Here is a 258,037-nt window from a genome sequence, read left to right as displayed (position 1 = left end):
GGATCAGCGGTGGGGAGGGTCAGTAACTTTAAATTTCTTGTTATTATTATTAGTGAAGACCTGTCCCATCACGGGTAAAGCCCTCCCCAACAATAAGCACATCTACATGGACCATTGACACAGGAAAACAGCATCCATCATCACGGACCCTTACGAAGCTGCAAATGCTCTCTTCTCGCTGCTGCCATTAGGAAGAAGCAACAGGAGCCTCAGGGCTCACACCACCAGGTTCAAGAACAGTTATTACCCCTCTTGAACCAAAGGGGATAACTTCACTCAGCTTCATTCGCCCCAGCATTGAAATGTTCCCACAACCTTGGACTCACTTTCAGAGCTCTTCATCCCAGGTTCTCAATAGTTATTGCTTATTTATTACTCTTATTATTTCTTTTATTTTTGTATCTGCTCAGTCTGTTTATTTTGCACACTGGTTGAGCGCCCAAGGTGGTGAAGTCTTTCATTGGTTCTATAATGGATTTATTGAGTATGCCCAAAAGAAAAAGTGCCTCGGGGTTGTATATGGTGACATACATGTACTTTGATAATAAATTTACTTTGAACTTTTTGAATTTTGAACCATCACCTTTAAATAGATGTACTTTGGCAATGGCCATTGCTGCCCTGGGAAAAAGGTGTCATCATATTGCCCACTCTATCTGTATCTCTTATAATTGTATACACCTCGAGCAAGTGACCTCTCATCCTCCAGTGCTCCAAAGAGAAAAGCCTTAGTTCACACACTGTAAGACTCACTGGTCTATAATTCCCAGGATTTTCAGTATTATCTTTCTTGAACAATGGAACAGACATCTGCCACCCTGCAATCCTCTGGTACTACTCCCATGGCCAGTGAGGACTCAACATTCATTGACAAAGCCCCAGCAATCTTCCCTCACTTCTCCTAGTAACCTAGGGCATATGGCATCTGGCGCTGGAGACTTAACTATCTAGATGTCTTTCAGATTCCCCAATACTACCTCTTTCTTAATCTTGACATGCTCGAGCATATTAACCTGTTCTGTACTGAATTCACATTCATCTAGATCCCTCTCGCTAATGAATACTGAAGCAAAGTATTCAGTAAAGACTTCCTCTACCTCCTCCAAAAGCAGACTCATGCTTTCTCTTTTATCCCTAATCAGTTCTACCTTCACTCTAGTCATCCTCTTGTTCTTCACATATATGTAGAATACCTTGAGGGTTTCCTTAATCCTGCTTCCAAAGGCCTTGTCATATCCCCTCTCCTAAGTCCTTCCTTTAGTTCATTCTTTGCTACCTTACAACTCTCAAAAGCACTGCCCGATTCCTAAGTATGCTTCCTTCTACCTCTTGACCAAAAGTTCCACCTCTCTTGTCAACTAAGGATCCTTTATCCTCTAATCTTTTCCCAGTCTCAGTGGGATAACCCTATCCATAACCCCATGGAAGAGCTCCCTCAACAAATTCCACATTTCACTGTGAATTTCTCTGAGAACATCTGTTCCCAATTTACACTCTCAAATTCCTTCCCAATGCTATCATAATTAGCCCTCCCCTAATTAAATACATTCCCATATTGTCAGCTCCTGGCTTTCTCTGTGGCTATGCTAAGGATCGGGGGTTGTGACTATTTTCTTCGACATGCTCACTCACTGAGAGGTCTGTCAGTTGACTATATTCATTGTCCAGTAATAGACCCAGTATCTGCTTCCACCCACCTCCCTTGACAGCCTGTTCCAGGCTCCTATCACATTCTGTGTAAAATAAACTTGCTGTGTAAACTTCCTTTAAACTTTCTCCCTCTTACCTGAACCTGTGCTCTCTAGTATCTGACATCTGCACTCTGGGGGAAAATGTGCTGATGATCTACCCTCCCTGTACCTCATATAATTTTATATTCTTCAATCGGGTAATTTCCTCAGCCTCCAAGACTTCAGAGAAAACAATCCAAGCTTTGCCAATCTCTCCTTTAACTAAAGTTCAAAATTCAAAGTTTGAGGTAAATTTAGTTTCAAAGTATATATATGTCACCATTTACACCCCTGATTTCATTTCTTTGCCTGCACACTCAATAAATCCATAATAAAATAATAACCATATCAAAACCAATGAAAGACTGCGCAACTTGGCATTCAACCAGTGTGTAAAAGACAACAAACTGTGCAAACACAAAAAGAAAGAAAGAATAAGAATAAACACACATGCAACAAAATGTTGAGAACATAAGATGAACTGCCCTTCAAATTGAGTGTATTGATTATGAGAACATTTCAGTGAGATGGTAGGTAAAGTTGAGTGAAGTTCAAGAGCCCGATGGTTGAGGGGTAATAACAGTTCCTGAATCTGGTGGTATGAGTCCTAAGGCTCCTGTACCTTCTTCCTGATGGTAGCAGTGAGAAGAGAGCAGGACATGGATGGTGGGAGTCCCTGATGATGGATGGTGCTTTCCTGTGACAATGTTCCATGTAGATGTGCTCAATGGTGGGGAGCGCTTTACCCCCGATGGACTGGGCAGTACCCACCACTTTTTGTGGGATTTTCCATTCAAGGGCATTGGTGTTTCCATTCCAGGCTGTGATGAAGCCAGTCAATATTCTCTCCACTATGCATCTATAGAAGTTTTGTCAAAGTTTTAGATGGCATGCCAAAGTTTTGCAAACTCCTAAGGAAGTACAGGTGCTGCCATGCTTTATTCGTAATTGTACTTACGTGCTGGGCCCAAGACGAGTCCTCTGAAATAATAACATTGAGTATCCTGCGATCCATGCAACCTGCTGGTGAGCCTCATCTAAACCCTCTCCAAAGCCTCCAGATCATTCTATAAACTGTAAACAATACTCCAAATGTGGCCTGACCGAAGTTTTATACAGCTGCAACATGTCTTCTCAACATTTACTATCAACACCCCGGCCAAAGAAAGCAGCATGCCATATACCTTCTTCACCATGTTATTTACTTCAGATTTAGATTATGAGGACACTCAGTCCTCTTTTATTGTTGTTTAGAAATGCATACATGCATTAGAAATGATACAATGTTTCTCCGGAGTGATATCACAGAAAACAGGACAAACCAAAGGCTAACACTGACAGAACCACATAATTATAACATATAGTTACAGCAGTGCAAAGCAATACCATAATTTGATGAAGAAAAAACCATGGGCACGGTAAAAATAGTCTCAAAGTCCCCAAGTTGATCGACTCCCGAGTCCCCGATAGCGGCGGCAAAAGGGTGAAACTCCCTGCCATAAACCTCCGGGCACCGTCAACTTGCCGATGCCTTGGAAGCAGCCGACCACAGCCGACACTGAGTCCGTCCATCCGAAAGCTTCGAGCCTCCTACCAGCCCCTCCAATACAGCCTCTCGAGTGACATCCTCTGCCGAGCACCTTCAAGCTCGCCCCAGCTGCTAAAACAAGCAAAGATGAGGATTCGGGCCTTCTGCTCCTGAGATTCCGGTTACCACACAGTAGCAGCGGCAGCGAAGCGGGCATTTCAGAAGTTTTCCAGATGTTCCTCCGGACTCTCACGTCCGTCTTCATGAAATCGGAATTGTGCACGGTCCCCTACTTGACAGACTACAGATATCATTCACCGGAGAGGCCGCGCGCGCTGCCGTCACGCCGTCATCTTCTCCTCTTCTCAACTTTGGTTGTTGCTTTGAGGAAATTATGGACATGGAGCCCAAGCTCCCTTGTAAAATATGCCAAAGAGTTCTGCCATTTATGGCAAACTTTCCTCTTACATTTAACCTCCCAAATTGCAATAGCTCACACTTGACTGGACTTAACATCCAACCTTCCTCTGCTCACATTTTCAGCTGGTCAATATCCCGCTGTATCCTTTAATAAACTTCCTTACGATTCACAGCTCCACCAACTTTTGTATCATATTATCCAGTCCACCTAGGTTTTTGCCTAAATCATTCAAACATACGACAAGCAGCTGACGACCCAGCACTGATCCCTGTGGAACACCACTGGTCACAGACCTCCAGTCTACACCATTTCACCACCACTCTCCATCTCCTACAGTCAAACCAGCTTTGAATCCAGTCTACCAAAGAGTCCTAGGATCCTATGCTCTTATTCTCCTAGATCAGCCTGCCAATAAAAACTTTGTTGGAAGTTTTACGAAAGTCCACGTATGCAACATCCACTGCCCTGCCTATATCTGTTATCATCATCACATCCGTCATTATATTATGAAAGTTATCCTCAACTCAATAAAAATAAATCAGATTTATTATCACCAACCCGTAAGTCATAAAATTTGTTGTTTTGTACCGACAGTACAGTGCAACACCTAAAAGATACTGTAAGTTAATTACATACTATAAAGATACTATAAGTTAATTACGGGTCCAACATATAATTCTCCGTAACTACCACCACCTCCAACAGGATCCCACCACCAAGCACATCTTTCCCTCCCCCCCCTTTCTGCATTCCGCAGGGATCGCTCTCTACGCAACTCCCTTGTCCATTCATCCCCCCCCATCCATTCCCACCGATCTCCCTCCCGGCACTTATCCTTGTAAGCGGAACAAGTGCTACACATGCCCTTACACTTCCTCCCTCACTACCATTCAGGGCCCCAGACAGTCCTTCCAGGTGAGGCGACACTTCACCTGTGGGTCGGCTGGGGTGATATACTGCGTCCGGTGCTCCCGATGCGGTCTTCTATATATTGGCGAGACCGAACGCAGACTGGGAGATCATTTCCCTGAACACCTACACTCTGTCCGCCAGAGAAAGCGGGATCTCCCAGTGGCCACACATTTTAATTCCACATCCCATTCCCATTCTGACATGTCTATCCACGGCCTCCTCTACTGTAAAGATGAAGCCACACTCAGGTTGGAGGAACAACACCTTATATTCTGTTTGGGTAACCTCCAATTTGATGGCATGAACATTGACTTCTCTTAATGCCCCTCCTCCCGTTCTCACCCCATCCTTTCTTTCTTTCTTTCTTTCTTTATATTTTTATTTTTTATTTTTTCCTTTTTTTTCTGTCTCTCTTTCCCTCTCACAATTATTCCTTACCTGCTCTCCATCTTCCTCTGGTGCTCCCCTCCCCCTTTCTTTCTCCCTCAGCCTCCCGTCCCATGATCCTTTCCCTTCTCCAGCCTTGTATCCCTTTTGCCAATCAACTTTCCAGCTCTTAACTCCATCCCTCCCCCTCCCGTCTTCTCCTATCATTTTGGATCTCCCCCTCCCCCTCCCACTTTCAAATCTCTTACTATCTCTTCTTTCAGTTAGTCCTGACGGAGGGTCTCGGCCCGAATTGTCGACTGTGCTTCTTCCTATGGATGCTGCCTGGCCTGCTGCGTTCCACCCGCATTTTGCGTGTGTTGGTTGTATCAGTTAATTGATTTGTTTCAGTGGACTTTGAGGATCACTCCTGTATGCCTCCTCATTGCCATCTGAAATTCTACCAACAGTTGAGTCATCATTATTCTTTACTCTGCTTTGGTCTATTTAAAATGCTCTACACTACACTCTCTTTCAATAGAAGCAATCCCTCAACACCAATAGCGCCAGTTGATCTCAATATTTTGCATGTCACAAGATATAGGAGTAACCAGGCAGTTCCTCATCAATAAGACCATATGATATAGCAGAATTAGACTATTTGATCCATTGAGTCTGTTCTGTCATTTCATCATGACCGATCTATTTTCCCTCTCAGCCTCAATCTCTCGCCGTCTCCCCGTATCCCTTCATGTCCTGGCTAATAAAGTATCTATCAGCCTGTGCCTTAAATATGCCCCGTGACTTGGCCCCCACAGCAACAAGTTCCACCAACTCACCACTCTCTGGCTAAAGAAATTCCTCTTCATCTTCATTCTAAAACGATGTTCCTCTATTCTGAGACTGTGTTCTCTAGTTTGACGGTCTCCCTCCGTAGGAAACATGCTTATTCCATAAGATCATGCTTATTCTGATTTGACCTGAATGGGATCCAAGACAAAGCAATTGCCCATAGCTTAGGATGCTGGATCACAAGAAGTTATGTGGAGTTTGGACATTCTCCTTCTAACCCCATGGTTTCCTCCACATCTCCAAAGTTGTGTGTTGGTACGTTAACTGGTCAATATAAGCTGTCCCTAGTGGGTAGATGAGTGGTAAAGGAGGAATCGATGCAAACATGGGAATAATAAGGGTGAGAGTAAAATGGGTGTTTGACGTCTGCTTCAAGCTCTTTGGGCTAAAGGGCATGTTTTCTCAATGTATCTCTCTATAACTCAAAGGTCATGAACATAGTTTGCCTTTGTTGCATAGAAATTTAGTGTGGACAGTAAGCAGCCAGCTTAATTTAGACTCTATGCACAATTGTTGTTAATGTTTAATGGAAGATAAGACTTGGGTGAACAATACTGAACAATGAGTATGTGAAAGAAGCAATCAATGATATTATTACAGAAACCACTTCAAACATGAATGGAAATCACCTACACTCTGTAAAATGAGATTACCCAAAGTGGAAAGATAAAATGATCTCAGTCAATATTAATCATGAGCAAAGTTTTCCTCAAGAAACTGGCAATCAAAGGGAAACATGTTAGAAATATGCAGGAGGTCAGGCAGCAGCCGTGGAGAAACCAATTTAACATTTCAGATGAATGACCTTTCAGCAAGAACACTTTTTTATTCATTCATGAGATACGTGTGCTGTGAGTAATGCATCAATTATTTTACTTTGTTCTTAGGCTAGTTCTATAATTATCTGATAGGTATCTGAGTAGCCAGGGCATCAATAGACAATAGGTGCAGGAGTAGGCCATTCGGCCCTTCGAGCCAGCACCGCCATTCACTGTGATCATGGCTGATCATCCACAATCAGTATCCAGTTCCTGCCTTATCCCCGTAACCTTTGATTCCGCTATCTTTAAGAGCTCTATCCATCTCTTTCTTGAAAGCATCCAGAGACTTGGCCTCCACAGCCTTTTGGGGCAGAGCATTCCATATATCCACCACTCTCTGGGTGAAAAAGTTTTTCCTCAACTCCGTTCTAAATGACCTACCCCTTATTCTTAAACTGTGGCCTCTGGTTCTGGACTCACCCGTCAGCGGGAACATGCTTCCTGCCTCCAGCGTGTCCAATCCCTTAATAATCTTATATGTTTCAATAAGATCCCCTCTCAGCCTTCTAAATTCCAGAGTATCCAGGCCCAGTCGCTCCAATCTTTCAACATATGACAGTCCCGCCATCCCAGGAATTAACCTTGTGAACCTACGCTGCACTCCCTCAATAGCAAGAATGTCCTTCCTCAAATTTGGAGACCAAAACTGCACATAGTGCTCCAGACGTGGTCTCACCCAGGGCCCTGTACAACTGCAGAAGGACCAAGGTTATGGTGAGAAGGCGGGGGAATGGGACTAAATGGGAGAATGGATCAGTTCATGATAAAATGGGGGAGCAGACTCAATGGGTCGAATGGCCGACTTCTGCTCCTTTGTCTTATGGTCTTATGGTAATTCTTGCTAAGTGTTTGTGTATTACATTGGATTTAGAGGGCAGAAATAGGCCATTCAGCCCAACTAGTGAATGTTTCCTCCTACTGTTCCTCATACGTCTTTGGGATGTGGGAGGAAACCAGAGCACCTGGAGGAAGCTCACACAGTTACGGGGTGAATACACAAACTCCTACAGACAGCAGCAGAATTGAACTTGGGTCTCTGGCACTGAAATAGCGTTGCATTAACTGCTATGCAACCCTGGATCTGTAGCATCTACACAAATGACAAAAACCGGCAAGATCTTTCAAGTGGGTTTACGGTGATACATACTTTATTTTTCCAGAGCATTACATCACCTAAGTCACAAAGACTTTTCTCAACTGCTTGTCCACTGCCAAACTGTGGCAGATCGAGTCACCTTTGTACGGGGTGGAAAATGCTGCCATCTAGTGGAATAAAGAAGGCCTACCATAATTTTTTATTGCAGCTTTCATTTTATTTCAGAGTTACAGGGCGGATCATAACAGGCCCTTCCAGCTCTTCAAGCCACATCGCCTAGCAATCGACAACCCCCGAATAACCCTAACCTAATCACAATGACCAATTGACCAAACAATTGGTACATCGTTGGACTGTGGGAGAAAACCCACGCATTGCAAGGGGAGGACGTACAGACTCCTTACAGATGATGTCAGAATTGAACTCTGACCCCTGAGCTATTGCCTTTTGATCCAGCTACAGGCCATTGAGTATAGGAGTTGGAGAACTCGAAATATGCTGTAGTAGTTGGGGAATTATGTTGCAGTTCTTTAAAACGTTGGCGAGGCTGCACTTGGAATATTGTGCTCAATTTTGCTCACCAAAGGAATATTAACATTGAACAGTACAACACAGAACAGGGCCATGATGTTGAGCTGACCTTCTAACCTACCTCAAACTCAATCTAACTCTTCCCTCCCACACAGCCCTCCTTTTTTCTATTACCATGTGCTTATGTAAGAGACTCTTAAATGTCTCTAATATATCTGCCTCGACCACCACCCCTGGCAGTGCATTCCATGCATATACCAATCTCTGTGTAAAATACCTACCTCTGACACCCCCCAATCACATTAAAATTATGACCCTCATATTAGCCATTGCCATTCTGAGGTAAAGGCCTGGCTGCCCACTCTATCTATGACTCCTCTCATCTTATATTCCTCTATCGTCATCTCTCATCCTCCTTTGCTCCAAAGAGAAAAGTCCTAGGTCACTTATAAGACACGCTCTCTAATCCAAGCAGCATCCTGGTTAATCTCCTCTGCATTCTCTTTAAAGCTTCCATATGCTTTCTATGATGAGGGACCAGAGACGAACATAATATTCCAAGTGTGGTCTAAGCGGAGTTTTATAGAGCTACAACATTGAACTCAATCCCCCAATAATGAAGGCCAACTCACTATATGCCTTCTTGCACCTGAAGGTTTGCTAATGCTGCATGGTGGGGTTTAAACAAGAGTTGCAGGGGGATGGGAACCAGAGTGCCAAAACAGTTAGTAGAGGGGTTATAGAGGCAAATGTTGGTAAGACCTCAGACAAAGTTGGGAATCAAAATGTTGAGCATGGTGCGACTAGTGTCCTGAGCTGCATATATTTCAATGCAAGAAATATCGTAGGAAAGGCAGATGATTGTGCTGAAGATGTGGTAGCTGGTTTAGAAACAGAGACAACGTGTAGTGAGAAGAGGCTGCTGATAGGGCAAGATTGCAGTCAACAGGATGAGTTGCAACGTAAAAGGTGGACAAAATTGAAAAGGGTGAATACAGGATTGAAGGTGTTAAGTAGATGAACTTGTACTGCAGTTGCAGATTGGCATACATGATGTTGTAGGCATCACTGAATCATGGCTGAAAGAGATTGTAGCTGGAAGCTTAATGACCAAGAATGCACGTTGTATAAAAAGGACATGCAGGAAGGCCGAGGAGGCAGCGTTGCTCTGTTGGTAAAAAAAAATGACATCAAATCATTGGAAAGAAATGACATAGGGTCAGAAGGTGTTGAATCGTTGTGGAAAGAGCTGAGTAATTGCAAGGGTAAAAAGACCCTATGGGAGTTGTAAAGGAGAATCAGTCGATGTTGTGTACTTGAATTTTCAGAAGACCTTGGATAAGGTGCCACACATGAGGCTGCTTAACAAGCTATGGGCCCATGGTGTTAGAGGAAAGATTCTAGCGTGGATAACACTGTGGCTGATTGGCAGGAGGCAACGAGTGAGAATAAAGGGAGCCTTCTCTGCTTGGCTTCCAGTGACTAGTAGTGTTCAACAGGGGTCTGTGTTGGGACTGATTCTTTTTACGTTATATGTCAATGACTTCGTATTGATGGCTTTGTTGTAAAGTTTGCAGACAGTTTGAAGATAGGTGGAGGGGCAGGTAGTTTTGAGGAAATAGAAAGGCTGCAGAAGCACTTAGACTTTAGGGGATTGGGCAAAGAAATGGGTGAACGCCTCTTAAACCCACTTTGATGCGCAGAACAAAGTTCTGGTGAGGAAGGCACCCCTCTCCCCAGGGGAGCAGACACTCTGTCTGAAGTGAGGAGGACCATGACCTGAGTCAACCCACGCAAAGCTGCAGGGCCTAACATTATACAAGGTCGGGTTCTGAAAGACTGCATAGCCCAGCTAACTGAGGTGCTGATGGATATATTCAACATTTCTCTGGAACAATCCATTGTCCCCTCAGTTTTCAACATGGCAATCATCATTCAAGTGCCAAAGAAGATGACAGTAAACTATTTAAATGATTATCATCCAGTGGCATTAACATCAACCATTTTGAAATGCTTTGAGCGGCTGGTTATGGACCTTTCTCTTGGCTACAGTGGGCTTTCCAGTTCGCTTTTCATTCAAATCGATCCACTGACTGTGCTGTAGCCTCTGCCTACACTCTGTCCTGTCCCACCTGGAAAATGGGGTCTCATATGTCAGACTGCCGTTCATAGACTTCAGTTCAGCATTTAACACAACACACACAAAATGCTGGAGGAGCTCAGCAGGCCAGGCAGCATCTATGGAAGAAAGGTCTCAGCCCAAAACATCGACTGTTTACTCTTTTCTATAGATGCTGCCTGTCCTGCTGGGTTCCCCCAGCATTTTGTGTGTGTGGCTTTGGACTTCCAGTATCTGCAGATTTTCTCATGTCAATGTTTAACACCATCATACTGCAGAAACTGGCGGGGAAACTGCCCTTGCTGGGTCAACAACTCCCTCTGTAACTGGATCCTGGACTTCCAAACAGAAAGAACAGAGTCAGTCCGTGAGGATGGCAATGTCTCTAGTCCCATTACGCTGAGCACTGGCGTTCTGCAAGGCTGTTCACACTGCTGACGCATGACTGTGTCGCAGGATTCAGCTCAAACTGTGTCATCAAGTTTGCAGACGACACAATGGTGGTTGGCCTCATCAACAGCAATGATGAGTCAGAGTACAGAGAGGAAGTGGGGTGGATGGTGAAGTGGTGTGAGAAGAACAGTCTAAGTCTGAATGTGCAGAAGACCAAGGAAATCCTGTGGACTTCAGGAAGGTGCAGATGACCCATCCCCCTCTGTGAATCTATGGCTCCTCCATAGAAAGAGTTAAGTGCACCAAATTCCTGGGACTTCACATCACAGATGACCTCACCTGGTCCCTCAATATCACCTCCCTGAATAAGAAGATACAGCAGTACCTCTACTTCCTAAGGAGATTGAGGCAAACAAGGCTCCCCGCTTCTTAACTGAATTTTACAGGAGCACCATTGAGAGCATCCTGACAGGTTGCATCTCCATCTGGTACGGGAGCAGCCAAGCATCGGACCGGAAGTCCCTACAAAGGACTGTGAGAACGGCTGAGAGGAGTCTCCCTACCATCCATCAGCGACATTTATCCGGAGCACTGCATACACAAGGCCCTTAGTATTATTAAGGATCCCAACCATCCATCCAACATCCTCTTTGACTTTCTATCATCAGGCAGGAGACTCTGATGCATAAAGACAAGAAGAGTCAGGATGGGAAACAGTTTCTTCCATTCGAAGTGTCACCGGTTAACTTGAATTGATTTGAATTGACTTTATTACTTACATCCTTCATATACATGAGAAGTAAAAATCTTTACATTATGTCTCCGTCTAAATGTGCAATGTGCAATATATAGTAATTTATAATAAATAGCATGTACAACAGGACATTCACTGTAACATAGAAATACAATTGTACTGGCATGAATTAATCAGTCTGATGGCCTGGTGGAAGAAGCTGTCCCGAAACCTGTTAGGAGACTTTTATGCTGTGGTACCGTTTCCTGGATGGTAGCGGCTGGAACAATTTGTGGTTGGGGCGACTCAGGTCCCCAATGATCCTTCAGGTCCTTTTTACACACCTGTCATCGTAAAAGTCCTGAACAGTGGGAAGATCACATCTGTCTGCAGAGTCCTGCGATTGAGGGAAGTACAGTTCCCATACCAGGCAGTGATGCAGCCAGTCAGGATGTTCTCAATTGTGCCCCTGTAGAAAGTTCTTAGGATTTGGGGACCCATACCAAACTTCCTCAACTGTCTGAGGTGAAAGAGGCGCTGTTGTGCCTCTTTCACCACATAGCTGGTACGTACAGACTACGGAAGAACCTCGGTGATGTTTATGCTGAGGAACTTAAAGCTGTTCACTCTCTCAACCCCAGATCCCTTTGATGTCTGTAGGGGTTAGCCCATCTCCATTCATCCTGTAGTCCACAACCAGCTCCTTTTTTTTTGCAATATACTTGAGATAACTTGTTCCACACCTTACAATATTTAATTTATACAATCTACTTGCTTATTCATGCATACTTCATTTGTAGATTTTTTTAGATTATGAGAACACTCAGTCCTCTTTTATTGTCATTTAGAAATGCATACATGCATTAAGAAATGATACAATGTTTCTCCAGAGTGATATCACAGAAAACAGGACAAACCAAAGACTAATACTGACAGAACCACATAATTATAGCATATAGTTACAGCAGTGCAAAGCAATACCATAATTTGATGACGAACAAACCAGGAGCACGGTAAAAAAAGTCTCAAAGTCCCCGAGTTGATCAACTCCCGAGTCCCCGATAGCAGGCGGCAAAAGAGAGAAACTCCCTGCCATAATCCTCCAGGCACCGTCAACTTGCCAATGCCTTGGAAGCAGCCGACCACAACCGACACTGAGTCCGTCCGTCGGAAAACTTCAAGCCTCCGACTGACCCCTCCAATATAGCCTCCCAAGCACCATCCTGTGCCGAGTGCCTTCGACCTAGCCCCGGCCATTGAAACAAGCAAAGCCGAGGATTCGGGGCCTTCTGCTCCGGAGATTCCGGTTACCACACAGTAGCAGCGGCAGTGAAGCGGGCATTTCAGAAGTTTACCAGATGTTCCTCCGTACTCTCACGTCCATCTCCATCAAAACAGAATTTTATTCTTACTTTCCTAAGTTATTGTGTGTTTCATGTGTGTTTATGTTTATCACTGTGCTTTACACTCTGGTCCAGCGAAACTTTGTCTTGTTCGACAGTATACATGTGCACAGTTAAATGACAACGAACTTGACTTGACTTGAGTTGATCTGACTTGGTTTATAATCCCCAGGATTATCCTTAAACAAAGGAATAACATTTTCCACTGGTACTACTCCTGTGGTCAGTGAGAATGCAAAGGTCATCATCAAAGGTGCAGCAACCTTTTCCCTTGCTTCCTCTAGTAACACGGGGTATATCCCATCTGGTCCCAGGAGTTTACTTATCCTGTTTTCCATAAACTCCAGCATATCCTCTTTAACTTTAACATGTTCTAACATATCAGCCTGTTTTGCACAGTCCTCATGTTCGTCACTGGTGAATGCTGAAGCCAAGTATTCAATAAGCACTTCTCGTACCTCCTCCGACCGCAGGAACATGTTTCCTCTTTTACTGGTTAGTTCTATCATCACTCTAGTCATCCTCCAGTCCTTCACAAACATGCAGATCACTTCGAGGTTTTCCTTAATCCTACTCGCCAGGGCCTTCTCAAAACCCTTCTGGCTCTCATGAGTGCTTACTTAAGCTCCTTCCTGGCTAACTTGTAGTTCTCCAGAGCCCTCGCTAATCCTTGCTTCCTAAACCTTAAGTACGCTTCCTTCTTCCTCTTGACTAGACATTCCACATCCCTTGTCAGCTACGGTTCCTTCACCCTACCATCCTTTCTCGGCCTCATTGGGTCAATCCTATCCAGATCACAATGCAAGTGCTTCCTAAGCAATCTCTAGATTTCTGTTATGCATTCCCCTGAGTATATCTGTTCCCAATTTATACTCCCAAGTTTCTGCCTCATGGTGTTATAACTTACCCTCCCCCAGTTAAGTACTTTCCCATACTGTCTGTTCCTATCCTTGCCCAAAGCTGTTGGAGTAGTGATCACTGTCTAGGACGGATATCATTAACTTAAAAGAGCTCAAAGAAAACTTACAGAATTTCACCAGGACTTGAGGGCCTGAGTCATAGGGAGATGTTGGGTAGGCTACGAGTTTATTGGAGCATAGGAGGCTGAGGGGCGATTTTATAGATGCATATAAGATCATGAGGGGTAAGGAATATGACTCCGAATAGTCTCTTTCCCAGGGAACAGAAATCAAAAGCAGCTGGAGATAGGTTTAAGGGGAGAGGCAGAAAATTTAAAAGAGACCTGAGAAACACAGAGCATGAAGTGCGTGGAGGGAGCTGCCCAATGAATGCTATTGGAGGTGAGTCACTTGGACGGATAAGTGGATAGGAAATATATGAGCCGTATGCAGGCAAATGGAAGAGATTAGATGGACATGTTGGACAGTATGGATGAGTTGGGCTGAAGGGCTTGTTCCCATGCTGTATCACTCAATGGCTCTTCAGTACACCGATGTCCTTCCTCCTGGAGCTCACACATCCTTGCTTATTCTTTGGAGAGCAGCCCAGAAACTCATTCCAGACCTTTGCTGATGTAATGATCTAGTGCTTTGTTCGGTTGTGGTCACCCCATTCATAGGAGAAGAAGAGAGTTGATTCACCATTTGGTCAAGTAGTGACCTCATAATCCATGCCTCCTTTAAATCAATATCCTTGACTAAATTTCAACAGTGCACCTTCCACGGTCATCAGTTTGGTCAGGTAGAAGCAGAGACAAATAAACACAAAGAAACACGAAGTGTTTCTTATTTTTTAGAGGTACAGCACAGTAACTGGCCCTTCCAGCCCAACAAGCCCATGTCACCCAATTACACCCCTTGGCCAACTAATCTACTAACCCTTACTCCTGTTGAATGTGGAGGAACCAGAGCAGCCGGAGGAGACCACGCCGTCACAGGGAGAACGTACAAACTCCTTACAGACTGCAGCGGGAATTGTACCCAGGGCTAGACACGGTGGATGTGTAGAGGACGTTCCCTATGGTGGGGGTATCCAGAACTAGAGGGCACAGCCTCAAAATTGAGGGGCGACCTTCTGGAACAGGGGTAAGGAGGAATTTTTTTAGCCAGAGAGTGGTGGGTCTGTGGAATTCTCTGCCACAGACTGCCGTGGAGGCCAAGTCGGCGGGTATGTTTAAGGTGGAAGTTGAGGGTCAGATTATCAAAGGATATGGTGAGAAGGCAGGTGTATGGGGTTGAGTGGGATCCGGGATCAGCCATGATGGAATGGTGGAGCAGGCTTGGTGGGCTGAATGGCCTGATTCTGCTCCTATGTCTTATGGTCTTATTGCACTAACCGGTATGTTAACATGCTGCCTCCAGAAGACTCCTGCAAAGTGACAAAAATAGGGGTCTGTATGTTGTACTCTTGGAAAGCTAGCGGGTTATTCAGGAGAAAAGTTTTTCTGCAGAGACTTGTGAGAAAGTGGAGCTCACTCCTGCCGGGATTGGTTGAAGTCACTGGGCCAGATATATTTAAGGAACCAGAGGAGACTGCTGGTGCTGGATTCTGGAGCACCAAAAAAACAACCTGCTGTAGAAATTCCCTGGGTCGAGCAGCATCAATGAAAGGAGAAAGAAACGTTAACATTTCAGGTCAAGATCTTACATCAGGACTGAGAGAGGAGAGGAAAGATAGCCAGTGCGAAGAGGAGAACGGAAGTGATATAGCAGTGGCTGGTGGACAAAGGAGGGGTGGGGGAGGACAGGCAGACAGAGCCAGGTGAGCAAAGGGGATGGACCTGTAAGGGAGAGGTAGTTGGGTAAAAGGTGGAAGAGAGCAAGGGAAGGAAGTAGAGATGGAATCAGGAGAGAGTGAAGATAAAGGTCAGAGAGTGATAAGTGTGTACACTAAGGTCATCAGTGACGGAAGCTGGTAAGTAAAGAAGGTGACATTGGGAACCACTGGGGGGAGACGGAATCAGATGATGGAGGGGATCTAGTGAATGAAGTGTGTGGATAGGAGGTAGATGAAACCAGGAAGGAGAGGGAGACAACAATAAGAGATGGGGAGCTGCGACAGTGCATAGGAAAGGGAACAGAAATGGGAGGGCCAGAGACACCAGAGATTCTGCAGATGCCGGAATTACGGAGCAAAGCCAACAAAATCCTGGAGGAACTCAGCAAGTCAGGCAGCATCTATGGAGGGGAATAAACAGGCAATGTTTCAGGCCGAGACCCTTCATCAGGATCGGAGGTGGATTATAAGGAGGGAGGGTAATCACAGGAAAGAAGGGTTTGTATCATAGGGTCGCAAGCCTCCCAGGCACAACATGAGGGGTTGCTCCTCTTGTATGCATTGGCAGGGGGGAAGGCTGACTTGGCCTCCACTGCTGCCCGTGGCAACAAGTTCCATAGATTCACCACCCTCTGGCTAAAAAAATTTCTTCGCATCACTGTTCTGAATGGGCGCCCTTCAATCCTTAAGTCATGCCCTCTCGTACTAGACTCCCCCATCATGGGAAACAACTTTGCCACATCCACTCTTTCCATGCCTTTCAACATTTGAAATGTTTCTATGACGTCTCCCCTCATTCTTCTAAACTCCAAGGAATACAGTCCAAGAGCGGACAAACGTTCCTCATATGTTAACCCTCTCATTCCTGGAATCATTCTAGTGAATCTTCTCTGTACCCTCTCCAACATTAGCACATCCTTTCTTAAATAAGGAGACCACACCTGGAGTATTGTGTGCAGTTTTGGTCCCCTAATCTGAGGAAAGACATCCTTGCCATAGAGGGAGTACAAAGAAGGTTCACCAGATTGATTCCTGGGATGGCAGGACTTTCATATGAAGAAAGACTGGATGAACCAGGCTTGTACTCGTTGGAATTTAGAAGATTGAGGGGCGATCTGATTGAAATGTATAAAATCCTAAAGGGATTGGACAGGCTAGATGCAGGAAGATTGTTCCCGATGTTGGGGAAGTCCAGAACGAGGGGTCACAGTTTGAGGATAAGGGGGAAGCCTTTTAGGACTGAGATTAGGAAAAACTTCTTCACACAGAGAGTGGTGAATCTGTGGAATTCTCTGCCACAGGAAACAGTTGAGGCCAGTTCATTGGCTATATTTAAGAGGGAGTTAGATATGGCCCTTGTGGCTACGGGGATCAGGGGGTATGGAGGGAAGGCTGGGGCGGGGTTCTGAGTTGGATGATCAGCCATGATCATAATAAATGGCCGTGCAGGCTCGAAGGGCTGAATGGCCTACTCCTGCACCTATTTTCTATGTTTCTATGTAAAACTGCCCACAGTACTCCAAGTGAGGTCTCACCAGCGCCTTATAGAGCCTCAACATCACATCCCTGCTCCTATACTCTATTCCTCTAGAAATGAATGCCAACATTGCATTCGCCTTCTTCACCACCGACTCAACCTGAAGGTTAACCTTAAGGGTATCCTGTACGAGGACTCCCAAGTCCCGTTGCATCTCAGAACTTTGAATTCTCTCCCCATTTAAATAATAGTCTGCCCGTTTATTTCTTCTGCCAAAGTGCATAACCATACACTTTCCAACATTGTATTTCATTTGCCACTTCTTTGCCCATTCTTCCAATCTATCCAAGTCTCTCTGCAGACTCTCCGTTTCCTCAGCACTACTGGCCCCTCCACTTATCTTTGTATCATTAGCAAACTTAGCCACAAAGCCATCTATTCCATAATCCAAATCGTTGATGTACAATGTAAAAAGAAGCGGCCCCAACACGAACCCCTGTGGAACACCACTGGTAACCAGCAGTCAACCAGAATAGGATCCTTTTATTCCCACTCTCTGTTCCCTGCCAATCAACCAATTCTCTATCCACGTATGTAACTTTCCTGAAATTCCATGGGCTCTTATCTTGTTAAGTAGCCTCATGTGTGGCACCTTGACAAAGGCCTTCTGAAAATCCAAATATACAACATCCACTGCATCTCCCTTGTCTAGCCTACTGGTAATTTCCTCAAAAAATTGTAATAGGTTTGTCAGGCAGGATTTTCCTTTAAGGAATCCATGCTGAGTTCTGCCTATCTTGTTATATGCCTCCAGGTACTCTGTAACCTCATCCTTGACAATCGACTCCAACAACTTCCCAACCACCGACGTCAAGCTAACAGGTCTATAATTTCTTTTTTGCTTCCTTGCCCCCTTCTTAAATAGCGGAGTGACATTTGCAATCTTCCAGTCCTTCAGAATCATGCCAGAATCTATTGAATTCTGAAAGATCATCGCTAATGCCTCTGCAATCTCCACAGCTACTTCCTTCAGAACACGAGGGTGCATTCCATCTGGTCTGGGAGATTTATCTACCTTTACACTATTCAGCTTCCTGAGTACTTTCTCTGTCGGAATTGTGACTGTGCACACTTCTCTTCCCTGCCACCCTTGAGTGTCCGGTATACTGCTGATGTCTTCCTCAGTTCCTCCGCCATCTCCTTATCTCCCATTACAATTTCTCCAGCATCATTTTCTATCGGTCCTATATCTACTCTCACCTGTCTTTTACTCTTTATATACTTGAAAAAGCTTTTAGTATCCTCTTTGATATTATCTGCTAGCTTCCTTTCATAGTTAACCTTTTTCCTCTTAATGACCTTGTTACTTTCCTTTTGTGAGCTTTTAAAAACTTCCCAATCCTCTGTCTTCCCACTAATTTTTGCTTCCTTGTATGCCCACTCCTTTGCTTTAACTTTGGCTTTGACTTCTCTTGTCAACCACGGTTGCATCCTTTTTCCACTCGAAAATTTCTTCTTTTTTGGAATATACCTGTCTTGCACCTTCCTCACTTCTTGCATAAGCTCCAGCCACTGCTGCACTGCCGTCCTTCCCACCAGTGTCCCTTTCCAGTCAACTTTGGCCAGTTCCTCTCTCATCTCCACTGAAATACCGACACATCAGATTTCAGCTTCTCTTTTTCAAATTTCACAGTGAACTCAGTCATGTTATGATCACTGCCTCCTAAGGGTTCCTTCACCTCAATCTCTCTAATCACCTTCGGTTCATTATACAATACCCAATCCAGTACAGCCGATCCCCTAGTGGGCTCAACAACAAGCTGTTCTAAAAAGCATCTCGCAGACATTCTACAAATTCTCTCTCTTGAGATCCAGTGTTGACCTGAGTTTCCCAATCCACTCGCATGTTAAAATCCTCCACAATTATCATAACACTGCCCTTCTGACAAGCCTTTTCTATTTCCTGTTGTAATTTGTAGTCCACATCACTGCAGCTGTTTGGAGGTCTATAAATAACTGCCATCAGGGTCCTTTTACCCCTGCGATTTCTTAGCTCAACCCATAAAGATTCTGCACCTTCCGATCCTATATCACCTCTTTCTAATGATTTAATATCATTTCTTACCAATAAAGCTACACCTGCCCCTCTGCCTACCTTCCTATCCTTCCCATAAACCGTGTATCTTTGGATGTTCAGCTCTCAGAGACATGCATCCTTTAGCCAGGTCTCAGTGATGGCCACAATATCATACCTGCCAATCTCTAGCTGTACGACAAGATCATCCACCTTATTCCTCATGCTGCATGCATTTAGTATAACACCTTAACACCAGTATCTGGTACTTTTCGCTTTGATTTCACTGCAACTTTATTGCACTGCAACTCATCCCAATGGCTACAAATTTGCCCCATCACCTGCCTGTGTTTTCTGACATCTTCACTGCTCACTATCTTAGATTTATTTCTGTTTTCTCCTTCCTCCGCTCTATCATTCCGGTTCCCATCCCCCTGCCAAATTAGTTTAAGCCCTCACTAACAGCTCTATTAAACCTTCCCGCCAGGATATTGGTCCCCTTCGGGTTCAGGTGTAACCTGTTCATTTTGAACAGGTCATACTTCCCCCAGAAGAGATCCCAATTATCCAAGAATCTGAAGCCCTGCTCCCTGCACCAGTCTCTCAGCCACGCATTCATCCGCCCGATCCTACTATTCCTGCCCTTGTTAGCACGTGGCACAGGTAGCAATCCCAAGATTACTACCCTGGAGGTCCTGCTTCTCAGCTTCCTTCCTAACTCCTGGAAATCTCTCTTCAGGACCTCCTTCCTTGTCCTATCTATGTCATTGGTACCAACATGTACCAAGACAAATGGCTGCTCACCCTCCCCCTTCAGAATATTCAGGACCCGATCGGAGACATCCCGTACCCTGGCACCTGGGAGGCAACACACCATGCGGGAATCTCTGTCAGGCTCACAGAAGCTCCTGTCCGTTCCCCTGACTATGGAATCCCCTATGACTACAGCATTCCTCTTCTCCCTCCTTCTCTCCTGCACAACAGCACCAGGCTCAGTGCCAGAGACCTGGTCACTGTGGGCGTCCCCTGTCAGGTCATCCCCCTCAACAGCATCCAGAACAAGATATTTGTTGCTGAGGGGGACAGCCACAGGTGTGCTCCCCACTATCCGAGCATTCCCTTCCCTCTCTTGACAGTGACCCAGTTTTCTGACCCCTGTAGCCTAGGGATGACTACCTCCCTGTAGCTCCTGTCTATCGCCTCTTCACTTTCCCTGATAAGCAGTAGGTCATCAAGCTGCAGCTCCAGATCCCTAACACGGTCTCTGAGGAGCTGCATCTCAGTGCACCTGGTGCAGATGTGGCCATCAAGGAGGCTGGAGGTCTCCCAGGATTCCCACATCTGACACCCTGAACAAAGCACTAACCCTGCAGGCATGCTACCTAATTCTACAGGAATGAAACAGGAAAAATAAGTCTACCCACCCACTTACCTCACCAAACAGATAAACTTGTGTCCTAACGGCACAAAACACTGACTGTTTATCCCCCTCCATTGACATTGCCTGACCTGCCGAGGTCCTCCAGCATTTTGTTTGTATTATTCTGGATTTCCAACACTTGAGAATTTCTTGTGTTTATGTATGTGACTGAGTAATTGTTTAAATGTGGCCCCTATAGGAAACACACCACTGAAATTCCACAACTAACAATGTGATATTGGTCAGATAAATCTACTTTTTGTGAGGTTGATTGAGAACATAAATGAGGACTCCCCTGCATGCCTGCCCAACTTTCAATGAATGCAATATTAGCATTCATTTCAAGAGGACTAGAATATAAGAGCAAGCATGTAATGTTGAGGTTTTATAAGGCATCTAAGAAAGGATATGTAGGCATTGGAGAAGTTCCAAGGGAGGTTCACAAGAATGATCCCAGGAATGAAAGGGTTAACATATAAGGAGCACTTGATGGCTCTGGGCCTATATTCATTGAAGATTAGAAGAATGAGGAGGGGGATCTCTTTAAAACCTATTAAATATTGAAAGGCCTGGATAGAGTGGATGTGGAGAGGATATTTCCTATAGTGGGGAGTCTAGGACCAAAGGGCCTCAGAATACAAGGATGTCCCTTTAGAACAGAGATGAGAAGGAATTTCTTTAGCCAGAAGGTGGTGAATCTGTGGAATTCATTGCCACAGGTGACTGTGGAGGCCAAGACATTGGGTATATTTAAAGCGGGATTAGTAGGGATCTCAAAGGTATTGCAGAGAAGGCAGGAGAGTGGGATTGAGAGGGATAATAAATGAGCAATGATGGAATGGCAGAGCAGACTCGATGGGCTGAATGGCCTAACTCTGCTCCTACGTTTGTTGGAGATAGTATTATAGGATCCATGGAGGGTAGGTGGGCGATTGAGTTAGAATCTCACATAGCGGATGTCGCTTCCCAACAGTATGACACTCCCTATCTACTGCACTGAAGTATCAGACCAGGACCATGTCTGGCTCTGCTAGAGGGTGTCTTCGGTGCCTGTTTGCCATCACTGAAACTTTACATGGAGCAGGAAACTGCAGCAGATTTATAGATAAATAGATAAATAGTTTGTATGAAAACTAAACTCCAGGCAATTATTGTCAAGTTGTGAGAAATTTAGTCTTCTCTCAGGGAGTGGCAAGTGCACGCTGGAAGCACAAGTAACTTCAGATGCTGGAAAACGACTTCTCTAGCTTCCGATAACCATAGACCATAAACCACAATACACAGGAGCAGAATTAAGCCATTCAGCCCATCAAGTCTGGTTTAGTATCTCCCTCAACCCCATTCCCCTGCCTTCTCTCCATAACCATTTACACCCTTACTAATCAAGAACCAATCAGCTTCCCTTTTAAATATACCCAATGACTTGATCTCTACAGCCGAAGGTGGCAATGAATTCCACAGAGTGACTACTCCATGGCTAAAGAGATTATTCTTCATCACTGTTCTAAAGGGACATCCTTGTATTTTGAGGCTGTATCCTCTGGTCCTAGACTCCCTGTCATAAGGCGGTGGGTGGCTGGGAACGGACCTGAGTGCAAGACACAGACACTGAAGTATTAGGGACAGGTCTAGGATACAGGCTGAGGGCAAGGACACGGACACAAAAACCGGGAACCCGGAACAGGACTGGACAAGAGAGCTAGGAGCCCGGGCTTGGACTCTGAGCCAGAGACTGAACAAGGACCCAGTACCTGGGTCTTGCCTCTGGCTCGGACCTCAGAACTAGGCAAGGATGAGGCTTGGCAGGCAGGCAGGATGAGTCTGGAGTCTTCAGGCTTGAGGCTAGAGGTGAGGCTTGGCAGGAGGCAGGAGGCTGGAGTCTTCAGGCTTGAGGCTAGAGACGAGGCAAAGCTTGACAGGAGGCAGGAGGCTGGAGTCTTCAAGGCTTGAGGCTAGAGACTTGAAGTGAGGCTTGGCAGGAGGCAGGAGGCTGGGGTCTTCAGGCTTGAGGCTAGGCAGGAGGATGGGGTCTTCAGGCTTGAGGCTAGGCAGGAGGCTGGGGTCTTCAGGCTTGAGGCTAGGCAGGAGGCTGGGCTCTTCAGGCTTGAGGCTAGGCAGGAGGCTGGAGTCTTCAGGCTTGAGGCTAGGCAGGAGGCTGGAGTCTTCAGGCTTGAGGCTAGGCAGGAGGCTGGAGTCTTCAGGCTTGAGGCTAGGCAGGAGGCTGGGGTCTTCAGGCTTGAGGCTAGGCAGGAGGCTGGGGTCTTCAAGCTTGAGGCTAGGCAGGAGGCTGGAGTCTTCAGGCTTGAGGCTAGGCAGGAGGCTGGAGTCTTCAGGCTTGAGGCTAGGCAGGAGGTTGGGGTCTTCAGGCTTGAGGCTAGGCAGGAGGCTGGAGTCTTCAGGCTTGAGGCTAGGCAGGAGGCTGGAGTCTTCAGGCTTGAGGCTAGGCAGGAGGTTGGGGTCTTCAGGCTTGAGGCTAGGCAGGAGGCTGGAGTCTTCAGGCTTGAGGCTAGGCAGGCTCCTCCTGGGCAGGGCGCGGATCACCACCCGACGGAGGCATGTGACAGGAAGGGACAGAACCAACCGCAGGTAGTGGCAAGACGGCCTGGCTTACCTGGGCGGAGGCAAGGGACAGGAAGGGAGCTAGGCACAGGGTGGCTCCAGGACAAGACTGCAGGCGAGATGAGGCGAGAGTTACCGGCAAGGCAAGGCAAGGCTTCAGGCAATGCAAGGCGAGACGAGAACTTCAGGCAAGGTGAGAGTTACCAGCAAGACAAGGCAGGGCTTCAGGCGAGGAAACAGAAGGCAGAGGAAGGGATACAAGGAGTAAGGACAAGAACAATCCAGCCACCATGCCCTGGTCTCTGAAGGTATTTATGCAGCCAGCCCCAATGAGCATCAGCTGCCTCAATTATAGCTCAACAAGAACAGAAACAGGGTAGACAGGAAAACCTGGAGCAAGGGTCGATGGACCGGACTGTGAACCGGAATACGGACCACGGACTGGACCATGACACTCCCCCACTATAGGAAACATCCTCTCCATGTCCAATCTACCTAGGCCTTTCAATATTCAATAGGTTTCAAAAAGATCCCCCTTCATTCTTCTAAACTCCAGTGAGTACAGACCCAGAGCCATAACCAGTCCCTTCTACCCCCTGTTCTATTTTACTTATCCCTCCAGTCCCCATTACTCCATCTTTTTCCCCTCCCCTGCCTCTGCTCTACTGTCTTCTCCAATCAGATTCTGCCTTCTTCAGCCCTTTGTACTTCCACTTATCATCACCCAGCTTCTTACATCATTCCCACTCTCCTCATCCCTCACCTGCAAATCACCCTTCCCCACCTGGATCCACCTATCACCTGCCATCACTCGCTCCATCCCCTCCCTCTACCTCTTTATACTGGCTATCTCCCCTCCTTCCTTCCATTCCTGATGAAGGGTCTCAGGCTGAAAGGTCAACTGTTTATTTCCCCCCATAGATGCTACCTGATCCACTGAGTTCCTCCAGCATTTTGTGTCTCGCTAGCAGATGATGGAAGATTAGGTATGAGAGAGGCAGTTTTAAGTAGACAGGCAAGAATTTGGATTGAACAGCTGGACTGCATTTGGCAACAACAGTCAGTTAAAAATAGCAATGCACACATTCCCACACTGTAATCCTTGCCATCTCCAGTAGACACATATGGTAGCTGTTAAAAGTATTTTTAAGTTATTACACCGGTACTAAAAACTTTAAATAACACTTATGACCCATAGGTGCTGGTTATTGTTAAAAAGGATTTAAGTTTAGCTGGCCCTTACTCAAAGCATTATTTTAAACAAATGGCAATCTCAATACTTAGCAAGAATTTATAGAATAATTTTACCAGATCAAGAACAAATGCTAGTATTTAATTCTTTTGTCAAAAATATTCTGAAGTAATTTATCTGGACAGAATCAGACAAGATTTGACTCCAAGCTACAGATGGAGATACTTGTGTATGTGACCAAGCTTTCATTTAAACAGGCAGGGTTTACAAAGAGTGTGTTAATCCTGGCAGGGGTTCTCCTGGAAGTGTGTTAATATTTGCAAGCAAGGCTCTTTGTCAATAGCCTGAATCCCACTGCAAAATGCTCGCAGTTCTCTCAGGACTGCTTATTCCTCTCCTTAGATGCTGCCCGACAGGCTGGATTACGTGCGTCTGCGCACTGCCGGCAACTGTACCATCAATTTATGGGACATATCGCTCAGGATCCTGGGCTACGTATGTGTTTTTTTTTGCATGACTATGTTTTTTGCTCACTATTTTGAATGTGCTGTGTATGTTTTGTACCTTGGCCCCAGAGGAACACTGTTTTATTTGGCTGTATCCATGCATGCTTCAATGATAATTAAACTTGATTAGATTTTGATTTGACTCCCTGAGTTCTTCCAACATTTTATGTGTGTTGCTAATGGATACACTTCCCACTTTGCTAAGAAATTCCAAATGCTGCTGATCAGTGCAATTGATACACAATCTCCAAATTCAATATATGCCCTAGTACCTGTTCTGCTAACTGGCTCTGTGAATTAATAATCTCCATTAATAATTTTCAAGCATTATCCCCAATAATCCTTGCACAATCTTGCTCTAATCTAATTTTAAGTCTGAAAGATGACAATAATGTTTTATCTGTTTATCTTTTTGGTGTCAGCTATTTTATGAATGACCGTGCTGGGCCATTTATTCATAATAAAAACAATTATGATAACTGACAATACTACAAAGTTCTTTGATGTTTATCAAGGTCTAACATCAGGAAGTAGACCAGCCATGTTCAGTGAAGTATAACCTGTACTTGACGTTTCATGTGAGTCTCTTGTAAGTGGCGCCATTGAGTGATCATCAGAAAGGCCTTTGCCAAAATCAGAAAACAAGAAAAACTTGTTTGTCAAGTATGTTGTGTGGTTGTGCTATATTCCTTCAAAGTTTCACCCCTCTCGCAGAGAGGATGAGAAATGTGAGTTTATACTTTATACTTTATACTTTATTGTCGCCAAACAATTGATACTAGAGCGTACAATCATCATAGCGACATTTGATTCTGCTCTTCGTGCTCCCTGGAGTACAAATCAATAGTAAATATTAAAAATTTAAATTATAAATCATAAATAGAAAATAGAAAAGGGAAAGTAAGGTAGTGCAAAAAAAAACCGAGAGTCAGGTCCGGATATTTGGAGGGTACAGCCCAGATCTGGGTCAGGATCCGTTCAGCAGTCTTATCACAGTTGGAAAGAAGCTGTTCCCAAATCTGGCCGTACGAGTCTTCAAGCTCCTGAGCCTTCTTCCGGAGGGAAGAGGGACAAAAAGTGTGTTGACTGGGTGGGTTGCTTCCTTGATTATCCTGGCAGGACTGCTCCAACAGCGTGCGGTATAAAGTGAGTACAAGGACGGAAGATTGATTTGTGTGATGTGCTGCGCCGTGTTCACGATCTTCTGCAGCTTCTTCCGGTCTTGGACAGGACAACTTCCATACCAGGTTGTGATGCACCCCAGAAGAATGCTTTCTACGGTGCATCTATAAAAATTAGTGAGGGTTTTAGGGGACAGGCTAAATTTCCTTAGCTTCCTCAGGAAGTAAAGGCGCTGGTGGGCCTTCTAGGCAGTGGACTCTGCTTGGTTGGACCAAGTCAGGTCATTTGTGATATTGACTCCGAGGAACTTAAAGCTTTTGACCTGTTCCACTTGCGCACCACCAATGTACAAACCCCATTTCCAGAAAAGTTGGGATATTTTCCAAAATGCAATAAAAACAAAAATCTGTGATATGTTAATTCATGTGAACCTTTATTTAACTGACAAAAGTACAAAGAAAAGATTTTCAATAGTTTTACTGACCAACTTAATTGTATTTTGTAAATATACACAAATTTAGAATTTAATGGCTGCAACACACTCAACAGAAGTTGGGACAGAGTTAAAATAAGATTGAAAAGTGCACAGAATATTCAAGTAACACCAGTTTGGAAGACTCCACATTAAGTAGGCTAATTGGTAGCAGGTGAGGTATCATTATTGGGTATAAAAGTGGCGTCCATCAAAGGCTCAGTCTTTGCAAGCAAGGATGGGTCGTGGCTCACCCCTTAGTGCCAAAATTCGTGAGAGAATTGTTAGTCAGTTCAAAAGGAACATTTCTCAACGCAAGATTGCAGAGAATTTAGGTCTTTCAACATCTACAGTACATAATATTGTGAACAGATTCAGAGAATTCAGAGACATCTCAGTGCGTAAAGGGCAAGGTCGGAAACCACTGTTGAATGCGCGTGATCTTCGAGCCCTCAGGTGGCACTGCCTAAGAAACCATCATGCTACTATGACAATTATAGCCACCTGGGCTTGGAAGTACTTCGGAAAACCATTGTCACTCAACACAGTCCGTCGCTGCATCCAGAAATAGAAACATAGAAACATAGAAAATAGGTGCAGGAGTAGGCCATTCGGCCCTTCGAGCCTGCACCGCCATTTATTATGATCATGGCTGATCATCCAATTCGATGCAACTTGAAACTGTATTACGCAAGGAGGAAGCCATACATCAACTCCATGCAGAAATGCCAGCGAGTTCTCTGGGCCCGAGCTCATCTCAGATGGACCGAAAGACTGTGGAACCGTGTGCTGTGGTCAGATAAGTCCACATTTCAGCTAGTTTTCGGAAAAAAAGGGCATTGAGTTCTCCGTGCCAAAGATGAAAACGACCATCCAGATTGTTATCAGCGAAAGGTGCAAAAGCCAGCATCTGTGATGGTATGGGGGTGCATCAGTGCCCACGGCATGGGTGAGTTGCACGTCTGTGAAGGTACCATTGACTGAGGCGCATATCAGGAGTTTTGAGAGACATATGTTGCCATCAAGGCGACGTCTCTTCCCGGGACGTCCATGCTTATTTCAGCAGGACAATGCCAGACCACATTCTGCACAGGCTACAACAGCATGGCTTTGTAGACATAGAGTGCGTGTGCTTGACTGGCCTGCTGCCAGTCCAGATCTATCTCCTATTGAAAATGTATGGCGCATCATGAAGAGGAGAATCAGACAACGGAGACCATGGACTGTTGAGCAGCTGAAGTCTTATATCAAGCAAGAATGGACAAAATTTCCAATTGCAAATCTATTACAATTAGTATCCTCAGTTCCAAAACGATTAAAAAGTGTTATTAAAAGGAAAGGTGATGTAACACAATGGTAAACATGCCTCTGTCCCAACTTTTGTTGAGTGTGTTGCAGCCATCAAATTCTAAATTTGCGTATGTTTACAAAATACAATTAAGTTGGTCAGTAAAACTATTGAAAATCTTTTCTTTGTACTTCTGTCAGTTAAATAAAGGTTCACGTGAATTAACATATCACAGGTTTTTGTTTTTATTGCATTTTGGAAAAAAACCCAACTTTTCTAGAAATGGGGTTTATAAATGGGGTCATGCGGTCCGCTATTCCTTCTGAAGTCAACAACCAATTCCTTCGTCTTGCTGACATTGAGGGATAGGTTATTGTCTTCGCACCATGCCACCAGGTTCTTAATTTCCTCTCTGTACTCAAACTCATCATTACCCGAGATACGGCCTACAATTGTTGTGTCATCATCAAACTTATATATTGAGTTTGATGGGAACTTGGCTACACAATCATGGGTGTACAGTGAGTACAGTAGGGGGCTGAGTACACAGCCTTGTGGGGCACCGGTGCTCAGAGTGATTGTAGGGGAGAGCTTGTCCCCTATTTTTACAGCCTGGGTCCTGTCTGTGAGGAAGTTGAAGATCCAGCTGCAGATCTGAGTGCTAAGGCCCAGGCTCCGGAGCTTAGGATTCAGTTTTATTGGTTTCCAGTGTAGCAGGAAGAATAGACGATAAACCAAAAGATTGCTGAAGTGGACGAGGATGACAGGAAACCACTGTGTCAAGGGATGCTTGACCATGCACCATACCTGGCCTGCTGTTCCTCCAGCATTTTGTGTGTCTTGCTTTGGATTTCCAGCAGCTGCAGATTTTCTTGACTCTCTATGTCATTTTAAGCTTACAATTACAGAAAGAAATTAGAAAGTGAATGGAAGATTGGGCATTTTTTTGCAAAAGGCTAGGGAGCTAGTATGGTTGCACAGTGGTTAGCGTAATGCTATTACAGCACCAGTGACCCAGGTTCAATTCTGCCTCTGTCTGTAAGGAGTTTATACGTTCTCCCTGTAACTGCGTGGATTTTCTCTGCGTGCTCTGCTTTCCTCCCTCATTCCAAAGACACACAGGTCAGGGTTAGTAAGTAGTGGGCAAGCTACGTTGATGCCTGAAGCGAGATGAAGCATGCTGACTGCCCCCACACATCCAGACTGTGCTGGTCATTGACACCAACGATGGATTTTACTGTATGTTTCAATGTTGTGATGTACTGTACATATGACAAATAAAGCTCATCTTTATTTCATTTTATCTGAGGTATTAAAATAGAGAAGAAAACCAGAAGACCATAAGACAAAGGAGCAGAATTAGGCCATTCAGCCCACTAAGTCTGTTCTGGAATTCCATCATGGCTGATTTATTATCCCTCTCAGCCCTATTCTCCTGCCTTCTCCTCCCCATAACCTTTGATGCAATGACTACTCAAGAACCCATCAATCTCTGCTTTAAGTATACCACATGACTTGGCCTCCACAGCCATCCAAGGAAATGAACTTCACAGATTCACCACCCTCTGGCTAAAGATATTCCTCCTCATCTCTGTTATAAACGATCATCCCTCCATTCCGAGGCTTCCAGTTTAAGACGGTGCTGGTGAAGCATAGTGGCAACCTGTGGGTAGCAAGCAAAATGATAAATTACTGTATTAATCGTGCTTTTTCTCGGATACGATCACTACAATCAATAGCCTGTAACTTCCCTTTTAGGGATGAGCTGTTGAACCGCCTGTACAACCTGGCATTTTTGCGGTCTGAAGTCTCGAAGGTGTAGGATGGCTGATGTGTGGCGTGTATGGGCTGAATTGAGGCAGCTTGGCCCGGGTACGAGAGTGTGGCCATTGCCGGAGCGGACTTGGAGGCAATTCCATTCAGCGGAACCAAGGCAGGCTGAGCAGAGGTGGTGCAGAGCTGAGGTGGTGCGGCCTGGGCCCGAGAGTGAGGAAAGATCCGAGGTACGATCAATTTAAGTGCCGGGCCTAATTGGAAAGGTTGGGTACAGGCCAAATTGAGGTGGCGTGGCCTGGGCCCCAGAGCATATCGAAGTGGCAGGGCCCAGGTCTGAGACTGAGGAATGACACAAAGTTTGGACAATTTAAGCACCTTGAAAGTATGAAAAGTTCAGGGTGTTAGGACCACAGGTGAGGGATGGGATGGTTTGGCTCACTGCTCCATGAACTCATCTCTGTGCTGAACTGAGGCTGTGGCCTGCAACTAATGGTCTCCTGAATCGGCTGCAGTCATGACTGGCTTTGCAGCTGTGGACTCACTTTTGTGAACTTCAATTCTAAATGTTATTTGCTTGCTTTTATTGCTTGCATGATTCATAATTTTTCTGCACATTAGACAGTCTTCTTCTTTTAATGAGTTTTATTGGGTTTCTTTGTTTTGTGTTGCCGGTAAGGAGATGAATCTCAAGGTCGTATATAGCTTGCATGCCTTGATAATAAATATACTTTGCTCTCTGGTCCAAGACTCCCCCAGTATTGGAAACATCCTCTTCACATCCACTCTGTCTACACCTTTCAATATTCGATAGATTTCAGTGAGATCCCCTCTCTTTCTTTTAAACTCCAGTGAGTACAGGCCCTGGGCCATCAAGTGCTCTTCATACATTAACCCTTTCAATCCCAGCTTCATTCTCATGAACTTTCTCTGGACCCATCCCAATGTCAGAAGATCTTTTCTTAGATACGACCACACAATACTCCAAGTGTGGTCTGATCAATGTCTTATCGGCATTACATCCATGCTTCTATATTCTAGTCCTCTTGAAGTGAATGCTAACATTGCATTTGCTTTCCATACCATGGACTCAACCTGCATACTAACTGTTAGGGAATCCTGCTGGAGGACTCCCAAGACCCTTTACATCTTGGATTTCTGAATTTTCTCCCCATTTAGAAAATAGTCCATGCCTTTATTCCTTCTACCAAAGTATGTAACTATACAATTCACAACATATATTCCATCTGCCACTTATTTGCCCATTCTCCCAAACTGTCTAAGTTCCTCTACCCTCTTACTGCTTCCTCAACACTACCTCCACAGCCTTGGCCCCTAAGCCATCAATTTCAGCATTCAAATCATTAACATATAACATGAAAAGAAGCCATCTCAACACCAGTCACTGGAGAACACCACTAGTCACCCGCAGCCAATCAGAAAAGGCCCCCTTTATTCCCACTCTTTGCCTTCTGCCAGTCAGCCGATCTTCAACCCATGCTAGTATGTTTCCTATAATACCCTAGGCTCTTACTTTGTTAAGCAGCCTCATGAGCAGCACGCTGTAAAAGGTCTTCTGAAATTCCAAGCATACAACGTCTACTGACTCTCCTTTGTCTATCCTGCTTGTTACTTCCTCAAAGAATTCCAACAAATTTGTCAGTCAAAATTTCTCGTTAAGGAAATCATGCCAACTTTGGCCTACTTTATTATGTGCCTCCAACTACCCCAAAACTTCATTCTTAATATTGTACTCCAACATGTTCCCAACTGCTGAATTCAACCTAACTGGCCTATAATTTCCCTTCTTCTTCCTCCCTCCCTTCTTAAAAGGTGGAGTAAGACTTGCGAGTTTCCATTATGACCTCAATGACTGAAAAAAATGTCAATAGGCTTGAAAGAGTGCCAAGTAAATTTACAAGCTTGTTGCTGGGTCTTGAGGACCAAGTTATAAGCAAAGACTGAATAGGATAGGACTTTATCCCCTGGAACGCAAGAGATTGATGGGAGATCTTATAGTGGTATGCAGAATATTGAAGGGTGAGTGCATGCAAGCTTTTTCCCTTCAGGTTGGATAAGAGTAGATCTAGAGATCATGGGTTTAGGGAGTAAGATGAAATATTTCAGAGGAATCTGAGGGGGAGCTCCTTCACCCAGAGGGCTGTACAAGAGTGGAACATGCTGCCAATGGAAGTGGTGGACGTGGTTTCAATGGCAACATTTAAAAGAAGTTTGTATAGGTACAGTGATGAGAGGGGTTTGGAGGGATACAGTCTGGGTGCAGGTAGGTGAGTCAGGCAGCATGGAATAGAGGGGCTGAAGGGCCTGTATTGTGTTGTAGTGTTATATGGCTCTGTATGGGGAGCTGGTGAGACCATGCCTGGAGTTAGGCACAGAGTTTTGCTCTCCTTATTCACAGACCTTCTATGCATAATTCAGAAGTTTGATTAAGTCAGTCCCCAGAGGGAAGGAGTTGTGGAATGAGGAATGTTTGATCAGATTGGACCCATTCTCATTTGGAATTTGTAAGAGTGTGATATTGATACACAGGACAGTACAATGGTGCAGTAGGTAGTGCTGCTGCCTCACTTTCAGGGACCCAGATTCAATGCTGACCCTGAGTACTGCCTGTGCACGGTTTGCATTTAGTCATAGTCATAGTCATACTTTATAGATCCCGGGGGAAACTGGTTTTCGTTACAGTTGCACCATAAATAATAAATAGTAATAAAGCCATAAATAGTTAAGTAGTAATATGTAAATTATGCCAGGAAATAAGTCCAGGACCAGCCTATTTGCTCAGGGTGTCTGACCCTCCAAGGGAGGAGTTGTAAAGTTTGATGGCCATAGGCAGGAATGACTTCCTATGACGCTCTGTGTTGCATCTCGGTGGAATGAGTCTCTGGCTGAATGTACTCCTGTGCCCAACCAGTACATTATGTAGTGGATGGGAGACATTGACCAAGATGGCATGCAACTTAGACAGCATCCTCTTTTCAGACACCACCGTCAGAGAGTCCAGTTCCATCCCCACAACATCACTGGCCTTATGGATGAGTTTGTTGATTCTGTTGGTGTCTGTTACCCTCAGCCTGCTGCCCCAGCACACAACAGCAAACATGATCGCACTGGCCACCACAGACTCGTAGAACATCCTCAGCATCGTCCGGCAGATGTTAAAAGACCTCAGTCTCCTCAGGAAATAGAGACGGCTCTGACCCTTCTTGTAGACAGCCTCAGTGTTCTTTGACCAGTCCAGTTTATTGTCAATTCGTATCCCCAGGTATTTGTAATCCTCCACCATGTGCACACTGACCCCCTGGATGGAAACAGGGGTCGCCGGTACCTTAGCTCTCCTCAGGTCTACCACCAGCTCCTTAGTCTTTTTCACATTAAGCTGCAGATAATTCTGCTCACACCATGTGACAAAGTTTCCTACCGTAGCCCTGTACTCAGCCTCATCTCCCTTGCTGATGCATCCAACTATGGCAGAGTCATCAGAAAACTTTCCTCACTGTGACTGCTTGGGTGACCTTTGGGTGCTCTGGTATCCTTCCATATCCTAGTGACGTGCTGGCAGGTCAACTGGACACAGTACGTTGTCTCTCGGTGTGGATAAATGGTGGAAAAATCAGAGTGGAGCGAGAGAGAATAAGTTACAGCTCTACAGGGGAATAAGATGAGGGGGAATGGATCGGATGGGATTGCTTTGCTGGAAGACGGCATGGATACTATGGGCACAATAGTGTCCTGTCTCACATTAAGGATATAAAAGCTCTGAGGGATTTTGAAAGTGTTTCCGACAGTGTTTCCCTTCATAGATAAAGTTACAACAAGGAACAATGGATTCAAATCATCAGACAGTGTAAAAAACTTATTGCATCAGAGGGTCATGAATATATGGAATTTTCTATTCCAAGGGGTGGTGGAGACAGGGTCTTTATCTACTGAAGCCGAGAAATCCAAACATTCAGAGATAAAGAAGTTACCCAGTGAAAAAAAGAAGTCAAATCAATCACGACCTTTTTGAACAATGGAGCAGTTTGAGGATATGTGTGTGGTATAACCGTCCCAACTCCAACTTGTTTCCTTCTAAACCTTTGAGAGCAATTTACACCCACTTTCCAAACTGGGTGCAATAAAAAAATCAGGTATTCAAAATCACAAAACACATTCACAAGCTGTCCCCAATACAGTGAGAGTAGATTACATTGGGCACTGCATATAATCTTGGAAGGATAATCAGATGACAAAAATACGACTGCATACCGTGGGTGAAAGGGAACTAGTGGAAATACTCTACGTAAGAGTTTTAATAAAATTGTTACAAAAAAAAAGCTCATGGTGGAGGAGGTAATACTGTGTGGATTAGTGTGGATAGAAGATTGGCTAATGGAAAATTGAGTCGTTTTGTGGGTGAGAAGATGTCCCATTAGGAATTGGTGCTCAAACGTTAACTGTCTACAACATGTGTATAGATGCCAATTTCGTCTACAATATAGTCGGGAGACTGAGTTCACGAGCCACGAAGTACGTTGCAGCTTGGAATATTGTGTCCATTTCTGGTTGCCTCATTATGGGAAGGATGTGGAAGCTTCAGACAGGGTGCAGAGGAGATTTACCAGGATGATGCCTGGATTAGAGAGCACTTATTATGAGGACAGGTTATTTATCTATCTATGTATCTATCTCTTTCCCTTTCTTTCTGTCCTCTCTTTACTCTTCCTCTGTCTTCCTTCTTTTCATTCTTTCTTTCTTATTGTAATCTATAGTAATATTTTTTCATGCAAAACAACATATTTTTCAACATATGTCAATGATAATAAGCCTGATTTGCTGCAGAATGCAGGTGAGCTTTGAATAGTGAAGAGATTGAAGAGCTGAAGGGTTTCCTCCCTCTTGTACTGTATTTATGTTTAGAATTAACATTTACACTCAGTGATCGCTGTATTAGGGACATCTGTACACCTAGTTGTTATTGCAACTATCTAATTATGTGGTAACAACTCAATGCATTAACTATGCAGACATGGTCAAGAGGTTCAGTTGTTGTCAAACATCAGAATGGGGAAGAAATGTAATCTAAGTGACTTTGAATGTGGTGTGATTGTTGCTGCTGACGAGGTCGTCATAAACTGCTAATCTCCTTGCATTTTCATGCACAAGTCTCTAGAATTTGCCGATAATGGTGCGAAGAACCCCAAAACAACATCCAGTGAGTAGCAGTTCTGTGGGAGAAAATGCCTTGTCAATGAGAGAGGTCAGAGGAGAATGGCCAGACTGGTTCAAACCGACAGGAAGGTGACAGTAACTCAGATAACTACATGTTACAACAGTGGTGTGTAGGAGAGCATCTCTGAATGCACAACACGTTGAACCTCGAAGTGGATGGGCTACAGCAGCAGAAGACCATGAACATACACTCAGCGGCCACTTAATTAAGTTCAGGAAGTAGTTAATAAAAGAGGCTATTGAGTGCATACCTGGAGGCTTGAAACAAGGGCACACACCTGAAATACAGAGCAGCTCTAAGCACCACATCTCTGGAGCTGTTTTAAACTGAGTGCCTTCTCTTGTAGAGTATGCTTTACACTTGTGACTGTGAGGCTAAGCACAGTTGACAACATCACTAACATAGGCTGAGTCGAAGGTGCTGACAAATCATATAGAAGGGAGGCTGACAATCTGGCTGAGTGGTGCCATTTCAACCTCTTACTCATTGTCAGCAAGACCAAGGAGCTGATTATTGACTTCAGGAGGAGGAAACCAGAGGTCCAGGAGCCAGTCCTCATAGGGAGATCAGGTGTGGAGAGAGTCAGCAATTTTAAATTCTTCAGTTTTATCATTACAGAGAATCTGTTCTGGGCCCAGCATGTAAGGGCAATTACAAAGAAAGCACAGCAGTACCTCTCCTTCCTTATAAGATTGCGAGGATTCGGCAAGACATCTAAAACTTTAACAACTTCCATAAAAGCAACATACATCAAAGTTGCTGGTGAACGCAGCAGGCCAAGCAGCACCTATAGGAAGAGGCGCAGTCGACGTTTCAGGCCGAGACCCTTCGTCAGGACTAACTGAAGGAAGACTAACTGAAGACTAACTTCCTTCAGTTAGTCCTGACGAAGGGTCTCGGCCTGAAACGTCGACTGCGCCTCTTCCTATAGATGCTGCTTGGCCTGCTGCGTTCACCAGCAACTTTGATGTATGTTGCTTGAATTCCCAGCATCTGCAGAATTCCTGTTGTTTGCGTTTAAAAAAACAACTTCCATAGATGTGTGGTGGAGAGTATATTGACTGGCTGCATCACAAACTGCTCTGGAAGCACCAATGCCCTTGAATGGAAAATCCGGCAAAAAGTAGTGGTTTCTGCCCAGTCCATCAGGGGTAAAGCGCTCCCCACCATTGAGCACATCTACATGGAACATTGTCACAGGAAAGCACCATCCATCATCAGGGACTCCTACCACCAAAGTCAGGCCCTCTTCTTGCTGCTGCCAACAAGAAGGTGGTACAGGAGCCTCAGGACTCACCCTAGCAGGTTCAAGAGCAGTTGTTGTCCCTCAACCATCAGGCTCTTGAACCACAGGGGAGAACTTCACTTGCCTCATTACTGCACTGTTGGACCTGCTTTCAAGGGCTCTTTATCTCATGTTCTTGATGTTTTTTGCTCATTTATTTGTTATTATTACTTTTTTTTCTTTTTGTAGTTGCACGGTTTGTTGTCTTCTGCACACTGGGTGTCCACCTTGTTGGTATGGTCTTTCATTGACTCTTTTATTGAGATACAGCGCGGCGTAGGGGCCTTCCAGCCCTTCGAGCTGCCCCACCCAGCAACCCCCAGTTTAATCACGGGACAACTTACAATGACCAAGTACCCTACCAACCAGTACATATTTGGACTGTGGGAGGAAACAGGAGCGTCCGGAGGAAACCCTCGCGGTCACGGGGTGAATGTAGAAAGTCCTTACAAACGACGGCAGGAATTCAATTATGGTTATTGAATTTACTGAGGATGCCTGCACGAAAATGAATCTCAGGTTTGTATATGTTGACATGTATGTACGATGGTAATAAATTTACTTTGAACATGAGCTTTGAGTGGGTATTGAGCTGATAGGCCGAGGTAAATCCCATGGTAAGATTTGAAGAACAAAGTCTTCATGCATACGTATGGTGAAATGAAAACAAACACTGAGAAGATAAAATCCAATTATATTTATTTTTTTTAAAGCTTGTAGTACAGGACTGCAAGGATTTAAACCAGAACTGAACTGTGTTTACATACAACACATACGTTTACCATGCTACAGCAATGTTCACACATCTCAGTATAAAATAACCCAAGTTCAAAAAATAAGGTCACAAACATGATACACTTCCATACCATATGAATAAATCGAGTGACAAAAATGCTTGCAGTGCAACAGAAGTAATATATCTTAAACTGATAATCTCGATTACTGAAGCAGTTCTCAGAAGCTCGGACAGATGCAAGCAGACTGTCCAATTTGCACTTGTGCTCCTTTTCTAGATTATCAAAGACTGTAATTAAAATATTGGTGTTATCCCGACTTTCTCATCTGTTCCCCACTGCATTTCCATTTTACAAATCCTGTGTTGTACCTTCAGTGCAGTTTCTCAACACTGCCAAGCGGAGAAATTTTTCTTTCGTGGCTGGAGCTAGATGTGAGTATTGGCTACCGGTTGCTGTTCCATTGAAACCGGAAGCATGGAGGTGAATACAATCGGCAGCCAACACTTGTACATCCCAAAGACCAATTTCTGCACCCAATGATTTTTGCCCCTATCCTAACAGCTGAGATAAATATCGCACCCCCCCCCCCGCCAGAAGAAGAGGGGATGACCAGCAATAGTGACTGTACAGACTTCTTCTGGATCAGTTCGAGATCCATCGGCCAAAGTCCACCACAAAGGAGCTCACACCCACTTTTGAAGGGGTGATCTGCCTCAGGTGATAGCACTGCCTTGGCAGCTTAAACTCCGAATGTTTGATTCAAAGATCCTCCTCACTGCCCATATCCAAGTATACAATGCAGAAGCATCAGCGGAGTTCAGTAAGAGATACTAAAAGGTAAGTTGATTAACACAAATTTACAATAATAATTGAGACTAGTTAACTATGAAGTCTAAAAGTGCAATTCACTCAACTCACATTAAGATTCCAAACTTCTTTAAAAAATATCAGACACAGTGCCAATTCTGTAAGGAAAGAGCCTCCCATGTACGAAAGAAGTCAAAAAAATTCAGATTATATTAGAGAGGTGAGGACAGTTTCCTTAATCCCATTTGCTTCTGGCCGCTCAGCATTTTCTGTCCTTTCACCTCTTGGTGCGAGGAACAGAGTCCAGGAAAAGACCCAGGTTTGAAGTCTCCCCCCGACACCCCACACTCCTCAGTTTCTTTCCCAACACTGGCCAGAGTAAACATGAAGTGATTACTTCCCTCGATTGCAAATCCTCACTAACACAAGGTCTGCCCTAACACTCACAACCCCACCCACCCAAAACCCCACACACCTCCAGAAACACATGCAATAAAGGCAAGGGAATGGGAGTGTCGAGCCAAGGTTGGGGTGATGGGATATTGACTCCAAGGCCTCATCTTGCCTTCAAACAACTTTAATCAAAGCCTGACTTCCATTGCATTGCCTGTTCCAGGCATATTTCACTTACAGAGGTCCCAAGAACAAAGCACACAGTTAACTGGGCACAATGCATAAAACAAGCTCATCGACTTTCTCTGTCCAATTCTACATTGTTTTCTGTTCCTCTCTTTTTCATTTAGCGACCTTCCTGTAGCTGCTTCTCAAGGGAGGTGGGGGGGGGGGGAGGGATACAAGGTGGGTAAGTAGATCTTGCAAATCCAGTGCCCAAACTTTGTACTTCTACTAAGTCTGGGTGTTGGACAATTGCATAAACAAAGAAAGAGCAGCTACAATATGGGACGCGGAGCTTTCAGTAAAGCTCCATACATTAGGCCCTGCCTTCAGTGAAGGGTACAAGTTACACTCAGCAGGCCCAACCTCCCTGCTTGTAGTTAAAATGAATGATTACCATTCACTGCTAATTCATTTTATATCAACCGCTTTCTCCCACCCTCCCCTCCACCCCCACTGATTTTTTTGTCCAATTCCCTTAAGAAGGCTATCTTGGTCAAGTCGGATTGGAACGGACTATTTAGAACAGTGTACCATGCTTTATTTTGTATCGAGGGTATCTTCATAAGGACTTTGACTCACAATGCATCACAACAAAGATAGACTCTGACCCATGATGCATCACAACAAAGATAGACTCTGACCCATGATGCATCACAACAAAGGTGCAAATCCAATTACCTTACCACTTCCAAACTGTGTCATCCATCCTGTTCCTCCATGAATTTTCCCAATCTATTGCGGTTTTTCCCTCTCTATCGTTCCAGGTTCTTACTTAAGAGCCGATGAAAATTCCAACTTTTTTTAAAAATAGTATAACAATTCGAGTATTCAATGTGATAAAAATCCAAAATCCAAGTTTCCTTACAATAATAATTAAAAAAAAGTTTTCTTAAAAAATGATTTAAGTTGTCACTTGATAAAAATGTGGTAGCTTTTTTTTTTGCAAAAGTCTTTTTACAGCATATAGCATTATGACAACAAACTATAAGGGTATACCATTACATTTAGCTACATTGTAATATCAAAGCTTTGAAAATTGAGATGCCAAAAGGGTAATGGTGAAATTAAGGGATACAGCATGCTTACATCATGTTGCCCTGTCCACTCTTTTTACAGAGGTGTTAAAGGCTGCTTTACAGTAAATGCTTTTTAACACCCCCACTAAATATAATAGGCAAAGGCAGGATGTGTGATTGTGAGAAACCTATTAACAGTGGTGTCTAGGTCATGAGAAATAAGTAACAGCAGATGACAGAGTAACATATAGCTGCCACATGAACAGCCAAATTTGCAGAGGTGCCTCATGTGCAAATGGCTACTATCGTCATGACGACCAAACCTGGACTCCAAATTTGCCCACCTTTTTGTACATTATTTTATATATTGAACAATACAAACAATTTTAAAGCTCTGTTCGTATTAAATAGATGAGAAGTGTTTGGTATCACTTCGACCTCCTGATAAAAAGGTCACCAAAACAATTTGTGTATGAATGCTCCTTCCCCCCCCCCCTCACCCCACCTTCCCCTTCTCCCACCCGACCTTTCTTTCAGTCTTGAACCAAAAAGACTTCTCCAGTTGCAAAACAAACGGTTAATCTCTTAGGTTCAATTTTTTTTCCTCCTTTAGTTACTAATAATATAATAATGTTATAATAAGGAAAAAAAGAATCATCCATTTGGCCATGCAAGACAGGACAAGCAGTGGAATCTTTGATCTTCTACTAGAGGTTAATCCCATGATTACTTGGAAGCTCAAAGATATTGAGATAGTTCTAGGATATAGTTCATATAAAATACTGCTAGCCGCCTTTAATTAAATGACAAGCATATACCACTTTGGGGTGAAGGAACGAACATAAAAGTTTTCAGGCAAACAAAAAGCACTACTTGAGACACTTTGCCTCTGATCCAAGCAGAAAGGGTAACTCCATCTCACTTCCCATTTTACTTCTCTTCCTTCTTTCCTCTTGCTTCCCGCAGTGATTACAACCAAGTGAGGAAAGTCTCCTTCGGATTGAGGCTGGACTCCACGTCAGGCAAGATATCCGACCCAAAGGGCTCCTGCAGGCTTGGCATCAGGTCCTCACCTTCCAAGGTCCCAAGATCCACGTTACTTGCAGGCAGAGAGTCCAGGAAGTCGGGGAAGCGGCTGGGCTGATTTGTGGTCATGGCAGTCTGCCCCATTTCTCCTGTGAGTAGAGCATATCAGGTTTACATGGAGCTCTGCTGACAGGCACATGCCTCGCACAAGCCCAAAGCCAACAAACCTTAGACTCTTGCTTAAAAAAAGCATTACTGACCTTTTTTATTTATTCTGTAACGTTGACCATGGAGCACTCTTAAACAATTTTATTTATTTCATAATACAAGCAATTCATTTCATATCAGACTCGGCTGGGAGTGGACTGCCCAGTTTGTATCTGAGTTCTATACATCAGAAGATCTCTGATATCTCCCAAAATACTGGAGCATCACTGGTAAGTTCAACTAACTAAATCTTCCACGAACTAATGTTTGATCATAAACGCAACAGAAGCTGAAACTCTTGAGCAACACATACAAAGTGCTGGCAGAATTCAGCAGGTCAGGCAGCATTTACGGAGGGGAGTAAAACAGCAACCGTCCTGAAGGGTCTCGGCCCAAGACTTTATCTGTTTACTACCCTCCGTAGGTGATGCCTGACCTGCTGAGTTCCTCCAGCATTTTGTGCTGATGTTTGATCATTTCCACTGTGTAGAAGGAATCAGGTCCAATGAAGACCAAAAATTTGTCGATGCAGGGAGTCTGAATTAAAACAGAAAACACCAGAGACATTCATCAGATCAGACACACACACACACACACACACACACACACAGTAACAGGTCAATGATCCCTGCTTCTCTCCCAGCAGATGCTGCCTGACCAGTTCAACCTTCTCAGCATGTCTGCTGTTTCGAGAATCTAGCCCTATCTATTTACCGTCCACGTCCAGAGTAGGATTCCAATTTACCCAATCCCTTTGCACCTACAATAAGGTCAGAGCATGCAAGAAAAAAAAACAAAAACAAAAAAAAATCAACTTATGTATGAAAAGAGAAAAAAAATTCTGAATGCTTCAGGGACTGGAATACATCTGAAATGTCAGCATTTTTCTTGGTTGAAGTAATCTTTCACATAACCTCTGCAATGGTTTCTACTTGTTCTTGAGGAAACGTGGACAACATCCCATGCACCATCAGTCTACAGGCCATGACACTCAAGGACTTGGGCTATATATTTATAGTAACTGCATGCTTTCTGCTATCGTAATTTTATGTGCTATACGTGCCTTGCTCTGTGTGTGACTGTTGGGCCTGTGTGGGCACCTTGGCACTGGAGGAACAGTGTTTCATCTGGCTGTATTCAAGTGCATGGCCGAATGACAAACTTAAACTTGAAGCAGGCATCTCAGCGCTACCTTCTCAAGGCCACGTAGGGATGGGCAGTAAACATTGGCCTTGGCAGCAATCCCATAACTGAATAAGTAAACAAAGGCCTTGATGGTCAGTCTCTTTTGTACGTCTGCTTGCGTTTTACAACCTTTCATCCCTCTCTTACTGGATGCAGCCTCAGTACTTTTTGTTTCAGATCCCCAACAGCTGGTGGATTGTACTTTCATTGCTGGCCAATTGAATTGTACGGAAACCCAACAACTACATTGAACTCCAAAGAGCCAAACTATTTTTCCATTTATTTTCGGAAATCTGGAAGGAATCTGGGGCTGTGCCACACAGAGGACATGAAAAGACAGATCAAAATGATACATCACTGAACAATTTTGTTTCCCAAAATTCAGGACTGGATAGAATTCCAATGGACTACACTGCTCGTCTTTACTCACACCGTATGGAATTCCGATGCACCAAACCATTTCCCTTTCAGTCGCATTAAATGGAATTGTAATACATTTCAACACAATGTATAAACTCCAAACCATTTTTGCTCACTAACATTGTAGAGAGGTCCAATAGACCAGCTTATTTGTTCTCATTGGAATGAAAATTCCTGATCCAGAGCACAACAACCTAACACAGTAACCAAGCAGAGTACATGCATTTCAAATGGAGATATCTAAAAATTGTTAGATTTCATTTGGAGTTAAATGTGCATTTTAATTGACTTTTTTGCTTTCATTTATAAATAGTGCAATTTGAAAATGTGTTACTTGTACCAAAAACAAATCTTCCATAAACTAGTTCCATAATTAAGGATAAGTACATTCGCCCAAATGAAATTTTCAAGAAGACTTGTCCCATGAATCTGAACTCACCTGTATCCATCTCCTCCACATGACCCAGGAAGTCTTCAGGTGTTCTTCCCAATCCTAAACCACTGTCTGCACTTGCCTGGCGTGAATGGTATGGTCCACTGTGTATGAAGACCAGAGCGAGTTGCAATACCGGCGATGGAAAAGAAAAGGGATGGTGGAGAGGAGGAGAAATGGAAGTTACTTATTAACAAGTCCAGTTTATTGTCCTTTAACTATATGCACGTGAATGTATAACATTTTCTGAAACCAATAGCAAAGGTCATTAGAGTCCGTCTCTTGCAAATTGAAATACAACTTGCCTGCTGAGGAAGGGGTCAGAGCCATTGTTTGTGATGGCGTGCATCTCCTGTGTCATAGCTGGTGTAGAGACAGCATTCTGGGCTGTAGGGATGTTTTCTGATTCAATGGGAATCTGACTGGGAATCTGATTATACAAGGCCTTCTCCTGAAAGAAACATAGAAGCTGTAACCAAGTGTCAACCCTGAAGAGACAAAATTAACTAGAAACAATTAGCTCCTAAATCTTGAGAATGTCTGACTCAGATAAGGACTGAAATCTCAAAAGGCACAAACAGAAAAGCACCTGCGCACGCGTGCGCGCACACACACGCACACAAACACATGCGCGTGTACACACACACAGCCACTAAGAATGTTGTAACCTTGCTCTTGTGCTGCCCCCGTAACCTTTGACACCCTAATGAAGAGTTTATCAATCTCCACTTTAAATATCCTCAATGACTTGGCCTTCACAGCCATTTGTGGCAATGAATTCTACAGATCCTCCACCCTCAAGCTAAAGACATTCCTCCTCATCTCTGTTCTCAAGGGATGCCCGTCTATTGTGAGACTGTGCCCTCTGGTCTTAGACTCAGCCACTGATGGAAACATCCTCTGCACATCCACGCTATCTAGGCCTTTCAATATTTGATAGGTTTCAATCAGGTCCACCTTATTCTTCTAAACTCCAGCAGGTACAGGCCTGGATGCAGCAGAAAAGCTCAGTTGGGCTGAATGGTTTGATCCTGTGCTCTTTGTTCAATGTGGTATATAATATCCACCACTCCCTGCCTGACATTAACAACAGCATGTTGAGTTAGAGCTTGTAAAGACTCAGAAGGTGGTCAATTCACTCATCGGGTGCATTCTGGTTCTCAGGGGACCTGCTCCCATTGCCCTTCCCCTGTTGTTCCCCTGTACCCTAGCAATGGTAACTGCTTTGCACATGACCACAGGAAACTGCAAAGAATAACGGACACACACAAAATGCTGGAGGAACTCAGTAGGTCAGGCAGCACCTGCGGAAATGAATAAACAGTTGACGTTTCGGGCCAAGACCCTTCTTTAGGACTGGAAAGGAAGGGGGAAGATGACAGAATAAAAAGGTTGGGGGGAAGGGAAGGAGGATAGCTGGAAGGTGATAGGTGAAGCCAAGTGGGTAGGAAAAGTAAAGCGTTCCCTATGACATGGCTCCCTAATACAATACAAGGGACTCTTCCCTCACAATCTACCTCATTCTGAAAAGACAAGCTTCTCAATACGTACATCTTGGAACATGTGCCAATAATAAACCAACTCCAATTCTAACAATTTCCTAATAATTACAGAGGCTAGTTAATTACAGAGGACGTGCCTTGTTTTCATTGCTACCATCAGGAAGGAGGTACAGAAGCCTGAAGACACACACTCAATGATTCAGGAACAAGTTCTTCCCCTCCGTCATCAGATTTCTGAATGGACATTGGACGCATGAACACTACCTCAATACTTGTCTATTTGTACTTTTGCACTAAATATTTAATTTAACTATTTTATACATATATACTTACTGCAAGTCACGTTTTTTCTACTATTATGTATTGCATTGCACTGCTGCCACAGAGAACAAATTTCATGACATATGCCGGTGATATTAAACCTGATTCTGATTCGGAACCACACAATGTGTCTTTGGGAGAAAATCGGATTACCTGTTGTTGTTGGGAACCCGCACTGCCACAGGGAATATGTACAAAGTCCACGTGGGCAGGAGCCAAGGTCCGGTTTGAACCCACCTCCCTGAGCCAGGAGGCTGCGGCATTACCTGCTGAGTCGTGGTGCCACCCTCACTCGCCCACACTTTGTACCAGTGCTCCTGAGGCAGAATCAACTCAGAGTTCTTCCCACAGTACCTCAACAATTCACTCACATCTAGCAAGGAGGCATCCCAGCATCTATACTTCATCAGGGGTTTAGGGAGATCTTGTGTGTCACCAAAGACTCTCGCAAACTTCTGCAGATGTTCCGCGTTGCATCACCATCTGGCGTAGAGGCGTCAATGCACAGGATCGGAAAAATCTGTGGAGGGTTATAAACTCATCCAGTTCCATCATGGACGCAAGCCTCCCCACAATCAAGGTCATCTTCAAAAGGCCATGACTCAAGAAGGCAGCATCCATCACTAAGGACCCTCACTATCTGGGACATGCCCTCTTCTCATTATTACCAACAGGGAGGAAGTGCAGGAGCCACCCACAACATTTTAGGAACAGCTTCCTCCCCTGCATCATCAGATTTCTGAACGGTCCATTACCCCATGAGTATTACCTCAATATTCCTCTTTAGCACATTTTTTCTAACTGGTAGTAATTTTTAAGTCTTGTACTGTACTACTGCTACAAAACAACACGTTTCACAATGTACATCAGTAATAATAAACCTGATTCTGATACAAGCAAGTAAACCAGCTGGCCTTAACAAACAATTCAGTATCTCCAGTTAGAAATTCCAGCCGTGTGACAATTAGCAGTGCGCCTCTGTCACTGTCTTCACTTTCTACACTATTCCGCGTCGGACAACTTCTCAAACATGCCTTCCATTCAATCGCTATTGCTGACTCACAGCTATGAGATACCCACGACTGTTTTGAGTAAGGACATTAATTACCTCACCGAAGGAACAGGCCTAGTGGACACAACTGGCCCTTATGATCCATTGGCAAAGTTTTCAGTTTGTTTTGGATCATATGCTAGTCACGTCCAACAATAATGTGCCGTAAAATTAGTCTCTACATTAATGACCCTTTTATCTTTCTCCAAGCCAGAAGAGCTTACTGAAGAAAATGGGATTTCTGTCAGGCTGCTGTTTATAGACTGTAGCTCAGTGTTCAACACCATCATACCCTCAGTACTAGTCAACAACCTCCAGTACCTGGGTCTCTGTACCTCCTCTGCAACTGGATCCTTGACTTCTTCATCGTGAGAGCACAGTCAGTGTGGATCAGAAATAACATCCCCTCCTCCCTGACAATCAACACTGGCATACACCGAGATGCATTCTTAGCCCACTGCTCTTAGTCTACAATCACGACTGTGTGGCTTAGCACAGCTCAAACATCGTCTATAAATCTATAAACGTCAGTAAGACCAAGGAGTTGAATGTGGACTTCAGGAAGGAGAAGCTGAGGGAACACAAATCAGTCCTTATTGAGGGAAGGCTGGGGCGGGGTTCTGAGTTGGATGATCAGCCATGATCATAATAAATGGCGGTGCAGGCTCGAAGGGCCGAATGGCCTACTCCTGCACCTATTTTCTATGTTTCTATGTTTCTATGAATCAGCAGTGGAAAGGGTAAACAGTTTCAAGTCCCTGGGTGTCAACATCTCTGAGGATCTATCCTGGGCCCAACATATTGATGCAATTACAAAGAAGGCACGACAGCGGCTATATTTCATTAGGAGTTTGAGGAGAATTAGTTTGTCACCAAAGACACTCACAAACTTCTACAGATGTGGAATACATTCTAACTGGTTGCATCGCTGTTTGGTATGGACAGGCTACCACACAGAATCAGAAAAGGCTGCAGAAAGTTGTAAGCTCAGCCAGCTGCATCATGGGCACCAGGTAATGTTGTAGCTCTATAAAACTCTGGTTAGACCACACTTGGAATATTGTGTTCAGTTATGGGTGCCTCATTATAGGAAGGAGGTGGAAGCTTTAGAGAGGATGCAAAGGAGACCTACCAGGATATTGCCTGGATTGGAGAGCATGTCTTATAAAGAGAGGTTGAGTGAGCTAGGGATTTTCTCTTTGGAGTAGAAGATGTGAGGAGACTTGACAAAGGTGTATGAGATAAGAGGTAGAGATGAAGTGGATAGCCAGAGACTTTTCCCAGGAAATGGTTAATATAAGGGTAAGCACATAGAACACGCTGCTGTGGGGGGAGGCAGATACATCAGGGGTATTTAAATAACTTTTAGATAGGCACATTGATGACATAAAAATGGAAAGACTATATAGGAGGAAAGGGTTAGATTAATCTTAGGGTTGGTTGAAAGGTCATCACAACATCATGGGTCAAAAGTCCAGTATGGTGCTATAATGTTTAATGCTCTATGTTCTATGAAATTGAAGCGAAGCCCTGTTTGCCCTCTCAGTTGGTACGAAACATTACTTGGCCCTAATTTGCCGAAGAGGTGAGCACTTCCTTGTACTTCCAATCACTGAAACCTGGTATATTACCTGCACATCAAAACTTGCTTCTTTCAGTGAGAAGTTGCTAAGCACCAAATGGCCACCACAGTACCACATGACTCCACTTCAGATGCACTTCATTGTCTTTCAGGCACCCTGGGAGGTCTTGAAATGAATGTGACAAGGGCTACGTAAATGTAAGTCCTTTTTCTCGTGATCAGAACCGGCTAAGAATGAAATGGATATGTCTGTGGGAGGTGTGATCAGTCCTGTAATCTGAACTGTTCAGAAATGGGATTATGATGTGGGTGGATCTTTGCTTTGTGCACTGTTTTGAAACAGGGATCACACAGTCAGCACTCACACTACACAAGTTGCTTTCCTCTCTTAAAAACACAATACAACAGAAGCTGGTGGCTGAGGTGCTCCATGTTCCACTGGCAGGCAAAATTGAAACCCTTTCCATTGCAATCGGCACATCACCGATTTTAAGTATTTGGACTGGCTGAAATATTGACCATTACGGGTCGTAGAGTCATAGGACAGTAGACTCTAGAAACAGGCCCTTCAGCCCATCTAACATGTGCCGAACCATTTACGCTGCCTACTCCCATTGACCTGCACCAGCACCATAGCCCTCCACATCCAAGTACCCATCCAAACCTCTCTTAATCATTGAAATTTAGCTCGCATGCATCAATTGCACTGCGTGCTCTCACCGCCCTCTGAATGAAGAAGTTTACAAATTTCTTGCTTGGAAAGCAGTTTATACATTACACATGAAATACGCTGCCCGGCTTCTTGAACCTGCTCCTTTACTTCATAAGCATATAAAAGCACTAGAACATAGAACAGTGCAACTCAGGAAGAGGCCCTACGGCCCACAGTGTCTGTGCAGGACATGGTACCAAATTGAACTAAACCTCTTCTGTCTGCATATATGATCCACATCCCTCCATTACCTACACATTCAGTTGCCTATCCAAAAGCCCGGATCCGAAAAGCCGCTGTCGTATCTGTTTCCACCACTACCCCGGCAGCCTGTTTTCTATGTCAAAAAATTGTCCAGCACATCTCTGTTAAACATTCCCCCTCTCACTTTAAATACAAGCTCCCTAGCATTTGATATTACAGAAGAAGGTGGCTGGTCTTGTACCTCAAGCCTGCTTTCCCTCATCCCTGGCATTACAACTCCATCAGTGCCTAAAATATGGCAATCTACAATATACTGTGCCCCCTTGAGAACTTCACAATGGGTTCATCTGCAGATCGTCCAGACTCCGTACTATAGACTTCATCTTGCCTTTGTGTCGTTCCTGACGCTGGCCTTGTATACATCAATTGATGCTGAATCTATTCAGCCCATGTTGTATACGTAGACACAGATGCAAATTCACGGCAAAATAGCCAAGTGATTCATGGCGATTCCAAGTCGAAGCTGCTCTGCCTGAGTGTTCACAGTCCTCAGAGTAGAGAAGTTCAAAGCTTCACAACCTACACCACAGCTCAAAATGGCCAATATCTTAACTGAGATATATGGTTCCTATAAACAGCATTCACCACCCTTGGAAGTTTTCATATTTCATTGTTTTGCAACACTGAGTCACAGTGGACTTAATTTGGCTTTTTTTGACACTGATCAACAGAAAAAAACTCTTTAGTGTCAAAGTAAAAACGGATCTCTACAAAGTGATCTAAGTTAATTGCAAATACAAAGCACAAAATAATTGATCTCTCCCACAGAAGCTCTAGACAAGTTATGAATACAAAGGGAGCTGGACAACAGTGTGAGGTTGGCAAAGGGAGAGGGGAGTGTAATGTATATGCAAAGAATCACTGATCATTTCTGCCAAATAATTTCCCCTGTCAAATTATCAGAGAATGACACATTCAGTACCTCTGCCCAAAGCTGAGAGAGTGGCCTCAGAGGGAGGTGATGAGGCCACTCTAAGGTTGGAGGAGCAGCACCTCATGTTCTATTTTGGTAGCCTCCAACCTGATGACACGAACATCAATTTCTCTAGCCCCTGGTAATTTCTCATCCCTCTTCCTTCTCTCTTTTTGCATTCCCCATTCTGGCCCTCCTTTTACCTCTTCTCTTCTCCTCACCTGCCTATCATCTCCCTCTGATGCCCCTCCTCCTCTCCTTTTTCCCCATAGTTCACTCTCCTTGCCTATCAGATTCCTTCTAATTCAGCCCGTTATCTTTTCCATCTATCGCCTCCCAGCTGTTCACTTCACCCTCCCCTCCTCCACCCACCCGCCTTTTCCCCCTTAATGGGATTCACCTATCACCTTCTAGCTTGTACTCTGTCCCCTCCACTCACCTTCATATTCTGGCTTCTTCCCCTTCCTTTCCAGCCCCGATGAAGGGTCTCAGCCTAAAACCTCGACTCTTTATTCCTTTTTGTAGTCGCTGACTGACCTGCGGAGTTCCTCGAGCATTTTGTGTGTGTTACTCTGCTTAAAACCCCAGTGAATCTACACTCCCCCTGTTACTCCACTCCTGTGACGGAGGCCGAGGTAAACTCCTCCTGAAAAAACAGTCATACTCCTGACAGGATTTGTCTTGGAGATAATATGGCCGTGATCGATCACAGCAAGTGTGTGTTCTGTTTACTCTGATTGTCTCTGTCGTTCTTCCTCTGGTTCCCTGTTGAGTGAGAAGTGACAGGGATAAGGAGAGAAGAACCTCCACTGTCATTGTTGTCACGTAGCTGGCAAGCATCGAGCACATCGAGGACTGCGTACCAGGGCGTGGTAGCATACTGCTTTACAGTACCAGTGACCCGGGTTTAATTCCTGCCACTGCCTGTAAGGAGTTTGTACATTTTCCCCGTGACTGTGTTGATTTCCTCCGTGCTCCAGTTTCCTCCCACAGTCCAAAGATATAATAGATGGTTGATAGGTTAATTGGTCATTGTAAGTTGTCCCGTGATTTGGCTAGGATTAAGTTGGAGGATTGCTGGGCGGTGCAGCTCAAAGGGCTGGAAGGGCCTATTCTGTGCTGTATGTCAATAAGAAAAATGTAAATAAATAAATATCTCCACCAACACAGGTTCAATCCTGACATCAGGTGCTGCCAGTGTGCACAGCATGTTCTCCTTGTGATTTTGTGGTGTGTCTTTTTTCCGAGGAATTTTATTTCCTTCTGCATTCCAAAGACAAATTTGGCTGTGTACAGTACTGTGCAAACGTCTTAGGCTCATATATATAACTAGAGTGCCTAAGACATTCGCACAGTGCCGTATTTGACAACATTGGACAGAGAGCAAGTTTGTAAATCTGGTGGGAGCCAAGTATTTTAGGAATGGTGAGGGTGGAGCACCGTGGGAGGGGTATGGGACAGGTAGCAGAGAATGAGTGCCAGGAGTGGTGGGTGAGACGGGTGCAGACACACCCAGTCCTGAGACACCGGGCAAGGTCATTTAATTCCAGACAATCAGTTTATTGATCATTACAGAACATCTCTCTGGTGCTTTCCACTCCCTCCCCTCTCCCTTCCCCTTTTTTCAACTATGATTCAACTCTCCCTGCCCCCTTCCCATTCTCAGTCCACAACAGAGATTCGTATCTGAATCAGATTTATCATCACTCACATGTCATGAAATCTGTTTTTTTTTGGTGCCAACAGTAGAGTGCAATACATGCAATTATTACAGTACTATGCTAAAGTCTTGGGCTCCCTAACTATATATCTATGTACCTAAGGGTTTTGCACAGTACTGTAAACTTGTAATTCTCCCCTATGTTGTGGTGAGAGAAGAAAACGGGAAAAAGGGAGGGGACGTCGAGTGTACTGTGAGTATTGAGTACTAGAGTATTGTGTGCAGTTTTGGTCCCCTAATCTGAGGAAAGACATTCTTGCCATAGAGGGAGTACAAAGAGGGTTCACCAGATTGATTCCTGGGATGGCAGGACTTTCATATGATGAAAGACTGGATCAACTAGGCTTATATTCTCTGGAATTCAGAAGATTGAGGGGAGGATCTGATTGAAACGTATAAAATTCTAAAGGGATTGGATAGGCTAGATGCAGGAAGATTGTTCCCGATGTTGGGGAAGTCCAGAACGAGGGGTCACAGTTTGAGGATAAAGGGGAAGCCTTTTAGGACCGAGATGAGGAAAAACTACTTCACACAGAGAGTGGTGAATCTGTGGAATTCTCTGCCACAGGAAACAGTTGAGGTCAGTTCATTGGCTATATTTAAGAGGGAGTGAGATAAGGCCTTTGTGGCTAAAGGGATCAGGGGGTATGGAGGGAAGGCAGCTATAGGGTTCTGAGTTGGATGATCAGCCATGATTGTACTGAATGGCGGTGCAGGTTCAAAGGGCCGAATGGCCTACTCCTGTACCTATTTTCTATGTTTCTATGTACAGTGGGGAAATGGAGGGAACAAGAGAGAAAAAGACAAAACAAAGGGGGCAATAAGCTGGAAAGAATGCAGATGAGGTTTACAAAGATGATGCCAGGACGTACAGAGAGAGATTGAGCAGTCCAGGACTTTATTTATTAGAGGATAGGAGTACAGAGGGTGATCTTATCAAGGTATTTAAAATCATGAGGAGCATAGATAGGTGAATGCACACAGTCTTTTCTCAGCATTGAGGAACCTAGGACCAGAGGACATAGGTTTGAGATGATGGGGGAGAGACATTACGGGAATTTGAGGGGCCACCTTTATACCTACAGTGTTAAGACCATAAGGCATAGGAGCAGAATTAGGCCATTCAGCCCATCGAGTCTGCTTTGCCATTCCATCATGGTTGATTTATTAACCCTCACTACAGGAAACATCCTCTCCACATCCCTGCACAAGGACTCCCAAATCCCCTTTCACCTCTAATTTTTGAATTTTCGTCCCATTTAGAAAATAGTCTACACTTTCATTCCCTCTACCAAAGCATTTGACCATACACTTCCCTACATTAGATTCCATCTGCCACTTCTTTGCCCATTCTCCCAATCTGTCTAAGTTCTTCCACAGACTCCCTGCTTCCTCAACACTACCTGCCCCTCCACCTATCTCTGTACTGTCTGCACACGGCCACAAAGCCATCAATTCCATCAACCAAATAATTGAAATATGTGAAGAGGTCCGAATACAGACCCCTGCAGAACACCACTAGTCACCAGCAGACAACCAAAACAGGCCCCCTTTGTTCCTACTCTTTCCCTCCAGCCAGTCCACTAATCTTCTATTCATGCTAGTATTTTTTTCCTGTAATACCATGGGCTATTATCTTGGTTAGCAGCCTCATGTGCGGCACCTTGTCGAAGGCCTTCTCAAAATCCAAGTGAACAGTGTCCAATGATTCTCTTCTGTCTATCCTGCATAAGACATAGGAGCCGAATTACACCATTTATTATCCTTCAACACACACTAAATGCTAGAGGATCTCAGCAGGCCAGGCAGCAACTATGGAAAAAAAGTACAGTTGACGTTTCGGGCCGAAACCCTTCAGCAGGACTTCCAGGAATGCCTACTTGAAAAAGTTTAAATCTCCCCTTCGATGGGAGTTCAGTGAAACACTCTCTCTTTCTGCTCCCCCAATGTGATCCCTGCTCCTCTCCAACTCTTGTACTTTTTCCCCATTTTGACTGTGTTGCTCAGATTTCCTGCATCTGCAGATTTTCCCTTGTTTGTGGTTATTATTCCTCAACCCCATTCCCTTGCCTTCTTCCTGTAACCTTTGACACCTTTACTAATCAAGAAACTATCAATATCCACTTGAAATATACCCTGTGGCTTGGCCTTGACAGCCAGCTATGGCAATGAATTCCACAGCTTCATCCCCCTCCGGCTAAGGATGGTCCTCCTCACTTGACGATAATAAACCGATACCAATATCCCTGCACACCCCGATCTCTCTGAAGGCAGCACAGCTCATCAGCATCCCCAGAATAAGTGGCTGTCACTGGAGTGGCCCGACCAGCAGCAGGAATAGCTACCTGTCTCATGAGCTCTTGCTGCAGGTGTTTGATCCTCTCCTTCTCCATCTGGATCTGCTGGAGCCGCATCTTCTGCTGGTGTTTCTGCTGCACCGTCATGGCGCTGGAGAGGCTCATCATGGCCATCCGAGGGTTCTGGGAGGGCATACCGGTAGGAGTCACAGTGGTGTTTGGAGTCATCTGCTGTTGGCTCATCACTGGGGAGAGAGGGAAGTGGTTAAATCCGACGGTAATAATCAGCTGCAGTAAAAATATTATTTTCAGTTCCCAAATGCTCATAACCTTGGACCATGCCATGGGAATGACAGAATATGGACCCCTTCTCCTCAATGCTCCACACTCTGCTCCAAGCAAATTCTCAGAATTAATCTATTCAAAGTTCCAAGTTCAGAATAAATTCATTATCACAGTACTTATGTTACCATATACTACCTTGACATTCATATTCTTGCAATACACCTCAAAGTTGCTGGTGAACGCAGCAGGCCAGGCAGCATCTCTAGGAAGAGGTACAGTCGACGTTTTGGGCCGAGACCCTTTGTCAGAACTAACGTTAGTCCTGTTAGTCCTGACGAAGGGTCTCGGCCCGAAACGTCGACTGTACCTCTTCCTAGAGATGCTGCCTGGCCTGCTGCGTTCACCAGCAGCTTTGATGTGTGTTGCTTGAATTTCCAGCATCTGCAGAATTCCTCGTGTTTACATTCATATTCTTACTGGCAATTACAGGAAAAAGAAAAAAAAACAACAGAATTTATGAAAAACTATACATAAACAAAGTGACGAACAAATTATCTAAGTTTTAAAAAATACTGAAGTCCCGAGTTGTAAAGAGTCCTCGAACGTGAGTCTGTATGTCACAGAATCAATTCAGAGTTGCGGAGAGTGAATTCAGAAGTTGTAGGGTAATAACTGTCCCTGAACCTGGTGGTGCTCCTGTATCTCCCGCCCAATGGTGGTAGCAAGACAACAGCATGGCCTGGATGGTGGGGGCTCTTGATGATGGACACTGTTTTTTGTGGCAGCATCCCTTGCAAATGTGATTTTTGGTGGGGAGGGTTTTGCCTGTGATGGACTGGGCTGTATCTGCCATTTTCTATTGCATTTTCGGTTGCTGGGCATTGGCGTTTCCATACCAGGCAGTGATGCAACCAGTTAAGATACTCTCCACTATGCATATATAGAAGTTTTTAATAACGTGCCAAACTTACACAAATTTCTAAGAAAGTAGTGGTGCTGCTTTGACACTTATGGGTTGGTCCCAGGACAGATCCTCTGATATGTTGTCTGAGCTCAGATCACCCTGAGAAAAATAGCAGTTTAATTTGCCTGACACATTTTCACATTTCCCAGGAGCACTTCATAGAAACAAATTCAATGTACACAGTACACTACAGACCATTCAGCCCATCAGATCCAGGCAGTGCTTGTGTGCGCTTCCTCCCTCCTGCCATCTGGGCTGCCTAATTCCCTTCTCTGCGCATGTCTATCAAGTTCTCTAAAGAGCATCTGCATGTGTTAGGTGTAACTCCACATCTTCTAGGCAAAGGAGTTTCCTGTGAATTCCCTATGTGTTTATTCACAGAGACCTGATGTTTATTCTCATTCATCTGGTCTGATAATGGAACTGTAGAGAAACAGAGCATGAGAACACACCCTTTTGACCACCAAGTCCATGGTAAGCACCAAACAAGTCCAAGTTCAAGTTTATTGTCATCTGATTGTACATATACCCAACTAGACGAAACAACATTCCTCCGGACCACTATGTAACCACATCACACAAAGCATATAAAACAAAGTATTTCCACAAATAGTTTAATAAAATATAATTACAACTTCGTGCAGTGTATGGTACAAATAAACAGTAAACAGCTTGCTGTCCTTATAATGAGATCTTAGTGGTGGCAAGGTATTCATTTTTCTGCGGGGTGGGGAGGGCACTGCAAAATCGAAGCAAGCAGCGGAGAGTTGTAAAATTAGACAGCTCTGTCATGAGCACTAGCCTCTGTACAGTCCAGGTCATCTTCAAGGAGCAATGCCTCAAAAAGGATAAGGCCATTACCCAGGACACGCCCTCTTCTCATTGTTACCATCAGGAAGAAGGTACAGGAGCCTGAAGGCACACACTCAATGATTCAGGAACAGCTTCTTCCCCTCTGCCATCCAATTTCTGAATGGACATTGAACCCATGAACACTACCTCACTACTGTCCTATTTCTGGTTTCGCACTACTGATCTAATTTAAGTATTTTATATATAACGCATCTGTCCGAGGCCTCCGTCGGTCAGAGCTGACCACGGGTATAGCATCCTAGCTGTCTAGATACACAGGCCTGGGCAGTACGTTATGGAGAGCGAGCTGATGCAAGCTCCCCTTCTCCACACATCTGATAAGCCCAATGGAACAGCAAAGACCAATACAGTTTGCTACTAGCAGAGTCGCAGGAGTTGCCAGTCAACATTGAACTCAACGTAGGACTGCCTTAGGGACTCCAGCCCCAGATTTATCCCTCAGGGTTTACTCCTGAAGCCTTCCTCATGAGTGGGTAAGCTGTAAGGCAGCAAAAGATTGAGATCAGAGTTTTCCTTCTCCTAGTTGAGCCCCAACTGCCCAAAGTGGTTTTAAGGTGCCAGTAACCCGCCATTGCCCCTTCTCCTGTCAGTAGATACGGTTCCACCGGGCTTAGTAGCTAAGCCATGTGAAGGCCAGAAGTTGGACTTGGTTGTCAGAAGCTATTTGAGGCGCACACCAATGGGAGCATTTAATAGGCAGTGGGAGCTTATCCCCATTACCACCCCAGCTATAACAACCTTAAGGAACATATTATATACGTGTTTATTCTAATTCAGTTTTCTCTATATTATCATATACTGCATTGTACAGCGGCCACAAAGTTAACAAATTTCATGGCATACGTCAGTGATATTAAAACGGATTCCGATTCTGATTTTGTGATTTTCCGTGTGGAGCGATCTGTTAGGTTTTTTATGTGCGAGGGAGGGTGTTGGGGTTTGGGGTTTGCAAGATTTGTGTTTTTTTTGGGAGGGGGGTTGATGTTTTTCTTTGAAAGACTTCCATGGTTTTCTTTGTTCCGTGACTCTCTGGAGAAGATGAATCTCAGAGCTACGTACTTTGATATTAAATGAACCTTTGATTCTGACTCACTGGACTCACAGCCAGACTGGCACTCCTGGTCCTGATGCTCCTGGACCTCCTTCCTGATGGAAGTAGGTCAAAGAGATTGTGGGATGGGTGGTAGGGATCCTCAACAATGCTTCGGGCCTTCCGTATACAATGCTCCTGGTAAATGTCACAAACAAGGGTGTCACTCACTTGCACTAATCCTGTATCAATCCCACCCATTCCTCATTCTATCAACCTATCATGCAATCAAGTCTTTTTTTATTCATTCATTTACGGGATGTGGGTGTTGCCAGCTAAACCAGCATTTATTGCCTATCCCTAGTTGCCCTTGAGAAGGTGGTGATGAGTTGCCATCCTGAACCGCTGCACTCCCTGAGGTGTAGGTACACCCACTGTAGGGAGGGAATTCCATAATTTTGACCCAGCAACAATGAAGGAACAGCGATATGTTTCCAAGTTGGGTTGGTGAGTTGACTTGGAGGGCGATTTCCAAGTGGTGGTGTTCCCAGGTATCTGGTGTTCTCGTCCGTCCAGATGTAGTGGTCGTGGGTCTGGAAGATGCTGCCTTAGGAACTTCGGTATGTTGTTGCAGTGCATCTTTTAGATAGTACACTCTGCTGCAACTGTGCCTCTAGATGTACTTTATTGAATATTTTGTAATCTTAAAGGTCTCTGCTCATTCACATCTCAGTGTTCCTTTTCCTAGAGAAAGAAACCGGGAAGTCTGATCCTTCCTGAGCTGCAGGTGCACATTGTCCCACAGTTTAACATCTCCTGAAAAGAGTGTACGTTCAACAATTTAACTTCAGGCTGCATCCTGGGTACGTGGAGGAGTACCAATCGATCTAACCACTTTTGGGGGATCTCTTTAAATTAGAACACATAACTCGGCCATCCATCCTGTGATGGCAACTTGAGACAATAAACCAAAGCTGCTGAGAGACTTGAGTGAGGGAGTTAACACTGTGTGACAAGTTTCCAAATGCTGAGTTCCAAGTAGAACAGCTCCTTTACTACCAAACCAGCAAAGGTGAGCGACAAAGACAAACAATCAAAAACAGCGATAAAAAGGGACAAAATTAACGTAGTGACAGTGAAATTAGCAATCAACCTAAAGTATCCACCCCCTGGCTCACCCCCTCTCTAACTAAACTAGCATAAAGGGTGAATACGTGACTAATCTCGTTTACTTCTCCTAAGCCCAAACCCGCATGACCAATTACCGTGACCCATAATAACTTGGACTATGATACAACATAAAATACAATACAGACAGACAGAAAGTAGATACATGAGTCACATAAACTTGGATATCCATCCCTTTGGCTTTTCCGCTGTTCACAATCCTGAACCACAGGTGATTTTCCTTTGTACTGGAGATAGACGCCAAGGGAGGACGGCACGGTGACACAGTTAGGGCTCGTTCCTCCATTGACACGACTTCAGTCCTGATCTCGGTACCATCGGTGTGGAATTTGCAACTTCTCCCTGTGAGCAACTGGCCACTGTAACTCTGCCCCTGCTGTGGTAGAGTTTTGCTGGGAATTGTGAGGGAGTGTGGATGGGGTGGATAATAAGCAACACATGCAAAACGCTGGAGGAGTTCGTCGGGCCAGACAGCATCTACGGAAAAGAGCAAATAATCGACATTTCGGGCTGAGACCCTTCATCAGGACAGCGGGTTAGGGTGGGATTAGTGTAAAATTGGTAGCTTGATGATAGGTTCGACACACTGGGCCAAACGGCCTGGCTTTGTGTTGTGTCTATCATTCAATTTCAATACAAAAAAGGTCAGCAAAGAACAGTTCATACATGGACTATGATCTTCCACAGTCTTTCTTTGTCAGAGAGTCCCATGTAGTTAGTACTGCAACACTTTCAGTACGCTGGATGAACTCAGCAGGTCGGGCAGTATCAGTCAGAAACGATGAGTCAACATTTCGGGCCAGAACCCTTCGTCAAGACTGAAGAATGAAAGATGGGGAAGGAGTTGAAGAATGCTTGTAGCTTCAGTTGAAAGACCAGTAATTTGAAAGACAAAGGCTACAGCCTCCACTCAACTTGAAGGTAGGTCCATAGATAATCCCCGATAGCTGTCTTCTCCCCTCCCCCCAAACATGCTGAAAACGCTCTTTTTCTTTGTTCTAGGGCACGCTACGGACTTTGGAAGGAGACTGATCAGTCAGATCCATAATTGTTCATTCCTAAGTGCGAGAACGACATCTTAAATCTCCTGATCGGCAGTGACCCTGTGTATTGCTGTTTGAACAGCAGAGGGCCTCTGTGTGTGTGCCCAATCACAAAGACACCTCACAATCTTACTGCGTGAATGTTATACCAGAGAGAATAGGCTCGTTAGTGCAGGAATATCCTAGGCTGCACAGAAACTGATGATTGCTCTACAGACCACTGCTGCAAGCAATACGGAAAACACAGTGTGAATTTTGTTTTCGTTGGAAGCTTGTGGTACCATCACTTTACAATGTCCGCGATCACTGATCAGGGTGCAATTCCCACCACTGTCTGTAAAGAGTTTGTACATATTCTCCATGATTATGCGCATTTCCTCCAAGTGCTCTGGTTTCCTCCTGCATTTCAAAGATGTGTGGTTAGGGTTAGTAGGTTGTGGACATGCTATGGTGTCGCTGGAAGCATGTCCACACTCGCAGGTGGCCCCCAGCACCTCCTTCGGATGTGTTGGTCGTAAACAATGCATTTCACTGTATACTTTGGTGTTTTGATGTACAGGAGAAAAATACACTATGTGGCCACTTGATTAGATAACCCCTGTGCACCTGCTCAGAAATGCACAAATCTAATCGGCCTGTCTCAGGTTGGAGGAACAACACCTTCTATTCCGTCCAGGTAGCCTCCAACCTGATGGCATGAACATTGACTTCCCTAATTTCCGTTAATGCCCCACCTCCCCCTCGTACCCCGTCCCTTACTTACTTACTTATTTATTTATTGATTGTTATTTTTTTCTCTCTTTTCTCTCCCTCTGTCCCTCTCACTATAACTCCTTGCCCATCCTCTGGGCTTCCTCCCCCCCTTTCTTTCTCCCTAGGCCTCCCGTCCCATGATCCTCTCCCTTCTCCAGCCTCGTATCCCTTTTGCCAATCAACTGTCCAGTTCTTAGCTCCATCCCTCCCCCTCCTGTCTTCTCCTATCATTTCAGATCTCCCCCTCCCACGTTCAAATCTCTTACTAGCTCTTCTTTCAGTTAGTCCTGACGAAGGGTCTTGGCCCGAAACATCGACTGTACCTCGTCCTATGGATGTTACCTGGCCTGTTGCATTCACCAGCATTTTTTGTGAGTGTAGCCTGTCATATGGCAGCAACTCAGTACAGAAAAACATGCAAATACAGTCAGGAGGTTCAATTGTTTTTCAGACCAAACATCAGAATGGTGAAGAAACGTTATCTAAGTGACTTTGACCATGGAATGATTGTTGGTGCCAGACGGAGTGGTTTGAGTATCTCAGAAACTGCTGAGCTCCTGGGATTTTCACTCACAACAGCCTCTAGAGTTTACAGAGAATGGTGTGAAGAACAAAAATACATCCTGCAGGTGAAAATGCCTTGTTAATGAAAGAGGTTAGAAAAGAATGGTCAGACTGATTCAAGCTGACAGGAAATGCAACAGTAACTCAAATAACCTTGCGATACAACAGTGGTGTGCAGAAGAGCAACTCTGAATGACAACACATTGAACCTTGAGGTAGATGGGCTACAACAGCAGAAGATCACACCGGGCTCCCAGGTGTACCTAATAAAGTGGACACTGTGTAAAGCTGATCTATTATTTTTCATTTCGAGAGGGGGTTGTTGGTCTGGGATGGACAGGGTGGTTGATTGTGTGAGTTTATGATTAAACCTCCAAGACTACAGTCTCAGAAATTGACCACCCAGAGCTGTCAACATTAAACTGATAGATGGCAAGTAATGTTATGCCACACAATGGCGATCTCCAACAGGAGGAAATAAACACAGAAAATGCTGACCCTCGAGGAGGGTATGAGCCACAAGGTCAAACTTGGGTTGCTTTCTCTGAAGTATCAGAGGCTAAGGGGAGACCTGATAAAAGTTTATGAAAATTATGAAACATACATGAGGTAGACAGCCAGAAACCTTTTCCCAGGAAGAAATGTCAAATATTAGGGCGCATAGCTTTAAAGGGGAGAGTGGGAGAAGTTTGGAGGGGATGTTTACTGCAAGTTCTTTTACACAGAGTAGTAGGTGTATAAAAGACCTGCTAGTAGTGATAGTAGAAGTAGATATTACAATGACATTCAAGAGACTTTTAAGTAGTAATATGAATAATAATAATAATAATAATAATAATATACTCATGTGTGGGCACGTGGCCAAGTGGTTAAGGCATTGGACTAGCGACCTAAAGGTCGTGAGTTCGAGCCCCAGCCAAGGGAACGTGTTGTGTCCTTGAGAAAGGCACTTAATCACACATTGCTCTGCGACGACACCGGTGCCAAGCTATCTGGGTCCTAACGCCCTTCCCTTGGACAACATCGGTGTCATGGAGAGGGGAGACTTGCAGCATGGGCAACTGCTGGTCTTCCATACAACCTTGCCCAGGCCTGTGCCCTGGAGAGTGAAGACTTTCCAGGTGCAGATCCATGATCTTGCAAGACTAACGGATACCTTTAATTTAATATACTCATTCTGTGCATATTCATACAGCTTCAATTCCATATTTAAGTTTGATGATGTCATTGATGATGTCACTGTCACTGGCCACATCAAAGGTGGTGATGAATCAGCATTTGGGAGGGAGATTGAAAATCTGACTGAGAGCTGCCACAACAATAACCTCAGTCAATGTCAGCAAGACCAAGGAGCTGATTATTTGCGTCATGAGGAGGAAACTGGAACTTCATAAGCCAATCCTCATTGGGGATCAGAGGTGTAGAGGGTCACCAACTTTAAATTCCTCTGTGTTATCATTTCTGAGGATCTGTCACAGGATCAGCACATAGGTGCCTCTACTTCCTTAGGACTTTGCAAAGATTTGCAAAGACATCTAAAACTTTGAGAAACTTCTATAGGTGCGCAGTGGAGAATATATTGACTGGTTGCATCATGGCCTAGTATGGAAACACCAATGCTCTTGAACAGAAAATCCTACAAAAAGTAGTGGATACGGCCCAGTCCATCACAGGTAAAGCCCTCCCCACCATTGAGCACATCTACACGAGCACTGTCACAGGAAAGCAGCATCCATCATCAGGGACCCCAGCAGCCAGGCCATGCTCTCTTCTCACTACTGCCATCAGAAAGAAGATACAGAAGCCTCAGGACTCACTCCAGCAGGTTTAGGAACCCTCAACCATCAGGCTCTTGAAGCAGTGGGGATAACTTCACTCACCCCATCACTAAACTGTTCCCACAACCTTTGGACTCACAGGGAATCTTCATTTTGTGTTCAATAGTTACTGCTTATTTTTTTTTAATTGTTATTATTTCTTCTTTTAGCACTCGCACACAGTTTGTTGACCATTGCACTCTGGTTGTCTGTCTGCCCTGTTGGGTAAGGTCTTTCATTGATTCTGTTGTGTTCCTTGGTTTTAATGAGCATGCCAGCAAGAAAACAAACCTCAGCATTGTATACGGGGACATATATGTATTTTCATAATAAATTTACTTTGAACTTTTAAGTGCATTCACCCTATCCACGCTACTTATATTTTTGTACACCTTTATAAGATCACCTCTCGGCTGCCTACGCTCGAAGGAATAAATCTCTCCTTATAACTCTGTCCCCCAAGTCCTGGCAATCTTTTCTTCACTCTCTCCAGTTTTATTTATTGTATTTAGAATACTGGCCCTTTCAGCCCAACAATCCACGTCACGCAATGACCCACCTACTTAACACTTGCCCAATCAATGATCAATTCATTGATACATCTAGGGAAGTCAATTGAATCACAAAGATGCAAGGGACTGCATAATACTGGAATCAGGGGCAAAAGGCAATCTGCTGGAGGAACTCAGTGCTTCATTAGGAGTTTGAGCGTACTTGGTTTGCCGCCAAAGACCTCTGCAAATTTCTACAGATGTACTGTGCAGAGCATTCAGATCGGTTGTGTCACTGTCTGATATGGAGGCTCGTAAGGGGCTTCAGAGGGACATGAACGCGGCCAGCTCTACACAAGCACAAGCCTCTCATCCATTGAGAACATCTTCAAAAGACGGTTCCTCCAGAAAGCAGCATCCATCATTAAAAACCATCCAGGTTATGCCTTCTTCTCATTACGACCATCAGGAAGGAGGTACAGGAGCCTGAAGGTCCACATCCAACCTTTTCAAAACTGCTTCTTCCCCTCTGCCATCAGATTTATGAATGGGCCGTGAACCCATGAAAAGTACCTCGCTATTCCCCGTCTATTTTTTTTATTGGAACTTACAGTAATTACTTATGCCTGTACTGTACTGCTGCACCAGACCAACAAATTTCACAACTTAATTGAAGTCAAAGATAATGAAGCAGATTCCGGTACTGATTCTGTAAAGGGAAATGAAGAGTTGATACTTCAGATCAAGACCCCTCATGTGATTGCTAATGTGAACAATCTAAATAAAGAGCCTCGCTCTAAAACATCGACTGTCCATTTCCCTGCCAGTGCCGCCTGAGTTCCTCCGGCAACTTTGTTGGTTGAAGGCAAGTGGAAAGGTTGCGAGGGAGATGGATTATAAAAAAAGAGGAATGTCGTGCTGCAGGTGCACATGGGCAATAGTGAGATCACACCTGTGTACAGTTTTAGAATTGGATTTGGCTTGTTATTTTCACATACCGTGATACAGTGAAAAGCCTTTGTTTGACAGTCAGATGGCTGATTCCATACAAGTGTACATTGTGGGAGTGAAGGAAGAAAACAGAATAAAGAACATAGTGTTACCGTTACAGAGAAAGTGCGGTACAGGTGGACTAATGAAGGAGACTGAAAGATCAAGAGCTCACCTTTCAGTGTGTGAGAGGCCTGTTCTGGAGCCTAGTAACGGGGCGACTGAAGCTGTCCTTCAGCCTTGTGCTATGCGCTCTCAGAGTTTTCTATAAGGAGCATCGTCCTTGCATTGGAGATAGTTCAGAAAAGGTTTACTGGATCAATTTGTGGGATGAAGGGTTTACGAACGTGGACACGTCGGCCAGTACTAATCGGAGTTTGGAAAATTTGGAAGTGGTCTTATTAAAACATAGAAGATTCAGATGGAAGCAAGAGAAAATCTGCAGATGATGAAAATCCAAGCAACACACACAAAATGCTGGAGGAACTCAGCAAGCCAGGCAGCATCTATGGAAAAGCGTAGATAGTCGACGTTTTGGGCCGAGACCCTTCATCAGGACTGGAGAAAAACGATTCAGGTGGAGTTTAAAAGGGTAAAGAGAGGAACCTGGAAATGGGGGCTAGAGTTTCAGAAAAAAGGGTTTCCCTTTTAAGAAAGGGTTGAAGAGGAACTTCTCAAAAGGCTACTGATTCCTTGGATGACTCTACTAAGAAGAACTGTGGAAACAGAGTCACTGAATCCTTTCGAGGCCAAGACAAACAGATTTGTGGTCCTTAAGGAGCCACGGGTTATGGGAAACAAGCAGGAAAGGGATGGGGAGGCCATCATTTTCAGTGGGATGGGTGGGGTAAAGTCAAAAGGCCAGGGAGTTACAGGTCAAGAGGGCCAATGGGGGTGTTCTGAGGAGTGGGAAGAAGTGTGGTTGGGGGGGGGAGGGGAAGAAGATATGATGCTGTGGGGCGGACTTGGAAGATGAAGGTAATTCAGTCATTTTTTTTTGGCAGGTATCCCAGCCCAGCCCTGAGCTGGGAGGACCGTGTTGTCCTGGGAATGCCCTTTGGCAAGCATCCCAAGTGCAACATGATCCAAATTCCCTCCAGGATTCCAAAAAGAGCACTGAACTCAGTGACATCACTGCCTGCTGCTCAATGCATTCACTCCATTGGGATGTGAGATTAACCCACACGGAATGATGCAAATTGAATTCCTTTACCCTCAAACTCTAGTACACCACCATAAATCACCAACATCCCCACCCCGCCCCGCCCATCGTGGTGTGTGGTAGGAACATCGGGAAGGGAATAGCAGTGTGAGAGCAACAGGTTGCAGGGAGAAGAGAGAGGAATTGAAATAGTTGGGTCTGCTCTGAGAGCTGACACAGAACCAATGGGCCGAATGTCCTCTTCCATGTCATAGTGAATTTGGTTCAGAAGGGGGAAAAAAGCACCACTGTATAATGCTGAAAAATAGTGATTTTGCATTTGCTTTTCTCAGCATTAATCCATCTCTCTGTGAATGACTGCACAACTCCTGCAGAAAATATCTGCATACAACATAGAAGACAATAAAGTTTTAATGAGGGGTGAGGCTGCAGTAAGAGTGGCTTATCGACGATTGGCCAGACTGACATTCCTGGGGTTTCTCTGCCGCCTGGTAGATCTCTACTCCGCAGACTGTGATGCAGAGGTAATATCAGGTGCAATGCATGAGACGTCTGATCAAAACCACATGCCTGGATCCATCTGCCAAGGCCTTTCGGAGTTGGTCACGGCATCCAGGGGCTGGTAGTCCAACTCAGCTGGCAGACAACTTCATATTTCAGAGACGGGAAAAGTGTTCTAAACGATTCACGGGATCCTTGACTTTAACAGTATTAATGCTGGGTGGTGTTTAAAATAAGCTAGCTGATCTCTAAACAAAGCCTAACGTGAAGCAGGTCAAAGCCCTCTGACGTTACTCGCCTGCAAACCCCAGTGTGCACACACTCCTTCCCCCACCACCACCGCAAGTCAAAACCTAGTGACTGCCGGCTAAATATTTGGTCTGTCTCTATAACAAATATTTAATCCAGGGTTAAATTGCTTTCGGACTGTAATCGGCATGGAACATTCAAGAATCAGATCTTACAGATCATGCTCAGTTATAAAATCACAACAAACTGAGCAAGTGTTGTCAGATCTTTGCTAAAGGAAGCCAAACCTAGTTCCAGCATTGAAACCCAGGCCTACTGTGTTTCTCCACACTGCCCTGTCCCTCTCCTTCAATTGCTTGCACAATTACACTGTAGGAGATGCAAAAGCTTCCAGTTTAACCCTTCCCTGTGCAGGACTGCATGATGTGCTCCCACAGCTCTGTGTACAGACGTTTCTCCGAAAACAATGTTGTCATTCAACCTTTCCCCGCGCAGGAGTGCATGATGTTCAAACGAACTTCTGTGTACAGATGTTTTTTTCCGAAAACCGTTTTGTCCATTCTTTTAGTCATAATTTCAAAATCTGTTTCCTTGTGACTGGCTCCCCAATCAAAGGAAAAATAGTCATACTGTCATACAGCACAGTCGCAGGCCCTTCAGCCCTTTGAGTCTAGACTGACCACATTGACTTCTCAAACTTCCACTAATACCCCACCCACTTCTCGTACCCCATCTGTTATTTATTTATATACACACATTCTTTTTCTCTCTCTCTCCTTTTTCTCCCTCTGTTCCTCTGACTATACTCCTTGCCCATCCTCTGGGCTTTTTCCCCCCTCCCCCTTGTCTTTCTCCCTGGGCCTCCTGTCCCATGATCCTCTCATATCCCTTTTGCCAATCACCTGTCCAGCTCTTGGCTCCATCCCTCCCCCTCCTGTCCTCTCCTATCATTTTGGATCTCCCCCTCCCCCTCCCACTTTCAAATCTCTTACTAATTCTTCTTTCAGTTAGTCCTGACGAAGGGTCTCGGCCTGAAACATCGACTGTACCTCTTCCTAGAGATGCTGCCTGGCGTGCTGCCTTCACCAGCAACTTTGACGTGACCTTATTCTTTATTCTCCCCACAGTCCCATCAGATTCCGCCCCCCCCCCACACTGGGGTAGATTACAGTGGTCAGTCAACCTACCAATGCACATGTTGTACGGAAACCAGAGCACCAGGAAGAAACCCACAGGAAGGACATGCAAACTCCATAGAACCAGAGGTCAGGATTGAACCCAGGTATCTGGCACTATGAGACAGTGAGACAGTGGCTCTACCACTCTGCCATCCAAGCAATTTCTTCTGGTAAAGCCAATTAAAAGTTTTCAAAGGAACACTATTAATTTTCCACTTAGCATTTCTAGCGTCACTTGAGTTGCACAGGGAGGCCCTCGTACTAGGAGGTTGAGAAGCTCTTTCAGGAGTGGTTATTGTCAGAGAGGTATGGATACACTTTGACAAAGATCAAATGCACCAGAGGATGGCAAATAGTTAAACCTCATTCCTTACAAGAGAGGTTGCTGTGCCATCAGTAGCGTCTTAGCCAGGTGAACTGACCAGCAGGGAGAAGCAGCAAGTGCTAGCTATAGTGCCAATGAATACATTAGTCTCCTTGTAATTAAGCTCGTATAAGTAAATGAGGTTAATTTAAACACTTCACATATGTAACTATCCTCCATTATCTGCATATTTCTGGGAAAAGTAGCCTGCTTTTTGGGAGAAGCTATTACAGTTTTGCTTCCTCTGCTCTTCAAATAGATTCTGTAAACAGATACTGTTTGCTCACAATGATTTGTCTGCTCCGATGCATATCCTCATATCCAGTTCATTGTACTGACAATAAATATTGTGAATAAGCAAATTTCATATAAGTATTATTTGAGCATGTAGAAGGAGACCATTTAGCCCACTCAGTCAATCAATGCTGGTTCCCACAGCAACCTTATCGATCTGATTCCCCTCACCCTGCAGAATGCTTTCTCACCCGCCAATTCCCTTCCTATCCTCCGAAATCCACCTCAACCAGGGACAGTTTAGGGAAGACAATCAATTTACCTACCACGCATCTTTGGGAGCGCCTGGGGGAAATTAGGGAGTCACAGGGAGAACATGCAAACTCAACACTGGGAGCACTATGGGGTACTATATGTACTACCCTGAGGTTCATTTTCTTGTAGTCATTCACAGTAGAACAATAGAATCAGTGAAAAACGACACAAAATCTGATAGACAGCTAATGTGCAGAAGAAAACAAACTGTGCAAGTCCAAAGAAAGACCAATAATAATTACAATAAATATATAAATAGAAAAATAAAACTGAGAACATGAATTGTAGCATTCTCAAAAGTGAATCTATAGGTTGTGGAATCAGTTCAGAGTTGAGGTGGGTGGAGTTAGCCAAGCAGGTTCAGGAGCCTGATGATCGAAGGCTAATAACTTTTCCTGAACCTGCTGATGTTGGAAGTAAAGCTCCTGTACCTTCCTGCTGATGGCAGCAGTGAGACGAGAGCATGTCCTGGATGATGGTGGTCCTTGAGGATGGATGGTATTAAGCCCCCCATTTTTCCCTGAATCCTGCCCTGACCCATTTTATCCTGCCCACATTCCCAGGACAACACTGTCCCAACACTCACAACCACAGGGACCTGAGTCCAATCCTGATCTCTGGCTGTAGATGTGTGGAGATTGCATGTTCTCCCTGTGACCATGGGGGTTTTCTCCAGGTGCTCCAGTTTCGTCCAATATCCCAAAGACTGGTAGGCTCATTAACCCCAGAAAATTAGCTTTAGTCTGGATTGACTGGTAGATGGAATGCAAAAAGACTAAAATAAGGTCATTGTAAGATTGGTATGAGTGGCTGCTTGCTGGTCAGCATGGACTTACTGGTCCGAGGGGCCTGTCTCAGGGCTGTATGACACGTGTGCAGATAAAGGATCTTGATACAAAACATCGCCTGCCTGACCTGCCAAGTTCCACAGCATTCTGTGCATTACCCCAGATTTCAGTACCTGCACTTCCTTGCGTTTGTGTATGACTCACTAGATATCTTGTTTCAATCCTTTATGATGTTAAATCCTCAAACAGAAACACCTGAAAAATTACCAAGGAGTTTAGTAAAACCTGCTTCGAGCAGCCACGAACAGCAGAAAGCTGAATCTGAATCTCTGACTGTTCCACGTCCAAAAGCTTCACAATTCCCACTACAAACCTTCCTTTCCCTCTTGCTAAAGCAGCTCTGTTAAAACCTACTGCACTGATCTTTAGCTGCCTCTACCAGGTCATGAACCTGAAACTAAACTTCCTGAACAAGAATTGTCATCTCTGCCGTTCACCTGTGCTGAGTTTCCCCCTTCCTTGAAGGACAGGTTAAACAGGAATCTCTTGTTCTTCAAACTTGCCCGAACTATTGGCAAATCATGCACTTTAACTCGTTACACACCACTGATTGCACAAGGGTGGAACGGATCATGTATCCATGTGACTGATCCTACTTACAGAGACAACAAAACGTACTCAAAGGATTTGTGTAAATCTTGGAAACTAGATGACAATTTTTAAACCGGCAACTTTGGTAGCACTGTGTGAGTTTCCTCTGGGCAAGACGGTTTCCTACCACATTACAAGGGTGTACGGGCTAGGGTTAGAGGGCTGTTAACATGTTATGTCGCGACACTTGCGAGCTGCCCCCATTTGAGTGATAGAACATAGAGCAGTACAGCACAGTTCAGCCCACAAAGATGAACCAATTAAATTAGTAATCAAGTTGCTAACTAACGATTCAATGTGCATGTGACAAATAAAGCTAATCTCTGTATTTAACTGAGAATGTTAAATTTGGCCGGCACAGTAGCGTAGTGGTTAGCACCAGCAACGAGGGTTCAATTCCCACCAGTGCTTGTAGTGAGTTTGTACATTCTCCCCGTGTCTGCATGGATTTCCTCCAGGTGCCCTGGTTTCCTCCGACGATCCAAAGACGTACCAGTTGGTAGGCTAGTTGGTGATTATAAATTGTCCTGTGACTAGGATTAAATCTGGGGACTGCTGGGCGGTGCAACCCAAAGGGCCGGAAGGCCTATTCCGAACTGTATCTCAATAAATAAAGTCTTTCTTGTGAATGTTGTATACCAGATGCCGTGTACTTGTGGTGTTGCTGGAAGTAAGTTTTTCCTTGTACTTAGCACACACGTTTTGTGGATTTGACAATAGATTTGATTTTAATATATTTAACCTCCTCTAACCCCACATAACCTTGAAGCCACTTGTCTTCCTTTAATTCTGATCTATAATTTGCTTCTTTATCTACAGATGCAGATTTATTTATACTTTCATACTTTATACTTTATTGTCGTCAAACAATTGATACTAGAACGTACAATCATCATAGCAATATTCGATTCTGCACTTCCTGCTCCCTGGATTACAAATCGATAGTAAATATTAAAAATTTAAATTAAATTATGTTAAATTAAAATTATCACATGTACATTGAAATGTACATCGTGAAAATACACAGTGAAATGTGTCGTTAGTGTTAACAACCAACACACTCAGGGGATATGCAGGGACAGCCATAAGTGCTGCCATACATTCCACTGCCAACATAGCATACCCATAATGCAACATCTATGATTTCAGCTACCAATACATTGTTCTAGCACCTCCTTGAGATTTCTCCACCTCTTCTCCCCTTCAAATCTACCTCTTGGACCAAGGATCTGGTTACCCACTCTGATGTCTCATCATGTGGCCACGTTTGGTCTAAACTTCTGCAGAATACGATTCTGGATGCTGGACTATCATGATGTTGAGCTCTTCGTCCGTCACCTCCGTGCTAGTTTCTTTGGCAAGGAGTCCTCACCTCCCCCACTGGTGACATCTCTTCACATCTTGAATAATCCCCTTCCTCTTGGACAACCACTTTGGGCCCTTTTTCCCTCTTTTGATCCTCCATGCCTTAATTTGTCCACTCTGTGTCTTGCTCTAACATCTTCTCCTTCTAACACACAACTGTCCATTCACTTCAAGCCTTGTACAACATTGGCCCCTGCACCCAAGTACTTTTGGATGTTTCAATACCATGAAAAACAGTCTAAGAATTCTAGAGGTTGTCACTGTTTTCTCCTAAATACCTATGTTTGCTTGCATTGCCAATATTTGCAGCCCATTCCCCATGAACTGAAGATACAATTGGGTTCAGCCGCATTGGTGAGCCTTAAGTCTCAATGAGGCTGAATGAGCAAGGATAATAGATTTCATTCCCTGAAGTTCATTAGTGAACTACATGGGTTTTTACAGCAAATCTGTCGGTTTCAATGTCACCAGTACTAGGACTAACTTTTTTTTATTCCAGGTTTATTAATCAATTGGATTTCAATACCCCAGCCATCTTGTAATTCTAATGCTTGTGTCCAATGGTCTGGAACTTTAGCTGGTCCTCCAGTGCCCCACAGTATGTGCCCCTCGTGTATGATGTGGAGTGAAGAACAGCACAAGGACAACGACGGTTGTCTTGAATGGCCAGACCATCCTGAGGGCTCAGGGCATATCCCTCTGCTGCTTATCTGAAACGGTCAAAGTAACACAACTGCTGCCACGACCACTGACTCCTCTACGCTCTACACACAATCTATGAAACAGCTCAATGTCCGGCCCTACTTCCTACACACCGCGCGCTCGGCCAGAGCTCGGGTGGCCAGTGTTCCATATTGCTTTGGGGATTCACGGAGCAGAAGCGCAACCTCGAAGACAATGCCTCAGTTGGCGTAGTAGGAGAGGTATCAGGTGGAAATTTAAGAAATACTTTGTGTGTTTGTTTTAGAACTGGTTTATCCATTGGTTGGAAGATGGGCGAAGGTTTGATTTGGTGGGTTACCACTGGCAAGTGTCCCGACAGGGTCACTAAAAAAATAGTGGGTACAAGGAGACACCTCCACAAGTTTACCCCACACACCATTATCAATAATAACAGTCTAGGTATTATTGTATGCTACAGCAACTCTGGCTTGGCAGAATTGCTCTGGTGTGCCAGAAAATAAAAATTAAGTTTAATGGTGTATCCTTCTCTTAACGTCTGTTATTCTGCCAACATAATCCAAACTGTACATTCTGACAACATAATCCAATCTATGTCGTCTGGTGTCATTTGAACCAATCATCTTCCCGTGCCTACACTGCGCCTGATGCTGGTCTAACTTTGTTATAAATTAGCTCCAGTTTTGTTTGTTCAAAGCCACTGAAGGCTGAAGAAGTAGGAAAGGAACAATAAATATTGAGTCTTGAAATTGTGAGTTATTTATCATTAGAAATTTCCCAAAAACCTGAAGTGTTGACAATAAAACAGATTTCATCTCCTTGTGACACTTCTGATTCCAGTAAACCAGCTGATCTGTTGGAATGGCACAGTAGTCTAAGGGGCAGTTCTGTAGTACAATGTTTAGCATAACAGCTCACAGTGCCAGCGATCAGGGTTCAATTCCCACCATCATCTGTAAGGAGTTTGCGTCTTACCTCTGTGACCGTGTGGGTTTCCTCTGGGTGCTCTGGTTTCCTCCCACATCCCAAAGAAGTTCAGTTTAGTCGGCTGTAGTTGTGCTATGTTGGTGTCGTAAGCATGGCAACAATTGTGAGCTGCCCCTCAGAGTATGTTGGATATTGAAGCAAACAACACATTTCAAGTTCAAGTGTATTGTCATTCAACCGTACACATGTATACAGCTGAACGAAACAACGTTCCTCTGGGAGCAACCTGCACAGTACAGTACATATATCACATACAGCGCATAAAAAAATAACAATAATATTAACATGATAAAAATTATTCACTGTATGTTTTGATCTACATGTGACAAATAAAGTTAATCACGAAGATCTTTATCTCTAAATGATGTGTGTTGATGGAACTTTGCCAACTGTGATACCAGAAGGAAATTTGTCATATAGTTTGGCCTGTTGGACATGTCCCACTGACCTACTAAAAACAAGACAAAGCACAAAGAAGCTTATTACAGACTTAAGAAATTCTGCAAATGCTGGAAATCTGAAGCTTAATGTGCTTCTAACTGCCATGTTTAGTCTCACCCTACCCTTAATCCTTCTCTATTACTGAAAACTAACCCACTTTTTAGCCCAGAGCTAAAACATTAACCACAGATGCTGCCTCACCTGCTGAGTATTTCAAACATTTTCTATTTCTGTCAGATTTCCAGCATCTGAAGGGGATAAAAATTAAAGTTTAGCTCTATTTGTCACAAGTAGATCGAATAGCGAAATGCATCATTCGCGTCACTGTCCAACATCGTCCACGTAAGTGCTGGGGCAGCCCGCAAATGTCGCCGTCAAATCATTCTGTACATCTTTGGATGTAAGAGGAAACCAGTGCATCTGCAGGCATTTGTCTACGAGTCTGTGGTGGCCAGTGCTATCATGTTTGCTGTTGTGTGCTGGGGCAGCAGGCTGAGGGTAGCAGACACCAACAGAATCAACAAAACTCATTCGGAAGGCCAGTGATGTTGTGGGGATGGAACTGGACTCTCTGACGGTGGTGTCTGAAAAGAGGATGCTGTCTAAGTTGCATGCCATCTTGATCAATGTCTCCCATCCACTACATAACGTACTGGGTGGGCACAGGAGTACATTCAGCCAGAGACTCATTCCTCCAAGATGCAGCACAGAGTGTCATAGGAAGTCATTCCTGCCTGTGGCCATCAAACTTTACAACTCCTCCCTTGGAGGGTCAGACACCCCGAGCCAATAGGCTGGTCCTGGACTTATTTCATAATTTACTGGCATAATTTACATATTACTATTTAATTACTTATGGTTTTATTACTATTTATTATTTATGGTGCAACTGTAATGAAAGCCAATTTCCCCCAGGATCAATAAAGTATGACTATGACTACTATGGGAGAATGTACAAATTCCTTATAGACAGCAGTGGGGATTGACCCTTCATCTTCTAATTACTGGCACTGTAAACCATGACTCCAACTGCTATGCTACGATGCTGTTCCCTGTTACTGGGAACAGCAGGATATAGTTACCAAACGCTGGGAGTAATGATAGGAGTGACAGAGCAAGGAATTGGTGGTGTCGGGTTTGATGATGCAAGGAAGAAACATACCTTGCGCAATCGAAGCTTTGTAGAGTAAACAGAGTTCCTTGCATTTCAAAGTGAAACAAAAAAGTCCCAAATAACCAATTCCCTAAAACTGAAAGAGCCCATGAATTAACTTACATCTCGATCTACTGAAAATACCAGTAGATTTTCCATGCTACTGGCCCTCTGGACTACCTCCAGGGCTCCAGTACTTGCTGCATGCTCTCATGGCATATTCATAAACTAGGGGCATGTATAAACATGTGCAAAAAACAAAACACAATGTGCGTTGACAAATAGAAGGAGCACACATCGACAATAAAAAATTTGTTCGCAGTTATGCCAGACTCCTCATAACAGATTTCGGTGGCATCCATGGACTCAAGTCCTCTAGCTGCAGAGTCACATGTTTACAAAGGGTTCAGAGCCAGTGTCTGGCTGGAGTCAGTGTTCGCTCAGCAAAAGACAAGCTGTATTGTGGTCAACTGCAGACTTCTGCAGCGTTCGTGGGCTCAGGGTCCAGACTTCTTTTCTCGCGTGGCTGTCTTTTACTGATATCTTGCATGTGCTATGTGTGCTCTGTGCTGTGCGTGACTGTTGGTACTCTGTTCTGCACCTTGGCCCAAGGGTAACGCTGTCTCATTTGGCGGTATTCATGGGTATTCAAGTACGACAATTAAATTTGAATTAAATTGAACTTCAGGATTGCAAAGCACCTTACAGCCAAGAAATATATTTTGGGATGCAGCAGTCCAAATCATGCACTGCATGCTCCCAGAAACAGCAGATAATTAACAAGGGAGAGAAAGGCACTGCCCATGATTTAAGAGAGTATTCTGCTGCCCTCCTTTGCCACAGTGCCATGGGATGCTCTTCTTAACCGAGTAGGCTTAAAACCTTAAACAAAACACAGCCTGTCAGCCAGTGAGGCACCTCTTCTGGAGAGTGTAGGTCTTCACATTTCTGGAACAGGATACTCTGTTACTGGTACTGAGTGTCGACATGAAATCAGTCCAGATCAGAAGGTCAGTAGGTCAGAACTAATGTGCAGCTTCTTCCACTTTGCTCACTATCAGAAATGGACGTGCTGATTCTTTTTAGCTCTTGTGTTTTAATTTTTATGCTTGCCCAAGGCTGATCATGGAGGGTTCTGATATCCAGCTAGATAACTCTGGGTTTATGGAATTTCACCTAGTGATAGATTCATGGTCTTATTGAGAGCTAAGGTATAGGTTTCAACAAGACCAAATTCCAGAATCCACCCAGTACAAGCCCAGTGTGAAAAGGGTTTCTGATCAATCCTCAGGATGGTGAGGTTCTGTCTGTGAAATCTGACACCAAAGAGGAATTCCAATAGCATTGACACAGTTGTTCAACTGAAAGGGGAAGAGATGAGCAGTTAGAGTTAGTCAAAGTAAATTTGTTATCAAAGTACGTATATGCCACCACAAACTACCTTGGTATTCATTTTTTTAGAGGCATTTAGAGGAAAATAAAGAAATATGCTAGAATTTATAAAAGACTATACATAAAGAAAAACTGACAAACAACTAATGAGCAAAGGAGACAAATTGTGCAAGTAAACAAGTACATAAATAATACTGAGAATATGAGTTGTAGAGTCATTGAAAGTGAGTCCGTAGGTTGTCCATAGTTCACTGTTGAGGTGAGTGGTTATCTACACTGGTACAAGAGCCTGGACTCATCATATTCTGTAAATATAATTGCAAAGAAAGTGTGACAGTGCCTTTGCTTCCTCAGGAGTCTGCAGAGATCCGGCATGTTATCAAAAACCTTGGTAAACTTCTATAGATGTGTGATGGAAAGTGTACTGACTGGCTGCAGTGTGGCCTGGTTTGTGAACACCAATCCCTTTGAGTGGAATATCCCACAAGAGGTAGTGGATTTGGCCCAGTACGTCACGGGTAAAGCCCTTCCAACCACTGAGCACATCTACATGCAACGTTGCCGTAGAAAAGCAGCATCCATCATTGAAGATCCTCACGACCCAAGCCATGCTCTTTTCTCGCTGCTGCCATCAGGTAGAAGGTACAAGTACTTCAAGACTCACACCACCAGGTTCAAGAACAGTTACTACCCCTCAACCATCAGGCCCTTGACCAAAAGAGGGTAACTACACTCATTCTACTTCTGGTGTTCCCACAACCGATGGGTCTCACATGAAGGACTCTTTATATTGTTATTTTATGCTCTCGTTATTTATTGTTATTTATTTATATTTGCACTTGTACAGCTTGCTGTTCATTGATCCTGCTTATAGTTACTGTTCTCTAGATTTGTTAAGTATTCCCGCAGGAAAAGGAACCTCAGGGTTGTGTGTGGTGGCATATACTGTACGTACTCTGATATTAAATTTTACTTTGACTTTTGATGGTTGAAGGGTAATAATTGTTCCAAAACCTGGTGATGTGGGGTCTAAGGCTTCTGTATCTCCTTCCCAATGAGAAGGGAGGAATGTCTGGATGATGGGAGTTGGTAATGATGGACGCTGCTTTCCTGTGGCAGCGCTCTTTGTAAATGTGCTCAGTGATGTGGGAGGGCTCTGCCTGTAATGGACTGGGCTGCTTGCAGAGAAGACATTGTATCACCATAAAGTGGAGTAAACTCGGGGATTAAAGATTCTGTTCAAGTAATCCATTCCAGATCATAATAACTATGGGTTCAAACAATAAACTTCAGAAAGCCTTTCCGAGTTTTCTTCTAGGCATCTGTACTGAACATTCATTGCTTTGAGGGGAAAAGTAACATGTCTGAAAAAAAACCCAAAAAGTTTAGCTAACACATTTTGTTTCATCACAGCAGCCCCAAAACTGAACCTACATCGATTAGATTCATAGAGTTGCATTTGGAAACACTTTACAGATGGAGTTCTTTGCACAACAGGCAGCTTTAAGCACTTGTCGGACAGACAGGCGGAGAGATTGGCAGTGTAAGGACTTCAGCCCCAGGGAGGGAACTGTGCTCAAGTTACAAACCTTTGTTAATATTTACTCTGGTTTCCAGCTCTCTTGGCTGACCATCACAGCACTTACAGGAATACAGGAATACAGGCTGACAGGCTGAACAGAGACAATTTGTTTGACCTTTCTCGTAAAGAATGCATCACATTTAGATAGTGTCCTCGGGCCCCAAAGCATGGCTGTAATACAGGGTGGTGCACACAAAGTGCTGGAGGAACTCTGCAGGTCAGGCAGCATTTTGACAAAATGCAGGAGAAACTCAGCTGGTCAGGCATCAGATACTGCTCGAATTGCTGAGCTCCTCCAGAATTTTGTGTGTGTGTGTGTGTTAATTCGGATTTCCAGCATCTGCAGAATCTATCGTGCTTATATGTTGTTAAACAGGATAAGGAGAAGCCGCTTTGCGCACAGCAAGCTCCCAAAACCAGTAATGTGATTGCAATGAAGGAGAGTACTACTGAAATTCACATCACCTCCTGGACATCCCAAGTGCTCTATGACCAATGATCATCTGACATCAGTGACTTTGGTTAAAATATAAATCCTGGTCTGGATCCAAGGCAAATCTAATCATTCTTAAAGCAGTGCCGTTGGTTATTTTAACGTCTGCTTGAGAATGTAGAGGATACTTCGGTGTAATGACAGATGCAAACCACAGCACTCCCAATAGTACCGCACCCTCTCACTGGGGTCCCAGATCAGATTATACAATTGTTTCTGGTAGGGACTTGAGCCTCGATCAAGAATAGAAACAAAGCCCTGTTTTTGACACAAGCGAGCCAGTTTCCATCCATCAGCACAATATCAATATCCAGCACAATCTTGGCATCACCATAGCCTGACAAGAAATTGGAAAAGCCATCCAATAGCAGAGTAGAAACAGGGCTCCTATAGCACTCAGAACTGAATTGGATTTGGTTTATTATTGACACAAGGTACTGAGATACAGATAAAAGCTCATATTGTTCATACAGGTCAAATCTTTACATAGTGCATTGAGGTAGAACAAGGTAAAACAATAACAGAATGTCAGAATAGAGTGCTACAAAGATAGTACAGTAGACAGTAACAGGCAAATCAGGATCCCCGCTGAGCTACTAAAATATGGCAAGGAAATACTTCAGAAGCAAGTACTTTGAATTGTTTCCCTCATCTGTGAAGAGGAGATACAAGAAATGTACTTAATCCACTGTCTTCAAAAAAGGAGGCACTACAGAAAGCTCTCACTGCTAACTCTGGTGTTTATGTGGAATGAGCTGTCATAAGGTGTGGTTGAAAGAGGTGAAGTAAAGGCATCCGTTAGTCTTGCAAGACCACGGATCTGTGCCTGAAAAGTTTTCACTCTCCAGGGCACAGGCCTGGGCAAGGTTGTATGGAAGACCAGCAGTTGCCCATGCTGCAAGTCTCCCCTCTCCATGACACTGATGTTGTCCAAGGGAAGGGCATTAGGACCCATACAGCTTGGTACCAGTGTCGTCGCAGAGCAATGTGTGATTAAGTGCCTTGTTTAAGGACACAACATGTTTCCTCCGCTGGGCCTTGAACTCACGACCTTCAGGTCGCTAGCCCAATGCCTTAACCACTTGGCCACGTGTTGAAAGAGGTACAATAACATTTAAAAAACACATATTTGGATAATTGCATGAATAGGTGGGTTTAGAGGGGTATGGGACAAACATAAGCAAATAGGACTAGCTTGATCAGCATGAACAAGTGGGCCGAATGGCTTGTTTCTGTACTGTGTTACTTGGGCACTCTGTAACTGCCAGTGTCCCTCCACAGCCACTTTCTCTGGCGGCTGAAATGCTCCTCCAAAAGTCGTAAGGGAATCTCAGTCTATCAAGAGCCACAACAAACACTATCCTTATCATTCCACAAATCCAAATAAAGTTGTGTATAAGATGCTAGGTGGTATTGATAGATGGCTAATATGAGAGGGCATAATTTTAAAGTGATTGGAGGAGAGTATAGGGAGGATGTCAAAAAAAGGTTTTCATTTTAAACAGCCTGGTCGGTGTGTGGAATGCACAAGCAGCAATATTCGTAGAGGCAGATACATTAGAGACATTTAAGAGGCTCCTGTAGAGGCACGTGGATGAAAAAGCATGAGGGTGGGAGGGAAGTGTTAGTTTGATCTTGGAGTAGGTTAAAGGGTTGGCAGAACATTGTGGGCCGAAGGTCTTGTACAGTGATGTACTGTTCTACGTTATAAATGAAAGTAAAGCAAAGGAAGCAGTTGGCTTCTGTACATGGCCTTCTTCATCCACACAAAATACAATGACTTCATCACCATGAGGAAAATGGAACATCCTTCCCAATCTTGCTTTCTGCAGAGAATTGTTACCATTATTCATGAAGATATGAAAACTATGCTTCCAGCTACTGGGGTCCACCAGAGACTGAGGTCAAACAAGTCTATGCCATTGCTCCTTCCCAGTTCTTCACTTCCTTCAGTGCAACACCACAACCTCCCCCACTGGACGGAAACTAATTGACAGAAATAACAGGGAGCTGTTCAACCTTCATTGCATCAAGCAAATCAGTGTAATTTAAGGAGGAAAATAAGGGCACTGGTGTTACCATGTACCTTATGCCTTAGCCCTTCCTCAGAGAAGCTGTGGTCTTTGGAAGTACTATATTTTGCAGATGGCTCATACTGCAATTCTGGGCACCAATGACTGAAAGTTTAGGTGGTGCCAATCAGCTGATCTTTTTGTGCCAGATGGCGTTGTGCTTCTTAACTCTGTTGGGAGCTGCATTCATTCAGGCAAGTGGAGCTGGTTTTTATCAAATTCCTGACTTATAGAAGCTGAGAGGTTCTGCAGTGAGCCATTCATCTCAAGATGTACCATCTCTGACCTAACCAATAGCCGTGGCTTTTATGTGACTGGTCCACCTCAGCTTCTGGTGAATGGTCACCCAAGGACGTTGATGGAAGGGGACTCTGGGGTGGTAATATCAGTGAATTCCAAGGATAAGTAATTGAGGTACCTCTTTCGGGATAAGGCCATTGCCCGCCTCTTCTGTGCCATAAGTGTTGCTTGTCACTCATCATCCCTTGCCTGAATATTGTCTAGGTCTTGTTGCTCCTGGACATGGGCCGAAGATTTGGAAATGGAATTAAACAACGGGCAGTCACCGATGATTGGGGACCAGCTGTACGGCACCAGCTGTAAGGTCAGGGTCCAATTCCCAGCACTGTCAGCAAGGCGTCTGTACATTCTTCGCATGACCGTCTGTGTTTCCTTCTGGTGCTCCTGTTTCCTCCCACATTCCGAAGATGTACAGATTAGGGTTAATAAATTGTGGGCATGCTGGTTGGCGCTAGAAGCATGGTGACACTTACAGGCTGCTCCCAGCACATTCCACACCCAGCTGGATGTTGAGACAAGCAATGTATTTCACTCGATGTTTTGATGTTTCAATATACAAGTGACAGATAAAGCTAATCTTTAATCTGAACATTTCCACTTCTGACCTTACGATGGAAGGAAAATGCTGAAGATGCAGTTGGAGAAGATACAGTAGTGTCTTTAAGATAGAATGATGGGCCTCCAAGAATCAGCCTACATGAACCTCCAACCACTGGAGTAGAGACTTGCAGCAAAGGTACTAGGGGCCTCTCTGTGACAATCAAGAAAGGACAGGTTACGCTGAAGAATCACAATCAATTCTGGCCATTTATTTTCATCAGGTATCATCCAATTCTGAAATTATTTAGGTATTCAAAGCTCAATATTATGCTTCTTTTCTCTATCTGGGATATTCAGAAAGAGGCTCAGTAAAGCCATAGTTTTGCTTGTTGGCTTGAGTGCTGTCTCTGATAGGATGTACTGCTGAGGGTTTATCACATGATCCCGACATCCAATGACTCTGTCCCATAACTCCTGTCACTGGTCTATCCTCATGATGCAACGCCGACTGGGAAATAGGCCACATCCTACTCAATTGGACTCTCAGTCAATCAATACATTTTACTTCCACGAATACTCTTTGTAGTAAATATTCAAATAAAATGGAAAACATTTGTTTTCACTGCCCTGACGTCTTTCTTCCAGGTTGCTCTGAAGTACAGAAGATTAATACAGCAGGCCAGGCAGCATCTATAGGAAGAGGTACAGTCGACGTCGACTGTGCCTCTTCCTGTAGATGCTGCCTGGCCTGCTGCGTTCACCAGCAACCTTTATGTGTGTTGCTTGAAATTCCAGCATCTGCAGATTTCCTCGTGTTTACAGAAGATTAATGTTCATTTCCTGGAATCTTCAGGTCAGTGAAGGACGAATGCAAATACTAGTGGTGGTATTATTAATTTCTAATCCCAGCAATACATTTCACAGTGGATCAATGTGTGGCAGCCCTACTGGCAAAGAGCACATTCCTTACGTTCCACTGCTCTAAAGTAACACCTTGCCAGGTCACAGGTAGTGAGGAAACACCCATCCTTTGTCATTTGCCAACACTGAGTCCATATGTCCACCACCAAGAGCACGTCTAAACTTAATTTTATCTGACTAAATGCTACCTTAACAGTAAGTTCCAGATATTCAACCACTTCTTATGTAAATATGTTTTCCTCAGATCCCCTTTAAAAGTCTTTCCTTTTGCCTTAAACCTATGCCTTCCTGTTTTAGACACCCTTACCATGGGAAAATTATTCTAACCATCCACCCGACCTAATCTTTATTATTTTATACTTCAACCTCAGAATCAGAATCAGATTTAATATCACTGTCTTGTGTCAAGAAATGTTGCTTTTTTGCCAGCAGTACAATGCAATATATAAAATTTTTTAAAAACTATAAATTACAGTAAGAAACACATACCAAAAATAAAGTAATATTGCGAAAAGAGAAGCAAAAAAAAGTGAGGTAGTGTTCATGGGTTCATTGTCCATTCAGAAATCTGATGGCAGAGGGGAAGAAGTTGTTCCTGAAATGTAGCAGTGAGAAGGGGGCATGTTCTGGATGATGGGGGTCCTTAATGACGGGTGCCACCTTTTTGAGGTATTGCCTTTTGCAGGTGTCCTCGATGCAGGGGAGGTTAGTGCTCTTGGAGTGGCCCGCGTTTTCTGCAGCTTTTTCTGATCCAGACGGTGATGCAACCAGTTAGAGTGCTCCCGTCTTCACTCCAGGGTAGACAAATCCTGCTTATCTAATCACTCCCTGTAACTAAAGTCCTTCAGTCCAGGCAAGTCCTGGTGAATCTGCTCTGTTTCCATGTAATCACAGCTTTCCCTATCATAGGGTAACCGGAACTGCACATGATCCTCCAAATGCAGTTCAACTCATAAAGTTATTAGATTAAATTCAACTTTATTGTCATTGTGCCGAGCACAGATACAAAGCCAATGAAATTCTGTTAGCATCTGACCAGAAATGCAAAGAATAGTGTTATTTACAAAATAACTGCGAATAAAAAAAGTGCTACAACACACAATTATGAAAGTACTGAGACAGTACAATATGGGTGCAATACTGCTTAGCGCCGTGATGAGAGGTTTAGCAGTGTCACAGCTTCAGGGAAGAAGCTCATCCTGTGCCTGCTGGTGCGTGAGCGGAGGCTCCTGTAGCGCCTACCGAATGGGAGGAGAGTAAAAAGTCCATGGTTAGGGTGAGATGCATCCCTGATAATGCTTTTTGCCCTGCCCAGGCAGCGTTTATGGTAGATGTTCTCAATGGTGGACAATTGGGTGCCGATAATCCGCCGGGCAGTTTTCACCACACACTGGAGTGCTTTGCGGTCCGATACGGGACAATTGTCATATCACACTGAGATGCAGTTGGTGAATATGCTCTCAATGGTACAGCGGTAAAAGTCCGTCAGTATCCTGGGACAGAAGTGAGCTTTCTTCATGCTCCGCAGGAAATAAAAGAAAACATCTCCATTTTTATATTCCATTTTACAGAAACAAGCATATCATTTTCCTTCTTTACCACTCTATGGACCTGTGTGGCTATTTTCAGGGAACCATGGACTTGAACACTAAGGTCCCTCTTTTAACCAACGATTCTTCATTCACTACAGTAGATAGCTCATCTGTATACAGAATGCATTAATTCACACCTACTAGGATTACATTCCATCTGCTAACATTTTGCCCTACTTCCCATCTGGTCTACACCGAGTGGCCACATTATTAGGTACACTTGCTCGTTAACGCAAAAATCTAATCAGCCAATCATGTGGCAGCAACTCAATACATAAAAGCATGCAGACATGGTCAAGAGGTTCAGTTGTTGTTCAGACCAAACATCAGATGTGGAAGAAGTGTGATCAAAGTGGCTTTGACCGTGGAATAATTGTTGGTGCCAGAGGGGGTGGTTTGAGTATCTCAGAAATTGCAGATCTCCTGGGATTTCCACACACAACAGTCTAAAGTTTACAGTGAATGGTGTGATAAACAAAAAACATCCAGTCAGTGGCAGCTCTGTGGGAAAAAACGCCTTGTTGATGAGAGAAATCAGAGGAGAATGGCCAGACTGGTTCAAGCTGACAGTAACTCAAATAACCAAGTAATACAACAGTAGTGTGCAGAAGAGCACCAGTAAGTGCACAACATACTAAACGTGGAATTGGAGGGGGCACCCCTGCAAAAGACCACACATATACACTCAGCGGCCATTTTATTAGGTACAGTAGATATCTAACAAAGTGATCACTGAGTGCACATCTTGCCATAGCCCTAGATAAACTTCCTCACTATCCAAAATGCCCCCAATTTTTCTGTTTTCCACAAATATGTTAATCATGGTGTATCATTATACTTGCACCATCTTTCTCAAGACAGTCAAAGTGTGTGTCAGAAGGGGTACTTTAGAGAGAAAACCATAGCTTTGAGCTCCGCTGTCATGCATCAACCAGAGGTCCAGATAAAACGTGGTTAGATACACAGGAAGTTGAAGGGACGGGATGAAGGCAGCTCAGTCCAAGTTATATGGAATGGGCTGATTACCCCACTGAGACTGTTAGGAGTTAAACTTCTGCAACAATATCCGAGAGCTGCTTATGACATTAGCTCCGCAGTTTGTAGCAACTCACCAGGGTTGGGATGAGGCAAGCCCATGGATCTTTGCTGCATCTGGTTTGATGTACCGGCTGTGTTCAGATTCATCTGGCTCATCGTCTTCCGGGGGTCGTGCCATGTTGTTATCCTGTCTACATGGCTGTAACAAAAATAAAAGCTGGATGTTAGGTTCAATGCCTTTCTGTTGCCAAATAAACACAGGACATGCATCTAGTCCATGGTCTACTATCCCACTTCTGTGCAATTGTTTTGGTCAATTGTTTCTGTCACACCGTATTGATTTCTACTGAGATTTCAAATCTGCACTCTTTGACGCTGTATGCGCTACTGCCAAAATTTTGGGATATTAGCAAGAATGTTTGCCAGGCCGGGTTCAAACCATAAGAACAGGAGTAGGTCATCTGGCCCGTCGAGACTGCTCTGTCATTCAATAAGATCATGGACTCAGGTATCCTCATTTATAAAGTTCCATATCTTTAACTAGTGGACTTGCAGGAGAGATGTAGACCATGTGGACACAAGTGCAGAGGAGACCAGGGACAAGGATGGATTTGAATGAAGAATCTTTACGTGGACTGGTTAGAAGAGAACGCTGGCTAGGACTCGAGAATCACTACTCAAGATAAACTCAAGACTGAGCAAAGGCAAACAAAACAGGGAACATAAACAGAGAAACTAAACATGGCAGGGGTGCTCTGATAACTAAAACAAGGCACACGTGAAAACAATCAACTAATAATCAAGGGAGGAGTATCAGAGTGTTAAGACCTCTGGCACGCCCTGGTGATGAGAACAAAAGCATGACGGGAATTATTTGGACTGGTATTGGTTTACTGTTGTCTCGTGTGCTGACAGTGAAAAACTTTGTTTCGCAATCCATCCATACAGATCATTGCAAAAAACTTGAGTACCTCCAGGTAATACAAGGGAAAATAACAACAGAATGCGGAATACGTTGCTGCAGTTACAGAGAAAGTGCGGTGCAGGCAGTCAATAAGGTGCAAGGGCCAAATTGTTAGGTTAAGAGTTCACCTTCAATGTACATGAGGTCCACTCGAGTGGGGTGGAGACTGACCTTGAGTCTGGTGGTGCCTGCTTTTGTATCTTCTACCTGATGGATTTGGGGTGGGGTGGGGTGGGGTGGGGAAGAAGAGAAATTGTCTGGGGTAGAGAGGGGGAATTTTGTTATACCATCTGTCTTCACTAAATAGCACAAAATATATGGAAAGTACATCCATTCTTAGGTTTGGGACCAAACATATTCTAGGTGAAATCCGACCAGGTCCTATACAATTGCAACTTGTTTACTCCTGGAATCAAATCTTTCTGAAAATATAGGAGTAAGGAAGGCATATTTCAATTGTGCATCACCTAGGTGAGACTACATCTGGGGAAGTGACAACAGTCTTGGCCTCCTTAGCATAGAGAAAGGACAGGAAAGCTTCACCAGACTGGTCTACAAATTTAGAAGCTAAACAGGAACCCAGTCACTGAGCTAGACATGCAATGGCTTCATATTGGCCTATCACACATGGCCCTCCACCCACTCAACCCCCACACCTCACTTTTCGCCCTATTCGGTTTGCCAACTAACTGCGACACTGGAACCGACATCTTTCATAGTGTTAGGACATCTCATAGCGTTTTACCACCAATTAAATGAAAGCTCATTACCCTAAGCTCCCAACTTCTTTTCTCTCTCCAAGGATGCTGAACCTTTTCCAGGTTTATGCTTTATATTAGGGGGTTTGTGAACTAGTTATGGTTGTGATGTAACCAGGTTGAACATAGTAAATTTCAGAAGCAGCAAGGTGATAATGTACAGTGGATGTTCCAATGAGGTGTACATTAGGGTTACATCAGCAATGACAGTGACACTTCCTTTAGAATGACGAAGCGGGACGATTTACAGATACTCAAGCGGATAAATGTTGTTTGATCTTATTTGCAAGATTTCCAGCATCTGCTCTGATTTGCTACTCCAGTGCGAGGACTTTTCGAGGTATCCCTACCCCGAAGAAGCTTCCTTCCTCTCTTCGACGGGAGCTCTGTGAGACTCTCTCTCACTGTTCCTTTCTGCAATTCTTCTGCCCTGTTCCTTTCCGGTACTGATGAAGGGTCTCAGGCCAAAACATAAAGTATTTATTCTCCTGCAGTGATGCTGCCTGGCCTGCTGAGTTCCTTCAGCATTGTGTGTGTGTTGTTCGTGAGTGTGTACTTGTCCAAGAGAGCCTCTCCAGCCTTGCTTTTGGACCCAGCCCTTTGCAGCAAAACTTCACCCTATTAGCTTCACACTCAATCAGCTCATGACGGCACCCAAAAATGATGGTGCGGAAGGCCAGTGCGGTTTGCTAAGCTGAATATTAACTCCTCAGCAAGCTAAGGCAATAGACTTGCAAGCAGAGCATGTGCCACAGCTGCCCTTACGTCTCCTCCATCACTACCATTCATGGCCCCAAAAAGACCTTAGTGAGGCGACACTTCACCTGCGAGTCCTTTGGGGCCATCTACGGTATCCGTTGCACCCGGTGTGGCCTCCTGTGTATCGGTGAGACCCAACGTGGATTTGGAGACTGTTTCGTCGAGTATCTGCGCTCCATCTGCCACAAAAAGCAGGATCTCCTGGTGGCCAGCCATTTCAATTCGACTTCCCATTCCCATGTGTCAATCCATGGCCTCCTCTACTGCCACGATCAGGGTGGAGGAACAACACCTTATACTCCATCTGGGTGGCCTCCAACTTGATGGCATGAATATCGATTTCCCAAACTTCTGGTAATTGCCCCTCCACTCCTTCACTAATCCCCATTCCCGTCACCTTATCTCCTTATCTGCCCATCACCTTCCTCTGGTGCTCCTCCCCCTTCCCTTTCTTCCATGGTCATCTGTCCTCTCCTGTGAGATTTCCCCTTCTCCAGCCCTTTATCTCTTTCACCAATCAACTTCCCAGCTCTTCACTTCACCCCCTTCCCCCTCCCAGTTTCACTTATCACCTCCTACCTTGTACTTCTTCCTCCCTTCCCCCCACCTTCTTAGTCTGACTCCTTCCCCCTTCCGTTCCAGTCCTGATAAAGGGTCTTGGCCCAAAACATCAACTGTTTACTCTTTCCCATAGATGAATACCTGACCTGCGGAAATCCTCCAGCATTTTGCTTTGGGTTTCCAGCATCTGCAGATTTTGTTAACAGTCTAGTTGGCTTACTTACTTTTGTTACTTCAGAAGAGATCTTCCTATGAAAACTGAGAACCCCACAGCTCACAGGGTGTTTCTTTTCTGTCACACCCACCCCAACCCTCTCACTTCAATAAAGAAATCAGTCCATTGTAACAGTCGATGATCTCAGTGTGAAACAACCTCCACCCACCAGCAGAGAACAATGCGGTGTTACCACTGTGCAGCCCATAGAACTTGTCTGGACATGCTTACACCTTCATCTCTGAGCTGAGACCACACTCCCTCATGCTGTAAAAACAGCAACAGAACTGCCATGGTTACACCCAATTCCCTTTTAAACATTCAACTGAAACTTATTACTCAGACGGCCATTTCCATTAGACGATCACAAGGAAGGCAGGTACAAAGTAAACTCTGGATGTGGAGAGAATGTTTCCTAGAGGGACGGAGTCTAGGACCAGAGGGCACAGAGACAACCATTTAGAACAGAGGTGGGGAGGAATTCCGTTCCCCAGAGAGCGGTGAACCTGTGGAATTTATTGCTACAGATGGCTGTGGAGGCCAAGTCATTGGGTATATTTAAAACAGAGACTGATATGTTCGTGATTAGTAAGAGCATCAAAGATTATGAGGAGGAGGCTGGAGAATGGGATTGAGAGGGACGATGGAATGGTGGAGCAGACTCGATGGACTGAATGGCCCCGATTCTGCTCCTGAGTCCTGTGGTCTAAGTATAAAGAATGAAAGAAATGGAAGCAGGAGTAGGTCACTTGAGGCCTTGAACTTGGTCTGCCATTTAATAAGATGACTTCTGATCTGACCTCATCCTCAGCTCCGCTTTCCTGCTCACTGTCGAGACCCTAATGCATTTATTCTATCATTATGGCTAGAAACAGGAGTCAGAATCAGAAACAGCTTTAATATCTGACATGTGTCGTGAAATTTTGCTGTTTTGCTACAGCAGTACAGTGCAATATATTAAAAAACCTATAAATTACAATAAGAAATTTATATGCAGTATAAATTGAACTAAAGAAGTAGTGCAAAAGGAGAGTGAAAACAGGGAGCAGTGCTCATGGGTTAGTTCTTTGTCCATTCAGAAATCTGTCTGGATTCTGGAATCAAACTGCCCCCCATTGAAAGCTTTGATGCCAGTATGATGCTGAACTCAGTCCCCATCCACCCTTCCGGATGGATATTAAGTATTTCGTCGCTTCAAAGGTTTTTCCTAGCTGCGCTAACCTGCATCTTTCTTCCAATGGTTATCAGTATAAAAGAAAATTAATACCTGGTCATCGTTCCATTGGCCTTTGTGGGATCTTTCCATGAGCAAATGTGCTGTCATGTTTTCCAGCAGACCAGGCTGAAGTAAATACGGCCACAACGGAAAGAGGCATATGCTGAACTCATGAAGGGCTCAAGCCTTGGACTCAGAATAAAAGGCCCATTTGGGACAGCCTTCACCTAAAAGATAATGCATCTTTGAAATTCTCTTCTCCCAGAAGAGCCAAGGATATGGAAGGATTTTGGGGGATTACGTGAATCAAAGGATTAAGCTTTGAATAGGAAGGTGAGTTGGAAGCTCAGTCATGATCCAATATTGGAACGGGATTACACACTCAGTAGCTACTTTATTAGGCACGCCCACTGTACACATCTTCTCTGCGGGGTGATCCATTTTGGAGGGTCTGAAGAGACAAAGACAATGCCTCGCGTTTTGGTTTGATCACTCTGGTTGGGGGGGAGCACAAGGCAGTGTGAACCCAATGTTTCACTGTACCTCTGAGACACTAAACATCTCTTAAACATTCACTCATCTTCTTTCCCACCCTCCACTGAGTACGTAATACCAAAGATTTTTACCCCCCCCCCCAAAAATTACTGTTCAGTCTTACTGTACTGTCCCTTGCAGAGACAATTTCCTTCCCAGATCAGTTTCAGGAAGATTTTTGTAAGGTATCTTCAAGCATGAAATTTGCTTTTCTCCTTAAGATTATGTGTGTGATGATACTGCAATCCTATTGGACAACAGAGTGCCTGCTCGAGCAATGCAACTAATTCACACCCAGTACTGCCGACTCAACAGATTTCTTGGCCAGTATTTATCTACCGTTAAAACCAGTCAACCCATCAGCTGACCCGTAGCCACTTGTGGGGCTATATCAATAGTACATGGCTTCTGAGCTTCTGTCATTTTCAAATGACATCATTGAAAATTAAAACCTAGAGCCAAAGTCTAAGAGAAAACATTCTGCTAACGTCAGTGTAAAAGCATTTAGTTAGCATCCTTTTTATTATTAACAAAACAATGGAAAGTGTCATCAATAGTACTTTCCAATGCCACTTACTCTCAAGTGGTGCGTTCACCAACGTCCCTCTTCAGACTCATGGGGAACACTCAGCTCTAGATCACACACAGCCTTAGTCCAAATATGGGCAAGAGCATAATCCCTTATGTGAAATGACATTAAGAGAGGAATTCACCAAGTATGGCATTACAGTTCTTTACCCTGCTATCCCTCTTTTGAAAAGAATAGCTTTATTTTTTTTAAATTAGCTTCATTTGTTGCATGTACTTTACATGCCCAAATCATATACTGTATGTCTGCTTGTAATGCTTTAAAGAATTTTCCAATGGGGAGGGCTATTGTACAGGGATTATTTTTAACTGCACAATGTTTACCCTTTGAATTCATGCATGTACAGTACAAAGTTTCAAATTATACAGTGAAATGCATCATTTGTGTCAACGAGCTACACAGACCGAGGATGTACTGGGCACGTGTTGTTATATAGCATGCACACAATACACTGCCCTTAGTTGTATGTCTTTGCAGTATGGGAGGAAGCGGGACTACCCAAAAGAAACCCACGCGATCGTGGGGAGAATCACATTCCTCCCCCAATCTGATGTTTGGTCTGAACATCAACTGAACCTCTTGGCCATGTCTGCGTGCTTTTATGTATTGAGTTGCTGCCACATGATTGGCTGATTAGATATTCACATTAGTGGGCAGGTGTACAGGTGTACCTAATAAAGTGGCTGCTGACTGTATATCACCGTTCCCTCGTTATTGCTGTGTCTAAATCTTGGAACTGTGTCCTCTGGGAGCACCTCTAGCAGAGGCACTGCACCTCAGGAAGTTGGCTCACCACCTCGAGGAGGGATGGGTTTTAAATATTGACTTTGCTGGCAACGGCCTCATCTTGTAAATAAATAAAAAGAAAGGCTGGCAGGTAGATGGTGAACAATTTGTATTATTATGCCCACATCAATCTGTCAATATTAACATAATAGACAAGGAAATGCAAAGTGTCAGAGAAATGACTTGATATTGTTGCATAAGCACTTTATTTCAGAGAGGGCAAACCAGAGTTTTTGTGTAGTTAACAAACAAAGGATTCTCAGATGAGCCGGTACAACTGGTCTGTGATGTGACTGTGTGTTTTCAGGTAATTACTGTTTTGGGTGGCTTTAATGTGTGGATACAGCATATTCAAAATACACCATTTAGGTGAGCCCAGGCTTGTGTACGATGAACTTCACAATTTCCGGCTCAATTTGAAATCAGTTTATTTTGTTAAGAAATGGGATATATTGTTGTCCTCTTAGTCCTTTATTATTTGATATTGCATTAGAACCTCTTGCAATTGCCATTCGAGAATCTCCAAATATTATTGGGATAACTCGGGGCTTAAAGTCCCATAAAATATCACTCTATGCTGATGACTTACTTTTATATATTTCTAATCCTCAAAAATCTATCCCTGCTGCTTTAGATTTATTAGCACAATTTAGTCTTTTTTCAGGTTATAAATTAAATCTTAGTAAGAGTGAACTTTTTCCGATTAATAAACAACTTCCCTTGTATCATAACTTTCCGTTTAAATTGATTAATAATTAGTTCTCATATCTTGGGATTAAAATTACTTGTAAATACAAAGATTTATTTAAGACTAATTTTTTACCCTTAATTGATCATATTACTCAACTTTCATCTAAATGGTTTCCATTATCTTTAACTTTGATTGGTCGTATTAATGCAGTTAAGATGTTTATTCTGCCAAAATTTTTATATATATTTCAGGCATTACCGATTTTTATTCCAAAATCTTTTTTTCATAAAGTTGACTCTAAAATTTCTTCATTTATTTGGCAAAATAAAAACCCGAGATTGGGTAAAATACATTTACAGAAAGCCAAGAAAGATGGAGGTCTAGCATTACCTAACTTTAGATTCTATCATTGGGCAATTAATATACGACATATGAAATTTTGGTTACTTGACCAAGATACACTATCCATTCCTAAATGGGTAGTATTGGAACTACAATCTGCTCAGGGCTATGCACTTGGCTCTATTTTAGGTTCCTCTCTTCCTTTTGATTTGAAACGCCTTAAACTGGTCTCTAACCCAATAGTTAAATATACCTTGCGTATTTGGTTTCAATTCAGAAAATTTTTTGATCTCAACCAATTCGGGTTAGCGATTCCTATCTTAGGTAACATTTTTTTTCCTCCCTCTTTCACGGATCGTGCGTTTCAAATTTGGAAGACTAAGGGTATTTCACGGTTTTTGGATTTATTTTTAGATGGTTCCCTTATGTCTTTTGAACAATTATCTAATGAATATAATTTACCAAGAATACATTTTTTTAGATATCTTCAAGTTAGAAATTTCCTAAGTACTATACTTTCTTCCTTTCCAATGCTCCCTCCTACATATATTTTAGATATTATAATTAACCTTAATCCATGTCAGAAAGGTGCAACGGCTATTATTTATAATATTATTATGAAACTTAGGCTCCATTTGATAAGATTAGGTCAGATTGGGAACAAGAATTGGGTTCTATTATTTCCGTGGATGACTGGGGGCAGATTTTACAATTAGTCAATACTTCCTCTATCTGTGCTAAACATTCCCTAATTCAATTTAAAGTTGTTCATAGAGCACGTATGTCCAAAGATAAATTAGCTCATTTTTATTCTCATATTAATCCTTTTTGTGATAGATGTCCGGGGCAGATAGCCTCTTTAACTCATATTTTTGGTCTTGTCCTACTCTGGAAACTTTTTGGAGAGACATTTTTAATATTATCTCAAAGGTATTGAATATAGATATCTCTCCTCATCCTATTACTGCTATCTTTGGATTATCTAAAATTTCCAGTAATCTTTCCCCTTCAGCCCGTAGAATGATTGCATTTCTTACTTTAATGGCGAAAAGATGTATCTTACAACATTGGAAAGAGCCTAATGCTCCAACTACCTTTTTTTGGTTTTCCCAGACGATATTATGCTTAAATTTGGAGAAAATTAGAAGTAATCTTTATGATTCCTCACTTAAATTTGAACAGACCTGGAGATCTTTTATTCAATATTTTCATTTATGTAATTTTTTTTCTCTTTTGTTCCATATTTATATTCCCTTCTTGCCTTTTTTGTAACTGTTTTTAATGGAGGTCGGGTTTGAGGACGTGATTTTAAGTTCTTTAACTCTACCTGTTTCCAAGTTAGCCCATTGCTTTGCTTTGCTTTTAGTTTAGTTGCACGGTGGGTTTTTTGGGGTTTTTTTTTCTTTTCTCTATTGATATATATATATAAAAATTAGTATACTATTATTTTACCATATTATTTTATGTTTAAATTGCACTGTTTGTATCAATTTTTTCTTCTGTATTAATAACTCCTGTAATTTCTAACAGTGTATTAGTGTCTTTATGGTTTACCCTTTGTATACTTATTCAATAAAAAGATTTAAAAAGAAAAGAAATGGGATATATTACAAAGAAGGCACGACCGTCATCTTCTTTCTTCGAAGTTTCGTCAAGTCTCCAAAAACTTTAACAAACTTCTATTTCCTAACTGGTTGCATCACAGCTTGGTATGAAAGCATCCAGCTCAGGAACAGAAAAGACTGAAGAAAGTGATGGATACAGCTGAGTCCATCATAGACCTCGTCCTCCCCACCATTGAACATATTCACATGGAGCACTGCCACGAGAAAGCAGCTCCCATCATCAAAGGCCTCCACCATCTAAGTCATGCCCTCTTCTTGCTACTAACCTTGGGCAGGAGTACAGACGCCTTAGGCCCACACCACCAGGTTCAGAAACATTTATTACCCTGCAACCATCAGGCTCCTGAACCAGCGTGGATAACTTCACTCACCATTACTCTGAACTGATTCTATGATCTTCAGGCTCACTTTCAATGATTCTTTACAATTCTTGTTCTCAGTCTTATTTTTATTTGTACAGTTTGTCATCTTCTGCACATTGGCTGTTCGCCAATTTTGGTGATATAGTTTTTTGTAAATTTTGTTGTATTTCTTTTCTTTTGCTGTAAATGCCTGCAGGAAAATGAATTTCATAGTCATAGTCATACTTTATTGATCCGGGGGAAATTGGTTTTCGTTACAGTTGCTCCATAAATAATTAAATAGTAATAAAACCATAAATAATTAAATAATAATATGTAAATTATGCCAGTAAATTATGAAATAAGTCCAGGACCAGCCTATTGGCTCAGGGTGTCTGACCCTCCAAGGGAGGAGTTGTAAAGTTTGATGGCCACAGGCAGGAATGACTTCCTATGACACTCTGTGCTGCATCTCGGTGGAATGAGTCTCTGGTTGAATGTACTCCTGTGCCCAACCAGTACATTATGTAGTGGATGGGAGACATCGTCCAAGATGGCATGCAACTTAGACAGCACCCTCTTTTCAGACACCACCATCAGAGAGTCCAGTTCCATCCCCACAACATCACTGGCCTTACGAATGAATTTGTTGATTCTGTTGGTGTCTGCTACCCTCAGCCTGCTGCCCCAGCACACAACAGCAAACATGATTCAAGGTAGTGAATGGGAACATATTTGTTTTTTGATGATAAATTTACCTTGAACTTTGAAGGCCAGCCCTGGAGGAGCTGTTGCCATGGTCTCCAGATGTGTAACCATGGTTAGGCAGCTGCCTTCAGTGAAAGCTCTTGGCAATGGTGTGACGTATGTTGTCTGAACACTGCCCTTTTGCCCCTGGAATGGGAGACTAGATCCAATCTTGGGGCCGATGAGACTGGGGGCTTTTTTTTTTGCCACGGTGGAAGTCTCACCACCACTGTGACGCACACAGCAGGGCCTTGTAGAAGTTCAGCAAACTCGTCATGGCAACTGCATGGTGCTGGGCTATGTTGCCAGACAACCTCAGCATTCCTCCGCTCTGAGGAAAGAAGCAATAGATATCTCCGACTGCACTAGAACGTTTCTGGTTGGCATACTCCTCGGTCTGCAAAGGGGCTTTTAGTCTGGATCTCAAAGTAGGAGAGATTGAGAGATTAGATGCAGGAGAGAAGTTGGGAAGGAACTTCCAGAGGTCACACTAAAATCAGGGGAAACATAGGCAGCCTGACTGGGAGAAGGGAAGACATTGTGGAGAAATTTGTTAGCCTGGGGGGCACTACATGAGGAATAAGAATTGACCACTAGAGAAACCACAAGAGATTCTGCAGATGCTGGAAATCCAGGGCGATACACACAAAATGCTGGAGGGACTCAGCAACATCTCAGTCTACAAACTGCGCACTGAGAATGCCACCTCGACTGGTGATGAAACGTCTGCAAGCTAGTTGCCAAGCTCGGCGATCACCACAACATCAAATGCCTCAATTCAAGCTATGAATATTCACTGCAATCCTAAGCACCTTCCAGTCTCCTACACTCACCTGCCCAACCTCTCCCTGTAGCTCAGGTTACCTGTTCCTGGCAACAGCCTCGTGAATTTGCTATTCGTTACAAATTGTTTGCAGGTCATTCAGAAGGTGACTGAGAGTGAATGATGTGAGTCCAGAGTCACAAATAGGGATACAATGGATTAGTGCCTTTCCTCAAACTACCTGGCTTACTGGCGCCATTTGCTTACTCTTGTTAATTGCACGATTTGTTTTTTTTCCCCTCTCCCTCTGCTAACTTGATGTTGAATGGTCTTCCTTTTTATGGGTTCCTTTAGGTTTCTTTGGTTTGTGGCTGCCTTTAAGGAGAGGGATCTCAAGGTTGTATAATAGATACATACTTTGATAATATATGTACTTTGACCTTTGAACCAATACTGACATGTTTCCTTAAATTTCCAAAAGTTATTGAACAATTTGAATGAAACTCCCCAGCTGCACTGCTGGGATTTACACAGAAACATAGAAACATAGAAAATAGGTGCAGGAGTAGGCCATTCGGCCCTTCGAGCCTGCACCGCCATTTATTATGATCATGGCTGATCATCCAACTCAGAACCCCACCCCAGCCTTCCCTCCATACCCCCTGATCCCCGTAGCCACAAGGGCCATATCTAACTCCCTCTTAAATATAGCCAATGAACTGGCCTCAACTGTTTCCTGTGGCAGAGAATTCGACAGATTCACCACACTCTGTGTGAAGAAGTTTTTCCTAATCTCGGTCCTAAAAGGCTTCCCCTTTATCCTCAAACTGTGACCCCTTGTTCTGGACTTCCCCAACATCGGGAACAATCTTCCTGCATTTAGCCTGTCCAATCCCTTTAGGATTTTATACGTTTCAATCAGATCCCCCCTCAATCTTCTAAATTCCAACGAGTACAAGCCCAGTTCATCCAGTCTTTCTTCATATGAAAGTCCTGCCATCCCAGGAATCAATCTGGTGAACCTTCTTTATACTCCCTCTATGGCAAGGATGTCTTTCCTCAGATTAGGGGACCAAAACTGCACACAATACTCCAGGTGTGGTGTCACCAAGGCCTTGTACAACTGCAGTAGTACCTCCCTGCTCCTGTACTCGAATCCTCTCGCTATAAATGCCAGCATACCATTCGCCTTTTTCACCGCCTGCTGTACCTGCATGCCCACTTTCAATGACTGGTGTATAATGACACCCAGGTCTCGTTGCACCTCCCCTTTTCCTAATCGGCCACCATTCAGATAATAATCTGTTTTCCTATTTTTGCCACCAAAGTGGATAACTTCACATTTATCCACATTAAATTGCATCTGCCATGAATTTGCCCACTCACCCAACCTATCCAAGTCACTCTGCATCCTCTTAGCATCCTCCTCACTGCTAACACTGCCACCCAGCTTTGTGTCATCCGCAAACTTGGAGATGCTGCATTTAATTCCCTCATCCAAGTCATTAATATAGATTGTAAACAACTGGGGTCCCAGCACTGAGCCTTGCGGTACCCCACTAGTCACTGCCTGCCATTCTGAAAAGGTCCCGTTTATTCCCACTCTTTGCTTCCTGTCTGCTAACCAATTCTCCATCCACATCAATACCTTACCCCCAATACCGTGTGCTTTAAGTTTGCACACTAATCTCCTGTGTGGGACCTGTCAAAAGCCTTTTGAAAATCCAAATATACCACATCCACTGGTTCTCCCCTATCCACTCTACTGGTCACATCCTCAAAAAATTCTATGAGACTCGTCAGACATGATTTTCCTTTCACAAATCCATGCTGACTTTGTCCGATCATTTCACCGCTTTCCAAATGTGCTGTTATCACATCTTTGATAACTGACTCCAGCAGTTTCCCCACCACCGACGTTAGGCTAACCGGTCTATAATTCCCCGGTTTCTCTCTCCCTCCTTTTTTAAAAAGTGGGGTTACATTAGCCACCCTCCAATCCTTAGGAACTAGTCCAGAATCTAACGAGTTTTGAAAAATTATCACTAATGCATCCACTATTTCTTGGGCTACTTCCTTAAGCACTCTAGGATGCAGACCATCTTGCCCTGGGGATTTACCTGCCTTCAATCCCTTCAATTTGCCTAACACCACTTCCCTACTAACAAGTATTTCGCTCAGTTCCTCCATCTCATTGGACCCTCTGTCCCCTACTATTTCTGGAAGATTATTTATGTCCTCCTTAGTGAAGACAGAACCAAAGTAATTATTCAATTGGTCTGCCATGTCCTTGCTCCCCATAATCAATTCACCTGTTTCTGTCTGTAGAACTCATGTTACTGGAATCCTGAACATGGTCTACAGGAATGATTTTACAATTAAGACAGTGGAGGTATGCAATAACAAACAGAAGATGTTGGAAACACTCAGCAGATCAGGCAGCATCGAAGATTCTCTTGCCCAGCTGAAGTCCACGCGAAGAAGGCCGCTGGGCCGGGCAATGACTATCCTGCCCAGGTAAAGTGTGCCCTTACCCAGCTCACTGCCTTGCTGAGGAATAGCAATAGAAAAGGTTACCAGATTTGTTGCCTGGACTAGAGTGCATCTTCCAAAGGCGGAGCCTCAGGAAGACGGCATGCACCATTAAGGACCCGCATTGCCCGGGAGATGCACTCTTCTCATTGCTAGCATCAGGGAGGAGAGACAGGAGCCTGTAAACTCACACACTCAATGCTTCAGGAACAGTTTCTTCCTTTCTGTCATCAGATTTCTGAACATCCCATGAAACCAGAGACTCTAGTTTGCTATTCCTCTTTTCCATTGTTTATTTTATCTATTTTTATTGTAAGTTATATTAAGTTGTTACGCCTGCACTGTGCTGCTGTCACAGAATAACAGATTTCATGACATGTCAGTTACAAATTAAACCTGATTCTGATTTCGCTCTGAGTAGTGGTTGGACAAACTCGAGTTGTCTTCTCTGGATCACGGAGACAAAGAGGAGGGCAGATGGACGTTCCTAAGATTATGAGAGACACTTATCGAGTAGTCGGAGGTATCTTTTCCCTTGGGTCAAAATGTCCAATATTAAAGAGAATTCATTTAAGGTTAGGGGAGGGGGGAGACGTGTGGGCAAGTTTTTTTTTAACAGAGCATGGTGGGTGCCTGGAATGGGCTGCCAGGGGTGATGGTGAAGGCAGGTATGATAGGGCCAGTTGAGAGGCTGTTACGTAGACAGTTGTATGTGCAGGGAATGGAGACAGAAGGCATTGATTATTTTGTTACAATATTGTGTGCCGAAGGGCCTGTTCCTGTGCTGACCTATTCCATGTTCTACACTTGTAAGGCTTGAGGGGTTTGATTAGGGCAATTATAAAACAAGAAGGGGGGAGGCTCAGCTTTTTTGCTGAAAGTACCTGTTGAAATCTAGCTCCGAAAGAGTTAACATCACTTGGAGGAGAAGTCGTCCATTTCTCTCTGTCGCCTGGGCTGAAGGTGAGAACATTTAAAAATCTACCAAATGACTCAGCTGTGTGTGCATGTAATGCCAAGCCAGATAAACGTGCTCAGCCTCTTGTCTCATCAAAGGCAAGAGCGGAGTAAGAATGTAAGAGGTCTTCCCTGCGAATTGTCAAAGCCCTGTGCTGTCTCTTGAAACAAAATCCCTCAAAGCCATAGTACCAACACCTGTGTAGAATTAGGCTGTCCAAAATAAAGTTTTTCTTCTTTTACACAGGCCATCTGTTGCATCTTGGTGTGGGTTTTTCTACCAAGGGAAGGTTTGTGGTCTGTTCTGAAACATTTTTCTAACTAATCCTGGCCCCCCCCCCCACCACCTAGCACCTTTGCCTCCCTCATACTCGTAGCCACAGAGTACACACAAACTACAACTCTCATCCACATACAACAGGGGTGTCCCTGGGCTGGAGCGAGTGGGAAGGAAAGCAAAAATGTAATAAGGCATCGGTCAGAGCATGTCTGAAGTATTGTGAGCATTGTTGAGTCCCATATCTAAGAAAGAATGTGCTGGCATTGGAGAGGGTATATGAGATTGACACTGGGCATGAAAGAGTTAAAATATGGGGAACATTCGATAGCTCTGGACTTGCACTTGCTGGGCTCCAGAAGGATGCAGGGGGGAGGGGGGGAATCCCATCAAATATTGAAAGGCCTTAAACAAGTGGACGTGGAGCCAATGTTTCCAATAGGAGGGGAGGCAAGGACCTCAGAATAGAAGGACGTCCCTCTAGGACAGAGATGAGGAGGAATTTCTTTAGCCAGAGGGTACTGAGTATGTGGAATTCATTACCACAGATGGCTGTGGTGGTCAAGTCACTGGGTATATTTAAAGCAGAAGATTGATAAGTTCTTGATTATTCAAAGGTAACGGGGAGAAGGGAGAATGGGTTGAGAGGGAAAGAAAATCATCCATGATTATATTGAGGAGCAGAATCGACGGGCCAAGTGGCCTAATTCTGCTCCTGTTTCTTAAGGTCTTTTGGAAGTTGTGAGTCACTTGGCAGTAGCTGCTGCCCATACTCGCTGACTCAGAAATCAGTAAATCAGTCAGAGCCTGACGCAGAAAAAAAAAACGGTCCAAAATGCACAGTGTCTCCTCAGGGTCAAACTGCCGGCAGAGTGTCTGAACTTCCAACTGAGCGGAGGCTGCTTGTCAGTCAGGTAGCTCCTTCGCTCACGCAGAGCAGAACACTCACTTTCTGCCAGGACTTACTTCACAGAAAACCAGAAGACCATAAGACATGAAACAAGAGAAAGAATAGGCCACTCGGCCCCTCAAGCCAAGTATGACCATTCGTAGCTGTTACATCTAGGCCTAAAACCTTCTGTGCCAATTAGACCATAAGACACAGGGCATAATTAGGCCACTCAGCCCATCGAGTCTGCTCCGCCATTCCATCATGGCTGATTTATTAGCCTCTCAACCCCATTCTCCTGCCTTCTCCCCATAACCTTTGACACCTCTCGCTTTAAATATATCCAATAACTTGGTCTCCATGGCCATCTTGTGACAATGCCTTCCACAGGTTAACCACCCTCTGGCTGTAGACATTCCTCATCTAAAGGAACACCTTTGTGTTCTGAAGCTGTACCCCTGATCCTCGGCTCCCTCGCCACAGATCCGCATCGCCCTCTCAGCTTCTGTTTTGCCTCTCACTGGAAGGATGGTCTTCCTGGCTGGCAAGCCACACACATTTAAGCGAGTTAACCTTCAGCAGTGTCCCTGCCCACACTTGGGAGGCCAGGCTTACCGAATGGTTCCAGACTTCTTGAGACTGAGGCAAGTGGAGTGGACCTCCTGGGACAACTATGGGCTTCATCCCAAACAAGCAAAATTAAAACTGCTGATGTAAACTTCCCAGTAGTTTAATTTAAGGTTCCTGAATCATCAAGGTTTGCATCATGGATCATTGGACCTGTGAATCCATGCCAGCTCCAGAAGAGCTGTCCCAAAGTCAAAGTCAAGTTTACTGTCAGATGCACAACTACATGGATGCACAGGTGCAATGAGTTTGCAGCAGCATCACAGCCACTGAGCATCAGATAGAGAGCACATGAAAAACATAAATGATACACAGATTTCACAAGAAAAAACTCAATTAAAATAAAAAGTAGACCCACTTTCCTGTGTTATTTTCCAAGTTGCACGGCCAAGCTCCTGAGAGTTTTGTCTGAATCAGCCTTTTAGTTTGAGAACTCCAGACCACCCCTCAGAGAGAAACTCTTTTCAAGTATGAAGGGGGAAATGTAATCAGTTAATATAAACACAATGACACAAGGGTTCCTGCAGAGGCAGGAAATCCAGAGCAACACAGACAAAATGCTGGAGGATTTCACAATCAGGAGCACACAAGACTCAGCAGGTCAGGCAGCCTCTATGGAGAGGAACAAACAGTCCACGTTTCAGGCCGAGACCCTTCGTCAGGACTGGTGACGCCACGGTAGAGTAGCTGTAGCACAACGCAATTACAAATCAGGGTATTCCAGAGGTCAGAGTTCAACTCTGTAAGGAGTTTGTACATTCTCTCCATGATCGTGTGGGTTTCCTCCAAGTGCTCTGCTTTCCTCCCACAGTCCAAAGACATACCAGTCAGTAGGTTAATTGGTCATGGTAAATTGTCCGGTAATTAGGCTAGGGCTAAATAGGTGGGTTTCTGGGCAATGTGCTTCATTGGGTCTGAAGGATCTGCTCCATGCTGCAACTCTGAACAAACACACACATACATAAATACATATTAAATACATACATACATACATAAATACATACTTAAATACATACATAAATACACACATACATAAATACATACTTAAATACATACATAAATACACACATACATAAATACATACTTAAATACACACACATAAATATATACATACATAAATACACATATACATAAATACATATTAAATACATACATACATAAATACCTACATACATTTCACTGCAAAAGAAAATACTGAAGTTGCTGGAAAATTGCTGAATTCTACCACTCACCAGGGCAGTTTACAATTGGGAATTAACCTACCCAGCCACACACCTTTGGGGTGCTAGAGAAAACCGGGGCACTTGAGGGAAATGCCACACAGCCACAGAGAGAACTTGCAAACTCCACACAGACAGCTCCTGAAGTCAGGATTGAAGGCAGATCTATGGGCCTGTGAGGCAGATGCTCTACTATCTGAACAGAGAGAAAAAGATTTAAGTTTTGGGTCACTGACCCTTCTGAAGACAGGCCCAAAATGTTAACTCCATTCCTTTCTCCACAGATGCTACCCAACGTGCTGAGTAATTCCACCATTTTCTGTTTTATCTCCAATTTTCCAGCATCATCTCTGCCGTCTGCCATCGCTTACACTAAGTGACTGCCAGCTGGTTCAAACCTATTTAAAGGTTCAAAGAATCAATGAAAGACTGCGCTAACTTGAGCTTTCAACCAATGTGCAAAAGACAGCAAACTGCAAATACAAAAAGTACGAAATAATAATACTAAATAAATAAGCAATAAATATTGAGAACATAGATGAAGAGCCCTTAAAAGTGACACCATATGTTCTGGAAACATTTCAATGATGGGACGACTGAAGTTGAGTGAAGTTTTCCCCTTTCATTCAAGAGCCTGATGGTTGAGGGGTGATAACTGTTCATCAACCTGGTGGTGAGAGTCCAGTGGCTCCTGTACCTTTTTCCTGACGGTAGCAGCGAGAAGTGAGCACTTCTTGGGTGGTGGGGTCTCTGATAACAGATGCTGCTTTCCTGCAACAACATGTCGTGTGCATATGCTTAAAGGTGGAGAGGACTTCAACTGTGATGGACTGGGCTGTATCCACTATTTTTCATAGGATTTTCCGTTCAAGGGTATTGGTGTTCTCATACCAGGCTGTACAATATACTCTCCACTACACAGCTATAGTAGTTCAGCAAAATTTATGCCAGCAAAGTGAGATTGAGGTTGGTGGGAGGAGGGCCCTATTGAACCTCGCTGGCTGAGTCAAAATAGCCTTTCCTTCCTGTGAAATTCTATATAATTCGAGTCAGCACCTGAAGGTCCTGAAGCCATGTGTCTACTAGAGAATTGCTCTCAAACTCTCTCCACCTTTAACAAAATTTCACATTTTTGAACAAGTTTTCAGTTATTACTCTCCAATCTCTCCTTTCATCAAATGTAGACCACTGCTCTGCCTCCTGAAAGCATCTGGAAGCATAAGGAAAAGGCCCAAGTCAGAACAGGGCAGACTGACGAGTCTTCAAATTAAGCTGAAGAGGCCCCATAGGAGAGTTACAATTGCTGCTATGAAGGGGAAACTGGTCGGTTAAGCTAAACTTGTTTACACTGGAACATAGTGGAGTGTAGGGGAGAGATGTGTAACATTATGAGAGTTCTGTACAGAATAGGTAGGTTTCCAAGATCTTGATTATATTTGGCGAAATTTTCTGCAGAAGTGGTTTGCCGTTGACGCCTTCTGGCAGTGTCTTTACAAGACAAGTGACCCCAGCCTTTATCAATATTCTTCAGAGATTGTCTGCCTGGCGTCAGTGATTGCATAACTAGGACTTGTGATATGCACCAGCTGCTCATACAACCATCCACCACCTGCTCCCATGGCTTCACGTGACCCTGATCGGTGGGGGTTGGGGGAGGTGGGATGCCTAAAGCAGGTGCTACACCTCACCCAGGGGTGACCTATAGACTAGCAGCGGGAAGGAGCTCCTTACATCTCCTTTGGTAGAGACATATTTCCACCCCACCACCCACAGATAAGTGAGGGTTTAAATTTAGGGGGCACATTTTTAAAGTAATCAGAGAGAAGATGAGAGAAGAGATGAGGGGAAAAAAAAGGTGTTTTACATGCAGAGGATGGCGAAGAGTCTCGGACTCAATGCCTTGAACATTGGTAGATTTAGCATCACTTCTCATACAGAGGTAGTAGTTGGGTGCATACTTGAGGAGGAATTGCCCACAATGCTGGAGAATGAGTACTGGAAGGCAGGATTTGGCAGGGTGGCTCTTTTTGTGATTGACACACTGAGCCAAAGTTCTGCTTCTGTGAGAAATATTCTGTGATTCAATTGTGACTGTGCTGATGGCAAAGGGGGAGATATAGACTTGTGAGGTCAGTTAATGAAATGGATAGCCAGCACCGAGTCCTTGTGATCAATACCATTTTACAGCCTGTCGGCTATTTGTCCCATTTTTCCTGTGCCAGCACTATGAATTTGTTGTGCAATTACTCCAATTTCCTTAATCGTTTCTTAAAGGTCTTCTAGCCCTTGCCTTTCTTTTGTCCCTATCCACTTCCTTCTTTAAAGCTTCCTTTTCATAGGGTTGTGAGGAAGGTGTATGGTGTATTGACCTTCATTTGTCATGGCATTGAATTCAAGAGCCATGAGGTAATGTTGCAGCTCTGTAAAATTCTAGTTAGACTACACTTGAAATATTGTGTTCCGTTCTGGTTGCCTTATTATAGGAAGGATGTGGAAGCTTTAGAGTGGGTGCAGATGAAATTTACCAGGATGCTGCATGAATTGGAGGGCATGGCTTATGAAAATAGGTTGGACAAACTCGAGCTTTTCTATTTTGAGTGGAGAAGGATGAGAGGTGATTTGATAGAGGTGTACAAGAGGCATAGATCAAGTGGACAGCCAGAAACTTTTTCTAAGGTCGTAAATGGCTAATAGGAGGGGGAATAATTTTAAGGTGATTGAAGGGAAGTATAAGAGGGATGTCAGAGGTAAGTTCTTTAAACAGAGTGGAGGATGCATGGTAGTGATGATGGAAAAATGAAGGGCTATGTAGGGCAGAAGGGTTAGATTCATCTTAGAGTAGGTTAAAAAGTTGGCACAACATTGTGGGCTAAAGGGCCTGTACTGAGTTGTAATGTTCTCTGTTTCATATGTCTATGAACCTGCTTCCAGTGTCTTGGATGGTCAGGAAGTTATGGATTATGGGCAGGGCTAGGATTTCTCACTGCAAAGTTGGACCAGAAAATGGCAGAGCAGCCTCGAGAGCCAGTATGGCCTGTTCCAGCTCGTGTTTCCTACAGAGAGCACATGCCAATCCTCACTGCAGGCTCAGCATTGGAAAGGGCGAGCAGCTTCGAGGTCCTGAGTGTCAACACCTCATGGGAATGATCCTAGGCCCAGCGCACTGATGCAATCACAAAGAAGGCACACCAGTGATAATACTACGTTAGGAGTTTGAGGAGATTTCGGTACTTCACCAAAGATTCTGGAAAGTTTCTACAGATGTACAGTGGAGAGCGTTCTGGCTGGTTGCATCAACACCTGGTACGGAGGGGCCATTGCACAGGATCGCTGAGTATTGTAGGCCTGGTCAGTTCCATCGTGGGCACTACCATACCCACCTTCAAAACGTGGTGCCTCAAGAAAGTGGTATGCATAATTAAGGACCCTCTCCATCTGGGACATGCCCTCTTCTCATTGTAACCACCGAGGAGAAGGTACAGAAGCATGAAGGCTCACACCCAATGTTTAAGGAACAGCTTCTTCCCCTCCACCATCAGATTTCTAAATCACCCACGAACACTGCCTTACTATTCCGCTTTTAACTATTGATTTATTTTTATTGTAACTTATAGAAATTTTTGTCTTGCACTCTACTGCTGCTACAAAACAACAAATTGCATGACATACAGTACTGTGCAAAAGTCTTTGGCACATGTAAAAAAAATTCTGTAAAGCAAAGATATTTTCAAAAGTAATGAAATGAGAAGTTTCTAAATATAAAGAAATTGCTCTAAAGAACAGTAAACAGTAAAAAAAATAAATCAAATCAGTATTTGTTATGACCACCCTTTACCTTTAAAGCTAGATCAGTTCCCTTAGATACACTGTCATACTGTTTAATAAGAAAATTGGCTGGTAGTTTGTTCCAGGTATCTTGGAGAACTTGCCACACTTCTGCAGACTTTGGCTATCTCAATTGCTTCTGTCTCTCCAGATAATTCCAGACAGCCTCGATGATGTTGAGATCAGGGCTCTGTGGAGGCCACACTATCTGAAACCATATTTTAAAAATCTAGGATGCCTAAGACTTTTGTACAGCTCTGTGTATCAGTGGTAATAAACCTGATTCTGATTTCTATGATCCCTCTGCCAGCACATTCCAGATCATGAGAACATGCTGTAACAGAAATATTCTCCTCAAATTCCACTGGTCTCTGCACCACCATTACCTCCCTCTCAATCTCCTACAAGAGGACACATTTTCTCATCAATTCTATCCAGGACCTTCACGTCAATAAACACATAGCTACTGGCCACCTGGTTGCATTGACCTGAACGGGGAAGAAGAATGGAAGCCACTGGTATAGAAGTATTATAGGATCGGATTACACAAAGTATATAGATCAAGTTAAAGGAATATTTTACCGTGGATGCTTGTGGTATGTAAGCAAAGAGCTAACACCTGTTCCACCACCTATTTTAATAACATGACACAAATGGTTGAGACAAGTTTTCCACAATGACTCGAACGTTCGTTCTTGTATTAGCCCCTTGGCTGCTTTACGCCAAAGAGGATGTGTAGTTTCTTCTTTATACCCGGAGTTTAAACCATTCTGTCAACTGTGTATCAGCACCATTACTTATGTAAAGAAAGAAAAGGCTCAGTTACCACAGCAACTGGACCTGCAGCACTAACCAAAGACCAACCCCCCACACCTCCATCTCTCTTGAGCAGCAGCAAGTCTCAGCACATTCCCCTCCAACAGGTGTTCCACAGCTGCCTGCCTGCAACGCAGGGCACGGCAAGAATGTCGAGGCTGAGGAGTCACCAGCCTGTCCCCTCGGGCGGAGAGGGGTTTGCGGGCGGTGGGGTCAGTAGAGTTCACCAGCCCCCGTCTTAGAGGAGGCCTATGGCAGGGGCCCAGGATCTATCCGGGAGCTGGAACTAAGCTGTGGCTTTTAGGGGATGGGGGGATCTCAATTCTAAACTGTACCAAGCCTAAAGATGGAACAATAAAAGATTATGAAAAATAAGGTAATAAAACCATTACACAGATGAGCAGAAATAGGCCATCCAGCCCATTGAGTCTGCTCCGCTATTCAATCGTGGCTGATTTATTTTTCCTCTCAACCCATTCTCACACCATCTCCCCATAACCTTTGACACCCTTACAAATCAAGTACCTCTCAACCTCCACTTTGAATATACCCAATGACGGCCTGCACAACCATCAGTGAAAATAATTTTCACCACCCTCTGTCTGAAGAAATTCCTCCCCATCTCTGTTTTAAAGAGACGTCCTTGTATTCTGAGGCCATGCCCTTTGGTTCTAGGCCTTTCCGCTATTGGGAACATCCTGTCCAGGTCTACACTACCTTGGCCTTTCAACATCTAGGAAACCATTTCCTAGACGCAGTAGGAGCCAAGAATCAGGCCTACACAAAGTGAAAATGAACGATTGAGTGTGAGACACAAGTACTGAGGCATAAGGGGTGAATGCCCAATAAACTATTCTTTGAATAAAATGTGTCATTTTGTGGAAAATGCTGAGGAGTAACCAAGTCCATTGCGCTTAACTTGTAGTCACATGCCTCATTCAATTTATTTTCCTTTTTATTCTGTTTATTCTCCTATGATCCACTCTTCTCTCCTATCAGACCCTGTCTTCTCCAGCCCTTTATCTTTTCCACCTAACACCTCCCAACTTCTTACTTCATTCCCCCCCCCCCCACCCCCACCAACCTGGCTTCACCTGTCACCTGCTATCTTGTAATTCTTCCTCTCCTCCCTACCTTCTTGTTCTGGCTTCTACCCCCTTCCCTTCCAGTCCTGATGAAGGGTCTCAGCCCGAAACAGCAAATGTTTATTCCCCTCCACAGATGCTGCCTGACCTGATGTGTTCCTTCAGCATGTTCGAATGTGTTAACTCCTGTCAACTTTGTTGCGCAAGTTATGTGGAATTTGTTAGGTTTACATCAGTTGTGGCTGTCATGTTTGTAATATACTGTGCTGCTACTGCTGCAAAGAGCTCAATTTCATGGCATTTGTACCCTGGATATGTACGCCCATGACAAAGAAACGTGAACTCATCACATTGTTAAACCAGGCCTGAAGCAGAGCAGAGGTGGCTGAAGTCCTCTCCCTCCCATAAAGGCTGAGTTTACTGAGAAGTGAGGGGTGAGCGTAACAGTGGAGCTCAGAAAACCAACGCTGTGCTGCAGTAACCTCTCCCACACCCACATTCAGCAAAGGCCCCCTTCCACAAGGGTGGGCAAATCAGTTCCTCAAGCCTGGGCCACCTCTCAGTTAGCTCATGACTGATCCATGCCTCATTCCCTCTTCACCCACTGTAGCTTAAGATCTGTTCCTTAACAGAAATCTACTTGAAAGTGCCAGTTAAATTATCCCTTTGAAGGAGGGTCAGACCTCCATGCCAAATTAAGTGAAAAACTGCTTCCTTGTCTGCCTGGCTCTAATCTCGAGGTAGCTTTATAGTGATTGGGTTTGGGTTTGGGTATTTGATCCTCCACAATATTCCGCGTGGGAACTTAAACTGGAGGTGGCAGTGTTTTTTTTTACGAGGTCGAGTTGCAAGCTCGACATCAACCCAGCGCGGATGGAGAGCGCGCTCAGGAGTGGTCTGTCTCTGGATCGAACTCGGGAACCTCCGTTCTTGAGCCCAGCGCTGATCTCACTGCGCCACCAGCCTTCGTAAATCAATGTATCAAGTACACGAGATGGGGTGTAATGCTGAAGCTGTATAAGATGTTAGTGAGGCCCAATTTGGAGTACTGTGTCACCTACCGGAGGAAGGATGTAAATAAGATTGAAAGAAAACTGAGAAAATGTACCAGGACATTGCTGAGACCTGAGGACCTGAATTATAGGTAGAGTTTGAATAGGTTTGGGCTTTATTCCCTGGAATTAGAAGACTGAGGGGAGATTTGATAGAAGTATACAAAATTATGAGGTGCATAGATAGGGTAAATACAAGCAGGATTTTTTCCACTGATGTTGGGTGAGACTACAAGAAGTCATGGGTTAAGGAAAAAGGTGAAATGTTTAAGGCAAACATGAGGGGGAGCTTCTTCACTCAGAGGGTGATGAGAGTGCGGAGCGAGCTGCCAGTGCAAGTGGTGAATGTGGGGTTGGTTTCAACATTTAAGAGAAATTTGGATAGGGACATGGGGGAGAGGTCTATGCAGGGCTATGGTGTGAGTGCAGGTTAAATGGAACTGGGCAGATTGCTGGTTCAGCGCAGACCGGATCGGCCGAAGGACCTGTTTTTGTGCTGTAGTGTTCTAGCACTCTACACGACATGCCAATATGTAATTTGATAACTGACTGTGGAACAGTGCACAGAGCAGGAAACTGATTCAGATTCAGATTTATCTCATGTACGTTGAGACATACAGAGAAATGTGTTGTTTGCAGTAACAACCAACACAACCCAAGGATGTGCTGGGGCCAGCAATAGCATGCCTACAATGCTCGGCAGAAAACAGAGCACAACACAATAGAAGATACCGACTGATAAAGCAACAATGTCAAGGAGCGTCCAATGTTGTTGACACACATTAGATTAAAATCGTTTTGCCTTGCCTGGCACACATCTAACAGGAGACACCCATTGGTAATGATCAGAGAGGAGTACACAGTTTCCCCAGCCCATTGAAGAAACAAAGGTTAGTGCACAGAGGCAGTGGAAATGCGGGTCAAATGTTCCTGCAACTTTCCTCTCAGATACAATCGGTTCCAGTGTCTCCAAAGACCTGGGGAAGACCTACAGACAGAACCGAAACTGTGCACAATCTGGACAGTGATAGATTCAGACTTGCATACTTACAGCCCCAAGAAGTGTTCCATTACAAATTGCTCAACATGTTTCCCGCTGAAGTTCCATCGACAACGAGAACGAGCGTGTTGCAGACCACCCGTCAGTGAGAAATTTCATTCCGCTCCTTTTCCCTTTGGCATTGTGGACAACTTTGGGTAATTTTCAAAAACGAAGTTCAATGGATCGGTGTTAACTAGGAATATGCAACTAGTTAAAGCCACCATCTTAGTTAATGAAGGCATAGGTTCAAGGGGCTGAAAGTTGCACTTAGAATATTGAACATAGAATGGGTCCTTTGCCTACGATGTTATGCCAAGCTAATTAAGATAATGTTACCTAATTAAACTAATCCCTTCTGCCCACACATGATTCATATCCCTCTATTTGCTGCAGTTTCATGTAACTATCCAAGAGCTTCTTCCCTCCACCACTACCGCTGGCAACACATTCCATGCAACCAACACTCAGTGTAAAAAACTTGACCCACACATCTCCTGTGAAATTACTTTCTCTCACCTTAAATGCATGTCCTCTATTTGACACTTTGACCCCAGCAAAAAATGTTGGCTGTTGGTTGCATGCCTCCAACGTTATAAACTTCTCTCGTGTCCGCTCTCAGCCACTATCGCTCCAGAGAAAGCAACCCAGGTTTGCCCGCCCTCCCCTCCTAGCACATGCCCTTTCATCGCCGCGCACAAAATTCCGGAAGAACTCGACAAGTTAGGCAGGGCCTATGGAGGGGAATAAGCAGTCCATGTTTCAGGCTGAGATCCTTCACCAGGACTGGGCAGGAAAAGGGAAGAAATCAGAATCAGAAGGTGGAGGGAAGGGAAGGAGTACAAGCTTGTAGGTGACAGGTGAGACCAGGTGAGGAGGAAGGTGGGTGGGGAAATGGCATAAGCAAACTGGGAGATATACTGGAAGAGGTAAAAGGGCTGACAAAGAAGGAACCAAAGGAATATCCTGGTAGACCTCTTCTGCACCATTTCTAAAGTTCCGCAACGTTCGTATAATGGGGTGTTCAGGACTGAGCGCGCTGCTCCACTTCCTGTGTAAACTTGGCGGATAATGAGTATACTTCAATAATCCTGTCCACATGGCCGCTGACTGAATCAGTGAGAAGCTGAGGAAACTCCTCCTAGAACAGCTGCTTCGATTGGCAAGGATGCATCAGACTCGGCTCGAGATGGACGTGCCTTTGAACAGAAGCATGCTAATTGAGCTTCAAAGGAAGACGGTAAAAAGCCCCAGGGAATGGATAAGGCAGTCATGGAAAGAAATGGAGATCAGCATTGTATGCAGCTGTCAGGAGCTGGTGGGACATGCATTTCTCCCTTCTGTCTTCCTCGCCCACTGAGGTCATGAGTGGGCGGCGACTGACGGGTGATATCAGGCACGTGGTCAGTTCTCTTCACTCTGCAGTTCTGGATAAGTCACCTTACACCCGGCACCTGTCCACGTACCGGGGGCTAATAGCATCCATCACTCTCTCCTGACCACAGCACCCTTTTCACTAGAACCCAAAGGAACTCAATGGTTAGCCTCATGCTCCTCCACCATATCCGATGTATTTCCAAAGAAAGGTTGCTTTTCATTTAAGGTATATCTATCAGTCACATAAGCTGATTAATCTGAACATTTTTGGTGTCAAGTCACAGGCTTTGCTGAATCCTGGTGGCCAGTTCCACTAAGCACAACGTTTTACAGCACCTGGGATCAAGATCAGGGTTTAATTCCTACCGCTATCTGTAAGGGGTTTTATGTTTTCCCCATAGACATGTGGGTTTCCTACGGGTACACCGGTTTTTCCCCCAAACTTCAAAAACATACAACCAAGTAACATGCCGGAGCAAAATGCACCAACTTCAAGAAGCATAGAAGTACGGTTCATCTATACATCAACAAAGAACATAGAACGGTACAGCACAATACATGCCATTCATGATGCTGTGATTTAACACTACCACCCTACATAGCCCTCCACCTCTCTTTCATTCATGTGCCTGTCTTAAACATTCCTAGTGTATCTGCCTCTATTATCACCCCTGGCAGGACAGTCCACTCACTCGCAGTCTCTGTGAAAAGAACTCATCTCTGACAAGCCCCTCCTTATACTTTCCTCCAGTCACCTTATCACTGTGCCCCCTTGTATTAGCCATTTCCACCCTGGGAAAAAGCCTCCGGATGCCCATTTGATCTATGCCTCTTATCATCTTGTACACCTCTTTTAAGTCACCTTGCATCCTCCTTCGCTCCGAAGAGAGAAGTTGTAGCTCACTGAACCTGTCCTTGTAAAACATGCTCTCTAATCCAGGCAGTATCCTGGCAAATCTCCTCTGCGCCCTCTCTAAAGCTTACACATCTCTCCTACAATGAGGCACCAGAACTGAACTTAATTCCCCCGGTGTGGTCTAACCAGGGTTTTATGGAGCTGCAACAATACTTCATGGCTCAGTGAAGATTTCAGGCTTTCTAGAATTGCCCAGCAGTTTCTGGGAATGAAGTGCTAATCCCAAGGACGGCGCTGCCAGCAAGCCACTGGAAAATGGTTTGCCGGGTCAACGTGCCGTGTTAATTTTCTTTAAACAGTTCCCTTGATCAGTTATTAACCACGCAAGAGAAAACGAAAAAAGGGGGTGAATCATTCAACAGATAACAAAGAAATAGTGTGCTATCTGACAGGCTATGGGAGGTGCACCATAAATAGGTTGATGTGGAGTGACTCATGTGGGGGTTGTGGGGCAGGTCAAAGGAGATGTAGCTGCGAGGGGTGTGTTCCAATCATGCAATGTGACTGACAGTCCTCCCAAGTCAACAATGTCATAAATGCAAATATGCCCTTCGTCACTCAGTGCCTCATAAAATGAACACGTTCTGTGTGTGTGTGTGTGTTTGTAATAACACTCTAATGAGTGTTTAAGGAGATTTCCTGAGAAACCAGGCTCATTTTTTGTTGAAACTAAATATGCTAAATTGAATGCACGCACCAATCTAAAGCCAGTCTGAAGCAGATATAAAACTTTCAGTGCAGTCTCACTAGCAAATGTGAAGGGTTTGCCACATTCACAGCACTATTTTATGAGTATATTATTAGAATGCTCCTAAAATACTCCTGGCCTGTCACGAACTCAGATCCAGCTCTCCCCGACATTGACAGCTGTTGCAAAGCACCATGGGTGGCTCCAATCCATCCTCCCACCCGCATCCCAGAGCCCTCCCCTATATTCTCCCCCCTCCCCAACCTTGCACCAAGCACTCAGCACAGCTGCTGTTTGCCACTTTATCAGCCCCGGTATAAATCACCGTCTGCCAGTAAGCTGCTACTTTAGGACCTGTTTCCATGGAAGCTGCCAAGACCTCCTCCCCCACCACCCCACCTTTCCCAAATTAAAACCGACCTAAAACCTGACTACAGTATACACTTTCCATTTAGTTCAGTGTTCTGTTTATTCAACACTCTATTGGACATTCAGCTGACCTGTCACCAAACAAAAACGATGGGATTGTTCAGCACAGGACTGAGGCCAGGTAGTTGCTCATGTCACTGAAATAGATTTCAATTTTTACAGCTTCAATAACTGCTGTTGGGTTACTCACAACCCCCAATTATTATGGATCTGTAAATGAATCTGAATCTCATATATTTCTCTAACTTCCAGTAATTTCCCCCTTTTCCCACTCCCCACTCTGAGTCATCTCTTACTTCACCTCTTCTCCTTATCTGCCTATCACCTCCCCCTCGTGCCCCTATCCCTGTCCTCTCCATCAGATTCATTCTTCTTCAGCCCTTTACGTTTTCCATCTCTCACCTCCCAGCTCCTCACTTCATCCCCCCTCCCCCACCCACTCTTCCCCTCACCTGGCCTCACCAATCACCTTCTAGCTGGTACTCCTTCCCCTCCCCACCTTCTTATTCTGACTTCTTCCCCCTTCCTCTCCAGTTGTGATGAAAAGCCTTGGCCCAAAGCGTCGGCTGTTTATTCCTTTCCATGTATGCTGCCTGATCTGCTCATTTCCTCCAGAATTTTGTGTGTAGCCACAGAATCTCTTGTGTGAATATGCGAGGGCCTAGCTTTAATGATGTGAATGATATGAATAAGGACATATAGCTATATTTTCCTGTGTAAATTGGCTGAAATAAATCTATGGCCTCTCTGAGCTCATGACAATGGTGATGCTACTAATGGGATACTGTTGGAATGCTGCTCTAATCTTTCAAATGGCACATTCATCCAAGATCTGTCCAGGTATAAATATCCCATGATACTATTCTAACAAGGGCACTCCTTTCCTGCATTGGAGCCAATATTTAATCTTTAATCAACATTAATAAAATAAATTAGTTATCCTTTCATTGCTGTTTAGATTGCTGAACACAGATTGGCCCGGGTCCTGAAAGGCAAATCCTTTCTTTCTCGAGGGGCACCTCAGTCTGACCACCTCTGGTAAATTTAGGACCAATCACCCACCCACCTCTAATCATTTTTTTTAAAGGACACATTTACAACCATTGTTCTGAATACAGAGTGCTTTTGAACAGGACCAGATTGTAAAATACAAGAATACAAGTATGCAGACAATACAAACCAACCATTCATACAACGACAGATTCACATAACCATTTCTGCATATAATTTTCTCAAATACTAAACTCAGGCTGAACTGAGGCAACACACGTACATTCCATTTAAAGAAAGACAAGATCTCCTTTGTTGCCGTAGAGTGACGGGGGCCAAAACCCTTCCAATCGCAAATCTATAATGAGAAACCTGCCAGCGGCAAGTGGAGGGTAAATCATTTGTTTAAAGGGGTAGTTATTTCCTGCACCATTGCAGTGACTGCATTTGATATAGCATGCTACCGGTTGCAATGTACTTAGCTAAGCAAGGAAAAAGTTAAAGATTAGCTTTATTTGTCACATGTACATCGAAAGATCAAAACATATCACAAGACAATAAGATCATATGACAAAGGAGCAGAATTAGGCTATTTGGCCCGTCAAGTCTGCTCCAGCATTCTATCATGGCTAATTTATCATCCCTCTCAAACCCCTGCCTTTGACTTGTTACATTCCCCTGCTAGGGTGCATTCTCCAGTTACTTTATAAGGTAACCGCAGCCTTCAGCCAGGAGCAGATGTCATCAGGTGGTTCCCAACCTTCACCAAGTGTTTCAACCCTTAACCACGACACTCTCCAGCTGGTGGGCCGGCAGTGGTGGCCAAGTCACTGCCCATCTGCTCCTGGCTTCCAGCTTCCCTCCTGTCGCCTACTCCAAATCCTTACTAATCAATAACCTACCAACCGCCGCTTTAAATATACCCAACGGCTTGGCTTACAGTGAAATGCGTCATTTATGTCAAATCACATTGGAGAGGGTTGTGCTGGGCAGCCCACAGGTGTCACCACGCTTCAGCGCCAACACAGCATGCCCACAGCTTTTTAACCCTAACCCTACGTCTTTGGACTGTGGGAGGAAACCGGAGCACTTGGAGGAAACCCACACGGTCATGTGGAGAACATACAAGCTCCTTACGGACAGCAGTGGGAATTGAAATCCAATCATTGATCACTGACACAGAAAAGCAACTGTGCTAACCACTACCCCAGGTTGAGCAAGCCAGGGCTTTGTCTTTGAATGAAAGGCGACTTGATGGAGATGTACAAGATAGTAGGGGGTAAAGACAGAGTGAAAGCCAGAGACTTTTTCTCAGGGGGCAAAAGTGGCTAATACAAGGGTGCATAATTTTAACGTGATTGGAGAAAAGTATAGGAGGGCTTTTTTTTAACACAGAGAGTGGTGGGTATGTAGAACATGCTGATAGGGTTGCTAGAAGAGGCACATACATTAGGTATATTTAGACAGGCACTTGGATTAAAGAAGAATGAAAGGTTATGTGGGAAGGAAGGACTAGATTGATCTCAGAATAGGTTAAAAGGTCAGTACAACATCATGAACCAAAGGACCTATACCGCTTTGTACTGTTCTACGTTCGAATGTACCTTGGGGCATCCTGTAATTGGGAGATGCGCCATATAAATGACTTCATTTAGGGAGTTTTGTAGTAGCCAGGATTATGAGTATCCTTAGACCACTAATCTCAGCCTCATTATAGATGGGTGTAAAGATGAGTATAACAGCTACATTATTCGATGCTTCCCTTTACCTAGCACCTCAGGTCATCCCAAAATGTTTACAGCCAATGATTCAAGTGTAAATTCAGAGCAGGGGTGGACATTTGACTGCTCTGCTATTCACTGATGTAATTAACTTCTCACCTCCTGCATTCCCATCTACCCCAGTAACTCTTCATCCCGTCACTTAACATGAATCTATCTACCACTGCCTTCTGCCTCTCCTTTCACTGCCTTTGTCTTCCAAAGACCCATGACCCTCTGGAAGGAAAAGGTTACTTTGTCTCTTTCTGAAGAGGATGACCCTTGTTATCAAACATTAACTCCCACATATAGATTCTCCGTCATGCAGAATCATCCTCTCCAAATCCACCTTATCAAGATCCCCAAGATCTTACACGTTTCAGTAAAGATCCCCCTTACTATAATATAGAACACCGAACAGTACGAAATAGGAATAGGTCCTTCCACTCAAGAAATTAGAGTGAGCGGGTTCACTTCAAAGGAGATGAGAAGGGCAAGTTCTCTTACACAGAGAGTAGTGGGTGTATGAATTGTGCAGCCAAGGGTACTTATAGAAGCAAATATGAAAGAGGCTCTCCGATAAGCTCATGAATGCGCAGAGAATGGAGGGATATGGACCTTGTGTGGGTAGATTGCATTTATTTAGTTAGGCATTAATTACTTGTCTAATTAGTTTGGCCCATCATCTCAGGCCAAAGGGCCAATGTGTTCGATCTCCGCACGCCTTGAATCCTGGCTTCTGCATCTCTCCAGCACTGCCTGCAGCCGGTAAAGCCCTCATCGCTCGAAACCTCTCCCTACACCTCCCAGCATCTCTACTTTGAAGCCACTCTCCCTTAAACTCCACCTGTTTTACCAAGCTGTTGGTTTCCTGCCCAAGGAGTTACATAAGGTCTGGCGCCATTCCTCCTGTGCTATTTTACCCGGGTTAAAGCTACTATAGGATTTAAGTTGTTACCTTACATAAATTTCCAACCTTTTGCTCAGGTTTAAAATGAGTCAAAGGTTATAGAGTACAGGGAGGAGAATGGGGACCTAGATCTGACCACCCCTGATCTTACCAAAGTTCAAAGTACGTACATCATATCCTTACAGAGATTCGTCTCCTTACAGGCAACCATAAAACAAAGAAACCCAATAGCAACCATTTTTTTTAAATAGTCAAACACTCAATGTGCAGAAAAAAACTCAAATCATGTGAACAATAAAAGCTAGCAACTAACATTCAGATCTGCAGCAGGTCCAGGAGTCCATTGGTTGAAGGCCACAGTTTTAGTCTCAGTTCAGCGCAGATGAATAATCAAATGGTAGATCAGACTTGAGAGACAAAATGGTCCATTCGTCCTCGTACTTCTTATGTGCTTCATTATACAAAGCAGGGGAATAACCTGTGTTTTACTCCCAAAGATTTCGCAACCAAGAAGATGCAGTGGCTATACATCCACAAGGCAAGAGGATATCTTTTTTTAAAACTGCTAACAATGAATTCACACTTGATGTCTCTGCTGGGTAGCTTGCTCATAGAGTCATAAAGTAACACAGGCTGAAAACAGGCCCTTTAGCCTGACTGGTCCAGACTGACCAAGCTGCCCACCAAGCTAATCCCACTTGTCCGCATTTGGTCCTGATCTATTTACACCCCTCCTATCCCTGTACTTCTCCAAAGATCTTTAAGTGCTGTTATTGTACCAGTCTTAGCCACTTCCTCTGGCAGCTTGCTCCACATAGGCTCCACATAGGCACCACCTTTCGCATGAAGAAGTTGCCCCACAAGTCCCTTTTATATCCCTCACTTCTCACCTTAAATATCTGCCTCTAGTTTTCAGTTCACTCTCCCTCAGAAAAAGACTTTATGTGCTCACCCTATCTATAGTCCTTACAATCGTATACACCTCTAAGATCACCCCTCAAATTCCTATGCTCCAAGGAATAATGTCCTTGCTTGCCCAGCCTCTCCCTATAACTCAGGCCTTTAAGTCCTGGCAGCATTGTCGCAAATCTTCTCTCCACTCTCTCCTGTTTAATAAGGTCTATCCTACAAAAGCATGGCTAACACTGGAGAAAATACTTTGTGCAGTCTCATCTTCCTTGTATATTCTTTTATGAATTTACGCCATTCTGACCATTTTGCTAAAATCCAAAGCTCCTTGTAAGTGAATTTAACACAACGCGACATGCAATCCATCTTCATCAGTAAGGTTTCAACTCTGACAAGACCCTGCTAAATTTATTTCTTAAATAAAGGCTACCCAAGATTATCGTAGCACTCTGGCACGATTTAGAAGCAAGCAATTACTTGCTGTCTCGGAATTTCTTTCCAGGGTGAGCAATTCTCTCCTCCTTGTCATAGTTTCCAACTGATAAGGAGGTCTTGCAAAGGTCACTCCTTTAAAACGCTCCAGCACTGAGTGAAGAGGCTGGGGGTGGGCGAGAACAGAGAGCAGGAATAAAGGCAGCCGGAATGGAGAAGTGAGCGGCTGCTTGCTGTAGCACTGCCCCTTTGGAGCACACTGGCACTGGGGCAGCAGCGCCGGTCAGCCAAAGCACCCTGACACTAACTGACATGGAGGTGACCACAAAAACTGGCAATCTAGCAATGCAGTTCTCATAGAGTTGTATAGCTCAGAAATGAGACCTTCAAACCAAAACATCTTGGCAATACAACGCCTGAACAGGGACTTGAACCCTGGACCCTCAGATTAAAAGTCTGATGCTCTACCGACTGAGCTATCCAGGCTCTGGAAAGGTCGATGCCAGGATCAAAGAGATTCATGTGGGAATCCCGTGGAACCACGTGGAGCACCAACTTTACACCTACAGGTTATGTTTTCTTTTTTTGTAAACACAAAACCGATATTTGCTCTGCATTTCCTCACAGGTACCACCATTCAAATTTATCCCAGCTTTGAAGACACATTCTAAGATCTTCTTACCCTGAAGCCTATGCAATATCTTTTTACTCAACTAATACCCACAAAATTATACAAAATTATGAGAACGGGTAAATGCATGCAGGCTTTTTCCACTGAGGTGGTTGGGGGGGGGGCGGGAAACGACCTAGAACAAGAGGTCATAGGTTAAAGGTAAAAGGTGAAGTGTTTAAGGGGAACTTGAGAGGGAACTTCTTCGCTCAGAGGGTGATGAGTGTGTGTGGAATGAGCTAACAGCAGAAGTGGTGGATATGGGTTTGATTTCAACATTTAAAAGAAAATTGGATAACTACAGGGTGTGGAGCTATCTGTCTGGGTGCAGGTTAATTATATCAGGCAGAAGGGCATATTCAGCATGGATTAGATGGGTCGAAGGGCCTGTTTCTGTGCTTTAGTGTTCTGTGACTCCATGACACATAACACTCACTCCAACCCTCCACAATCTAAACTTGTCCTCGATTTAACCCACCAACATGGCCGCGAAATGGCCAGTTAATTTTTGATGATACACTGCTGGCCAAGGACAGACTTAGAAGCAGAAGGCTGTTTCCATGTTGAGTGACCCTATGACTCTTGGGTCACCCTGTTCAGTCGGTCAGTGTCTGTGAAGAGAGGAAATTTGTCTTTTATACTGATGACGCAGCAGCGTAGCAGCTAACGTGATGCCATTACAGCCAGGGGTGTCAGGGTTCACAGTCTAATCCCGACGGCATCTCTAAGAAATTGTACGTCCTACCCATGGGCACATGGGTTTTTCCGGATGCTCCGGTTCCCTCCCACAGTCCAAAGATGTACTGGTTAGATGACTATAGCTGGTCCTGTGATTGGGCTAGAGTTAAATAGATGGTGCAGCTCATTGGCCCAGAAGGGCCTGTTCCACATTGTATCTCGAAATAATAAATACCCCTTCACTCATTTACATATTGATCAACAGTCACCGATCCCATCTAGGCAGGTGAGAGAGATGAAAACATACCTCTGTCCCCCACGCCCCAATACAGGACACGTACCAGAAGTACTGCATCCGCAGAACCCTCAGCATTGTCAAGGGCCACTCAGATCCATCCCACAGTCTCACTGACTCCTACTGTCAGGCAGAAGGTACCGCAGTATAAGAACAAGGACTGGTAGGCTGGGTAACAGCTTCTTCCCACAGGCTGTGAGACTTCTGAACACCCTGATACCACCCAGCACACACTATTTAGATTGTTAGATTAGATTTTAGATTATGAGGACACTCAGTCCTCATTTATTGTCATTTAGAAATGCATGTGTTAAAAAATGCTACAATGTTCCTCCAGAATGATATCACAAGAAACACAGGACAAACCAAGACTAAAACTGACAAAACCACATAATCATGACATATGGTTACGACAGTGCAAAGCAATACTGTAATTTGATAAAGAGCAGACCATGGGCACGGTAAAAAAAAGTCTCAAAGTCCCGATAGCCCCATCATCTCACGCAGACAGCAGAAGGGAGAACTCTCCCTGCCATGAACCTCCAAGCGCCGCAAACTTGCCAATGCAGCACCATTGGAAGCACCCGACCGCAGTGGACTCTGAGTCCGTCCGAAAACTTCGAGCCTCTGACCAGCGCTTCAACACCGAGCACTGAGCACCATCCTCTGCCGAGCGCTTCGACCCCGCCCTGGCCGCCGTGCAACAAGCAAAGCCAAGGACTCGGGGCCTTCCCCGCCAGAGATTCTGGACCACACAGTAGCAGCGGCAGCGAAGCGGGCATTTCAGAAATTTCACCAGATGTTCCTCCATGCTCTCACGTCTGTCTCCATCAAATCAGAATTGTGCACGGCATCCTACTTGACAGATAACAGATATCACCACCGGAGTGGCCGCTACGAGCTGCGTCGCGCCGCCATCTTCTCCTCCCTCATTTTATTTATGACAGTGCCAATAGCATTGTACAGTTGCATATTTATCTATATATCATATATTCACTTTGTCAACTTGTATGTCTACAGAATACTTCTTTATTATTATTGTGTTAATATTATTTTATGTGCTCTATGTGATATATATACTGTGTTTTTCACCTTGGTCCCTGTGGGACATTTGTTTCATTTAGCTGTATACATGTGATAGCTGAATGACAATAAACTGAGCTTGAAGAATTAACCCACGTATCTCCTGAGGAATAAAAGATAAATAGGTCTGTTCAACCTCATACATGTGCTTCAGTAATGCTGTTTCAGGAGCACAGGGGATAATAGATTCTAAAAATAAATGCCCTGGTTATCCTCCTTCACAAGTAGGTGAAAAGGGTTTTTTTGCCCAGCCTGTTGAAATTCTTCCACAGGGTGCCAACGTCTTTGAACGGGGTGGCTCTTATTGTACCTCGCCAATTGCCTGTGGAGACAAATACTTGCTTGGGGCATTTCAGAGGGCAGTTAAGGACTAACAACACATGGGAATAGCTGTATCCTCAGGTCCCATGGATCATTTAAAGGGAAATATTTGTCTTTGGTCCCCTGCAAGAAGTTTGGCCCGATGTTGTATTCACCTTTCACTGGAATCCTTGCAGATGAAGTTCTTGCCTGTGTTTAATTAGAGTAAATCCCTGATACTCTTGAATAAAAGGTAACAATGTTTGAACTAATGCAGCTACATGCAAGATCATTGGCAGACAAATACCTCGAGGGCTTGAGTTTGTAAATTAGAGGGAACTTTCCACACCCTCCCTTACCTACACTGCAGTTCAAAGTTGAGATTCATCTAAATTTTTTCTATAAATTAAACACTACTTCCAGCTTCCAACATAGCCCACGGCAGATAATTATCAGTTTCAAAGCATTATTAATGAAAGAGCTCTTCCAAAGGAAGTAGGTCCTCCGATCACAGCACTGAAACCATCAAAGCAACCTCCTTCATGCCTTAATTGTTACTAACAGGGTGAGAGAGATTAATTCTGAACACAGCCTCAAATTAATCCTTAGCAGCAGATGCCTGGGAAAGGAAGGTTTTGCAATAAAAGGAAGATTTGGATTTATGCATATTCTCGCCTGTACTCTGGACTTAGCAAGAGCTATATCTGACTTCTAAAAATCTGACGGTCTTCTATAGATGTGCAGTGGAGAGTATATTGACTGGTTGCATCATGGCCTGGTATGGAAACACCAATGTCCTTGAATGGAAAATCCTACAAAAGGTAGTGGATACGGCCCAGTCCATCACGGGTAAATCCCTCCCCACCGTTGAGCACGTCTACACGAAGAGCTGTCGCAGGAAAGCAGCATCCATCATCAGAGACCCCACCACCCAGGACATGCCCTCTTCTCACTGCTGCCATCAGGAAGAAAGTACAGAAGCCTCAGGACTCACACCACCAAGTTCAGGAACAGCTTCCCCCCGCCCCCACAACCATCTGGCTCTTGAACCAAATGGGATAACTTCACTTGTCCCATCACTGAAATGCTCCCACAGAAATAGTCTGAGGCGGGAGGAGAAGATGGCGACGCGACGCAGCTCGCAGCAGCCACTCCGGTGAATGAGATCTGTTATCTGTCAAGTAGGGTGCCGTGAACAATCCTGATTTGATAGGACAGACGTGAGAGCATGGAGGAACATCTGGTGAAACTTCTAAAATGCCTGTTTCACTGCCGCTGCTACCGTGTGATCCAGAATCTCCGGAGGGGAAGGCCCCGAGTCCTCGGCTTTGCTTGTTGCTCGGCGGCCAGGGTGGGGTCGAAGCGCTCGGCAGAGATGGTGCTCAGTGCTCGGTGTCGGAGGGCTGGTCGGAGGCTCGAAGTTTTTGGATGGACTCAAGAGTCGGCTGCAGTCAGGTGCTTCCAATGCATCGGCAAGTTTGTGGCGCTTGGAGGAGCAGGAAGAGTTTCTCCCTTCTACCGTCTGCGTGAGATGATGAGTCAATCGGGACGAGACTTTTTTTTACCGTGCCCATGGTCTGCTCTTTATCAAATTACAGTATTGCTTTGCACTGTTGTAACTATATGTTATAATTATGTGGTTTTGTCAGTTTTAGTCTTGGTTTGTCCTGTGTTTCTGTGATATCTTTCTGGAGGAACATTGTATTATTTTTTAATGCATGCATTTCTAAATGACAATAAACGAGGACTGAGTGTCCTCATAATTTAATGATCAACATATTGACTCACTTTCAAAGTTTCTTCATCTCATGTTCTCAATATTTATTTCTTAATTATTTATTATTATTATTTCTTTCATTCTGTATTTGCACAGTTTGTTGACTGGTGGAACACCCAGGTTGGAGCGCTCATTCATTGATTCTGCTATGGTTATTATTCTACTTTTTTTTGTGTGCCATACTCTGCCAGTAGCCTCGGCGACCACTTTTCAAGTGGTTGTCTTGGAGGAAAGACTCTGTGAGTGGTCCCCCACGTCCTTCTCACAGTGCAGTTTTTTTTTTACGAGGTCGAGTTGCAAGCTCGACACTCAACACGGATGGAAAGCGTGCCCGGGAGCGGCCCGACTGGATTCGAACTCGGGAACCTTCGCTCCGGAGTCCGGCACTGATGTCACTGCGCCACCACTCTATGTATGCTCACAAGAAAACAAAACTCAGGGTTGAATATGGTGACATATATGTGCTTTGAAGATAGATTTTCTTTGAACTTTGAACACTTTATTGCTATTGTTTTCTAGTGTGGTCTCCCTTGGCAACTTGGGGAAAGGAGGAATTTCTGCATTGCTGGATCCCACACAGTGCAGTGTATCTGATCATGGGATCATCACCTTTTGGGTCTGGATGTTGAACGATCCAGAGATGCAAATTCAAGCTCCAGAACAGATTTTGGTGAATTCCAGTTCAAATTAATCTGGCCTTAAAAGTCTGGTATCAGTAATATGGCCATAAATTAATTGAATTCTTATGAGAAGTTGTTTTGCTTCAGAGATCTCTGAAGCCAATTCCTTATCAGATCTAATCTATATCTAGTCCTAAATAAAAAGTTAAATGAAATGGCCTAGCAAGAAGCAATTAGGGAGAGGCAACAAACACTGGCATTTTCTATAAGACTATAAGACGTATGAGCTGAATTAGGCCATTTGGCCCATCGAGTCAGCTCCATATTCCATCATGGCTGATTTATTCTCTCTCAACCCCATTCTCCTGCCTTCTCCCTATAACCTTTGACACCCTTACTAATCAAGAACCTATCTACCTCTGATTTAAATATACCCAATCACTTGACCTCCACATCTGTCTATGGCAATGAATTCTGCAGATTTACCTCCCCCCGGCTAAAGAAATTATTCCTCATCTCTATTCTAAAGGGGCATTTTTTTTTACCATGCCCATGGTCTGCTCTTTATAAAATTATGGTATTGCTTTGCACTGTTGTAACTGTATGTTATAATTATGTGGTTCTGTCAGTTTTAGTCTTGGTTTGTCCTGCTTTACTTGTGATATCATTCTGGAAGAACATTGTATCATTTTTTTAATGCATGCATTTCTAAATAACAATAAACGAGGACTGAGTGTCCTCATAATCTAATCTAATCTAATCCTTCTATTCTGAGGCAGTGTCCTCTGGTTCTAAACTCTTCCACTAATGAAAAGATCCTCTCTGTTTATGCCTTTCAATATTTGGCAGGTTTCAATTCCATGAGTGGTTAAGAAGATCCCATCTTTCCTGATTTCGGCTGAGGGGTTAATATCAGTAAGCATCCAGGAGTGAACCTCACTACTCACTGACAATATAGTGCCATAGAATCTTTTAGATTTGTCTAAGTGAGTGGACAATATCTCAGCTCAACTTCATTCCCACAACACCCTGCCACCACCGAGGTCTCGTCACTAGGACAGCAAGTTGTTTACTGTTTATCTGTGCTGTGAGTCAGATTTTATTAACTTATTTGTGGTAATATTTTGTTTTATTTGCTGTGTGAGAAAATGCATAGTGGGTGCACTGTGGTCCATAGGAATGTTCGTTCATTCGCCTGTGTATATGTATAGTCAGATGACAATAAACTTGAACTTGAAATGTGAGTAATACACCCATTTCTGATTCTGTTTTTGAGTTGTACAAGATGTCGGTGAGGCCACATTTAGAATATTGTGTTCAGTTCTCCTTTCCCTGCTATGAGAAGGGTGTGATTAAGTTGAACAAAAGTGTGGAGGAGATCTATGAGGACATTACTGGGACTTGAGGGACTGAGTTCTAGAGGGAGGTTTGTGCAGACTGGAACTTCTTTCATTGGAGTGTACGAGAATGAGGAGTGATCCCATAGAAGCATATAAAATCATGAGGGGCAGAGATGGGGCGAATGCATGCAGTCTTTTTCCCAAGGTATGGAAATCAAGAATGGGCTAGGTTTAAGGTGAGAGGGGAAAGATGAGAGGAGAGGAACTTGAGGAGGAACTATTTTTAAACAAAGGGTGGTATGTATGTGGAATGAGCTGCCAGAACAAGTATTTGAAGCAGGTACAATAACAACATTTTAAAGACAGTTGGACGGGTACATGGATAGGAAAGATTAGTGGGATATGGGCAAGTTTGACAAACATGAATAGGCCATCTTATTCGGCACGATCTCGTTGGCCAAAGGGCTGTTTGATTCTACGACTCAAAGTCAAAAACAAAACAGCTTTGGGCTCCTTGTGAGTTTTGAAAGTTTGTGAACTTATACGCGCCAACTACCCACTTTCTATTTTTGGCAAGATATTCTCAAAAGAAATGCCAAAGTCTGTTACTAAATTTGATCCTTTTCAGAGACACCAAGGAACTACCAAAAGGGTTCTGCGAGGAAGCAAAATAAGATTATAGGAAAAGACTCACATTTGTGCTTGTGGGTTCCTGTCTGAATGAAGAGGCTAGTGTTGTTCGCATGATGTGCACTGAGGCACCAAGCCCATTTTAGAGAGGGACCACTCACCCGGTTTGCTTCGATCAGACTCTGTAAACAGGGCTGGCCTCCGTGGGTCAGAGATCACATTGCATAATGCAGGAACAAGAGTCAATATTCATGGAATGGAAGGAGGAAAGAGCTTGCAGTGGAACTGAAAAGGGCTTGTGTCCCTCCATCTGCCGATCGCTGCCCCACTTATGCACAATGTTCAACAAATGAGTTTATTCAGAGTTTAAAGTGCTGGCGCCAACTGAATCAGAATAGAGTTTTAATATCACTAACACATGTCATGAAATTTGTTGTCTTGTGGCAGCAGAACAGTGCAATAAATTTTTAAAACTGTAACTTACAATGAGAAAGTAGCCAGGATTCCCTTCGTTTATTTGGGACAATGCGGAGCTTAATTAGGGCAGGAGATTGTTGCCGAACAGTTTCTAACTAGCATCAGCTGTGTTCATGGCTGTTCGACACCAGACCAGACTTTGAGCCATCAGTTTTTAAACAGTGACAGTAGCATGTCTTTGTGTTCAAAAAGCGCAAACACATTTTTGTGACTGATAGTTGCTGAGAAACAAGCAGTAAGACAATTTGGAACTATTTTGCTCAACGCAGTTTCAAGCACGCAAGCTTGGGGATTCCAGAAATGGACAGGCGTGAAAATGAAAACAAGTTCACTACTTCAACAAGTTAGAAACTACGAAGAATTTGAAGGTATCGACAATCATCTTGAATGTTACAATGAAAATGAAGATTTGGAGGATGCAGTCGTATAAAGCAGGAGTTCCCAATATTTTTTGGGTGCCAACAGACCCCTACCATTAACCGAGGGATCCGTGGACTCCAGGTTTGAGAACTCTTGGTCCAACGCATTGCATGAAGGAAGTCCATTATCTGCACTGGGTGTCTGAACTGATTCTGTTCACTTATAGTCAATTGAGAGAATATGGCAGATGAGTTCCTCCATCAATAACTATTTGGAACTAATACACAGTCTTATAGTACTGTAGAAGTATTGGTAGTGTTCCAGTTTGTTCTGTATTTCAATTAAATACACAAATTGTTACTCAGTTAAACAGTAGTTTATCTTCTTTATATCTTTTAATTATTTCCATGCAACTTCGGTTAATTGGGGCAGATATATATTTATATATTACATACAGTACTGTGCAAAAGTCTTAGGTTCATATGTACAGCTGCCTGAAGGAGTTGTATGTTCCCCCTGTGACCATGCAGATTTCCTCTGGGTTCTCCAGCTTCCTCCCAGAGTCCAAAGGTTAGTAGGTTAATCAGTCACTGTAAATTGTCTTGTGATTATGCTAGTGTTAAATAGATGGGTTGCTGAGCCAGAAGGATCTATTCCACACTGTATCTCTAAATAAAATATAGGTTTGACTTCTTTTATGCATTGGTATTTTTCAGTATTAGTCTGGTTTTGTATACATTTTCATAAAATTCAATTGCATTTCTTTTTTTCCTGATAATACCTGCAAGAAAAATGAACCTCAGGGTAGTATATGATAATAAATTAACTTTGACATTTTAAGGGCTTGGATAAAATAAAATCTATCAAGGAAGGCCAGTGGATGTGTCCGATGTTCTGTACGCGCTCACAAAAGCTCCTGATTCTCCTCCCGCTCACTTACACCAGGGGCAATTTGCAGTGCCACTGAGCCTACCAACCCACATGTCCTTTAGACATGGGAGGAAACCTAGACAGTCATGGGCAACATGCATACTCACCTCAATTTTGCCCATTTCTAAGCCTTGTACATCCATCCAAAGGCACAGGCCAGGTCACAATGCCCTCCTACTGGGCCCTAACTATTATGCCTAGAAATTCTGCGGATACCATCCCTGTTCCTCCTTCTGTATAGCTTCCGTGAACTAGTAAATATACTATTGTCAATGTGTGATGTCAAATGATGGGGAGGGAATAGTAGAGGAATTGTGTCCCCTGGACTAGTTAGGCAGCATACCTCTTCTAGTCTGTAGACGTTGGCTTGTTGAAGATCTTCTATATGTTAAGGGCAACTAATCTACTAAAGACAATGATACTGATATACCTGATAGAAATGATCATGGTAACTGATCACAGTCCAGTTAACACTATCTCACCAGTAAACAACCTAGCTTCACTACCCAAACAACTTTAGCATCAGGAAAGTCTGCTGTAGGCAGAAACGATCAGCAAACCCATCTACACAGGACCTGACAGACACTTCATAAAAAAGTCAAAGAATGTAAGAGTATCGCAAAAAAAAGACAGCAAGGTGTTCAGACTTAGGATTTATGGAAGGATCAGAAATGAAGAAAGTTCAAAGAGGACTAGAATAAATTAAATTTATAAAGCAAGGATGGATTTGTATGTTAATGAACTTCAGTTAGTTTAACACTTTGCAGTGGGTTCAACTCCTGCCTCTATCTGTAAGGAGTTTGTAAATTCTCCCCGAGACCGTGTATATATCCTCTGGGTGCTCCAGTTTCCTCCCTCGTTCCAAAGACATATGGGCTTGCGTGAGTCGAGGACATGCTGAGTTGGAGAAGGAGACATGCTGCCCCCGATACATCCTTGACACAAACGACGCATTTCACGGTATGTGACAAATAAATCCAATCTGTCTCTCTGCTCGGTTTTCCAGCAAGAATGCAATGCAACAAAATTATAACTACTTCACTGAAAGGATTCATCCAGCTTTCCAAAGGTTTGGACGACCAAGTGTCTACACCTCACACCAGGCACTGTGTATGTGATGCCGACCCAATTACAGTATTGAGGGAATGCTACACTGTGTTTCGACAAATAGCTACACTGAAACCGTGCGTGCCTTCTCAGGTGGATGAGGAGAATCACTGACACTAGAAGAAAAGCTTTGCATGTTAATCAGTATTTATGAGAAGAAGACTTCCAATTACTCTATCATGGCATCCCCTATGAGTAGTAACTTGTCATGTTCAGTATGGTGCAGGTATTGCCACGAGCACCTGCTCTTCACCATTTAAAAAAGCAAAAAGGGTGCTAATTCAGCGTCTCATCTGGGCTACCGCTTCAGCCAAAGTTTTGTGCTTGAGTCTTTAGTGGGACTTGAACACACAACACTTTGACTTAGAGGTTACAGCAGAGCCGTAGTTGGCACTCACTCCTCATCCAGCCTTCAATGAGGGTCAGATCGCTTACTTCCCTTCAATGTTCAGATAGGATGCTCTTGAATCACACAGCAAATGCATTTCAGAAAGCATTTCACCAGACAGAAAACTCCTTGGACTGTACTCCAGTGCGATTATTTTCCGCTCTTTATAACTTTCACGTTAAAGCTTCCAAACAGTAGCGGCCTCTGAACTCAATGGTGGCCAACAATGTAAATCCATGCATGCACTAGCACCGGTGTTTGAGAAAACCCAAAAAGTACAGGAAATGCAGGAAGGAATAAACTGCCATTCACACAGTGCTCTGTATCTCACATAAAAAAAAACAAGGAGGATTTATTTGGGGCTTGGAAGCAAGATCAGAACATTCATTCCTTAATGGAGACACAGAGCCTGCAGACGCTGGAATGTAGAGCAAGGCTGAAGAAGCCCAGCGGGTCTAGCAGCATCTATAGAGGACAGTTGACATTTCAGGTTGAGACCCTTCATCTGGACAGAGGATCGGATGAAGATTCTTGATCCAAAATGTCGACTATTTTCCTCCACAGAGCATGAGAAAGCCTGCAGTTGCTGGAAATCTGAAGAAACACAAACAAAATGCTGGAGGGACTCAGCAGGTCAGGCAGCATCTGTGGCGACAAATGGACAGCTGACGTTTTGAGACGAGACCCTTCATTTGGACAGATGAAGAGTCTTGATCCAAAATGTTGACTATTTCCCTCCATAGAGACTGCTTGACCTGCTGAGTTCCTCCAGCACAGGGGTTGCCAACTGGGGTCCACAGACCGCTCCCCCCACCTGGTTAATGGTAGGGGTCCATGGCATAAAAGAGGTCGGGAGCCCATGCTCTAGCGTATTGTGTACTGATTCATTCCTTCTCAGTATCCTGTTCCAGCTTTCTCCTCATACCCTGTATCCCTTAAACTCTTAAGGACATTCTCCACATGGACTGGAGGGTAGCAACTGGCCACCCATAACAACGAAGATCCAGGTGTCACTGTGGCCACTGCAAACCTATTCAATAAACCCAGAGGGCTTAAAGGCAGGATGATCCCAACACGCTCCAATGTGGAAAGAACTTCACTCTGGTCAAATTCGGCCCACCCTGCTGGAATCTGGTCACCCATCTGGAGGTGTGACCCTTAAATTGACCTCATGTAGGGAAAAAAAACTGGCCCCACAGACAGTGACAGGAAGAATACATTTTGTTTGCGATAAGCAAACTGGTGACAGTATTGTCTTCAGTGGGCATCTGTCAAAGTGGGATCTTGCAAAAAAAAAAGAGGTTTTAAAGGGGGTGGGGGAGAAGTTGATGAGGGCATCAGTGATCTTGACAGGGTCTGAACTTCTTGCCTATTCTACAGATCTCAACAATGAAGCAAGATTACTCAGACAGATCTGCAAAATAATCCACAACTTGCTTTTTTCCAGTCTAGAATGTTAGAATACTCAGGAAATCCTGTCAGACACTTGCTGTTTGCATATGGCTGGAAAAAAATGGTCCTTTGCCATGAAAAACAGATCACGGCAAGCCTTCTGGCCCAAATCTGCACTCACTTTAACTCTTTCACAAAGAGACAGTCTGTAATACGTGCCTCTCTCCTTAACTCAGGTCCAAACACAAGGAATCCCTCTCAAAGGAAACATCAAATGTACAGCCAGCCCAAACATGGACTGCCTCCTCGAGAAAATAACCTCAATGTTGCTTTTGATTTGTTTGTGAACTAGGTTTGGCCAGCCATTTGTGGTTGGGCAAAAGATATTTAAATATTTCTTTAACAGAGAGGGACTGATGTCTGGTGTCAACGCATAGTCAGCTAGAAAAATTCAGCAGCGTCGGTGGGAGGAAAGAAACTGTCAAAGTTTCGGGCAAAAGCCCTGCTTCAGGACTGAGAGCGGAGAGACAGGTTGGCCAGAACAGAGAGAAGAGAACTCCGAGGTGTATGGAGGACTGAGGAGGGGTATGATATGGCAGTGAGAAGGGGTGGAGCTGGAAGACTGTACGAAATATTGACAATTCCTTTCCTCTCACAGATACTGCTCAACCTGTTACGGTCTTCCAGCAGACTGCGTATTGCTCAGTATTCCGGCCGCTGCAGTCTCTCTTACGTCTGGTATTTCTGACCACTTCTTCTGATCTGTTAGCCAAGAGGATTAAAACATAAGGTGCTGAAGCTTGCAAGATTTAAAACTTGCTTTTAATCAATCAACTTGAGAAAGATGATACACTTCATCCTCACAGATAAAACAACCAACAGAGAAGCTTCTGCTCCAGTGCGGGCCGTCTCTGAACTCTGAAAACATTACTGATCTTTATAACACGTAGGAATTTAAAACAGCAACAGCAGACTAAGATTTGATTCCGAATTTCACCAAAGGCTTTAAAAGGCAAGACTTGCATTTAAATAGATTTTCAGAGTAAGCCAGGGTGTTTTGCAATGAATGAAGATTTGGATGCACTCGTATTATAAGAAAAATGTGCAAATTAAAACATCCACAAACAATAAGGTGATACAGACCACATGTCTGATCATCTTACTAATAATTAAGGAGTAAATGTTTGCCAGGGTTCCAGTGAAAACTTCTATCCTTTACTCGGTCTGAAGAACAGCATAGCCCTTCCTCAGCACTTCAATGGAGATCAAAAAGACTAAACTTGCAGGAAATCTGAAATGTTACTTATTTCTCTCTCCACAGATGCTGCTTGACGAACTGAGTGAAAATAGAACATTCAACGGTACAGGCCCCTCGGCCCACAATGTTGTGCCAACCTTTTAACCTCCTCTAAGAGCAATCTAACCCTTTCCTCAAGTGTTACACCTTGGTAGGTCAAATGTAAAGAGACAGTACCCTGTTAAGGGAAAGAACAGTATTGATGAGCAGAGGGATTTTAGTGTCCAAGTTTATAGCTCAACAGTCTACACAGATGGCCTCTATGTTGCCTGGGTTAGAGGACATGTGCTATAACAAGGCATTGGACAAACTTGGGTTGTTTTCTCTGGAGTGGCAGAGGCTAAGGGGAGAGGTTTATTAGATTATGAGAGGCACATAGATAAGAGTAGACAGACAATATCGTTTTCCAAGGTTGAAACGTGTAATACCAGAGGTCATGCATTTAAGGTGAGGGTGGTAACTTCAAAGAAAATGTGAGGGACGATTTTTTTAAAAAAAAACACAGAGAGTGCTGGAAGAAACAGAAACATTGGAGACTTTTAAGAGACATTTAGATGAACACGTGAATGTGAGGGGAATGGAATGATCTGGACATTGTGTAGGCAGAAGGGATTAGTTTAAACACCAGGAAATCTGCAGATGCTGGAATTTCAAGCAACACACATAAAAATTGCTGGTGAACGCAGAACGTCAATCCTGACGAAGGGTCTCGTCCTGACGAAGGGTCTCGGCCCGAAACGTCGACTGTACCTCTTCCTAGAGATGCTGCCTGGCTGCTGCCTTCACCAGCAATTTTTAAGTGTGTTGCCAGAGATTAGTTTAGTTGGCTATTTGATTACTAATTTAATTGGTTCAGCACAACATTGTGGGCCAAAGGGCCTGTTCCTGTGATGTACTCTTCTATGTTCTATGTTCCATGACCCACCATTTTTCTATTTTCCATGTGCCTATCTAAGAGTTTCTTAAATGTCCCTAATGTATCTGCCTCTCCCACCACCCCTAGCAGCGTGTTCCACACACCTATCACTCCCTGTGTAAAAGAACTTACTTCTGACATTCCCACCCCATTTACTCCAATCACATTAAACGTTACGTCTCCCCATATTAGCCATTTCTGCCTTGGGAAAAAGGCTCTGGATGTCCACTTTATCATCTTGCACACCTCTACGAAGTCTCCAACCACTCCATCACGTACTTAGGTTTTCTACCATTTTGACTCAGGGTTGTTCCGACATGTGTTACTTAACACAATTCAATTCATATCTAAGTTACCTTTGACACCCCTTGGTTGGCTACACCTTGTATCATTTCTGGCTGGCTCAGATTTGGGATTTGTCTCACTGGCGACTGCAACCTTGCTGTTGGGCTGCAGACATTTGCAAGCAAACTAGTTAACTTAAAAGGTACGCTTCAAATTTTTGTGGTCTCGGAACAATCAGAGTACACAGAACTGGCTGATTCCACAACTGGGGTTTATTATCGATATCGTGCTGTTCCATACTGACTGAATAAAATCCTCCCCCACCACCCACAGAATAAATACAGGCATTGCACTACACCTTTCAGTACAAGAAGGGGAGGAGCAACATTTTGGCAAAGACAGGATTTGCTCTATGCCTTCAGAAGTTCCTCATGTTTAATACTTCTTCAAAAACAAAAGGCTTTAACAGAAGCATTGCTATGTTTTGCATTTGAAGCAACTCCATGACACTGTCGGGAAGTAACACAGAATATAGTTGCTAGCACGGTACAGCTCTCCGGCCCATGCTGTTCTGCCAACATTTCAATCTACTCCATGGTCAATCCCGCCTATGAAGGCTTCTCTCCTACATAACCCTCCATTTTGCTATCATCCATGTGCCCAAGTGTCTCTTAAAAATTCCTAATGTATCAGCCTCGACCGCCGACCGTGGCAGTGCGTTCCCTGCACTGAACACTGTGTAAAAACATATCTTTGACATTCCCAGGAGAAGAAGAGCAGCTGTCAAGAGCTGCAGCGAAAACTAAGATAGCATGATCAGTACACCATTAAGCACCAAATATTCACTCCGACATTAATGAACCCACTCTTTCAATACACAATTGAGATCTTCATTTTTCACTTTACGCAGTGTTTTTCTATTTTTCATTGACTTCTGCTCATTACATATGCTCCACCACAGGGCTGTGTGCTTAGCCCCCTGCTCTGCTTGCTGCATGGTCATGACTGTGTGGCTAAGCCAATCCCATATTCAAGTTTGCTGACGACACCGCTGCCGTTGGCCAACTGAAAGGTGGTGAAGAATCAGCATATAGGAGGGAGATTGAGAATCTGGCTGAGCGATGCCACAACAACAACCTCTCACTCATTGTCCGCAAGACCAAGGAGCTGATTATTGGCCTCAGGATGAGTAAACTGGAAGTCCATGAGCCAGTCCTCATCTGGGACCTGAAGGGGAGAGGTGTTATAATTCCTCGGTGTTATAATTTTACAGAACCTATCCTGGACCAAGCACAGCCGCAGCACCACTACTTCCTTATAGGTTTGCAAAGATTTGGCATGAGATCTAAAACTTAGACAAACTTCTATAGATAAGTGGTGGAGACTACGTTGACTGGCTGCATCACAGCCTGGTATGGAAGCACCGATGCCCTAAAACAGAAAATCCTACAAAAACTAGTGGATACCTTCCAGTCCACAATGAGTAAAGCTCTCCCCAACACTGAGCACATTAACACAGAATGCTGTCGCAGGGAAGCGACATGCATCACCAGGGACCCCAAACAACCAGACCACGCTCTCTTCTCACTACTGCCATCAGGAAGAAAGTGAAGGAGCCTCAGGGATCATGAACAGCTATTACCCCTCAACCATCAACTCCTAAACCAAAGCAGATAACTTCACTCACCCCATCACTAAACTGTTCCCACAACCTACAGCCTCACATTGAAGAACTCTTCATCTCGTATTCCAATATTTATTGTTTATTTATTATTATTAGTTCTTATTTTTCTTTTGTATTTGCACAATTTGTTGTCTTTTGCACATTGGTTGCTTGTTCCTCCTGTTGAGCGCACTCTTTTATTGATTCTCTAATGGATCTCAGAAAATGAATCTCAGGGCTGATCTCAATTTACTTTGAATTTTGAACTTTGATATGTGAGGTCACTTCTCAGAGCTGTCTGTGGTGTGCAGAGAAACCTTTCCTGTGCCTTGTGGAATTTTCCATTTGTGACACCATCTCAGTGCTCAGAAAAACGTCGGATTTCGGAGGTTTTCGGGTAAGGGTGCTCAACCTGTACGTACACTCAGTCGCCACATTATTAAGTAGTCATACACCTGCAAGTATCTAATCAGCCAATCGTGTGGCAGCAGCTCAGTGCATTAAAACATGTAGACACGGTCAAGAGGTTCAATTGCTGTTCAGACCAACATCGAAATGGGTAAGAAACGTCTAAGTGACTTTGACTGTGGAATGATGGTTGGTGCCAGACGGGGTAACTTGAGTATCTCAGAAACTGCTGATCTTCTGGAATTTTCATGCACAACAGTCCCTGGAGCTTACAGAGAATGATTCAAAAAAACAACAGAAAAAATCCAGTGAGCAGCAGTTCCGTAGGTAAAAACAAGAGATCAGAGGAGAGAGGCCAGACTGGTTCAAGCTGGCAGGAAGACATCAGTGCCTCAACCATGGTTACAATGGTGGTGCGCAGAAGAGAATCTCTGAATGACAACACATTGAACCTTGAAGTGAAACACACACAATGCCACCTTATTAGGCGGGGTGCTACCTAATTAAATGGCCACCGAGTGTTTATGCCAAAATAAAGAGGGGTGAGGAGAGGCTCCTGCAGCCAGCAGAGCTCTTTTGGGCTGAATGGTCTCTTTCTATGTCACTAATATAAGCTATTTCCTCATGATGTTCGTAATTTACCTTGCAGAGACAAGCTGGAAACACGTGTTGTTTAAAGGGCTTTACTTGCACCTTCTGGGAATGTATCATCCATTTCTTCTTGTAGCTACTCCTTTTGTAATTGTGATCCAAGAAGACTTACGGCTGTCTACAGCCTATTGTGTGGCTCAAGGAAGAGAAAATTAGAACAGAGAATCAGAAAGCCAGTTTATCCAGTAGAATGTGAGTCACTCCTTAGAGGAACATCCAACCAAATCATTGCCTAACAATAACAATAGTTGGCATTGGTTCTTTGCGCTGGCCGGACTCTGGGAGACAGATACAAGTCCCTGCAGACTAGCCTGTTCAGTGCACACAGGGACATTGTGTCCCTTTATCAACGGAACTTCCTTGCAATCAATCATACATCAGCAAAAATAGTTCGACAAACATGACTGCAACCCATCTTGCAAGTTCACACGTTGCCTGACAATCTAAAGGCAAATCCATAGAAACAGCTACACTGGACATGCCCTATGTCCAACTGTAAAATTACCACCCTAGGATTCAAATGTTTCCACTGCCTCACTCCTTGTGATCTGTGTAACCAGCTTCCTCTCCATCAGTCCAAAGATGTACCAGTTGGTAGGTTAATTAGTCATTGTAAATTGTTCTGTGATTAGGCTTCGATTAAAATCTCGGATTTCTGGGTCGTGCAGCTCAAAAGGCTGGAAAGGCCTATTCTGTGCTAGATCTCAGTCTCAGGCAGACAACCTCAGAAGCCTATTGATAATGGCTGGGGTCACCTGTCCTGTAAAGACACTGCCCAGAAGGCGGCAATGGCAAGCCACTTCGGTAGAAAAATTTGCCAATAATAATCATGGTTATGGAAAGACCATGATCGCCTACGTCATACAACACAGCAATAATGAACGAGTGAACATAATTCAGGATTGAACTTGGGATCTGTGAGGCAGCAGCTCAATTAACAACACCACTGAGCTGGGCCAATGCCTAAACCGAATCTTTGAAACTCTGTTTTGAATATTCTTATGGTCCAAAGCTCTGGAGCCAAAAGGAGCAAAAAGTTCAGAGAATTACATTTCTCCTCATGACCGGACCATCTCTAGAGTTAACCTGCAGCTCCAATCCCTCTGTAATCCAGCAAACGAAGATGCCTACTCCTTATGATCCTGAAGAAATGTCGACTGTTTACTCTTTTCCACAGACCTGCTGAGTTCCTCCAGCATTTTAGGTGTGTTCCTTATTTAGGTGAGTATGATTGGTCACGTCACACAATTTGTCAATACTCTCCACTTCAGTAAAGGCCAAGCATCCCAACACATCAAGCTTTTAAATAGTTCAAGTTCAAGTTTACTGTCATGGTTCAGCATGGACTGGATGGGCCGAAGGGTCTGTTTCTGTGCTATAGCTTTCTATGATTCTATGATTCAACTGTACACCACCAAACAAAACAACATTCCTCCAGACCAAGGGGCACAACACAGTACATAAAACTTGCACACAACATATAAAGTAATATTACCACAAATAAATTAACAAATAAAATATATTCCAGAAGATTGACATTTCGTGGCTCAACATTTAATGTTACAACATTATTTAACCTCGTTAAACAAGCTGGAAATGGGATCCAATTTAATCTGCTAATTAAAACTCTGCTGCTATTTTGAAGTTCCTGCTACTGAGTCATCAAACCAGTGTTAGCATGTTGGTGGAATTATCAATCTGCAACCTTGGTTTGAAGAAGATCATCAGGATTTTTTTTTGTTGTTGACTAAACACTCCTGACCCCTCCCGGCCTAAAAGCAAAAACTAGTAACAAGTGGCTTTCACAAGTGTTGCTGCTGTCTTTTGAACTGGTGATTGTGGGTGTTTCTGTTCTAGAGAAGGAAAACACACCTCGGGCACTGTTTGGATGTGGAGGAGGGTCACACCCACATATATGTCTACACAGTAAGGCCTGAGCACCAATGGAAAAGGGCAGCAAAAGTACCATGACCAGGAAGTTCTCCTCCAAGCCACACACCTTGGGAAAAGAGAACAGCCAAGGCTTTTTGCTTCAAGCAATCTCACTCTGCTTCGGCCCAAAGCGTTGGAGACCTACCCAAGGCTTTTTCTCTGGCTGTCCACTTGATCTGTGGCTCTTGAACATCTCTGTCAAGCAGCCTCTCATCCTCTTTCACTCCACAGGGTAAAACTAGGTCTCTTTGGGTCAAAGGAGAGTGAGAGGTTGCTTGATAGGGTTGTGTCGTACCTGCCCAAACTTCTCGTAAACGTTGAAATCGAACCTGCATCCACCACCTCTGCTGGCAGCTCGTCCCACCCTCTGAGTGAAGAAGTTTCCCTTCAGGATCCCTGTAAATGGCTTCAACCTATAACTAGGAAGAGGTACAGTCAAAAGTAGAGTAGAGATGCTGCCTGGCCTGCGTTCACCAGCAACTTTTATGTGCGTTGCTTGAAATTGCAGCATCTGCAGGTTTCCTCGTGTTTGCGTTTTTAAATTCAACCTATAACTTCTAGTTCTAGTCTCACCCAATCTCAGGGGACAAAGCCTGCATGTAGTTACTCTATCCATACCCCTCATAATTTTGTAAACTCCATAAGATCTCACCTCATTCTCCTATATTCCTGCCATTTTCAACCTTTCCCTGTATTAAGTTTACTTCTTCTGCAGAGTTGAACTTATTGAACAGCAGAGAGTTTCTCAACATGTCAACTAGTGTAACAGTATGCAAGTCATCAGTCTAGTCCAGCTCTGTGCTTTTATTGCATTCAATACACAGAATCAGGTTTATTATCATCGGCATGTGTCGTGAAATTTGTTAACTTAGCAGCAGCAGTTCAATGCAGTGCATAATATAGAAGAAAAATAAATAAATTACAGTATATATATTGAATAGATTAAAGATTGTGCAAAAAAAACCCAGAGATAATATATATTAAAGAAGTGAGGTAGTGTTTACGGGTTCAATGTCCATTTAGGAATCGCATGGCAGAGAGGACGAAGCAGTTTTTGAACCGCTGAGCGTGTCCCTTCAGGTTTCTGTATCTCCTACCTGATGGTACCAGTGAGAAAAGGGCATGCCCTGGGTTCTGGAGGTCCTTAATAATGGATGCTGCCTTTCTGAGACACCACTCCTTGAAGACAACCTGAGTACTTTGTAGGCTAGTACCTAAGATGGAGCCCACTAAATTTACAACCCTCTGCAGTTTCTTTCTGTCCTGTGCAGTAGCGCCTCCTCCCCATAACAGACAGTGATGCAGCCTGTCAGAATGCTCTCCATGGTACATCTATAGAGGTTTTTGAGTGTTTTAGTTGACATACAAAATCTCTTCAAACTCCTAATGAAGTATAGTCGCTGACTCGTCTTCTTTATAGCTGCATCGATATGTTGGGACCAGATTAGATCCTCAGAGATCTTGACACCCAGGAACTTGAAGCTGCTCATCCTCTCCACTATTGATCCCTCTGTGAGGATTGCTATGTGTTCCTTCATCTTACCCTTCCTGAAGTCCACAATCAGCTCTTTCAGAATGTCAACATAATGCAACGGTCAGAAGCACAGCAGCTCAGACCAGGCTGAATCTGGACATATGGATCAGGCACCCTTCTGCATGCAAAGCAGCCAGCAACACCTCACCAGTCCACACATCAGCAATCTTCCCTTCCATCCACCCCCCCACTCCCACCCCTTAGACCCAGGTACACTGCGGGCCTGTGCGCACTCCACACTCAGCAGATGAGCAGACATAAATCAAGCTTCCCCCAGCTGTGTAAATACAGCTGACAAACATGGGCAAAATGGCATCCCACTCCACTGCCTTCACATTTTAAAAGAAATCAGTATTCAATGTAAATCGGACACTAATAAAAAAGACTGCTTTGAATTGCACTGCCAAAGGCTTTTTTTAAATACTCGTGTTTTTTCAACTTTTAGTTTTAAACTGATCTCTGTGAATTGTCTGGGAATGGGTCCAAACAGTAAAACTCTGCCACACAGATGTTTCTTGTATCACACTTGACAAAGTAACAACCCAGTACTGCAGGATAAATAGTCGAAGCAAAAGACTGAGATAAACAAGAGAGCAGGATGCTATATGGCAGCAAGCTGGGTAGAGGATGGCTTAGAGAGTTCTCCTGCCACTGTTACCAACCGGGTCTTTCTCCAAAAAACAGAGATAAACTGGAACTCAGTCTGTGGATGTGAAACGAACAGAGTCTACCGAGGCTTTCCAGAGGAATTGGATAGATACTTACAACACATTTGCAGGGTTATGGAAAATTGTGTCACTTTAATAAGGACTTCCATGGTGTCAATGGGCCAAATGTAGTTTCATGTGATCACTTGAGTATTTTGATCTTCTAAGGGGTTGTCTATCGGTGGGTTCTCTTCTATTTAAACCATTCTGTTGTTGATTGACTCTAGTCTTTCAGATCGTTGTCTTGTTGCATCATTTAACTCCTATTAAGCTTCAGGTGACAACGCTGTCCTGATATTCCCCTGTAAAATACCTTGATACGATTTTGAATTCATTGTTCCCTCAACATTTGCAAGCTGTCCTGGCCCTAGAGCAGCAAGGCAGCTCCAAACCATGATGCTCCTTCTACATCCTGGATTCACATGTCCAGGAGCAGTGTGGGCAAGGGTAAGTGGTGTCTGGGGTTAGTGGTTGGGTCTTTTGGTTGTTCAGTGTCTCCTTTCGTAGGTGCTGCTTGTTCCCTGCAGCACAGCAGAGGTTGTTCTCATGTCGCGCAGCTCCCTCTTGAACAGATTCCTCCCGGCTATCTCTATTGAGTGCAATGTCTTCCCAGTTTTTAGATGTAATGTTGGATTTCCTCAGGCCGAATTTGATGTTATCTTTGCTTTGCCCACCAAGGGCTCACTGTCCTTCTTTCAATCGGGAGTGAAGGATCGTTTGGGGAGTGGCGAGTTTGGCATCTGTATGACATAACCTACCCATTGGTATTGGTATTGTTGTATCACGGTGGAAATGCTGTTCATGTTGGCCTCCTCCAGTACACTGTTGTTAGTGTATCTGTCCTTCCAGCTGTGTCATACCCCAACTTCTGGAAGTGGCTTTGGCAAAGACAGTGATTATTTCCTGTTCCTGAACAGTCGTGCCCAATTGCTACATTCCATGAGGTGAAGGAACTCCCAGGGCCAGAAGTCCGGCAACTCCAATGTGTCTCCAGTTCAAGTTCGTCCCATTTTGAGATAGCTGAAAAGCCCACAGCATCGGGCCTACAACACATTATAAACAACAAGCGATGTACACAAAATGCTGCAGGAACTCAGGACAGGCAGCATCTATAGAGGGGAATAAACAATTGTCATTTCAGGCAGAGACCCTTCATCGGGACTAGAAAGGAAGGAGAAAAAAGCCAGAGTAAGAAGGTGGGAGGAGGGAAAGGTGATAGGTGAAGCCAGCTGAATAGGGAGGGGGAATGAAGTGAAAAGCTGGGAGGTGATAGATGGTGTGTGTTAGTCTGCATTTCCAGCAGGGTCTCTTGTGTTTATAAACTCAAGCAAACAGAATTAAAAGGAAGGCTTGAATTGATAAAGAACAGTTCCCTACCTCTCAATCATAGAGTTTGTTTCAAATGTATTGATTAGTGTCATGTAGGAAAACCAGCCATAGACACCAGATGTAAAAATAAACACAACTGCCATTAATATCAATCTGCATTCATCTTCTGAAAGCATGAGAGATCCTCCAGTTCAACCTTGCAAACAACGTCCAAGATCCTGCCAGTCTTTGTTCTGGGGGTGAGAATATATCGACCTAATTGTGCTGGGTGTTAACAGTGAAAAAAAAACTCACATCCCCCATCCAAAAACTCTCTTCCTGCATTTAATGAGATAATTAATATCAAACAAATATTCTGAGTGCATTTTCATTATTGAAATCAATGGAATGAAGAATGTTTAAATCTTCAATCTCAAGAAGTTGGCCTGGCTTGCATCAATTGTTCATTCCAAACCATCCTTAAGAAAGCAGGACAGCAAGTTCCTGGACTGATATTATCTGTCTTGATCTGATATTCATGGTCTGATCCAAGCAAATCAAAGAAGGTTGTCCACAGAAGATTTACCAGGCTAATTCTTAGAATGACAGTGTTGCTCGCTGCACTGTTTGCAACAGTGACTTTTCTATTGCCCAAGGTGGGTTAAAATGTAAAAGACATGTTGAGGTGAGCTTAACAGATGTCATTCGTTCATTAGCGTTGCTAATGTTATTTAGACTAGCTGGCTAGCTGCTAAGGAGCTACTCTACTGCAGACATCCCACCTCTCCCGGAAGTTCCGGGAGTCTCCCGTAAATCGATGGTGCTACCTCCCTGAAATGAGTTTTTGCGGGGTCGGATGTCTGGAAATGAACAGAGTCTACCAAGGCTTTCTAAAAGAATTGGACAGATATTACAACACATTTTCAGGGTTATGGGAAATTGTGTCACTTTAATAAGGACTTCCATGGTGTCAATGGGCCAAATGTAGTTTCACATGATCACTTGGGTATGATGATCTCCTAAAGGGTTGTCTATCGGTGGGTTCCCTTCTACTTAAACCATTCTGTTGTTGATTTACAGGGTTGTCCTTGACAGCTTCGATATGTATTCTTTGGTGTTTAGAAGAATGAGGGATGACCTTATGAAGACATATCCAAGGGCGGATATTAAGATGTTTTCATTGGTGGGACAACCTCAAACGAGGGGACATAGTTACAAGATAAGTCATGTAAGATGGAGGGACAGAGAAATTCCTTATTACAGACGGTGACAAATCTCTGGAACTCTCTGTCCAGAGAGTTGGAGAAGCTGCTCATTAGCAGTATTTAAAGTAGAAGTGGATAAGTTTTCAAAAGATCGATAATTGAGGATTATGGGGCCCTGGCAGAGAGGAGGAGGTAAGGTTAGCATAGATGAGCCATGACCATACTGAATGGTGCAGCAGGCTTGATTCTTGCGTTCCCAGCTAGATGAAGGTAGAAACTTTTCTTGGAAAAAAAGTATTCACTCCCTATTCTGTTACAGCCGTGCTCCTTTTAACAATCACTCCACTCTTTCTCCACTCCCCCACTGAGACCAGATCGCCTGATAAAGAGTATCACAGCTGCAGATTACATATAAAGTGAGCGTGTCAGTGTTAAACGCTGGTGAAAGCTGCCTGACTAGAGTGTCACCATATTAGGTCTGCGCACATCACAACAGCAAGTCTAATGCCTGCTGGTAGAAGGAAAGCGGTCGGCCGAGATTCAGAATTGAAAAACAAAAATTATATTCAATTTAAAAGTTCTTGGCAGACAGTGCTGCGTGAAGTTAAATTCATTTCCAACTCACATATGCAGAGCCAACCAGCCTAAACAGGAAGTGAAGTGATTCAGCTGCAGTCAGCACTTAAGACCATTGTATAATATAGTTACTAGTGGGGACCAGATGTTACAGAGCACTGTTTAAGGGCTGTGGTCTGCCTTTTGCCAGGTCCTGATGGGGGAGGGGGAATTTAAACTGAGCCAAACTAAAGAAAAATAAAGACTTGATTATAATGACTGGTTGCAGCACGCCCTGGTATAGAAATACCAATGCCCTTGAATGGAAAATCCTACAAAAGTTGTAGATATGGTCCCAGTCCATCACAGGTAAAGCCCTCCCCTCCATTGAGCACATCTATACAGAGTGCTGTCTCAGGAAAGTAGCATCCACCATCAAGGAGCGCCCCCCCCCCCCAACATCCAGGCCATGCTCTCTTCTCACTGCTGCCATCAGGAAGAAGGTACAGAAGCCTCAGGACCCACACCACCAGGTTTGGGGACAGTTATAACCTCTCAATCACCAGAGGGGAAAACTTCACTCAACTTCATTGGACCCATCACTGAACTGTTCCCACAACCAATGGACTCACTTTCAAAGACTCTTCATCTCATGTTCTCAATATTTATTTCCTATTTATTTATTTATTTATTATTACTACTACTTCTTTTTTCCTTCTTTTTCACTAGCACAGTTTGTTGTCTTTTGCACACCAGTTGTCCACCCTGTTGGGTGTGGTCTATTGATTCTGTTATGTTTCTTGGATTTACTGAGCATACCTGCATATACTAACGTCAGGGTAGTACATGGTGACATATATGTACTTTCATAATGAATTTGTTTTAAACTTTGAACTTCTGCATAATTATTTAGCATCTTTCATCCATTCAAGACACCCTTGAGCCCTTCACAACTTATGAATCCATTGTACAATGTTGTTATAAAGGCCAATTCGTGCAAAGCATGCTCTTAGAAACAGTAGCACAAAAAGAACAAGGTAATCAGATGTCTGATATAATCCTGACCAGAAGGAAAACATAGAACAGTACAGGCACTTCAGCTGAAGACGCTGACCCAACCTTTTAACCCACTCTAACCATTGCTTCCCACATTGCCCTCCATTTTTTTTTCATCCATGTGCCTATCTAAGAGTCTACTAAATATCCTTAATGGATTGGCTTCTACCACCAGCCCGGCAGTCCACGCACCCTTCACTTACTGTGTAAGAAAACCTACCTTTGACATCGCCCTTATACTTTCCTCCAATTGCCTTAAAATTATGCCCATTTCTACCTGGGAAGAAGTCTCTGGTTGTCCACTTTGTCTTTGTCTTTTACCACCAATCATTTTTTCTTCTTCAGAATGCGATACTTAGTCTCCCTGTTTTATCAGCTCCATTTAATGTTTAATCCAAAAGATAGCACCACCACAAATGCTACTTGGCCTCAGTATTCATCTTGGGCTGTTCTGTGAGGTCAAGGATGACCTACAGTACTTTTACTCCTATGCCCACTAATGTGGCCTATGAGATCTCCACAGGAATGGCACATACTTCCATGGACTGGCTGACCGGAAGTACACTGAGAGCGGTAAGCGTAAAGGAGTTGGGTGCTTACTGTTCTGGTTAACAACAGATGGTACAACCCGGGTCATATTACGATTGAGGAACGTGTCTGTAGACCGGGTATTGAACTTTTTACTGTTGGACTTCGGCCATATTCCACCGAGATACAACACTGGGCGGCACGGGAGGTCGTTCCTGCCTGTGGCCATCGAACTTGCAGCTCCTCCCGTGAAGGGTCAGACACCCTGAGCCAATAGGCTGGTCTATCTGGCATAATTTGCATTTTGTTGTTTGATTGTTTGTGGTTTTTGTATTGCTATACTTATGCTCTATCCCTGGTTGGTGTGGCTGCAACAAAAACCAATTTCCCTTGGGATCAATGAAGTATATCTATCTATCTATCTATCTAAATAAGACAGGTCATGGCCGACATGCCAATGGGTGAATACGGTATGAGGTGGCACACACCTTCTGTTGTCCACTTACACAGGACATTTATTTGCTTCCCATGCATGGCCTCCGGGTTCTCAATACCATCCTGCAGACTCATTCTCCATCCTGAGTGGTCCTGGGCCAGAGATTCCTGGAAGCCAGGGGAGATGTTGCATTTCTTCCAGGAAACTTTGAATTATTGAACATCCTCGAGTTATTTCTTCTGTCTGCCTGGTAATACTTTCCCGTGATGAAACTTGGAAAAGTGTCTGTTTCAGGAATTTGGAGTCCGGAAATCTAATAATATTGTCTTCCCAACCCATCCAGCTGAGTACAACCTGGGACTGGAAGAACCAACAGGGGTCTTTGTGTTCACGTTTCTGGAGTGAGATCTGAACCCACAGCCTCTGATTCGAAGGTGAGCAGGGAAGCCACTCTCTCTGCTTTTTTTTTTGTCCATTATGCCACTGGTGTTTAGGGCAGCAATGAAGTTGCTCCATCTCTGGCTTCCTTAATTATATCAGTAGCTTCCTGTGGCCTTTCAGACCAGTGGTGCCTATATTTGTGTGACTGCAATGCTGTACATTTCTGCCCTTTATTGAAATAAGCATTAACTAGGTACCTTAAAGGCAAAAGTGAAATCAAAATAACCACTTGATCTGTAGGTTAATGCTGTTGGAGGTTTCCAAGAAGCACCCAGTCCAAGAACTACAACGTAATAGTTACATTGCAGGATTATGCCCAAGTAGGGATAACTGGTGAGTAAACCACTGCTGGTAAAAGTGAACACTTAATAGTCATGGGGCAGTCTATTAATCAAATTTGAATGGTACACTTGTTAAGACAGCAAATCACTGAATAATTCAACTTGCCCACAGAATTTCTACCTCTACTAACAATGCAGATCAAATTTGCAGAGTCAGGAAATTTATTAATAAAAATCCACATTGCAAGATCTTTGCCTTGTAGCTTACCCTGAAACCAACCATTTGTTAGATTTTTTTTAAGGATTTAAAGATTAAGGATTATCTTGATTTGTTGCACGTACATTGAAACATCGAGTGAACTGCGTCGTTTTGCGTCAATGATCAACACAGTCCAAGGATGTGCTGGGGCAGCCTGCAAGTATCTCCGTGCTTCCAGATCCATCATAGCATGTCCACAACTCACTAACCCTAACCATAGGTCTTTGAAACGTGGAAGAAATCTGGAGCACCCAAACTCCCGGCAGACAACAGCAGGAATCAAGCCCCAATGGGTGATCACTGGCACTGTAAAGTGATTGTGCCAAGAGCTACGTTATTGTGCCTCCCCAACTGGTTTGCTTTGGCCTTACGATGGAAATGACGGTGATCCAGAATTCCAATGGATTGTTTTCACTGACATTGCTATGCCAGATCCGGGGAAGATGCAGAATCTGACATAAGGACAAATCAGAGAATTGACACATTACATCTTTACCCTTTGCCAGCTTTCCTCCAAACATGACACTGTAAGTCAAAAACAGGAATTTGAAAAGGCTATGAAATACAAAACCATGTTGCCAGATCTTTGACCTGAAAATTCCTGAAACCAATCACAATGTTGGAGGATCTTTTGGCTTTACAGTGGAAACAATGGCGGCCCAAAGTTCCAATGGAGATGGATTTCAGAGAATAATTTATAAAATATTGATGTAAATTGAATAATCTTTCAGCTGTTTGGTCAGAATTTGTTCTATGCAAGTTTCTTTTTCATGATAAATTTAACTCGCAGTTTCAGCTTTTGAACAGTATATTTTATCAGCATGGTGCATTTCTGCTGATTCAACTCAGTTAGAGGAATCTTCAATTTCACCAGTGTAAAACAACTTCTTCAAAAAGAACAACTGCTAATTGTGTGGTGTGGTATCCATTACATTTAAAAAGTAAGGTTTTGAGTGTTGGTGGAGAGTCACCTACCAGTTGAAATTGCCTTCTGAAATGATTGAAACTGGGAGAGAAATGACCCAAAAAAAAACTCACTCCCACAATGACGGTTGGCTCAAGGACAAGGGGTTATTCCCTCCCTTGCCTTCCTCTAATTTGTAGACCACGACAGTAAATGTCTCTACAGTTTGGTAGAATCTTTTCCATGTGGCTGAGTGGCCATTTGTTCAAGCAACAAGCTGAGTGTCCACAGATCATACCCAGTCATCAAAACCATTATGACCCAAGGGTTCTGAATCCTGAACTGATTATTGTTTAGTGATATGGAGCAGATCAGGCCTTCCCAGCCCAACGAGCTATGCCACACAACAACCTGCCTACTTAACCCTAACCTAACCAGTTGGACAGGCAGTACATTTCCTTGGCATAGCTTTCTAAAGGGTTCAAACCAATTAAAAATTAAGGTCAAACTAAAAAAAAAGACTGCCTTCAAATGATCTGTGGACTTTTTTTAAAATCGATTGATCAGAATCTGGTTGGGATCTCTCCAGTATCTATCCTGTTTCCCCTTAAAACAACAGAAATCCATCAGTGGAATTTAGGTTGAAAGATCTTATTACAAAATAGTCTTTAGTCATCTTGGATGTACAATGTGTATACGTCCACCACTGGGTAATGTTTCTCAGTATGTTTATTGGCACTTGCCTCCATCTATTACTCAGCCTCTATGTTTTTATTATTGTATTAACAAAGTCTTTGTGGCAGTCCGAGGAGGGGGAAGGGATTTTAGAGCTTGATGTATCTTTCTACGTCAGTAAAGTCTTGGCCAGGAAACATTCGAAGATGTCACCACTCCCTAGGCCATACTAAATCACCAGCTGCTCCTCAAGTCAGGTCATCTGTCCTCCTGCCTCATATGAAGACTTTGCAGCCAACCTCCCTCCATCCCTCCATCCACCAGCACTACTTTATCATTTCCAGTCAGTCACCATACGTACAAGACTCTCCTGTGCCTTCTGTCACTTTATGGACATCTAATCAATGTATATAAGCTATCTAATGTATTTGTATCAATTGTGGGTTTTTTAAATTATGGTCTTCTTTATCTTGAATCTATACCCCCTCCCCAGCCTGATTACTCTGGAACAGCCACATCAAAATCAACCGGGACACTTGGATTCACTGCTGAGTGGAAGGAACAGTGAGCAGGGAGATGGCACAGGTCACAGGCAGCAGCAGTGAAAGGCTTGCCTTTGTAAGCACACCTCACTGTTTCGGGGTCCTCTTCTGAAATCACTTTCCGTGCAGGAAATATTGAAGCCAACTTGTACACAATAAGCTCCCATGGATGGTGAGAGACAGAGGAGTAAATATTGGCCAGGAACATAGAATATAGAATAGTATCACAGGGAATAGACCCTTCGACCTACAATGTCTGTGCTAGGCCTGATACCAAATTACAGTAATTCCTCCTGCCTGCCACAATCCATATCCTTCCATTCCCTGAATATTCATGTGTCTGTCTAAAAACCTCGAATGCCACATTCATACATGATTCAATCATCACCTCTGGTAGCCTGTTCCAGGCATCCAACTCTCCTTGACTAAATAAACTTCCCCACATGTCCCCTCTAAACCCCTCCCACCCCCATCTTAAAGCCATGCCCGACATATTGATCCAATTACTAAGGGAGGAATATGGCGCTGAGAGGGAAAATGGTTCAGACTCGATGCGCCAAGTGGCCAAATTCTGTTCCTATGTCTTATGGTCTTATGGCAGTGACTATATTTCATTAGGAGTTTGAGGATACTTGATATGTCACCAAACACTCACAAGTTTCAACAGACATACCATAGAGAGCATTCTGACCGGTTGCATCACTGCCTGGTGTGGTGGGGCTACTGCACCGGATCGGCTGAAAGTTGTAAGCTCAACCAGCTCCATCACGGGCACAAGCCCCCCCATCATCGAGGACACTTTCAAAAGGCAATGCCTCAAGAACATGGCATCCACCATCAAGGACCCCCACCATCAAGGACCCCCATCATCAAGGACCCCCACCATCAAGGACCCCCATCATCAAGGACCCCCATCATCAAGGACCTCCACCATCAAGGACCCCCATCATCAAGGACCCCCACCATCAAGGACCCCATCATCAAGGACCCCCATCATCAAGGACCCCCACCATCAAGGACCCCCACCATCAAGGACCCCCATCATCAAGGACCCCCACTATCAAGGACGTGGCCTCTTCTCATCACTGCCATCAGAGAGGAGGTACAAGAGCGTGAAGGCACACACACAACACTTTAGGAACAGCTTCTTCCCCTCAGACATCAGGTTTTGAGTAGTCCATGCACCCATGGACACTACCTCACTGTTTTTAACGCTGGAGGAACTCAGCAGGCCAGGCGGCACCTATGGAAAAGAGTACAGTCAACGTTTCCGGCCAAGAGACCACTGTTTTGCTCTCTTTTTGCATGACATTTATTTTTATATATTTCTTATTGTAACATATAGTATTTTTACAGTATGTATGGCGCTGTATTGCTGCAATAAATTTCATGACATACAATGCTGTGCAAAGGTCTTAGGCTCATCTATATAGCCAGGGTGCCTAAGACTTTTGCACAGCACTGTACTTGTCAACGTGGAGCGGAGAACAAGTTTGTAAATTTGGTGGGAGCAAAGGATGCTGGGAATGGCAAGGGTAGAACACTGTGGGAGGGGTGTGGGACGGGTGTCAGAGAAGGAGTGGGGGGGGGTCACGGATGCAGACGCACCCAACACTGAGACACCAGACAAGGTCATTTGATTCCAAACAATTGGTTTATTGATCATTACAGAATGTTTCTCTGGTGCTCCATGCTCCCTCCCCTCTCTTTTCCTCTTTTCCCAACCATGACTCCCCTCTCCATGCCCCCTTCCCACTCTCAGACACAATACACCCATATCATCATTCACATGTCATGAAATCTGTTTTTTCTCATCCTGGCAGCAGTACTGTGCAAATGCCTTAGCTATATACTGTATAGACTCAGCAGGTCGGGCAGCATCCGTGGAAACCAGGAGTCGACGTTTCGGGCCGGAACCCTTCGCCAGGCCCGAAACGTCGACTCATCGTTTCCATGGATGCTGCCCGACCTGCTGATTTCCTCTAGCGTGTTGTGAGTGTTGCTTTGATCTCAGCATCTGCAGGTTATTTTGTGTTTTATACACTGTATATGTGCCTAAGATTTTTACACAGTACAGTATGTCAGTGATAATAAACCTGATTCTGATTCTCCAGTATTTGACATTTCTACCCTGGGATAAAGATCCTGACTTACTACTCCATCTATGCCTCCCATAATTTTATAAACTGATCATGTCCTCTTCAGCCTCCGAGACTCCAGACAAGAATATCCCAAATTGTCCAGCCTCTCCGTACAGCTAGTAGCCAAAGCGGACAAGGGCCTCTTTGAAGTTCAGCCATTGGATCCTTTCTGCCCATCCAGTTTCTCCAATAGTGTAGCACTCTTGTCAGTTAGTACTGGATCATTCACTCGGCCTGTATACAGGTGTTTGACAGCAGAAAGATAGTTGCCAGAACTACACTGTTCTTCTCTGAACTGGGATGTTTTTTTTTAAACATCCACCTGACTTTTGTACCAGGAATCCAGCTCCACAAGATCATTTTTTATTAGGCTTGCGATTAATTGCTATTTTCCACTCCCAGCTCTGCTTTCCCGGAACGTCTCATTGCAAATGCCACATGTTCTTGGGATTCAGTTGTAAATCACCATGGAAAATAAAACAGGCATTTACATTTACCCCTGTCTTTTTTTTTAAAAAAATACAAGAAAATCTACCCCACCCAGCCCACAGAAAACACCGACATCAGCATCGTCTATTCAACACAGACTCCGTCCTCGCACTCACATTTTGCAGTATAAACAGAAATAGCTCTTGTCATTTGGCACACACCCGATCCCTTCTCAAGGCAGCCTGAACTGGAGGGCACCTTGCAAATGTAGCCAATTCTTTATCCACGAAAATACTGTCTGAACCTCAGAGAACCACAAACCCTTCAATCCACTGAGTCCACCCAGACCGTCCAGACGCCATCCGCACCAAACTTACACTAATCCCGTTGTTCTTCTCCCCGCATTTCCATCAGCTCCCCCAGCTTCTACTCACACACCAGGGGCAACTTACGGTCATCTCCCAGCCCACACATCTTAACAATGAAGGGAAGAACCCCACACAGTCACAGGGGAAATGTGGAAACCCCACACAAGCAGTGCCCGAGGTTGGGATTGAACCTTGGGTCACAAGCTGCACCACGGCACCATCCACCTTTCTTTCTCTTACTTGGAAGATGTCATAGTTAGGCAGTGTTTCAATCTTCACGGTTTGACACACCAGGTCAAGGAACTACTGCAACATTTGTAACAGCAAACCAGTTGGTCCCAATGGACTAGTTGGTCCACTCTCCCCACACCCCACCAAAAAGAATTATTTCCCCTTCTAGTGCAATAATTTCCTATGTCAAGAATATCTCAGAAATGACAGCTTGACTGCTCGAACCTCATGGCATCACAATCACTCACAAACGAACGGCGACTTTAAGGAAGCTTGTCTCAAGGACCAAGGTACCAGTAAAGACAACCGACAAAAGCAACGTGGTGTACAGGGTCACCTGTGGAGACTGCAACAAGAACTACGGCAGCCAGACAAGACATAAACTCTCAACCCGTTTACGGGAACACAAACTGACGGTACGGAGACATGATCCACTATCATTGGTCTCAGTACATGGTGACCGAGGAGGACACCGCTTTAACTGGGACACCACAGAGGCACTAACGCAGGCAAACACAAAGCAGGCATGAGAATTCTTAGAAGCGTAGTTCTCGTCTGATAACCCCGTAAACAAATGTATCGAAATTAACACCATCCCTGAACCCCTAAGAGCCAAAGAAATGCAAGCCAATGGAACTCAAAGGACAACTGAAGGGTAGCCAATCAGGACCTAGGCAAGTGAACGGGGGCTTATGTAAATGTGAACACTCCCAGAGGGAAACACCAACAACTGTGCACTGAGGATGTCACCTCGACTGGTGACGCAACGTCTGCAAACTAATCACTAAGCTCTGTGAACGTCTCAACCTGAGCTACCAATATTCACCACCATCCTAACTCCCCTCTTTACAGATTTGCGCCATTCATTTATGAAGCTGTGTCTCACAATGAACCACACAACTCCCGATGTACAGGCATAAAATACCCATAAATCATTTTCAATTCATGAAGTTTCACTACACAAAATGCTTCCCAGGAAAACTGAGCACTAGATCACCACAGTAGTGTCATGATTAGCATGACATTATTACAGTTCAGGGTATTCTGCAGTTTGGAGTTCAATTCTAGTGTCATCAGTAAGGAGTTTGTACTATATGTGTCTCTGTCTCTCTGTGCCTGTGTCTGTTTCCTCCGGGTGCTCTGGTTTCCTCCCACAGTCCAAAGACATACCAGTTAGTAGGTTAATTGGTTATTGTAATTGTCCTGTGATTAGGCTTGGGCTAAATAGGTAGGCTCCTGGGCAGAGTGGCTTATTTATAAATAAATAAATAATGGTCAGGAACTCAGGGAGACATTGTAGTAATCCAGCTTCCCCTTGAAATTGATGGAGCCATGTCTTTTTTATGCTGCTTTTTCAGGTAGTTCATTCCACATCATTATCAACTTCTTTGCAAAGAATATCTTGCTTTGTGTCATAATGAAACAAAATGAAAGAACTCAGTGGGTCAAGCAACAAGAGGCAAAAACGATGGTCCAGGTTCTGCACCTGCTGTCTCCAATGTCTCAACGTTGGCATCACCTTGAATCTGTGACCCAACTCTTGATGGGAACCACTCCTTTTCTTAACCTCTCCAGACCTGTCAAGAGCTTAGCCATTCCCATCAACTGCTCTAATCCAAAGAAAATAGCTTTGCTATTCAAGTGAAAGATCGAAGATAGAGACACAAAGAGCGGCAGATGACAGAACCTGGAGTAACAAACAACCTGCTGGAGGAACTGAGCGAATCGAGCAGCGTCTGTGGGGAGAACTGAGTTGTCGACATGTCAGATCGTAACCCTGTCTCGGGATGATCGGGGCGTCACTGTAGCATAGTGGTTAGCATTATGCTTTACAGTAATTGAAAGATGAGGCTTCGATTGCCACCGCTGCCTGTAAGGAGTTTTTACATTCTCCCCATGGCCACATGGGTTTCCTCCGGGTGCTCTGGTTTCCTCCCAAATTCCAAAGACGTCCAGGTAAGGGTTAGTGAGTTGTGGGCATGCTATGTTGGCACTGGAAGCATGCAGCCACCAGCACCTCCTCAGACTGTGCTGGCATTGACTCAAATGACACATTTCACTGTACGTTTCAATGTACTGCACATGTGACAGATAAAGCTAATCTTTATCATTAAATTTGATAGCTAGCCCTGCCCTGGGAACAGGGCAGTGTGAGGAGAGTATATAGTGTTCCTAAGCCTGCAAGACACGTGCGTGCTGTGCATTGGAATAGCTATTGCAAAACTGAGAAGTCCAGCCAAAGAAAAATTCTTTGTAATATATAGACATCTTTTAGTTCAAGGGAAAAAGCAAAGTAATTTTGCAGAAAGTTGGTAGGTTGAAATAGAGTCCACATGACATTGCCTTCAGCTTAAATTGCTTCCATAAAATTTATACATACGAGTCACGCCAGCCTTCTGAATACAGAATGTCCTATTACAAAGAAACTGTTGTCCTATAATAACCTCTGCAAGGATATCTTAAAACAAAAGCATTGTGGGGAGAGCTTGACTGAGTGAAACAAACAGGTTTTCAGTTCTGCCCAAGTCACACTGGAAACAGGAAATGAGTCAGCACATCATTAGCTCTTCCCGAAGGAAAAGGATTCGGTGGGGGGGGGGGGGAATTGAGACCGGGTGGGAGAAAAGAAAATGAAAGGTACAAAGGAATAGGACACGTCAGTCAGAGCACTAGCCCGACATGCACCACGAGACACACACTCATCACTGCTGGTCAATACGTGGGACGTGTAATCTCTGTCTCACTCTCAGGGGACAACACACTGGCTTTGTGAGTAACGAGTATTGCTAGCTCAAGTCATGGGTGAGGTGCCAGAGGATTGGAAGATAGCTAATGTTGCTCCTCTGTTTAAGAAAAGCTCTAAGAAAAAGACAGGACATTATAAGCCGGTCAGTCTGGCATCAATAGCGGGAAGGTTATTGGAAGATATTCTAAGGGGCCAGATATATAATTATTTGGATGGACAGAGGCTGATTAGGGATAGTCAATGTGGCTTTGTGTGTGGTAGGTCATAACCAACCAAACATATAGGTTTTTTTTTCAAAGAAGTTATCATCAAAGTTGATGAAAGTGGATCAAAGTTGATGAAAGTTACCATGAAAGTGGATGTTTTCTACATTAGCAAGGCCCTTGACAAAGTCCTACTTGTGAGGTTGCTTACGAAGGTACATTTGCTCGGCATTCAGAATGAGGTAGTAAGTTGCATTAGATATTGGCTCCGTGACAGAAGCCAGAGAATGATAGTAGATGGTAGCCTCTCTGACCGGAGGTCTGTGACTGTGCAGCCGGGGTCGGTGTTGGGTACATTGTTTGTCATCAATATCAATGATCTGGAAGAGTGATCAGGTAAAGTGGATCAGCAAATTTGCAGATAACACCAAGATTGGGGACATAGTGGACAGTGAAGAAGGCTATCAAAACTTGCAGCGGAATCTGGACCAGCTGGAAAATGGGCTGACAAATGGCAGATGGAATTTAGTGCAGACAAGTGTGAGGTCTTTGGGAGGACAAACCAAGATAGGACTTACACGATGAGCAGTAGGGCATGGAGGAATGCAAAAGAACAGTGGGATCTGGGAATACAGATCCATAATTCCTTGAAAATGGCATCCAGATGGATAGGGCCATAAAGAGAGCTTATTGCACATAGGCCTTCATAATTCAGAGTATTGAGTACAGGAGTTGGGGTGCTATATTGAAGTATTCAAGACATTGGTGAAACCTAACTTTGAGCATTGTGTGCAGTTCTGACCATCTACCTGTACAAAAGATATCAAAAAGATTGAAAGAGTGCAGAGAAAATTTACAGGGATACTGCTGGGACTTGTGGACCTCAGTTATAGGAAAATGTTAAGTAGTTTTGGACTTCATTCCCTGGAGCATAGGAGAAGGAGATTTGATGGAAGCATACAAAATTATGAGGGGTATAGATTGGGTAAATGCAAACAGGCTTTTTCTACTGAGGTTGGGTGAGACTAGAATTTGAGGTCATGGGCAATGGGTGAAAGGTGAAAAGTTTAAGGGGAACACGAGGAAGAACTTCTTCAATCAGAGGTTAGTGAGACTGTGGAACGAACTGCCAGCGGAAGTGATGGCTGGGGAGTCGATCTCAATACTTAAGAGATATTTGGATAGGTGGTAGATGGATGGGACCGTATGGAGGGCTATGGTCTGAATGCAGGTTGACAGGACCAGGCACAGACAAGATGGGCTGAAGGGCCTGCCTTTGTGCTGTAGCGTTCTAAGACGTCCCGCCTGGGACTTCTGTGCATAACTCCAGAGTAAAGTGCTCGGAGAGCCACATTGTTAAGGGGAATTCATTTCAGAGGAGACACTTGAGCACTCATTCACAATCAGAATCGTTTATTAGCACTGAGTATGTCATGAAAGTTGTTGGCTTCTGAGGCAGCAGGACAGTCCAAGTCAAAAAAATTACTGTAAGTTACAACTAAAAATAAAACAAATAAATAGTGCAAAAGGAAAAAAGTGAGGTAGCGTTCATGGGTTCATGGACCATACATAAATCTGACAGCGGAAGGGTAGAAGCTGTTCCTAAAATGTTAAGTGTACGTCATCAGGTTCCCTGAGGGAAGCATCTAGGATCCAGAATGTTTTGAAGATGACTGGAGGAAAAAGACAGGGAAATTCACCTCATTGCCCGAGACAACATCTGTCCCTCAATCAACAATGAAGTACAGATGTTCTGACCTGTGGTACGGATTGACAGAAAAGTGAATCCAAACAGGAGTGATCCAGATGGTCCAGGCCCCTACACTCTCCCCACTGCTCCGTCCTGCAAATACAGATAAGCGATGCCTCCACTTCAGTAGTAGCAAGCTAGGGATGAAAAAGGGCCACTGGAAACTCATTGTTGACTCGTCTCGTGGGCAGGGCCTTCTCACTGCAACAATCTGAGGTTCATACTTGGACAGAAATTGCTGGAGGAATTGCAGCTAATCAAATTTAATGGGACCGCTTACATCATCACACAGATTTTTATATAAGGAGGCTTGTTATATCAGACAGCTAAAGTAATTGAAACAATGGCAGAAAACTCCCACACCCCTTAGGGACATACACAGGCCTTATACAACCTGCATTTACACAAAGACCTGAACACCACACACTTCAACACAGGCCTCACACACATAAATGCTCACGTGTACACACAGTACACAGACTCCCACACGCACACGACGTTACTTTATTGCACAAAAGATACCACGTTTCCTCTCCATACACAAATTTGCTCACACACTGTACATCTCTCTCACACATACGCGCAAGTCCACCCCACACACCCCTGACAAACACGCTTTCTCTCTCTCTCTCACACACACACACACACACACACACACACACACACACACACAGTCTCTAAGAGACGCATTCACACAGCTGAAAAGGTTTGTCCCTCTGTATTTTTAGAACCGCATCCTGTTACTCTAAAATTTTCCTTTGCCGTTCTGGTAGGTAGCAAAGCATTCACTTAAAATAAATCCGCCTTCCGACAAACATGACCTCTGGCCCAGAAACCTGGAATTCATCGAGTCTGCATCTTATTACCGGGTGTATTCAGCAGATTGAGACCATTATACTTCTGACTCTTTTTTTAAACGTTCCCACTGTTCCCCCACAGAGGTGGCACCGCCAGTCAGCCCCTGCAATCTCACAGAACTCTCGGCGAGCACTGCCAGTCCTCTCCTTTCGAGCTGCCTGAGTGCACACCCACCCCACCCCACCCCTCCCCATAGATTCAGCAAACCACCCTCACTGACACTGTCAGGTCACTGGTCTGAGTGCTACTGGTACCACATAACCCAGTACTACCTGTCGCATGGTCGGGTGGTCGGCGACTAAACCGGCTCCCCCACCAGGCTTGTCTGGTGAGAAGGGTGACTAGACACCCTGCAGGACGAAAAACAAGACCTGTCAAAGGGCAGATGAACCCTCTCATAGGGTCAACGGCCATCTAGCAAACACGTGCCGTGAAGCGCGGAAAGGGCATCCCTTGCATCGAAGCTTGGTCTGGCCATTCACTGCAACAGAACCTCCCCCAGCAGCCTTGGACCCCACCATGCCACTGGATCCGGGAGGGGATGTCGAGAGGGTGGGTCTGGACCTGTGCAACCCCCTACTCACCTAAAATCCACTCATGCACATGCTGTTCCTTTCTGAGGAGTGGGGTCAACCTCACTAACTGAAAGGAACCATCATCATCCTATGGGGTGGATAGCCAGAGAGAGACTGTTAGCCCACCACACTTTTAATGAGTTCTCCCCACTCCCTCCTGTGGGGACTGCCAGCACTTCTCAAAGGCTAGTCAGATACACTGGGAATATACTGGAGGTGTTAATCTTATTACGGCACAAAAGGAGACCATTCATCCTGCACGCCACAGTCGATGCCATCAGAACAATCCTATCAATCCCATTCCCTCTTCCTAATGACGTGGAAGCTTTAGAGAGGGTGCAGAGGAGATTTACCAAGACATTGCCTGGATTAGAGAGCATGTCTTATGAGGGTAGGTTGAGCGAGCTAGGGCTTTTCTCTCTAGTGTGAAGGAGAATGAGAGGTGACTTGATAGAGGTGTACAAGATGATAAGAGGCATAGATAGAGTGGACAGCCAGAGACTTTTTGCAAGGGTGGCAATGGCTAACATAAGAGGGGACAATTTTAAGGTGACTTGAGGAAAGTGGAGATACGTCTCTACCAAAGGAAGTGTAAGGCGTTCCTTCCCTCCGCTAGCCTGCAGGTCACCCTTGGGCAAGGTGTAGCACCTGCTTTGCACCCTCGCCCCCCCCCCCCACGATCAGGATCTCTTGAAGCCACGAGACCAGGTGGTAGATGGCCGTATGAGCAACTGGTGCACATCACAAGCCTCGCTGACGCCAGGCAGACAATCTCTCAGGAGTATTGATAACACTGGACAAGAAAGATTTTTCTTCCTGAATACTTTTGAGTGTATCTTGTGGATTTTGGGCCACTGATCATGAAAAATCGCCACAAAATTTCCCTATCACACACCATTATTTTTGAAATCATCTATATTTGTTATTTCAATTCATAATTCATGTCAGAATAACTGACGCTAAGATAAAGGAAGGCGTTTTTGTTGGTCCACAAATCAAACAGGTCATCAAAGATGGACAAGTTGAAGAACTTCTAGTGGTACTGGAGAAAATCACAAGGAAGGCATTCACGGATGTGGTTGAAAATTTTCTTGGCAACTGCGGGGCACTGGTTGACAACATACAAAACCATAAAGTGCAACATGTCCCTACAGACTCGTTTCCTGCACTCCCATTTAGACTTCTTCCCTGCAAACCTTGGCGCTGTCAGTGACGAGCATGGTGAAAGGTTGCCCCAGGACATTGCGGTCATGGAGAAACAATATCAGGGCAAATGGAATCCATCAATGCTGGCTGATTATTGTTGGACATTTAAACAAGAAGCCTCAGACACTGAGTTCAAATGGAGATCATCAACAAAACATTTTTAGTTTAGTTCAACTATTGCAAGGCGTCAACACCATTATGAAATTAAACACATTATATTCAAAAGAAGTTCATTTCTTGTTTCTCTAAATTCCTACGTGATACAGGTAGTCTGAAATTATATTTGTGCTTAGCTTCAAGCAGTCTAGACTCAATAAAAAAAAAATTCTGAGGAAGCAACACTTACAAAAATATTTGTTGTCGAGTGTAATGGTTGGGGTCACCTATCTTGGAAAGACACTGCCCAGAAGAAGGCAATGACAAACCAGTTCTGTAGAGAAATTAGCTGAGAACTACCATGGTCAGGATCGCCCAGTTCAATACGCCACAGCACATCATGACAGAGGAAGGTACGAGAAGGACGTCAGAGATACGTTTTTTTTTACAGAGATGGCCAGTGCCTAGAATGAACTGCTAGGGGTGGTGGTAGAGGCAGATACATTAGGGACATTTAAGAGACATAGATAGGAACATGAATGAAAGAAAAATAAGATGTCTATTTGGGAGGAATGTGTTAGATTGATGTTGGAGTGGGTCAAAAGATTGGCACAACGTCGTGGGCCGGGGGACCTCTACTGTGTTGTGCTGTTCTAGTTCTAAATGGTTTGTGTTTGGCATGGCCTGCCAGGAGAAGTGGTGGAATCAGGTATGATTGAGGTGTTTAAGAGGCTGTTGGATGGACACATGAACACGTAGTGGATGGAGGCATATGGATCGTGTACAGGCAGAAAAGATATAGTTTAATTGTGCTCAGCACACACGTTGTGGGCCAAAGTGTCTGTTCCTATCCTGTCCCTTTCTATGCTTAATAGCCCTATCACCGGGCCAGGTCAGATTGGAAAGGTCAAGGGTACTGAGGCTGGAGAAGGACAGGCCAGTGTTCAGGTCACTGTTCACGAATTTCTACCTTTAATATCTCTCTTTTGCCTTTTCAAGGTGGATGGGGTTCTGTCGAAGACCCTGAGCGAGAGCTACACTCAGACTTCGGTTCTTTGCCGCTCCCAGGCTCACCCACCAGCCGTTCCTTGATATCCCAAGGACGCGGTGCCTTCGGGAGTCCGAGGCTTTGCGGCCCTGGGGACGAGCCGATTCTACGCCGGTGCCACCGGCTGGAACGTCACAGGCGAAAACAGAATATCGGGAACAGGGGATTGGCTGTTGGAGGTCTCTACCTGGCAAATCGCTATCGCTCTCTCGCTTTCTCTCATTGGTGGGGGAGAGTTTGTTTCCAATTCCGGAGTTCGAAAACTCGGGGGGGGGGGAGGGAAAGCAACGCAGCAGACTTTAACACTTTAAATCAGTGAATTTCTTTTTGTCTTGGTAAATTCCCCTCTTGCTGTGTGACACCTTTCCATCCCTTTATTAGGGAGGGAGAGAGCTTGTGGTATATCAAATTGTCAGGGGATTGATTAGTTTTTGATGGACTGCGGATCATGGTCTTTTTTGGGGGCTTTACTTGTGCTTGCTTAGTGCTGGGGGGGAGGGGTGGTCCATTGCTTTGCTGCTCCTTGTACATGGAAGGGGGGAGTAGGGGGCTTTGGGGTTCTAATGTTTTTACTGTCACTCATTCTTTGGGGCAGTCTTCTGTTTTCATGGATGTCTCCAAAGAACAAGAATTTCAGGTTGTATATTGTATTCATTCTTTGATATTAAACGGAACTACTGAACTATTCGACTACTGAATCGTACTCGTCTCTGTGCTAAACTGAGGCTGTGGCCTGCAACTAATGGGCTCTCAGACTGGCTTTGTGGCTGTGAACTCCCTTTTGTGAACTTCAGTTCTGAATGCTACTTGTTTGCACGATTTGTTTCTTTCTCTGGACGTTGGGTGTGTGACAGTTTTTTTTTAAATAGGTTCCTTCAGGTTTCTTTGTTCTGTGGTTGTCTGTAAGGAGACAAATCTCAAGGCTGTATATAGTATACACACTTTGATAATAAATGCACTTTGACTTTGACCTATTCACCCTGTCTGTACCTCCCCCATAATTTCGTATATCTTTACAAGGTCACTCTTCTGTCCACCAGTCCCACCCTGTTCAACCTTTCCCTATAATTCAGATCCTCAAGTCCCAGCAACATCCTTGTAAATTTTCTCTGCACTTTTTCAAGCTTATTGATATCTTTCCTGAAGGTAGGTGACCAGAACTGCAAACAATCCTCTAAACTCGACCTCACTCAATTAACCTAACACAACTTCGGGCTTCTTGAAGAAACCATTGTACACAATGGAGCTCAGGAGGTCACAGAGTGAACATGCAGAATCAAAGCTAGGTGTGGGGGTGGTGAGGTGTGATTGCTCTGAGAGCCAGCATAGACCTGATGGTTGAATGTCCTTCTTCTCCACAAGGAAATATGGAATTCAGAAAACTGCAATGCTTTACTACAGACTCAGTAAGTGTCTCTCAGAACTGCATGCTCCAAAACCGTGATTCTGCATCTAGAAAACTTGATCCTCAACCAGGGCAGTAACCGCACCAGAGATTCAGATTTCAAAAGAACTCTGCTGTCAGTGACGGGAAGGCTGAAAAAATAATCAAACACCACTCCCACTCCCCCCCCCCCCCCCCCCCGGTACTTGAAGTCTCTCAGCCAGTCCCTAAATAGCCCTGCAGTCGTATCTGGAAATCGCAGCCAGCACCCCTGCGGAGGGTGGGGGTGGAGGAGAAGAAACTAGCAGGCTTCATCTGTACATTTCTGAAGACTGGGGACAGCTTTCCACATAAAACAATCCACTCAGGCAAGTACAGAGCAAGTTACAAGCCAGCAGAACCACAGTACACCCAATTCATGCCATTTAGGGTCATAAGCATTTTATATATGCACAGAAACAGGCCCTTCAGCCCATTTAGTCTGTGTCGTCAGTTGAACCTGCATCTACCACTTCCACTGGCAGCTTGTTCCACACTCGCATCACCCTCGGGGTGAAGAAGCTGCCCCCTCAGGGCCCCCTTAAATGCTTCATCATTCACTCATGATCTTTAATTCGAGTCTCAACCAGCCAGAGGTGAAAAGGTCAGCAGGCATTCACCCCATCGGTACACCTCATAATTTTGTGCACCCCCCCTCATTCTCCTACCCTCCAAGAGGACCAAAACCTTGATATAGGGTTTGGAGGCTGGCGTGCCTCAGTGATCCAGAGAGCTATATTGGCTGCAGTCAGGGGCTTGTGCTTTGGCTCTCAGTAGGGTCACCCATATAGACAGAGATTGAGGTCCTTCATTGCTGCCCTAAATGCCAATGGCATAATAGGCAGTTAGTAAGTAAGAAAGCCATTCTCCTACACTCCAGGGAATAAGATCCTAGCCCAGGGGTCCCCAACCTTTTTTGCACCGCGGACCGGTTTAATATTGACGATATTCTTGCAGACCGGCCGACCGGCGGGGGGTGGGGGGGGGGGGTGTTCAAGTAGGGTTAAACTCACCTCAACATGTCTTTTACAGTTAGGATTGCCAACTTTCTCAGTCCCAAATAAGGGACAAAAGTAGCAGTCAAATCCTGGCGAAGGGTCCCGGCCTGAAATGTCGACTGTTCCTCTTCCTATAGATGCTGCCTGGCCTGCTGCGTTCACCAGCATTTTTTGTGTGTGTTGACGGGACACTTGTGTTTACCCCGGGAAAGACTACCATGACCATGAAGCCTTGCACGGGCACCTGTGGGCGCATGTGTGGCGTGCGCATGCGCGTACATGCCGATTTTTTTTTCCATAGATCAGTTTTGGCTTAATCTTCCCGACTACACGGCACATACATTATTTCTACTTTATATAGGCTGTGTATTTATCATATCATTCCTGCTTTTACTATATGTTAGAGTTATTTTAGGTTTTATGTGTTATTTGGTAGGTTATTTTTTGGGTCTGGGAACGCTCAAAAATTTTTCCCATATAAATTAATGGTAATTGCTTCTTCACTTTACGCCATTTCGGCACGAAAGGTTTCATAGGAACGCTCTGCCTTAGCGGGGGAAATACGGGACAAGGGTAGTCCTGTATGGGACAAACCAATTTAGCCCAATATACAGGATGTCCCGGCAAATACAGGACAGTTGGTAACCCTATGTTCAAGTTCAACAGTGCGTGACAGGGAATGAGGAAAGGTGCAGCTGACTCATATTGTTTCCTCACGGCCCGGTAGCACATGCTCTGCGGCCTGGTGGTTGGGGACCGCTGTCCTAGCCTATTCTACCTTTTCCTATGATTCAGCTCCTCAAGTTCTGGCAAAATCTTTGTAAATTTTCTCTGCTCCCTTTCAAGCTCGTTAATATCTTTCCTGTAGATCTGTCACAAACTGCACACAGTACTCCAGTTTCACTATCTCAAACATCTTACCCCTCCTTATCTCTGTTCTAAGGGGACATTTTTCTATTCTGAGGCTTGGCCCTCTGATCTTAACACTCTCCACTCCTCTTCAGTCTTCTGAACTCCATGCGTACAGGCCTAGTGCCATCAAATGCTCCTCATACATTAACCCTTTCATATCCAGGATCATTCTCATAAACCTCCTCTCAACACTCTCCAATACCAGCATGTACTTTCTTAGAGAAGGGGCCCAAAACTGCTCACAATACTTCAAGTGCAGTCTGACCAATGCCTTATTAAACCTCAGCATTACATCTTTGCTTTTATATTCGAATCCTCTTGAAATGAGTGCTAACATTGCATTTGCCTTCTGTATCACTGACTCAACCTGCAAGTTAATCTTTAGAGAAACCTGCACTGACTCCCAAGTCCAATTTATCAATTAGTTCCAATTTAGAAAATAGTCTATGCCTTTCCAAGTGCCCAACTTACGTATACCCAGTGAACAAATGCTCGGGAGAACGATAGGATGGATTTGCTGGCCGCAGCTTAGCTGCAGGCATCTTCAGCCAGGTGGGAACTCGATTTTGTGGCCTCATTTCTAGACTCATGAACTGACTGGGTTACTAATAGTTTTCCAGAGCAGAACCGTATTGTAACTTGGGGGTGGGGGGGGATCGGCATCTTCACCTCTGAAAAGAATGCTCCTCTTGTATCTTTCACCCCAAACTTTAAATCTGTGCCTTCTGGGTCTTAAAGCATCCACTAATTGGGAACAGCAAATGAATCAAACAAGTGCTTCTTTCTTCCACCCACTGCGAATTTGACCTACTGGGCAAATTCGCTGCCTTTAACATCTGGGTTCAAACCGTAAGCAACTACTTCCTGGGTTAATGGAGAAAGAAATTTCAAACTTTAATCTAAATTATCAATTGGATTAGATCTTCACTCACTACAGTACTGAAATGATTACCAAATACAACCTATGGACTCACTTCCAAGGACTCTACAACTCACGTCTTCACATTATTTATTTATTGTTAGTTATTGTTTGTATTTGCAAAGTTTGTCTTCTTTTGCACATTGGTTGCTTGCTAGTCTTTGTTTCTGTATAGTTTTCCCATTGATTCTATCGTCTATCTTTGAATCTACTGTGAATGCCTGCAAGATAACGAATCTTAGTATATATGTACTTCAATATTAAATTTACTTCAAACTTCGTACTTTGGTCGTCATAAATGAATTAACAAATACCTCCTTTTCTCAAGGAGCACAAAGTAGAAGCTAGATTATCAGTAGAAAGTGAAATATGAAAGAAAACGGAAAATGGCGAAAATGCACAGTGGATCAGGCAGCGTGGGTGGAGAGAGGACGCAGTTAGTATCTCAGAGCAACGAGTTGACATCAGTGTGGGCAAATTAAGCCATGTTGGCTATGCATTCAGTCTCTAGGGTGCCACTGGTCATGGAAGGCTTGGAAGGAAATGGTGTTCAAAGGGTCAAAGTAAATTTATTATCAAAGTACGTATAGAGTTGGGTGATGAAGATAATTCTCTACCATAAGGAGGTGTAAGGTGCTCCTTCCCTCCACTAGCCTGCAGGTCACCCTTGGGCAAGGTGTAGCACCTGCTTAGCCCAGTCAGGGTCACGTGAAGCCATGGGAGCAGGTGGTGGATGGTCATATGAGCAGCTGGTGCACATCACAAGTCCTGGTCATGCAACCACTGACACCAGGCAGACAATCTCTGAAGAGTATTGATAATGGCTGGGGTCACTTGTCTTGTAAAGACACTGCCCAGAAGGCAATGGCAAACCAGTTCTGTAGAAAAAATTGCCAAGAACGACCATGGTCATGGACAAGACCACGATCGCCCACGTCAAAACGATGAAGCGCGTAATGATGATCATGATGGAGGGAAGTACAGGAAGGACATCAGAGATACGTTTTTTTTACAGAGAGTGGTGAGTGCATGGAATGAACTGCTAGGGAAGGTAGTAGAGGCAGATACATTAGAGACATTTAGATAGAAACATGGATGAAAGAAAAATAGAGGGTCATGTGGGAGGAACGTGTTAGATTGATGGTGGAGTGGGTCAAAAGATTGGCACAACATCGTGGGCCAGGGGACCTATACTGTGTTGTGCTGTTCTACGTTCTAAACGGTTTGTGTTTGACATGGCCTGCCAGGAGAAATGGTGGAAGCAGGTACGATAGTGGTACGATAGTAATATGGTAGTGATACGATAGAGTATTGATAATGGCTGGGGTCACTAGTCTCGTAATGACACTGCCCAGGAGAAGGTGATGGCAAACCACTTCTGCAGAAAAATTTGCCAAGAACAATCATGGTCAAAAGAGCATGATCGGCCACATCATACAGCCTGGCACATAATGATGATGATTATGATGTATTCAATATACATTCCTGAGATTCACCCTCCCACAGGCAGCCATGAAACAAAGAAACACCACAGAACTCTTCAAAAGAAAACATCAAGCACCCAACATTCAGAAGAAAAACAAGTTGCACAAACTACAAAGGATGAGCAAATAACAAACAGAATATTAACATCAAACCACAGAGTCTCTGAAAACGACCATCATTCAGGTTAGTGCTGTGTCAATGACTATAGGCCTCAGCCAGAGAGCCAGCTCCACACCAAAGCACCTCCATCGAATCATGCAAAAAGCAAAAAAGCGGAACCAGATACACATGGAACATGAACCAATGAGTCCTCCAAAAGCAAGTCCGCACAGTACGTCCGGCGTGGAGGACATTAAACATTAAACCGTGGATTCCCCGAGAGAGGGTCCCACAGCTTTGCTCAGATGATAGAACCCAAGACACCTGCACCTTCCCCTGGCAGCAGTGAGAGGGAGACCAGTCAAACACAGGCCGATGGCGCTGAACACCCACTCACCTTCTATTCTCATCCTCGTCGATTTAATCAGGGGTAATGGAGCCGGCCATTTCGCCGTTATGAAGCGATGGCCACACTCCATGCTCTCAACCTCACCGTATTCCCCAGGAGATAGCAAAAGCAACGGATCACTCAGTCAGCTCAAAAATACATCATCAAAATGGATATTACAGACTGCAATCAATCGCAGTTCAGGAGCAGAAGCAAGTTTAAAAGAAGAAGAAGTGGTTTTCTGAGTTGTCTGCAGAATGTCACTGTTGATCATTGGCACCATCTTGTTGGTCCACCTCTTCCCCGTCCTGGAACTCCAGGATGTGAAGTGTGGCAAGTCCAAAACCCGTTGTCAGAACTGATTCAATAACCATACATGAGATCTTCTGTCCTCACTTTCTGACAGATTCCTAGATTAACTTAATGCCTTCCATTAAGGCCAATGCTCTAATGCACTGACTGACAAAGAACTGAAGCATTAACTGTTTCTCTTTCCACAGATGCTGCCTGACTTACTGAGTGTTTCCAGTATTTCCTGACTTTACTACACCGTTGGTTTTCGGTCTAATCTCAGTTTCTGTGACCGAGTACATCTTCACATCAAGACATGAAAAATTAGCTTCATTGATAATCCATCCCCATGCAGACAAAACAGTCTTGTAAATGACGAATGGTTGCTGGGTGAGATCATGGAAGATCCGGCACCTATCTGTCCCTCGTCCAGCAAGAGTTAACACCTTCTGGGAATAGAGGCTTGAGAGGCCAAAAAAAACTTGGAATAAAGTTAGGTTATGAAGCAGAAACTCATTGGGCCGCCTTGTTCTCAATAAAACTTGGGAGGAAATTACTGCATGAGAAAGACAGATGGTTAATTCTCCTTAATGCCAGCGTTCTGACAGCAAGTGCACTGGGACAAAGACCATATCGGAAGTCAACAGGCTAATCCAGGAAGTTGTTACAAGTCAAGAACAGAAAGAACGGGTCCTTGAATCCACTGCAAAAATAAAACTAGGACAAGAGTAACCTCATGTAGAGTTACTGAACCAGAATTCATCAGTGTGCTCAAAATCAAAACTCTACTCCGCAGTCCCTAGGCTTAGGCTGTGTGTCTCAGAGTCACCATTAAAGAGTAACCACAGTTACACATAGTTTATTCAAACAAGACTAGGAGTTTAGGGGCCTGTTTCGTTCAGTATGAAGGCCTAGATATCAACACAGAGTCTGGTTGGAAACGATTTACTTAAATGAATTGAGTTGAGTAGTGGCATGTAGATCTTTAGTAATTATCAATGCTGAACTACTGCTAAAAGTGTGGTGTACATTCACCTGCCAGTCAGAGGTTATGTCTCTGCCTTCATTCCCACTGGGAGACTGTGGCATGGATGGAAGTGCGAGTTTTTGGGTGAAGTGTTAGAATGAGATTTACTTCTCAGTGGAATGACCTCAAAGAATGAGAGGGATGTTCTCATACCTCAATATTCACTTACTTCAGAAATTGATTATTTGGCCTTTTACACAAAGGTATAAGAGACTGCTGTACACAAAATGGTTGCTGTGTTTCCCAAATCGCTGCCATGACAACAGTTTAAGTGAGCTTTGTTGGTTCTGAAGAGTTTAGAGAATATTTTGAGATCACAGAAATGATAGAATCAAGAAACCATCTGGCCACTGGACCTTGCCCAAGTTAAGGTGGTTTCACCAACCCATCTCTCAGCCTAGGCCTCCAGTCTTGCAGCTGAAGAGGCTAATCCAGAAGCACTGTAAATTTAATGAGGGGTCAACGCCCACTATTGGGCATTGGGTGTAAGACCCACACAAGGTGAAAGTCATCCTCCTCAGCTTCCTTCTAATTCTGTTTTGCTGAGAGAAAGGTCCCTCCCATTAATTCAGCCTTCATCAGAATAACAGGAAACACAACTGTTAAAGGAAGCCTGGAAGAGGGTTATACGAGGAGGTGCAGCAAAGAAACAGGTCCTCCAGCCCATCCAGTCCTTACCAAACGTCAAGCACCCATTTATGCTCCTGTCATTTTATTCCCTCAGCATTGCTAACAACCCCCACCACATTCTACTCCTCACCCACACTAGAAACAACTTACAGTGTCCAACTGTCCCACCAACCCACATATTTTCTTGATGTGCGAAACCAGAGTATCCAGAGGAAACAAACAGGGTCTCAGTGAGAATGTGCAACCTCTAGACAGACAGCCCCTGATGTCGGGATTGAACCTAGGGTCTCTGACATCGTGAAGCCATGCCTCTATTCACTGTCCCACTGATGATCAATCAAAATTCTTCCTACTTTGCTATTAACAGTTACATCAAAAGTCACTCACCTTCCTCAACTTGGGAAGTCCTAGGATGGGAGTGTAAAGGTGGTAAAAGATATGCACTCAGTAACTACACTATTATTTACCTCCTGTACCAAATAAAATGGCCACTGAGTATATGTTTGTGGTGTTCTGCTGCTGTAGTCTGTCCACTTCAAGGTTCAATGTGTTGTGCTTTCAGAGATGCTCTTCTGCACACCACTGTCATTACACATGGTTATTTAAGTTACTGTCGCCTTCCTGTCAGCTTGAATCAGTCTGACCATTCTCCTCTGACCTCTCTCATTAACAAGGCATTCTCATCCAGAACTGCTGCTCACTGAACAATTTTTTGTTTTTGTTTTTTTTGCACCAATCTCAGTAAACTCTAGAGACTGTTGTGCATGAAGATCCCAGGATATCAGCAGTTTCTGAGACACTCAAATAACGCTGTCTGGCACTAACAATCATTCCGCGATCAAAATCACTTGGGTCACATTTCTTCCGCATTCTGATGTTTGATCTGAACAACAGCTGAACCTCTTGACCATGTCGGCGTGCTCTTTACGGACTGAGTTGCTGCCACATGATTGGCAGATTAGATATTTGCATTAAATGAGCAGGTGTAGAGGTGTGCCTAATAAAGTGGCCCCTGAGTGTAGATACAAGGAACAAAATCCGAATACGACAAGGTGGCAGATTGTTTTATTCAAGACCCTTGCCCAAGATTTTTTTTCTCTTTACATGCCTCCCTCTGACCCATAAGCTTAGCTATTGGCACCGGATAGAGATTCTTCCCCCAAACTCCACCAAATACAATTGAAAAATCAAAGACTGTAGGCAAACAATTTTGCAATTTGATGATGATTCTCAAAGGTCTGTTTACCTCGTGGTGTGTTAGCAATAGAGTTCAAGACTTTCCATAAACAGCACATACATAAAACACATCTCTGCATCTCAATAGCACGCATCTTTAAAAAAAATAATAATTTAGAGTTGCAGCCCATTTAGTTTGAACGGCTGGGTCACCATAGACATCAGCCAAATATTACATCAATGGTCTTCTGAAAAAAAACATTCCAATGGATTCCAGATGTGAATCGAACACCCTGCTCAAGCACTGTGTAGGCTCCCCCATCTCAGGGGCAGAGCAACTGATGAGATAAACAGATTAAAATTAATAGTAGTCCAGGAGGCTTTTGTCTCAAAATATAGACACACTTCCGTCATCTCTCAGAGGGTCAGAGATCCAGAAGGGCTGCTATTTTTGTAGTTTTGTCCTTCCTGTTGACTCCAAAGTTCAAAAGATGCATCGAGATTCTGGACTCTCTTTCGCTTTCCCTGTACTCCCAATACCCAGTTGGGCAGGGCACATGGGTTTAATCTCAGGGCAAAGGAGGATATTACAGACAACAGAAATCAAGCAGATTGACTTGACAGGATTTCCTAACATGTCAGGGAAATCAATATGAGGTTTGGAGAGATGAGGAGGGGCCAATCATGGGCACTAGCCTCCCCAGCATCGAGAACAACTTCAAATGGCAATGTCTCAAGAAGGTGGCATCCATTCATTAAGGATCCCCAAAACCCAGACATGCCCTCTTCTTATTAATCAGGGAGGAGGTACAGGAGCCTGAAGGCACACATCCAGCATTTTAGGAACAGCTTCTTCCGCTCTGCCATCAGAATTCTGAATGGCCCATGAACTAATGAATTCTACTTCACTATTTTGTTCTTGCTTTTTAAAACTTCTTAACTTTTATATTTCTTTTTGTAACTTATAGTATATTTCAAAGTTCAAAGTAAACTTATTATCAAAGTACATATATGTCACTATATACTACCCCGAGATTCATTTTCTTGTGGGCAGACGCAGTAAATCCATTAATCATAATACAATAAATAAAAGACCACACAACCAGTGTGCAAAAGACAAACTGTGCGAATACAAAAATAAGGTAAAGTAAGTAGGGGCATCCGTTAGTCTTGCGAGACCATGGATCTGCGCCTGGAAAGTCTTCACTCTCTAGGGCGCAGGCCTGGACAAGGTTGTATGGAAGACCGGCAGTTGCCCATGCTGCAAGTCTCCCCTCTCCACGACACCAATGTTGTCCAAGGGAAGGGCATTAGGACCCATACAGCTTGGCACCGGTGTTGTCGCAGAGCAACATGTGATTAAGTGCCTTGCTCAAGGACACAACATGTTCCCTTGGCTGGGGCTCGAACTCACGACCTTCAGGTCGCTAGTCCAATGCCTTAACCACTTGGCCACGTGCCCACACAAAAATAAAGGGGGAAAAAGAGGGAAAAATAAAGGGAAAAAAAGAAATAATAATAATAATATCTAAGTCAGCTCAGTGATGGGGCAAGTGAAGTTGAGTAAAGTTATCCCCTCTGGTTCAAGAGCCTGATGACTGAGGGATAATAACTGTTCCTGAACCTGGTACTGCAAGTCCTGAGGCTCCTACACCTTTTTCCTGATGGTAACAGTGAGAAAAGAGCATAACCTGGGTGGTGGAGGGTCACTGATGATGGATGCTGCTTTCCTGTGACACCACTCAATCTAGGTGTGCTCAATAGTGGGGCGGGCTTTACCTGTGATGGACTAGGCCATATCCAGTACATCTTGTAGGATTTTCCATTCAAGGACATTGATGTTTCTATACCAGGCCGTGATATAGCCAATCATATACTCTCCACCACACGTCTATAGAAGCTTGTCAAAGTTTGAGATGTCGTGCCGAGTTTTCACAAACTTCTAAGGACATGTCTTTTGAAAAGGTAACAACGTGTACCAAGTTGCTGACCCTCTCCATCTCTGTCCCCTGATGAGGACTGGCTCAAGAATCTCCAGTTCCTCCTCCTCTGGTCAATAATCAGCTCCTTGGTCATGGCACTACTCAGTCAGATTTTCAATCTTCCTGCTAAATGCTAATTCATCACCACCTTCGATTCAGCCTCTGACAGTGGTGTTGTCAACAAGCTTAAATATGGCACTGGAGCTCTGCTTAGCCAAACAGCCTAAGTCACTGCACCTCTGCCACAAAATAACAAACTTAACAACCTGATAACATACCTGGTTCTGATTCTGGGGGAAGCTGGAAATGTTAGTGAGGAGTCGACTGCCCTTTCTACTGCATAGGTCAGTCAGTGACCTTCTTTCTGAGTTTGAATCACAACTCTACATCCAGCAGGTCAGTACCAATTTATCTCAGGCTTTCAACACCTTCATCAGGGCCTGACACCCTGATAACATTCTTGTAACATAGGAGCATACACTGCAGCTGGCTGAAGTACAAATGTTTTAAATGAGGCCTGTCAGTTTTGATGGGCAGCTTATGTTGATGCCACTCATATTAGCCCCAGCATATACACTATTAACAACCAGCAGAATTGCTAACAAGGAAATGCATTTAAAGAGAACCTTTCATAACATCAGGACATCCTATTTGTTGAGAGCCGAGAAGCTACTTGTATTGTAGAAAGGGAGAAAATGGGAACACACAGTGAACACCAATGTGATAATACCCCATTATATGTGATAACACCAATGGTCAGGAAAGGAAAAGTCTACAGAAAGTGGTGGATATGAACCAGTCCATCACAGGAAAAGCCGTCCCTCACCACCATTGAGTACATTCACAAGGAGTGCCACCACAAAAAAGCAGCATCCATCATCAGGGACCCCCACAATTCAGGCCATGCTCTTTTCTCATTGCTGCCATCAGGAAGGAGGTATAGGAGCCTTAAGTCCCACACCACCAGGCTCAGGAATAGGTAGCACCCCTCAGCCATCAGCCTCCTGAACCAGAGTGGAAAACTTCACTCACCGAACTGATTTCACAATCTACACACTCTACAATTCATGTTTTCACTATTATTTATCTATTTGCACCATTTGTCTTCTTTTACACAATGTTTGTTTGAAGTCTTTGCGTACAGTTTTCCACAAAGTCTATATTACATTTCTTTATCTTCCTGTGAATGGCCGCAAGAAAGTTAATCTCAAGGTAATATATGATGACATGTATGTACTTTGATAATAAATTTACTTTGAATTTTGGCTCTGATGTTGTTGACTAAAGGTCAATTCTGACAGGAAGATGTACTGTGGAGCAGTTATACCCTGGGATCAGTTGCATCCACCAGGGGAAGGTAAATCTCCAACATTGCCAGGAAAAGGATTGAGTTATAGAGAGAGGTTGTGCAGGTTAGGTCTTTATTCATTGGATTGTTGGAGACTGTGGGGTGATCTTCTAGAGATGTGTAAAATCATGAGGATCACAGATAGGGGAATGTACATAGACTTTGTCCCGGGGTGGGAAACAACAAACTTGAGGGCGCAGGTTTATAGTGAGAGGGCAAAAATTTAATGGGAGCTTGAAGGGAAAATTTTTGGTTTTCACAAAGAATGTTATGTATGTGAATAACAATTTTTTTTTAAAGGCAACACAGATGAACTCAGCAAGTTAGGCAGCATCTATGGAGAGGAATAAAAAGTTGCTGCTTTGGAATAAGACTCTCCATCAGGGCTTTAAAGCAGGTGCATGGGTTGGAAGGGTTAAGGCCAAACACTAGCAAATGGGAAAGCGAATAGCTTGGGTGGGCATTTAAGTTGGAGTGGGCCAGTTCAGCCAAAGGGCCTGACTCCGTGCTGCATGACTGAATGATGACAAACAGTGTCATTCTCATATTGGCCCTTGTCAGGGCGTATTTGGGAATTGGGATATATAGATTTCAACAGCAGCCATTCCTCAGATTTGAATATAGATGGCAGACTGAATTTAAAACTCAACTCAGAACAACGGGCTTCTTGGAGCTGCAGGTTGGGGTCAATCGTAAATAAAGAAACAGTCCACTTAGACCTCAGATGCCTGCACGTGGATGAACACAGCCTAGAGTCCGTAGAGGGTTTACATTCATTTTGGTGTCTGGAGTGTGGGTGCATAGAGGGAGGTGTTCGAAAATTACATGTAATTCAAAGGAAGCATTGTAGATATATTGTAACTATAGAATTGTCCTGCTGTTCCCTTTGATCTTTTGCATATAAAGATGTCATGTAATATTGGGTCGGGCAGGCCTCTTCCTCCAAGAGTGCCTCGCGTTTCTGCTAAATAAACACTTCTATATCCACTTGTTTCAGTGTCTCTCCAGTGACTTTGTTCACGTTCACAACCCTAATATTCAGTTAGTTTTTAGACCTTTTCCCTCCTGTTTCCCTTGACCCACACTTTCTGCTCGTCTCCTTTTCCCTTAGCATTGTCAAGGATCCCGCCCATCCATTACATGATCTCTTTGCCCCTCCTCCCACCACCATCAGGCAGGAGGTACTGCAGCTTTCGGACAAGGACTGTTAGGATGGGAAACAGCCTCCTCCAGGCCGTGAGACTACTGAACTCCCTGCCACCACCCAGGTGTTATTTCGTATGAAGCACCTGTAGTGTTACACTGTTTACTTTTTAACTTGTGTCATAAATGCACCTCATGCTAAATGTCAATCTTTTGGATTATTTTTATTACTTGTTAATTTATTTGTAGTAATATTACTTTATGTGTCGTGCGTGACTTATGTGTACTGTGTTGTGCACTTTGATCCAGCGGAAAGTAGTTTCATTTGGCAGTATACATCTCGGTTGCATGACAATAAACCTGAGCTTTATTTACTTGTTTGTGTCACTGTCATCTCATTCCTGAGTCTTGGTTTGACTTTTGGGCAGACCCTTGGGTTGAAGGTGGCAAACGAGAGGGGCTGAAGGTTAATATTAGAGACTGACCAGGAAAGAGATGGTAATATTTCTCAATAGGACTGAACAGAAGGATAGACAACAGGATACGGTGAAGCAAGAGATGAGCCTGATTGGAAATCATTACTCTAAAGTCTGATGATTCAGGACAGGGAGACCCTGCTTAAGACTCTCACCTTGCACAATGTTTTCTTGGGGAATTAGAGTCATACAACACTACAGCACAGAAACAGGCTCTTCAGCTCTTCTAATCCATGATGAACTATTATGCTGCCTAATCCCATTGACCTGTACCGGGACCATAGCCCTCCATATCACTCCTATCCGACTACTTATCCTAATTTCGCTCGAATGTTGAAAATGAACCTGCATCCACTATTTCCGCTGGCAGCTCGTTCCACACTGTCACCACCCTCTGAGTGAGAGGGAAGTTTCCCCTCATGTTCCCCTTATACATTTCACCTTTCACCCTTAACCCATGACCTCTAGTTCTAGTCTCACCCAATCTCGGTGGAAAAACTCTGTTTGCATCTTACCCTCTCATAATTTTGTATACCTCTATCAAATCTCCCTTCATTCTCCTACACTCTAGGAAATAAAGTCCTAACCTATTCAACTTTTCCCTATAACTCAGGAATTCCAGACTGACAACAGGAACCAAGGCCTATCAGATGAATGTGAAGAGGGGTCTTCAAAGCAGTTCATCCAACTTGTGCTGTGATTTTTGACTCTTCAAGGAGTGTCCCAGCAGCAGGTTGAGTAATTATTTATTTCACGGGAGAGGAAAGGACTTGAGGGAGATGAGTAGGCCGCCACAGTAGCATAGCAGTTAGCACAAACACTATTACAGCTTGGGGTGTCGGAGTTCAATTCTGCCGGTGCATGTTTGTACCTTCTCCCCATGACCTTGTGGGTTTCCTCCGAGTGCTCTGGTTTCCTCCCACAGTCTGAGGATGTATGGTTTAGCAGGTTAATTGGTCATTGTAAATCCCTGTGATTAGGCTAGGATTAAATAAGATGGGTTGCTGGGCGGTGCCGCTTGCTAGGCCCGAAAGGCCTGTTCCACGCTGTATCCCTAAATAAGTAAACAGATAGATAGATACATACATACATAGAAAGATAAATAAATAAATGCCAGCAAACCAACATTATTTGAATCAATTGGGTTAACCAATGCACTTAATTAGTCAGAGTGATAATTTTATCTTGAGATAGAAGCTACCCAGCTCCTCAAGTCCCCTCAACGTACCTGTAAATATTCTCGACATTGTCTGTTTCATCAGTGTGTACACCAAACCATACCTCAAATTCTCACAACGGGTTAGCTTTAATTCTTTCTCTTCCCGCACGTGTGTCCTGAGCTACTAAGGGCTTCCAGTATATTTTGCTTAAGTATTCTATAGCCAGGCCCTCTTGTTAGGTGGCCTAGTTCTAGCTAGAGATGTTATGCCTACATTGCAGGAGGAAGGTTCTGCAGTGACAGCCAGTGTAGGACGTTAGACTATCCCACCAGCAGAACAATACACAACATTGAATCTTGAACCTTAACATTTTCAAACACACCGAAGCCTACTTCGAACACAATGTGCTCACTATAAACATTTTTCTTGGTGCATACAAGTTTGAAATCAATAAATACCAACATAAAAATGAGCAGTGTCACAAAGCTCCCCCAGCAAAGGTGGGCTCAGCTTGTACCATGCTTCCAGCGTGCATGAACCCGAGAGGCAGGAGTAGAGTAGATAAGGCCTCATTAAAGTCTGCTCTCACCAATTACTCACACCCACTGGGAAGCAAAATCACTTTTTTTAAATCTAAGATTCAAGATTGTTTAATGTCATTTCTGGTACACAGTAAAGTAAAACAACATAATTGTTACTCCGGGTCTGATACAGCACAAAAAGCAACAGAATAAGATAAAGAACACAACAAAAACGCCAAAAATATAAATATATAAGATAGCTTATATACATAAATTGTCCATAAAGTGTCACTGGGGACAGAAGTGTCCGTAAATAAGGTGACTGACAGGAAATGATAAAGTTGTGATGGTAGGGGTTATGGATAGGAGGGTTAATAGGTATTGAACAGCCTTACTGCGTGGGGAAGGTAACTGTTTTTGAGTCCCGTGGTCCTCGTGTGGACGCTACGTAGACTTCTCCCTGATGAGAATGGGACGAGCGGTCCATCAGCCAAGTGGGCAGCGTCCTTCATGATGTCACTGGCCTTTTACTGCAGAGGAGGGAGCAGGCCCTTCTGGCCCAATGAGCCCACGCCGCCCAATTACACCCACGTGGCCAATTAACCTGCTAACCCGTATGTGTTTGGATTGTGGGGGGAAACCGGAGCACCTGGAGAAAACACATAGAGTCACAGGGAGAATGTATAGCCTCCTTACGGATAGCAGCGGGAATTGAGCCTGGGTTTCTGGTGCTGTGTTACACCAGCTGCTATGCTATTGTACCATCACCATGTGAACGTGAGAGTTGAAACGAGAGAAAATACTCTCTGACCCCCTTCAGGCATTCTAAACCAAAGCAGGAGATAATTTATCTACACTCAGAATAACCAACCGCCAGTTTAGTTCCCACCTCATTTCTAGATGGAGTGGAAGTTCCCCAATAAATGAGCTGCTGCTTAGTGAGTCGTATACTGCGAGCCTGCTGATTCTAGTCTGGAGTATCACTGGCAGGTGTGCACGATAAAACAGCTTAAGGCTAAAGAAAAACTAGAACTACACAGAAGTCACTGAGTCCAGAGGAGGGAAATAGTGGGACTGTGAAACAGCGGCTACTTGGGGCTCTGTCAGACAGGTTTCATTTATTACTGTCTGCCAAACATTTAAAATTATTGGATTGGTGCCAGTTTGTATTCAGGCCTGTCCCTACAAGTCCCATCTACATTCCTCTCACCCCCCACACAACTCTCTCTCCCTCTCTCTCTCACACATATACACAACTACATACACACACTCATAAACACACACATACAAAGAAATACAGACACAAACTATATTCTGTTTAAGAACATAAGAATAGCATCAAGGTAATTCAAGAACCTCTGATACCTAAGCACCTCTCAATAAAACATCGGCTGATTGAAACCAGGCATCAGCACGACATACCTGCCTGTTCCCCATAAGCCTCAACTTGCCTAAAGTCCAAATTTCTATCTGTTCTCTTTCATTCTAAAATTCCACATCACTCAAGTGTTGTAATTTCACTCGCTCAGTAACATAACGTCAGTGTTAACCTTGGCTTGCCCATTCAACAGCAGTCTTCAGGAATAAAGCATTTCCCGGCATCGGCAGATTGTGTGTACCATTGGGGACATGCATGGGCAGGAGACACTCGATAATCATTGAAGAGATATGTATAAGGGGAGGAAATAATATATGCACACATTGGCTCTATAAAGTTAATCACACCTGCAGCTATAAAGCTAATGAATTTAAATCCTTTTTTGGGACAGGAAAACAATGGGTTTTAAAAATTAAATTAATTTTGTTCTTCCTTTCTTCAGTTTCATTATATTAAAAACAAATGTCGGGAAATGGCTAATTAAATCCTACAAAAGTCGTGGATACACCCAGTCCATCATGGGTAAAGCCCTCCCCTCCACTGATCACATGCTGTCACAGGAAAGCAGTATCGAGCATCAGGGACCCCATCACCCAGGTCATGTTCTCTTCTCGCTGCTGCCATCAAGAAGAGGGTACAGGAGCCTCAGGATGCACACCAGCAGGTTCAGGAACAGTCTGTACTCCTCAACTACTTTTTTCTCTTTCGTATTTTCAGTTTGTTGTCTTTCACACATTGGGAGCAGTCTTTCATTGATTCTATTAGGGAATCTTGGATTTACTGTGAATGCCTGCAGGAAAACCAATCTCAGGGCTGTACGCGATGCTGTATATGTACATTTATAATAAATTTACTTTGAACTTTGAATTAAGTGAGGCATTTGGAGACAGGTCATGACTTGAGACTTCCAGAGATACAATAAAGTTGAGAGAAAATTTGGTAGAAGTACTTAAGGTCATGAAGGACCTAAGCTGCATGAACATTAATTTCTCCAACCTCTGGTAATTTTTTTACCCCTTCCCATTCCCTCCTCATTTTTTCCCCACCATGGCACCCTCACCTCTTCTCTACACCTGCCTATCACAACACCCTAGTGCCCCTCCTTCGTGCCCCTCCTTCATCCCATTCTCCCATGGTCCACTCTCCTCTCCTATCAGATTCCTTCTTCTTCAGCACTTTGTCCTTTCCACCTATCAGCTTCCAGCTTCTTACTTCATCCACCCTCCCCCACCCACCTGGCTTCACCTATCACTTTCTGCCTTGTACTCTTTCCCCTTCCCCCACCTTCTTATTCTGGCATCTTCTCCCTTCCTTTCCAGTCCTAACAAAGGGTCTTGACCTGAAACATTGACTGCTTAATTCCTTGTGTAGATGCAGCCTGACCTGTTGAGTTTCTCCAGCACTGTGTGTGTGTTGCTCTGGATTTCCAGCATCTGCAGAATCTCTTTTGTTTACTCTTCAAAAGTCCAATTCACTTCCCTGTTAATCTTACACGGTGAGTTTAGGTACCAATACTCACTATTTAGCAGTGGACATCCCACACCCCCACAAAAAAAGGGAAATGCTTCCAGCTAACAAACTTTTTAAACACATATTTTTAGTAATTCACATATAAACTTAGACAAAATTCCTAAAATACATTTAAAACTCACGGTGGATTTCTATATTATAAAATATTTCCAAATTACAAACAATTTCTAAAACACAAATGACTTCCAAAACACAGGTACAATTCCTATAAGCTAACAAGGGGCTGTGCTGTTTGTTTGCAAAGCTGAGCTTTTAACTTCAGACTGATTATTGCTTGCCATTTATATTAGAACTGAAGACTAAAGATTTACATTAAGAACTGAAGACTAACTTCCGTTTACGACGAGAAGCTAAACAAAGAATATTGGCTGGAAGTTTTAACTCACTCTAAAACAATACTTCGATATGTAGAAGTGTTAGCTGCTATGTTTAGAAAGCTGGTCTTGGCAAAAAGGGCCCACTGGCCCCGGACAATGAATGTCCATTACATTTTTGCTGCCACCTTCAGGCAGGAGATACAGAAGCCTTAGATCCCACACCACTGGGTTCAGGTGATGTCAGGCCCTACAAACATCAGGCTTCTGAACTGTGCGGATATCTTCATTCACCACTTTCATGAATTGATTCTACAACCTACAGACTTAAGGACTTGTTAAAACTGATGCTCGCAGAATTATTTTAATTTGCAGTTTGTCTTCTTCTGCACATTGATTGTCTGTCGGTCTCTGTTTCCTAATAGATTTTGATAAAATTCTGTTGTAGTTCCTTTTTCCTTTAAATGAACTTTGAACAAGAAAATGAATCTCAAGGTAGTACAGTCGGCCCTCCTTATCCGCGGGTTCCGCATGTGCGGATTCAACCAACCGCGGATCAGGAAAACCTGGAAGTTCTCTCTCCAGCACTCATTGTTTGAGCATTTTTTCTTGTCATTATTCCCTAAACAATACAGTATAACAACTATTTACATAGCATTTACTTTTTATTAGGTATTAAAAGTAATCTAGAGATGATTTAAAGTATACGGGAGGATGTGCGTAGGTTATATGCAAATACTACACCATTTTATATAATGGACTTGAGTATCCGCATTTTTTGGTATCCGCGGGGGACCCAGAACCAATCCCCCACGGATAAGGAGAGCCAACTGTATATGGTAAATACAGTATACGTACTTCGACAATAAATTCACTGTGAGCTTTGAATAAGGCACTGGAAGGCAACGCCAGCCTCTATTATTTTTATTTATTTATTTTGACGTACAGCATGGAACAGGCCCTTTTGGCCTAATGGGCTGCACTACCCAGCAGCCCACCTATTTAACATATCTAATGACCAATTAACCTACAAACCAGCACATGTTTGGACTATGAGAGGAAAGTGGGGCACCCAGAGGAATCCCACATAGTTCACAGGGAGAATGTACAAATGGCGCTGGAATTCAACTCTGAACTCTGAAATGTTATAATAGTGCCCCAAACTATAATAGCAATGAACTAACCACTACACCCATCAACAAGCATTCTACAGGGTCCTATGAACATCCTGCTCATGGTTTTTGTCAAGGTGACCTTCCAAGTATTTCTTGTTTGGAAGGTGAAAGGAAATTTCACCTTCCCATCCAACAAAGTATCAATGTTGCATACTCTCAATACCTGCAACACAGGAAACAGATCTGTGTGTGCACCAGATTTGCAGAAGAAGATCATGATTGTGACCAGTTCAACTATTTTGCAGAAATGTTGATTAAGCGTTAAATATTGATGAAGGTGCTATGTGTAAAACCACCATACTTCTTCAAAATAATGCTGTAGGATGTCTTGCCTACACTGAAAGGCCAACTTGTTTAATGTTCAGATCGAAGAAAAGCATCTTGATAGGTGTTCTTCCTATCAACGTGCAGTTAACCTGGTGTAAGAGCTCCGACATGGGACTTGTACCCAGAATTTCCTAATTCAAAGGCTAGATTACTACCCAATTAGCCAAAGAAAACCTGAAGCCAGTGATCCCCTTTCTTTCCTTAATGAACAAACTGGATCTATCTCCCTAGAATTAACAGTTTAAGGTGAACTCAGACTTTAGGGAATACTTATAGACGTAAGACCATAAAACTGAATGGACCGTATTAGTCCGTTCAGCCCATCGAGTCTGCTCTGCCAATTCCATTCTCCTGTCATTCCCCATAACCTTTGATGCCTTTACTGATCAAAAACCTATCATCCTCTTCTTCAAATATACCCAATGACCTGACCTCCACACCTCCTGTAGCTATGAATCTCACAAATTCACCACGATCTGGCTAAGGAAGTTCCTCCTAATCTCTGTTCAGGGAATTCCTTCTATTCTTAGGCTGTCCCGTCTAATCAAAGACTCACCCGCTATAGCAAACATCCTCTCCACATCCACTCTAACCAGGCCTTTCAATATTCAATAGGTTTCAATGAGATTCCCCCCCCCCCATATTTTTCTAAACTCTAACAAGTACAGGCCCAGAGCCATCAAACACTCCTCATATGTTAACCCTTCCATTCTTGGGATCATTCTCATGAATCTTGCCTGGACCCTCTCCAATGCCAACTCTGATCTTCCACCGAGATGCAGCACTGAGCGTCATAGGAAGTCATTCCTGCCTGTGGCCATCAAACTTTACAACTGCTCCCTTGGAGGGTCAGACATCCTGAGCCAATAGGCTGGTCCAGGACATTTCATAATTTACTGGCATAATTTACATATTACTATTTAACTATTTATGGTTCTATTACTATTTATTATTTATGGAGCAACTGTAATGAAAACCAATTTCCCCCAGGATCAATAAAGTACGACTATGACTATGATCTAAAATCAGAGATAAAGGGCCCAAAACTGCTCACAATACTCCACGTGTGGTCTGACCAATGCCTTATAAAGCTTCAGACATCTTATACTTAACCACACATTTCTTCTATCACCAACATTTTAACAGCAGGAAAGAATACAGAAAAATCTTGCCTAAAATCCAGATTAGTATTTTCTTCTCGACCTTGAGGATTCAAGCTGCTCCCAAAATTGCCTTCAGAACTCACCACAAATAATATGCCAAGAGAAAGCATAACAGCTCAAACTCTATGAAACGTTTTTCCATAAGCCTCTCCATTATTTTCCAACGTGATTCAAAGCAGACCTCAGCTCCAAGCCCCACTTAGCAACAGATTACAGTGCGATACATGACTCAAGCCGTTCTCATGTCAGAACAAAGGTTTAGGGACTACATAACATACAAGAAGATAATATGGCTTTGTCCAGAGACAAGAGCTATTCTGATGGTTGGAATTAATCCTTCGTGGGGTAATACGTGCGGTGGACAAATGAGAGACTCCAATCATGTGTTTTGTAGGATCATTTAAATATTATCCAGCTGTATCATTACAAGCACATGGTGCTCTGCAACATGAGAGTACTGTAATCTAGTCAAAAAAAAGTTCAAAAACTTCAAAGTAAAATCTATTATCAGAGTATATACATGTCACCACTTACAACCCTGAGATTCTTTTTCTGTGGGCATACTTTGCAAATTCATAGAACAGTATCTTTAACAGGATCAATGAAAGAGCGAATGGAGCAGAGAAGACAATAAACTGTGAAAATGCAAATATAAATAAATAACAAGAGCATGAAATAACCAGATAAAGGGCTCTTAAAGTGAATCATTGGCTGTGGGAACACCAGGAATGGAATGAGTGTAGTTATCCTCATTTATCCAAGAGCCTGATAGTTGTGGGGTAGGAACTGTTCTTGAACCTGATAATGTGAGCCCTGAGGTACTGGTACTTTTCTACCTGATGGCAGCAGTGGGAAGCCTGGGTGGGGAGGATCTTTGATGATGGATGCTACTTTTCTATAACGTTTCATGCAGATGTGCCCAATGGTTGGGAGGACTTTATCCGTGATGCACTGGGCCAAATCCGCTGCCTTTTGTAGGATTTTCCGCTCAAAGGCTTTGGTGTTCCCATAGCAGGCTGTAATGCAGCCAGTCAGCACCCTTTCCCACGCACATCGACAGAGGTTTGTGATGACATGCTGAATCTCCGCAAATTCTTAAGGAAGTAAAGGTGGTGCCATGCTTTCTCTGCAATTACATTTATATGATAGGTCTAGGGCCGGTCGTCTGAGATAGTGACGCCCAGGAACTTAAAGTTACTGACCCTCTCCACCTCTGGTCCTCCAATGATCTCTAGTTTCCCTCTCCTGAAGTCTACAATCAGTTCCTTGGTCTTGCTGACATTGAGTGAGAATTTCTATGTCACAAAGGCTGGACCACAAACCCCAGCTAAACCCATTCTAACCCCATACAGAATTGGGCTAGCTGGGGACCAATTATTGATCCAAACCAATACACATATTAGATTATGAAGACACGCGGTCCTCTTTTATTGCCATTTAGTAATGCATGCATTAAGAAATGATACAATATTTCCTCTGGTGTGATATCACAAAACACAGGACTGACCAAGACTGAAAAAACTGACAAAACCACATAATTATAACATACAGTTACAACAGTGCAACAATACCCTAACTTGATGAAGTCCATGAGCACAGTAAAAAGTTCAAAGTCTCTCAAATGTCCCACATCTCACGCAGCCGGGAGAAGGAAGAAAAACTCTCCCTGTCATGCCCCACCACAATCCGTCTCTGAGTCATCCAAAAACTTCAAGCCTCTGAATCAGCTCTCTGACACCGGGTACTGAGCGCCATCTCTGTCTGAACGATTCGACCTCAATCTCGGTCGCCAACAGCAGGCAAAGCCGGGGATCTCGAGGCCTTCCCTCCGGAAGATTCCCAACTGTGCAGTAACGACAGCAGCGAACGAGCGTTTCAGAAATTTCTCCAGATGTTCCTCTGTACTTTCACGTCCGTCTCCATCAAATCAGAATTGTCCACGGCCCCTACTTAACGGATATGATATCATTTTTCACCGGAGGGCTGCGCACGCGCGGCGTGCTGCTCTCTCTCCTCCAGCTTTTATGATTAATTTTATTTAAAAATAGCAATTTTATTTTGTAAATTACTAAATTTACATGAAGCCAGTTCCCACTTGCTGCATTGCTCTGAGGAAATGTTCCTGCTTTTACTGGAAGAATGTGATGTTTGTTTCTCTTTAATCAGACTCTACTTTCAAATTGACTCTGTTGATCAACTCCTTGCTATAGAACCAGTCATGCGATGGATAGTAAACGTCCAGGGTCCCAGGGGGCCTCTTCGCCAAGCTCAGCTTTCTAACACAGCAGCTGACAATTCCAGGGGTCAAAGAGTTCTTTCTGAGCAAGTTAAACTTCCAACCAACATTCCTTACACAGCCTCTTGTCATAAGCAAGCAAACAGTAGGGTCCTCGTTGGCCCATTATTTAATCAAGAGACAACAAGGGGATCCGCTTTGGCCTAATTAAACAATGCATTCACCCGGCCTGAGGAATGAGACTATAAAATATCGCATGCGTGTGACATCACCAAGTAGCAAAAAACAGTATAAACGTTAGAGAGCAATCAGGCTTGTTAGGAATAGTCAAGGAATAAGAAGAAGAATGACAAAAAGAAGAGGTGACAAAAATCTATTCTCTGTCTTCTGTTTCTGCAAAGGATGACTCATTAATCTGCAACCTTTAGGTACGTCTTTTTAGTTTATCGAAATTGTACCTGTGTGTTGGAAATCTTTTATAATATAGAAATGTTCTGAGTATTAAATGTGCTTTTAAGAATTTTATATAAATATAAAGTGTCTTACTAAAAATGAATGGGCTGTGTTTAAGCTTCTTTGTTCGCCGGAAGTATCTCTGCCTTGGTAAGGAGAGGAGGGACCTTCGACAAACAACAGTATCAGCAGCTAAACTTATCATGGAGGATCAACCGGGAAGTGATCCAGCCTTTAAAGAGCAGGTGGCTACAGTATAACTCCCTTTAGTGAGGATACCCATAGCTATCCATATTGTATAAGGCTAAAGATCTCTGCTTCTGTTCAGAAATTCATAGAAAGCAAACCCAGTACTGTCCCTTCGGTGTGGCTCGTTGGCTGACTCTGTCCGTGGACACCTTCATTCCAAAAAGGAAATGGTCAATTGAATTTTTTGAGGATGTGACTAAACACGTTGATGAAGGTAGAGCCATAGATGTAGTATATATGGATTTCAGCAAGTCATTTGATAAGGTACCCCATGCAAGGCTTATTGAGAAAGTAAGGAGGCATGGGATCCAAGGGGACATTGCTTTGTGGATCCAGAACTGGCTTGCCCACAGAAGGCAAAGAGTGGTTGTAGACGGGTCATATTCTGCATGGAGGTCGGTCACCAGTGGTGTGCCTCAGGGATCTGTTCTCGGACCCCTACTCTTTGCGATTTTTATAAATGACCCGGATGAGGAAGTGGAGGGATGGGTTAATAAATTTGCTGATGACACAAAAGTTGGGGATGTTGTGGATAGTGTGGAGGGTTATCTGAAGTTACAGCAGGACATTGATAGGATGCAAAACTGGGCTGAGAAGTGGCAGGTGGAGTTCAACCCAGATAAGTATGAGGTGGTTCATTTTGGTAGGTCAAATATGATGGCAGAATATAGCAAGATCTCGGATCTTGGGGTCCGAGTCCATAGGACACTCAAAGCAGCTGCGCAGCTTGACTCTGTGGTTAAGAAGGCATACGGTGCATTGGCCTTCATCAATCACGGGATTGAGTTTAAGAGCTGAGAGGTAATGTTGCAGCTATAGAGGACCCTGGTCAGACCTTACTTGGAGTACTGTGCTCAATTCTGGTTGCCTCACTACAGGAAGGACGTGGAAACCATAGAAAGGGTGCAGAGGAGATTTACAAGGATGTTGCCTGGATTGGGGAGCATGCCTTATGAGAATAGGTTGAGTGAATTTGGCCTTTTTTCCTTGAAGCGATGGAGGATGAGAGGTGACCTGATAGAGGTGTACAAGATGATGAGAGGCATTGATCGTGTGGATAGTCAGAGGCTTTTTCCCTGGGCTGAAATGGCTAGCACGAGAGGGCATAGTTTTAAGGTGCTTGGAAGCAGGTACAAAGGAAATGTCAGGGGTAAGTTTTTTACACAGAGAGTGGTGAGTGCGTGGAATGGGCTGCTGGCGGCAGTGGTGGAGGCAGATACGATAGGGTCTTTTAAGAGACTCCTGTTTAGGTACATGGAGCTTAGAAAAATAGAGGGCTATAGGTAAGCCTAGGTAATTTCTAAGGCAAGGACATGTTCGGCACAGCTTTGTGGGCCAAAGGGCCTGTATTGTGCTGTAGGTTTTCTATGTGTATCTTAGACATTGGACTTTTTCTTCCAGAAGAGACAAGGACAGAGGACGGGGGACAGGGTGGGAGGAGAGAGTGGAGGTACTGATGGACCTTTTATAATGACAGATCTGATGACCTAGGTGGGTAAACATCAAATCTAGAAGTCATAAATTTAAATAATCATGAACAAATCCTTTGAAGAACTCAGGAGAAACTTCTTTGCTAGGAGAATGTTTGAAATGATCAGATCATGATAGCACAGAAAGAAGTCCACATAACCATTTGTAACCATTTGTAATTTGTAGATTGTCCCATTCCTGGTCTTCAACACTTGGCCCAGAATTGCTTCCTTGTTTGTTTCTTTGGTACTTTATCTAGTTCCTTGCTGAAAGTGCAATTGAATCTTTTTCCACCACCCTCTCTATCTGTGCATCCCAGATGTTAACCAGTCAACTTGTAGAAGTGGTTTGTATCTTGTTGCCTTTCTTTCATCCCCCCCCCCACCCCAATCACCACAACCTTCTGGTCTTTATCCTGGCAACAGGAACACTTTCCACCTCATGTGAACTGTTCTAGCAAACCTGTTCCACATGGCCAAACCACCCTGGGCATACATGTAAAAATAAGCTTATTTGTCACATATATCTCAAAACATACAATGTGTCATTTATGTCATCAACCATCACAGTCCAAATATGTGCCGGGGGCAGCCTGCAAGTGTAGCCACGTTTCCGCCGCCAAAATAGCATGCGCACAACTTACTAAAACGAACACGTACGTCTTTGAAATTTGGGGGAAACTGGAGAACCTGAAGGAAACCAGCGGTCACAGAGAGAATGCTCAGACTCCTCGCAAGACAGCAGTGGGAAATGAACCCCGATCGTGGCACTGTAACACGTTATGCCAACCACAAGAGAAAATCTGAAGATGCTGGAAATCCAAGCAACACACACAAAATGTTGGAGGAACTCAGCAGGCCAGCAACATCTATGGAAAGGAATCAACAGTTGATGTTTCAGGCGAGACCTTTCGTCAGGACTAACCACTCCGCTACTTGTCCATAAGACCAATAAATTTCACTTTGACTTTAATAACTTCCAAACCATCAGCCACCGATGAAGATTTTGCATAAATAGGTCTAGTTCCTTCTCCTAAAGAATGGGGTGCAGAATGAGAAGACATTACCCCTTTTATCTCATGATATTGTTCCCGCTGCAGCTGCCAAATTCTTCAGTGAAGCTGCAGGAGGAGTCTTGTGTTCATTTCCCGTCACCTACCCTCCCCACCCATTACAGCAAGGGCATGGAAGCCTTAGAAAGGGTACAAAACTGATTTACCAGGATGCCTACTGGAATAGAGGGCATGTGCTATTGAGAAAGGTTAGATAAACTTTGGTTGTTTTCTCTGAATTATCAGAGGCTGAGAGAAGACCTGACAGGAATTTATAAAATGATGACAGGCAAAGATAGGATGGGCAGTCAGAATCTTTTTGCCAGGGTCAAATACTACATGACATACATTTAACGCAAGAGGAAGAGTTTAAGGGAGATGCGGAGGACAAGTTTTTTTTTTAAAAAAGAGTGGTAGGTGCCTGCAGCAGACTGTTAGGGAAAGTGATAGAAGCAAATACGATAGTGACATTTCCAAGGTTTGTAATAGACGCATTAAAAATGCAGCGAATGGAGGGATAGGGATCATATGGAGAGAGATTTTAGTTTAAATTGGAATTGTGAGCGGAAGGGCTTGTTGCTGTGCGGTACTGTTCTATGTTCTACCAGCATTACTGAACGCCTCTACGTTAAGTTTAACTGCTTCATATACAGTATGGGCAAGCTTGGGACCACAGGGAATGTTTGCACACTCCAGCCCTCATTGCACAGAGGCTCAAATGCATTAAAACAAGAACTGGTTACATATGATCTAAACCAAAATAGCTGTGACCTTTCTGTACTGTCCACAATCCAACAACCTGACAATGTCGTCATAATTCCACAATGTATGATGACTGACCATCCCAATAATCTTGCAAACCAGATCACTGTAATTCTCCTTACATATGAGGAAGTTCTTTTCAGCAGAATTATAAAACACATTCAGTGGCCAATTCATTAGGTACACCTGAACACCTGCTTGTTTATGCAAATATCTAATCAGCCAATTATGTAGCCATAACTCATTGCATAAAAGCATGTAGACATGATCAAAAGGTTCAGTTGTTGTTCAGACCAAACATCAGAATGGGGAAGAAATGTCATCTAAGTGACTTTGACCATGGAATGATTGTTGGTGCCAGACGGGGTGATTTGAGTATCTCAGAAACTGCCGATCTCTTGGGAATTTCATACACAACTGTCTCTAAAGTTTACAGAGAATGGTTATACTGGTTAGTAGGTTCATTGGTCTCAGCGGCGGGAACCAAACCACGATCTTACAGCTGGTACTGTGAAGCCCCGCGTTAACTGCTACACTCCCGTGCTATGCCTCCTCCAAACCTTTCCATCAAACAGTGAAACAACTATTTTACGAAACTATCCATTTTCAGAAGTGTCCTCAAACCAACATTTTCCAGCACCTGCGTGTCACTTCGCATGCTGGGTCTCTAAGTACAGGTCCTCTGCAGCTTATGAACGTCTACCTAATAGACAGCCCATGCATATGAACCAGCGGTTGATAGACCGGAGAGGTGGATTTAACGGCTGCTCTGGAGCCACGGATGGGAACCTGGCTCGAGGCCACATTTCCAACTTGCAAGCTGTTTGTGCTGGAAGAGTTGTAGTGCTCTGAAATGTAGTGAAAACAGTGCTTATCAGTGTGATTTCTCATCAGTGGCAGGAGAACATAACTACAGAGCTACAGCCAGTCCTTAATATACAAAAAGAATGACTTCACAGAAAAACATTTTGTTGAATGAAGTTTTGTAAATCAAAAATGCTGGACAATATACTGTACATTGTAGGTACTTTGGTAAAGTGGAGGTGGACTTGAATTGGTTAAAACAGAGCAGAGTCCTCATTAAGGAGTCAGCATTGGAAAGGGGTACTGGTTCTAGTTCATGGGCGTTAACATCTCTGAGGATTTATCCTGGGCCCCGACATATTGATGCAATCACAAAGAGGGCACGACAGCGGCTATATTTCACTAGGAGCTCGAGGAGAATTGAGATGTCGCCAAAGACTCTGGTAAATTTCTACAGACGTACCAAGTGCATTCTGACTGGTTGCGTCACCACCTGGTATGGAGGCTCTGATGCACAGGATTGGACAGAGCGCAGAGGGTGCTCCTGCACGGGCACTAGCCTCCCTACCATCGAGGACACCTTCAAAACGTGGTGCCTCAGGCAGGTGACATCCATCATTAAGAATCCTCAGGACAAGCTGTCTTCTCATCAGGATGGAGATACAGGAACCTAAAGACCCACACTTAATGCTTTAGGAATAGCTTCTTCCCCTCTGCCATCAGATTTCTGAACAGCTAATGAACCCATGAACACTATCTCACTACTTTGTTTTTTTTTGCACAATTTATATATTGTAACACAGAAACATAGAAACACAGAAAACCTACAGCACAATACAGGCCCTTTGGCCCACAAAGCTGTGTCGAACATGTACTTACTTTAGATATTACCTAGGGTTACCCATAGCCCTCTATGTTTCTATATACCTGTCCAGGAGTCTCTTAAAAGACCCTATTGTATCCGCCACCACCACCGTCGCCAGCAGCCCATTCCACGCACTCACCATTCTCTGTGTAAAAAACGTACCCCTGATGTCTCCTCTGTACCTACTTCCCAGCACCTTAAAACTGTGCCCTCTCATGATAGCCATTTCAGCCCTGGGAAAAAGCCTCTGGCTATCCACACGATCATTGCCTCTAGTAACCTATAGTAATTTTTGATGTCTTGTACTGTACTGTTGCTGCAAAACAACAAATTTCATGACTTATGTCAGTGATAGTAAACCTGATTCTGATTCTGACTAGATCTGTAAATCAAAGATATTTAGCAGAGAGTCTATGGAATTGTAATGCAAGTTTTAATAGGGAGGTCATTAGGAGATGCAATGTACAGCCAGAAGCCACTTTATTAGCTACTTCCTGTACTTGATAAAGTGGCCACTGAGTGGATGTTCATGGTCTGCTGCTGTAGCCAGTCACTTCAAGGCTTGACATGTTATGAATTCAGAGATGCTCTTCTGCACACCAACGTGTGGTTATTTGAGTTACTGTCGCCTTCTTGTCAGCTTGAACCAGTCTGGCCATTCTCCTCTGACTCTCTCATTAACAAGGCATTTTCACTCACAGAACTGTCTCTCACTGGATGTTTGTTTCTGTTTCTCGCATCATTCTCTGCAACCTCTAGAGACTGTTGTGCATGAAAATCCCAGGAGATCAGCAGTTTCTGAGATACTCAAACCACCCCATCTGGCACCGACAATCATTCCACGGTCAAAGTCACTTTAGATCACATTTCCGTCCCCATTCTGATGTTTGGTCTGAACAGCAACTGAACCTCTTGACCAAGTCTGCATGCTTTTATGTACTGTGTTGCTGCCACACAATTGGCTGATTAGATATTTGCATTAACGAGTAGGTGTGCAGGTGGATCTAATAAAGTGGCCTCTGAGTGTACACTGTATAACTGAATCTTTGCAGTTTTGACACATTGTGTGCTAGGTACTGCTATGAGTTACTGTCTTCATTAAAGGACGTGCTGTTGATAAATCCTGCTAATAGCTATAAAAGCAGCAGATGTGTCTACCAACACTACACACTAGGCACACCAGCCAAGTTGGACAGCTAAAAATACTTAAACACCAGGTTTTTCCATTTAAACCCCTGGAAAAACCTGGTGTTTAAGGATGTGATCAGGCTGGTCTGGCGGTATGCAAGATCAAATGATGAGATGGGGCAGCACTGTAGTGTAGCATCTAGTGGAACGCCATTAGAGAGACAGCGATTCGGGTTCATTTCCCGTCTCTGCCTGTAAGGAGTTTGCACATTCTCCCTGTGACTGTGTGGTTTTCCTCCCACAGTCCAGAGACATGTGGGGCAGTAGGTCAATTGGCTACACGGGTGTAATCCGACGGTGCGGGCTAGTTCAGCCAGAAGGGCCTGATACCACTCTGTAGAAAGAACAAGCGACATGACAATAACAGACAAACATCTGCCTCCACAGCTTTGACTCCCTGTTGTTTATCTCACTTCTGGGTAGTTAGTCCATATCACAAGTAATTAAGAGATAGTTCTCTTTGATAAAGAGCTTTTTCCATGGAGGTGGTGCAGTATTGGTTCACCAGGTTGGTTCGAGATGAAGGGAGATTGAGCCTCATGGGACTATACTCACTGTAATTCAGAAGAGTGAGAAGGGATTTTATAGAAACATAAAATTATGAAAGGGATAGATTAAGATAGAGGCAGGAAAGTTGTTTTCACTGATAAGTGAAACTAGAACTAGGAGACATGGCCTCAAGATTTGGAGGAATAGATTTAGGACTGGGATGAGGAGAAACTGCTTTTCACAGAGAGTGGTGAATCTGTGGAATTCTCTGCCCAGTGAAGTATTAGAAGTTACCTCATTAAATATATTTATGATACTGTTAGACTTCTGAATACTGTATTGGGGAATTTAGTGCTCTGGGGAAAAGGCAGGTAGATGGAGCTGTCCATAACCAGATCAGCCATGATCTTATTGAACGGTGGAACCGGTTCAACAAGCCAGTTTGTCTACTCCTGATCCTTGTTCTTATTATGTTCTTTATAACTAGCAGTACGTCACCATTCATTGTCCTGCAGGCATTCACAAAGAAATACAACAGAATCAATGGAAATCTTCACACAAAGACTGACAAGCAACCAATGTGCAAAAGACAAACTGTGCAACTAATAAACAAACAAACAAATAAATAATGCTGAGAAATGAGTTGTAGAGTCATTGAAAATGAGTTGATAGGTTGAGGAATCAGTTTAGAGTTGAGGTTATTCATGGTGGTCAGGAGCCTGATGGTTGAGGAGTAATAACTGTTCCTGAATCTGGTGGAATGGGACCCGAGACCTCTGCATTTTCTTCCCAATGGCAGTAGCATCTACAGCGATAAATAATTAGTCAACTTTTCGGGCAGACATCCTTCATCAATCCAGGGAGAATTGTGGGATGGTAGCATAGCAGATAGTGTATCACTTTTGTGCAGACCGTGACCGGGGTTAAATTCCATAAGGAGTTTGTATGTTCTGCCTGTGACTGCGCGGGTTTCCTCCCACATTTCAAAGATATAGTTATGGTTAGTGAGTTGAGATCATTTACACACTAGGGGCAATTTACAATGGCCAATTAAATTACCAACCTCATAAAGTCATAGAACAATGCAGCACCGAAACAGGCCCTTCAGCCCATCTAGTCCATGCCAAACTGTTGATCTGCCTAGTCCCATTGACCTGAGCCCGGACCATACCCCTCCAAACCCCTCCCATTCTTGTATTGATCCAAATTTCTCTGTTGAAATCAAACCCCTATCCACCACTTCTGTTGGCAGCTTGTTCTATGTGTTTTTTTTGGGGGGGGGCAGGATTTGGGATATAGCCTGAGCACCCAAAGGAAACCCATGTGATCACAGAGAGAACATGCAAACTCCGTACAGACTACACCAGAGGTCAGTCTGGGTCCCTGGAGCTGTGAAGCGGCAACGTTTGAATTATGGAGAGTTTTTAAAATGAAAAATGGGGTAGACTCATAAAATTAACAATTCCAGAAGATGCACATACTTTTAAAGCTGACTTGGGAACAGAAAGTCAATTCAAACAACCAGGTCTTCTGCCTCAGCTTCCTTTATAGACATGTTCCAACAAGTTCTGGGTCAGACCTGCTTGACAAGTTGTGCCAAAGCCTTTCTATAAACATAAACATATTTATAATATAAAGCCCAACTGGTAACAACACCCCTAATAATTCTGGCCCATGCCCTCCAAATCCTCTGTAAATTAAACAGGTGAGATAAATATAGGCAGATTAACCATTGACGGTTAAAGGGTCTGCATTAATAAGTACCTGAATCCATTCTAAAATCCAACATCTAACCCCCATGGTGTCAGTAACACAACGGAAAACGCTCATTGCAAACCTGTCAATGCTCTTCCTCCTTTCCTTTGTCCTGACTTATTCAGGATACACAATATTCATGTGAAGTGTGTCTCCAGTAATATGTAGAAAGGCAATATTGTGGAGATGCAAGGGTACATGTTGTGCTGGAGGGGATGCAGGGCCAGAAGCTCAACTTGGGTGTTGCACAAGGGCCCAAAGTTGTGGACAGTTTAATTCAGCTGATAGCAAGTTAAGGTTGGTGACTGGAAAAAATTATCTACTTATTTATTGATCACAGGCACTTCGAAACATACAGTGAAATGCACCATTTCCATCAACAGCCAACACAACCCAAGGATGTTCTGGCGGGTAGCCTGCAAGTGTTGGCAGGCGTTGTGGTGCCAATCCGGCATGCCCACAATGTTCAGCGGATCAATACTAACAACAACAACAACAAACAGCAAAATAAGCCCCTTTCCTCCTACCAGCCACCTACCTACCAACATACACGCAGACCAAACTCTAATCCCAGGACAGGCCACCTATAGGCTTCCAGTGGACTCATAGATATTGGGAACACACTAAAGACTATGGAGGGAAGTTAAAGGCAAAGTCTAGGCTTTCCATGAAGAAAACACTGATAGACATTTACTGGGTCAGGATATTAAGGCATAAATTATGATAGATAAATGCAAGTAGGTGCAGGTCATTTCTGAACGGTGGAGCAGGTTCATGGGGCATAGAGAGATCACCCCCTCTTTCTACAATGCTATCCAAAGCCTTCTAGACCATAAGACGTTGGAGCAGAATTAGGCCATTTAGCCCATCTAAAAGGCACAGGAAATGTCCAAATGAGATTGTTACCCATTCTTTTGTGAGCAAACTGCTGATGTTATTAAATGTTCAGCTTAAAACTCCCTAAATCTTGCAACACTGTTGCCCTTGCGTTGAAGGCATGTCCCCAGTGATATTAAATAAGGAGAGAAAGGATTCTGATCCAGTAACAATAACAAATTGGCGACATATTTCCCAGTCAAGATGGTGCTCAATGGGAGGGTCCCCTTAAGGGAGTGGCACACCCTTGTCCTCAGAGAGGTCTCAACAAGTTGCTGCACTCCATTTTGTAACTGGTATACACTGCTGATGCTGGAGCGGTTGAGAGATGCCGTCGTTGAACGTTAGAAAGCTCAGAATGGAATCACCATGGAGCGAAGTGTACATGTAGAAGATGACAAGGTCATTGACAGATTCTTGAGGGACTCCTTGCAGGACAGAGAGGGAAATGAAACCATTTCCAGATCTCTCTGCCAACGATGTGGTGTTTAGTATAAATCCATGTAAGAGCAGCGTCAACAAGACTGGTGCTGGGGTGGGGAGATGTGGCGCATCATATCAAGGGGACGTCAAGGAGGAGGAAGAGCAACGTGGCCACGAGTCACAGAGGAAGTCAATGGTGACCTTGTTTCCCTGCCCCAGCTTGCAGTCATGAAAGGGGCAGAAACCCAAGAGGAGAGATGAAGAAGCAGAGTTACAGCAATCATGGGTACAGGTTGGGAGGGAGAAAGACAGTGATGAGAAAAGCATGTTTGGAAATGAGAATCAGAGGTGGGTCTTATGGAGAAGATCAGAGGAATTTAGAGAATATCTAGATTGAGATGACGGACCAGAGTTAAGAAGGAAGAGAGCTGTAGTGAAGTCCAGTGGTTAAGATGAAGGAATGGCAGATGTAGATGATTGTACCAAGCTGTGGCTGAACCTGAGTTCTTGGCATCCATTGCTTTAAGGATTTTAATAACACTTTGTTAGGTAAAACTGTCCACAATTAAGAAAAACAACCTGCCTTTATCCACAGGGAACAAGAGCCCATGATAGACTTCTCTCCCAAGAATACCAGAACAAAGTCTGGGCAATGTCATGTGGGTAATTATAGTATTAGGTCAGTATGTTAAAAGTTTCAAAGCTCTGCTGAATCATTCCATGACTTGAATGTGGGCACCAGATATTCACACAGCAACGAGTCATCAAGTCAAAAGCAATCACAGTATTAACAATTTTCGTAGGGAGTCAAACATCTTGTAGAAACCTAGGGAAACATTTCAGGACATGGACAACGAGCTACAAGAGTTTGAGTTCTTATTGCCTTACTATTCGCTCACTTGTCAAACACACACCTTGCTGTGTGTGCGAGATAGACACATGTAGAGACACAGGCATAAACACACACAGAGCCAGAAACAAGATTAATATCACTGGCATAGGTCATGCAATTTGTTGTTTTGCGGCAGCAGTACACTGCAATACATAATAATAAAAAGTATAATAAATTAAAGATATAGTGCAAAAAGAGAAGAGAAAAAAATACTGAGGCAGTATTTCTGGGTTCATTGCTCATTCAGAAATCTGATGGTGGAAGGGAAGAAGCCGTTCCCGAAATATTGAGGATGTATCTTCAGTCACCTGTACCTCCTCCATCAACGGCAGCAATGAGAACAGGGCATGTTCTGAGTGATGGAAGTCCTTAATAATGGATGCTGACTTTATGAGGCATCGTCTTTTGGAGGTTTCCTGGATGCTGGGGAGGCTAGTGCCCATGACAGAGACTAGCCTCTTAAGTTTCATGTGATGCACACTGACACTCACATGAAAGTAAATACGTGAAAGCAAATGCATACACATGCAAACATGTTTACCAAGATGAAAGAAGAATTTTTGTCAACTTAATTTAAATAATGTTAAGCATTCTTAAAAATCTCAAACAAACACACACACATTTTGGTTAAGAATTTTATGCAGCCTTTCAATATCAGGGTTCTACAAAATGTTCTCATAGAATTACAGGATGTCATAGGATGTCATTAGAATTATATTGCTTAATTACCACTTTGTAAGTACTAGTGTTTGACGGAATCAGATATAAAATTACTCATGCATCCTTCTTTCCCTAACATTTAGTGGGTTAGGACATTTAGTGAGCAAAGGCAGTTGAAACCATTTAAAGTTCAAAGTTCGAAGTAAATTTATTATCCATGTACATAGACGTCACCATATACACCGCTACCTTGAGACTCAGTTTCTTACATGCATTCACAGTAGAACTTGGAAATACAACAGAATCAATGAAAAATTAAACACAAAGACAGACCAACAATAATGTACAAAAGAAGACAAACTGTGCAAATTTAATTAAATAGATAATACTGAGAAAGTAAAATGTAGACTCCTTTACAAGTTCGTAGACTGTGGAGTCCATTCTGAGATGAGGCGAGTGGAGTCATCCACTCTGATTCAGAATCCTGATGGTTGAAGAGTTACAACTGTTCCTGAACCTGGTGGCGTGGGACCAGAGGCTGGTGTTATTTATTTGCCTTTCCTAATTTGATGTCACCAACTGGCGTTCTGAACTATCGATAATTCACCCGGTAGGTTCCAGCAGGAAAGTCTTAACACAGAAGCATGTCTGTTGTTGCAGCACTGATCTGCTTTTGACATTAGTACTGTCATCTGCATTATAATGAGTGGAAGATCAATTGGCCCTGGACATGAAGTCATTAACAGCAGTGAGCTACGTCCAGGCATCACTGTGCAAAAAGAAAAGTGGCATCAACTGACTATATTCCCACCAGTGTGATCACTTGAAACACATATAACATTCTCATAAGGGGCTGTCCATTGATGGGTCTTCAAGTGGCTATAGAGGCTGATCTGGGAGCCTCATACTTTAGTCAGAGGGTGGTAAATCTGTGGAATTTGTTGCCATGAGCGGTGTGAAGTCATTGGGTATATTTAAGGCAGAGATAGATGGGTTCTTGATTAGCCAGGCTATCAAAGGGTATAGGGTGAAGGCAGGGGAGTGGGGATGACTGGAAGAATCGGATCGGCCCATGATCGAATGGCTGAGCAGACTCGATGGGCCGAATGGCCTACTTCTGCTCCTATATCTTATGGTCTTATGGGCTTGTATTCTGGTGTAGTGTGGGCAAGATTGAGTGGTGGCTGTGGTTAGTGGTTGGGTCATTTGGTTGTTCAGTCCCACCTTTTGCGCTCCCATCTATGCTTCTTTTAAAACCTGTTATAGCAGGGGTTCCCAGCCTGAAGTACATAGACTCTTTGCTTATTGGTGTTGGTCCATGCCATTAAAAAAAAGCTGGACACCCCTGTATTATAGGGTAAGGAGACAGCAGGAAAAAATGTCCATATTGAAGGTGACCAACCCTGTTTGTGCCTCCACAGATACTGCCTGTCACACTGAGTATTTCTAACTTTTATTTTCAGTTTTTCAAAATCTGCAGTACTCTGCTTTTGTCTGTTAGCACTGAACTGAGACAGTGACATGGAGGCCCTCTTCAAAGGACAGTTCAAAGTTAACCATATTAGTCAAACACCAGCTCTTCAGTCATGTCAACCATCACGCACGTTTACACCAAACCTACACCAATCCCATTTTAATCCATCAAATATTCTATTAAATCGCTCACATCGACACACAAAAGGCCAATGGCCAATTAAACTAGCAAATGGGATCACCACAAGGAGAGCCACACAGTCACAGGGCGAACATGCAAACTCCGAATGGTCAGCACCAGAGATGAGGATTGAACTGGGGCCACATGGCTAAACCAATTGCTGGAGTTCTGGAGTCCGACAAATAGTCAAGCCAACTGAGGGTAGCAGGTTTCCTTCCCTGAAAAGAATTAATAGGCCAAATAGTTTGTTATGGGAATCACCAAATTTTCATTCCGGAGTTGAGTTAATTATACTTAAAACTTCCCAGCTCCAAAGGTGGGATTCAAACATCTAGATTTAGACTATCAACCCAGTCCTTTGGATTACTAACTCAAATAATCTTACAACAGCGCCTCCAAACTCCGCTACCTCACACAGAATTAAACAGGATTAGTTGCGACTTTGATAAGTGTTAGCTGTTGACAACAAGATAAATTGTTATTTCTGGTGGAATCGAGAGAAAACAGGAAGATGCTAGATTTACAAGCAGCTGAACTGTTAATGGGATTGCTGATTTTCTTCAATAATACCTTGTGACAAACTACCACTGCAATATTTCAGAAAACTGGATCTGGAACACAGAAAAGATTGGAACGATCAACTAAACTCAGACTCAGCAAAAAAAAAGGCTCACAGAGTTGTCACTGAGTGAACCCACAACCTTTCATATTTCAAAGTTGCTGGTGAACGCAGCAGGCCAAGCAGCATCTGTAGGAAGAGGCGCAGTCGACGTTTCAGGCCGAGACCCTTCGTCAGGACTAACTGAAGGAAGAGTGAGTAAGGGATTTGAAAGTTGGAGGGGGAGGGGGAGATCCAAAATGATAGGAGAAGACAGGAGGGGGAGGGATAGAGCCGAGAGCTGGACAGGTGATTGGCAAAAGGGATACGAGAGGATCATGGGACAGGAAGTCCGGGAAGAAAGACAAGGGGGGGGTGACCCAGAGGATGGGCAAGAGGTATATTCAGAGGGACAGAGGGAGAAAAAGGAGAGTGAGAGAAAGAATGTGTGCATAAAAATGAGTAACAGATGGGGTACGAGGGGGAGGTGGGGCCTTAGCGGAAGTTAGAGAAGTCGATGTTCATGCCATCAGGTTGGAGGCTACCCAGACGGAATATAAGGTGTTGTTCCTCCAACCTGAGTGTGGCTTCATCTTTACAGTAGAGGAGGCCGTGGATAGACATGTCAGAATGGGAATGGGATGTGGAATTAAAATGTGTGGCCACTGGGAGATCCTGCTTTCTCTGGCGGACAGAGCGTAGATGTTCAGCAAAGTGGTCTCCCAGTCTGCGTCGGGTCTCACCAATATATAAAAGGCCACATCGGGAGCACCGGACGCAGTATATCACCCCAGTCGACTCACAGGTGAAGTGATGCCTCACCTGGAAGGACTGTTTGGGGCCCTGAATGGTGGTAAGGGAGGAAGTGTAAGGGCATGTGTAGCACTTGTTCCGCTTACACGGATAAGTGCCAGGAGGGAGATCAGTGGGGAGGGATGGGGGGGACGAATGGACAAGGGAGTTGTGTAGGGAGCGATCCCTGCGGAATGCAGAGAGAGGGGGGGAGGGAAAGATGTGCTTAGTGGTGGGATCCCGTTGGAGGTGGCGGAAGTTACGGAGAATAATATGTTGGACCCGGAGGCTGGTGGGGTGGTAGGTGAGGACCAGGGGAACCCTATTCCTAGTGGGGTGGTGGGAGGATGGAGTGAGAGCAGATGTACGTGAAATGGGGGAGATGCGTTTAAGAGCAGAGTTGATAGTGGAGGAAGGGAAGCCCCTTTCTTTAAAAAATGAAGACATCTCCCTCGTCCTAGAATGAAAAGCCTCATCCTGAGAGCAGATGCGGCGGAGACGGAGGAATTGCGAGAAGAGGATAGCGTTTTTGCAAGAGACAGGGTGAGAAGAGGAATAGTCCAGATAGCTGTGAGAGTCAGTAGGCTTATAGTAGACATCAGTGGATAAGCTGTCTCCAGAGACAGAGACAGAAAGATCTAGAAAGGGGAGGGAGGTGTCGGAAATGGACCAGGTAAACTTGAGGGCAGGGTGAAAGTTGGAGGCAAAGTTAATAAAGTCAACGAGTTCTGCATGCGTGCAGGAAGCAGCGCCAATGCAGTCGTCGATGTAGCGAAGGAAAAGTGGGGGACAGATACCATATTTGTTCTTGCACTTTTAAGTTTTAGTCAAGGTCCGCCTATAACTACCCACAGATCGTACTCTTTGTACAATTTAAAAAAACCACTTTGGTGAGCTTATAGCAATTCTTAATTGTATTTCTTTAGATTAAAACCTCAAGGGTGTGGAATAATCACAAACAAAACAGTTCAGAATAGTAATTAAAGTTCTGGCATTGCAAAACAACTGTTTGCTTGCTTCCTGATGTATATTTACAGTATGTAGCAGATGGGAACAGTTCTGAAGAAGCTACTGTGCCTTAACTTGGTAGTCTTGTGCTGGAGGATTGAGTGTCCTACTCAGCAACACTAAAAAAAAATGCACAAAATCTGCCAAGAAAAGAGCCCTGATGGTTTTAGAAGTCTGATGTCATATAATACTCCTACCGTCCCTGTCAGGGTTGTCATCTTACAGACATGCAGCTGCATATTCCCATCCACTGCCAGTCGAAACAACAGTTTCCCAGGGAGTCTGTGGTACTGTGGGGGCCCAGGGTTTGTTCAGAGCATTTCTGCATCCCACAGTCACTTGGGCATTTGGGAAAAACAACTCACAGTGAGGAAGTGTCAGATATTCTTTTCACCATCAAGGACAACACAGTGCCCTGTATTCCTCAGATTTTCATATATTCACTGTCCCTTGCAGGGGGTACAACAATACCCACCTCTGACCTTCCCCTACCTGGCTCGACCTGCCTGTCGTACTCCATCAATCACCTCACACTTCTGTCCTATCCCTCCTCTGCCTTACACCTGCTAGCTCCGCCTCGCAATGTACCATCCAAAATGTTAACGATGACCTCCCTGCCCTACAGATGCTGCTCGACCTGCTGCTCCAGATGCCAGCATCTCTTAGAACATAAAAAGTTCAGCACAGTTACAAGCCCTTCGGCCTACAATGCTATGCCAACTTTTTAACCCGCTCTAAGCGTTCTGTCCTACGTTGCCCTCCATTTTTCTCCCACCTAAGGGTCTCTTAAATGCCTCTAATGTCTCTGCCTCTACCAACACTCCCAGCAGGACATCCACGCACCCACCACTCTGTGTAAAATAAAACTCCCTCTGGCATCCTTCCCTATACTTCCCTCCAATCACCTTAAAATTGTGCTCCCTGGTATTATCAATTTCCACCCTGGTAAAAAGTCTTTGGCATTCAACTCTATCTATGCCTCTTATAACCTTGTACACCTACATCAAGTCCTCTCTCATCCACCCTCGTTCCAAAAAGAAAAGCCCTAATTCGCTCAAGCTGTCTTGTGTCTCCAAAGTTCTTTACTGACTGGGTTTGCATGGGAAGGCCTGGAAATTTGACCTGTAGACCAGAGTTCAAATTTCTCCAATTAAATACAGCTTATAACAGCAATTGTGACCACGAAAGTAACAGATTGTTGTAGTGACTCAACAGGTTCTCTCTGCAACACACAGAGAAGGAACTCTGCAAGTCAGGCAGCGTCAATGGAGAGCAAAAAACATCGTTTCGGACTGAGACCCTTCATCAGGACTCCTATTGCTTGTTAGGGAAGGGGATTTTCCAGCTTCACCTGGACTGGCTCATACTCTCAGTGACACTTTATTAGGTACATTGTATACTAATAAAGTGGGCACTGACTGTATGCTCATGATCTCCTGCTGATCTGACCCATCCACTGCAAGATTTGATGGGTTGTACAATCAGAGATGTTCTTCTGCACACCAATGTAGTAATGTGTGGTTATTCGAGTTACTGTTGCCTTCCTGTCAGCCTGAACCAGTCCAGCCATTCTCCTCTGACCTCTCTATTAACGAGGCATTTTTGCCCGCAGAACTGACACTCACTGGACTTCTTTTCTTGGTTTCTCACACCATTCTCTGTAAACTCTAGAGACTGTTGTGTTTGAAAATCCTAGGAGATCAGCAGTTTCTGAGATACTTAAACCACCCCGTCTGGCACCAACAATCATTCCACCGTCAAAGTCACTTAGATCACATTTCTTCCCCATTCTGATGTTTTGGTCTGAACAACTGAGCCTCTTGACCATGTCTGCATGCTTTAATGTATTGAATTCCTGCCATACGATTGGCTGATTAGATTTGCATTAACAAACAGGTATACCTGATAAAGTGGCCACTGAGTGTTCGGTGAGCTCTCAGTGTTGTCAATTCTTCACTGCCTCCGCGGTTCAGGAACAATTAAGGACAGACATTGCCACTGGCATCCTCTGAATTAATAATGGTATTAGTAGTGTCAGGGCTGATATTTACCCTTTCACTAACACCTAAAAATAGACTCTCAGATGATTGTTACAGTGCTGCCTGTGGAAGCATCCTAACTAGTTGCTGAATTTCCAACAACAGTCATTACAGCTCAAAAGTATATAACTTCTGAAGTCACCCGTAACACACAGTCTTCACAGTAAAATCAAGGTACTGTGCAAAAGTCTTAGGTATATATATATATATATATATAACTGGGGTGCCTAAAACTTTAGTACAGTACAGTATTTGTCAACATGGAACAGAGAATGAGATTGTAAATCTGGCAGGAGCAAAGGATGTTGGGAATGGCGAGGGTGGAGTGCTACAGGAGGGGTGTGGGACAGGTGGCAGAGGAGTGCCAGGGCAGGGGGATGGCATGGGTGCAGACACACCCAGCCCTGAGACACCAGGCAAGGTTATTTGATTGTAAACAATTGGTTTATTGATCATTTCAGAATGTCTCTCTGGTGCTTCCTGCTCCCCCCCCTCTCCCTTCCCCTTTTCCCAACCATGATTCCCCTCTCCCTACCCCTCTTCCCACCCTTAGTCCACAATAGAGACCCGTATCAGAATCAGGTTTATCATCACTCATGTGGCATGAAATTTTGCTTTTATTTGTGTGGCAGTACAGTGCAATACATAAAATTACTGCTGTACCGCTAGATACACACATACATTATGTGCCTAAGACTTTTGCACAGTACTGCAGATTATTCCTTTCAATTGGGTGAAGAGATTGAAGACTGGTGTCTCAGCACTGGAAGCATTTTCATGACTTTATATCCTTAATAAAGAATGAATTATGTGCCATCAACTCAGATGGCAAAAATCAAAACTTGTGCCAAGAGAAGCAGTCTACACCAATATCAAAAGTCACTGTGTGGGCTGCAGGCTGACTTACACTTGGCAGAACCATTTTGTGGTTCTAGTAATGTTTGCTACAAGAGTTATTTGCTGTTTCAGATACAGGATAGTTTACACCCTGAGAAACTAAAATTGCTAGGTCTAGAAATTCTATTTAATAAACTTAGCTAAAATTGTACATTTTGTCAATGGATAATTGAAAAGAGAACAAGAACTGTCTTGATGGTTAATTCACTTAATATGCCAGTATTATGTAAATCAGGGCAGCTTCTTTCCACAAAGGGTGGTGTGTCTTTGGAATGAGCTGCCAGAAATAGTGGTTGAGGCAGGCACTTTCCAGGTTTTCCATCATATCCGACGATGACAAGAAACCAGTGTGGGAGAGTTTTCAAAAGTGGAAAAGCCGTTGCCCTGGGTCAGTTCCACGCTCTCGACCTCGGAAGTCCAGATCCAGTGCTATGAGTAGTCTTCCTTGGTTGCAGTGAATGATCATGATTTCCTCTGTGCCTCATTGTGCTCTTCACTCTCCACGAAGCGTTGCAGAACCGCCTTCCCGGCGGGCATAGCAGCCACATTTAAAAGCCAACTGGACAGGTACACAGATAGGGGAGGTTTAGAGGGCGATAGGCCAAATGTGGGCAGATGGGAACTGGAATTAGTTTTATTTCTGCCACATGTACCAAGGTGAAATGAAAGGGACCAGCTTGCGAGACAACAGGGTCAGCATGGGCGAGTTGGGCCGAAGGGCTTGTTCCCATGCTGTATGACTCTATGAGAATGGTTGTGAGAGGTTACAGATCAAGGATGTGATCAAAAGGGGAAATCACAAGGCTTAACAATGGCTAGCTCCCTCATCCCCAAAACAGGAACAGCAAGGTACCCTAAAAAAAAAGTGAATCAGGATGCTTAGCTAAGGAGGATAAGAGCATTATCACTCTTCACCCGGATTCAAATTCAGTGTAGATTTATACTCAGGTAGAAATCATTCTAACAACTGTTGGAATCTCATTAATAAGATCCCTCTAGTGGGTTATCATTGCCAGCCGGTGGTGCAGTAGCATCCGCGATGGCGGGTGGTTGCAGGTTCGAATCCAGCCGACTCCTTGCAGTCTTTCCATCCGTGCTGGGTTGAGTGTGAGCTAGCAACACAGCCTCCTAAAAAAACAAATGCTAAAGAAACAGCAAGGTTGCCACAAGGCGAGGAAAAGTGGGTTATCAGAGATTGAGATATTGAAGTCATGGGCACAGGGGTAGGTCATTCACCCCACTCAGTCAATACCAATTAGACCAGTCCATTCTGTCCACACTTGTATCTACTCCATACCACGCACCTAAACACCAGGGGCAATTTACAATGGTTAATTAACCCACCAACACTAACGCCTTTGAAATGGAGAATCCCACGGCCACAGGAAGGGGGAGCATGCAAACTCCACAAAGGTGGCAATGGGGGGTTAGGATTGCAGCTTGGTCCCGGGAGTTGGCAGTCAGGGGTTCTACCAGTTGTAGCGCTTCAGCACGCACATCAGTCCTACTGTTAAAGACGATACCATTACAGGCGGAGCGACATCGACACGGACAAAATCTCTGCGGGAACTAGTGCGGAGAGATCTGCGATGACAGCTCTGTGCCCCAAACGGAACTGCACAAGGCCGGTAGCGTTACCGGCTTCCTCGTAATGTCACATCACCTTTGCCAGCCTTGGCAAGCACAGAATGTCATTCAGAAACAAAAAAAACTCTTAAACGGAGTGTCCACTTGAGGCGTCGCGAACGGTTTGTCAATCACAGTCACCCCGCCCTTTCACTTGACTCTACCAATGCGAGCCAGCGTCCTCAATGAACCGTGATTAAAAGTACGCCGTGATTTGCCCAGACTCGGCGCACTCGACACTTGCCGGTGGATTTTGCAACTATCTTCGCACGGTTATCTCCTCCTAAGATCACACTATTCACTCACGGACCGTGACAAAGCAAATACTAATGTCATTAACAAACTCGATCCCTTTCACAAGAACAGCTCGGGTCAAATGCACTTTTATCCCCAAGTTGTGTCTCCCCACCCAATCTCTTGTCAAGATCTTGTTGGTGTTACTAAGGTCGCTCTGAATAAATAAACACAAACTGGGGGAGGGGGGTTAAGGGTTGAAGAGACACGGTGGAGGGTAAGATGTCAGGGAGATGGAGATGTCTCCACCAAAACAGACTACATTGTTAACAATCTGACATGTATTTGTTCCAGTGTTGAGATTGTATTATATGCAATACTATTAGAAAGTCTCATGAGTTCAGGGCGGTGAAAAGTTGCAAACAAAAGTTTGATACTCACTTTAAGAAGTATCTCTGGCCAGAGGGGGTCTTGGCCATCTCCCAGCCGGGGGGCAACGGGATATCGTCGATGTTATCGAAGGACTGCTGCCGGAGGTGTCCATACTGTTGCGGGTTGGGGTTCGCACTGACGGGCAGCGAGGCAGGAGAGGAATGCGAGCGAATGTGCTGCACTTGCAACTGGGGCAGGTTATTGCTGGAGTCCGTACTCGACTGCCGTGAGTGAGATCCCGAATCGGGCTGCTTGAAGAACGACTCGGGCAGCTTCCTCATTCTCATGGGCACCTGGTGCGGGACGGTTCCCGGTTTCGGATTCATCACCGCGTTAAATAGAGCTTCCAGGTCGGTCTCCGAGTCCCCCAAGACGCGAACGATGGTCTGTCCTGGCGGCGGAATAGGGTTTGGATCCATGGCAGACTTTGTGTATGAATTCAAAAAAAAATTAAATAGTAGAGTTTCGAAAACTTTTTTTTAAATAGTTAAAACTTTTTTTTTGTTTTTAAAAAAGAATTCCCTGCCCCCCTCCGAGGGAATCCAGTCTTCAAAAGTGCGGATGTAAAGGAATCAAAATGTTCATGATCGCCCCACTCCAAACTCTTGCCAAGTAAAAAAGTTAGGAAACTCAATTTTCAAGGAGTGCTCAATCAGCGTCGCTTTCGCTGGATAGAACTCCCCCTCTTTAATTATTCATGAGCTTCCCGTTCGGGGCTAGTTGACCTGAGCAAATCAGAACGGTGAAACTCACCGTGGAAAAAAAGCCTTTGTCAATTTCGCTCTCGCGCGCGCACACGTAGATATATGTGTAAACAAAACTTAAGATCCCAGCAACTTCACAACAAACTTTGACCCCCCCCTTCTTTTTGCAACTTTTAAATTTCTTTTTTTCCTTCTCCGGTGGTGGGAGGGCTTTCTATGTAGTCACAAACCAAGCGCGGGGAGAAGGGGAGAAAAATAGTTCTGAGTGTGGCTGCAGTTTCGGGGTAAGTGGAAATGAGCTTTGCGAGACTGTAATGAAAAGAAAATCGACAAAGAGAGGGAGAGACTTTGTCCCGGCTCGGTGCCAAGACGCACTGAAGGAATGTAGGATCCCGGTCGCAGAATCCAACTTTCGCCCACACCCTCTGATCGGCCGCTGATTCTCCCCCTTTTGTTTTTGAGTTGTGTGACCCTAAGAACGGCGAACGGACACGAAATCACTTTGCCTTTCTGTTATTGCCATATATGGAATCGGAGGAATTTTAATCCCCGCCTCCCTCCCCCACTCTATTTTTTTCTGTCACTCTATCTGACTGTTCTGACATTCAATCCCCTCCTCACTCATTCTGCTTGTTTTCCTCCTCGTGTTGGTGTTTGCCTTCCTTTCCCCTCTTTGTCAAGACCCCAGTTATACTGCCATTTTCCTGCTGACGATGGCAGCGCAGAAAGTTCGCGAGTGCCGGTACAACTACGAAAAGCCTTTTGAAAGCACCGCGGCCCCACTCACGTCACGTCAGTATTAACTCTTTCCGACAGGTGGGGACCCGGTTCTGTACCTGTAGCTCTTGAGTGAAACAATAGCAAAACTTCAAACCAGTCAAAATATATTTCCTTCTAAAAATATAGTTATTTTTTAAACTTTATCTCCTCTGTATAACACATACTGTAGGTATCTTATAAGCACGCTAGGAAGTCAGAAGGTCAGACAGCATCTATGGAAATGAATAAACAGTCGACGTTTCGGGTCGGGACCCTTCAACAGGACTGCTTGGCCTGCTGAATTCCTCCAGCATGTTGTGTGTGTTGATCTGGATTTTCGGCATCTGCAGAATCACTTGCGTTTAAGGAATTTAATCGTAATTATTTATACCTTGACTTTTCTTCAGACTAAAGTTATGACCTTTCGTTGCTACACTTGTGTTCATAGTTAGGTTTGAAGCTTGGCAAAAGGTGGTGTTCTTACACTGAGCCCCCAGGGCAGGCAGTGATAATCGGAGTTAAGAGGCCTTTTTGCTGTTACGCTGATGTGGGCTTGGAAGTGTGGAAGGACATATTCAGAAATACAGTACATGTATGATGAAACCAGGGAGTGACAACACCCCTAAGTATTTTGTTACTCTGCTTCCCCAAACAAGGAAAAAAGTAAATATTCCTTGTGAAACAATTTTGGGACAACTTAACAGAGCCAGAAAGAAAGTTTCTTCAAAAGAATGTAGCCTTCTCTAATTCCACCCCCCCCCGTCCAAAATGATCCAACATCTTCCCCTCTCCTCCCCTTTCTGCATTTCACAAGGAGGCTCGAGGGCAGCTCCTGTCCTTGATAGAACCACAGTCCACAGTCAGTGACAATGGGTTAAAAACATCTTCTCCTCAGCGTACCTCAAGGATGCATGCTTGGCCACGGCTTTACTCTCTGTACACTCATAACTGTGTGGCTAAGCATGGCTCCAGTGTGATCTATAAAGTCACTAAAGACACCAATGTTGTTAGAGCATAAGAGATAGGAATGAAATTAGGCTATTCAGCCCATTGAGTCAGCTCCATGTTCCATCATGGCTGATTCATTATCATAGTCATAGTCATACTTTATTGATCCCGGGGGAAATTGGGAAATATCTCTCTCAACCCCATTCTCCTCCCTTCTCCATAACCTTTCATGCCCCAACTGATCAAAAACCTCTCAACCTCCATTATCATACCCAATGACTTGACCTCCATAGAATTCCACAGATTCACTACCCTCTGACTAAGTAGATTCAAGATGTCATTTCCGGTACACAAATGTAAAGGGCAACAAAATAATTGCCCCCGGACCCGATACAGCACCGAAAAAGCACAATCAATACATAAGATAGCTTATATACATAGACTAACACATGTCCATAAAGTGAAGTTGAGCAGAGGAGAGTCTGTACAGAAGGTGACTGACAGAAAATGATGAAGTAGTGGTGGTTGAGGGTGTGGAGGTGTGGGTTAGAAGGTGAGAGTGTTGATCAGCCTTACTGCTTGGGGAAATTAACTCTGGTGGTCCTGTCATGGATGCTACACAGCGTCCTCCCTGATAGGAATGGGACAGACAGTCCATGAGCAGGGTGGGTGGAATACTTTATGATGTTACTGGCCCTTTTCTAGCACCTTTCTGCATATGTGTCCTTAGTGGTGGGTAGGCTGGTGCCAGTGATCCATTGGGCAGATTTGACTACCCATTGTCGACCCTTCCTGCCCAGGTTCCATGCCATGCAGTGATGCATGTTGTTAGGATGTTCTCTACTGCACATCTGTAGAATGACATGCTGTGAGTAAATTTCTCCTTGCCACTGTTCTAAAGGGATGTTTTTCTATTCTGAGGCTCTGTCCTCTGGCTCTAGACTCTCCTACTGTAGGAAACCTCTTCACCAAGTTCGCTGTAGCTGGACCTTTCAATATTCTATAGGTTTCAATAGCTATTGATAGAATTTTCGATGGTGACGAGGAGGCATACAGGAACAAGGTCGGTGGGCTGGCTGCTTGCTGTCCCAACAACAAGCTCACACTCAATGTCAGCAAGACCTGGGAATTGATTGTGGACTTCAGGAAGGGGAAGTTGAGGGAACACACTCCAGTTCTTATGGAGGGCTCAGTGGTGGAAAGGGTGAGCAGCTTCAAGTTGCTGGGTGTCAACATCTCACAGGATCTATCCTGGGTCCAACATATTGACATAATCATCAATAAGGCATGCCAGCAGCTATGTATGCTGCACTTGAAGTTTAAGGAGATTTGAAGCAGTGTTTGAAGACATCTTCAAGAAGCATGTGTCAAGAAGGCAGCATCCATCATTAAAGACCCTCGCCATCTGGGACATGCTCACTTCTCATTACTGCCATCAGCGAGGAGGTACAGGTGGCCTGAAGACCTACACAATGATCCACAAACCTTCACATCCTTCCTATAATAGGGTGTCCTGACTTACACACAATAATCCAAGTGAGGCCTAACCAAAGCCACAACGTGACTTCCTGACTTCCGCATGCAGCCAAATAAAGCAAATTGCACCATGGTGGCATAGCGGTGAGTGTAATGCCATTACAGCGCGAGCGATCCAGGTTCATTTCCCGCTGCTATCTGCAAGGAGTTTGTACACTTTCCCCGTGACTGTGTGGGTTTCCTCCAGGTGCTCCATTTCTGCCCACATTCCAAACACACAGGGCAATCGGTCACGTCGGTGTAATTGGGCGGCACGGGCTCGTTGGGCTGGAAAGGCCTGTTGACAAGAATGTGCAGTTATGACCCCAAGTGCAGCGGGGGAGACACTGAAGAAGCTGACTTTTAATAGAATAAAAGGAAAAGCAATAAATGCTAGGCCAACAGGGCCGTCAACTAAAACTCTCAAATTGAAAGCTAGCAACAACACTGCAACTAAGAAGCAGTAACTAAATATTAAGTAAATACTTTAGGGCATCAAACTAAATCATAGTCTTCTTTTCCAGTACAAGGCCAGAGGTAAGCAAGGAGCATTGATGTTTGCTGCGCTTTTGGTCAAGACGTGCTAAGACTGAAACGAAAGGAATGGAGTTGAATACACCCATCACGGAACCGTAACTGGCTGGAACGTGCATACTCACAAGCATGATTTCCGATGCTTTTCAGTTGTCAGCCTGCAAAGGGCGCCCAGACTCTGTGGCAGAGTCCATGGATGTGACAAGGCTGCACCCCCTCCCCCCGTCAATAGGTGCCGGTCCTGAAGCACCAGACGCCTGTGCCCACTGGAAGTCTTGGATGAGAAACTTGGACAGGATGTCACGAATTGTAAAATCATTCCTCTGGGCCATAGTCCTCCCACTCCATGAGGTCCTGGACCCTACCCTGCACCTGGCGAGATGCCAGGAGGTGCTGCACAGAATAGACGAGGGAACCATTCACCAAGCATGAAGAAGGAGGAAGGGAGGTGACTAGTGCGAGGGGGCAAGAAATCATCGTCTTGAGCTGGGAAACATGGAATACTGGATGAATCTTCATCGATGATTGTAGGCGCAATCTATATGAGACTTTGTTAATAGCCTTCTCTGCTACAAATTGTCCCATGTAGCATGGGGCCAACTTGCTGCTCTTAACCTTCAAAGGAAGATCTCTAGATACCAGCCAGACTTTCTCCCCTGGTTTGAGAGGCTTCATCTGCCAGGCATATTATTTCTGAGCATGCAGCAGAGAAGCCCTTGCCCATCTTAACTTGGGCTTCTAGCGTTGGACCAACTGTTCAGCAGCTGGAACCTCCACTTAAGTCTCTTGGTCAGGGAAGAGCAGTGGATGGAATCCCTTCCGGCATTCAAAGGGGGATATACCAGTGGAAGATGACTGGAGGTTATTGGCCAGTCTCTGGCCAAACCAGTTGGGAGCTCCAGATCATGGGGGCTGGAAGAGACAAAGCAGTGCAGGGTTGTCTCCAGCTCCTGATTCACTCTCTCTGTCTGGTCATTAGATTGGGTGTGAACACCAGATGAGGGGCTGGCTGTGGCTCACAAAAGAGGAGAGACAGCCTTCCAAAAAATGGTATTTGAACTATGGTCCTCAATCAGGCGGCATGTCCTGGGGGAAGCGGTGCAGCCTGAACCATGAGGGTAGCAGTCTCGTGAGCTGATAGAGGTTTGGGGAGAGCAATGAAGTGGACAGCCTTGGAGAACCAGTCCACAACTACCAGAACTGCTACGAGAGAGCTTCAGCCTTGGTATTCTTGCTCCCGGGGCGGTAGGTACGGGTGAAATTAAACTGGGTGAAGAAGAGAGCCCAATGGGCTTGACGGAATTTGAGTCACTTGGCGTCATAGATGTAGGTGAGGTTGTTGTGATCTATCCATACCAAAAAGGGGTGCTCTGCACCCTCCAAAGAGTGTTCCCATGCTTCTAAGTCCTCCTCGACAGCCAGAAGTTCTCAGTACCCGACATTGTACCTACACTCAGCAGGAGTCAAGTGACGGGAAAGAAAAGCATAGGTCCTGACGAAGGGTCCCGGCCCGAAATGTTGACTGATCGTTTCCACAGATGCTGCCCGACCTGCCGAGTTCCTACAGCGTGTTGTGAGAAAAGCATAGGGGTGCATCCGATTACCTACAGCAGAGCCCTGGGCCAGTACAGCTCCAATGCCAACATCAGATGCATCTACCTTGAAGGTGAAGGGACAGTCTGGGTCTGGATGTTGCGGCACTGGGGCAGGGGTGAGGCATAGCTTTAGCTCTGAGAATGCTCGGTCTGCTTCACTTGTCCATAGGAATCATGCAGAGGTCTTCTCGGTGAGCCCATTTATAGGGGCCGCGATGGAACTAAAGCTTCTGATGAAGTGGTGATGAAAGTTTGAAATCCCCATGAAGTACCACACCGGCTTGACCATAGATGGTTTGGGCCTCTCTGTGACTGACTGAACTTTACACAGGACCATTTGAATGCTGGAAGGGGCGACTATAGCATCTAGCCCAAAAAGGACACCTGCTCTTTATGGATCTCTCACTTCTCTGCTTGGGTTAAAGGCTGTTCTTGGGGAGCCGTCTGAGCACCTTTCAGACGTGCTGGAAGTGTTCCTGGCGAGAGCGGGAATAGATAAGAATGTCATCCAAATACACAGAGGCAACCTGATTCAACATGTCCTGCACCACATGTTGACCAGGGCCTGAAAAACAGCAGGGGCATTGGCCAGACCAAATGGAATCATGAGGTACTCATAGAAGCCAGTGAAGATGTTGAACACTGTCTTCCACTCACCCCCTTCTCGGATATGAACCAGGTTATAAGTATTGCATAGATCTGTCTTGGAGAATATAGTTGCTCCTTGGAGATGTTCAAATGCAGAGGCAACCAGGGAAGAGGTAGCAGTTCTTCACCGTGATGTTGTTGAGGGGCCGATAATCAACGCAGGGACAGAGCTTTCAATGCTTCTTGGTCACAAAATAGAAGCCTGCCCCTGCTGACGAGGTTGATGGATGGATAAATCCTAAGTCCATGGATTCCTTGGTGTACTCTTCCATAGCCACCATTTAAGAGATAAAGGAGAGAGATGAGCTTGTCCTGGGGAGGACTAGTACCAGGTAAGAGGTCAAAGCACAGTCATATGGCTGGTGTGGAGGCAGGGAGGTGGACTTCTTCTTACTGACAACCTTAAGAAGGTCAGAGCACCAAATATGTCCACACTAGTGGATGGCACAAGAGGAGATACACTGAAAAGAGTTTGAGCTGGATTCAGACAGCTAGACAGGCATGCCAGTCCCCGGTTATGTCGAGATACCCAGGGAAGGCCAAGCACCGGCGGTAGTTCAGCTGAATCAACAGAACAGAAGGAGAGCTGTTCCCTATGGTTGCCTTCTAGCACAAATTGGAGGAATCATGAGGAAAAAACAGATCATGCCGGTGCCTGGAGACCGACCGTCAAGAGCCTTGAGGTCAACGTTCTCTCTCAACTTCTGAGTCGCAACTCTCTGTCTTTGAGCCAAAGGGATATCCATGAGGTTACTGGCTGCTGCAGAGTCCTTAAATGCCTGCAGCTCGTGGGTCTGCCACCCTCACGACATGGAAGCTGGGAGCATTATGCAATTAGGGGAAGATGTTTGCAAGGAGGATCAACTCGTCAGAATTCCCCTTCCTGCTGACGAGTACCCTCTTTTTCTGGGCACTTGAGACACGATTCCCAGGAGCATCCTGGATCACCACAGTAGAGGCAGGAACCTGCTCTCCTGTGTCAGTCTCATTCCTCCTGAGATAGGCGCATGCACCCCTCCTACACACCTCTGAGGCCCGTGTACTGGGTAATGAGGGAGAGGGTGAAGACAGATGGTGATATAAGGAGCAGGAAGCTCGGGGCTTCCTTTCACTCTGCCACTCAGTTGCCCGGTTGTCAATTTGAATGGCCAGATTTATCAGGTCATCCAGGCTGTCCTGCTCGTCACGCACTGCGATCTTGTGCCAAACCCCAGCACTTAACCCACACTGGAAAGCAGTGATGAGGGATCTCTCATTACACCTAGTCTTATCTGTCAGAGTGTGGATCTTTTCCATTTAGTCTTTCACTGCCCCTTTCCCTTGGAGCAGGTCCAGAAGTCAGTGGGCAGCCTCCTGGCCCCACACTAGAAGATCAGAAACTCCCTTGAATTTGACGGGGTGGAACTCCCCTGACGGCGCCAGGAAGAAATTGCCCTTGATGGAGTATGCCTTATGTGAGACTCGAAAGCTGTTATACAATCCAAGGTGAGAACTAAAGTGCTGGAGGAGCAACATGCCAGTCATCTGAGCATGGTTAAAGTGAAAATGTTGGCTCGAGTTTTGTCTGGTGGCCTGGGATATAACAGCAGATCGAGCAGCTTGCTGTGCACTATGCAGAATGCCAAAACACCCAGAAGATGCCAATAGCAGTGCTTCTTTGTCCCTGGGAATGGCCTACAGTTGTCTGGCAGAGCGTTCATGTAGGTTATGCCAGGCTATTCATGGGCACAAAAGTTTTTGGTAGTAGTGTGTGCAGTTACAAAGTGGCCAGAAGTGTTCCCAATAGCCTCAACTACAGCCTTGCACACTGTCAATATGGTGAGAAGCCTCTTCTCAAGGACTGGTGTTCCAGAACACTTAGTCGGTGACAATGTACCACAGTTTGTTGTGGAACAGTTTCAGTCATTCCTGAAAATGGGTGGAATTAGACATATTACATCTGCTTGGTGGAGAGGTTTGTCAAGAGTCTAAAGAATGCAGTGGTGAGCAATGGCAACAGAACACACTACACTGACACTGAAACAGAAGCTCACTAATTTCCTCCTTGAATATTGTAATGCAGCGCTCTCCACAGCCAACATCTGTTCCTGGGTCATCCCCTGTGTTCACACTTGGACCTCCTCAGAATGAGTATGTAGGACAAACAGCTGAGACAAATTGAAGGCTCCTCAAACAAGGAGGTCCAATGTTTCACTCCTGGACAAGTAGTCCTGGTGGGGAACTACAGAGGTGATCAAAAGTGGTTACTCAGAAAGATTAAAGACAGAACTGGACCACTCTCCTACACTGTGGAGTTTGCATCTGATATCATCTGCAGATGACACATTGATCAGATGGGGAGAGCAGAGTCAGTAATGTGTCCCGAGCTGTCAGAACCACTTCCTGCAGTCCCAGAGTCAAGTCCCACAACCACCACGGTAGAGGCCTCAGAACCTGAGATTATTTCACAGCCAAAAGTTTCTCTTCCAAGCAGTGTGACCCCCACTCCTCCGCCCCGGTCAGGAAAGACGTTATACTGTGTGTGTGTGTGTGTGCGCGCATGTGCATGCACCCACTTTTGATCACCTCTGTAGTCCCTCACCAGGACTACAGAGTTGTAGGAGAAGCCTTCAATTTATCTCAGCTTTTAGTCCTGCATACTCGTTCTGAGGATATCCAAGTGTGAACACAAGGGATGACTCAGTATATACATATATATGTATGTGTGTGTGTGTGTGTGTGTATATATAACTTGAGATGCATTCTATATTGAGTTGGAGTTTACAACTAAGTGGGGGGAGTATTTAATATTTCAGTAGTATTTAAGTAATATTATAAATATCCTGACGAGGGGTCTCAGCCTGAAATGTCGACTGTACCTCTTCCTAGAGATGCTGCCTGGCCTGCTGCGTTCACCAGCAACTTGAATTTCCAGCGTCTGCAGAATTCCTCGTGTTTGCGTTTATAAATATATTGTTTGATTAAACATTCTCTGTTGTTTACATAATGCACTGAGGGTTATATGTAAAAGCACATAAATGGCATACGTTATTACACCGCCACATCACAGGTGTACACCTCTCTTGAAGTAAAAACTAATTTAGACTCGTATTTCGGTCTCTCCTGTTTTTCTTCCAATTAGTTTAATGTTTTAGAGTTACAGAACATAACGTGATCTTTCATTGATTCTATTATCGTTATTGGATTTATTGAGTATGCCCACAAGGAAATGAATCTCAAGGTTGTATATGGTGACACACGTACTTTGTAAATAAATTTACTTTGAACTTTGAATATTATTTAGTGTGTGTTGCTGAAGATTTCGGGTGTCTGCAGAATCTCTTGTGTTTCAGATGAACTGCATTCTTATCACCTCCCATTATCAGGTTTTATTCCTTTCACACCCACTTTCTTTAAAAGGCTTCACTAATGGTCAGTACTAATGCTCCTTATCACCTGCTCTGTCTCCTGCCTCCATCTCCATTTAAACACGCACAAAGTGCTGGAGGAACTCAGCAGGTTAGTATTCTCTTACATCTCACACCATGCAAATTCTCCACTCACTCTTCCCATAGTTCTGAGGAAGAATCCTTGACCCTAAACCCTAACCACAAGATTCAAGATTATTTATTTGTGTATTTATTTAGAGATGCAGCGGGGGGACCTTGCAGCCCAACGAGCTGCACCAGCCAGCAACGCACCTATTTAACCCTAGCCTAATCACAGGATAATTTACAATGACATTAACCTACTAACAGGTACATCTTTGGACTATGGGAGAAAACTGGAGCACCTGGAGGAAACCCACGTGATCATGGGAAGGAACATACAAACTTCTCCATACAGTGCCAGGACTGAACTCCGAATTCCAGAATGTTCCAAGCAGTAATAGAGTTGTGCTAACTGCTATGCTACCGCCATTACAACCTGTACATCAAAACATAGAATGAAATGCATCATTTGCATGAGAAACCAACACAGTTTGAGTGTGTGCTGGAGGCAGCCTGCAGGTGTCATCACATATTCCACTGCCAACATAACAGGCCCACAATGTTGGCAAGAACAATACAGAGTACAACAAACAGCAGAACAACAGCGAAAACAAGCCCCGTTCCTCCCTTCCTTTAACCCCTGGACAGGCCTCCAGCCTCCATCGAACTTTCAGGCATCAGGTTTTGGCTTCCCGACGGACCTGGCAACCAGCTCTGACTCCCAGGTTTCCGATTCAGCCCCAGGCCCTCGGTCCTTACCACCAATCTCAGGATGCGTTGATTACCGAACACTAGGGGTCATATCTGGCTCAAACACCAGGCCTCAAATTCTGGTCTCATCCATTCACAAACCATTTACTGAACAGATTTCCATGTCTACAGATGCTGCTTGACTGAGTTCTCCCACCATTTTCCACTTTTGATTCACATTCTAGAATCTGCAGTTTTATTTGTTTCCCAAGAAAGGATTTATATTCACACAGTGCTGCTTCCTGTCCTTTTCAGTCAATGATACTAAAAACTATCAGCAAAGACCAGAGACAGAGAGTCTATGGAAGCAGACAATGTCCAAGCTGAAGCACTGAAGATCTGTATTCCAGCATTAGCCAAGATCTTCCCACCACCATCAGCCTCTTGAGCAGATCTCTTATATTAGACATAGGAGAGGAATTAAGCCATTTGGCTCATCAAGGTTACTCCAGCACATCTGGTTTACTCCACCATTCCATCATGGCTGATTCATTATCCCTCTCAATCCCATTCTCCTGCCTTCTCCCCATAACACTTAATGCCCTTTCTAATCAAGAACTTATCAACCCACTTAAATGCACCCAATCACTTGTCCTCCACAGATGTGCATGGAAATGAATTCCACCAACTCACTACTCTCTGGTTAAAGAAATTCCTCCTGATCTCTGTTCTAAAGGGATTTCAATGTATTCCGAGGCTGTACCCTCTGAAAAATGTCAAATATAAACTCTCGATCTCTCACTCTTCCTTGCCGTGGCCTTGCACGTTGCTTGCCCACCTGGGCAGCATTTTCCTTGTGACTGTAACACTTCATTCTGCATCGACAGACAGATCTGCTGGTGGAACTCAGTGGGTCGAGCGGCACCTGTGGAGGAGAGGAATTATTGATGTTTTGTGTCAGAAACATGCATCAGGACTCAGATTATATTCTGAATACTATAAACTTCATTCTGGTTTTTTTTCTGGTTTTAATTTTAATGACCTTGATGTACCTTTTTTTTTAATTCAGTTAATTTAGAGATACAACTTGGTAACAGGCCCTTTGTTCTGACAAGCCCCTGCCACCTAATTATGCCCTTGTGACCATTTAACCTACTAACGTGCACATTTTTAGACTGTGGGAGGAAACCAGGGCACCTGGAGGAAACCCATGCGATCACAATGAAAACGTACAACTCCTTATAGGCAGTGGCTGGAATTGAACTTGCATCACTGGTGCTTTAAATGGCGTTATGCTAACCACTATGCTACTATGCCACACTATACTTATGAATGGAATGATCAGTTGGCATGGTACACAAACAAAACCTTTTCACTGTGTTTCCACACATGTTATAACGTCACAGGAGCTTTACAGTACAGGTGACCCAGGCTTAATTCTGCCACTGTCTGTAAGGAGTTTGTTCATTCTCCCTGTGACCATGTGGGTTTCCTCCGGGTGCTCAGTCCAAAGACGCACCGGTTGGTAGGTTAATTGGTTGTTGTAAATTGTCCCGTGGTTAGGCTAGGTTTAAATCGGGGGTTGCTGGACAGTGCAGCTCGAGGGACCGGAAAGGCCTGTTCCGAGCTGTATCTCAATAAACAAACAAATAATCAATTGCCAATTACAACATCAACATCTTCCCACCATGTGGAAAATTGCCCAGGTATTGTATGTTCACAATACGTGGGAAAAGTCCAATTTGACTAATTCCATTCTGAATTAACAGCTCAGTGAAGGCAGTTGTCATCAATAGTGGCGACTGATCAATAATCTGCACCTCAGATGCTGAATCTGCTTTTGCTCCTCACAGCCGTGATCCTGATCATAAATTTACGATCACTCGAGTCAACGCTGATACTCTCCAAAGGGTTCGTCTATTGGTGCGTCTCAGTCGTCCGTAAAGGCCGATCCAGGATCTACATAACCGGGATGTTAGGATGGATTCCCTCAGTGGTGAATGCCTGGGCGTGTCTGTTTACCGTGGGGAGGCAGATGCACGGGCCGACACCACATCTCGACAGATCGGGGTCAGCGTGGGGTGCAAGTCGACCGGGGACCCATCACTGCCGCAGCCTTTCTCCACCTTCACTGCTGTTGTGAAGTGTCATCATTTTCTGCCAGGTTCACCACTGAGTTCTTGGTTTGATCTCTCTTTGTCAGGACCATCCCCCTTGACCTTACCACCATGGGTGACCTTGCAGGAGCCAAGCGCCACTCGGCTAAACTCTGAACAGCATCACTCTCGGGATCGCAGGGATTCACAAGCCTTTCCACCACGACAAGGTGACGGTTCTTAGAGAAGACAGAACCAAATAGGGCTGAACAAGGTGAAAGAGCCTGTCCCTGACATCGAGGAAGCATTCGACTGAGTGTGACACTTAGGACCCCCGAAGAGAATGAACTCTGCTTCAGAATTACATTCATTATCACTGACAGATGTTGTGAAATGTGTTGTTTTGAGGCTGCAGTACTGTGAAAGACTTAAAAAAGCTATAATTTACAATAGAAAGATAAACAGTTCAAATATGGAATAGCAAGGTGGTGTTCCTGGGCTGTTCAGGAATCTGATGGTGGAGAGGAAGAAGCTGCTCCTAAAACATTGAATCTGTGTCTTCAGGCTCCTGTATCTCCTCCTGATGAGGAACGTCAAAGGGAAATTACTCACACTGTACCTCACTGTAAGGAGATGACTGTGACTATTGGGGATCGATCTAGGGATCGCTCAGCACAGTGTCCTGGGGCCAGCCGTCTTCAGCTGCTTCATCAGTGACGTTCCTTCCATGGTACGGGGACGGTTGCAGACCACTGGGCAATGCTCAGCTTCAGTCGCAGTACATGTCTGCATGTAGCAAGATTTAGACAGCGTTAGTCATGGGCCGGTAAGCAGGAAGAAAGAGTTAAAATGCTACACAGTAACCAGCTGCAACAATGGAACGTGTAACCAAGTCTCCTTCAAGTTCAATGTCATTACTGTCAACAGGTCCCCCGCCTTCAGCTACGTATGGTGGGACCTGGAACCTGGCTGGACCAGCCATGTAAACACAATAGCTAGAAGAGTGGGTCGGAGACTCAATATCCTACAGTGAGTGTTTCACCTCCTGACACCCTAAATCCTTTCCACCATCTGTACGGCTGATATGAAGGATTCATACTGCTTCGTAAACCCAACACTTCTAGAGAATAGCGCAACAAGATCTTTACATCCACTTGAGAGCAGATAGACTTTTACTGTAATGTCTCCACATCCATCATTAAGGACCCTCTTCAACTGGGGCATGTACTCTTCTCATTACTACCATCACGGAGGAGGTACAGGAGCCTGAAGACACACACTCTGTTTTAGGAACAGCTTCTTCCCCTCTGCCATCAGATTTCTGAACGGTCCATGATCACTGTCTCACTATTCCTTGTTCACACTGTTTATTTATTTATTTATACTGTATTGTAACTTATAGTAATTAAATTTATGCCCTGAACTGTGTTACCACTGCAAAACAACAAATTTCATGACATATGTTAGTAATTATAGGGAATCTGGTAGTTGTATGATCATCTTAATAAATGATTGTATATTTTTACATAACCAGGTTAGTCACTAAATTTAAATTCCAAAGTTTCCATGGTGGGGAACTTGAACTTGTTGGCCCACACCTCTCAACTGCTATTCCTAGTAATCTAACAGCTCCATCATCACTGTACCAATGCTGCTAAATGTCTGACCCCTTATCATGAGACCATGAGCTTCCAATCCTGGAGCAACACAGACAAAATGCTGGAGGAACTCAGCAAGTCTCACAGCATCTCCCGGCCAAAGGAGAGAGAAAAAATGAAGGTTTAGACTGCACTTTTCACAGCTATTGGAGATAACAAAGCATTTTAAAGACAACTGATTAATACTATTATAATGTCCTCACAGTCACTGTAATGCAAAATCAATTTTCACGCAGCAAGAGGAAATAGCAGCTTAACTCTGAAAGCAGAAAGCCCCAGTCAGGTGTAACAGGTTCTCTTACAAAATGGTATGTAATTATATGCACACTAAGCACTGTACTTTAAAACACCTAAGACTGCTATTCCATTTCAGCCAGACAATGCAGTATGGTTGGAGACAACACAAGCCTTTATTCAACATTGTCTGTCAAAAGTAAAGAAAAAAAAGATTACATTTATATAATAACTTTCACAACCTCTGCATGACCGAAGTTCTAATGAAACAGTTTTTGAAGCGTACTCACTGATGTAATGTAGGTAACATTATTGAGTGGAAGATTAAATTGGGTTTATTTGCGAGTTGTTCCAAGGGCTTGGAAACTTTCATTTAAAGCATTGCTGACTAAACTAAAAAGTTTGATCTCCAAAAATCCCGTCCTAATCTGAACATTTGGAACAGAGAACGTAAAACGTCGAACAGTTCAGCACGACATAGGCCTGTTAGTCCAAAATGTTGTACTAACCTATATAAACCTACTCCACGATCAATCTAAAAACTCTCCTGCATTGCACTTAGCCCTCCGTTCTTCCATCATTCATATGCATATCTAAGAGTCTCTTAAATGATCCTTAAGTATCAGTCTCATCCGCCACCCCCAGAAGTGCATTCCAGGCACTTACCACTCTCCGGGCGAAAGCCTACCTCTGGCATGGGGGCACCACAATAGGGTAGTGGTTAGTGGGATGCTGTTACAGCTTGGGGCATCGGAGCTTGGAGCTTAGTTCCTGTGCTGTCTGTAAGGAATTTGTATGCCCTCCCCATGACTGTGGGTTTTCTCTGGGTGCTCCAGTTTCCTCCCACAGTTCAAACACATGCCGGTTGGCAGGTTAATTGGTAATTGTAAATTGTCCCATAACTAGGCTAGGGTTAAATAGTTGGTTGCTGGGCAACGTGACTCATTTGGCCAGAAGAGCCTGATCGCACTGTAGATCTAAATAAATAAATACAAATCTCCCCTAAACTTTCCTCCAACCACCTTGCTCAAGACAATGAGCTCGCAGTGCTATTCCAGTCTGTGCAAAACAGGTATTTACTACGCAAGTGGTACGGCTTAAATTTTTTTTTAATTCCCATATTTACATGCAACAAGTGACTTTGATAGTCCACAGCACTCAAAGGCCATTGGCAAGCCGGGGTATATAACAGCCTTTAGGAAGAATCTGTTTTTCAGTCTTACTGTCTTGGCTGTCTTTGTATCTCCGACCAGATGGCAGGAGATTGAACAGACGGTGTCCGGGATGGGGTGGGTCTTTAATGGTGTCACAAGCACACTGTAGGCATCGAGAGTTGTAGATTGTCTCCAGTTCCAGTCGTTGAGTCCCAAGGATATGCTGAGCCATCCTAGCACCTGTTGGAGACCCTGGTATTAACCATTGCTGCTCTGGGTAAAAGGAAGTGACTGTCAGGTTTATCTATGCTACTTATCATCTTACACTTCTCTATAAAGTCACTTCGTATCCTCCTTCATTCTAAAGAGAAAGTCCCAGCTCACTCAACCTATCCTGATAAGAAGAGATGTTCTCCAATCCAGGCAGCATCTTCGACACACTCTCTAAAGCTTCCACATTCTTCCTGTACTGAGGCAACCAGAACTGAACACCGAGTATAGTCTAACAAGAGTCTTACAGAGCTGTAAAGTTACCTCACCACAACTCTTGATGAGCTTGCCACCAGTAATTTACAGCTTCTTTAACGCACAAAGGATGAAGGCCAAACAAAAATTAGGAGGTGGGTAGAGAAGTTTAAAGGATAAATTTCATGTGCTCTTTTGAAAGTAGAGAGATGCAGCAAAATGGTGGAGCTTAGGGTTAAAATTCCAGAATCTAGGGGCAAAATGACAGAACTGTTTAATGGGGGTGCGAGATTAACGAACAATGATGCAGAAGACCAAATTCACAGGAAAATGTGAGTGAACATAATAAATGGGAGAGAAAAGCCAGGGGTAGCCAACCTCTTACATTTCACGCGTCAATTTTTTCACTCACGAGTTCAGATGCGCCATACAACTCTTGTAGCCCCATTCAATTCTTGTAAGAATGTGTTAATATAGAACTCGTGCGTGAAAAAATTGACGCATGGAATGTAAAAGGTTAGCCACCCCTGCCATAGGTAAAGAGTGATTGGTGAGTGAGAGCTAATTCAGAAAGGTCGAACGACCTAGGGCTTTTATGTTTGGAGTGAAGGAGGGTGATATGGTGACACTCAGTGGCTATTTTATTAGGTATATCTGTACACCTGCTCCATAATGCAAATATCACAAATTCCTATTCAGCCAATCATATGGCAGCAACTCAAAGCATAAGAGCATGCAGACATGGTCAAGAGGTTCAGTTGCTGTTCAGGCCAAACATCAGAATGGGGAAGGAATGTGATCTAAGTGAGTTTGTCCGTGGAATGATTATTGGTGCCTAACAGGTGATTTTGAGTATCTCAGAGCTCCTGGGATTTTCACAGAGTTTACAGGAATGGTGTGAAAAACAAAAAAATATCAGGGTCTCGGTCCGAAATGTCAACTGTTTACCCTTTTCCACAGATGCTGCCTGACCTGCTGAGTTCTTCCAGCATTTTATATGTATTGCTTTGGATTTCCAGCATCTGTAAATTTTCTCATGTTTATGACCCAGTGACAGCGCTTCTGTGGGTAAAAACACTTCGTTAATGAGAGAGGTCAGAGAAAAATGGCCAGACTGGTTCAAGATGACAGTGACTCAAATAACCACGCGCTGCAACAATGGTGTGCAGAATATGAACATACACTCAGTGGCCACTCTATTAGGTACAGAAGGTAGCTGCACTAAGTGTATGAGGCATAGACAGTGAACAGCCAGCAGCTTTTTCTCAGGGTGGCAATAGCCAGTTAGCAAGAGGACATCCTTTTAAAGTGAGTGGAGGAATGTTTAGGCAGATGACAGAAGGAAACTTTTTACACTGAGAGTGGTATGTATCTGGAACATACCCCTGGAGTTGGTGGTAGAGACAGATACATTAGGGACATTTAAGAGACTCTTGGATGTAAGAAAAATGGAGGGTTATGCACAGTGTCGGAGGGAAGGGTTCGATTGATCGTTAGTAGATTTATGTACACGGTCACACGTCATGGGACAAATGTCCTGTACTGTGCTGTACCGTTCTAAGTTCTCAAGGAGTGAGTAGCAAAGCTCAGGATAATTTGAAGTTTACTTATTATTGAGCTTGGCTCCTCAGCAAGTTACATATTGGAGAGGTTATGTGTGAAGAATGCAGTATACAGGGAAACAAACTTTCAACATTGGAGATAGCAGCCTTGATGATGGTCCAAAAACGGATCTGCTGCTCATCCCAAAACCAAAGTGGAACTGCAGAGGCACCACTCCATTCTTGGGCTACAGGCTACTGTCCAGGGCACTGCGTTATTGATCTAGGGATGTGACTTCAAAGCTGGAGAATTTAATTTCAATAAATTTGTGACTAAAATTTTTGCAGCTGTAATCTAGACTATTAGACAGTTATAAAAACCCATATGTTTCATGGATGTGCTTGAGGAAATGAATTTTGTAGTATGACCACTATGTAACTTCAAACCTAGCAAAGTAGTTGATTATTAACAGCCTCTGAAACGGCATCCCACTTAGTCCAGGCACCAACTAGGGCAGACGATAGATTCTAGCCCCGCCAACAAAAGCCTTATCCCGTGAATAATCGGGTAAAGCTCAGACTAATGAATATGTTGAATCAGATGCTTGCAGTAGTCAAAGATGAGCATCTGGTATTTCTGGTAGAAATTAAACCCAGCTGTTTTGAGATTATGGATGCTGAACTTCATAGAATGTTACCTAGTCCATAACCTGCCACGTTTTATCAAAGTTGAAAGTACACAGAATCATAGAAATCTACAGCACATTACAGGCCCTTCAGCCCACAATGTTGTGCCGACTATGTAACCTACTCTAGAACTGCCTAGAATTTCCCTACCGCATAGCCCTCTATTTTTCTAAGCTCCTCATACCTCTCTAAGAGTCTCTTAAAATACCCTATTGTATCTGCCTTTACCACCATCACTGGCAGTCCATTTCAGGCACCCACCACTCTCTGTGTAAAACTCTTACCTCTGACATCCCCCTTGTACCTGCTTCCAAGCACCTTAAAACCACACCCCTCGTGTTAGCCATTTCAGCCCCGTGAAAAAGCCTCTGGCTATCCACACGATCAATGGCTATCATCATCTTATACACCTCTATCATGCCACCTCTCATCCTTCGTCACTCCAAGGAGAAAAGGCCAAGTTCACTCAACCTATTCTAATAAAGCACACTCTCCAATCCAGGCAACATCCTTCTAAATCTCCTCTGCATTCTCTCTATAGTATCCACATCCTTCCTGCAGTGAGGTGACCAGAACTGAACACAGTACTCCAAGTGGGGTCTAACTAAGGTCGTATATACTCTTATCATTACCTCCCAGCTCTTGAACTCAACCCCATGGTTGATGAATGCCAACACACCATATGCCTTCTTAACAACACAGTCAACCTGAGCGGCAGCTTTGAGTGTCCTGTGGACATGGACACTAAGATCTCTCTGATCCTCTACATTGCCAAGAGTCTTACCATTAATATTATATTCTGTCTGCAAATTTGACCTACCAAAATGAACCACTTCACACTTATCTGGGTTGAACTCCATCTGCCACTTCTCAACCCAAATCTGCATCCTATCGATGTCTCGCTGTAATCTCTGACAACCCTCCAGACTGTCCAGAACACCCCCAACCTTTGTGTCATCAGCAAACTTACTAAACCATCCCTCCACTTCCTCATCCAGGTCATTTATAAAAATCTCAAAGAGGAGGGGTCCCATAACAGATCCCTGCGGAACACCACTGGTCACTGTCCTCCATGCAGAATACGAACCATCTACTGCCACCCTTTGCCTTCTGTGGGCATGCCATTTCTGGATCCACAAAGCAAGGTCTCCTTGGATCCCATGCCTCATTACTTTCTGAATGAGCCTCGCATGGGGAACCTTATCAAATGCCTTACTGAAGTCCATACACACTATATCCACTGCTCTATCTTCATCAATGTGTTTTGTTACATTTATCATCAAAGTGTGTACACATTATACAACCTTTGGGATTCGTCTCCTAACAGGCAGCCACGGAACAAAGAAACCCAAAAGAGCCCATTAAATAAAAGACCATTAAACACCAAATGTGCAGAGAAAAAAAAACAAATTGCGTAAAAATGAATACAAGCAAATAGCATTCTGAACTGGTTTATAAAGGGTCTGTCCCCAGACCCTTAGTTCATCACAGAGCCAGGCAGGAGGAGATGGGAGGAGGAGAAGATGGCGGCACGATGCAGCACGCGCGGCCTCTCCAGTGAATGATATCTGTAGTCTGTCAAGTAGGGGACCATGCACAATTCTGATTTGATGGAGACAGACATGACAGTATGGAGGAACATCTGGAAAAACTTCTGAAATGCCCGCTTCGCTGCCGCTGCTACTGTGTGGTAACCGGAATCTCCGGAGCCGAAGGCCCTGAATCCTCAGCTTTGCTTGTTTCGGCGGCCGGGGCTGGGTTGAAGGTGCTCGGCAGAGGATGGCATTCGGGAGGCTGTATCGGAGGGGCTGGTCGGAGGCTCGAAGTTTTCGGATGGACGGACTCAGTGTCGGCTGTGGTCGGCTGCTTCCAAGGCATCAGCAGTTGTCGGTGCCTTGGAGGTTTATGGCAGGGAGTTTCTTCCTTTTGCTGCCTGCTATCGGGGACTCGGGAGTCGATCGGGACTTGACTTTTTTTTACCGTGCCCATGGTCTGTTCTTTATCAAATTATGGTATCGTTTTGCACTGCTGTAACTATATGTTATAATTATGTGGTTCTGTCAGTGTTAGTCTTTGGTTTGTCCTGTTTTCTGTGATATCACTCTGGAGGAACATTGTATCATTTCTTAATGCATGTATGCATTTCTAAATGACAATAAAAGAGGACTGAGTGTTCTCATAATCTAAAAAAAAAGCGAGCTGAAGTAGCCCATCCCTCACCTCAGTTCCAGACATACTGACCTTTTCTATATGACATGGTGCCTTAATTGTCATCCAAACATTGGGTTCACTTGCTTCGGTGCACTCTGGCTCTGGACTTGGCTCCCACCGCCTCAATTCAGCCTGTACCTGACTTTGCCAATTCGGCACAGTGCTTAAGTCAACAGAGCCTCAGCTCTTCCTCACGCTTGGCAATGGGCCCGCTGCCTCACCTCGCCTCGATTCTGCCACATCGAATTGCTCCAAATCCAAGGGGAAATTACAGACTATGGCTTACGATGATCATTTACCAGAAGAAGAGTGACTGACAAAGTACTTAGTTGTTTTTCTTGTTTTGCTGAGATTCACCAGCACCAAAATGATTATCAGGAGGATAGATGCACAAGGATCAAGGATCAGGGATCAGCTTTATTCACCAAGTACATTTACATGTATTAGGAATTTGCTGTGGGGTGTTTGCATGACATGCAACAATTATAAAGATTAAAGCATTACATAAAAATAAATTAGTTAAAATATGGATATAGAATACAATGGGCAAAAACACATAAGTTTCAGCTTATATAGTATTACAATGCAAAAAGCATTATAACTCTGACCTTTTGCTGGTTCCCTCTGGATCCCCTCCTGTATCCTTTTCTCCTATGGTTCAGTCTCTTCTCCTATCAGATTCCTTCTTCTCTAGCCCTTCACCTTTCCCACCCACCTGGCTTCACCTTTCACCTTCTAGCTGGTCTCCTTCCCCTTCCCCCACCTTTTTATTCTGGCACCTTCCCCCTTCCTTCTCAGCCCAGAGGAAGGGTCTCGGCCCAAAGTGTCTATAGATGCTGCCTGGCCTGCTGAGTTCATCCAGCATTTTGTGTCTGTTACTATTATAAAAAGTGGTTTAAAGTGTTTGCAGGGCAGTGAATGAGGAGATGGAAAGTGGGGGTGGGGGGAGGGGGTCAGCTAACCAACGTGATTGATCAGACTAAACAGCATTACCACAGTAAAGCAAAAATGCCAGAAACAATTAGCAGGTCAGGCAGCATCTGTGGAGAGAGAAACAAGTTAAGTTTCTGATATCTGATCAGTCATCATGCTTTTCAAATGAACGTCATCCCAATCAAGTTACAGCAATAACAGTAACAATCAAGTTACAGCAATAACAGTAAATAGCATTTTGTCCCTTTGTTTTCTGTTTCCCTCTTCATGTTTTGAAATCAATGCTTTTGCAGCGTCTCTTTCCTATTTCCAAACAACACTAAAGTCGCCTCATCCCATGTCTGCCTCAGAATTTCTTTCCTCCTACAATCTTTGCATTTTGTAACAAGTTCTATGTTACAGGGACTTGAGGACCTGAGTTATAGTGAAAGGGTGAATGGGCAGGGATTTTATTCCTCAGAGCATGAGGGGAGATTTGATCGAGCTATACAAATAATGAGGGCAGAAATAGGGTAAATGCATGCAGGTTTTTTCCACTGAGGTTGGGTGAGACTAGGACTAGGGTCATGATCTAAGTGTGAAAGGATAAATATTCAAGAGGCACCTGAGGGGAAACTTCTGAGAGTGTGGAACGAGCTGTCAATGGAAATGGCGGATGTGGATTTGATTTCAACATGCAGGAGAAATTTGGATAGGTGCATATTTGGGAAGAGCGTGGAGGGCTGAGGTCCAGGTGCAGGTCGACAGGACGCGGCAGAGTAATAGTTTGGCATGACTAGCTGGGGCAAAGAGTCTGTTTCTGAGCTGTACTCTTCTATGACCCCATAATCATTGCTTCCTAATTTATCCTCTCATTTGTGCCTGAACATGAATTTCCTTCTCCTTTTATCCTGATCCCTGTGCGGGTGGGCACGAGGTAGGTGTTCAAGGATGCGCGCAAAGCTCCCTCGAAGAAATCCAACATCTCCACCAACTTCTCACTGTATCATCAAGCATGCCTGCTACCCTGCTCATTCCCCTTTCTCACTTCTACCTTCTGGAAGAAACCAGAGTAGCTTGAACATCTGGACAACTGGATTCAAGTACAGTTTCTTCCCCATTGTTTTCGGAAGTCCGAGCTAACCACCTCTTTCACATCCCCTTCCCAGTGGTGCTGCCACATTCCCAAACTCCTAATTCTACCTCTGTCAGATTTTCTGTTAAAGTCACTTTAGCATTTGTTTTTTGCAGTACTTCAGATTCAGTGATTTATCCCATGTATGCTGAAATGCATCATTCACGTTAACAACCAGCACCACCTAAACGTGTGCTGGGGGGAGCCGACAGCTGTTGCCACACATCCCAGCAGCAACATAGCATGCACACAGTGCTCGGCAGAACAACACAGCAACAAAGCAATGGCGGCAAAGCATCCCCCTTACCTCCCTCCCAACACACCCACGTAAGCAGTCCAACAACTCCAGGACAGGTTTGTGACTTCCTCAGTGGACTTCAGACTCATAGACCTAGGGCTTCAGCCATCGGCCTTCAGCTTCCAGACTTCGGATCAAACTTAGCGCTTTGATCTTCAGTATCAATGCCAGAACCAGCCAATGACAGGACCCTAGGCCTCGAGCTCTGGACTGGATGACCCGTGTGCCTAGGGAGTCTAATGTCCCCCGCTCGCACAGACTTGCAATCCCGGGACCACCGGCTTGGGGGAACTCACTGACATAGTGGGCCACCGGCCTTCATCCATGCTGGCCCTCATCCACCGTGCCTACCAGCCCGATATCCCCGGATGTACTTCATCACACGTCCACGTCTTTGCACAACTCTCTTGTTCTTCATTTATTGCAGCATCTATTAATACTATGCAGACTCTTCACTCTGTGGGCTTCACTGCAGCAAGGAAGCTCATAGCACCCGGGTGTATGGAACAATAAACTAACCTGATTCCAGATCGGACTCCTGGGAATCTCACTCAAACTGGAGGATCTTTCAGGATTGCACATAAGAGGGCGAAGGGGGGAACAACCTCGCAAACTAGCCACCCATAGCCACCTCGGGAAGAAACTGGGGTTCCCACACAGGCCTCATCAGTCACCTCAAAATGTTAAAACCAGAATCCAAGAGATATAGAGAACCACAGCACAGAAATTGGCCCTTCAGCTCATCTATTCCATGCCGAACTATTATTGTCTAGACCCATCGACCCGCACCTGGACAATAGCTCTCCATACTCCTCTCATCCATGTACTTACCAAAACTTCTCTGGAAGCAAATCCCCCCGAGTCCAAGGGGTTGCCTAAGAAGAAGAAATGTTCTTCAAACAACAGGAATTCTGCAGATGCTGGAAATTCAAGCAACATACATCAAAGTTGCTGGTGAACGCAGCAGGCCAGGCAGCATCTATAGGAAGAGGTGCAGTCGACGTTTCAGGCTGAGACCCTTCGTCAGGACTAACTGAAGGAAGAGTGAGTAAGGGATTTGAAAGCTGGAGGGGGAGGGGGAGATCCAAAATGATAGGAGAAGACAGGAGGGGGAGGGATGGAGCCGAGAGCTGGACAGGTGATAGGCAGAAGGGGATACGAGAGGATCATGGGACAGGAGGTCCGGGAAGAAAGACGGGGGGGGGGTGACCCAGAGGATGGGCAAGAGGTATATTCAGAGGGACAGAGGGAGAAAAAGGAGAGTGAGAGAAAGAATGTGTGCATTAAAAAGAGTAACAGATGGGGTACGAGGGGGAGGTGGGGCCTAGCGGAAGTTAGAGAAGTCAATGTTCATGCCATCAGGTTGGAGGCTACCCAGACGGAATATAAGGTGTTGTTCCTCCAACCTCAGTGTGGCTTCATCTTTACAGTAGAGGAGGCCGTGGATAGACATGTCAGAATGGGAATGGGATGTGGAATTAAAATGTGTGGCCACTGGGAGATCCTGCTTTCTCTGGCGGACAGAGCGTAGATGTTCAGCAAAGCGGTCTCCCAGTCTGCGTCGGGTCTCGCCAATATATAAAAGGCCACATCGGGAGCACCGGACGCAGTATATCACCCCAGTCGACTCACAGGTGAAGTGATGCCTCACCTGGAAGGACTGTTTGGGGCCCTGAATGGTGGTAAGGGAGGAAGTGTAAGGGCATGTGTAGCACTTGTTCCGCTTACACGGATAAGTGCCAGGAGGGAGATCAGTGGGGATGGATGGGGGGGACGAATGGACAAGGGAGTTGTGTAGGGAGCGATCCCTGCGGAATGCAGAGAGAGGCGGGGAGGGAAAGATATGCTTAGTGGTGGGATCCCGTTGGAGGTGGCGGAAGTTACGGAGAAATGTTCTTCTGCTGGGTTTCTCAACTAGGACTGTCCTAACTCCACCTCTTACCTTCAACTCTGCCTCAACTGTGGCGTGGCAATCAGAATAGCAGACATTGACTGGTTTCAAATCCTGTAGAATGTACCATGCTATAGGAAAGATGAGATAGCATTGGAGAGGATGCTGAGGGCATTCACTAGGACATCAAGTCTATAGCACGTTGCCAAAGGATCTCAATGTGTCCAGGCAGCATCTGCGGAGGCAAAGGGACAGTTGATATTTCAGATTCAGTCCCTGCATCTGGACTAACCCTTTTCAGCAGGATGGTGCCTGGGATGGAGAGTTGTAGTTATGAGAAGATAAGATTAGAATTGTTGGTCACATGAAAACAGTGAAAATGCACCATCTGCGTCATATCAAATCGGCAAAGTGGTGCCATGCTTCTGGAATGATCACAACTCACTAACCCTTACACTCCAGCCAGTTGATCAGCATGGGTCTTTAGTACTTGGCAAGGTACCCCACCTGGGCCAAACGATTCCCTTGCACTCACCTTCCTGAAGGATGCTCTCTCATCAGCCTCAGAGTCTGAAATCATGGGATCATCGGGGGTTGTGGGAACTCATAATGGTCCCTCCATGTTCTGACAGTCAGAGTGAGCGTAGGAGGCATTGAGCTCACTTGGTAACGAAGCCCCATTGTCACTTACAGTATGTTGCTTGGTTTCACTTTGTTAGAAGTGATAGCATTCAAGCCCTGCCACAACTATCGAGCATTGGGTTTAGTCTGGAATTGCCACCTTGCCCGTGAGGTGGCTTTCTGAAGGTCACACCTGGACCTCTTTTAACTTCCTTGGTTGCCAGGTTTGAATGCTGCTGACCTGGCCCTCAGCAGATTGAGGATCTCTTGGTTCATCCAAGGCTTCAGGTAGGGGAAGACGGTGAATGATTTTGTGGGGACACACCCGTCTACAATTGTTTTTATGAAGTCCGTAACAACCATTCAGGTCCACAGACGAGTTCTTCAACACGGTCCAGTTCATTGACTTGAAGCAATCCTGTGGCCACTCCTCTGCCTCCCGGGACCACCTCTTTGTTGTCATTATCTCTGGAGCTTTGTTCTTTACCCTCGGCCTGTATGCAGGTAGGAGAGGGACAGCCAAGTGATCAGATTTCCTGAAGCACAGTGTGAGCATGGAATAGTAGGCATCCCTTATCTTTGGTTTCCTCCCACAGTTCAAAGACATACCAGTTGGAGGGTTAATTGGTCATTGTTAAATAGGTGGGGTGCTAGGACAGAAGGGCCTGTTCTGTACTGTATCTCTAAACAAAATAAATTTTACAAACTGCCGTAAAATAACAAATTCACAACAGCTGATAGTGATAATAAACCTGATTCTGATTTTCATTCTCATTCTAGCCCACATCAATGTATCGACTCTTAATGGCCTCTGCAACGGGCTCGCAAATCATTATATTGTACCAGAGGAGGGCAAGAGTTCTGACTTCGTCAGCAAAGAAAATGCAACTGAATATGGAATCATTGTCATCACCAACATGATGCCATTTGGGCCTTCAAGCCTTATTGACAACAAAGAGAGAGAAGGAGATCAAATGAATGAAAAGGGGTCCAAAAAAGAAAAGGGAGAATGACGGATAAAGGGGGAAGGAAGTAATGAGAGCAAAAAATAGGGAAATAGAGGGAAAAAGGGAAAAAAGAACCAATAAAAGGAGATACCGGAAGAAAGGTAGAAACAGCAACAGTGACTGTGCAGAGGATAAAGATTGAAAAGAAATGTGGAATTAAGAGGAGTGGGTTAAAAAGGGTTACATTAGAATTCATCATTTTGTCCCTGAGCAGACAAAGTTTCCATTCAACATCTCATGATCTCATTTTATACAGTATATGTTGAGTTTGGCTCTGATGCTTTCTGGGAACAAATGATTTGTCCTCTTTAAGATTATTTAAGGAAAATGAAGTGTGTTTGTTTCAAAGCGCACTCAGCTAGTAACATCATATAAAAAATATACAAAAATAATCAATGTTTTGAAGGGTCTCCAAGGTTGCTGAATGTCCTTGGGTTTTAACTGACTAAGTAATCCATTTGACAATAGGGTTTATACCAACCAAATGTTGAGCATGAATCAGATTTCTAACACAATCTGTGAGATTGTAATTAAAATTGTTCGATTGGCTACTGACCCTCCCCCACCCACAAATTTATATATCTGCGTCCTTGGAAATATTATGCCGCAGGAAAGTTTTTTAAAAAAACTTGAATCTGCAATGATTAACTGCAAAATGTGGAACGGGCTACAGAAGTGAGTCAGAAGCAGAATAGACCTATCCAAAGCAGGAGTCAGAACTTATCCTGGCTGTAAGTAAAAGTCTGGAATTTTTAAACATAACAACCAACATTGGATACCGTGTAAAGTCCATCTGGTTTGCTGTTGTCAGGAATCACTGGATACTGTTTAACAGTTCATCTGGTATGCTGTTATGCCACAGCAAAATGGTTGGCTCTCATTTTGCCCTCAAAATGGCCACAAAGCTGCTTAGATAAGGATAGGCAATCAATGCCAGCCTTGTTCGTTTTACTTAAATTCCACAAATGAATAAAATAAAACAAACACAAGGACGCTACCTGAATCTTCTGAAGGTATTCTGGGCTGGATTTGAATTTTTTTAATGAAAAAAAATCTCTTGGAATTCAGTCTTGTCTAAAGTGCAGCAGTGGATACAGATAGAAGCACACTAAATTCCAGAAAACTGAGTAATGTCGCACAGTCGATGTAAATAATTGTCTCAAATTTTTTAAATTCTGTTGGTTCAACCGGTAATGTCAATTTACTTTCATGAGCTCAGAGTGTCAAACTAATTATTTGTTAAGAAATGTTTCTTAATAAATGATTAGGTAATGAGTGGTGAAGAAATGCAAGGATAAGTGCAAAAAAAAAATTCCAGACAACAATATAGTAAAAATCAGACATTAATTGTATACCCAGTAGCTATTGGATCTCAGTTCTTCTAAATACTGCCAGCAGCAAACAAAAATCACTGATTTTAGAATAACAGTTTGATTCCAAGTGGATTGAATAAGGCTCCAGAGACATGTGTAAGTTTGGCATGTATTGTGTTAAATGTATTCCACACCTGGAGCACTAACTCATTCTCCATAATCTGTTCACATGATTCCTGTATCCTTAAAGGAAACTATCTGCTCTGACTAATTATTCTCTTAATTCTTCTGCTTGTCATGGTGAGAGATCATGACTAGATTGGAGCTTGGCCTTTAAATAAGTTTAAAGATTAGCTCTATTGGCCACTTTAAAACATGGAGCGAAATGTATCGTTTGGCATCGATGACCAACAGTCTGAGGATGTGCTGGGGGCAGCCCACAAGCATCACCATGCTTCCAGCGGCAACATAGCACATCCACAAGTTACTACCCCTAACCCGTATGTCTTTGGAATGTGGGAGCAAAGTGGAGCGCCTGGAGGAAATCCGCACGGTCACGGGAAGTGCTTACAAACTACTTAAGGACAGTGGTGGGAATTGAACGCCAATCATCTGATCATATGAGCTGTAAGGTGTTATCCTAAAAGCTATGCTACCTTGCCCCCCAGGTCTTGTTGGAAGCGCAGCACTAAATGCAGATGAAAGTAATGCAATACCAGAAGTTTCCAGTTTTAAGTATCATAGAAACTTATGGCAATAGAAGGCCATTCAGCCAATCATGCTGATGCTGTGCAAAATAGAGTAGTGATTTGACATAATCCCATCTTGGACTTCAAGTAATTATATTTTGTGTGTTTTCTGCCTTTTTTCACTCTTATGATGGGAAACTTCAGAACTTTTCATTGAGTGAGAAGCATTTTCCTGAACTTTAATCTTTCTACCAATAAATTGAAATTTATACCCCTCAGTTATTATCTTCTCAGTTAAGTGAGAGCTGTTCCAATGCCAGCCTAGTCAGACTTCTTCATTACAATTATCCCAAAAGTGCTAGAAATGCTCGGAGGGTCAGCCAGCATCTGTAGACCATAAGACCATAAGAAACAATAGCAAAATTAGGCCATTTGTCCCATCGAGCCTGCTCCGCCATACTGCCATGGCTGATTTATTATCTTTCTCAACTCCATTCTCCTTTCTTGCCCTTTCTAATCACTAATCTATTAACCTCCACTTTAAACATACCCAGTGACTGGCCTCCACAGCATCCGTGGCAATGAATCCTACAGATTCACCACCCTGTGGCTAAAGAAACTCCTCCTCATCTCTGTTCTAAAAGGCCATCTTCTATTCTGAGTCTGTGCCCTCTACAGGAAACATCCTCTCCATGTCCACTCTATCTAAGCCTTTCAATATTCAATAGGTTTCAATGAGGTCCTCTCTCATTCTTCAGAACTGCAGTGAGTACAGGCCCAAAGCCATCAAACACTCCTCATACATTAACCCTTTCATTCCAGGGATCATTCTAGTGAATTTCCTCTGGATCCTCTCCAATGCCAGGACATCCTTGCAACATAAGGGACCCAAAGTTGATCACAGTACTCCAATTGCAGTCTGACCAACGCCTTATAAAGCCTCAGCTTACGTCAACTGTATTCTTTTCCGTGGATGCGGCCTGCTGAGTTCCTCCAGCATTTTGCGTGCGTGGCATTACGTCCTTGCTTTCTATAATCTGGTCCTCTGGAGAGAGAAACAGAACTAACAACTGAGGTCGAGGATCAGTCATCAGTTGCAGGAAAAGTTAGAAATGAAACACTGAGAGAAGGGGAGAGGTGGATAGAATAAAGGGAATGTCTGTGATAGGATGGAGAACAGGAGTGACTCAGGTTATAGTTAGTGTCAATGAAAGAATAAGTCAAACTGGTGTGCAGCTTAGTCAATGGCTGTAGTAAAATCCAACTCCAGAGACCAAAGCACAATAATACAGACCAATTCTATAACGAAGTACTGAGGGAGAGTCTCTCTGTGGAATCAGATGTTCATAAAGTCCCTTTTGGTCTCTCAAGTAGATGTAAATTATCACACAGATTGGTTGCTAAGGGGAACAGCCTCAATCCTTGTAAATGAAAAGTGATCAAGTATATGAAAGAAAAGAAACAGGAAAGTATGTTATAAAATGGGATAAACAGTGCTCCGAGAAGTTTCTGGGAATGACAAATCCTGGCATATACCATTTGGTTGAATGGCCTCTTGCTATTAGGCAAGGATTGCAAGAATTCTGGTCAAAAGCTTTTTCACAATAATAAAATATACATTCATTTATATAGTGGCTTTGATAAGGCCTTAGAACCATAAGACATAGGAGCATAATTAGGCCATTTGGCCCATCAGGTCTGCTCTACCATTTCTTCATGGCTGATCCATTTCCCTCTCAAACCCATTCTCCTGCCTTTTCCCTGCAACCTCTCACACCCCGACTAATCAAGAACCTATCAATTCTGACATGTCTATCCACGGCCTCCTCTACTGTAAAGATGAAGCCACACTCAGGTTGGAGGAACAACACCTTATATTCCGTCTGGGTACCCTCCAACCTGATGGCATGAACATCGACTTCTCTAACTTCCGCTAATGCCCCACCTCCCCCTCGTACCCCATCTGTTACTTATTTTTATACACACATTCTTTCTCTCACTCTCCTTTTTCTCCCTCTGTCCCTCTGAATATACCCCTTGCCCATCCTCTGGGTCCCCCCCCCTTGTCTTTCTTCCCGGACCTCCTGTCCCATGATCCTCTCGTATCCCCTTTTGCCTATCACCTGTCCAGCTCTTGACTCCATCCCTCCCCCTCCTGTCTTCTCCTATCATTTTGGATCTCCCCCTCCCCCTCCAACTTTCAAATCCCTTACTCACTCTTCCTTCAGTTAGTCCTGACGAAGGGTCTCGGCCTGAAACGTCGACTGCACCTCTTCCTAGAGATGCTGCCTGGCCTGCTGCGTTCACCAGCAACTTTTATGTGTGTAACTCTGATTTAAATATACCCAATGATCTGACCTCCACTGCCTCCTGTGGCAGTGAATTCCACAGATTCACCACTCTCTGGCTAAAGAAATTCCTCGTCAACTCCATTCTAGATAGACATCCCTCTATTCTGAAGCTATGCCCTTTGGTCCTAGACTCCCCCCACCATAGGGAACATCCTCTCCATGTCCACTCTGTCTAACCCTTTCAACATTCGATCATTATCATCATAGCTTGTCACAGCAGACAGCCAGCCACTCTAGTGTTGTTTGGTTAATGTTGAGCAGGTCAGTGTCAGCTAAATCAGGTGAGAATGGGCAGTTGCGCAGAACGTGTTCAATGTTCTGCACCCTTTCGCCACACTCACAGGATTCGCTGGTCTTTAAACCCCACTTCACCATATTGTCTCCCGTCCCACAAACTCCTGCTCTCGCTCTGTTGAGAGTGTACCACTTCCGTCTGTCAAGCAGTGCCCCGTCTGGTAACATTTCTGTGGGGTCTTGCGCTGTATTGTTTGGTGGGGTTCTGGCTTCTGTTTGTTGCCAGAGGTCAATCCTGTATGTTTGGGGGGATGTCCCGTGCGGTAGTTCCTCCACTGTAGCAAAGCTTTTCCTCGATTTTAGGCAGTTGGAAACTGGCACATGATAGTGTAGTGGGTGCTGTGGATCCAAGTTCTGTTTAACTTTTTCAATGTTTGTTGTAGTGTGTCTTCGGATCTCTGGGGGAGCAATGCCTGCAAGTCTGTAAATGATGTTAGTGGGTGTGGGGCGCAGTGTGCCCTTGATTATTTGGTAGGTTTTGTTAAGCAAGGGGTCTATTTTCTTCGCATGGGCTGATCTGCCCCACACAGGTGCACAGTATTCTGCAGGTGCATAGCAGAATGCTAGGGCAGTTGATCTACATGTGTGAGCGTTAGCTCCCCATTTCGTGCCTGCTAATTTTTTTAAGAGAGAATTGCGAGAGCCAACTTTCTCTTGGAGTATTTGGATGTGGGTGGCAAATGAGAGCGTCCTATCCAGCGAAAAACTTTTTCACCCAGAGAGTGGTGGATATATGGAATGCTCTGCCCCAGAAGGCTGTGGAGGCCAAGTCTCTGGATGCTTTCAAGAAAGAGATGGATAGAGCTCTTAAAGACAGCGGAATCAAAGGTTATGGGGATAAGGCAGGAACTGGATACAGATTGTGGATGATCAGCCATGATCACAGTGAATGGCGGTGCTGGCTCGAGGGGCCGAATAGCCGACTCCTGCACCTATTGTCTATTGTCATGCCCAGGTAAATTGGAGTCGGATGGTGTTCGAGCTCCTTACCACACCAGAAGATCTTGAGTTTCCGAGCTGCTTCTCGATTCCTCAGGTGGAATGCACACACTTGAGTTTTTGATGGGATTTGGGTTCAGAAACCATTTTTAATAATACTGCTTCATTGCTTCGAGGACTGCTGTAAGTCATACTTCAACTTCTTGGAAGGAATTAGCTTGTGTTGCTATGCATGCGTCGTCTGCATAGATAAACCTGCGTGTGTTAGGAAAGATTGGTTGGTCGTTTATGTAGACATTAAATAGTAGAGGTGCCAGGACTGATCCCTGTGGTAGTCCGTTCTTTTGTGGACACTGCCTACTCTTAATTCCATTCATTTCTACAGAAAATCTGTGATTTTCTAGGAGGCTTCTTATTACTTTGACTGTGGTTTCGTTCTTTAACATTTTAAATAATTTCAGTAGAAGGCCTCCGTGGTTTGCAGTGTCGTATGCTGCTGTTAAGTCAACGAATACTGCACCTGTAATTTGTTGCATTTCAACTTTCGATAGGTTTCAATGAGATCACCCCCGCCCCCACCAACACCCATTCTTCTAAATTCCACTGAGTAAGGGCCCAGAGCCCAAATGCTTCTCATATGATAAGCCTTACATTCCCGGAAACATTCTCATGAACCTCCTCTGGACCCTCTCCAATGTCAGCACATCCTCTCTTAGATAAGGTGCCCAAAACTGCTCACAGTACTCCAAGTGATGTCTCACCAGTGCTTTATAAAACCTTAGCGTAACATCCTTGCTTTTATACTCTAGTCCTTTTGAAATCAATGCTAACATCACATTTGCCTTCCTCACCATAGACCCAGCCTGCAAATTAACCTTTCGTAAAACACCTCAGGAGAATTAGATTTAGATTATGAAGACACGTAGTCCCCTTTTATTTTCATTTAGTAATGCATGCATTGAGAAATGAAACATTCTTGAGAAATGAAACATTATTTCCTCTGGTGTGATGTCACAAAAACACAGGACAGACCAAGACTGAAGAAACTGACAAAACCACATAATTATACATCTAGTTACAAACAGTGTAACAATACCATAACTTGATGAAGAAAGTCCGTGAGCACAGTAAAGTTCAAAGTTTCTCAAATGTCCCACATCTCACGCAGACGGGAGAAGGAAGAAAAACTCTCCCTGCCATGCGGACCACAATCTGACTCTGAGTCATCCGAAAACTTCGAGCTCTGATCAGCTCTCCAACACTGAGTACTGAGCGCCATCTCTGTCCGGGCGATTCAACCTCTTTCTTGGTCGCCAAAAGCAGGCAAGGCCGGGGATTTTGAGGCCTGGCCTACCCTCTGAAAGATTCCCGACCACACAGTAACGACAGCAGCAGACGGGCGTTTCAGAAATTTCTCCAGACGTTCCTCTGTGCTTTCACGTCCATTCTCCGTCAAATCAGAAATTGTCCATGGCCCCTATTTAACAGATACGACATCATTTTTCACCGGAGAGCTGCGCCCGCGCGGCGCGCTGCCATCTTCTCCTCCCGCAGACTTTAACATTGGCTGTTTAAGGAGCTGTAAGGACTAGTTACCTAAAGCTTGGTTGTAAAAGTTAGCTAGTAGGGGTTGGGGTAATAGGGAGGCAAATTTCCGAATTCAGGTTGAGAGGGTTGAAATTGCAACTACGCATGGTGGAGCAGATGGAAATAGGGGTACAGGAGATGTCAGGATTATAGGTGAGTAGGATGGAAATAGAGGAGGTTACAGAGATAAACTAGGAGTGAGGACAACTGCTGCGGCATTTAAGATATCCAATAGCTCCACTTTGCTGTTTTGATGCAAACAACAGGAATTCTGCAGATGCTGGAAATTCAAGCAACACACATCAAAGTTGCTGGTGAACGCAGCAGGCCAAGCAGCATCTATAGGAAGAGGCGCAGTCGACGTTTCAGGCCGAGACATTTTTGTCATCCAGGCCGTCTCTGACCAATGTCTCCAAAGTAGATTGCTGTCCGTGAGATCTTGCTGTGCAGAAACTAGAGGCTGCAGTTCCAACATAGCAATAACTACACTTGAAATGTATGTAACTAGTTCTGTACAATTCTTTGGGATAGTGTATAATTTACCCCTAAATGAACTCGGCCATGAATGGTCCCAAGCCCGGCTGTGAAAGGAGAAGGGCTGGGTAAGGTAAGGGGTTAGCAACCCCGTCCTGTAAAAGCCCTGAGCTACAGAAACACCAACAGAAGCTTCAAAACCTTATCCCTGGGAGAGGAAGGACCTTAGAAGATGGGCTACACCTGGAGACAACTTGAAAGATTGGTCCAGGATAGAGGACTCTGGTGACCTATGCCCCAGTAAGGGTTATAGGCTTAAGTAAGTAAATACCCCTAAATAACAAAGCCTGGGTACTCCTGGCTAACTAATCTTCCACACTCTATAAATCTGAGATTATTCAAATCATTACTTCCTGAATCATTATGCACATTATCCAATTCACTCAGAAACAGTACACAGTACACTCAGTGACCACTTTATTAGCTACCTCCTGCGCTTAATAAAGTGGCCACTGAGTGTATGTTCATGGTCTTCTGCCGCTGTAACCCATCCATTTCAAAGTCTGATGTGTTGTCTATTCACCGATGCTCTTCTGCACACCACTGTTGTAATGTGTGTTTATCTGAGTTACTGTTGGCTTCCAGTCCGCTTGAACCAGTCTGACCTTTCTCCTCTGACCTCTCTCATTAACAAGACATTTTCACCCACAGAACTGCCACTCACTGGATGTTATTTTTGTTTTTCGCATCACTCTCTGTAAACTCCAGAGACTGTTGTGCTTAAAAATCCAGGAGATCAGCAGGTTCTGAGATACTCAAACCACCCTGTCTGGCACCTACAATCATTCCATGGTCAAAGTCACTTAGATCACTTTTCTTCCCCATTCTGATGTTTGGTCAGAACAACAGCTGAACCTCGACCATGCTTTTATGCATTGAGTTGCTGCCACATGATTGGCTTATTGGATATCTGCATTACTGAGCAGTTGTACACGTGTACCCAATAAAGTGGCCACTGTGTGCATGTAATAATCTACATAGCTTCAGTCTACTCATACCCTAGTTTAAATTTCTCACCTACTGTCAAAGTCACAATTTGTAACCACCCCCAAGGTGCTCTTCATTCCACTATCATGTTATGAACTCCCTTTGCTCTCCCACTTTTGTGCTATCTAGACATATACCTAGACAAATATCCTCTCCTCTTTCAAATCACAACATTTATATCTTTAACTCTCATGAACTTTTTAGCTTGCTGTCGATCCCATGGACGACTTTTCATTTGTGATGAGCATTGGAACATGGTTAATTTGTTCAGATTGAAGTAACTGTTTGCTGCCTCCCTTTTCCCAAACCCTCCTGCCACCCCCTCAGGTTATCAGTGTTACTTGGTTGAAGTTGCAATTCAGTTTGCATTCCCAGGCCAAATGTTTGCAGCTCCCAGGGTAAAGGCACGACCGCGTCACCAAGGTCAGTCGTTCTCCGCAGTGCTGCTGACGCGAAGGCCAAGCCATTCAGTGGGCTTGTTGACTGCTTTGAATTAATAACTGTACTGAAGTCAAAAACTCTTGCCTTATCACTCCAAGACACAACATATAACAAAACACTACAGCAGCAAATTAAAAACCTATTTAAACTTCTCCAAATTGATAGATATACTATACAATAATATTATGCAGATTTTTAAGGATATAGGGCTAAGTGCTTTTTCCATCATTATAGTGTTGGTCAAAGATTCTGTTCACAGGCTGAACTACATGTTGGCAATCATATTCACATGCTAATTAGTTACCTTTAGTTATTAGAACCTCAGAATGCTTTAAGGTGTGCCCCATTAACTTGAACAATAAACGTGGACACAATAGACATCCTCGGCATACAGTATGCTTTCAGTTGCCACTTTATTAGGTGCCTCCTGTTTGCTGCCACAAAATAACATATTTTGCAACGTATGTCAGTGATATTAAACCTGATTCAGATTCTGATTCTGACTCATTGCTACCTACAACAACCCTCCACACTGCAAACTTGCAAACCTGCCCTCCCATTTCCTCATCCGAGACATTTATAAAAATCACAAAGAGCAGTGTGTCTCAGAACAGGTCCTTGTGGAACACCACTGATCACTAAATTCCAGGCAGAATACTCTCCATCAACTACCACCCTCCGCTTTCTACAATTCTGCATCCTCACAGTCAGGTTCCCCTATATACCTTCTGACTTCCCATGTTTCGTGACTTTCCAACTGAGCCTACCAAATCAAATGCCGCACTAAAATCTATGTACACCACATCAATGTGCTTTGTCGCATCCTCAAAGAAATCTATCAGCGTGAGGTGTGACCTTCCTCTCACTAAGCCACGTTGACTATTCCCAATCAGAAAACACTTCTCCAAACACTCATAAGTCCTGCCTCAAAGAATCTCTTCAATAATTTGCCCACCACTGAAGTAAGGCTCACTGGTCTATAAATCCCTCTCACTGGTGAATACTGAAACAAATTATTCATTAATGATCTCCCCTACCTCATTCAACTCCAGTCACGTTTCCTCTACTAACCCTGATAAGTCCAGTCCTCACTCTGGCCATCCTCCTGTTCTTTACTTACATATAGAATGCCTTGGGATTTTCCTGTCCTACTCACCTAGGTATTCTCATGCCCCCTTCTAGCTTCCCTTAAGTTCATTCTTCAACTTCTTTCTGGCTACCTTACAACTCTCCAGAGCTCTGTCTGATCTTTGCTTCCTAAATCATAAATAATCTTCTGTTCTACTTAAGTGAAAGCCAACACAAAAGCAAAAATGAGGGCATATAATAGAGCAAAAATTAGTGGGAAGGTAGAGGTTTGGAAAACTTTTAAAAAACAGCAAGCAGGATAGACAAAGGAGAATCAGTGAATGTCGTGTACTTGGATTTTCAGAAGGCCTTTGACAAAGCACCACACATGAGGCTGCTTAACAAGTTAAGACCACGTGGTATTACAGTAAAGATACTAGCATGGATTGAGCATTGGCTGATTGGTAAGAGGCAAAGAGTAGGAATAAAGAAAGCCTTTTTCGATTGGTTGCCAGTAACTAGTGGTATTCCACAGGTGTTGGGACTGCTTCTTTTTACATTGTATATCAATGATTTGGATGACGGTATTGATGGCTTTGTGGCTAAATTTGCAGGAGATAGGTGGAGGGGCAAGTAGTGTTGAGGAAGCAGGGAGGCTGCAGAAGGACCTGGTACAGATTAGGATCCAACACCTCATATACTGTCTGGGTAGTCTCCAGCCCCTTGGTATGAACAATGAATTCTCCAACTTCCGGTAATTCCCTCCCCCTCCTTTCCCCTATCTCTATTTCACTCTGCCCCCTCCCCCTGCTGCCTACTACCTCCCTCATGGTTCCGCCTCCTTCTACTACCCATTGTGCTTCCCCCATTCCTTCTTCACCTTTCCCGCCTATCCCCTCCCTGCCTCCCCTCCCCCACCCTTTATCTTTCCCCTTACTGGTTTTTCACCTGATACCTACCAGCCTTCTCCTTCCCACCCTCCCCCCACCTACTTTATAGGGCCTCTGCCCCTTCCCTCTTCAGTCCTGACGAAAGGTTCCGGCCTGAAACGTCGACCGATCATTTCCACGGATGCTGCCCGGCCTGCTGAGTTCCTCCAGCATGTTGTGAGTGTTACAGATTAGGAAATGGGCAAAGAAGTGTCAAATAGAATACAGTATCAGGAAATGTATGGTCATGCACTTTGGTAGATAGGGAAAAAATTCAAATGTCCGAGGGGACTTAGGAGTCGTCGTGCAGGATTTCCTAAAGGTAAATTTGCAGGCTGAGTCAGTGGTGAGGAAGGCAAATACAATGTTAGCATTCATTTCAAGAGGACTAAAATATAACTGCCTGGATGTAATGGTGAGGCGTCACTTGCAGTATTGTGAGCAGTTTGGGGCCCCTTGTTTAAGAAAGAATGCGCTGACATTGGAGGGGGTCAGAGGAGGTTCACGGGAACGCTTCCAGGAATGGGGAGCGATTGATGGCTCTGATCTTTACTAGCTGAAATTCAGACGAATGAGGAGGGGTCTCATTGAAAACTATTGAATGTTGAAAGGCCTACACAGGGTGGATGTTGGGAGGATGTTTCCTATGGTGGGAGAGGGTGAATCTGTGGAATTCGTTGCCACTGGTGGCTGTGGAGGGCAAGTCATCGGGTGTATTTAAGGAAGAGGTTGATATGTTTTTGATTAGTCAGGGTGTGAAAGGTTACAGGGAGAAGACAGGAGAATGGGATTGAAAGGGAAATGGATCAGCCATGATGAACTAGTGGTGCAGACTCTATGGGTCGATGACCTAATTCTGCTCCTATGTCTTATGGTCTTATGTTCTGATTGTCTTCCTTTTGACAAAGATATGTTCCATATCTCTTGTCAACCATGGTTTCTTCAACCTAGGCCAAACCCAGGTTGGAGGAGAAACACCTGTTATTCATTTTGGGTAGTTACCAACCTGATGGCATGAACATCGATTTCTCCAGTTTCTGGTAATTTCTCTCCCCCTCCCTCCTTCTCTCTTTTCCCAATCTTCATTCTGGTTTGCCATTCACTCCTTCTCCTCACCTACCGGTCAACTTCCTCTTTTGCCCCTCCTCCTTCCCTTCCTCCCATGGTCCTATCAGATCCCTTCTTCTTCAGTCCTTTACCTCTTCCACCTAACACCTCCCAGCTCCTTACATTATCCTGCCCACCTTCCCCTTCACCAGCTTATCCTCCTCCCCCTCCCTCCACTGACTTATTCTTGTTTCTGCCCCCTTCCTTTCCTAGTTCTGACGAAGGGTCTCGGCTCGACACATCAGCTGTTTATTCCCTTCCCTAGATGCTGCTTGACCTGCTGAGTTCCTCCAGCATCTTATCTATGTTGCTCAAGATCTCCAAATTCTGCAGAATCTCTTATGTTTTGGATTCATCTATCACCTATCAGCTCCTACTGCACCCATTCTCCCCATCCTCGTACTTCTGGCTTCTGACATGTCAGTCCATGGCCTCCTCTACTACCTTGATGAGGCCACTCTTCAGTTGGCAGAGCAACACTTCATATTCTATCTGGGGTGCCTCTATCCTGACAGCAGGAACATTGATTTCTCCAGCTTTTGATAATTCCTCTCCCTTCCCTTTTTCCAATCCCTATTCTGGCTCCTTTCTTACTCCTTCTCTTCTCCTCATCTGCCCTTCACCTCCCTTTGGTTCTCCTGCCTGTTCCCTTTCTCCCAAGTTCCACTCTCTTTTCTATTAGATTCCTTCTTCTCCAGCCCTTTACCTTTTCCTCCCGCGTATCACCTCCCAGCTTCTCGCTTCATTCCCCCCCCTCACCCACCTATCTTCTCCTCGGCTTCACCAATCACCTTCTAGCTTGGACTCCTTCCCCTCCTCCACCACCTTATTCTGGCTTCTTCCTCCTTCCTTTCCAGTCCTGCTGAAGGATTGCAGCTCAAAATATTAATGGTTCTTTTCCCTCCATAGATCCTACCTGACCTGCTGAGCATTTTGTGTGTGTTGATGCTCAAACACAGCACTCATTGTAAGGTGCGCTGCTTGATTAAAAGAGGTACTTCCACTTATGCATCTCCTTTAAAATCATAAAACATTCATATATATATATATATATATATATAGGAAATAATACAAAGTATTCTCAAATACCTGAAATTGGAAGAGTCAATATTCATACTATTCTAATACTGGGGCATTAATTCAATTAATTACCTGAAAGTCAAGTTTATTGTCATACACACAATTTACCAATTTTACCAATTTACCCCAATTTTTTTGAGATATTGCCGAGCAGCTATGTCCATAGTGTTATTGGCTCAGGCTTAGATTTTTAGGTTTGTACGGATAGTTTTTGGGAACAGATTTGGGAAGTCAGGGATGAAAGGAGTGAGAGATCAAGGGCAGTAAATGTAAAGGTTGAAGCTCTCTGAGATCAGAGGCTGGTGATCCCCAAAGGTGGAGGCCTGAGGTCTGTGGGCCCTGAGCCTGATGGTCAGTGATCCCCAAGAATGAAGGTCCAAGGTCCAAGGATGGAGACCTGAGATGAGAGCTGGTATTTCCCAAGGTTGGCAGGTTCTGGGATTAGAAGTCCAAAGTCAGCGACTGGAGGCCCGAGGTCAGTCAGCAGGCCCTGAGGTTGGAAGACGGTGATCAGCAAGGCCTGGTGGTCAAAGCCTCGAGGTTGGTAAATCCAGATATTAAAGACTGGAGGTCGACGCCCTGAGGTCAGAGAGTTCAGAGGTAAGTCCTAGGTCAGTGAGTCATGAGGTTGAAGGCTTGATGTCTGTGAATCCAGGTCCATGATCTGGAGGCGGAAGGGCCGGAGTTGGCCCGTCTTGGGGTTGGATGCAAGACTGTGTGTGGATGGGGCGGGGGGCATTGGGGCAAGGGTTTGTTTTGCTGTTATTGCATGTTGTATGTTAGCTGCCTCTCGTTCTACTGAACATGGTGGACATGCAAAGTTGACGCTGGAATGCATAGTGACACTTGTGGGCTCTCCCAGTACATCATCAAATTGTGTAGATTGTTCAGGTTATTCAGTATATCTGTCAATGCACATGTAATTAATAAGTAAATCTAAATGTCCAGTTTGATGACCACTGGACTACATTCAGTGGTCACTTCAAAGATTCAGAAGACTGAAAGTGCATTTATTATCAAAGGATGTATAACGTACACAACCTTGAGATTTATTTGCTTAACAGGAAGTCACAAAGCAAGGAACCTGAAAGTACCCAGTTAAAAAAATAATAAGACCAACCCCACCCCCCCAGTGCCCACAGAGAAAGAGAAAAAACAGAGCAAATCATGCAAGCAACAGAACCAAGCAACAACAACAGCGTTCCAAACCAAATTGAGTCCTTCGATCCAAATCCCCAGAGCAGCCCAGAATAGGCCCAAAGCCTTGGTATTCAGTTCATCATATTAGCAGGGCAAATGGCCACAATGTTCACAGACAGGAAGCACTGCAGCCGGGGCGCAGTCTCACAGCCTTAGCGTCACAGAAGGAGGAGCCCCCAGACTATCTGGGCCAGCTTTTCAATTGTCTGAACCTTGAACTAGAAACCAGGCCCCACACTGGCAGATCACTCTAGGCCTAAAATGTGCTGCCCAGTGACTCACTTCAGACTCACTGTCGGAGAAGCCATTCTTGACCTTTCCAAATCGGCTCGGTGCCCAGACTGAGCCAACCTCACCCAGCTCTCGACACCCTGCATTTCCAACCTATATGGGCCAGCATTTAGATTATCCAAACAGTGGATTGTACCTCACATTAGGACCCAGGCTTCACTGTGGTGAATCGCTCTGGGCCTAGAACACGCCACTCAGCGATTCACTTCAGACCTGGATTTCGCTGTCGAATAAGTCATTCTCGATATCTCCAATTAGGCTCGGCATTTAGAGCAATCCACTCTCAGACTCGAGTTAGTTGGACAGGCATCAGAGCTCCTCTGTCCCGTCTTCTCCCCTCTGAATCGTTCACTCTAACCAGCACCACTCGAACTCCAAGTGCACCGATTTTGCAGCACACCAGTAGGGCACATCTCTTGAGTTTGCTTTGCCCACACTCGCCTCTTCATTGCTTGCGGTGATAGTTTACCACAACTTACTTCAAAAAATGTGTTATTAATAAATTTTTCAATCAAATTCCTTTGCTTTCGAACCACCAGTAGGCTGTCTCACATCTTCAGTAGCACCATCTTAAACCGGAAGTTCTTTATTAGGTACACCTGTACACCTGCTGGTTAATGCAAATCTCTAATCAGCCAATCATGTGGCAGCAACTCAATGCATGAAAGCATACAGACATGGTCAAGAGGTTCAGTTGTTTTTCAGACCGAACATCAGAATAGGGAAGAAATGTGATCTCAGCAACTTAGACCGATTGTTGGTGCCAGGCAGGGTGGTTTGATTATCTCAGAAGCTGCTGATCTGCTGGAGTTTTCATGCACAACAATCTCTAGAGTTTACAGAGAATGGTGCGAAAAACAAAACCATCCAGTGAGTGTCAGTTCTGTGGGCGAAAACGTCTTGTTGATGAGGGAGGGCAGAGGAGAATGGCCAGACTGGTTCAAACTGACAGGAAGGCAACAGTAACTCGAATAACCACGTGTGACTACAGCAGTGCACAGAAGAGATCTCTGATTGTACAACACATCAAACCTTGAAGTGGATGGGCTACAACAGCAGAAGACCACGAACATACACTCAGTGGCCACTTTATTTGATACGAGAAGGATCTAATAAAGTGTCCACTGAGTGTTAATTATCCAACAGTGAAGAAGCTAAAGGATGGGTAACATTGAACCTGCATGGAAATCGATCCGTACAACTTCCAGTTGGTTTCCATAGTAACGAAGCTGGTCATTTGTAAATACAGGAAGAACAGCATGGTGTCAGTGCACTAGGATATTGTACAAAGGCCCGTAATACTTCGACTGCTTTTCAGTTTTCAAATAAAATCCTCACATTAGTGATGTTAACAGGACTTCCCCATTAATACCTTTTGTTTTACAAGGATACTGTAACCATGGTGCTGCACTGGTGATTAAAAGAGAGTGAAGTAATCTTAACATATCATTGTCCTGTCACCTAACAGGCCAATGCACATTTCTGTTTCAGACCAAGCAAAGTTCCATGGAAATGTTTCACCAGCCGACACAGCTCTTTAATAAAGATTTACATCTGACATTATAGTGAAGCAAGCAAGTCTTTTCCTTTATATCCCTTGTCAAGACCAAAAGAATGAGAACTCTCCAGCACTGTGCTGTAATGCCTTGGCTCAGTGGTGGCTGTCTGAGTTTGGACCCACTCCAAAGACTTGAGCATATGTTTTCTTCTGACACTTCAGCGAAGACAGAGTGCATTATTGTTGGGAATTGGACATTTTGCATACGATTGATACCCAATTTCAGGAATAGAAGTTGGACCTGGAATTGTGATCAGTTTATTAATGTTACATGAACCAAGCTACAGTGAAAAACGTGCCCTGCATGCTGTTCATATAGATCAAATCATTATACAGTGCATTGAGGTAGAACAAGGTACAACAATAACAGAGTTCAGATTAAAATGAAGAGTAGGTAGACAATAAGGGGCAAGATTACACTAAAGTGGATGATGAGGTCATGAGTCCTCTTGGACACTAGCTTGCCCAGCATTATGGACATCTTCGAGGAGCGATCCCTCAAAAAGACGGCATCCATCATTAAAAACCCCCATCACCCAGGACATGCCCTCTTCTCATTGCTACCATCAGGGAGGAGGTACAGGAGCCTGAAGACACGCACTCAATGATTCAGAAACAACTTCTTCCCCTCTGCCATCAGATTTCTGAATGGGTATTGAACCCATGTACACTACCCCACTACTTTTTTGCACTACTTATTAAAATATATGTATATCTTCTTATTGTCATTCACAGTTTTCATTATTATGTATTGCAACGTACTGCCGCCACATAACGACAAATTTCACAGCATACACCGGTGATATTAAACCTGATTCTGATTTTGAACTTTTCAATAGCCTTATAGCAGTGGGTTACGAACTATCCTTGAGCCTGTTGGTAAATGCTATGAAGATTTCGCATCTGCTGTCTGATGGGAAAGAGGAGAAGAGAGAATGTCCGGAGTTGGTGGGGTCTTTGATTATACAGGTTGCTTTACCGAGGCAGCGAGAAGTATAGACAGAGGCCACAGAGGGGAGGCTAGTTTCCGTGATGTGCTGAGTTGTGTCCATAACTCTCTGCAGTTTCTTGCAGTTGCAAGCAGAGCAGTTGCCACACCAAGCCGTGATGCCTCCAGGTAGAATGCTATCTACGTCCATCAATAAAAATTGGTAAGTGTTGATACAGACATGGCAAAGTTCTTTAGACTGCTGAGGCAAATTTTTTTGGGGTTGGACTATTGGTCATAGTAGATCCAATTGAACTAGTTTAAGGAAGTGTATGGAGTTCTCTGTGATGTCTTGGCTAATATTTATTTCTCATTAGTGTCTTCACATTGATTATCGTCTTGTTGTAATGGGAGCTTACAGAGTGAAAATTACTTGGTGCACTTTCTACATTAAAATAGTGATGAATCTTTAATTAGTTTTTCAACAAATATGGACGTTGTAGTAAGTATCAAAGAATATTAGAATCATACACTAAAGCAGCAAAGAAACAGGCCCTTCAGCCCAACTGGACCATGCTGACTAAGATGCCCATCTAATGCAGTCCCATTTGCCCATCTTTAACTCATATCTGTCTAAGGCAGGAGTTCCCAATCTGGTGTCCACAGACCCCTTGTTTAATGGTATTGGTCCATGGCATAAAAAAGGTTGGGAACTCCTGCTCTAAACCTTTCCTATCCGTGTACCTGTCCAAGTGAGTTTTAAATGTTTTTTAACGTACTAGCCTCAACCACTTCCTCTGGCAGCTCTCTAAGATGAAAAAGTTGCTGCTCAGGTTCATATTAAATCTTGCTACTCTAAGTGAGATGGTATCTCCCGATCTCCTGAGGAGCAATGGAGATGGTGTGGGAGGGAGGGCTTCAGATTTTTTAATCATTGGGCTCTCTTCTAGGGCAGGTGAGATCTGTTCAGATGGGACAGTTTGTATTTGATCTGGAGGGGGACCAATATCCTTGCAAAAATTTTGTTCTTGAGGGGTGAGTGGGGATTTGAATTAGAATTGCTGGGGATGCGTGGGTGGGAACCATAAAGGCATGACATCAAGTGGAGTGACTTTGGCGAAGGTGGATGTTAAGCTTACAATCAAAGACGAAAACCAAATAAACAGTTGAACATGGTTATGGAGTTTAGGGCTGGTCCTGGGATTAAGATTCCAAATTGGACAATTTTGTTAGCATCAGAAGGGATATGGCAGGTATGGATTGGGACAGATTGTTTTCTGGCAAAGTGGTGCTTGGCAAGAGGAGGCCTTTGAAAGTAAAATTTTGAGAGTACAGAGTTTGTATGTTTCTGTAAGGATAAAAGACAAGGCAACGGGTTTAGGAAACCTTGGTTATTGAGGGATATTGGGGCCCTGTTAAAAAGAAGAAGGAGGCACATATCAGGGACTGTGGACAGTTAGGATCAAATGAGGTGCTTGAGGAGTATAAGAAATGCAAGAGAACACAGAAGAAGGAAATCAGGAGGGCTAAAAGAGGATATGAGGTTGCTCTGGCAGACAAGGTGAAGGAGAATCCCAAGGGCTTCTACAGATACATTAATAACAAAAAGATAGTAAGGGATATAGCTGGTCCTTTTGAAGATCAGTGTGGCCATTTATGTGGAGCTGAAAGTGTTTTTTCTTTCCTTTTTTTCTGCTCTCTTTTTGCACTACTTGTTTAATTTATTTTTATATATGTATTTCTTGTTGTAATTTATAGTTTTTACTATTATGTATTGCAATGTACTGCTGCCACAAAACAACAAATTGCATATGACAGTGATATGAAACCTAATTCGGATTCTCACTCTGATTAATAAAGTGGCCTCTGAGTGCTGTCCCATGTCAGGATGGCATGTGACTCGGAGAGGTTTCCGCAGCCTGACCTCGTTGACCTGTACGTTCTGCTGTCGAGGTGGTGGAAGTCAATTGCCAAATGGTCGACCTTCAACTCCTACTCTGGGTCAGTTTTCACCAAGAAAAGGAACTTCAAAAAGTCATTGACAACCACCAGCATCTGTGGAGGATAACAAATCAGAGCTCCGAACCTACTTTTCATTACAATCAGATTAAAAACTTGTCAAGAGCCATACTAAAATGTTGCAGATTGTGAAGCTCAAAATAAAAAAGAGAAAATGTTGTAAGCACTGAGAAGCCCAGGTGATGTCTGTACAGCTGGAAACAGAGTCAAAGACCTTTCATCAGCCATAAGAGGGTCTCGTTTATCTCCTTAGATCCCGAACCTGATGTGCCATGTGTTTCCAGGACATCCTGTTTCTGTTTCAGAACTTCAGTAGCTGCAGTACATTCTTGATCCTCTTGTAAAAATCCCAAATGCTGCAGATGCAGGCAATCAGAAATAAAAACAGAAAATGCTCAAAATCCTCATTGGCCCTGGAAGCTTCTATAGAGAGAGGGCAACATAATAAATCTTCTGGAAAGTTGTCAGAATTGGAAGACAATACAGACTTGCTATGCAACCAAGTGTAAAGAACTCAAGAGAGAGTCATTTGATTTTCATTTGAAAATTTTGTTATCTGAATTGAATGACAGTATTAATGTATGAGGAGCATTTGATAGCTCTGAGCCTGTACTCCCTGGAGTTTAGAAGAATGAGAGAGTATTTCATTTATACCTATCGAATATCGAAAGGCCTCAACAGGGTGGATGTGGAGAGGACGTTTCCTAAACTGGGGAGTCTAGGACCAGGGGGAACAACCTCAGAATAGAAGGATGTCCCTTTAGAACAGAGATGAGGAGGAATTTCTTTAGCCAGAGAGTGGTGAATCTTTGGAATTCATTACAACAGATGGCTGTGGAGGCCAAATTATTGGGTATGTTTAAAGTGGATTTTGATAGGTTCTTAATTAGTCAGGATATCAAAGGTTATGGGGAGAAGGCAGGAGAAAGGGGTTGAGAGGGATAATAAATCAGGCTTGGTGGAATGGTGAAATAAACTCAATGAACTGAATGGTCTAATTCTGTTCCATGACTCATAGTCTTATGGTCTTTTTGATATGACTCCCAAAGGCAGCTGAGTGATCATAATTTTTATTTTAATTCATGTACAGCAACTGGTTTTAAAGAGGTTGGAACTTCAATCTAAGCTGAGGTCGCATCACTCATAGGAGTAATTAAGCTCAGTTTCTAACTAAATCCCTGCAGTCTGCCGAAAGGACAGGGTAGTTACGCCATAATTTTAATTACTACCCATTTTCTTTGTAACTGCGAAACCACCTGTGGGTTGGAAAGAGCTCCTGGAGTATTTAGACTAGCAGTGATCTGGCACCAAATGCTGACAACCGAGTAAAGTACAGGGAGGCAGCTAGAGCAATTAAAGAGTGTCTAGCAAAAGGAGACAGCTCACATTAGTGAGTCGAAGCTTTGACTTGCCAAGCTGGCTCATAAATTAGGAGCATGGTGTTGACTTTTATTGCATTTTCTTATGGGTGGGTCTTTCTTTTGTTGGCGTCTCACAAACATAATGACATTTTGATGTCAAACAGACAAAACGATTTTAAAATGGCTGGCTCCTGCCTAATGACTTGGTTAATGATGCGATCACTGAGCCAGAGAAACATTGTTGTAACTTGTTTATGTTTGTCCAGTGAGAATGAGAGAATGAGCCATCTTCTGTGTTTGTGTGTACCTGTGCATAATGTGTGCCATTATATCTGTGTGTGTGTGTGTGTGCTTGTGTGTGCGTGTGTGTGTGTGTGTGTGTGTGTGTGTGTGTGTGTGTGTGTGTGTGTGCTTGTGTGTGTGTGCGTGTGTGCGTGTGTGTGTATATGTGTGTGTACAGCAACACACATAATAGATATAATATACAAACGTTTTATATATTATATATATATTTCTCTGTGTGTGTGTGTGTGTGTGTGTGTGTGTGTGTGTCTGTGTGTGTCTGTGTGTGTGTACAAGCATACAGGCTCCTGGGACTTGATCTAAACATCAGGAAAGCCTAAATCCTGCATCGACCTGCTCCAGATCAAGCTCCTCAACCTCCAACCATCCAAGCTGTCAACATCCCTCTGGAGAACACTGATCATTTCTCGTATCTAGGCAGCCTTCTTTCTTCAAGAGCCAACATTGATCTTGAAATATATCGCAGAATAGGCTGCACGAGTGGAGCTTTTGCCAGGCTGAGAAAGAGGGGTTTTAAAGATCAGGATACCAACACTAAGCTTCTGGTCAATATAGTCCTTCCCTCCTTGCTCTATGGAGTGGAGTCATGGACAACATACAGCAGGCACATAAAATCCCCAGAAAAGGTGCGGCTGAAAGATTCTGAGAGTTAGCTGGAAGAACAGGCATACTAACTCCAGCATCCTGCAGGAAGCTGACATTAACTCCAATTGTGACTCGACACCAGCTGAGGTGGATCAGCCAGATCAGCCATATGCCTGAATCCCACCTCCCTAAACAACTCCTGGTTTGACCAACTTGAGGATGCAAAGTGCACTCCTGGAGGGCAGAAAAAGCAGTTTATGGACAATATCAAGAGCCACCTGAGGAAGTGTCACATCAACCTGAATGGATGGGAAAAATTAGCACCAGATAGGAAAAGCTGGAGAAGAGCTGTCTAGGAGGGGACTACACAGCTCGAAGAATATCTCCAATGTGCTGCTGAGACTCAATGGCTCCAATGTAAGGAGAGACTGCGAACGGTCCAGCCAGCTACACTCACCACCACCTCAATGACCTACACCTGCCAGCACTGCAACAGGACTTGTGGATCACGAATCGGCCTCTTCAGTCACCTCAAGACCCACAGCTGACCAGACCAACCACCAGGAGAAGAATCATACTCAGCTACAAGTGATCGCTGCTGCTGCTGATGATGATGATGTGTGTGTGTGTGTGTGTGTGTGTGTGTGTGTGTGTGTGTGTGTGTGTGTGTGTGAGTGTGTGTGTGTGAGTGTGTGTGTGTGTGTGTGAGTGTGTGTGTGTATGTGTGAGTGTGAGTGTGTGCGCACATTTGTATTTTTATGTGAACATGTTTGAATATGCATTTGCATACGTACTCACCATATGTATGCTAACGTGTTTGTATTAACGCATGCGTGCATATTTTCATTTTTCAGCGTGTGCGTATATTTTTTCTGTGTGTTAATTTGTGTGCACATGTGCGTCTGTGTGGATGTGGCTGTATGTGCAGTTGTGTTTATGAGTGTATATATGCCAAAATCCAATGTCGTTTTTATATCACATTCATTGACTCCTTCTGAAGAAGTTTGAATCATCACCATATCATAGATGTTCTTCTCTGAGGGTCGTCACCTTGTTCTGGTGGAGAGGTTTGTGAGCTCCTGAGATGCCAAGAGCAATACTGTCTGAAGTTTAGCCATCTGGAATTTAGCTCCTGGTAGGGTCACCCATGGTGGTGAGGTCAAGGGAGAGATTCCAGACAAAGAGTGATCCAACCAAGAACTCAACGGAGGAGCTGGCAGAAGATGATGATGCATCACAACAGCAGTGAAGACAGAGGAAGGCTGCAACAGTGAAGGGTCCCCTGTTGTCTTGCATTCCACGCCACTGGACCCTGACCCCGATCTGTCAAGGACCACGTGCTGGCTGCCCACGCATCAGCCTCTCCACGTTAAACAAACTGACATACAGACGTTCTCCATTCAGAGAATCCACCCGAACATCTTGGTCATGTGGATCTCGGTTTGGCCTCCACAGCCTCCTGAGGACCTCCAATAAACAACCCCTTTGGTGAAACATCACACTTGACTCAATATTAGACATTCCAAGCTGTCATTTGGAGCAGTTGTGTTTCCTCCAGAGACAAGTACTCACTCAAATTCAGGTACTCTGAAAAATGCCACAGCATTCACCAATGTCAGTTTCTTCTGAACCATTCTGCATAAGCTTCAATTCATCCAAAATCCTGTCCCCAATATACTACCCTATACCCAGACCCAATCTACACGCTTCACCTCTCCTCACTCAATACTTGTATTCAGAACCTTCATTGCAAACGTTTTTAAGCTTTACTCTTTGTCCTCTGAAAACTCCTTCAACTTCAGATGCAAATTCATCCAAGTTTGGCTCCCTCTCTATCCCTTCTAGAACATCGTTACCATCACCTACGTGATTCGGGGTGTGAGGTCTGCGGGCCCCAAGAATGAGAGCCAGTGATCCCTGAAGTCAGCAAGTCCTGAGATTGGAGATCTGAGGCCAGTATTTACTAGAATTGGAGCCTGAGGTCGGTCAGCAGGCTCTGAGGGCGGGGACACATGGTTGGCGAGTTCTGTGGTTGAAGCCTAGAGGTCAGCAGGTTCAGAAGTCAGAGACCAAATATCTGTGAGTCCTTGGCCACGGTGTGGAGGTCAGAGGGCTGGAGGACACCCGTCCTGGAACTGTCTGCCCATCCATGTGTATGGATGAGGGAGAGTGAAAAGTTTATTTCGCTGTTGTTGCTCGTTCTGTGTTGGCTGAACGTGGTGGACATGCTATGTTGGCACTGGAATGTGTGGTGGCACCAGGCTCAAGGATGGATTCTACCATGCTGTAATCATTCGTTCACTATGTACCATGTTGTACGGGTGCTCATGGTCTTTCCATGACTGTGATTGCTCTTGGCAAATTGTTCTACAGAAGTGATTTGCCATTGTTTTGTTCTGGGCACTGTCTTTACAAGATGGGTGGCCCCAGGCATTATCAACAGTCTTCAGAGATTGCCTACCTGGCATCAGTGGTCGCATAACCAGCACTAGTGATCTGCACCAGCTGCTCATACGACTATCCACCACCTGCTCCCATGGCTGCATGTGACCCTGATCAGGGGGCTAAGTAGGTGCTACATCTTGCCCAAGGGAGACCTGCAGGCTACTGGAGGGAAGGAGTACCTTTACACATCCTTTGGTAGAGACAAATCTCCACCCCACCACACCCCGCTGTAATAAGCCAATTAAAAAGTTTCCTGGCTACCTCATTATGATCTTACACTTTCTTGTCTACCTGCACTGCACTTTTTTCAGTGGGTTTTTCACTTTATTCTGCAGTTTTGTTCTTTAACCTATTCCAGATCAATGCACCGATCTGCATGAAGAGTATGCGAAACAAGATTTTGACTGTATCTCTGGTCAAGTGACAATAATAAACTAACAAAAAAAAAAGATATTTTTAAGGCAGAGGGAGATGGATGCGAGACGAGGGGTGACAGAAAGGTGTAGCTGAAGTTACCATCAGGTCACGCGTGACATGGCACGATCTGAGAGGCTACATCACCTCTGGTATGGAGGCTCCAACGCATGGGATTGCAAGAGGGTTGTAGACTCTATCAGATAGCTCCATCGTGAGCGCATCCTCCCTTCCCAGCATCAAGGATGACGTCAAGAAGGCAGTGCCTCAAAAGAAGGCAGAACCCATCACTAAGGACCAACACTATCCAGGGCACGCCCTCTTCTCCTCAGTATCGTTAGGGAGGTGTTACAGGAAGGCCCACACTCAATGATTCAGGAACAACTTCTTCCCCTCCGCCATCAGATTTCTGAACAGTCCATGAACTCGTGAACACTACCTCGTTATCCCTTTTCTTGGACTGTGTATTTATTTTGCATCTTCTAGTAGATGCAAAACAACAGCTATCACATCATGCAAGACAGGGATAGTAAATCTGATTCTGATTCTGACTTCAATGTCATAGTAAGCTAGAGGGGTCAGAGTGGCCTTCTCCTTCTTCTGCTCCTAAGCATGTGTTGGCATGTAATGCTCCACATTACTTTCAAATATAGGACAGGAACAGGCCCTTCAGCCCACAAAATCTGTGCTGACCATGTCACCAATTTAAATTGCCCACACGTGGCCATATCCCTCGATTCCCTGCATGTTCATGAGCCTGTCTAGATGCCTCTTAAATATGGTCACTAGGTTATACAAAAAGCCTGTGATTGCACTAGAGAAGGTGCAGAAAAGATTCAGAAAGGGTTTTGCCAGGACTGGAGGACTTGAGAAATAAAGGAAGACTGATAAGCTGGGCAACACACATAATGCTGGAGGAACTTAGCAGGCCAGGCAGCGTCTATGGAAGAGAGTACAGTCGCCATTTCAGACCGAGACCCTTCGGCAGGTCTGATAAGCTGGGAGTGTTTTCCCAGGCCTGATAAGCTGGGAGTGTTTTCCCAGGCCTGATAAACTGGGAGTGTTTTCCCTGGAGTGGAGTGTTTTCCCAGGCCTGATAAGCTGGGAGTGTTTTCCCTGGAGTGGGAAGGAGGCTGAGGGCTGACCTTAAAGATGTCTGAGGGGCATAAATAAGATACAGTTCTGTGCAAAAGTCTTAGGCACATATAATTAGCTAGGGTGCCAAAGATTTTTGCACGGTACTGTCTTGTGGAGAGCGCAAATTGTAAATTTGACGGGAGCAAAGGATGTTGGGAATAGCGAGGATGGAGCACCGTGGGAGGGATGTGGGACAGGTGGTAAAGAAGGAATGCCAGGGGCAGGGGGTGATGCGGGTGCAGACACCCAGCTCTGAGACACCAGGCAAGGTCACTTGATTCCAAGCAATTGGTTTATTGATCATTACCAAATGTCTCTGTGGTGCTTCCTGCTCCCTTCTGCTTTCGCCAACCATGATTCCCCTCTCCCTGCCCCCCTTCCCACTCAGTCCACAATAGAGACCCACATCAGAATCAGGTTTATCATCACTCACGTATGTCATGAAGTTTGCTTTTTTTTGTAGCAGCAATACAGTACAATACATAAAATTACTACAGTACTGCAGAAAAGTCCTAGGCACCCCAGTTGTATATATTTTTGTACAGTATTGCAGATGACCACAATCATGGGCTTAAAGTGAGATAGAAGTGATTAAAAGGAGTCCTAAGGGCAACATTTTCACACAGCAGGTTCTGGGTACATAGGACGAGCTGCCAGAGGAAGTGATGTGGACACAAGAGATTTTGCGGATGTGGGTAATCCAGAGCAACACACACAAAATGCTGGAGGAACTCAGCCATTCAGGGAGCATCTTTGAAGGGGAATAAACAGTCGTCGTTTTGGGCCAAGACCCTTCATCAGAGGAAGCCGTGTGTTAAAAGGTTATGAAAGTTAGCTTTACCTGTCACATGTACTTCGAACATCATGAGTACATCTTGTAGTATCCAAGACGTCTTCAAGGAGCGGTGCCTCAGGAGGGTGGCATCCATCATTAAGGATTCCCCCCAACCACATGCCCGCTTCACACCGTTACTGTCGGGACGGAGTACAGGAGCCTGAGGCGCACACTCAGCAATTCAGGAATAGCTTCTTCCCCTCTGCCAAACGATTCCTAGATGCACGTTGAGCCCATTAGCACTACCTCCACTTTTTTATTCCTGTTATTTTGCACTGCTTATTTTAACTTAGTTATTTAATAGAAATAATTATTTAATACACATAACTCAGCTTTGTTTCTTTATATTTATTTATCACGTATTTCATTGTACTGCTGCCATAAAGTTAACAAATTCCACGATATACTGTAGTCCAGCGATATTAAACCCGATTCTGATTCTGGTCGAAACATTGAAACATACGGTGAAACGCGTCATTTGCATCAGCGACCGACACAGTCTGAGGAAGCGCTGGGGGCAGCCTGCAAGTGTCGCCGTGTTTCTGGCGTCAGCATAAAGCATGCCCACAACTTCCCTACCGTTATTAACCCGCGTGTGCCTGGAACGTGGGAGGAAACCAGAGCACCCGGAGGAAACCCAAGCAGTCACGCGGAGAACCTGCAAACTCCTTACAGACAGCAGCGGGAGTTGAACCCTGATCACTGGCAATGCAGAGCGTTGTGATAGCCACTACATTACCATGCTATGTTACTCTGTGATTCCATGCTGCTTGGTAGTTTAATAGCCCATTATCAAATGCCCCTGGTGTGCAGCAGAGTGGGCAGTTAATTAGAATGTGGGGAGACTTAAATGAGATTAGTGTAAGTGCTTGCTTGATAGCAGGGACTTGATGGGCTGAAAGGCCTATTTCTGTGTTGTCCAACCTCATCATTAAGACCTTTTATCCTAGCTGGCACATGAAGTTTTTCAGCATTATTTGACGTGGCTTGTGTGCTTACCCCCCATGTTTTACTCGCTTTATACTTATGACTGTGAGGCTAAGCACAGCTCCAAAGCCATATTTAAGTTTGCTGACAATACCACTGACACTGGCAAAATCAAAGGTGCTGATGAATCAGCATATAGGAGGGCGATTAAAAATCTGGCTGAGTGATGCCACATCAACAACTTCTCGCTCAATGTCGGCAAGAGCAAGGAGATGGTTATAGAGTTCAGGAGGTGGAAACCAGAGGTCCATGAGCCAGTCCTCATCGGGGGAAGAGGAGGACAGAGTCAGCTACTTTAAATTCCTCAGTGTTACCATGTCCTGGGTCCAGCACGTAAGTTCCGTTGCAAAGAAAGTATTGCAGTGCCGCTACTTTCATAGAAGTTTGCAAAAATTTGGTATGTCATCAAAAACTCTGATAAACCTCTATCAATGCACGATGGAGAGTATACTGACTGGTTGCACCACGCTTGGCATGGGGAACACCAATGCCCTTGAACAGAAAAGCCTACAGAAAGTAGTGGATACAGCCCAGTCCATCACGGGCAAAGCCCTCCCCACCGTTGAGCACATGTACAGGGAAAGTGCATCTATCATCAAGGCCATGCTCTCTTCTCACTGCCACCATCAGGAATGAGGCACAGGGACCTCAGGACTTGCACCACCTGGGTCAGGAACAGTTATTACCCCTCAAACATCTGGCTCTTGAACCAGAGGGGATAACTTCACTCAACTTCACTCACCCCATCATCGAACTGTTCCCACAACCTATAGACTCACTTTTAAGGATTCTTCAGCGCATGTTCTCTTGACT

The 258,037-nt window shown here is 44.2% G+C and overlaps 1 protein-coding gene and 1 non-coding gene across 2 annotated transcripts; both read right to left on the bottom strand.

Annotated features, from left to right (window-relative positions):
• Positions 1-36,730: 36,730 nt before the first annotated feature.
• wwtr1 (WW domain containing transcription regulator 1) lies at positions 36,731-203,978 on the bottom strand. Its single transcript, XM_063045370.1, has 6 exons — positions 203,079-203,978; positions 82,925-83,049; positions 52,902-53,098; positions 42,797-42,942; positions 42,498-42,595; positions 36,731-40,395 (listed from the first exon to the last, which is right to left on the bottom strand). The coding sequence occupies exons 1-6, from the start codon at positions 203,486-203,488 to the stop codon at positions 40,190-40,192; spliced, it is 1,182 nt and encodes a 393-aa protein (XP_062901440.1). The 5' UTR covers positions 203,489-203,978; the 3' UTR covers positions 36,731-40,189.
• trnak-uuu (transfer RNA lysine (anticodon UUU)) lies at positions 116,884-116,956 on the bottom strand. The gene has a single exon. It is a non-coding gene; the product is annotated as a tRNA-Lys (tRNA).
• Positions 203,979-258,037: the final 54,059 nt, after the last annotated feature.

This window comes from Mobula hypostoma, chromosome 4 (genome assembly GCF_963921235.1).
Source record: "Mobula hypostoma chromosome 4, sMobHyp1.1, whole genome shotgun sequence".
In the NCBI taxonomy this organism is placed as follows: domain Eukaryota; kingdom Metazoa; phylum Chordata; class Chondrichthyes; order Myliobatiformes; family Myliobatidae; genus Mobula; species Mobula hypostoma.
This window is presented reverse-complemented; position numbering and strand designations above follow the sequence as displayed.

What these genes read in the sequence shown, in the direction of transcription:
- wwtr1 (XM_063045370.1), bottom strand. Translation starts at nt 203,488, where the DNA reads ATGGATCCAAACCCTATTCCGCCGCCAGGACAGACCATCGTTCGCGTC. An exon ending in TCTGACCCCTTCCTCAGCAG is followed by an intron (nt 42,596 to 42,796) that starts GCAAGTTGTATT and finishes CTTCATACACAG; the next exon opens with TGGACCATACCATTCACGCC. An exon ending in TGTGGAGGAGATGGATACAG is followed by an intron (nt 40,396 to 42,497) that starts GTGAGTTCAGAT and finishes CTCTACTCACAG; the next exon opens with GAGAAATGGGGCAGACTGCC.